The sequence below is a fragment of the Alligator mississippiensis genome, chromosome 1, assembly GCF_030867095.1.
Source record: "Alligator mississippiensis isolate rAllMis1 chromosome 1, rAllMis1, whole genome shotgun sequence".
In the NCBI taxonomy this organism is placed as follows: domain Eukaryota; kingdom Metazoa; phylum Chordata; order Crocodylia; family Alligatoridae; genus Alligator; species Alligator mississippiensis.
The window spans coordinates 213,932,477-214,220,834 of record NC_081824.1 but is presented as its reverse complement, the minus strand read 5'-3'; the positions used below and the strand labels follow the sequence as shown (position 1 = coordinate 214,220,834).

Here is a 288,358-nt window from a genome sequence, read left to right as displayed (position 1 = left end):
TTCCCTGAGCCTGAGCTGGGGCAGCGCCCACCTGCTAGCAGCCCACCTGGACAGCCCCAGGGGACGCCGTCATCACGGAAGGAAGGACTAGGGCCCTCTGCAGCTCAGGGGCCACTCAGCCCATTGGCAGCTCACCCCCCAGCCATGGAAGACATGGGCAGGCTCCATGGAAAAAAGAAAGGATTGGGCCCCTTGCCGCTTTTGCCTTCAGCCTGCCTCTCCCACAGCAGGGGGAACAAGCTGTCAAAGACAGCAACATTACAAATAGCTACATTGCAAACTAAACTACATGCAGATGTGGTTTAGTTTGCAACGTAGCAAACTCATTTAAGTCCTAAAACCCCCTGCACATGTACAGTGTGACACAATTATACAGCAAAAATGGCCAATTTTCATCACATGTACAAGCGCCTTCTGGGTTTATCTTCATATTTGCACATCGAAGAACGCTAATATTGCATAGCATCCTGTGGCACAACTGAAAGGATCTTAAGGCACCCTAAAATGCTGCAGCACCCTGTAGAATCGGTGGTCTACACCAGTAGTGCCCAATCTTGTCACTCTGTGGGCTGCATGGGCAGTGCCATAGGCTGAATCTGGCTGGTGGGCTCAGTCTGCCACAAGGGACCAGCACAGTGGGGTCCCAATCTGGCTAAGTTGGGTACAAAGTCTGACTCCAACCTGGCCACCCAGGGGCAGAAGACTGGGGATGGAATAGCTTGTCCCCAGTCTTGATATGCTGGGAAGGTGGGACAGGGACAGGAACAAGGACTAGAAGCAGCCTGGCCTGATCTGGACATGTCAGGGTTAGGCCCAGCCCTGATTCCACTGCACAGCAATGGCCCGTGTGGGGTTGCATCTGGCTGCATGGAGTTTCCACCAGTTCCCTGCTGCCAGATTTTCCAACCCGTGGGGATCCCTGTAGGCTGGATGTCATGGCTCCATGGCCTAGATCTGGCCTGTTGCCTAAGGATTAAGCACCCCTGGTCTACACAGTGCACTGCAGTGCTGCACAGAGACACCCAAGTTAATTCTTATTGAACTAGCTTGGGCACCAGAAGTAGACTCGCTATAATATCATGAACCTCCAGGCAAGCTAATTTACCATGCCTCTTAGTGGCTACATTGCTTCCAGCACCTGAGGTAATAACATTAACTTTTGCTTGGGTATCTATGTGCAGCACCACAGTGTACTGTGTAGATGAACCTGAAGTGGCAAGCAAAGATGGTAAAAAAAAAAAAAAAAATCACCTGATGATCAGCTAACACTTGCTACTTAATCCTGAAATTTGGGAGTGGCCCTGGCACTGGCATTTCTATGGCACTGAGCCAGTTGTGCTGTCCCCACCTACATTATTGAGGTTAGTATATCTAAGGTTCCTTCCATTGAAACAAAAACCTGTAGCTCTGGCTGGATATATTTAAACACAAAACAGTGATTTTTTAATACGTGAATTTGCCATAAACACAAGCACATCTCTACGTGTTGACCTCTATTATCTATATGTGAAACCTCTGCTTGCAAAAGGTGTCTTTCTAACAGGATTTGAAACAGAAAACCATCCTGTGCCTGCATACCAAGCAAGTGATAGCCCTTAGCAGGGAAAGTTTCTACCTCATTGCTCAAGAGCGGCCTGTGGAAAAGCTTAATCACCATGGTCTGAGTTTGGTGCACATGAGCACTCACAGATGGGCAAGGCATGTTGGAGAGAGCCTATCTCTAAACACACAAGGTCTCTGGTGTAGATATACCCTTAAAGGGGGAAGGTTTTGCATTTATTCTACTTTCCAATGCTCTGCTGTTCTAAGCCATCAAAGCAAATAATTTAAGTGACTTAATAAGGATAAATCATGTGAGAAGAGGAAGACCACTGAGCATTTAAAAAGCACTTGACATCAGTAGATCTTAAAGTACTTTACAAAGGGGATCTGTGTCCATATTCCCATTGTGCAAATAAGGAAGCTGTAGTACAAGGAGGTAAAATGATTTGTCCATTCAGTAAGATTTGATCAGTCAGATTTGATCAAAGGAAGCTACTAGGTCCCATTTCACCAAAATACTTTCATAGCAGCAGACCTACACCCCCCCCCCCCCCTTCTGATCCTGTGTGGGAAAAATCAGTTCCCTCTCTTTATCAAAACCCCACAAGGGCTCTGCTTCTGGCTATATATAGAGATACAAAGGCAGTAGCACTACCTACCAGATTTCAAACATTAATTTGTGGCAGGTCATGGCTCTTTAATCTACAACTGTTTTGCAAGAATTTGATCCTGCAAAGTGTAGAGTCCTTGGTGCCCTTTAAATTGGAATCAGAGGCAGCTGAGGACCCTTAGCAACTCTGAGGATTTCATCCTAAGTTTCCCTCAAAGAGCCTTGTATTAAATAAATTCTCCATCTCACCCTGATAAACTGGTAAGGGGAGTTAGGAAGCAAAATTTCATTAAAAATATATAGTAAGTCACACTGACTCTTTTGGATCAAAGAAATACTGAAAACCACATTCTGCAAGTGTGGCATTTCATATTGCTTCTATGTAAAGTTCTTCAAAAAGTTCCTAAGCCTAGCCTTGACATTTAGGAAATGTTCTCTCATTATGTCTTCTCACAGAACTGTTGCCTCAGGGGATATCAGCAATATCTTGCTTGATACAGCTTTGACCTGTGAAGCAGCTATAATGATAGTAACTCTGCTTGCAAAGTTAACTTCCAGGTTTCACAGGAAAGGTCAGCTGCCATGACCATAGTATAGGGAAGGTCTTGTTTGTCAGTATTTGATGACTTGACTTTGCTCCATAAATTCCTTCTAAAATTCCCCTGGTAGAAAACATCAACTCTGCTGTCTTACTATAACACAAAGCAAATACCCCATGCACTTTTTCCAAATGATTTCAATGATCATTGTTTCCTGCAAAACTATAATTGTCCTCATGTAGAGCTAAGTGAAATTTCCTCATAAATAGTAAAATTGCTGAAAAATTGAGTTTAGAAAGGACCAAAACTGCTTGTAAAATTGGGCCAAGTATGGTGACTAGCTGTGGCAGGGGGGGAAAAAGGTAGAAAATATCAATTTTTTAAAATGAAATGTCTCATTTTGGAATACCAAAATGTTTTATATTGGTATTGGTATTTTGAGGATGGTATTTTTGTTAAAAAATTAACCTAAATTTTAAAACATTTTTCAAAGAGTGAAATAAAGTGTAATAAAACATTTTATGTCAAGTTAATACAAAACCATTTTTTTCTGTTTTTGTTTGTTTGTTTCATTGAAAAATCTGAGAAAAAAGAATGTGATTTAGTTTGATCTGAACCATTTTTCCCTGATTTTTTGATTCAACCACTACTCCAAAAAATATATATATCCTTTGCCCAGGTGTTTTCTCATGTTCCAAGATGCATTGCAAGAAAAGAGTGACAGAAGATAGAAGCTCTTCCTCTTAGAGACCATGCAGAATGGTCTTTCTCCCTTTTTGTTTCCATATAGACATACAGAAGCAATGCAGAATAACACCAGCTCAGGTGATTTCATGACACAGCCACTGTTGGCACCTCTGATTTTAATCTTGGTACCTATACATGTGCATCATGTAGTTACAACGCATTGGTAGTTACCACGCTCCAGCAGACTCCAGAGTCACATGTATCTGCGTCCCCATGCTGAAAAATGGCAGCAGGGGTGCTTTAACTAAAGCTCGTTCAGTGAGGACATGGGGATGCTGATGCACTTTTTTATGAAGAGTGGTGGTGTCCACTCACAGCAGAAGGGTCTAGGCCAGGATGTGACAGAAGTTAATTAATTCAGTAGCATTACTTACATGCTTAAGTTCCTTGTTCAGTCAGGGTCTTGGACTGTAAGCTCCTTGGGGACAAGACAACACCGAACACACTGTTCTTAGCGAACAATAAAACATAATAAGTAATTATCTTAATCCTGCCAGTGTTGAACATAAATTAAATCCTGTTTAGGGATGATGGCATTCAGCCAGCATTCTAGCTGGAACCTGTGTGTCATGTGGAATGGCACTCCAGTCTATAAACACAGTAGACCTCAGTACCCCACATCATATCTAAAAAGTACATGGATATGGATACGAAACATGGAATTATTTCTAAACCTGATTTACAGACAACATGGGGATATGAAATTAACACAAGGAGATGCAGGCTCCTTAGAATTAATTATTCTGAGTCGGACTTACTTAAACTTTATTAATGACAAAGGCATTGCGCTGGAACAATTCAGTCCTTTGGGACAACTTCTGCTTCTATCAGTGGCTTAGATCCAGAATGACACAGTATTATTCTGGTGTAAACACTCTTCAAGATGCTGAGTATCTTCATCTCTCAGTTAGGACCTTGGGAGGCAAGATTTATGAGGAAAGGCTGAAAGTACTATGGTTATTTTGTCTGGAGAAGAGAAGACTGAGGGGAGATTTACCTGAAGGGCATTTACAGAGAGGATGGAGATGGGCTTTTCTCTGTGACCATAGGAGACAGGATTAGGTGCAGTGGCCTCAAGTTTCATCTGAGGAAATTTAGGTTGGAAATTAGGAGGTACTTTCTGACTATAAGGATGGTAAAGGATGGGAGCAGGCTACCTAGAGAAGACAAGATGGAAGTTTTCAAGAGCAGGTTAAACAGATACTTGGCTGAATGGCTCAGATGGTTTAGTCCAGGATGATCTCATGAAGTCTCTTCCAGTCCTTCTTTCTTATAATGATCTCATGAGGTCCCTTCCAGCTCTTCTTTCTTATAATCCTTAACATCTAAGGACCCTGAAGTTTAGAGCATTCATGTCACTGGGGCTGATCCTCAGCCTCCATAACTTCCAAAGAACTATGATAGTTTAAGCCAGCTGTAAAGCCGACCCATTAACTGCAATAGGAGATGAGGACCCTCAGTAAATCGTAAGACTGGTCAGTTACTTCAGTGCAAATCTTCAGTCACTCCATTCATTTCAGTGGAGTCATTCTAGATATATATCAGTGTAACAGCAGAATTTGCCCACTCAGTTTTCATTTTATGGGTCACGTTCTTCTGTCACGTATGCCAGTTTTATATGTGACACTACTTTGACTTCAATAGAGTTATGCCAGGGTAAGAAGAGAATCAGGACTTCTGGGTTAAATATGCCTTCTCAGTGCAAATGTACAATCAGTGTCTGTTTGAGGGGTATGAAAGGTGAACTTTAGAACAATCTCTGCTACAGTAGATTACAATGGGTACTATTATATGGTTAAGATAACTGTTTCCATTGTAACTCTCTTTTCTTGCCCATAAATTTCTGTCATTGCTACCTTTCATACTGAATAGTTCCATACTTCTCTCTGCCCAGAGGTTAATATTTTTGGAAAATCTGAGCATTAGCAATGGGAGAATGGAAAGTAAAACACTTTCCTCATTGTGTTAAAAAAATAATCTAACGACAAAAGAACAGAGCTACAGTAAAACATGGCTGAATTTTAAAACTTGGCAAGGGCATAATCCTCCCTGAGAACTTATACTGTGCTTGAAAACAGAATTGGTTTGGATTTCATGACGACGTGACTATTCATTGTATTGCTGAATGTAATCAATAGGGCAATTCATATGCTTAAAGTTAAATTTATGCAGAGGTGCTGTGCTGAAGTGAGATCTAGAAAAGGCTCCTGAAATGATTTTCCCAGATCTCTCCATCTACGGTTTGATAATGCATATTTTCTGATTTCTACATAAAGCATAACCAAAAAAAAAAGAAAGAAAGAAAGAAAAAGAGAGAAACTCCAGCACCTTCTGTATTGTACAAGAATTGGATAATGTCTGTTTAAATAGTTTAGAAGCCCTAGTTCAGGCTTCTTGTCTTCTATTGCAGAAGCCATTATCACCTGTCAGAGCAGTTGCATGTGTATATACTTGGGCTTTCTATACTTTTTTGGAACTCAGCTATGTCCATATAGTTTTCCCATTAAAATATTGAGGAAGAGCAAACACAACATTTTTTAAAAAGTTAGAAGAATATGAGTCTGATCCTTGGCCTTCCAACACACTTATGGAAGATCTTGTGAGGTGATCCCTCTAACTCTAGCTGCAGACAACCAAGAAACTTTACTAACAATTCTAATTCTTAGAAAATTATTAATTTTACAAGCAACATTGGCTGGTTAGGAATCATGAGCCTAATCACACCCTCCATGACTTGAGTGAGGACAAAGCAAATCCCCATTTCTTAGAATACTCCCGCATGTATAGGTTACAAATACTATCGCACTTCTAGCTGGTTCTGTGACTACTTTGTTTTTCACTGTCATTTTGTTTTCACTGTGTTGAGCTTTGACATTGTTCCAGATTTGTGCCTCGATAACTGAGGGCAAAAGGTGGCCATTAAGAAGTGGGTAACTGAATGATGTTGGGGTCTTTTTTTATCTTGATCCATTTTCAGAGAATTAAGAGTTTATCCCTTCTTGAGATTTAGAGACAGGGATTTTTGGAACTGTGTCAAGCTGTGCAGTCTGAGATATCCATACAGGCTATGCTATTTCCAAAGTAAAATACCTTGGTTTAGAATTCTGTGGGCTTTGAATTCATACGTGTGTACTGTCATTGGGTTCAATAGCGTAACTCCTGATTACACCAATGAAAGTGAGAATGGAATCTGGCCCTGCAACTTGGATTATTTGTTGCTTTTCTAGTGATTTCAAGTTTAAGCCTTTTGGGTAGTGTTTCTGGTAAACATTTGTTTTTATTAAGAAAGAATCTATGACCCAGAAATTTTAGACCCAGGGAATGTAGATTACCCAAGGATGGTGGACAGCTATTTTACCTATTTTAATAATGCGCCAAACAAAAAAAACGCACAAAAATTATTCAGTTCTTAAAACTGGGTTTGATGGCCCGGTTACATGCCTCTCTAGAATCAAATCAATTCTCCTGTCCTCCTTGTTTATATAAAAAAAGGTAGATGGAGTAAGGAGGGCTTAAATGGTCCTAATCAGGCTCAGTCAAAAATGAAAAGTTTGAGTCTTAAAACAATCCAAGAGACCCCCAACAATATGCTCACATCTTGAGCTCAGGCTGTTTGAAGTCAATGATAAGAGTCCAGTTGACTTCACTATGCTTTAGATTAATTGTCAAGGAGGAATGACACAGACAAGGTCCTAACCCTGAGAACTTCTTGCCTCCTATCTGAGTGATAATGAACCTTAGACTGGCATCAAAAACACTCAGCCTGACCTTAGTTGCAACAGTAGGAAAAGCCTCAGACCTAGATTAGCATTAACAAGAGCTTTGATTGCATCTGTCACAAGCTGCAAACAGAATTCATGAAAGCTGGATGTCACTGATTCTTTTTCTTTTATACTCCGGAGCAGGTGGACAAATGCATTTGACAATTGCTGCTGCTGTAAAATCAACATGAAGGAGAGAGCAGATAGAAATCAAGACTGGAGTTCAACTACCCACCAATATCCCTTTAAACAGTGTTAATGTAGCACTGTTCAGCTAAAATACAGGAAGATCAAACCGACGTTTTATGATTCAAGCCTGTAAAGCTGTACCCACCTGAGAACTCCTTAAACAAATCTTTGAAGTCAAAGTACCTTAAATTCCCTTGCAGGTAAAAAGAGTGGTGGAACTGTCAACACTGGCTTCATTGATAGAATAAATTTCATTCTAGGTACTTGAACTCAGGGGCAAATCTAGTGGGGGTGCAGTGGTGTAGTTACACCCCGCTTTAATTCCTGCTCCACTCAAATTTTGAAACCAACTGCCTGGAATGGGCAGCAACATTTCTAATCAGGTAGGGCTGAGAGTCAATTACCTTCATGGCTCATTATCACCTCCATGATTCCTGCTTATCTCTCTCTGATCTGAAAGTGTTAACAAGTTTATCATTTTAATGGTCAAGCTATCCTTTCTTCTGCAATTTTGTTGTCTGTTAGCCATTCCTGGTAATGTCTCTCTTCTATTTCATGGCCCTGTAGACTGTTTTTAGCTCTCGCTAAAAACCTTAACTCAGGTGTAGTAATACTGGGTGCCTGCAGACATAAAAAACCCCCAAACAAAATGGCACTTTATTTTAAACTCGGTGTGTTCCCCTGCCGAGCCCCATACATGCCCAGAAGAGGCAGCACATTACTTCAAACTGACTCACCTGACATCTGTAAAGATTGGGCACTTTAGTGGGGCTTTTTTGGGGCTTTGATCTAATAGCTGATTAAATCAGCTTTAGCTAAAAGTGCCAAAAAGCCCTGCTGAAGTGTCTGATCTTTACAGACACTGCAGAGCCAAGTTGAAGTAATGTGCTACTTCTTCCAGTAAAGTGAGGTTTTGGGATTTTTTTAATGTTTTCAAGTAGCCATAAACTCAGGTGTAGAAATGACTGACTGACAGTGAAGATTTGGAGGCACTGTCAAGATGCTCAAGAACACTAGATTGCATTTTACAAATTTGAATAAGAGATGTATGTTTAACTATAATGACTACAGGACTAAAGAAACAATATCTTTTGACTATTTTGACCATTTTCTTTGCCTATTTTATTTCTTATGTGTTTTAAACTTAATATGGAATCTAGAAAATTAGTAAACATTTCCAATAATGTTATATTTGTTTTTGTTTTGATTTTAACCTGAATAATATAGTGCTAGGTCCCTAGAATATTAGTAAAACTTCTAATTTATCTTTAACTGTAGATAGATATGTGTCATGTTATATGTGATGAAGTACCACAGCTTCTGCACCCCCCTTCTCAAAATCCTAGATCTGCCTGTGCTTGAATTCAATCAAAAAGGGATAATAGCCTGTTGGACTGAATTGAGGTACATAATTTGTTTATAATGCCTTAGTTATCGCAATGGGCAAGTAAGACCTTGTCCCTAGGGCTCTTCTAGGAAAGCCTACACATTCAAAGACTATTACCTTTTTATGTGTTCCAGCTAAGAGTCCTAAAAGCCACTGAAATCAATTTGAACAGTAATTTGCAGCTGACAAACTGAAATTCCAAATTGATTTTGGAAGCAGGAAAATTTGCATTCCCCTTGCCAAGGGAGCATTCTTCTTTGACTGTACAACTGGGGACTGATTCGCCATTTCAGCATTTGAAACATTTGAATAAGAGATCTGACCATAAAACCACATGTCAGAGAAGCTGATAAAACAATTTAAAGATTGTTGGAACTGTGTTTTCATAATACAGCTCTTTGAATCTACTGGGCCAAAAAGCAGCCAGATCCATCCAGCTGAGAATTCCCTGGGTGCTGGGGCATTGTCGGGTGTGGCCTGAAGGCTGCCTACAGTACCTGTTCTTCCTCCACCTAACACTGGAGTAGGAGGGGTGTGATGGAGGCAATGTCAGAATGGCATACTAGCCCCCTCTAGCTGGTGAGCAGTTCTTGGGGAATGCTGCCAGCTGGAGTAGTCTTGCTGGGATACAGAATTAATTACTCTAGAAGCACAGAGATGCCAAATGGTAGGGCTGTGCGAGGCTTCGGACTGCGCTTCGGATCTGGAGAAGATTCAGACGCTTTGGATGCAAATGCTGCATGTCCAGATTGAAGCACTGGCTTCTTTAGGCTTTCTAAAGCAGTTCGGAGCTTCCAAACCACATCAGAAAGCTTTGGAGCCACTTCAGAGATCCAGCCATAGGGTATAATGGGGAATCAATGAAATATCTATAACTTTGTTGTTTTTTGTCTGATTTGGATGAAACTTGAAGAGGTGGTAGCCTCTGCTGAGAGCATGAAACCTACCAAGTTTCAAGAAGATAGGTAGAGGGGTTTGGGGGGAATTGAACCCCACATTCTTGAAAGCAAAACTCATGTCATGTGTATGTTACACCACAGGGGGGTGAAAACTGCAGGGGTGGTGGACCCGCTGAGGCCATGAAGCCTGCCAAGCACAGCCCTGGTGAGCACAGCCTGTCGATGGGAGGCTCCGCAGCCCCGCAGAGCTGAGCCTGGTGGTGGGAAGTGTGGGAGAGCCACTGACCAGGGCTGCACTTGAAGCCAGGGCTGTGCTCAGAGTGGCTCCTCCACTGGCTCTCCTGCCACCTCCCACTGCTGGGCTGAACTCCATGGGGCTGGTGGAGCCACTTGGAGTGCAGCCCTGGCTCTTAGCACAGCCCTGGCCAGTGGCTCTCCCCCATCACTGGCCAGGGCTGCACCTGGGGCCAGTGGCAGCAGCAGTCTTCCCAGCACTGAGCGCAGGCTGCACCCAGTGTTGGTCCCAGGTGCCAGCAGCAGCCTCCTGTCATCCTGCATGCAGATCTGGGGGCCCATAGCCACAGAAGAAATCTGGCACAGCCCTACAGTCCTCCCAGGGGTGCAGGCCCCCAGATCTGTGCATGGGATGGCTGGACGCTGCTGCTGCCAGCAAGTGACATGAGGTTTGCTTTTAGCAGCTTGCAATTTCCCAGAACCCCCTGTGTCTATCTCCTTGAAACTTGGCAGGCTTCATGCCCTCAGAAGGGGCTACCATCCCTGCAATTTTCATCCAAAGCAGGCAGGAAATGACAAAATTATAGGAATTTTCATGATTCCCCATTATAGCCTGTGGGCAAAACTTCAAAAAGCATCAAAACAGCAAAACCGTTCTGACAAAATGAAATGGAACAGAGCATCAAAATGAAACGATGAAACAAAACACTGTCCCTTCAAAATGGTGAAACAGAAGTCAAAATGAAATGGTGTTGTTTTGCACAGCCCTAGTGGGAACGCAGTTGAACATAGAGAATACGGCCCTTGTTTCCTTGTACAAGGCAGATCCCTAATAGTACAAGACAGATCCCTAATAATGCAAAACGGGCCATATTAGATTTGGATTTGGCTTCACCCTGATTCAGCAACAGTGATTCGAGTCATTGATTCAGATCACTGTCCCTGACTCAATTCAGCCAAATCCAAATCTGAAGATTCAATGCTGATTCGGACATAGACACAACTTTAAATGTTTTTTCTACATACCTCAAGGTACCAGGCACGGCTCGTGAATGCTGTGATGGTAGGATGGATGGAGCGCGGAGGGGCCCCTGCATGCTCAGCGGCGAACCTGGAAGTGGATTGGAAGTACTGCTGGTCCACTTCTGGGTCTCCTGGGGAGCATGCTGGGCCCCCCCCACCTCGCTAGCTCAGCAATCGGCCGTGGGGGGACCCCAGGTGTCCTCCCCTCAGGCCCAGGAGTTACCAGTCACTGAGCCGGAGGGGTACGGGGGGGGGCCCCTGTGCACTCCCCAAAGGACCTGGAAGTGGACCGGAAGTGCTTCTGGTCCACTTCTGGGTCTGCTGCCAAGTGCACTGGGGACCACTCCCCCACCGCATACTCCTGTGGGATGATATATCCACCCCAGCATCACAGCGTTCACAAGACAAGCTGCCTGGTACCTAGAGGTATGTAGAAAAAACATTTAAAGCTGTGTCTATGTTCGAATCGCTGAATCTTTTCGAATCAATTTGGAGGGTTCTGATTTGATTCGGAGAGATTAAAAGGTCTCCTGATTCAATTCAGATTTGGAGATTTGGCCACTGAATTGGGCTGAATCTCTGCTGAATCAAATCAGGGACCGAAGCTTTGTGCAGCCCTACTCCCTAACCCTGAATACCAAGAGATCTGTTTGTGCACTGTGCAGCTCCAGTTTCAGTAGGCCCACCTCTATGATCTGTTACCAGATACCACCCAAACAAACAACTTCTTCCCCTCAGCATAAATGTTGGGAAACCTGGACTAAGCCACAATGTCAGGACTCCCAGAAGGGAACAAGCAAGATGACAAGTGAATAGAGAGTCACTTTTAAACACATGATAAAATCAAGCCAGTAGCACTCCTAAGACTAGAAGCCAAATCCGGGTCACTTGGGTTAAGATTTAAGACACCTGGTTCTGTTACTGTCTGTATTCAATGTGTCTGTCCATGCCTCACTTTTCTAATCCTTACAATGAAGATAACAACATTTTCCTAAAGTACTTTTGGGCTCTATAAAAGAAAAACTCTAAGCAAGAGTTCAATGTTATTATAGGGCTATGTTCATGTTCCTCTAGTAGTCTTCTACATTCAGAATTAGTTTTTATCAGCATTTATTCCCCTGTAATCAATACTTCATATCTTCACTCTTGTGGAAATAATTTGCTTTGGACAGAAGAACCTGATTGCTCATTGCTCAAATTGCAGTATTTTAGGTGGCCAGCTGCATAGCCTTCTGTTTTCAGTACTCTGGACTGTTGCGGGAACTTTTGGATGTCCTCAAGATAGAGTTTACAAGATGGAGGTCAAGTCTCTTCTGGCCTTATTATCTATGAATACAGAATGGAGTTCACACTGAAATCCAGACATATTCCACTCTGTCACAGATGTCTCTTGTCAAAGTTTCCTAATACTTTAACAAAGATACTAATTTGTTCATCCAATTAAGGGCCAGATTCCAAGAGCTTTACTGATGTAGGGTGTTTGAGGTCTGTGTTCAAAAGGTATTTGTGGTTATGGTGGATATGACAGGCTGAACGCTCCTTTAACTGTTGCCTGTGAATCCAGGGGACTGGACTTTTGGGTTCAAGAGGTTCCTTCCTTCCAGTCCTAAGTTTTTATTTTGAATAGTATCTGTCTCCAAGAATAATTGCATTGATATCAGTGAGGTACTGACTAGTTTTTTACTTTTCAAGTGATATTACATACAAATACCTTCCAAATCTATGGAAAAATTATTCAAGGCCTGACATCCTGGTCTAACTCTTGTGTCTCTCACCTAACCAAAGGACACAAAAGGAGTAGCTCTGTCCCATCTGGAACTTTAAGCCTGCACAGTCCATACTGCATGTAAAGTTAAGTAACATTCAGTGGGGAGGAGTGAATCCACTGCGTAACTTCAAACCCGCCCAGAGCATCTGAAGAAAGGGTCTGGGAGAAGCAACACACTATGCAGACACCACCTGCATAATGAATGCTAGTTCATAGTCAATGACATGACAGGTGAGTCCAAAATACAATCAGGTCATCCAAAGCGGGCCAAAGTGCAAACATTTTACTGCCACAAGCAAGCAGAAAGAGTCCCATGCATTTCAATTTTCACATGATCAACCAGTGGGAATAAGGGGTGCGGCATTCAGCTCAAGATGACTGAAGAGACTGATGCTATTTTTACCCAATGCCTTGAGAACTGAAGATCTGTTGTTCAGGCTCACACCAGCCCACCGGGCATAGGGGGGGAGGTGTCCCCTACTGTGAAGATGTCACAGCCAGTCACTGTGCTTTTTAAGTAAGTGTGATGCATGCAGCCAGCTTGATTGTCTCAGAACTTAAGAGCCCCAGGAGACTTCGCTGCTCCATGTCACATAGAGAGAGGCTGCCTGACCTTGTGCTTGAAGACCCATCTTCGACTTGACAGCAAACTTATTTACCAGTCCCTGAAGAGTCAGAGAAGGAACTAATTAGCAGCATTCTACTGGGAGGCCAGGATGGTTATGAGAGGTAGCTTAGACAGGACATCTCTACACTTGCAGCCCAAATGTGCCCTCAGTTCCTCTAAGCTTATATGGAATAAACTGGGGGATAAGGGTAACATCTTCAAAAATCTGCAAGTCCCATTTACAGAGATGGTACTTGGGAATCTTCATTTCACTAACTGTCTGACCCCTGGACAGAGTAGCCAGGCACCACCTCAACATCCCCAGACTTCTGAAGTTCACACAGCTCAAAAAATTGGGTATATAGTCCCTTAGACCAGGCTCTGGCTTTTTCTCTCCCTCTCTTAAGTGCTTCTTGATGAAACTTCAGGCAGCTTGGCTTCTCATGTTTGCTTCTCTGTCAACATGGATATTATCAATTATTATCTGTTGATGCAGCTCTGTGAATGCTGCCGATAAATCTGCTGCTGCTGCTAAAGAAACAGCAGGAGCACAAAATCCTGCAGTATTGCTTTTGCATGAGCCTCACATCACTAGTGAGTATTCATCTTAAATGTCTCAGCAAAAGCAATAATGTATTTTTAAAAAAATAACCCCCTTCCTCTGGTATTTCTAAAGCAGCAGACATTCCACTGTGGATAACAATTTGAAGGTTGCTTTTTTTGCCTTCAAAATAATTTGTAGTTTGCTCCTCTTCAGAGAGTCCTATTGTTTTAACTGTGCCACGTGGGAATAAACTCAATAAACATATGCCCAATGGAAGTCACTGGGACTTGTGCTCAATTAGCCAATTTTGAATGTGTTACATTACTATCATGGAAGCTGTGGTAGCCCCTACCATGTGCTTTCCAAACACAGAGGAAGACAAAGTCTATGTTGCAAAGATCCTAGATAAGTTGTGCATGGATAGACCCCTATATGTAGTCCTACTGATTTCAAGGCATCTCTTCAGGGGTGCTGGCATCTCTCTCATGAAGCTTGTTGCTGCTCGAAAAATGTGGCCAGCAGACCATCCTCAGGATGGAGAGAGAGGAACATGAGAGGAGGGAGTTTCAGAAGGTGTTCTTTGCTTTAAAGTAGAAGCAAATGTGCATTAGCTTTGAAGAAGTACACAATAAAATAGAAGATGTTCTTTCTCTAGCTCCGGTCTCATGGAATGTTCAGGACTTGGGCCATCACAGCCGGGAACATACAGACTCATTCTTTTCCCAGTAAAACTAGAGAAAATGCCTCTGACAGCCCTCCCAAAAAGGGAAGTGAGAAGTACACTCAGTATTTCTCACATGCATCATAACAGGGAACCTTGGCAGTCAGTAGGTTTTTTCACAGGCTGTTGACTTGCTGTCAAACGTCACAAATCATTTCTGCAGAATTCAGATCAATGACACAATTCACAGGGAATTTACAGTACTGTACTGTACTGCTTCTCTGGGATTGGAAATTTGGGGGTAGGTGGGAAGAGGGGTGCAGGACTCTCCCTCCACATGCACAGAGTAAAAAGACATACTAGTATTTTCCATGAAAAATCTGCCCAGGTATATAGTATGTGTATCTTGCTGGTGACCTGCTAAAACCAACAGAAGGAAAATGTGATGTGAAATACCACAGTCAAAGAAAGCTCTTGTCCATACTATAATGGGCCTTAATCTGCATGGATGTTTGAGAAAGAGAAGCCATCAGCAGTCTGTTTAACACAGACATCCCAGTAGCGCCCCTTACTATGCCTTCTCTGAGTGCAAGTGGGAGTGCTGAAGCAACCAATGGTGGTAGAACTCAGCTAGGAGGATGACCTTGTGTGTACAGCAGTTGACCTTTAGAGTTGTGTTCAGTTCCTAACTCTGCCACAGATTACTGGTGTGACTTTGGCTGACTCCAGTTCACCGTGTGTCAGCTCTACCACTAAAAAAAAGGATAATCATTCTGTCTTGAATGCTTAGATAGGAAGCTCCTGGAGGCAGGGACTACCTACTACTATGTGCTTGTACAAAACCTAGCACAGTGCAATCATAGTGGCTCAGTTGGAGCCACTGGGAAGCAGTAGAACAAACACTAATGATAATAGTGGGCCAGCATCTCATTCCTTTCTCTGTCAGCTTGGACATCAGAGCACACGTATAGCACCTGGTCAAAATGTAGCAGTAGCCATTCCTGGGAATGCCCCCACTGTAACTGCAAGCACAGTGTCTGAAGTCATTTTAGCTTCTGTTCTACCTCCACACAGACTTAACTAGGCTATAGCTTTAAAAGCCACAGACTGAGCCAAGAATTCTACATTTTAAGGAACAAAGTCTGGATGATGATAAGTATTGTGCTTAGGCAACAGGTTACATGTTACGGTTGCCTTTTATTTGCACCGTGCCTAATGCGTATTGAATAGATGACACAATAAATGCAAAGATCAGTTTCCATTTGCTATGCCAACAGATCCGAACCATGATAGCTACTGTACCTTGAGCTCCAACAATAGTACTGATATCTGATATCAGTTTAGAACTAAGGGTGAAGAGTATCCATAAAACTAAATAGCAGATATAGTGACACATTACTGTGACTAATAATTCCCTCATTGTATATTCTATATGATATGAAAAGGTCTTGGGAATAGGAAATAATTTGTAATGAAGAAAGAGTCAGAGAATCATAGAATCATAGAAAATTAGGGTTGGAAGGGACCTCAGGAGGTTATCTAGTCCAACCCCCTCCACCCCTCCCTGCTCAAAGCAGGATCATCCCCAACTAGATCATCCCACCCAAGGCTTTGTCTAGCTGGGTCTTGAAAACCTCCAAGGATGGAGACTCTACCACCTCTGGACAACCTGTTCCAATACTTTACTACCCTTCTAGTGAGCAAATTCTTCCTAATATCTAACCTAAACTTCCCTTGCTGCAACTTGAGATGATTTCTCCATGTTCAGTCATCTGCCACCACTGAGAACAGTCTAGCTCCATCCTCTTTGGAACCACCCCTCAGGTGGTTAAAGACTGCTATCAAACCCCCTCTCAGTCTTCTCTTCTTCAGACTAAATACACCCAGTTCCCTCAGCCTCCCCTCATAAGTCATGTAACCCACCCCCTAACCATTTTAATTTCCCTCCACTGAACTCTCTCCAACTTGTCCACATCCTTTCTGTAGTGGGGCTCCGAAAACTGGACACAGGACTCCAAATGTGGCCTCACCAGTACAGAATAATCACTTCCCTCAATCTGCTGGCAACACTACTGCAGCCCAGGATGATGTTAGCTTTCTTGGCAACAACGGCACACTGCTGACTCATATCCATCTTATTTGCCCACTGTAATCCCTAGATCATTTGCTGCAGACCTGCTGCTTAGCCAGTCAGTCCCCAGCCTGTACTGGTGCATGGGATTCTTCTGTCCTAAGTGCAGGACTTCGCACTTGTCCTTGTTGAACCTCACGAGATTTCTTTTGGCCCAATCCTCCAATATGTCTAGCTTACTCCTAGCCCTACCCTCCTAGCCCTACTACACCCCCCAGCTTGGTGTCATCCGTGAACTTGCTGAGGGTACAATCCATCCCATCTTACAGATTGTTAATGAAGATATTGAACAAAACTGGCCGCAGGACTGATCCCTGGGGCACTTCACTTGATACTGGCTGCCAGCTAGACATTGTGCCATTGATTGCTACCCATTGAGATTCCCAATCCAGCCAGCTTTCTATCCACCATACAGTCCATTCATTCAACCCATAGTTCCTGAGCTTGCTTACAAGACTGCTGTGGGAGACAGTATCAAAAACCTTGCTAAAATCAAGAACTATTACATTCCCTGATTTTGCCTGCATTCACAGGGCCAGTTATCTCATTATAGAAGGCATTCAAGTTGGTCAGGCATGACTTGCCCTTGGTGAATCCATGCTGACTGTTTCTAATCACCTTCTTCTCCAAGTGCTTAGAAATGGATTCTTTAAGGACCTGCTCCATGACTTTTCCAGGGACTGAGGTGAGGTTGACTCATCTGTGGTCAGCCTCTGATCTGGAAAGAGGCCAGTTTTACCCCAAGTTTTAACAACAGGACACTTCCAATGGACTCTGAGGGGTACTACAGAACATAATGATATAGTTAAACTGTTAGGAAGGGTCACCTCCCTCACTGTCATGGATTTTGAAAAAGAGGGCACAGATAGTCTGGCACACCACATATAACACAGCACATATCCACACTCTAGTTAAAGAGAGGTGTCATGCCCAGCCCTTCTCAACCCCAACACACCCTGACTCAGGTGGGAGCACTGCATCATGGCATGCTGAAACACTTCAACTTGGGTGGAATAGCTATGGAGAATGGTCACACATTAACGGAACAAGAGCAAAATGAGGTGGATTAGAGATAATCCAGAGTGGTGTAACTTTAAACCAAATAACAAATGCTTTAAGATACTTAAAGGTGTTAAAATACAGCTAATCCAGGGGTTAAGAGCTCCAGAAGCCACCTAAAATGATCATGTAACAAGGTCCACAGATATTTGCCCTATGCCTATAGAGTCATAGTTCCAAATTCAACCCTCATTTTGTAGATAAGTGGCACTTCCACAGTTTACATGAGTACAGGCAGTCCTCGGACTTATGACACAATTGATTCTTGAAAACCCTTTTTGAAGGGTTCTTGGCTGGAGTCTCCTCAGGAGTCTTGACTGCAGGTTTTTCTGGAGTCTTGTCTGCTTTCTTAAAGAAAGTGTCCAAGGAAGTTTGGACAGATGTTCTCCAGGGAGATGAGTGACACAGCAAACTTATTCACTGGCATGGCGTCGCATTGGATCAACCGTTGTAAAGTTGAAACTGATGTCATAAAGTTGAAACAGGGTGTCAATTTATAAATGTTGGAAGTGCAAAACACTGTAACTCGAAGCGTTGTAAGTCGAGGACTGCCTGTACAGCCAGAAGAACATGCTCCAGCCACTCATGCTCTGTTGTGATCCTATGCCATTTGTGAAGCCGCATGAACTTGGTACATGTCCCTGGAAGGTTAGTCATAAATATACTATGATGGAGGAGGGTCCTCCCATTCTTTGGGTTATGGCACTTACTGAGGGGGTGGGAGGCCTATGTTTTAGGCCCCACTCACCCAGGAGAGGTTGAACATATTTCCTCACTTTCAACAGTGCCTTAAGCAACCACTAAGTCTCTGGCAAGGCAGGGCCAAAAACATCCTCCTGTTGAGGCTGGTCCACTGGACAGTTAAAAGGGAAAGATATGAGGGGCCAAGAGAAAGCAAGCAAGAGAGCATGCATCTCAGTGAGGTGGGTACTGCCTTGGAAGGGTTCTGTCCACAGTGAAGCAGAAACCATCCAAGTGCTGTCTGTCCATTTTATCTAAAGACTGTTAAATTCAAATGCAGAAAAAACATTGGGGGTAGGAGCAGGGGCTGGAATCCAAGGCATCGTCCCTTCTAGGGCAGTGCCCATCTCACTGAGACACACTAAAAGATGGGAGCATTCTTCTCCTCTTCCATTTTTCTGTGACTGGCAAGAAGTTACATGCCTTCCCAGGGGGAGTGGCCTGACATATCTATCACTTACACAGCTAACTTAGCTGCACAAGTGTTTCTTGCCCATCTAAAGATGGAGTTGGATTTGGGTTATCCGATTCCTCAAAATGTTTAGCGTGGGTGGACTTTGAAATGGGAGGTCATTTTCCAGCCCTCCACAGAAGCACCGTCCTTTCTCAGCCCTCACAACATGAAGTTGGCACTGCCAGCCAAAGCCCCACCTCCTTGTACAGAACAGCGTCTTCTTTCCAAAGATCTGTTGGCAACTCCCATCCACTTCAGTCGGCCCACACAGTACCAGCATGAAGCACTCCTGCATTCCTTACACATACGCAGCTCCTGACTTCTGCAGGCCAGGGGTGCTGGGAAACTAACTTCCAAGCAAATCAGACAAGTCCCTCCAGGCAGTAGCCCATGGGATTGCCAAGTCACTTTTGGCACAGTCATATACAGTTCCTCTCAACACTGATATTTGTTTCGATCTTTTACTTTTACTTCAGCGATTACTTATTTAGTTGTTCATTTGTATTTAGTTTTACATGAACTAATGGAAAAAAACCAATAAAGCATGATAAGGAGGAATTATGTATAATAACTAGCTAAATGCAAACATATTTACAAAAAAGTACAAACATGCTGCATTCTCTGCCTCTCCCTCTCTGACAAACTAGACCTAAGACTTTGTCCATATTCAAAATTATAGTAGTTCTACTTTAAATCATGTTAAAACCCAATCTTATAAAACAGTGAAAAACCCTGGGAAGACACTCTTCATCTCATTTAAACCTGGCTTTGGTCTTAATTCAATTTAAACTTGCTTACATTGATTTAAGTGAAAACAGAGTACACCAGGCTGAATATGAATTAAGCATCTCTGCAGAGGTTTGGAAAAGAGAGGAACAAAGTTAAAAGTATGCTGTCTCCAGCAGCCACTATAGGAAAGGGAAAATTACAGTTAGTAAACGCCACCAAGAATCTTGGTCCTTGCTCCCTTCCCACCAAGTGAATCTAGCAAAGTCCATATGGGTCCATATGCCACTGTATTGTGTGGGTGCCCCTTTGAACAACTTACTTACCTAAGTACTGGGCTACACTATGGTCTTAAATTGTGCTAGGGCAGTATGGGGAATCTGTGGTTCAACCGCAATCATCAAGAGAAATTTTGCTTGAGTCAGTCAGGTAGTCTCTGCAGGCACACATGCTTAGTGGGAACACTCAGATGCTCCAGGTACTTTCTTTTCTATGTCTCCTACCCTTTCCTGTACCCTATGCTGAGGTTGTCCTCAAAATGAGCTTCCTTCATATCTTACCATGCCCATTTTGTGGGAGTGAAGGGGAAGATCTAGTGATATATTTGGAATCAGAAACTGCCACCCCTTACATGCCAGAGGCCAGATCCCCTCCCATCAGTAACAACTGTGGGGCCCATATGGACTTCAGTGGATTTACTTGGTCTGAAGGGAACAAGGACCAAGATTTGGTGGCTGTCCCTTGAGAAAAGTAGCAGGGATGGCTGCTTCCACCCAGTGCCTTGCTACTCGCTTCCATGCCCTTTCAAGCTAACTGCAGACTGGCATGTTATATGCAAGGGGACTCACAGTTTTCCATCCCCTTGCTAGGATTTTTTTGCCAGGCTGAGATGGCAAACTAGCTATTTATAATGCTGCAGCTCCAAAGTCATGAGTGTGATCCCTGCTCTGGACTGGTACACAAGGCTTCCCCTTGTTGATATACCTGTAAATGGAGATCTTGTTAGGCAGGCTGGAGAGCCAGCTGGTTGTGATGCTAGCCATCCCATGCATGCCTTAATCATGCCAGGCCAATGGGTTGTTAAGCTCAGGAGGACCTTTGCCTTTTTTTGGTAGGATTTTGTTCACTCCTATTATTAGTGTGTGACAGGGGCAGCACCAAAGCTGCCACTGAAGCTAGTTCCTCCATGGTCCCTCACACCCGCCACTTCCTTCCAAGGATATTAATCCTTCTGTGGTCATGCACACCACAGCTCATAACAGGACAGGGATGGAATTTTTCTGCCAAGGTTTGGATGCATTGGTTTCAGGGGCAGGGGAAGTGTTTTTAAGTTATGGTGCAATTGAAATGAAGCAAATCAATCACCTCCTGACCCTGACATTTGGGGGGTGGAAATCTTTTTCCTTTTGCGTAAGAAAGGTTGAAATGTCAAAGAAACAGTTCTGATGAGGGCTGCAGATCTCCAAGAATGAGTTAGTGAGGGAACTGAGGAACTGAGGAGGCACAGGATGTTCTTTCTGTCCTGACCAGCTCTGCCCGGGCCAGTGAGGAAAGAGAGTCAGCTACAGCTTTGACTGGCAGCTAGAAAGAACTAGGACACTGACCCATCCTGCATACTCTGTTGGGTGCCTAAATATGGATTAAGATGCCTAACTTTAGGCACACTCCAGTTTGAATATCCGGCTCATTACTGTTAGGTAATGCAAACTGATTTGCTATCCCTACGAGACACAAGCTGGATGCAGATGGCCAGTGCTGAGGGAATCCTTCTAAACAAAGCTTTCCAATAATTACACAGTTTATGGCATGAGTGCAGGATGTGAGACAAACTGGCTTTCAGCTGTCTCCATCTCCAGCACTTCCTATGATTTGCTAACCTCACCTTGAATAAGCATTACAGTGTCCAATAAAAATCCCTTTAATATTTTGTTTGGGAAGAGATGGGGAAGTTAAAAATTATTTCTATTTTCAAAGCTAGATTCTCAACTATTCTTATCTCACTCCACTCTTTTCACATGGCAACACATAAAACCTACATAGATGTCACATACATGTCTTTTTTAATCTTTATAGAGCCAGTGTTAGCTGAGAAGGGTCTTAAATTAAGAAATATTATTAAAAAAAAGCACCATGCAGTGACTTTAATGGAAATAAACTGCTTGACTTTGCCCTTGAAAGTTTATGGTATTTAAAACAATTGTAAACATGTCCGTATACATGGATACTGTTTCCATAGCAGCATAGCAACAGTTAAGGGCTTGCTCACAAACATATCCAAAAGGACACTAAAAATAGTTTGTCTGTTGTATCAAAATATGTATACATATTCAGACAGCTGTACATAAAACAGGAGTTTGCGGGCCTCCATCAGCTTTCCTGAAAGGGAACCTGCAAATGGTTATTTTTATTAAATGCCACCTCCTGAAAAGCCCTAGGCCAGATACTTCACTGCCCAACACCTTCTTTAGTCATTTAAACCAAGGCAAACTGGCTGTAGCATGCTAACAGAGTAGAAGATCAGCTGTCCAAAACCCATTTGACTCTGGGGTAATGACTTATGCAAGCTGCAAGGCCATGGAGCATCTAGCACAATATGCTTCAAGTGTCTCTTCTCCCATTCTCCCTCCTTGTTTTGCATCTAACAATTTCTGGGCCCACCACAGAATGCTAGTCCCAACCTCAAGGAACATTTCCGGGGGCCTTCTGTTTGTGTCACCACAGCTGTGACTGTATGGGGAACTTCCCCTCCCAATGATGCCACCCCCAGGCACATTTGACATTTTTACACATGTTCCGGAGGTACGGGGGGGGGGTACTTTAATTAGCAAGTGCTTTTAATTAGAAGTGCCCAAGTGTCATGTGTATCAGCGCCCAAGTGTCATGTGTATCGAATGCTTTTAATTAAAAGCACCTGAGCATCATGTGTAATGCATGAGTGTGATGTGTAATGCATGTGATGCCAGAGTCTGCTGGAGCGCGTTTATTTCCATGCTGCAGCAGACGCGAATAATCAAGTCTGCTCCGATGCACTGGATTTCTAGCGTGTTGGAGCTGGGTCCCTGCACATGTATAGGAGCCCATTGTGCTGCTCCATGAAGGCTGCCTTTTGAACCACAATCAGTGCAGCTACACCCACACAGGTAGACTAATTAGCTGGAGGCCAGGGGGCAATTTAATTGCTGGAATGCCCATCCAGAGGCAGCAACACTGCTATCAGTTTGGACACAGATATCCTGGGCAGTACTAAGTATATGAGGGCACCACTGCAAGGGCTGGTAAGATTACCACGTAGATGTAATCCATATCAGCTACAACACTCAACTGCAGACTGTAGCAAAATTCACCATAGGTTCTGATGCTTACTGATAGAAGAACTCTTATATTACAGAAGGTCTGGTGATCCCTTTCTCCACCCAAAGCAGTGGGGAGCAAAACAGAGCAGAAAAGCCTCCAAATACACAGAGGAGAGAGCAGCACCTTTGCTAAGTACCATATCTGGCCCCAGGGTCTGTGGAAGCTCCTCTCTGTGAGAAGTGTACAACCTGGGATCAGTAATACATGGGAAGGATAGGTTGGGACAACAGGAGATAAGACAAAGGAGACAGTTTTGTTGTACACCATGATGACTTCATTAAATGTGTAGGCATTTCCCATGTAAAAGCTGGGTGGCAACTTCCGCATTAGTTTCTCATCTTGCTTCTGCTATCTGATGGTGGCATTGCTAGGCATACCTATCATGATTAGGGACCTACCAAAATAACGATCTTGCAGATATCGCGGAAAACACAAAATCCAGCACTGCCTGCAAAAAGTGGGTAACATCCACAAAATCCATGAAAAAAGAGAAATCTTACTGAATATAAAATGCTGGCTCCCCAGAGGGAGTTGGGTTGGGTAGACCCCTAGTTATGATGCTAGGCTGACAACAAATCAAGAGGCAGTGTAACAAGAGTTTGGCGCAAGAGGTATAGGGGGGATTATTTGGAAGGTGACACCAGGAAGTTCCACGTGTTTGAGGAATTTCACAGCAGGTCTGAGCACCCAGTGCACCTTGTGGCTATAAGCAACAGCAGTGAATACAGTGCACTTGAAATAAAGATGCAAGTTGTTGCAGACCAAATGGAGTCTCTTTATTACTGCACAGAGCTCTGTGCATGAAACACAAGGTCTCTAAAAGGATCATATGAACTGCTTTCTGACCTGAAATATTTGGCGGGTGACATTTGCAGGAGGTAGGGGCAGGAGGAAAGGGGCAATGTGAGACTTGGGAAAGTTCTCACCTACCTTGAAACAACATCTAAAAACAAGTTTTTTGGATTAGCAATTTTCCAGCATGGATATGGCTCTCCCTCTCACTCTGTTCTGTTGTAGCAAATCGCACTGCCATTTCTAAAACAGATTCCCAAGCCCTTCCAACATGAGGTCACCAATAGTTAGTTGTCTGGGAGTCCTGAGCCAGCTTCCACTCCCAAAACCAAGGCATCCTTTGAAGCAAAGGGAACTGGATTAATGTGGTTTCATGGCAGGAAATAAGGCCAGGAGTGTCTGTTCTAGAAGAAATGGCATGTGCTTACCAACTGATTGTTTTTAAGCAAAAAATTCTGCAATTAAATGTAAGGATTTTGCGGTGACAACATCTTTCTGGCAAATGTGTTGGGGCCAGTGCATTCCTAAGAGAACATGTTGACTGCTGCAGCCGAAGAAAACATTAATTGCAAAGAGGCAACATGAGATGAACAATAGGAAAAGCATGTGGGAGCAAACGCTTGGAATTAAAAGACAAAGAACAGGAGAATTTTCTAATCTGCAATGGTTGAACAAGAACAGTGATATTAGAGCCCTATTGCAAAGGAAAGATTTGAATTATAGAACCATGCCATGCATTTTTATGTGCATTTAAAGAACAACTTGGTATTTGGGAAAAAGTTTGTGAATGGTCAGTGTTACATGAATTCTAGGAAAAGTTACATCTGAAATTCATATCTGATGGGTCTTATTTGTTTGTTAATTCCTTTTTAAACAGTGTCAGTCATCAAAACACAAAGTAGAAAAAGGTAATATAAAACCTGAGTGGCCAAGTAGCCAGAATCAAAAATGGCCATCCAATTGTCAAAACACTGTTCACAAATAAAGCTTTGTCTGCTAACAATTCCTCTGAACTCATTGGTGTATATTTAAGGATGACAAATAAAGAAAATGATAGTCTACTTACAAATTAATTGCTCACTCAAAAGAGGAGCTACATGCACAAAGAATTTTATTCATGAAGAGTATCTCAACAAGCCCTAATTATGCTACTTGTTAGCTATTCCTACAATGAAAAATACTTAGTCTTTTTACTTATTTTTAACTACAAATCCCTCTCTGCCTATGTTAAAGGAATAAGTGACATCCTGTACCAGTTAAATAATGAACGGTCTCTCCTAGCAAGGCCTGCACTGTAGATTTATTGTGGAAGCTCATTTATAAGCAGTGTATTCATTAAAGCAACATTTTTAATCATAATCAGGACTTGTGAAAATTTTGCACAAGGCAAACTGAAATCACAGCACAATGTTTTTTTAAATCTGCAGAGGATTATGACTGGGATTATCCAGGTAGGATTAACAATTGTTACTGAGTGTTGTTGTGGCATCTTTAACTACAGATCAGCATCCTCCTCCTTGTCCTCCCTTCCATTTTTTTTTTGGTACAGCGTGGATGCAGCATTCTTCTGCTTTGACAAATAGCACCCTTAAATGTTTTGCATCCATGATCTCTGCCTAACAATATAAGTAGCACTAAGAGAAGAACAGGTTATAAACAGTAATTTAAACCATAATAACTGCAAAATAAGAACTGATTCACAATATCTTGCTGTCTCCATGTCTGTGATCTTACCAGGCATTTTTTTTCTGAGTCTCCTTTTGTTAATAGTCAAGCCAATGATAATGAACCAGTTAGCAGTTCCTCTCTGAACTGATCTGTAGCCTGAGTAGGAGCATCAGTCTCCGACACAAAATACTATCTGCTAAAGGATGATGGGCCCGATTCTTGTGAACAGCAGTTTCACTCCAGGCTAACATCATCAGCGTTGCTCCTGTTTACAGCAGGGTAAAAATATGTGTTGCAGTGTCCTCTTAGCAACAGCGAAATGTCCAGCTTGATGTTTCCAGATTAATCTTAGCTCACTGCTTTAAAAAACACGCTTCTAAATAGATGGTAAACAGGGGTGTGTGAAGCGGACTGTATTTGATTGGCCCAATTCAGCGGACAGTGATTTGATTCGCTGATTTGGATCACTGTCCCAATTCAATTCGGCTGAATCTGAAGATTCGATTCTGATTCAGAGAATCAGCGATTCAGACATAGACACAGCTTTACATGTTTTTTATACATATCTCGAGGTACCAGGGGTGACGCGTGAATGCTGAGATGGTAGGGAGGATGGAACGTCCCATGGGAGCACGGGGGGGTCCACTTCTGGGTCTGCTGCCAAGCACATGGAGGACCGCCCCCCCAGAGCCCCTGGCTCAGTGATTGGCTGCGGGGCAACCCCAGGTGCCCTCCAAACCCAGGATAGCACCAGTCGCCAAGCCGGAGGGGGGGGGGAAGGTCCTCTGCGTGCTCCACAGCAGACTCAAAAGTGGACCAGAAGTATTGGCCACTTAGTATTCACAAGACACACCTGGTACCTCAAAGTATGTAGAAAAAACATATAAAGCTATGCCTATGGCCAAATTATCAAATCTCTCCAAATCTCTCTGATTTGATTTGGAGAGATTAGAGGGTATCCTGATTCAATTCAGATTTGGAGATTCAGTCTCCGAATCGGGCTGAATTGGGCCGAATCTCCTCCGAATCAAATCAGAGACCGAAGCTTCGCACAGCCCTAATTGTAAAGAGGCAAGCAACCCATAAGTGGGTCCTGCTCTGTTCTGTGGTTCATTAAATAGAGCCAGGATCACCTCACAGGAGATAGATTTTCCACTGGCCTACCACTAGAATAGCACCTTCTGTGACACCTCAACTGATGCAGGGGAAAGTGAGACTGATGAAATATAGGTGGAACCCAGATTTCCTGGCAATCCTTTATTCCTTGGGGCTGTTGGCAGCTGGCCAAGGCTGAAGGGCAACCCCCCCCCCCTCAAAAACAAACTTTCACACCCATTCTTTACCCTGAGTCAAGAATCAAGTGTGTGGTACAGGAATGTTCAACCATAGGTTGAGCTCTTTGTGGAAAACTGAACTTTGGCGTACTGTTTACAGCATCGTCCAAGGAATTATTCTGTTGCCTCTTTTTTTCTGCTGGGAATACAATGCTCTTTTCCAATGTGAGCATGTCCCAATATAATTGTACACTTATTGTACCCTGCTTTCAAGTCAATTTCCAGAATGACCATCACAGGCAGACTTCTGTTTGCAAAGGTGAATAAGCATTTTTGAGGTGGGCCTAACTCTTAGCACTTGTATCTGGATCTCAGTTGGAATTTCCACCGTGTTAAATGGCCCATGCATGTATGCAGCTGCAGCACAGCATGTAGACAGCGAGGAGCACAGCCCGGCAGCATGAAGAGCTGCTTACAGCTGGTAAGTCTGTTGTGGTGGAAGGGGAAGAAGGTGGGAAGGGGTGTGGTGGGGCAGATCAAGGCTTCTGTGGTGATGGAGGGAGTAGGGCAGGGGCAGTCACTGATGCCAAGCAGAATGAGAGAATAACTTCCTTAGTTTTGCTTGAGATGCATCGGTTGATGCATGCAAGTGTATTGTTTGCTCTGCTAACTGTAGCATCACACTGGTGGCTCATATTCATTTTATGGTCAATTATAACCTCCATGTCCCTTTCAGATGTGCTAGCTAGAGTGGCATAGCCGAGCCTATAAGTTTGTTGCAGATTTTTTCTCCCCAGGTGGAGTACTTTACACTTTTCACTGTTGAACAGCATCTGGTTCTGGTCCGCCCATCTAACTTATCTGTCTAGGTCCTCCTGAATCATCAGCCTACCCTGATGCATGGCCACACTTCCCCACAGCTTAGTGTCATTGGCGAACTTTGCCAGTGTGCTTTTCACCCCCAGATCCAGATCATTGATGAAGATGTTGAAAAGCACTGGTCCAAGTACCGAACCTGGGGGACCCCACTCGCTATCTCTCGCCAGGTCAACATGGATCCACCTACTAGTACTCTCTGGGTCTGACCCCGCAGCCTGTTTCCCACCCATCTAATTGTTTAATTGTTGAGCCCATAGTCCCTTAGTTTTACTTTGAGAGCTTCGTGGTACACCAAGTCAAAGGCCTTCCTAAAGCCCAAGGAAATGATGTCTACCTCATCTCTCACATCCAGGTGGCGAGTGACCTGGTCATAGAAGGAGATGAGGTTAGTCAGACATGACCTACCCATGAAAAAACTGTGCTGGCTGTCATTCAGAATTTTGCTTTCTACTACCTTATCACATATGGACTCCTTGAGAAACTTATTGAGGATTTTTCCTGGGGTTGAGATCAGGCTGACTGGCATGTAGTTCCCTTGTTCTTGTCTCCTCCCCTTCTTGAAGATGGGCACGAAGATTGGCCCTCTTCCAGTCTTCTGGGACCTCTCCTGAGTGCCAGGAATTCTCAAAGAGGTTCACCAATGGTCCTGTGATGACTTTGGCCTGTTTGTTCAGCACTCTCAGATGGAGTTCATCTGGTCCTGCTGACTATTGGTAGGTGATCATCCCTATTGTGACTGTTCTGTGTCATATTTGCATTCAGCAGGCTATCGCTCTTAGGATGGTGGAATACAGATGTGAAGTACTCATTCAGGAGTTCATTTTTCTCCTTGGTTTTGGTGATCAGATATCCAAATGCATTGAGCAGCAGTCCCATGTTTCCACTGGTGTTCCTCCTGCTACCTATGTACCTATAGAAGGACTTATTGTCCTTGATTTTGGTTGCTAACCTGAATTCAGTCACTGCCTTTGCTTTTCTAATCTGCCACCTACAGGTGTGGGCCAAACGTATGTAGTTCTCCTTGGGAGAACTATTCCTACCTTCCATTGTTGGTAGGAGGAGGAGAACTATTCCTACCTTCCATTGTTGGTAAGCCTCCCTTTTCTTTTTAAGAAGATCTGCAACATCCCTATTGAGCTAAGATGTCCTCCTGGCACCTGTGCCACCTTTTTTTGCATACAAGTATGGACAACTTCTGTGCACCAAGGATTGTGTTCTTGAGGGATCTATACAACTGGTCAGATCTGGCCAAGTGTTCTTCCCAGGAGATGTCAAAATGTCATGTGTTCCAGGTGAGGCTTGAACTCACAACCTTGGCATGGCTCTACTGTGTACTGCTATATAAGTACCATGTGCTAACCCATAGCACCACTGGAGCCCTTATATAAGAGGTATGTTATTTACCCAATTTGGCTAAATGTATCTCATGTCAGGTGCAGAATTAAGATGCTCCTAAGGTTGTATAGCTATATATATATAATATATATATTTGCTCAAAGGCTGATCTGACATGAGCCACATTTTAACCAAATTGGGGAAAATGGAGTTTGGAATACAGGATAGAACTAAATAAAAGTTAGCAGTATAGGATGCAGCAACATGTAGATTTGTAGCAAAAGAGGTCTTTATTAAGGCTGTGGAGAAGCTAAATTGACATATTGTGTCAGGCTTTGTATGGTAGCAGCCTATCACCATCTGGCATTTCTGCCCCTCTGCTGTAGATGGAAGAAGGTGTGTTTCACAGCTGTTTGTATGGGGGGGGGTTACAGAAACAGTGAGAATCCAGAAGGATGCCAAGGCTGTAGGTCAATCTGATAATCTAGGTGCAGCATTTGCCTCCATATTAGGTCCTCCTAGAATCTAATCCTCTTTCTACAGCCCTACTAATTCACTCATTCTACAGTGTCCAGTATTTCAGATGCTCCACTTTTCAAACTATTTTTACATTTTACGCCACTGGCAGAAGCTCTTACTGGGAGTATGGAAGCATCCTGAAATGGATCACTTCCGCCCTGAAGCAGTGTCAAAATGAAGTTTCTACCGTGTAGTTGGATTTGCTGCTTAAATCATTTTGGAGAATTCTGCCTGATAAGATGTGGGGCCTCCCAACTAATTTAACCCATGGGTCATTTAAAGAAGACAATGATATCTCTGAAGTCTAAGCAACTAAGCCAAGTCAGAAATCTTTTATGAAGGCTAAAATTAGATGTGATCATCACAGTGATTAATATGATTAGAAAAGTTAGGAAATGCCAGCACAGTCAACTGAAAAAATCCCTTTGATTGGGCAACAGCTGTAATTTTGTCATTGGACTGGGTTGGGAATGGGCTACTTCCTTGGAGTGCTTACATGTCCTGATATGTTGTCTATCTGTTGATCCTTGCATAGATACTCTTTTTTGCTGGCACAGTCTTTGTGCATTTCTTGTTAGTGTTGGGTGACTGCTCTCCTAAGGCTGGGTGATTTTGTTTTGCTGAGGTCTGGTGCTGTGTTTTCCATGAGGTGCAATAAACATCACCTTGTTTGACAAGAAAAGTGAGCAACAAGGACTTTCTGAGGAGAAAGTTTACAGATGCTATGTGAGGTTTATCTTCTACTCCCCCCCCACCCTTCCATTGGAAATGCAACATTTCTCAACTCTGCTAATTATACCATCATTCTGAGATTTTCTTTGAAATTCAGGCAACAGGGCTATACATGTTCCAGTGGGAATTAGAAATGTGAACTGACTACCTTTCTTAACATAAGGTAAAAATCAGCTGATAGACTGCATAGCAGTGCTCTCATGGGGCATGATCCAACATCCCCTGAAGTCTATGGGAATATTTCCATAGAATTCAGCGAGCTCTGGCTCAGTCTCCCAAAGGCTTTTATTATGTCTCAGCAGCCGATCAGTATGAGAAGCTTACCTTCCATGCTGTTTGAGGACAAGAGAATGAAGAAACAACCTGAATACATGCCTAGGAGCCAGGACTGTTGCATTTTCAATCCTAATTCTGGGGCAAAGACCTTGGACAAGTCACTTAAACGTTGTCTCACTAGTTAAAACCATAAAACAAGGACGCAAATATTTAGCTGTCTACTTCCCTGGGCTAATGTGAAGGTAAATTAATATTTCTCAAGTGCTTTGAAAATCACCAACTATTATTATTATTACATAACAACTGTTGCTACGTAGGGAAGACTCATACCAACTGGCTTCAAACCCAGGCACTGCGCCTATGTTTTATGTCCTTTGGCAGGCCTAAATTTTACATTTGTTATACACTGGGTTCTAGCATTTATTTAGAAAGATATGGCTTGCATTTTCTCCCTCTTTCTTTGTGTTATCTATTCCAACTTTTTTTCCCCCTCTGCATAAAAAATGGTCATAGCAGGACACAGCTTGCGAGCCACTTGAACACACAAGGTACACCATGTACCAACTAGGATGGGTCCATCTGTGTGCTTGAGTGCAGGCTCCAGACAGGAGAATCATCATCATGCTGAGCAGTACTTGCCGCATTTAATCCTCCTCCTCAAAGCACTCTACAGACATTAACTAATTAGTTTCTCACACTGTCCCTTTGAAGCTAGTAAATATTATCTCCCTATTCTTCGCACAGGAAACAGAGACTGAGCTGGGATTAGAACTCAAGAACAGCTCTCTAGCCCTGTGTTCAGATTTCACCTCCCTTTTTAAAAGCTTGTCATAATTCAGACTCTTTCAAGCTGCTAAGCAACCAAAATGACAGCTTCCATCCACGCTAGTGCCCAAGCAGTAGTTGCTTTCAGAGTGTAGGAGGGCTGCTTCAGCACAGTTTGTTCATGTTGATATTTCCTATGCTGCCAGTTCATGGGCCCTGTAAAAGGCCCCATCTATGCCAGGAAATTGGATCTGTTCAGAAACATTTTCAACACCTGGTCTTAAAGACTGTTTCATGTCATGTAGAAGAGTCAGAGAGGGTGGATCAACTTAATCTAGTTAGTGTTTTTTTTTATACCACACCTTAGTATCTGAATGACTCACAAAATGCTCATGAGCAAAAAACCCAGCAGTTTTATTGTTTAATCTCTCTACTTCTTTCCTCACAGCTGAGCTATACATGTATGTTGAATATTACCTTTTCCTTCTTTCCCAATTCTTCCTATACTTTTCCTTCCTTTCCTATCACTCCTTCTGTGTCTTTCCCACCATCACTCCATTTCTCTATCAATTCTCCACTGCTCAGGGGTAGTGTGGTCTCTAAGGGCATTTTAACGTATGCAGGCACTACAGCACAGGATGCTTTAAAAAGCACCCAGCACTGCGACCCTTGCAGTTGTATAAGCAATGAAATGCATGTTGGCTCTGAGAAAATGGTGGTGGCATGCTTTTGAACTAAAACATGTTGGAGGCGCTTTAGTTCAAAAGCACACTGCTGCAATTTTCTGTAAGCTGACATGCATTTTGCCGCTTATACAACTGCATGTGATGCAGCGCAGTGTATGTCAGCTCTGCTCCAAAGCGGCGGATCTCCAGTGCATCATGGGACCAAAAAGTATGCGTATAAATGCCCTAAATCATGGGTTTCATTCCTGCTTCAGAAGGGATGAACCCCATAACACTGGTCCTTCTTCTGTATTCTGGCAATGGGACTAGAAAGCCTTGGCCCTGGGGCCAACCCATCCCTGTCTTTTGTGTTTGTGAGTTTTGCCCTTGAGGTTAACAGTTTCATGGTTCCTGTTGAATGAAGCTGTTGGTGGACATTGTGGTCATGTGGAAAGAGATGAACTAGACAAGTTCCATGGAGTTGGACAAGTTCCTCTTAAATTAGACAAGTTCCATGGAGGGCTTAGAAATTTGGGACTGAGACTGAATCCAACTCAATGTTCTATGAGGGCCTAGTAGAGTCAGCAGAGTACAGGATGGTACACTTTCAGGATCAGGTGTTTGTTAAGGAGATAGCGTGCTGCGTCCTATATTAATTGAACCTTTTTTCTTTTTGTCTGTGCCTCATCCCTTGAGCTTCCATAATCCAGACTTAAGCTGGCAAAGCCGCGTAAGCCAGGTCTTGCATGGATAATGTGGGCTGCATTCTCCTAGCCTGATGCAGATGGAAGAAGGTGTGTTTCATAGCTGTTTGTATTGGAGGGTACAGAAACAGTGAGAATCCAGAAGGATGCCAAGGCTGTAGGTCAATCTGATAATCTAGGTGCAGCACTTGCCTTGTTCCTCTGTGTGACTCCCTTTTCCCATCAATGTCACAGTGTTACATAGTATACTCAAATACAGGAAAGAACTTCAGAGGGGCTTACCCAAACTGGGGGTGACTGGACAGATAAAGTTCAGTGGTGATAAATGCAAAGCATGGCATAGCGTAGGGAAAAAACTAAATGACTCCTGCAATTTACATGGTCCTATATTAACCGTGTCAGGCCAGGAAAGGTCTAAAGTCATCAGTGAATGCATCCAAACTCCTGCTCAATGTGTAGCCATGATTAAAAAGATCAGCAGAAGTGGATGTGATAAAAGTATATAAAATGATGAACTGCCTACAGCAGTGGTGCTCAAGCTTTTGGCCTTGTGGACCAGAGTGATGCAAAGTTGGTCCATAGGCTAGATTCCTTGTGCAGGGTTGGATCCCATGTGCCTGGATTGGGCCTTGTGCCTCTCTGGCCTGGAGCACTTTGATTGGGCCCACACCACCTGAGCCTGGGTCCACATACCCATTACAACTTGCAAGGCCATGCTATCCAGCCCTTTGGGCTTCCCTATCAGTCCAGAAATTTGGCAACAGGAGAGTAGCAATTCAACACTGCCACTGCCCCTCCCTGACCAAATTTTCTAACCTGTGGGAAGCTCAGAAGGCCAAATGACATGGTTCTGCAGGATGGAAATGGAGCACACCTGGTGTAGAGAAAGGAGATCTGGATCTCCATTCCCCTGTCTCACAACAGAAGAATATTAACTGAAACAGAAAGGTAGCAGATTAGAAATAGATCAAAGGAAATACATTTTAATTCCAAGCATAATTTAGACCAGGGGGATCAAACTCATCTGGCCCCATGTGCCAGAGGCAGCAAACAGGGCTGGGCTGGCATGAGCACCATATGCAGCATGCATCCCAGACTAGCCCTGCAGAGAACTGATCTGGGGTGTATGCTGCATACTGGAACTGGTGCACAGGGTTGGTCTGTGGACCTGATCCAAGCCAGGCTTGGATCCACCATTTAGGGCTAGTGTGGCATGGGCACCAGATGCAGTGCATGGGCCCGGTCTGAGACACACTAGTAGCACCATGGGCCTGATGATAGGGCTCTACGGGTTGTATCTTTGACACCCCTGATTTAGACCATGCAATGCATTGCCACAAGACACTACTGAGGCCATAAAGTATGCAGAGGCAATGAATGTAGATAACAAAAATACCCAGCATTAAAGCTGTTGAGGCAAATAAAGTTTTGGAAAGGATTTTTATCCATGCTTTCAGGGCCGTAAACTGATTTCTAATAATTATAGATTAGGATGAGACACCTCCCCTCCAACATGAAGAAAGTTTAGACCGTGTCTGCCCTGTTGCACCTCCCTCTGAAGTGTGGTGCTGATAGCTTTGGAAACAAGATGTTAGACTAGATCTCCACAGGTCTGATCCAGTATGGTAACTGATCCAGTATGGTAACTGTGTTGCTATATCACCTTGTTTTGCTTGGTCACAACATCACCTGCTTTTCTTGGTAGGTGGGAGATGGAGCAGCTGGTATCAGAAATAAAAGAGATGTAGTGCTGGGTGTCATCTCTGTATGACTAGCATTCAGGGCCATGGTGTCTCAGAGGTTTCCCCAGTAGGCTCATGTAGGCATTAATGACACCTATACATGTGATGCAGCTCTGCTCCGATGCATGCTAATTAGCATGCATCAGATCGAACTTGATTAATCGAGTCTGCTGTGAGTCTGCTGGAGTGTGCTAATTAGCATGCTCCAGCAGCCTCTGTGTCATGTGTATTCAGCATCCCCACATTTCAAAATGGTGATGAGGGCACTTTAACTAAAGCTTGATGAACAAGCTCTGGTTAGGGCGCCCCCACCACTATGTTGAAGCATGGGACACTGAATATACATGATGCTGCAGGCACTTTTATAAGAGTGGCTCTTGGGCGGGTGGGAGTACTCTAATTAAAGCGCCCTCCCTCCACCTTGGAGCACGTCTATAGCTGCCCTAAGATGGTGAGAGAATAAAGCCCTGTGGCTCTCCACAAACAAAGGAGTAATTACCCACTACTTCTTGCAGAAAGTGTCCTAAGAGGTAGCAACAGATCTGTGTTTTAGCACTGCAATGGTGAGACCCAGGGAATCGGGTGAACTTCACTGGAAAGTCCCACTGAGAACATAGTTGGCAAATGCGGACCAGACAGCTGGGAACCATTAAAGGCTGGTCTCATGATAGACTTACCTGCAGGGGCAGAGTGGCAGGAACTGGAGTGGCACATGGTGCCACTGCTCTGATTTATCAGCTCCTACTCCTTGCAGCTCTGGGGGTGCTCTACATATGACCTAGATAAGCCACAATGCTTCAGCTGCATAAAGGGAGAGGAGGAACCATTCAGAGGAGGAGAGACACTGGACAGCAGAGCCTGGGATTCAGAGGACCCAACAGTATTCAAGTCAGTCTTCAGGGAGTGGAGACACAAGAGAGATTAGAGCTACTCAACCCCATGAACACAGCAGACCTGAGTAAGGGGTAATCAAGGTATTTTTTCTCTGGGAGGAAAAACCTTAAGAGTTGAGCGCCAGAGCCTGAGGGCTTCAGTCTGGCTGAAGGACTGCACTGAGTAGCTTACATTTAGTTTTCCTGGTTCCCTAGGGATTTTCATTTCCTTGAGCTGAGGTGGAGTTTGACAGCCTCATCAAACCTATTTTGTTTTCTGGACATTGTGTTGGGGGCACGCTGGAGGCCTAGGTGAATTGCGGCCAGGGGTGTTAGGGTTGCTTAGTGACTTACCTGTCAACAATCTCAGAAGTAAGGGATCACATGCTTCTACCTTGGAGGTATAGCATTGTCTATTTTGTTGTTTTGATACCTCAGACTGGGGTGTTTTGATAACAACAATATAGCATTCTACAGCCTCACGGAATACAGATGACAAGATTTCATCAGCATGCTACTGGCACCAGCATCCTTGAATGAACCCATTGGTCTTGACTGAGTAATGATTTCAGTTGTGGCAACGCCGTGGTTGGTGTGTCAATGGGGTATAAAGAAGGTTGAGCCCCAAGCCATTAACCCGTCACTATATGAATAACCTTGCAGGAACCCTTAATGTCATCACTGAACCTTCCTATTTCTACATAAGACCAGAGATGTGGCGGGTGAGTTGAAGTTGGGTCCCTCTCAGGGTGCTTGCAGAACTCAGGCCTTGTGACGAGCACTTTCTCATTAATCCCTGCTGCAGCAGCTACTATTCCTTTATCTTCCAGTAGAACCCAGAGCCCCTATCTGCAACTGGGGCCCAGTAATGTTAAGCACTGTACAAGTTCTCATAAGAAACAATGCGTACATTCTCTTGAGACAAAGGGTAGAAATGGGAACAGAAGTTCAGAGAGAGGAATTGACATGTCCATGATCACACAGTAGGGTATTTCATGACTAGAAGGGGGATAGGGGTGGGTTTGTTTGTTTGTTTTTGGTTTTATTCTTGTAATCCTACCTGCATTTGAAAAACTACTCACTTAAGGCCACGGAAGTCAGTTGGAAAATTTCCATTCTGCCCTAAATTACACTTGTGTGAGTCTCTCTATACACCCCAACCTCACTTCAGTCCCAGCAAAAATCTGTTGAACACAATCCCGAATAGGATTGCATGGGTTTAACCAAAGGCAGAAATACCCATTTTGGCCTAATCCCACAGTCCTTGAAATCAGTGGAAATTCTGAACATAAGACTGCCAGGAGCTTTACCTGAAGTCATTCCTATTTCTTTGTCTCCTCTTGGCTATGGATGCTCCCCACCTGATAAGTATTAAAAGCCTGATTCAATTACTTCCATGAACTTGAGGTCAGATCCTAAATGAAAAACTTTTGCACAATGAGTAAAGTCTTGGTATTACATTTTTTCAGTGTCCTTTCTGGAACAGCTTCTACAGAAGAGTTCTAAAGGTTGTACTCCAGCCACCATAAAGGTTTGACTGTCTAACCAAAGCACGTTTCTTCAAACTACTCAGCCACAAATACTTTAATTTCTTTCCCCCCACACCCTCAGTGCCTTTGCTCTTCGCAGGAAGAGAGCACTGAAGGATAACAGTCCCTTTACTTGAATTAACCTTACCTGTTCTTGCAGTTTTATTGCAAGCCCTGTGGTAGCTGGTGTTCTCTTGAAAACTTCATCTTGCTGAGTCATTTAATTAGTTAAGAATCTCAGCTTTCATTTCTTTAAGTAGGGATCAGCAATATATGGCTCATAGGCTGGATCTGGTTTGCAGAGCTAGTGGATCCAGCCCCCAGATCTGGGGGGCTCTGGAAGCATGTCATCTAGAGTGGGGAGTTTTGCCTGCAACACATCGGAGCTGAACAACAAGAAGCTGTGCCAGGGCTGGGAGCTGGGAGCTATGTCTGCTTCACAGCCAGGGGCATGCCTTAAAGGATGCCTTTATGGTTTCAGAGAAAAGCATAAAAACATGAATCAAAACAGCTCAAAGCTTGATCAAATACATAGAAATAAAACACATAGCAATAAAAACAGCAAATAAAAAGACCCAGAATGTATTATGTGTGAAATCTCCTGATCTTTAAAGCCAGTTTTGTGATCTAGTGGGGGATGCTGACTCAAGATTTTTGAACACATGGAACGCTCTGGAATGAGCACTTTAAAGCCCCTGGATATGTTGTGATCTTCTGCTAACCTTGTCAGTTCACTACTGGCCATAATTTTATCCAAGCAGCCAGCACTTAATAACATTCAATTTCTTTCTTGCCAACCAAGGAAATACAGTGATTCTGTTTTCAAGGGCAGTCAGAACTGAAATTAACTACTTCTGTTCTGACATACTTAGTGGTGCCTCCTAGTCTTTAACTAACTTCTTTGCTCAATTGAAATGGTACCTCCTTCTCCTTTACAAATTTGACCAGCCTGAAGACGCCATCTTAATCATATTTTGGTGTGGAAAAGAAAAAAAAGTATTACACTGTTACTGTTCAGCCAACTCATGTGGCTTGAATCATAGTTAAAACAGGCTTTCTGGCATATGAGTTCTCAGGCGGAGAGTAGAGAATTTTTTTTCCAAAACACAAGAAAAAATAGCTTTGGCTGCTTATATTGAATGCAAACAAAAATATAGATGTCTATGGTTTCATGAGCTTTTTGGGGGATACTGGAACTCAAAAGCAGCTTTGTTACTTATATTAACTTTGCACATAATGGGTCCATTATAAAGACTGTGAATCAGATTCACATCTATAAATGGATGCAGTTCCCTCAACTTCAGATGAGGTTTTGCCCAGGTATTTTTTCCCCCAAAATACTAAAGAGTAAGCAGAAAGTGGAGCATAATTAAATTGCCCATGATGCCTACACCGCTGAAATGTCTCCATTACTTTTTATATTATTTTAAAATGCAGATAGCACACAATGTATTGATTCATGTGAGGAACACTTATTAGTCTGAACATGTAATAAGAGCTAGGTCTTCTACATTCTTATCCTAACTCTAAGGTTCACTTGCAGAGGCATGTTAGGCAAAAGCATTTCATTTCTTTGTGCCTCGGTTTCCCCAAATGTAAAAGGAAGGGAATTATACTCACTGTGAGCATCCCTCATATGGGTTCTGTAAAGGTTAATTAGCTGATGTTTATAATATGATTTGGATAAAAATGCTAAGTATTATGATATCATTCTCTGGACAGTCATGATAGTTCAAATGACTAATACATGATTATTTTTCATTTCACCTATTATACATTTACATGTGACTTACTGAAATAGCACCTGCCCCTTCCATTCTGTTGTTAGTGCTGTGTGTTGTGTGAGGGCAATATTAGTATATTCTGGTCTCCTGCAGCTTGTTCTCTGAGGGAGTGTGTAGGACTTCAATACTGCCAGCCCATGCATTCAGCAATCATGAGTCAGGCACTAAAAATTCCTGAGACTGACTTAAAAATATGAGACGAAATATAATAAATAATAATAATAATAGTAAATTGTGAGTGTTTATTTGCTTGTTTTTCTCAGCCTTCAGAACCATATTTTCAAGCTTTTTTTCTGAAACCTGGAAAGCTAAAACCTTAATCAAAAGAAAACAAAAAACTCTAAAAGCGGTGAGTCTCAAATAGCCACATGATTCCAGGAGCTGGGACTTAAGAAAAACAATACACTTGGTATTGTGAATTGGCAACACCAAACTCATTTGGCCCACCACTAAAGGCATATTCTGCTCTCAGACCTTGGGCACTTAAAACAGAAGCATTCGCTTTCTTGATTTCTGCAATACACTTCTGATTACTGTGAGACAGGCTGAAATGCAGGTTCTTCTGTCACTGTACAGGATGCTCACGTGTAGATTATCCCTGACAGTAGGCAGGTGTTGAGGAACATATACAGAGCTTTGCATCACCGGGTGACTTGTACAGGGAAGCTTGAGCAGGGGAGGATAATTGAAACCTGTCCTGGTCTGTAGTACATATACAGCTCACTCGGCTGCATGCCAGTGAGATGACTGATGGCCAAGCCCCTCCCTCATTCTGAATTACTATTGATATTGTAATGAGACTGAGATACTGGGGGCACAAGGCATGAAGCACGCTGATGCTGTGTTATGAGGCAGATGATCAAGTAAGGGGCAGCTCTAGAAAAAAAGCACGGCCCTTGTCTGAACTTTGGATCAATGTGCAAATGCTACAAAGACAATGAAATGCACAAGGCCTTTAAGCACAAGTGAAGGCTTTGCTTGTACATACACACAAGGTTTCTTGTCATCAGGCCAGAACCCTAACCATAGGTAAAGGTTTACAGCATGCAGTTACTCCCAGGAAGAATCCACTTGTACCTGAAGGGAACAGGCAATGGGAAGGGCTATCACCAGAGCCTGTACTTTCTGAGTTTCTTCACAGAGACTGGAGTTTTATTTGTATTTAGGCACCTGTCTCTCAGAAATCTGGTCATAGGGCTCAGATCCACAAGCTGTTAGGCCCCTAACTCCTATTCTACCCATACAATGGGAAGTTAAGAGCCTAAAAAGGAGCAAAGTACCTACATACCATTATGAAACTAATTCGGGTGCCTAAATCACTTTTGACAATGGGATGTCGACTCCCAAAACACTTTGGAGCATCCAAGAAGTTGACCTCATATTTTTTATGGGCCTTGCCTCATTTTTTTCTCCTTGAAAACAGGTTGGAGGTATTGTGATGATAATCAGTGCAGTCAGCAGAAATGACATACCCTATCTCTGCATCACATTCTTTGACAATTCTTCTTCTTCTCATGTCTGTACACCACATTTGACCATTTTGTTACACATGCTTGTGTTCTTTTATTGTACTTTGCAAGGTCTTTCATTGTACAGATGCGTTCAAGCAGCAGGCACTGCAGCAGGCGTTGCATAATCTAAGGCTCTGCGCCACAGTCACAGGTGGTTGAACTAATGGTATAGCCTCACCTCTTCATTAGTTCCTTGGAGTGTCTGACTCCAGTACATAGGCAACTGAGACATTGCCATCTTTGCCATGGTTTGTCAGCCCCAGGTGCTAAGGACTCAGCTGCCACAAAGTCCATTTTTCTGCTGTCAGGTATTCTCTTCAGCTTCTGCTTCTACACCTGTACTCATGTCTCCTTGGGTGTGGCATTGAGAGGTTGGGTGCTGGTGAGAAAGCTTCTGTGTGGCTTTCAGGTGTTTGTGCACTGTGGGATGGTTGGTTCTACAGCAGGTCTCTCACACCTTCAGTTTGTCTTGATTGTTCTATCCTGCTGGCCACTGCTCTTGGGGACTATGCAAAATGTTAAGAGGGACAGCAAACATTGTTTTGTCTTCCTCTGATGATTCATCTTGGAGAAGCAATGGAGGCTCAGATTTGTTGTTAAGGGCACCCAACATAGGGACAAGTCTAAATTAATATTGCCATGGGAGGTAAGTATTTTTGCAGCAAAATTTGGTCACTGGGCAGAGCACAAGAACTTGAGTGAACATTGTACTTTTCCACGCCCCAACTTTTTGCCTAACATACTTGGAAATGGCTGAAGTATGATTAATTCAGCAGGCTAGGAGTTTATAACACACGTATCAGCAGAATACTAGCTAAATGCTACTCAAGCTGCAATGGCCCATCTTCCTCCGCTGCTCTCTCAGTCATTACCATTTTCCATTGGAATGTGCCCCTTGAATCTACATCTCTGCAAATACACTTCAAGATGTTAGATATTTGCTTATTGCCTTTCAGCAAATTACATTTCTAACTGGTAGAAAAGAACATAATTTAATCTGCATACATGATCAGACTGATTGACTACAATGATTACTCATCCACCTACTTACTCTGTATGCACACACTGCCACAGGTGCGGTACACATTCACATTTACTAAATAATAATGGAAAAGGACAGATTGACTCATTCATTTGGTGTGCTTTGTCATGAGTTTGATGACCTGATGTTCAATAATGTTAATAGATCAATATTCCTTGGGTTTATAATATGCTGCATGATGTACATGTTATCATTCTTTAAAAAAGACCCCAAATAGCTGTTAATTATTATAATTACTTTGTCCTTTAGCCTCTGTTACAAAGCTATGGCCTTACATCAGTCGCTTGGAGAGTAAATGTTGATTTGCATGACAATGCTTTTATTAAGAGCTCATCTTTAATGTGGGAACTAAAATATTTTCATGCAACTAAACTATGACTAATGATTTAATTACACATCACCATGTTGAACTGTGGTGATTATCCAGTCAAGGATATACTGCAGAACAATACTGTAATGGTAACAGTTGCTATTCCAAATGGTATGCTATTCCAAAACATTTAGGATCAAAGTTTTGGCTGCTCTTAAAATGTTATTGGTTCAGCCAGGTTTAAATTTGTGCTATTTTAATGATATGATCAGTTAAGATAAGCTAGGCAACTCTGGGCTCTACTCTTCAGTCATAGGGGTTCCTTTATGCAGAGGAAATATCATGGCTCCACAGCACATAAATTTGACTGGCTTGAACGAATTGCCTGGAAATGCTCCCTGTGTGATGCAGAGTTCATTTCCATGGGAACAACTTGAATAGTGTTGCACAGGTGTAGGGGATAGCAGGTAGGGGCTGTGCTAGGCTGATTGAGAGGATATGTGGGTGCATCTACATGTTCATTAGTGTGCCATAATTATAATATATAATATATATATAAATATAACATAATATAAATATAATTAATGGTGCATTAAATGTAGTACCTGTAATGACAGTTACTAACTCAATGTGCTGTTGCACATTAGTGCAGAGAAACACCTTTTAAGTGACATAAATGAACATTAAACTAAATCTACTGCGCATTAGCATGGGCTTTGCCCACCCTTCTGCACATTAAGCATCTTGTGTAGATGTGTCCAGTGAGTCCAAATGACTTGGGTGCAATAGAGAAGATATATTGAAATCACAGGGTCACTTCAGTCCTTAAAATGAATTTCTATTTTTTTTTCTGTGAAAGTTCTGCGATCTGGCATGTGGCAATTCAAGGGCCATGTCCACATGAGCAGAGGCATGCATTTGCAGCAGCACAAACAGTAGTAGCACGAATTTTTGCCGCTACTTTGTGCTGCAGTGCACGCTCCTGCTTGTGCAGTTTGCAGTGAGACACATTGTCCTGCTGCTCCATGTGCTGTGGGAGGTGGGGGGCTGGTTGGGGTACAGGGTGCCTTAGCACAGAGCTAGCTGGCAGGCAGTCCCCACGCTGAGGCACCCTGTGCCCCAGCCAGCCAGGGAGTGACACATGGAGACAGGGGATCAGGCAGCCCAGGGCTGAAGCACCCTGCCCCACTCCCCAGCTAGCTGGAGCACATTGTGCCTCAAGATGGGGAAGCAGGCAGCCCTAGTCTCTAAGTGTTTCAGCATGGGTGCTCTGTTGCAGAGTCCCCACACTGAGGCACATGGAGCCCCATCTCAAGGCACACTGAGCCCCAGCCAGCCATGGAGTAGGGTGCTTCAGTGCGTGGTTTCCACATTTGTCCCATCACACAACACTTTGGCATGCTTTGCAGCACTTTTTTTTTTTTTTTTTTGGGGGGGGGCGGGGAGGAGTGGTACCAGAAAATCCCAGTAGCAAATTTTGCCCCAGTCAGCACTGTGCACTGTTTAAAGTGCAATATGTGTGGTTTGTGGTGCCGCAGAAAGCTTTGTGGCACCACAGATCGCACATGCCCGCACATCTGGATCCAGCCAAAGTATCCAATCTGTTCAGGGAGTGAACTATTTTCCTGAGTTTGGGCCATAATGCAGTTCAGAAAGGGATAATATCTAGATTATCTAGTCCTTACTACTTCTTACCTCTTTAGCTGCAGGAAGATCATAGAAACATCCGTTGTCTGCTGGGAACAATAGAGGCTTCCATGTGTCATTTTTGTTTTGCATATGAGTCAGAAAGCCTGTTAGACACAAATGCCAGAACAGTATGTAGCTGTCAGAAAACAGAAACTGTTCTTTTAAATATCAAAGATGATTTCACTGCAGTGTTTCCCCATGTGACAACTTGAAGCTCCAACGCTAAGAGGAAAACAGATCTCAAATGAAATGGCTCAACAGACATACTATTCCATATAAGAGAGCTCTCAAGATGGGCAGGCCTAAAATTAGACACCCAGAACCAGCTTTATTTTGGTTCTGGATGTGCTCACCCTGTCTCGTTTGTTTTTGAACCGGAAAATTTCTTGTATATTTCAGTACCCTGCTGAATGGAACAAGCGGATGGGAAGATATGCATCACTGTAACAGAGAAAACCAACCCCCAGGCTTGGTGCTGCCAAGTTGCTCAGTTAAGACGACTGGATTCTAGCAATGGCTTCCACTGAATTCAGTGAGAATTTGCCCTGAATTAAAGGTTTTTTCTTTTGTTCCAGGGGAACTTGAAAGGACTTCTTTCATGTTAGAGAGACCCATATAATTTAAGGAAACCCAATTATGGGAATGCCAACATTGAGGTTGTCCTTGTTTTTAAAAAAAAAGGAGATAAAAAACCCTTCAAGAAATAAAACGAACCATTCCCACTAGAACAAGAATAGTTTTGCAAATTTGATTGGTTCTTAAACTAAACTGGAACTGTCTCCAAGCAAAAACTGGATAAGCAAATTGTCAGGACAAACAGAATCAAAATGTTGCCAGGAACAAAGCAGCATAATATTTTTGGCTGCTAGGGGGTAGACAAAAGAGGACAGTAATGAGATGCTCCTAAAACTTGGTCATAAACTACTTGTTATCTGAAAAGGAAGTGGACTGGGAAGAAAACTGAGCTACATGTTCCTGTGGCTTGGGGACTAAAAATAACAAAAGTTACTACAGAACCGGCACCCAGATTCTTTATGGTGTAGTTGGCAAAAAATATCTAAACCTGACCCACACAAATCTGTAAACTCCCTGCTCCACTCCCCCCGAGGGAATGTATGATCTGAGGTAAAGTGGATAGATCACTCTGGTAAAACCACATCACGTACTTCAAAAGGGACTGCTGTCTGCTCCACGCTGAACGGGTCTACACGTGCACATTTATTGAGCAGTAACCAAACTTACTGCACAGTATGGATGCATGTCTACATGCGTATACGTGTACTCTACAGTAAATATGGCAACTTATGCTGATTTGAGCATAAATTTACACCCAATTAGTTACTGTGCAGTAATGCACATACAGATGCCTTACTACACAGTAATACTGTGTGGGGACTGATTTAGGACTAACTTTAGTCCCAAGTCAGTCCACACGGTGTTAATACCCTTTAATGCACATATAGATGCCGGCCTATTCCTGCTTACTGCGTAATAATTTACTGAGCAGTAAATTTAAGCCAGAGTAAATGCATGTGTAGACACGCCGACTGGGCTCCTCAAGTGGCACATTGCTTTGGCAATTTTCTCATGGAGTCTACTGTTTGCCATATAAGTGCTGCCAAAAGACTCCCCAGTGTGGACAAGGCCTGAGCAGCAATTTGTAACCAGTTAAAACTCCCACTCGTTATAACAAAATATAAATAATTCCAACAGAAGTCATTTGGAGTGATATAATGCCAGGGTACCTGCTATTGTGGCTCAGTGGTAGAAACTTTGTCTACCATATGGGAGACCTGGGTACACACACAACTATAGCCATTGAGGCTTTGCACTTGTTCTAGCCTTCAGGTAATGTCTAAAGGGGGCATGGAAGATCTGGATAGCCTTCACTCCTTCATTCTTTTGCCTACACATATGTGTTTATGGTCCTGGTGACCTCTGAAGTATATGCCACATGATCTAGAAGGTTGCCTACTACAAAAGTCATAGGGCCCCAATTCTTAAAGACAGCAAGCTCTGCTCTTTAAAGGACGTGCTTTATCTTCCCCAATGCAATATCAACAGGGTTTTTTAAATCTAGAGATACATCTATCAGCCACTGATAGTCTAGCAGCAGTCTATTTGTGTGTTAGGGCCGGAACACAAGATCTCCTGATTTCTAGCTAAGTTTCTGCCTTGCTCTGGGCACCTTTTTCACACTGCTGTATCTGAGTTTCTTTAAATAAATTGGATTATAATACTATCTATTAACACTATCTACCTGTTTCAAAGGTATGTTGAGCAATTAATTTGTTAAGGTATGTGAGAAGTGTTGAACATGTTAAGCATTATATAAGTGCTAAGTATTAGTAATGGCTATTATAATAGCACTGGTATTAGTTTCCCATGGTGCACACTTACTTACTCAGCAAATTTTTGCCTCTTCTAGCCCTTTTTACCACACAAAAGAAAGTGGATAGCCCAATATAAAGCAAGGGGGAAATTGTGAATTTGAAATGTTGTCACTGATCATTTTTTCCTGCTTTGGTAGTAGCTCTTAATGCAACACAACCTCACTGAAATCATCAGCTCTGCCACATCTCACATTCACAAGCTCATTCAATTACTCATACACATCTGTTCCCTAGAGAGGCACATGTGCCTCTTCCTGATAAGAAGCAGAGACACGGGAAGGTAATGGGAGCTTTGTCATTAATTTCAGTGAAAACAAGATCAAGTCCTGAAAGAACAGGAAGTGAACCTACAGAAGAGTATGGAAATTATACTCTTAAGATGATCATGAGTTCCCAGCACAACTCTGTGGCTAACAGAGCTCATGTGATCCTATAAACAAGAGAATCTTGGGAGGTTATACCTGTGTATTTGACACTGGTGCAGTAACTATGTTTTGAATACTACACCCATTTCTGTAGTTCACTATTCAAGAGGGATGTTGATAAATTGGAGACAATTCCAAGAAGAACAAAGAGTTTACTATTATTGGAAAGCAGACTTCATGATGAGAGATTCCAGAGCACAATCTATTTTGCTTCAAGAAAAATGTAAGGCACGACTTGGTTACAGCCTATAAATCCCCACATGGGAACAGAACTTTGATTATTGACTCTTCAGGTACAAGGTACAATGGCTAGAATTTGAATGGCTAGACAAATCCAGACTCAACGTAAAATGCGTATTTTTTAACTATGAAAGTAATCAACCACTGGAATAACTATCAAGGGTTGTGGTATATTCTCCATCACAGACATTTTTAAAAATCAAGATAGAGTGCTTTTCTGAAGCATATATTCTTGTTCAAACAAGAACGGATTCAGGGAAGCCTTAGGCCTGTGTTACATGGGAGGTCAGACTGGGGCTTGTCTGGATAATAGAGCTGCTGCTGTAGCTGTGCTGGCATATCTATGTTGGCACAGTCCCCTACTAAAGATGTAGTGTGTGCTGACAGAAAGGGTTTTTCTGCCAGCATATTTACAGCATCTCCTTGAACCACATTAACTAAGCTGGCAGAAGCCCCCTTCTGTCAGCATAGTTAACTCCACACTAGAAATTTCACTAGCACAGCTACATTGACTGGGGGGAGGGATTTTTTTCACTCCCTCAAGTACCTCAGCAAAACTCTGTAATGTAGATCAGGCCTGAATGATATGAATGGTCTCTTCTATATGTTATAATGAAGGTAATTAACATGAAGATGGAAGATAAATAGGTACTGTATGCTATTTAGTTTCCCTCCTTCAATTATTTTTAGGAGGAGTTTTCTTTCAACAAAACTAAAACAAGTTATTCAAAATGACTTATAAAATAATTTTTCAAGATCATTCTAATTTTGGTAGCCATTTTCTACATATGTTAGTATTTTCCCCTGTTAATATAATTATTTATTATTTTTAATGATATATAAGTAAGAGAAAATAAAATCAGAGGCCACATTCAGGCTTCAAACTCTGGGGGAAAATAGCACAGAGGTAACTAATACCTTGTATCTTCCTATTGCCATAAGGAGGGTTCATTAGCTGAAATATTATTTCTAGTAATTTAATTCAAATATGTATTTTATTTGAACAAATGATCTAGGAAAACTGATAAAACAAACATCAGCCATAATGCCAAAGCAGTGCGCCATACTTATTTTTAATTGTACAGTTATAAAGGTTTGTGATATACAAACATCTGTCTCTCTATATACACACATACAAGCACACGCTTATATAGCTGGCTAGGATCTTGGCAGCTTGCCATGGCTGTGAAATGCAGAATTTTTCATGCACGAGAAGCAGTCAGGTTAGAAAAATATAAAACTGCAAGTGCCGATTCATTATGTATTAACGTGACCTGAGTTAGGCTTTCATTTCTTATGATTGTTGCTTTGTTCAGCATGTGGATTTTATTCACAAGAAGGTCTCTCAGCTCAACTATATAATGCTAGTTAGGTAGAGTTGTGGGAGGCACATGTGCCATATTCATCTGGTCATAAGGAAAAATTTCCTGATTTCTGTACAATGCACAGAAGCTAGAGTTGTTGTGGTTCTGTACCGTAACCTCAGAGAAAGAGGAGAAAAAGAAGTTTGCCCAAGGAAGTAACACATAGGTATCAGGATCTCCCCCACTGTAGGGCCGGATTAACCCTTTAGTAGGCCCTAGGCAAACAAAGTCATGGGCCCTGGGCCGGTCGAGACACCCCTCCCCACCTGGGTGCTAGTGTCCGCGGGGAGTGGGGCTTGGAGCCATCACTAGAAAGCTGCCACAGCGGCAATGAGTCCAGTGGAGGGGAGGGGAAATCCAGCGGATTAAGGATTTTTGGGGCCTGAGGCAAGGAGAAAATTGGAGGCCTCCTCCCCCCATGGGAGCTCTTCAGGCTGGCCTGGCCCCTCCCTGCAGCGCCAGACACACAGACAGACATGGACACACACACTTTCACCTCAAAAGACGCCCCCCCAGATCACTTTGCGGCTGCCACCCCACCCCACCATGAACCCATGGCTCTGTCTAGCTCCCTGCCCTGGCCCCAGACCCTCAGCCCCTACCCCAGTCCCCCTCTCACTGTGGAAGCCTCGATCTGCCCCACCCATGCCCCTTCCCTACCCCACACCCCTGACCCCTATTAGACTTACCTGCAGGGAGCTACTGCCCAGCTGTGTCACCTGCGGCCATGCAGATGCACAGGGGCGGCACTGGGGGGAAGGGGCTTGGAGGGCTATAGCCCTACTCAAATTCACCTTAGCCCCCCCACAATAGCCATCCCTCCCAGTGTCACCGCCTGCTGGCCTGCCCTCAGAGGTGCAGCACAGTGCTCCCAGCCCAGCCTGGCCCGGCCTGGCCCTGGCCCTGGCCCTGGCCTTGGCCCTCCCCTGCCCCTTTAGTGGAGGGGCCCCACTCCCGGCCTGCCCGTTAATCCACCTATGGGGATGGGAAAGGAAGGGAGGCGGAAGGGGCCATCTGCATCACTAGAAAGCCATGGAAGGAAGGACTGGGGCCCCCTGCAGCTCAGGGCCCTAGGCATGTGTCTAGTTTGCCTGTGCATTAATCCAGCCCTGCCCCACTGATCTAGTCGAATGCATGTAGCAAACTGGTCTAGCATCTGAACTTCAGATTTTCATCTCTTCATTCCAGTATGTCCACCAACATCTTCCTTGGCTTATTCCCACTTCTCTCTCTCTCTCTCTCTCTCTCTCTATATATATATACATATATATATACCATGTATAATCCAAGCAACCGCTTTGTACAGATTGCAGCTCCTGAAGAGATTTCTTCTTTTTATCATCAAAATGTGAAGTATACAAGATGTCTTAAACATTTATGGTTGTCAAAGATCCCAAAGCACTGGTTACCCTAACAGAGGTGTTAATCCCAGCCAAACTATGGTTTATGGTTTGGGTTTAGATAGGCTGCCACTAACTGGCTACTCTGAACTAGTCTACATGCATGCTCAAAGCCCCTTTGTGGCAACAGACTCCTGTGTTCTGCAGGCAGATTGGCTCTACCTCTGCCTGCTGCAGTAAACTTTCTCCGACTTCCTGAAGGCAAAGGCAGACACTTCTGTTCCTGCTCTCCATTCAGCAGTGGGTACCTTCCTAGGGTGTGCTTTGGTAGGTGTGCCATGTGCTCTGGCAGTTTGGCAGTGTTGGCTGTTGTCTTTGCTACCAGAACTACTTGGGACAATAGCAACTTAGTACAGATAGACTTTGTGGCTAAGGACAGACATTCGGGGGAATTGGGGCAAGGTGAAATCAATTCAAAATGGCTGCCCCATAGCAGGTAAATCGAGATGGGGGAGCTAGAAGGGGAGGGGGGGGCAGGTGTGATCCACAGGTGGGGTAGATGGGACATCCCTCCTGCCCCTTCCCCCCAGACTTACTTGCTTGGGTCCGGCAGCATTGAACACTGATAAATGCGGCTGCATCCAGAGTGGCTTGTAGGATGGGGATTGAGAGGGAAGGCTGGTTGGGGGCAAAAGCTAGCTCAGTGCAGGGGTGGGGGGAAGAGCAGCCCCAAGGCTGTGGCCAGTGGCTGGGTTTTCCCAGCCCTGGGGCTGCACAGAGGAAGTTTGGGCTGGTTTGACCTAAATCGAACGAGTCTGATACTACATAGATCCAGGTTTATGTTAAATCAGGTTCTGCAGTTTTTATACCAGTTTGTGTGCATGGAACTTCTGTAAAGTTACAGGTTTAGACTGATTGCCGGTCACTGAAACCAGGTCTTTAAGTGTAAGGTCGGCACCGGGACAAGCTAAGTTTAAATCAGACAGTCATTTTGAACCCAATTTAACCTCCCCAAATGTCTGTACTTCGCCTGTCTGTCTGTACTGGGCTCTTTCTCTGTCTGACTGTAAGCTGGCCTCTTTCTCACTGGGGGCAACTCATTTGAGTTAGGGCCCTTATGTGCTATTCTAATACTACCATTACTAATAAAGATTAACCTATAAGGACCAGATTCTCAACAGTATGTAGGTGCCAAGTTTCCATTAGAATCTTATTGATTTCAATGATAGTTGCCTAAATACCTCTGAGCAGCATGGGACAATCTTTTTGGTAGAAGTGCCACAAATTGGCCCCACAGACTCCCCAAATGTAACTCCAATCCCATTCCCCAGCCTGCTCTGCTGCTCTGCTTTCTGTTCCTAGCCCTGTGATGCCTGCCTGTTCTGCCGCTCTGCCTTCTGTTTCCTTCCCTGTACTCCCTACCCAATCTGTTACTTTGCTTTCTGCTTCTTGCCCTATTTGCCACTGTGCTGCCTACTAATGCCCTGATCTGCTACATGTTATACACAGGTTGCCCATGTCACTTGTGGTACCCATGCTCCAAGTTGGCAAGCCCTGCCTTTGAGCATCTGTGCTTGAGTGACTTAAACAGCATCTGAGGACATCCAGGGGGCATAATTTTGCCCATAAGCAAACTAGCATTAAACCTCATGGTTTAAAGTTGCCATTGTTAAAGTATTGAATGATTTATGAGAATTCTAATAAGACATACTTGAAATGGCAGATTTTTATGTTATGACAAGTAATAGAACATTACAGTGGGCAGTTTTATATCCCATCAAATAAAACTGCCATAAATCCCATGGTTTAAAGCTAATTTGTTTATGGTTGGCTGCTTTCATTGTTTGTTTGTTGCTTCTGCTGTCCTGATGCTCTGGCCCCAGTCCACTCTTGTCACCCTTTGTTGCACTATTTGTCCAGTAGGACAGACCCTGTATTACCACTGTTTTCCTTTGAAGTAAAAGATCTGTCCCTTTTCCCGGTGAAGGGAACAAGTTTGGACATTTACTTCATTGGGAAATATTTCAGGCTCAGAGTGCCTCATGGTAGGGATTGCAAGGGTCTAGAATTTATATGATGTTTCAAAATGTAATCTATTTTATGAAACAAACGCTTCATATTTTGCCACAATAACAGTTGGCATAAAACAAACATAAATGCTGCAGTTTGTTGTTTGTTGGAGGGTTGCAAGGTGTTTCCTTCAGAACATAGAAGTATTCAGGGTGAATGATTGTTTTTTCAAGTCCAAGCAAAATGTCAGCTCAGTGTAAATATTCTTGTCAGGTTAAAAACAGCAGGATGGAGAGATTTAGGGAGTGTTCCTGCAACCTTCTGAGTGCCTCTTGCTAGGGGAAACCAGCAAGACTTGAGGGTTTTCGTTATCTACCCGCTTATGCTCTTGTAATGGAAACAATAACAGGATGTAGATGATGTTAACAATATGTGCAGTATGCTTTTGCAGTTATGTCAGTTAGGTTCTCCTTTTACCAGGAATTATTTGGTCTCAAACATTTTAAAATCTGCTAAACATGGATTTCTCTGTAGAGGGGCCTGGTTCCAGCATGCCTGGTGCTTGGGGTAGAGCTGTTTGTCCTGAACAAAATGGGTATAAAACTGCCATATCAGAAAAAAAAATCTTTTACATTCACTTGCATTCACCTCTGTCACTCTGTTTTCCCTGTAGTCCCTTTGTCTGTCCAGTCTGGGATTTAGATCCCAGGAAAAGAACTGTCCCTTTTATGTGTTTATACATTGCCTAGCAAAATGAAGTTCTGATCTCAGCTGGGGGGGGGGAGGCTTATTGAAATACAAAAGATTATTAATAATAATTGATATACATGCAAGAATACTTGTATATGTGTGTACACGCCATATAGTATACACTCATACATACATATGTATGTATATGTGTATTAACAGTCCACAGCAACTCATAACTTAAAAATCTGCCATTTCAAGTGTGTCTCATCGGAATTCTCATACATCATTTAATACTTTAACAATCTTCCAAAATTTAAATATGTGTGCATCTGAAGTGCTGGTGATGAATCACAGCTGGTGGCCTTTGGATCTAAGCCGATTTCTTTCCTGACTTCTTCCAGTATATCATTCTCTGCCTCACCACTGAGTGCTCAGCCTATGCAACACTGAAGTGCATGGCAGGAACCTAAGGGCCAAGCCTAATATTCTTCTGTGTATACATCCACTTAAGAATCGACAATACGTGCACACAGTCCTTACATTTACTTGCTTTTCCTTTGATTCAAAGAGAATATCTTAATGGGTTGCCTCAACCAGGATGAAAATCCTAGCATGGATCAGCTTTCTGCTCACTGTGCAGCTACAAGATGAGGAGAGTTGTAGGACTTCTTAGGCTGCAGCTCTGTGGGATGCACATCGTGCCTCTGAATAGCTCTGATTCACTGGATGAGGAGGAAACTAGAAAATCTAATGCTAATAGTTTGTATTTCTACCGGGCCTTTCATCCAGGGATCTCAATGCTGCAAAATTTATCAGTCAAGCATCGTGATAACCCTGTGAGGCAGGTGAGTGTTATTTCCAGGTACCATGAACTGTGGACTGGAAAGGTAAAATTGGCTGACTGCCATGCTGGGCTGTTTTCTCTGGGCTTGTCCATAATTTAGCAAAACAACTCTTCCATGGATTCCCACAGCATCATCACATGACAACGGTTGCCTCACAGCACTTCCTCCTCTCTGTGACTATTACATCCCAGCTGTGTCAGAAGCTAGAAAGTCTGACTGATGTTTCTAGCTCTGCCTCACACGCCTGGCGTGACTTAGGGCCAGTCAGCAACACACACCCTCCAGCCCTTCCTCAGTTTCCCAATGTGCAGTATGCTGCCGAAGACAGACAGATACACAGGCTGCCCAAAAACAAGGCCTTTATTTGGAGGAATACATGTGAGCAGTATGAAAACACATAAAAAGAAATGCAAAACTCTCAAACTCTTGGTTCAGAGATGATACCTTTTATTCAACCAACTAAGAAATCGCAAAAAAAATTATCTTAGTTGGTCGAATAAAAGATATCATCTTTGAACCAAGGCCTTTTGCGGTCTCTTTTATGGGCCCAACTGAGCTAGGAGGCAGGCTCACTGGACAGCGCGGCCTGAACGCTTTGTCCGGCAGCTCTCCTGAGGAGAAGCACTTTCAACATCTGGCCAGCTCCAAACCGAGTGCTTCACGGGAGGGGGGCAGGGGTGTGGGACCACTCCCAGCCCCTTTGGCGCCAGCTGTGTCTCAGCAGGGGGGTCTCTGGCAGCCAGAAGTGAGGCGGGAACTACGCGCAAACCAAAGGCAAGACAGAGCGGGAAGGGGCGCGGCGCTGGGAGCGAGGTGACAGGGAAGGGGGCGTGGCTGGAAGCCCCTTGGTCGACTACAGATCCCAGGCTCCCGGGGGGGCGGGGCGCTTTGCCGTGACGTCAGCCTGCCCGCCCCCTTCCCTATGCCAGCTCCTCCCCCTTCCCCCCCACGCCCCACACTGCTCCTGCCTCCCGGCGGCGCGAGGCTGAGGCAGCCGTTACGGCAGTTGCCCAGCGGCATCGCCGGCCCCTCGGCTGGGACACGCGCACACGTACAGCCCGGCACGGCTGCTGCGGGGATCCGACACAACACGGATCTCATCGCTCCGGTGAGCAGCGCAGCGCGCGCGTGTCCGTGTGTGTGTGTGTGTGTGTCTGTGTCTGTGTCTGTGTACGGGGTGGCGGGTAGGGGCCGACGCTGAACTCTGACTTCATTTCCTTTAGCAGCTGAAAGCCGTGCCCGCAGCCTGCGCCGAGGCCGCACAACAAAACAAAGGCCGGCCCGGCCCGGCCCTCACCTGCGCCCCTCGGGCTGGCCGTATGGCCGCGCCGGCAGGCGGTCCCCGTCCCCTCCCGGCCGAGAAGTGCCGGCCTCTATTGTCTGCTCAGCATTGATTCCGCCTTCGAGCTGCGTTCAGTGCCCCGCCAGATGTCTCCTGCCTCCCCCCGGCTCACAATCCCTCCTTCAGCCCAACTTTCCCCTAAACAACCTGGCTTCCCTCCTCCCCCATCGCATGCAACTGCAGGGAGGCATGAGGGAGGTGGGGGAAGGCATTTAAAAGGCAGGGGAGAGAGAAACAAGAACGCCATTTGCCCCTAGCATTTTTTTATTATTATTTATTTTTGGAGATGGGGTTGGGGGTTTTTTTCTTAGATTTAGAGCTCTTTTTGTGAGGGAGTGGTTGGCCATTTTTGACAAATTGTTTAATTTGGAGAACTCACAGCTCCCTCTTCGTTGCACGCAACTCCAGATCTGTCCTGGCTGGATCTCTGAAAGGTACTCTCTCAGGTGTGCTTATGGAGGTTGTAGTTTAGCTGGAGTTGGGGAGGGGGGTGCCTTTTTATTTTTTTTTCATGTTGCTTTTCCCCACCAGATGCCTGTTTGGGCTTGTGACTGACCTTTTAAAATCACAGAGGATGAGGGTTGGAAGGGACCTCAGGAGGTCATCTAGTCCAGCCCCCTACTCAAAGCAGTAGCAGTCCCAGTGATATGATCCTTTGTAGCATTTGTAAATGTCATTGATAATAGGCTGAACTCCAGGGTTTCCTTTTGAACAGATTCCTCCCCCTTCCTCCTAATTTTCATTTTTCAGGGAAATGAGAGATGGAAAGGGAGAAAAGCTATTTCCTGTTTCTATTTTGTAACACTTCATATTTACAAAGAAAATCTAATGACCTGTTGGTGATGTGCTCTTCAGCATTTGTTGTGTCAGAGAACGAAAGCTTGCAGTGTGACTGAATGTTTAGACCGAAATGTTTGTGGAAAGTGCTTAGTGAGCATTGTAATGCTTAGTAAGCTCAGAAATAACATGAGGATATCTTTCTCTTTGGGTTAAACGTTAGCGTCTGTGTGACTGAGCTAGCTGAGATCAAAATAAGTACCGAGTTTCCAAATTAAAGCAAGTAGTTTAGTCTTCTCATAATCCTGGTATTTTGGAAAACCATAATACAGTTCAGTATATGTATGATGTTCTCTGCTGTCAGGAAGCCCAGAACCAGAAACAAACAGTCAATAGTTGTAGGGACAGGGGAGCACAGCATCTGCCTGAAGGCAAAAGCATTTGTACCTTCCTTTCATGAGCAGCAAATTCAGTATTACTGTTGCTTTTTTTTAAAATTGAAGAATAAAAGTCTCCTTAAGTTATGTGCTGCGTTCTCACTTTCTTTTTATCTTGAAAAGTAAAACTCTCTGGTCCCTCTGTTAGCCATCCACTCCCTGTTCTTTGGATCAATAGTGATGCTTTGGCTAAGGCAAGGGTGGGCAAAATGCGGCTTGGGAACTGGATGTGGCCTGGCAGGCCATTCTATCTGGCTCGTGGGGCCCCTAAAAAATTTAGAAAATTAATATTAATCTGCCCTGGGTTGCCTGTCATGCGGCCCTCGATGGCTTGCCGAAACTCAGTAAGCGGCCCTCTACTCAAAATAAGTAATTGCCCGCCCCTGGGCTAAGGGGATGGTCAGAAATCAAATCCACCTTCAGATACTCATTTGTTAGAAAGGAGTAAAGCATTGTTTTAAAGTTTAAAACTTTTGCATCATATTAACAGTTAGGAAGCAGTTGTTCTTGCTTTGTTCTGTAAAGAGACTTGCTGGGCATTGTGAAATCTATCGTTCAGATCACGGTAGTTCTCTGTAAAGAGAGTTAACAGGCCAGCTTGTTTTCTTCAATCTTTCCTTCATTAGTCTCTAGACTAAGAACTGCACTAACAGTCTAAGGAAATGACAGCAAAGAGACACTGCAGGAACTAGGTCAAGCCTTGCTAAATACCATTGAGGCAGTTACAGTGGGGAAAAAGTGAGCACATTTCCATCTGATCTAGTTTCTGTTTCCTTTCAGTTCTGTGTGTCGTAAGATATGTTGGTTGGTATATTATATGCTGTTACAGGAGACCCTTTGCTTCACCAAAATGTATTTTGTGTTTTCAGTTCAGTAAATTCATGTTGTCTGAATGGTGATGAAGTTGAGACTTTGGTGGGGGGGCGGGTTTGACCCTGATCCAGTGAGGTGCCAAACACCCATGGTTTCCATCAAATTTATGTGGAGTTGAGGGTGATCCCCACTTCTCAGAAAATATGTCTGTAGGATTGGACCCTACACTCCTGTATTTTACCTCTTATCACTAGGTTCTGATATAGTAAATGGGCAACAGGGAATACTGGACAGATTGGCATGCCACACTTGTATTTTTCATTCTCCCTTAAAATTAAGTTTGTTGTTATCCATATTTGTTTCAGTAAACCTTCCTCAACACAAACTGCTTTCAAACAATATTCCTAGTTTGTAATGTGCTTAGTATGGATACATTCACAGAATTTGAAACATCTTGAAAACTTGAGGAGTGAAATGTTTTATGTGACAGGACAGAAATGAGTCCTAATGCTTCAAATGCCCTTATAAAAGTTGAACCTTAGCCTGTTGCCACTTTCCCATTTAAAAGCAGTAAAGGTTATGTGTTTCCATCAGCTTGCTAGTAGAAAGATGATGGTCTTGAACTGAAATCATGGTTTGCTCAGAAAAAGCATATTGTAGATGGTTTGAAAGTGTGTGTGTGTGTGTGTGTGTTTGTTTTATATATATATATATATATATATATATATACACACACACACACACACACACACACACTTTCAAAAATGCTTTATGCTCTAATCAGTCTCCTTGAAAGTATCTCATACCATTGTCATTCTGGCCATTTTCCTTTTCGTCTGGAAGTCAAGTCACTAGAGTACAACTCTTGCCCTGTGAAGAAGTGAGCCTTTAGAAGTTGTTCTCTTGGGATTACATAATATGTTTATTTATGGAAAGTCCTGCCAAGCCTCAGTTTCCATCATCTTTTAAAGTCCCATCAAAACTTTAATTAAGAAATCAAAGTGGAGAGGGCAGTAACCTCCCACAAAATCCAATGTGTTCAATTGATTTTCAGTAGTGCAATCATAGGAACAGAAGTGGTGTAAATGGAGAAGGTGATGGCATTCTTATGCCAATGCCAAAGTTTACCTGCATTTATACCCGTGACTTCTAAACGCATCCTATAACCAATATGTAGGATATGACTGGCTTTCTGAGGATGAGCTTCATGGGACAATTCCTCGTTAGCTTGAGTGAACAGAGGACCCTTCCTGCAAACAGGCATTGAAGGTGCCCATGACAATGTGACTAGACCATCTCAAGGCCACTGCAGAAAGTTCTTTTTTTTTTATTATCTTGGATAGGAACTCTGTGCTGCAGGTACATGACCACTGTACTGATACCAGTTGCTTTAATCCTATCGTTGTGTTGCTTATTAGGCGAACATGTTATCTGATATACTTTGGGGACAGGAGAGCACTTAAATGTAGGGCTGAAGATGAACACTGCTTTTCTAGTTGCTTGTTTCTGCCTGTGTGGAGGCATTTTCAGATCAACAGGATCTGGGTCTCTGTTTTTCTGGAGTATAGTAAGCTAACTTATTGCCTGCTGACCTTGGCAGAATGAACTGAAATACAGAGTCACTGTTTGCTAGCTCCCTATCACTCTCAGAAGAGACATCAATGTGTTGTCAGTATGTCTGATAAAAACGTAACGTTCTTGGACCAAACCCAAGCCTAGTTTTACACCTGGCAATTTTTTTCCTGAACAAAGGGATTAAGTGATTAAATCTCTGCAGTACCCCACCACTCCTGGCTACTGTTTTGCCACCTTGTGGTAGCTTATTCAACCTCCTAAGCTACCTTAAAGTGATAGTGTAAAGCACGGCTGTCCACTGTCTGAGTGGCCAGGGCTTCCCCTTCCTGCCAGTGTGCAGACTCCTTGGGAGCCCACAGGCCACGATGCCTGTCTCCCAAGAGCAGGAGTAGGAAACAGAAGATGGAACCAAACTCACTATCATAGTCTGTAAGTACATATGAGGAGAAGAAATCTGGTAATAAAAGGCTCTTTAGGTCAGCCTATTCTACAGATGTTTGCCAGCATAACTATGTCAGCCAGAGGCATGGAGTAAAGTCAAGCCTGCTGGCTCACATAGCTATGTTGGCAAACTGCTGGTCTTGGCTTAGTTATGTTGCAAGAAGAGTTCCTTTTTTTTTTGTCAGTTTACTTTACTTTATGTTGTTCAAAGAACTGGTGTAGCTATGCTGGCAGAAAAACTCCTTATGGCCACATAGTTTTGTAGTGTAGACAAGCCCTTAGCAGAAAAAAGTCCAAATTGATCCAGTTACTGGAAGTTGGAGCCAAATAAATGTATTCTAGAAGTAAGGTTCAAAATAGTAATGGTAGAAGGTGGCCTTTAGAGCATCCTACCAATGGATGTTGTGCTTTCTTCATCCAGCAAGCTTTTAATCAGGATTGGCTATTTCTCTAAAATACATTCCCTAGATCAGCCAATAAATAGACTTTATGAAAAAGTAGCTTGGGGAGACATTATGCTCTGTATTATGCAGGAGGTCAGATTAGATGGTCACAATGTCTCCTTTTGACCTTAAAATCTATGGCTCCATAATTAATTCAAATTTTCCCTATAAGTAACTGAGCCTAAATGGATTATGGCCTTCCCTGTGAACTGATTCATCCCCTTGAATGAATAGTTACTTTTAAGTATGCAGTACATTTGCAATTATAACCTTCATCTTTGGAAAAAATCTTTACCAGCATTTAAAAATCTACTCTCCTTCTCTTTACCCCTTGGTAATGTCCCTAAGTTACAGAGGAAAGAAAGAGATGGGTGGAAAGAATAAGGGTCTGTTTCTTTTCCATTTGTCATTCATAAGAGCAAAATGAGGCCTGAGTCAATTGCCCAGGGCCATCCATTAAATTAATTCCAGGACCAGCATTAGACCTGTAGAGTATTCTGCTTCCTTACTTTTCATACAGAAAATACCAGTCTGTTGTAGGCTGTACCTTTTGCACCATTTTCATGATTTTTCTCTGCTCTAATTAATTGATGTTCAGTAAATGCAATAATCAGCAGTGTTAAATATGTAGTGAAGTAGTAGCTTTATAGCCTTTCCATTCAAGATAGTAGCAAACTTGTCCAAGAGCTGCTTCATTCCAAAACAAGTCATAAATGACAGAGAAACAGCCTTTCAAGAACTCTTAGGGAAGGGTCTTGGGATTTTTTTTCTTCTTCTTCAAAGCGTTAATGCACATTTGGATTCTCTTTCCATGTTGATCACTGCTCCTACATATCTATGATGCCATCTTAATATTCTTTCTACTTGCCTGATGCTTTTATATTTTACTATGATATTTATATGATGAAGAGTATTGGCTTAATGAGGCCTTAAAACTAAGTTCAACTGGAAAAATAAGTAGCTGTTCGTTTTCATTGTGTAGGTAAATTATACATTTGGTACGAGGTTAGGAGAAAAATAAAGTGCATCACACATGGAGGCTTAATATAAAGTCATTCACTTCCTTTCAGAAAACTTGTAGCTCATTTTCCTTCTGTAATGGACCTCCTGGGATAAGTTGCTAATTCTAAAAATATGTCAGTTCTGCTCTTTCCCACCATCCACTTTTTTCCCCTTCTTCATTTGGCTTTAGTTTGCTTTTCCCTGAGCTGCTTTAAATACTCTGAGGAAGGCTTAACCATGGTAGGAAATAAATGCATGTTGTGGTTGCTTCACTACACTATTTCAGTGTATAATCAAAGAAGATGTTACATTTAAACAGTGATGTGTGTGAGTGTACAGTCTGTTTAGGGCAGTAGACATTAGTATCTCAAAGTGAGGTATACTTTTTGTTCACTTAGCATACTGACTGTGAATGATATTCTTGGTATTCTTCAGCTTTACGTCTGTTTGAGGTGTGGGAGAATATTGTCAAAACAAAAAGTCAGGCTTGACATGAACAAGATTTTCTGTCCATGACTTATGGAAATGCAAAGCTTTCTTTTATGTATGCAAAACAAGCATCCAATGAAACATTTCTGTTACTTCATTATTCATGATTCAAACTCCTATAGGAATGCCTCTTTCATTCCACAGGAATCCATGAGATTCCCCCCTCTCTCCCCACCCATGTGATTGTTACATAGGTTATCCATCATAATTGCATTTACCTTCCTGTCCCTGGTGGCATGTCTTATGTGGTTGATTGAGTAGCAGATTGCTGGGCTTGAGCCCAGCATGCCTACCCGTACCTCTTCTCACGTGCAGTCCATAACTGAGGGAATTTTGCATAACTGAGGGAATCAGTTGCATAAAAATCAACTGTCCTCTTCTAAATAAAGGAGGCATTGCTTTTTTCAGGAACAGATATTTTCAGTTTATTTCTTATGTTAGAAATACAATATTTTGTCTTCCAGCAAAAGTTGAATATATGGAAATTCTTGAGGGCTACTCAGCTTTTAGTCATGCATGAAAAAGAGAAAGAATAATAGTCAAACAATGTAAAATGGCATCTTGGCACTTGGAACTCAAACACCTGGTGTACATTTGGGAGGCAAATATTTGCTAGTCACCCAGGTCCCTTCAGTTAAAGGCTAAGCATTTCAGCTCCAGTTCTCTGATCCACCAGGGAGATCTATGGGTGAGAACAGTGGAGATAATATTCATGATGCTTGAAAGTAAAATCTTTTGGGTCTTATCTTATGCAAGTGTGAGCCATTGTATTTTTGATAATTAGGGGTGCACCGGTAGAGATTTTCTTGGCTGATACCGATAGCTGTTTCTTCACCAGGTATATCGGCTGATACTCATCCGATAACCGATTTACAGGAGCACGGCCTGGCAGCGTGCAGAGGAGCAGGTAAGTCTGGGGAGGTAAAGAGTATGGGGGAGAGAAGTGGTGTGTATGTGTAGGGGGGTGCAGATCGAGAGCCGCACGGTGAGGGAGGGAGTGGGGTAGTGGCTAGAGCTGGGGCTGGGGGTGCAGCCCAGCAAGGGCAGTGAATAGGATACCAGGGCAGAGAGCGGGATGGAGCTGCGGGCAGCTCTTCCAGGGATCAGTGTCCTGGCACTTAAAAATGGCAGCAGTGGCACTTGAACTAAAGCTCATCAAGTAAAGTGCTGCTGCCACCATTTTTAAGTGCAGGGACACTTTTAGAAGTGGAGCCAAGTGGGGCAAGGGCAGATGCAGGTTGCCCACTGCAGGCAGAGGGATGTGCACCCTGCTGCCCTTTGCCCCGGGAGCCGTGCGCTGGCTGTGCCATGTCCCAAGCCTGCCCAGCAGTGGGATGCACAACTTGCTGTCCCTGCTGCCGCTAGGCAGTCAGGGGGGTGCAAGGCCAGTGCACAGCTCCCAGGGCAAAAGACAGCAAGGCAGACAGCCCTGAGCCCACAGCAGGCAGCCCACATCCACCCAGTGCACAAATCTGGGGGAGCACATGCCTCCCGTGGGGTTGCGCATAGCAGTGGGAAGCCGCACCGACCCCCACCTACGCGTCCTGGACGAGCTGCCTGTGGCTCCATCCCACTCCCTGCCCCAGCATCTCATTCACTGCCCTGGTTGTGCAGTGCCCCCTGCCCCTTTCTCTCCCTTACTGTGGGGGACCCCTTCCCTTCCCCAGAATTACCTGCAGGGTGCTGCTCTGCATGCTGCTGGGCTGCGTTCCTGGTCATGTGCAGCTATGCCAGGAGGCATATTGTATTTATCAGTAGATTATTGGCTACACCAGCCAAAAAAAACCGATAGGCAATAATGCTAATTTTCCTTTTATCGGTCCTAATCCGATATGGCACCGATTATATTGGTGCACCTCTATTGATGATTGTCATTTTTCCATCCTAGACCATACAGGGGTTCAAAAATAATATTCAGTAAGAGAATGGGCCCTTAGCAACTTCATCCTTTCCCTTTCCAAGTAGTAATATTTTGGCAGGTTTCATAAAAAAATGCTTCAATTTTTAAGATAAAGACTGTACCTTGTATATAGTCTGTCTGTGCATATCCTCATATTTAGTTAATACATAATCTTATGCTGTTCACTTCATACTCTGGAGCCAGTACAACAAGTTTATATATGGTACAGAATAATAAAATCATAGAAAATTAGGGTTGGAAGGGACCTTGGGAGGTTTAGTTCAACCCCCCCCCCCCCCCCCCCCTGCTCAAAGCAGGGCCTTCCCTAACTATATCATTCCAGCTAGGGCATTGTGAAGCCAGGCCTTAAAAACCTCCAAGGATGGAGGATTCTACCACTTCTCCAGGTAACCCGTTCCAGTGTTTCACCATCCTCCTAGTGAGAGTTTTTCCTGATATCTAACCTAAACTTCCCTTGCTGCATTTTGAGACCATTTCTCTTTCTTCTGTCATCTGCCACCAAGGAACAGTCCAGCTCCATCCTCTCTTCAGGTAGTTGAAGGCTGCTATCAAATCCTCCCTCAGTCTTCTCTTCTGCAGATTAAATAAGCCCAGTTCCCTCAGCCTCTCCTTGAAAGTCATGTGCCCCAGCCCCTGAACCATTTTCGTTGCCCTTCACTGGACTCTCTCCAACTTGTTAGAATGTTAGAATCTGCATTAAAATCTTAATTTAATTCTTGATCACTCTCCCTGTGTTTTGCTGGTGGTTCTAGGTCCAGTACAACCAAGTCATCAGTTAGTGAGCCAGATTCTGCGAGGCTACAACTCAGCTTGTGCTTTCATTGCAATAATTTTTATAGTTTTGTTTTATTCTCCTGATGGCCCATGTCAATTTTTGTAAACATCCCTTTAATACTTAAATGATTGATTAGAAGCTCTCTCCTCTTTTGGGCAGATCTAGTTGGGGATGATTGTGCTTTGAGCAGGGGGTTGGACTTGGATGACTTCCTGAGGACACTTTCAACCATAATTTTCTGTGATTGTAAAATACTGTTACAGGAGAACTGATCCATTTTGGGTATGGCACAAACTCTTAACCAAAGGTATGGGTTGACAAAGTGTTTGCCTTATTTTTGGTTTGAGCATTTGGATGTCACATAGCATAAAATTAGGTGCAAGTGAGGAAGTTGTATTGTAGTGGTTGACTGCCCCAACAGACTGAAGTGGACGAGAGTTGGGTCAGTTCTTGCAAATAGATGGATGAGTGGGTGGCTTTATACATACACCTAAGTAAAATCACTTTCATGTCTCCTTTTGGTTAGTTTCACTAATTCTGCTCATAGGTTTCTGAGCAGCAGATGTGGCACAGAATAGTACTTTGTAAATTTCCTGTGGTTGCTGAGGAAAGCTATAGGAAGCCTATAGATAACTTCAGCAAATGTGTTCTAGGTGCTGCACCGCTGTTTCAGGCTCTTTGCCAATATTTGTGGTTTCATAATAATTTTTCTTATTTGAAAAACATTTTCTCTCCACCTACTGCTTTTTGAAGGACCCACACAATCAGCAGGGGAAAGCCCTGATTATACAAGAGGAAAAATAAAACAGAAATATTTTCCTCTGAACTTTGAGTTACTGCAACTTTGCTTTACAGATCAACTCTTTTTTTTCTTTTCTTTGTTTTAAACCTTTTAAGTAGTGGGTCCTTCCATCTCTGAACAGCAGGAGAGAGAGGAGCCTGTTCCAAGAAGATAAGGAGTGAATTTTTGCCTTTTCTTTCAGGTGGTAAAGGTTGGGTGAAGGGAATCTAGGAAACATGTATAAGTGATATGGGCGCTTTGCCTTTTCTATCTTCCAGCAACAACTGTGAGCTTTAGTAGATGCCTTGTATACTTTTCAGTCCCCTACAACTCACAGGGATGGACACTGATATCCATTGAAGCCTGCAACGATCAACTTGTCTGCTCCCTCTTAATATCTCCCAGAAGCAAGATAATCCAGAAAACAGTGGTGTTATGACTTCCTTTAATTGTGGGTTATGACCCTTATATTGGCCGCTTCTTAGTGTATGGATGCTCAAACTGTGAATCCGTGGGAATTATGGGAGGCATTATATTCCCTGACTTGACACAAACCATGTAGCATCCTAATGAAATAAAATGAAATAAGGAGAAAACACCACCCATATGACAAGCAAGTATTTTAGCTCCATTTTACAGATAGGGAAACAGAGGTGCAGAGAAGCTAACTGATTTGTGCTCATTATTTATCAAAAAAACAAAGTGGGGGCATGAGAATAATGTCCTCATGAGATATTCAATTTCATAATGTTTTGAAACTGTTATAGAAATGCAAATCATAGTCCTTTACAGCTCTAAGATGTGTAATCTAATGAGATACCAACTAAATATGAGGTTGGATATGTGGACTGATAAGGCACTAGAACTGGGAATCTTAAGTCCAAGCTTGCTCTCCCTGTTTCTTCTCAACACAATACTAGACAGTTGTTGTGGTCTTTGTAAGTGATGGCATGAGCAAGGGGCAGGTTAAATGTTGTCACTGAGCTTCTGTGGAGTATCTGCCTGACATTCAGGAAAAAAGAACTGTGTTTGTAATGTGGTGAAGTTTAACATCTGTTCATAACCTTTGTAATGATGGTAATGGATTATAAAATGACAGGCGTTGATTCTCTGCCAATCAGCATGTATTCAGTTCAGCATTTCATAAAGCCTGCCAATTATCCTTAATACAATCATGCCCTCAGAAAGATCACCTTGATTTAATTTGTTTAAATGCATCGAGTGGAAACAGAATGAGGTACTCTGTTCCTTAAAGCCAAAGTGCTGTATTTCTAGCTCTTGGCAGATACTGTCCACAAGTACTTCATGTTCCACTGGGTTTACGCCAGTTTTAATGTACTGTGTGTACTGAAAGCAGCAAAACCAGACTTTCTTTAATTTGGGGCTTTACAACTAGCATTGATTTTTCATAGAGCTGCTCCGTCCTAATTGCTATCATTTTAACTTCGTTTTCTTGAAGGACTTTGGGAACAAGCCTTAATTAATGCTAGTTATTGCAGTTGATATGCTTGGGCATGTACAGTAGGTTTTCCTTGCAAGTTGTGTTTGGCCTCTTATCTAGTTTTAGCTCAAGATCCCAACCAAATACGTTTATGCCTGGGCTCTCTCACACTTTGAATCTGAGTTTACTTGGCCAGATTGGCCGTGTCCAGATGAAAGTGGCTGTGTGGTATATGGTGCTGCAGACACGTTTGCAGTGCCACATACCACATGTTCAGCTGTTCCCCATGCTGCAAAGAGAACAACAACAAAAAGCGGAGTGGTGTACATGGGGACAGCACATGCCAGTCAAAACCAGAACCTGGCTGGCTGGAGCCACACTCCACCTGCCAGCCAGGCTCTACACAGCAGGATAGCTGCTGCTGTAGCCCCAGCTTAGGCTGCTGGGGCCAGCCCAGTGCTAGCCACAGTTTCTCCCACCCCACCGCGGGGTAACCTGCTGCATGCCAGACAGTACATGGCACAGGCATTCCCCAGGGACAGCTAGTGGTGGCACAAGGTGTGCCACTGCTCGTTATCCCTGGGGAAACAAATGTCCACACTCATGTGGATGCAGCCCTTGGGGTATAGTTTTGAGCTCAGGTTTTACTTTTAAGGCAGGCTCTGTTTTGCAGTGAGGGTGTGACTGAAGCCCTGACAACTATGCTCAGGTTTCCATTGTCCTTCACTGCCATCCCGTAACTCCCTGTCTGTTTCCCTTCTGGTGCATAGGAAGGGAGAGGCTAGGTAGAAGTTACCTACTGGTCTGTGTGTGCCCAGCTGGCAGAGGATTAAGCCCATGGTGTTGGCTTAAGGAGTAAGGGTTGTAGGCCTAGGTCCCAAGAGTTGCCCTTGGAGTGCACCAGGATTCTATGCTGGGAGGCAGTTTTAATGAGCTGACTAACAAAGCTGGAAGAGTAGGATCTGGCACTAATGTCAATGGACAGTTTTAGCCTTTAGACCAGTTTTCATGGTTATTAGCTTGCAAAATAATTTTGAGAAGTTAGTTGTGTGGACTGCCCCCAAAAAGGAGTTGTTGCTGCTGCAAAGCTTAGGAACCGAGTAGGTTGTCAACGATTCAGTTTGCTGCTTCTCCTCTCATCTCCTAATTTGAAACCTCCTTCAGAGCATGTAGTTGTCCTGAGTCATAGGTTTCCAAACATTCCAGAACTTTAACACTGTAATTGTCATGTGGAAAAGCTTATCAGAGATGAGTGAAAACTGCAGAATGAGAGTTGAGGAATCTTTGTGGCTCTGCTGCAGTATGCTGGAGACTTCATGCAAGAATTAGTTTGCTGTAACACTTTCACATCTGTTTACTTTCACTTTAACTGCTCACTTTTTGGATAAAATAAGTATTAACCCTTTGTAAAAGGATGCTGTGCTGTGTTTGTCCTTCCTCTGTGTCACCTCATGTATTTGGAAAATAGGTGTTTACAATATAAAATCAAGCCCTTGAAGTCAGGAAATGCCACATCCATGATTGCCAAAGCCAGCTTGATTCTGTTCCCAGGTAGTAAATCCATCCTGTGCACCGAATGAGGGAGGGGGTCTTCTAGAATAGTAGTATGTGAGCTCATATAACTGAATGTTATCTCGTTAATAAATATAAAATGCTTGTGCATTTTTATGTATCCCTCCTGAGATCTGGGGTAGCACTGCCCCATACAGGGGCTTTGAGGAGAGCAGTGGCTACTAGGCCTAGGCTAACTCTCCTTTACTGTTCCTTACTTCTCTGGGAATACCCAGTGCAGCGTGTTGCTGCTTTGGCAGCTGGTGGCCCTGGCTTTGGTGAATGTCTGGTGGCTTTGGTGTGCTATCAAAGTTTTCCTGGTGGATTTAAAGGAAAGATAGGGGAACTGGTGACTAATTTATTTATTTATTTACCCTTCTCTGCAATCAAACCTGAACAGAAGGTGGTTTTACTTCAGCTCAGTTTGTTTGCTTGTTTTTAACTGTGTTTAGAAAAGGATATATGGCTAAATCAGGACAAAAATCATGTAGAAGGGTATTGTAGTAACTGCTGGGGAGAAGGAGGGCATATTTGATGCCTAATCATCACAAGTATGTGTGGTCCCATTGTACTTTCATGGCTGCAGTCTACATGAAATATTCCTGCTATTACACTTTCGCAGGAACAGCTGTTTTCCAGGTGACTTCTAGTCATTCCCTAATTGTTCAACAGGCTGCTGCTCCTTTCTATATGGAATGTATACTTAAGATCGCCTTGATGCTAAAGGTCAGGCCCGTGAATAGAACCTGGCTCTTGTATTGCCCTGCTAAAGCACTAAGCTGTTTGTTCAGCTGTAATAATAGTTCCTCTCTTTCATTTATCCTTTCCCATCGTTGTTAGTACTCAGTAATTTTAGTCTGTCTCTAAATCAGTAGTTTTCAACCTTTTTTTAATTTGTGGACCCCCTAAAAAATTTTGAATTAATTTATGGACCCCTTTGAATGGTAGGTGTGGGTATTCACATAATTTTGATTGATCATAGTCTTTTGTGGACCCCTTGACATAGTCTGCAGACCACCAAGGGTCTGTGGACCACAGGTTGAAAACCACTGCTCTAAATCATTGACATGTTAAAACTGCAGCAGGTCAGGAGTTATTCATCTGAACCATTTTAAAGAACTAAGATTTGAGTCTGTGGGACTCCCACTGCGCTAGAACATTGATTGAGCACAACATATGTTGTATTGATGGAGAGGAATTAACTTTGTTTTTTGTCTGGTGTGTGTGAGAGTTAACAATGGACCCAACCCTGGACTCCATCCTTGTTCTTTGCAGCCCCCAAATAGGTGTGTTGTATTCATCCAGAATAAACCCTACCTACATTAGCTGCAATTCAAGTTCATATAGAAATAATGTTCTCTGATTTGAAATGCACTCCTACAACTCTTTTGGGATTAGGTTTTCCAGTTGCTTCCTTGGATATTAGAAGATTGTACCGTATATAGACTGGAAATTAAGGGTTTGTCTTTTTTAGTGCGCTCTCACTCTTGCTTGGTACACATCTTAACTGCTTTTTACAGTGTCCTCCTAATGGTCCATTATAGCTGCATGTACAAATGGAAGATGGAAGGAAGCTGTTTTATTAGATTTAGAAAAAGACATTTCTCAGCTAACTAGCATAATGTGTCAGCAGCTGCAACATACCTAATAGAAGTTAATAGAAGATCTTGATGCAGAATTCTGTGATACCTGGCGGCATGCTCTACTGTACAGGATAGACTTCCCTCATTTTACTACTTTGTCCTTCTAGAGGGACTGCCAGCTAAAAACTATGCAGTGAATTCCCTCTGTTCATCCTGCTAGGCTTAAACTAGCTTGCCCTTACCTTGAAGGCTCTACATCAAGGGTGCTCAACGTCTGGTACTGTAATCCAACCTTTGGGGCTCCCCACGGGTCTGGAAATTTGGCAGTGGGAGAACAGTGGCACTGTTCCTTTGTTGCCAAATCTCTGGACCCATGGGGATTCCTGCCAGCCAGATGACACAGTGCTGTGGGCCAGATATGGCCCACAGGCTGGAGGTTGAGCACAGTAGCAAAATGCATAATATGAATAATATAGTAAAAACACACTTTGGGGTACAAGCTGTGATCATCTACATAAATGTTTCACTGATTCCTCCCCACTGTCTATTAGCTTTTCCTTAGAAGGACAGGTTCATGTCTCGTGTTATCCATGTTTGAGTAGTTCTGTCTCCACATTGCAGGTAACTGGGGCTTTTTCTTTTGTGGTCCTCTTGTATTACATAATTGAAGCATGGCAACCAAGTGGCATAAAAATCATCGTACTTGTCTTCTAAGCAAAGCTGATAGAGCATAGAAATGGGCAGCCCCACCAAACATGGGATAATGGATAAACACCATGGAAAAGCTGTTGTGTTGACAGCTGCTGAGATGAGGTGGATATATGGAGATCTGTTGTAAACAGAAGCCAGGGTAGATTTGTACCACAGACCCATGGTTCTCAACCTTTTTAGACTTGAGGTACCTCTTGATAGATTCAAAGCACCCATTGGAAAATGCTAGCTCTTCGTTTATACACTTATTTAACTATAGAATAATAAACCAATTCTTCTGTTCCAAAGAACTTAGAAAGATCACACCAGGTCAGAATGCTTTTAATGCTTTGGATTCCATTTTGAAATACCTCAGTTCACCTTGTGAAATCATGTTTGAGCACCTAACAGTGATTGCATGGCACCCAGGAGCACACTTCAGAGGATATCAAACCATCCCAGGTTAAAGGTAACAATCACTGTTGTAGGCTAACTAAATAACATACAGCACAAGCTTTTGTCAGCTGGAGCTTATGCTATACATTTCTGATTTAGCTAGTCTATAAGGTGCAAATCTACCCTGCCTTCTACTTGACTTTAACACAGTTAACTATATTGATCTTCAGTAATCCATGTTAACCAGCTGTTGTGAGTGTTTCTTTGTATAGATATCCAGTAACCCTGTTTAGAGGGCCAGTTCTACTACATAAGTTACGTTGTCTTTTAGTGCCTCGATAGTATGGGTTTGCTCTGGGCCAGATAGTTTTTATGCCAGACTTCAATCCCAAGCAAATTCTTATGCCAAATCAGTAGGGGCTAACCTCTTTAGCAAATGTGCCACAAGGTAATCCCTGCACCCTCCCTGAGAATCACTTCAGTCTCCTTCCCCAGCCCTGTCATAGAACCATAGTAAATAAGGGTTGGAAGGGACTTCAGGAGGTCATCTACTCCAACCCCCTGCTCAAAGCAGGACCAACCCCAACTAGATCATCCCAGCCAAGGCTTTGTCGAGCAGGGCCTTAAAAACATCTAAGGATGGAGATTCCACCACCTCTCTAGGTAACCCATTCCAGTGCTTCACTACCCTTCTCGTGAGAATGTTTTTGCTAATATTCACCTAAACTTGCCTCACTGCAACTTGAGATCATTGCTTCTTGTTCTGTCATCTGCCATCACTGAAAACAGTCTAGCTCCATCCTCTTTAACCATCTTTCAGCTAGTTGAAGGCTGCTATCAAATACCCCCCCCCCCAACTGTCTTCTCTTCTGCAGACTAAATATCTGCTGCTTTGTTCTCTACTCCCTGCTGTATCTTCTTCTGTGCTCCCTCCCTGATCTGCTACAGACCTCACACAAAGGCTGCCCATGCCACTTGTGGCATATGTGCCACAGGTTGGCTACCTTTGTTCCAAATTTTGCCAGTACTTAAGCAGGCCCCAATGATTTCCAGAAACTGATGACATGGTATAACCAATGATGCGCAGTAGCTGCTAGATCATTGCTATATCAGCTCCAACAATCTTTCTTTACCAGTTTTGTACCTTCTTGTTGAAGGAGCATTAGTAGAATAAGAGGAAAAACAGTACAGTGCAGGTACCCACTGTAGTATGTGTACAGGTGACCCTTGCCATTCGTGGGGAATACATTCTTGTATCCCCCGCGAATGGTGAAATCCGCGAATAAGGCATTGTGTTCATGAACGCTGTCTGCATTCATGAACTTGGTGCCCCCAGTGGCTGGGGGTCAGGGACACGGCTGCTCAGGTGGTGGCAGGAGTGCAGTGGCGGCAAGTGCAGAGCTCCCAAGGACCTCCTTTAAGTGTATTTAAGCAGCGGGTTCAGCATTCGTGAATATTTGAAACCACAGATGCTGAACCCGCGAATAGTGAGGGTTATTTCCTGTACTGTAGTTTGGATTTTTTAAATGTATTCACTCTAACAAAGAGACCTGAATTGCTCTGAGACTCATGCTGTGCAGTTGCCTAAGAAATATATGCCTTGAAAAGTTGTAAGCTACATGCTATTGCAGTGCCTCAAGTCTTTAGACATGCACAAAATTTAAGTCGTAGCTGATACTGCATCAAACTCTATGTTTGCACTACAATTATTTCTAATTTATTGTAAACCATAGTGGTTAGTTAAATTATGTACAGCCCAAATCTGCCTCAGTGCACCTTCACTAATGTCAGTTGACCTGATAGTCATCTATCTCAGTTACACTGGTTCAGTTTCACTTACTTCAATTAAATTAATTCCTGAGTTACTCCTGTATATTTGAATTCAGTCTCTGACTTAGTGATAGTGCATCAGTACTGAGGGAGGACAGAACTTGGCTTGTAACTCTTTCTCCTTCTCTGTACACTGATTTGAGAGCTTACTGGATAGTATCTCTAGAAATAAAGCCTTAGTGCTGATGAAAATTGGTCATCTGCTAAACACATGGACTAAAATTTGAGCTTTTTTTGTTCCGCCCTTAAGTAAAAACAAACAAGAATTTTCAACCCTTTACAAAACATACTTGTAACCAGGTTCATATGACTATTCCAGCCATAATGAGATGTAACTTATCTTTTTTTTTTTAACAATGGCTTTATTTATTTTATGCATTTAACTAATGGATTTGGCATCCTTTAAAGAATCACCAAAAGGAATAGTATTCCAGTCTGAGCTAACTTTTATAAGGTGTGAATGAACTTTTGTTTTATTAAATGTCTTCAGTTTGTGGCACAGTTAGGCTCACATTTGGAGCACGTTGCGCTTAGAAATACTTATTGCAAAGACTGGAATTCTGTAAAGGGATGCTATCTTGGCAACATATTTGCTGTTTTAAATTATGCTGTGCTTGGGAGGGAAAAGAGTCCATATCCCAAAAAGGCTTTACGTGTGATTCTTGATTTCTTTCAGCTGCTGCTTGAATGGGGCCTTTGATTTTAGTCTTTAGATGCCTTTTTTTTTATTAGTCCCATTATATGGCTGCCTTTGCTTAATTTTGGTAAGTCTCAATTATGTCAAATTAAAAAAAAAAAAACAAAAACCAGCATGTATTTTTCCTATGTATTCAGCTACAGTCTACAGTTCTCTAACTTTTCTTTCCTTGATGATTTTACCTAATTTGCTTTTTATTTTTATTAAGTATCCCATTAAGGGGAGGAGGTGAAAGATTAGGTAATATGTGCATGGGGAAGATGTAGCATTTGGTAGACGCTACCAAAGATCTGCTTGGAAAAATCTGTTGTAATTTTTTATTTAAGGAAAAAAAAAAAATATATATATATATATATTTTTTTTTTTTAAGTAAACATATTGTATTTCATAGCAAGCTCTGTCACCAAGTGAATTGCCACATAGGGAATTGCTAAGGGATGTCTTAGAATCCAAACCAAGTTGCTTTTTCCATATTGTAGGGGGAGATAAGGAATTGCTTGGCTGTGGCTCTGGCTATTGAAAGGATCAAAGGCCATTGGGTTGGTGTGTTAGTATTTGGGTTTGCAACTCTTACTTGCATGGGTTATTTCCTTGGATAGCTTCTAATTTGTCTCACAAACATAAACCTGCAGTTGCTCCACTGATGATTGAGAATTTGACCTATTAAAGCCCAAATTCTGCAACCACGCTTGTTCTTAGCATATCTATTGGGAGAAGTGAAAATGACTTTCATGCAGAAAGTTAAGCATATTGTATTTACTTGATGAATCAGAGCCTAATTTCTAAGGACTGTTTTGCAATATGGGTCCAGGCCCTCTTCATTAGAGTTACTTGCTGAATTATGACTGGCTGTTCTGGTTTAACTAGTTCTATGACTAAGTCTGTAAACACCTGCATTTGAGCAGTTTGGCTATATCATGTATTCTTTAGCTTTCAAATATTAAAAAAGATCTTGGAAATTAAATATATCTTTAATTACATCTCATTTAGGTTCTAATATATGAGTTAGTATGTAATATATTTGGAGTTGGTCAAGTTTGTAGACTCAGTTATATCAGTCTAGTTACCTCCATTTTTACTAATACTGTACCATTGGAATTTCTTGGGGTAAATGTGAAGTGAACAAGATAACTGGCCCTTCTTTGCAGCATATTGCTTAACTCATGTATTCCAAACCCATAAATCAGGTCTCAGAGAATCATGAGATTTGGCTTAAAGTACACAATTGTTAAAAAAAAAAAATTAAAAAAATACTGTATTGATGGCTTTTATTTGCCTTCTGACTTTTAGGCTTTCAAGAGTTGAGCCTTCCCCTGCAATCATGACAGCTGAAAACATGTCTCTATCCTCCCCCCCTTAAAAAAACTCAAGTAACTGCATGACTTCACGAGCTTTTAGGGGCTTTAGGGAAAACACTAAGTATGAGATGCGCAATAAAAGTTGGAGCTGAGAAGTCTTACTTTAATGGTTCTGATCTCTCTTTCATACTGTGATTATACACAGTGCTGCCTTCTCCCCAAGGAGTCCTGTTTGCTGTCACACCCTAATGCCCCCCTACAACACCCTGCACCATTCTGCCAGCCCCTAGCCTTATCCCTGCTGGTCCTGCCTCCATGTTCTAGCACAGACCCCCAAAGAATGACCATTGTCTGCCTAACTGCAACTCAGTGTTACAGGCAGGCGATGCAGCAGCAGCACAAGGCTGGAAGGAGAAGGCTGTGGGCTACAAAGCCATTAGAGCAGAGGTTCCCAACCCCTGGGCTGCAGCCCGGTACCAGGCTGTGAAGGGTTGGCTGCAGGATCTGAAGTCCAAAAGCGACCAGCATACTACAGACTGGCAGCTAACCCTTTTTTATACTCGGTATAAAAAAGAGTTGGCTGCTGGTCTGTGGTTTGCCAGTCCATGGTCTAAAAAGGTTTGGAACCACTGCATTAGAGCAGCAGTTTTCAACTTTTTGAGCTGAGCCCCTCCCTCCACCCCCTGCCTCTCATCTCAGAGGAGCAGCACAGCCAGGCACAGGGTGCCCCTCATCCTAGCATCTGTTTTGATTTGGCGGGGTGGGCTCCATCTGCCATGACTCCACCTCCTGCCTTGACCCCACTGCAGCTCTAGGCTGTGCGCCCACCACCGGAGGCGCAGCAGCCCACTGGCAGAGCCTGTCCAGGGATCCCTGCCACCACATTCCCCCACAAGCCTACAGTGGCTCTGGCTCCTTCAAACTTTGTGTCTGTACCCCCCTGCACTGCACTCCACTCCCCCAGGTTCCTTCATGCCCCACGAAGGAGCACACCCCACAATTTGAAAACCTCTGCATTAGAGAGTGTTCCCTGCAGGGTACTGCACTTGCGCTCATCCACCTGCTGCCACTGATCTTCTGTCTGTCCTTCAACATCCAGCCTCATTCAGAGACCATTTCAGTCAAGCTCCTGTTTGCTTAGGTATTTTTTTTTTTTTAGGGGCAGGAGTTTTTACTAAGTGTAAATTTATGGACAGTTGGCCCTGTCTGCACACAAGGTACTATTTACAGCATACTGTGTTGGAATATGTTCTTATAGCCAGAAGGCTTATTTTTCTGTTCAGCAAGAGGAATAAGCCAAATAAGGTTAGAGACCTTAGTACTGGTATAACTGTTTCTGCGCTAGAGGTATGTGCCATTTGAATTGCATACTTTATACACTGCTCTGTGCATGTCCTTTCACAGTATCTAATGAAGTGAGCTCAAACTTACACATTTCTTATTTTAGCTCGTCAATAAGGTGCATCTCTAACCTACCTTCTGCCTGCCTTCAAACTAACACAGCTAACTACCTCTCTGCTCAACCAAAATAGTTTACACTGGTGCAAATACTACTTTGACCAGGGCTCAGTAGGCACGGTTCTTATCTGCTGCTTTCTACCCGATCATAGTTAGGCCTGTCTCTGTACTGCACTTTGGTTTTGTTCAGGTTATTTTATTCTAGTACTCTTGTATGATCAATAGGCTTTTGATCCTTTTTAACATCCATTTAGTGTAATAAAACTGAAGAACAAACTGCTAGTTAATGCCTGGCATAGCAAGGCCAAACTCTAAGATGCAGGCAAGACACTACAAATGTCCCCAGGCAATTGTGACAATGCCTCTTAATTATCATCTGTTATCTAAATCCCAAGTTGTTTTTTTTAGCTGCAAGTGCTTTTAGCACCAAAGTGCAGCCACTGCAATCTCAGTTTAGTCTAGAATGAGATGAGGTTTTTTTTGTTTGTTTGGTTTTTTTTGTCCTAAAAATTGTTACTCGAAACTTGGGTGCAAATCCTCTTTTGGAGGCCTAACCCCAATATGCGAACCTGCTGCATATACTGTTCCCCCTACATGCAGCATGTGTATTGTATTGTAATCTGTATTGTTGTGTGTGTTCCCAGTGCCAGTTGGTATTTAATCTGTGTGTTACTGTTTCTCTCGTAGGTGTAGACTGTATTATCAAATACAGAAAGTAACAGGAATTCAAAAATAAAACACCATTGTGGCTATTTTGCCTCATCAGGGATTTTTTTCCTTTCCCCTCTCTTACTCAGGAGCGTGTCAGTGGTATTGCTTGTTGAAGAGGACTCCCAAGGAGTTCCTTATTAAAATCCTGTTGCCATATTTCAGGGCAACTGTGGTGACTCTCTTGAGTTTTGAAACAACTGCATCCTGCTAAGGGAGCTGGTCATATCAGTTGTGGAAGTAATTTACCTGACACACTCCAGGCTCCTATTTCTGGGTGACTTATAAACAAATTCGAATTTCTAGCAAATGGTTCACCGAACAGTTCAAACATACACATGTCAGGTGTTGCGATGTGGGCCGCTCTTCAGTGCACTCACTATTCATGAAGCATGATTAATCACTAAACTTGCCTGCTATTTTTCCTGTGCCCTAAATAGGTGAGCTGAAACATTTTAACAGGATGATAATAAATAGCAGATGACAAATTGTGAATATCGGTATTCATAAGAGCAGATATTTTGCAAGCAACCTTTCGCACAAATGTTTGTGAATAGTGAATAATAAGAGGCATGCACGTGGTCAAGCTGAACAGCTGTTTGTAATTCAAATAAATGTTCATAAATACTGTTTATGCAGCATTCAGCCATCTCTGCTGTTAAATCAATCCTGGCAGATGTGGTTGATCCCATAAATCTCAAAAAATGTACAGGTGAAGAGCCAATTTCTTGCCTTTGGAACGGATCAAATTGCCTCATGTAGCTGATTTATATTAAAAAAAAAAAACAAAAAACAAAAAACCCACAAATTCTACAGCCATGGAAAGAAGTATGCCCCCTACTCGCCTCAGTCCCCCCTACAAAAATACACCACCCCTCTTTCCAGATGTGCAATTGTAAAGCTATGCTCTTCTCAGTTATACTCAGCAGAGTTGAGAGAGTTTTCCATCCCACTTTAATACCAGTGTAATTGCCCAGCAATGTTGTTTGCTCCCTGATCAAAAGAATAGTTATTCCTTAAAATGAGAGGTAATAAATAACACCACCAGTGTTTGATCCCTGCCTCTCCACAAGCATAAGCACACATGGGACACCAAGTTTTATCTCTAACAAAGTGTGACTATGTTGTTGAAAATCCCTTGTGTTCCTGTGTCTCCAAGTTGCATGTAGACGTGTAGCAGGTGCTGCACAAACTTCATTATAAACGCCTGATGCTTCAGTCTTAACCTGTACTATGTCTTGCCTCATTTGAGCAGAGACTTTGTGAAGTATTTTTTGTGCTGATGCATCTTCCAGGAGCAGCAAACTCTAGCTACTTTGACTGAAATCATCTCATGGTGAGTCTAGTGGACCATCTTGTAGACCCCACCTCCAGAATTCTTTCTAGATAATATAGGTAGCAACTCTTTTGGATGGCGAGACATGCATTTTAGAAAGTAGATTGGTTAATGTTAGAGTTGCATGAGAGCCTGGGTGAAAGGAAACATTTGGACAAACCTGTTCTTCACTGTTTCTTGATTTGTAATATAGTCAGTTATTTTGTGAAGACAGTCTGAATAAACAAGCTCTTTGAACCTGGTGGCTTCAAGGCCAAATTTGAAGTCCAGTTCACTTTTAGGCAAAATTCCAGGGACTTCAGTGAACTAAAATGACTTCAGGGCTTGGCCTTTTGGGACTAATGTTTTATAAATGTCAATTAATAATGTCAGGGGCTGATTGATTGATTGATTGATTTTCATTATTACTATTATTCTATTTTCGTCCTTGCTTTGGTTTTATGTTGGTATAATTCCATCAACTTCACTGGAATTATTTGATATTTGTTTTCTGCTTCGACTACTGCTGATGGGGGTAGGCATTTGGCTCTAATACACTGGCCTTGAACATCACAGAATATGGTTTCCTTAAGTCTTAACATTTTGTACTGAGCATTTTGCCTAACTGTTCTTCCCACCCACACATCTGTAAAGACAAATGAAGAAACGACAGTGAACAACACTGGATTTGAGAATGTGGTTACTTTAAAATAACCAAGGTGACATTATGTTGGAACAAAAATTATAATTTGAGTACTGCAAAAAAAAAAAAAAAAAAGTGCCTTATGTGAACTGCTGAGCAGAAATGTTCTCATTGTCTTCAAAAACGTGGATTCCTAACTAAAGGTATCTGAAGGTTTTCGTCCCATTGTAAAATCAAAAGTGAAAACAGGACAATTGTCCAGTTCAAGTAATAAGGACCGGTCTCCTGAATACTATGTCTTTTGTGTGTGTGTCTATATAAGGTCCAGTCATAGATATTAGGGTTGGAAGGGACTTCAGCAGATTATCAAGTCCAACCCTCTGCCCTGGGCAGGAAACAGCGCTGGGGTTAGATGACCCCAGCCAGGTTCTTGTCCAGTCTCCTCTTAAAGACCCCCAAGGTAGGGGAGAGCACCACCTCCCTTGGAACCCAATCCAGATTCTGGCAACCCTTACCGTAAAAAAGTTCTTCCTGAAGTCTAACCTAAACCTGCTCTCCATCAGTTTGTGGCCATTATTTCTAGTTACTTTGGTGGGTGCCCTGGTAAACAGAGCATCTCTAATTCCTTGCTGCTCCTCCATGAATTTGTAAATGGCCACAAGATCACCTCACAGCCTTCTCTTGAGGATGCTGAAGAGATGCAGGTCCCTCAATATCTCCTTGTAGGGCCTTACCTGCAGGCCACTAACCATATGAGTGGCCCTCCTCTGAACTGTCTCAGTTATCCTCATCCCTCTTGAGTACAGCACCCAAAACTGGATGCAGTTCTCCAGATCAGCCTCACCAGTGCCACATGGAGGGGAAGTATCACCTCCCTGGACCTGTTTTGTGATGCACCTGCTAATTCATGAAAAAGTACAGTTAGCTTTACAGATCACTTCATCACAGTGACGACTCATATCTTGGAGTCACTTATGACTCAGCAACCCTGCAGTAGAAAGGGATCTCAGAGAGGGTCGTCCCCCAGCCTGTAGGTTTGTTGGTGATTTCTTCTCCCTAGGTGCAGCACTTTGCAATTCAGCAGGAACAAATGTATCCTATTCTGTTCTGCCCACTTCTCCAACCTGTCCTGATCCACCTGGATTCGTTCTCTGCCCGCTAGTGTGTTTACTTGACCCCCGTAATTTGGTGTCATCTGTGAATTTGGACAGATGCTGTCCACGCCCTCATCCAAATCACTGACATTGACACAAGACATTGAACAGCACTTTTACAAGAACTGAACGTTGGGGAACTCCACTGTCCACATCTTTCCAGGGTGGTGATGACCTGTCTACCACCACATTCTGGGTGCGTGGCATTAACCAATTTGCTACCCACCTGACCATGTAATCATCTACGTCACAGCCTCTCAGTTTTATTTATGAGAATAGGGTGAGATACCGTATTGAAGGCTTTCTTAAAATCCAGGTAGATGACATCTACCTCATCCCCTGCATCTAAGCATTTTGTGACCTGATCATAAAAAGAAACAAGGTTGGGCAGGATCTACCTGCTGTGAACCCATGCTGATTGCCCTTCAGCATTATTTTTCCTGCTGAACTCCCACAAATGTGATCCTTAATAATTTTTTCAAAGGTTTTGCTGTGGATAGCGGTGAGACTAACTGGTCTCTAGTTACCCAGATCATCCTTCCTCCCCTTGTTGAAAATAGGGACCACGTTGGCCCTTTTCCAATTCTCTGGGACCTGACCTGAGCACCATAAGTGCTCAAACAACCGTGCCAGTGGTTCTGCTATGATGCTGGCCAATTCCTTCAGCACCCTTGCATGACGATCATTCGGGTCTGCTGACTTCAACACATCCAGCCCCTCCAAGTGTCCCTTCACTAAGTCGGTGCTAACAGTTGGTGGGCTGTTTTCCCTCATGTGCTCAACTGTAATCTAGTTGGGAGATTTGTTCTGATCTGTGTTCAGGAATATGGAAGCAAAAAACTCATTGAAGAGCTCAGCTTTGTCCCTCCTATCTGTCACCAATTGCCCTAGTCTGTCCTGTAAGGGTCCTGTGTTACCCTGCACCTTCTTTTTCCTCCCTGTTATACCTGTAGAAGGACTTTTCGTTGTCTTTAATTTTCCTTGCCAGCTTAAGTTCCATTGCAGCTTTGGCTTTTCTGACTGCCTCCCTGTAAGTGCGAGCTAAGTAGGTATACTCCTTCTTGGTAGCTACCCCCTGCTTCCACAGCCTGTATGCCTCTTTTATTGCCCCTAGGCTTTCCTGAATTTCCCTGTTCAGCCAAGGGGGTTTCTTGGCCCCTTTGCCCCCTTTCATGCACAATGGGGTTGTCTCCTGCGCCCAAAGGATCGCTCCCTTTAGGAACGACCTCTCTTCCTGGACTCGCATCTTGCTAATGCCCCTGATCATCAGTGCCTCGCTAACTAATCTCCTGAGCATATTGAAGTTGCCCTTTCTGAAGTCTAGCACTTCTGCCCTACTGGTTATCTTTCCCAGTCCTGCAAGCACGCAGTTTTCAACTCAAACTCCATAGGCATGGAGCGGGGGTGGGCAAAATGTGAGCCGGATGTGGCCCGCCAGGCCATTCTATCTGGTTGGCGCGGCCCCTAAATAAATTTAGAAAATTAATATGTATCTGGCTGCCTGCCATGTGGCCCTTGATGGCTTGCCAAAACGCAGTAAGTGGCCCTCCTCCCAAAATAATTGCCCACCCTGGACACAGAGCATCTCAAAAGGTTTGTTTATTGTCTTTCATGGTTGGACCTCCCATGTTCAATGGAGGTGTCAGATAGACAGCATTGCAATTTAAATTCTTCTGTATATCTAAATATATGTAGACCTCCTTATACTATAATCCTTTATCACACTCTGGGTGGAGTTTCCAGCTCTCTGGGTAAAGTGCTGGTTGATGACTCAGTTCTTCTATGGTCCTTGAAAGCTGCCATAGTTTATACACACTGAAAAGGTATGGTTCCAACAAGGTAGTGTTCCTATGCAAGGTAGTGTTTGTTTGACTGTCCTCTGTGAATAGCACACTTCAAAATATTTTTGGACCAACAAGGTCTAGAAGTTTATTAGACTCCTAATTCTCTCCTCCAGAGAAGTTTGGTCAAAAGGACTTTAGCATTGTGTATTTACAATATAGTAACACAAAACACTAAATGAATGATATAACCTCTCTATAATCCATCAATATGCTTCAAATTAAAACTACAGGAGGCTTTCAATTCTGTCTTTATTTTGCATCATCAGAGTCTGTTTCTGTGAATAGTGCACAGCCTTTCATTTGCCTCCTGAGGTGGTATGTTTCTCATTGTCTTCAAGGCATGTGGATTCCTAACTAGGATTTGTAAGAATCGTACAAAGTAGGGCTGGAAGGCAACTCCAAAGGTCAGCCAATTTAACCCCTTCCCAGAGGCAGTATCATCCCTATCCAAACCATCCTATACACATCCATTGTGTAACCTATTAGTAAAACTACATGGTCAACCCTGGTGCTACCAGAAACCATAGCATCCTAACCTGCCACAGGAAAAGCAGGAGGACAATGATGACCAACGTCCTGATGCTATGACGGATGTTAAAATATGCTCAAGAGATCCAAGGGAAAGAGCCACACACCGCACTGCTGAGGAAGGTAAAAACTCCCACAGTCTTTATCAGTCTGACAATGGGGTAAAAATCCTTCCTGACCACAAATATGGTGCTTGTTTTGTCCCTTAGCCAGAGGGGCAAGATTTAAGTTCCAGCAGGAGCACTGGTACACCCCATTCAAAATTCCTAATCTTGGCTGCTGCCAATACTCAGTGCTTCTGAGGGGAGTGAGGGTGGAAGGGAAATGAAAAGAAAAGAGAAACAAAAAAAACCTTTGACACGTAGCAACAGCGGGGGCTGGGGGATCCTTCCTGGCCCCATGGAGCAACCAGCAAAGCTTAGACACGTGGGAAATACCCATAGTAGAGCATAGACATGTAGCTATCACTTATGAAGTCACATCCCCATTAGGGATTAGAATTGGTTGTTCACTGTAGTCCATGCAGGTGATTAAACCACTGTTAGATGGTCATTTCCTTAAGTTATTGATTTGTGGTATAGTTAGACCAGTAATTAATGAAGAGAGGAAAAGTTGGTCTCTTGATTTCTACAGTAAAATTCTCTATGATACGTTGGAGGTGTTTCTGTCCTAGTTTCCAGAAACGTTGGCTGTTTAACGTGAACCTAGTCATACCTAAGATAAAAGCAACAGTTACTTAATGTGCATTACATACTGTGCACACATTTGCCAAGATTTGAGTAGCCTCAAATACAACCCTTGAGAGTGCACTCTCTCTCTTCCACTACCCCAAGCAGGGTGAACAGTTGTAGGTACTCGGAGGCATTTTTGTCGAAGATCTAGATCTCCCTCACTCCTAAATGCTTGGAGCAAGTAGAAGTAGGAGTGGAAGGTGAAATACGCACCTTCCAGAAGCAAGTGGTCAGAACTCTGCTTGTGCACGCTATCCAGTGTCCAGGAAGAGTTGGGGGAACCTGGAGTAGCTGAGTATGGGACTTTGGCAGGATGATATTCCACATGCTTTCAGATCAATCCTGTGTGTCAGAGTTCAGAACAGTGACTTGGATTGTGTAGAAAATGTTTTCTGACTTTTTTGTTTTGACAGTATAGTTGGGAAGTAGGCTGGAGAAAAACTGGTCTGTTCTGTATAGAAGTGTAGAGTGGGGTGCCTATATATGCTACTTTCAATTTAAGTGGTCCCATTTTTCATGGCTAGGGATCAGTACACTGATTTTTTTTTTTTCCCCCCCTACCCTAAGTAGAAAAAAACCAATTACTGATAGTAACCTAACATAAAGAATTGCTTTTCCCCAAGCACAAGGAGCAAGTGATGTTAGGTGAGGCTAGTGCGCACGCACACGCGCACACACACACCCCCCTCCACTAACCTGTTTCTTTTAATATTTTGTTTATTTCTTTATTTATTTCAACAGTTTAATTTTTTTTTTTTTTATTCAGTGTTGTAATTCATGTGGAAATGGAGTGGTTATTGTATCATCCTCCAAAATTCAGTTGTTTGCATATTTCTGTGTTATTTGGATAAGAGGTTTGCTACATAGAGTTAGGCATTTGAAAGCTTACCTAATTCTATCCTAGCTATGTGGTCCAATAAAAGATACCACCCTAAGAAATCCTTGCCTCTCACATAATGGTATCTAGAAAGGATGTGCTATATATTGTTGTTTGTTGACTAAGGTAGGAAGGAGAACAGTTCTGTCTTGCAAGAGAACTAAATAGGAGAAAGCTTGAGGGTCATGCAGTGAAGTTCAGCTTGCACATTTGTTTAGTGTGGAACAGCACAGTGGGTGTCTGCCTCAAAACTTGAAATCCTTTTTTTAAAACAACCTACTGTTTAAGAGAACATTTTGGAAACTGTTATAAGATGGCCAAGGATTTAGGGATGAGAAAGAAAGCTGTTCTATAGAATTTTGACTTGGAATTTCCCAATTCATTTTTTCCTCTCAAAATATCTCTCAGCTTCTTAAAGTACTCTCTTTATTTAATGTCCTTTTTGTGTTAGGTCTTGGGAAGCTAAAATGCCACTCAGTGAAATATTCCCCTCCCCCCCCCCCCAAAGCCAGATAAAAATATTCAAGATTTTGCTACTGTTTATCAAACTGTTTAGTATGTTATAGTTGTAGAAATCTTTAATTTACTTCTGGTATTATGGGAAAAAATGAACTTTTAGTCAATGTGTGGCTCTTTTTGAGGATTTTAGAAGAGAATGGGGTGGGCCTATTGGAAATTTCAGCAATACATTTTAACCAGGCGTGCTTGGCCAGCACTTGCTAATATTTCTTTGCTAAACTATGTGAAATGTTTTAGGTTATAATTAGTGCTGCAGCAGTAATTTATGATTTTTCTGCAGACTTGTCTTGTGCCTGGTCTTCTTTTTTTTTTTTAGCCTGATCAGGGATTTTTAGGTCTTTAAAACAGAAATGTTCAAAATTTCAAATAATGCAGATATAGCTACTAGAGTAGAAAGAAGGGGCAGAAAGCCATCTTTCAAGTTATTCTGAGAAAAAGACCAAAGCTTGGAAGTGATTTGAATGGAACTTCTTTCTGTCTCTATGTTCAGAGTAGTTGGAGTAGCTTAAGTAATTTATTAGTTGCTTCTTTGGGATCCATTATGTTCCAAGTTTTGTGTAGCTATTTAGCTTACTAGACTAACAAGTAGGACGTCTTGGATTATTTGTATTCATTGAACTGCAGATACCATATTTGTCTTTGAACTTTTTACAAATTTCTAAGGTTCATCAGCAAAACTACAAAGTCCTTGACAATATTTTTTCCAGGTATTGAGGAAACCTCAAATTCTGAGTCTCTCAAAAGCAGCCAGTGTGTCTGAGTAGGTGCTCCCTTGCAGCTCTCATTGACTTGATCTTGTCGTTTTTCTCTGTGTGGTCTCTTTGGCCATTGCCTTCCCCAAGGCAATGGTCTTCTTGCAGTCTGGGATGTTAAGCAGCTGGTATGTCCCTTCAAACCATAGTTCAGGGGTTTGATGATGATTTTTATATGTAAATGAGTTTCCTTTGGACTGCCATGTTTGAACAGTGATCAACTTGGGTATAACACTCCAGCATGAGTACCCATTAAATAGTTCAGGTACTTTAATTTGACAGAGAAACCTTTTCTTAAGTTCTTAGGGACCATAGCAGAGTGGCATAGTATTGGTATGACATGGCAAGGATATTTTGTTTTTTAATCCTTGGTTAGCAATGTATTCAGAACCCAAATAGGCAATGACACTACGGTAGCTTGACTGAATGATTTTGGGGGCTGGGTGTGAGTGTAGAGGAGAGGGAGACAAAGAGCTTATGCCCAGGTGGACAGGAAACTTGTGGCACTCTCTGTGACCTTGAAAACCTCAAGCTGCCCAGGTGAGCCCTAATGGGTTGGGGAGAACACCAATTTACTCTCCAGCAAGTGTTTCATGTATTGCAGACTGCCAGAATAGGGGTTTCCTGGTAGTTCCTGTTGTACAGTGAAGAGGAAAGTAGATTTCTTCTGTTGAGTAGATCTTTGGGTGGGAACTCTCTTGTACTCCTAGGGATTTTCAGTTGGTTTTATACTCCCTTCCTCCTCCCCCCCCCCCCAATTTTTTTTTCTCTAGATATTTGTTCACAAAAGAAATTGCCAAAAGGGACTAACAGTAACACCATGTTCCCAGTCAGTTCAAAAGATTATATGGTACCCGGAATTCTCTGACACAAGCCCTACCCTTCCTGTTTCCTATGAGAATCAATGTCTTTTTTTTGTGGTCCACTTACACGTACAAACTCTTAACTTCACACAGTAAGAGCCTGACATTTGCAAGGTCCCATCTGAGAAGGAGAGCCTATTCTGACAGCCATTGAGAAACATGTGGGAAGCATTCTGATTCTGGTGCATGGCCAATGAAGGAAAGTCTCTGCCCTGTAATAGGGATTGTATTACTTCGGGGTGACCTGGATTAAAGTCTCTTAAGGTACAGAGCTTTTTTTCTGATATAGAGGCCTTGAACAATACTGTGGACCAGTGGTCATTAGTGATCCCTTGAGACAATAACATGGTTTCACTTTAGATTTACTTTTCCTTTTTTATAGAGCTGTTTGGACCTAGAATTATTTTTTTTTCCAGCACTAGTAGTCTTAAGTATGTATATGGATTCTAGAGAGAAGTGTTTTTCCTACAAAGCTATATTTGGTGGTTAATAGTGCTGTTAGGAGGAAGCTAAAGGATGGTTATGAGTTCCTCAGTTCACGCTTAAGGGGTTACTTTATGGGTGAAGCTAAGCTCTCTCCTGGGTCTCTTGCCTAAGAATTGGAAAGATAATGGGAATCAGAAGGTCACTTAAGACTTGCCTATTCTCTACTCTGCTTTTGCTTGCTCTCTAGTACACAGAATATCAAGCCATCTATATACTTCCAGGGTACTAAAAAAGCCTGAATATATCTAATACAAAGGTATTGAAATCATTCAGTAGAGTAGATCAAATTCTGTTTTTGTTTTTTGTTTGTTTTTAATTATAATATATGACCATAGTAGTTTACCCTATATCAATACCATAGAAGTTAGAACATCTATCGATATTTGATTAGGTCCTGCTGTACCTAAAAGAGGTGCATAGGAAACAAAAGACAAAGGACTTTTTTCACAGTAACTTAACAGTGAGACTTTTACAGGTTCTGAGTGGCACCCTAGGTCTGTAGTCAGTGTCTTCAGTCAAAGTTTCATTGTTTACTTAGTGGGAACAGGGTTGGACATGTACAGAGAGCTTTAGAACGGAGGTGGGCAAAATGTGGCCCGCAGGCTGGATGTGGCCGGCCAGGCCATTCTGTCTGGCCCCTGGGGCCCCTAAAAAATTTAGAAAATTAATATTTAGCTGCCCCTGGCTGCCTGTTATGCGGCCCTAGATGGCTTGCCAAAACTCAGTAAGTGGCCCTCTGCCCAAAATAATTGCCTGTCCCTGCTTTAGAATATCCTCTTCTCTATCTGCCACCTTTTTCATCATTACCATTCTTTATTATTTCTCTTGGTACTTTTATTGTTTCCCTGTTCCCCTTTAAGACTACATTCTAAAATGGTTCCTTAGGACAACTTCAGGTTCTGCCCTTTTGTTTCAGCTCCTTCCTCCTTTCTGTCTCTTCATGTTCCCTCTCTTCTTAGAATCATTCATAGAATCTCAGGAGGTCATCTTAGTCCAACCTGTTGCTCAAAGCAGGATCGTCCTTAACTAAACCATCCCAGTCAAGTGTCTAACTGCTTGAAATTGTCCAAGAAGTAGCTTGATCTGATACTTAACCACCCTCATAGTGAGAGAGCTCTTCATAATATCCGACTTAAATTTTTTCAACTGTTAGTTAACTGTTAGTTAAGATCATTGCTTCTTCTCCTGTTCCTTGCATCTACAGAGAATAGTCTTATCTTCATCTTCCACATAATAACTTTAAGGGGATTTAAGACTTATAGATTTCATAGACGTTAGGGCTGGAAGGGACCTCGCAAGATCATTGGGTCGGGTCAGCTGACCCCAGCAAGGTGAGCAACCAAGCGTTTCTTGAACATATCCAGAATAGGTCCTTGCACCACTTCTGGGGGTGGGATTTATTCCAGACTTTGGAGACTTGGACGGTAAATAAGTTTTTCCTTATGTCCAGTCTAAAACAGTCTTCCAGCAGTTTGTGACCATTAGACCATGTCTTCCCTTGAGATGCCCTGGTGAACAGATGTTCTCCCAGTTCCTGATGCACACTCCTTATATACTTATAGGCTGCCACCAAGTCCCCCCTGAGCCTTCTCTTCTCCAGGCTGAAGAGTCCCATGCCTCTCAGGCTGTCCTCATAAGGCCTATTCTCTTGACCTTTAATCATGCGCATGGCTTTCCTCTGGACTCTGTCAAGTTTCTCCACATCCTTTCTAAAGTGTGGAGCCCAGAATTGGATGCAGTACTCCAGCTGTGGCCTTGCCAAGGCCAAGTAAAGTGGGAGAATGACTTCTTGGGTCTGGCTTGAGAGGCATCAGTAGATGCAAGCCAGGGTTTCATTTGCTTTGCTGGCTGCAGCATTGCATTGGTGGCTTATGTTCATCTTGTGATCAGTCATGACCCCCAAGTCTCTTTTGGTCATGGCGCTAATGAGTGTAGCACTGCCAAGCCTATAAGTATGATGTAGGTTCTTTTTCCTGAGGTGGAGCACCTTGCATTTCTCTGTATTGAATGTCATCAGTTTTGATCCGTCCACCTTGCGAGCCTGTCCAAGTTGGCCTGAATCCCCAGCCTATCCTCTAGCTTGGTCGCACTTCCCCATAATTTGGTCTCATCTGCGAACATAGCCAGTCTGCTTCTGACACCTGAATCTAGATAATTTATTAATATATTAAAGAGTACTGGTTCGAATACTGAACCCTGGGGGACACCGCTGGTCACCATGCAACGTGTTTACTTAGTTCCATCAACTATCACTCTCTGGGTCCCACCACAGAGCCAGTTCCCCAGCCGTCGGACTTGTCAAATGAATCTTCAGTCTTATTTTTTTCAGACTAAATAATCCTAGTTCTTTTAGTCTTTTCTCGTAAGTATTGTTTCTCGGGCCTCTTAATAAAATGTTGCTTGTTTTCCATTGGACTCTATTAATTTGCCCACAACTTTCTTGAAGCAAGTGATCCAAAACTGGGCACAGTATCCCAGGTGAGGCCTTACCAGTGCCAAATACAAGTAGGGGAATCACTTCGCTTGATTTGGAAGTGATGCTTCCTGTTAATACAGCCCTGTATATTATTGACTCTATTTGCAACGAGTACAGTGTTGGCTCGTATTCAGCTTATGGTCTCTTGTATAACCTACAGATCCTTTTCTGCAGTCCTGCAGCCTAGCCAGTCATTGCTCAGTCTGTTTGTATATTTGTACATACAACTGTTTCATCCAGAGTGCAGGATTTTGCACTTGTCCTTATTGAATTTCATTTAATTGATTATATTCAGATCACTTTTCCAGTTTATCCAGATTATTCTGGATTTAGCCCTATACTCCAGAGTGTCTAAAGCTCTACACAAGTTGGTGTTATCTGCAAATTTTGCTAAGTATATGTTCAGTCCCATGATCTAAATAATTAAGATATTAAATAACATAGGACCCAAGACATCTGGATCCTGGGGACCCCTGCTTGATGCCTTCTCCCAGCTAAACATCAAATCATTGATTACTGGTTGTTGAGCACAATGATGCAACCAATCATTTCATAAATTTCATAGACATTAGGGCTGGAAGGGACCTCGGAAGATCATCGAGTCCAGCCCCCTGCCCAAAGGGCAGGAAGTCAGCTGGGGTCATAGGATCCCAGCAAGATAAGCATCCAGTTTCATCTTGAAGGTGTTCAATGAAGGTGCTTGAACGACCTCCGGTGGCAGGCTGTTCCAGACCTTGGGGGCTCGGACAGTAAAGAAATTCTTCCTTATGTCCATCCTGAAACGATCTTGTAGTAGTTTGTGACCATTCGACCTCATCATCCCTTGGGGCTCTCTGGTGAACAAACGTTCCCCCAGATACTGGTGGTCACCCCTGATAAACTTGTAGGTGGCCATCAGATCACCCCTGAGCCTGCGCTTTTCCAGGCTAAAGAGCCCCAAGGCTCTCAGCCTGTCATCGTAGGGTCTGCTTCCCTGACCCCTGATCATGCGCGTGGCTCTTCTCTGGACTCTCTCAAGCTTCTCCACATCCTTTTTGAATTGTGGGGCCCAAAACTGGATGCAGTACTCCAGCTGCGGCCTCACTAAGGCCGAGTACAGGGGGAGAATGATGTCCCGGGATTTGCTTGAGAAGCATCTATGGATGCAAGCCAGCGTTTTGGTCGCTTTACTAGCCGCAGCATCGCATTGCAGGCTCATGTTCATCTTGTGGTCAATGACGACCCCCAAGTCTCTTTCTTCCATAGTGCTAACCAACAAAGCACTGCCGAGCCTATAAGGATGCTGCAGGTTTTTTTTCCCCAAGGTGGAAAACCTTTCATTTATCAGCGTTGAACACCATCAGATTCTCGTCTGCCCACTTGCTGAGCCTGTCCAGGTCAGCCTGGATCACCCACCTGTCTTCTGGTGTGGATGCTTTGCCCCAAAGTTTGGTGTCATCGGCGAACTTGGCCAGTCCACTTCTGACTCCAGTGTCCACATCATTAATGAAGATGTTGAACAGTATGGGTCCAAGGACAGAGCCCTGGGGGACCCCACTGGTCACCGGACACCACAATGAGTGACTTCCATCAATTACTACCCTCTGGGTCCGACCCCGGAGCCAATTTTCCAGCCAGTGGATCGTGGAGGACCCAAGGCGACAATTGGCCAGTTTCTCCAAGAGACGATCATGGGACACCAGATCGAAGGCTTTTTTGAAGTCAAGATATGACATCAATCTCATCTCCCTTGTCCAGGTGATAGGTCACCTGGTCGTAGAAGGAAATGAGATTGGTCAAGCAAGACCTACCCGCAACAAACCTGTGCTGGCTATCCCTTAAGATGTTGGCATCGGCCAGTCCATTAAGGATGGCCTCTTTAATAAACTTTTCTAAGATCTTCCCCGGGATAGAAGTCAAGCTGATGGGCCTATAGTTAGCCAGATCCACTTTCCTCCCTTTCTTGAAGATAGGCACCACATCGGCCTTCTTCCAGTCTTCGGGCACTACACCAGAGCGCCAAGAGTTTTCAAAGATCCACGCTAGAGGCTGGGCTATGATGCTCGCCAGCTCCTTGAGTACCCTGGGGTGAAGATTGTCAGGGCCGGCTGACTTGAAGGTATCCAGCTTCTCAAGATGTTCCTTCACGAAGTCAGCATTAATGGAGGGCAGGGGATCACCCTCACCCGGACTTCCCGGCCCTGTAGCGGGCATGGGCGTCCCATGGGGCTGATGAAAGACCAACGCAAAGTACCTATTTAATAGGTTGGCTTTTTCCTGGGCGTCAGTTGTCAGTTGCCCCATCTGGTTCAGCAGGGGTCCAACGTTGCCCCTGCTTTTCCTCCGGCTCCCCACGTATCTGAAAAAGGACTTTTTATTGTCCTTGATGCTCAAAGCTAGCTGGAGTTCAGTTGCAGCCTTGGCTTTCCTGGTCAGCTCCCTACAGGACCGGACCAGAGCAGAATAATCCTCCTTGGAGGTGACTCCCATCCTCCATCCTTTGTAGGCCTTTCTTTTTAGCCTCAGGAGGTCTGCTAGGTCCCTGGAGAGCCAGGGGGGCTGCTGTGCCCTCTTGCTGCCTTTCCTTCGAGATGGAATAGACTTAGTTTGTGCATTGAGGATCGCTCCCTTGAGGAGCAACCACTCTTCTTGAACTCCCCTCTCCCTGTGGTCACAGTCCCTTAGGGCCTCACTGACAAGCCTCCTGAGCTTGTCAAAGTCGGTTTTCCTGAAGTCAAGGACTTCCGTGTTGCTGACTGACTTGACAGCTTTTCGGCGGATGGTGAAGGTGATCAGCTCGTGGTCGCTGTCACCCAGCTTCCCATCGATCACTAGGTCGCCAACTAGGTCATCCCCAGTAGCCAGTACCAGGTCGAGCAGCGCTTTGCCTGTCGTTGGCCCATAGACTTCTTGAGTCAGGTAGAGGTCGTCCACACACGAGAGGAAGCTCTACGACCGCTCAGATTTTGCTGAGCGATCCTCCCACGAGATGTCCGGGTAATTGAAGTCACTCATGACAACCATGGTCCTGGAGCATGCGGCCTCAGCCAGTTCCTGGGCAAACTCCTGGTCAAGCTCAGGACTTTGGGTGGGAGGTCTGTAATAGACTCCCACCATTGTGTCCCCTGTGCCGTGTTCCCCACGGATTTTAACGCAGAGGGTCTCCAGCCGTCCACCCTGGTCGCCAATATCGGCTTGCAGGGACGCATAGCTTTCCTTAACATAGAGAGCTACACCCCCGCCCCTTTTCTCTACATGATCCCTCCTGTACAGGGTATAGCCATCTATCCCCATGGTCCAGTCATGGGTGGAGTCCCACCAGGTCTCCGTTATCCCTATGACATCGTACTTGTTTGCACTGAGCAGGAGAATGAGTTCCTCCTGCTTATTCCCCAGGCTCCTGGCATTAGTGTAAGCCAGGATCATGTATCCTGGCTTACAGTAATCATGTATCCACCTTGCAGTACTTTCATCTAGTCTGTATTTTCTTAGCTTGTTAATGAGAGTGTTGTGGGAGACCATGCTTAAGTCATGCCACATCTGTTGGTCCTGACCCCCTTTGCTCCCAATAGTCCATAAAGCCTGTCATCTTAGAAGGAAATCAGGTTGGTCAGGCATAATTTGCTCAAGCCATGCTTGCTGTTCCTGGTCGCTTTGTTTTCCAGGTGCTTAGAAACACACTTCTTGATTACCTGCTCCATAATCTTTCCAGGTATTGAGGTCAGACTGAATGGTCTGTTCCTAGATCTCCCTCTAGCTGAGCAGCCACCATGTCTCAAAAAAACTGTCTGTTGCTAGAAATGACCACCTGCCAACTTGCACCTTCCTGGGAGTCCAGGTCATCTTTGTCTTTGAGTGTCTTCTGGCTATCCCTCTTCCATGATCCTGGGGATCTCCTCATGCTCACAGATGCTTCTGAGCCTAGTCACCATGTCCCGCCACTCCCTTGCCTAGTTCCTGAGGGAATCCACCAGGAGCCACCTTTCATGCCATAAACACTCCCAGACCTGGCTGTCATTGGCAGGAACATGGAGGTCGTAATCCCCTCAACCTGTTTGGGAGCCTTAGAGGTCTCTACCTCCTTCATCTCCCTAGACAGAGCTTGCACAGATGCATGTGGAAGAGGCTCTGGCAGTGGCTTTGGCATTACAGTGTCTTCAAGCCATATGGTTGAATTTTCTTCTACCTTTTCCCAGTTCTGCTCCTGTTTCCCTTTTAGAAATTCCTTCTTCCTCTTTTGCCTGCTTCTATTCAGTAATCTTACAGTGAAAGAAGATTAAGAAGCAGCTGGGGCAAACTCCAATTCAAACTCCTGTCTTGTTGATGTTTTTTGTTGTTGTTCTGGTGTCACTGGCTCTCTGGCTAGCATACAGTCAAGCAAGCATTGCCTCCTTATTTGTCTCCTTGTTCCTACTGTTATCACACTGGCCATAAACAACCTTGCAAAATGGCAGCCAAACTGAACCTAGACCGCCAATCCCAAAACAGACGCACCCTTCACTCACTAACACTAATGAACCCTCTCACAAGGCAACCAAAGCTTTCTGCTCCTCTCCTAAACAAGAATTCACACTCCAACTTCCCTGGTCATTGGCTTCTGGTGCTTCTCACTCTGGCACCACTTTCCTGTGGGTTTTGTGCCATGCAGCAACTCCAGATTCCCACACGCTTTGGACTTGTCTTTCACTTTTCGCCCATTTGTTTTACTGAAAGCAGTGAGTTAACACTCCAGTGAGATTAATTAAAAGAGAACCCATCCCTCCCAGAGATTTGTTTCTGGCTGCCGGTGCACCAGCAAGGATATTGCTGCATTTATTTGTACTTGGTTCACATCTACCAAGGTGTTTTCCATTTAAATGCAGTGTCTATAAATTAGGTAACCTTGAAATGAAAGCCCACAACTGAATGACATGCACATCTCCATAAGTAAACCAAGCAGATTTTCCCCAGGAGCTAGGTGCTAGTGTGACCATGTCAAAGAACACCAAAGGGGATGGTTGTACAACTTCAAGGAAAGGACCATTTATTTTGGTTATGCTTCACTTTGTGAAATTTGGTGCAGTACTTTGCAGGGAAAGGTACTCCATTGTCCTTGCAGCAAACAACCTGCAGAATCTGGCATGATTGGCAGCAATTCTTTTTGCTTAGGGAAGAGTCCAGAGCTGCTGGTCTAGTGGTAGGAGTGCATCCAGTTTCTCCACAGGCCTAGTAGGTGGAGTAAAAATTTTTGTGCTGCTTTACTTTAGAATAATGATAATGTTGGCACAAGACCAAATAGGAATAAACTGGCACTGAATAAATATATTTGGCTGGAAAAAGGGAAAAGTTGTCTAGGAAAGGAGTAACATCCTAGAACAGCCTCTCAGAAATAGCTGGGCTGAGAAATTAAGCTACTCTTAAAATGGGGCTTGAACAGTTAATGAATGGGATTGTATCAGCTGACACCTGTGAAAATAGGAGACTGGACTCTGACCCCTCCAGGCCTGTGTTTGAACTGAAAGGGGTGGGGGGAAGTAAAGGCCACTGTTGTTACAGTCGGTGGGAAGTAAGGTTATAGTATGTGTGCACTGCTGTTGCAGGCCTGTAGCGGTACCAGGCATATAGCTTTAAACCAGCTAATTAGGGTTCTGGGTAGGCATTTAACTTCAGCAACATGAAGCTCCATGCTGGCTATCTTACCTTGCTTCTCAACAAAGCAGATGGCTATGCTGAGCTCTTGATTCCCACAGCAAGACTGCTACCAGTACCAGAGTTTACTTGGGTATGTCTCCATTATGTAGGTATACCCACAACTGTGTTAAGCCAGACTAATCAGTGCTACTGACAGCTTCATTTTAGTGTGTGCCAAATCAAATCTACCCTTGGATTTAAAACAGTTCTCATACTGCTTTAATTACCATATTTACCTGAATCCCAGATGACTCTGAGTTTAAGATGACCCCCAAAATAAATTTGTTACAATTTTCCATGTATATCAATTAATTATTGGGGATCATCTTGAATTCATCCTCACCATGGCTGCAGCAGGGCAAGTAGTGACAGTTAGGCAGTGGGGGAGTTGAGTGGCCTAGCCCCAGTTGCCTTCCCCTGTCCCCCCCCACCATTGCCCTTCCCTCAGCCTCTTCTCCCTGAAGCCCCTGCCCCCCTGCTGCCACTTGACCCTCTGATTCCAGCCCTGTTCAAACATGGGGCATAGAGCACATGGTTGCTCTGGCTCCAGCCAGGCCATGAAACAGCAGTTGCAATGGCAGCAACTCTACTGCGTGGCTGGACTAGGGCCAGAGAAACCATGTATTCCATGCCCTGGGCTAGAGCAGGGCCAGAGCTTCAGGGTAAGTAGCCACATGGGGTGTAGGGATTGAGGAGGCAGAGTCACAACAGTCACTTGCCCCATACTGCACTTGTACTTGAATCCAAGATGAGCCCCCCATGTTAAATTGGGGGGGGGGGAATCTTGTCTTGGATTTGAGTAAATAAAATATATCAGTTTAAAAACAGTGCAGCTGAAAATGAATAAATCCCTGTATGGACAGAATTATGCCAGTATAGAGAGGTGTCTATATTACTGCCATAGATAAGCAATACCTATATAAAGTTCCTTTATGTTGTTACTGCTGAATATTACAGGCTGAGGTGGTACAGTTGTTTTTTATTTTTTTTAAACAAACTTCAGCCCAGACCAAAGCAGTACAATAACTGTGTAAAGCTGTTCTATGTATAAATCAGGCCAAGTGTAAAATCATGCATCACAAACTGGTCCAGGGAAGTGATACTTTCCCTCTATGCGGCATTGGTCAGGCCGCAGTTGCAGTACTGTGTCCAGTTTTGGGCACCACAATTCAAGAGGGATGTGAACAACCTTGAGAGGATTCAGAGGCCACTCATATATGGTTAGGGGCCTGCAGGCAAAGGCCTGTGAGAAGAGATTGAGGGACCTGGAGCTCTTTAGCCTCTGCAAGGGAAGGCTGAGAGGTGATCTTGTTGCCACCTACAAATTCATCAGGGGGGGAAGGGGCAGCAAGGAATAAGAGATGCTCTGTTTACGAGGGCACCCCTTAGAATAGCTAGGAACAATGACCACAAACTGACGGAGAGCAGATTTAGGTTGGACATCAGGAAGAACTTCTTCACGGTAAGGGTTGCCGGAATCTGGTATGGGCTTCCAAGGGAGGTGGTGCTCTCTCCTACCTTGGGGGTCTTTACGAGGAGGCTAGACATGGATCTGGCTGGGGTCATCTAACCCCAGCGCTCTTTCCTGCCCATGGCAGGGGTTCAAACTCAATCTACTGAGGTCCCTTCCGACCCAACATCTATGAATCGGTGAGGCTGACGGGTGAAACTGAGATTGGTTGGGGAAAAAAATAGGGTTACACTATTTCCCTATGCCTCCTTACACTATAGTTCCAGAAGGGTTCATAACAGTCCTTGAAAGATTTATGTTCATGTAATCAGGAAAGAAAGTTAATTTTTTTCCCCTCCCCATTCCAAAGTAAATAGATTTATTGATCCAAATGCTAAGGGCATGGACACATGTAACACTTTAGAACAGTTTAAATGAGTTTTAAACCTGAAGCTGACAAACATATAAGCCTGTCAAATTGGTTTAAACCCAGTTCAAAAGCCTACCTGGGAAATCATATAACACTTTGAGCTGGTACACTGAATGGGTACTGACGTACTTGTGGACACTAATGGCGCATCTACGCATGATGCTACACTGCTGTAGTATGCACTATGGTGCAAGAACAGTGATGCAGAAGCTACTTTACTATAGCAACGCACTCCCCTGATACACGTGAAGTAGCTGCTAAAAATAACCGTGTGCTACACACATGGTGCAGTAACAATGTCGCCATGGCAACACATGTAGACGTGCCCTAAGTTCAGTGACATCGGCCTGGTCAGCTCTGCAGGCATTGCTCTGCCCTTCCCTTCCCCCCCCCCCTTTTTTTATATTTCTTACCCTTGCACTGCTTGTTCAGTAAATGGTATCTTTCTAACAACCAGCAGTGCCCTCATTCTTATGCACCCTAAGCTCATCATCATGCCCCCTTCACAGCCCCCAGGAACCAAAAAGTAGGCATCCAGGCACTTCTTTCCTCCCCCAAAATCGGGCTTCAGTCCTTTGTAGCCTGTCTCAGTTTACTGAACTTATAAAACAAGGGAAAGCAGAAACGTGACAAAATGCCCCCAGCCCCAGGTCACCCACCCCCTGGGACTTGAAGCACGAAACATGAGTGCAAACTTTTTCCCTCCACCCCCAACTCACCCACTGTGATGCAAGCTGGGTTGGTTGCACACCCCTGCTGCCTGGCGTTGGAGCCACAGTGTTTTCAGAGAGTTGTGAACCAGTTCCAAATCAATGATGTTTTGGAACAGTCCAGTTAAGTCTGTCTGCACCCCAGCTCTCACTCTGCAAATCCAACTCCCATAGGGTTTAAATCTTCACCACTATCTGGCGTCTTGCATAGTCATTTACACTTGAGTAAAGTGACTGCGAAGTAAGTGCTAGATGCTACCATTTTCATTTGGTTGGCAGTCTCTTACACTTAAAATCATAGAAAATTAGGGTTGGAAAAGACCTCAGGAGGTCATGTAGTCCAACCTCTTGCTCAAAGTAGAACCATCCCCAACTATATTAGCCCAGCCAAGACTTTGTCTAGCTGTTTTAAAAACCTCCAAGGATGGAGATTCCACCATCTCTCTAGGTAACCTCTTCCAGTGCTTCACCACCCTCCCAGTGAAAGTTTTTCCTAATATGTAATCTAGATTTCCTTCCTACAACTTGAGACAGTTGCTCCTTGTTCTGTCATCTGCCACCACTGAAAACAGTCTAGATCCATCCTCTTTGGCACCCCCATTTAGATAATTAAAGTCTGCTATTATATCCCCCCTCAGTCTTCTCTTTTGCAGACTAAATAAGCCCAGTTCCCTCAACCTCTCTTCATAAGTCATGTGCCCCAGCCCCCGAACCATTTTCATTGACCTCCACTGGACTCTTTTTCCAACTTGTCCACATCCTTTCTGTAGTGGGAGGCCCAAAACTGGACACAGTACTCCAGATGTGGCCTCACCAGTGCAGAATAGAGGAGAATAATCACTTATCTACATCTGCTGGCAATGCTCCTACTAATGCAGCCCAGTATGCCATTAGCCTTCTTTGCAACAAGGGCACATTGCTGGCTCACTTCCATCTTATTGTCCACTGTAACCCCAGGTCCTTTTCTGCAGAGCTGCTGCTTAGCCAGTTAGTCCCCAGGCTGTAGCACTGCATGGGGTTCTTCTCTCCTAAGTGCAGGACTTTGCATTTGTCCTTGTTGAACCTCATGAGATTTCTGTTGGCCCAATCCTCGTATAGCAGACCCCCACCATGACATCACCTTGTTGCTCTCCCCTCTGACCTTTTGTTCCCTAGTTCCTTTGTCAGGTGTAGATGACCTCAGAGGTAGTTTCATAGTTGGTAGGGTTGGAAGGGACCTGAGCAGATCATCAAGTTTGACCCCTTGCCATGGCAGGAAAGGATGCTGGGGTCAAATGACCCCGGCTAGGTGATTATCGAGCCTCCTTTTGAAGACCCCCAGGGTAGGAGCGAGCACCACTTCCTAGCCGCCCTGACTGTGACGTAGTGCCTCCTGATATCTAGCCTGAATCTACTCTCCATCAACTTATGACAGTTATTCCTCGTTACTCCCAGTAGTGCTTGGGGGAACAAGGACTCTCCCATAGCCTGTTGGTTCCCTTTGGCCAGTTTGTAGATGGCCACCAGATCCTCTCTCAGCCTTCTCTTGTGGAGGCTGAACAGGTTCAGGTCCCATAGCCTCCACTTGTAGGGCCTGCCTTGCTTGCTCCCTGATCATGTGAGTGGCTCTCCTCTAGACCCTCTCGATGCTGTCCACATCCCTCCTGAATTTGGCACTCAGAACTGGACGCAGTACTCCAACTGCAGCCTGACCAGTGTCACATAGAGGGAGAGGATCACTTTGTTGGACCTGCTTGTGATGCATCTGTGGATGCATGACAAGGTGTGGTTAGCCTTCCTGACTGTGTCCCCACATTGGCGGCCCATGTTCTTTTTGGAATCAATAATGACACCAAGATCCTTTTCTGCCTCTGTGCTGACTAGAAGGGAGCCTGTAGGTATGCTACTGGTTCTTCCTCCCTAGATGCAGTACCTTGCACTTGTCAGTATTGAAGCCCATCCTGTTCTCATCCGCCCACCCCTGTAACCTGTCTAGATCTAGTTGCAGCCTGTCTCCCTCCTCCAGCGTGCCCACTTCTCCCCATAACTTAGTGTAATCCGCAAATTTGAACAAGGTGCTTTTCACCCCCTTGTCCAAGTCACAGATGAAGATGTTGAACAGTGCGGGCCCGAGGACCAAGCCCTGGAGGGCCCCACTGCCCACATCTCTCCAGGTCGGAAAAAAACCCATTCACCACCACTCTTTGGGTGCAGCCTTTCAGCCAATTTGCGACCCATCTGACTGTGTAGGCATTGGGAGGTGCAAGATAATAACAAATTAAGCTAATTGGTTAAACTGAAGTGGCCTTACGTTTAGTGAAATAAAAAGGAATGAGATCAGAAGCTGACCTGGTATGTACAGATTCCTTCTTTTCAAAAGTACACTGTAGGAACAAACTGCTAAAGAGTTGCTGACCAGAGGAGTTGCATGTTTGAAAGAGAATAAGCACAACTAGTACTTGCAGATGTGTTTAAAGTAGGTATGGTCATAATATGCCTCATTCAGATCTCAGGGGTGGCTGTGCCTCAGGAGTTTTCACCTTTGCTGTCTTAATGCCTACTGTATTGGGGAATTATTTTCGCTGTGTGGGGTAAGGAAAGCTAGTTGGGCTAATAAGTTCTAATTTTTTTTTTAAAGGCCACAGTTTGTAGCATGTATTGGTACAGTTATGTAAGGCAGGCTGACAAGGAAATAGAACAGCGTGTCTCTGAGACTAATCCAAGAGAACTGCTGGGGATCAGGCTGGTAAAATAGTGTTCAACACACCCTCTACTTCCTTTTTTTCCTTTTGGGGCCACAGATTGATTGATTTGTGGAGAGCAAGCAAGATGCAAGCTTTGACACCAGCCAATGGTGTCTGCTGTCATCATGTTTACCTTGCTTGCGTAACACAGAGCCAGCCCCCATCTCAGCTAGCATGCATTACCAAATGCTTAAGTAAAAGCACACAGAGCAGAGGCTCTGTCTGACAGTTGCTAGGGTTTATAAAGGATATGCCTGGAATTCAGTGGCTCTAATTTTAATTAAAAGGCTAATTTAGTCTCCTGCTTTTTATACTGTGGAGAAATACAGGAAGAAGAAAAAAGTGCTGGTAAGTATCTGGAGGTGGTGTCTCAGCAGTCTCTCTTCTTGTTTTAATGTCACATTTCTGTCTTGTACTTCAGGTTGATTTGAGAGCCTTGTGTAAAAAAAAAAAAAAAAAAAAAAAAAAAAAAAAAGGGGGGGGGGGGTTGCCTTCTGTGAGAAATTCAAAGCAGTGTTTTTGTTCAAAGTGATGCAGCAAAATATGAGATGGTAGCCAGTGTGGTGTGCATTTGTAGGTTTATTTTCCATCCAAAGTAAGTAGCGAGAGGCTTTCAAATTACATATTAAATGGTGAACAGCCTGTGTCTTTAAAAGTATGTGAAGGTATTTACTGGGCATTCTAGCTTGTGAATGAGAAGTGATTGAAACAGTATTCTTCTAATGAAAGGATTACCAAGCACAGTCTCTTAAAGAAAGCTGTTAAATATTTAACTTTTTTAATAACATTTAAAAATAAGGCAGATTGCTGGTTTCTCCATCTATTAGTATAAAGGTGTTATGTGAACATGTATTACTGTAATAAGAACATGTGTAATCTAAACAATAACCTTGTACACTGCCTATTTATTAAATGCAAGTTGGGGGGGAGGAAGGTTTTCCAGACCATAAAGCGGGGGGAGTGTCTTTTCTTTTCTCCACATATTCTTGTACATTGGACATTAGACCTCTGTGAATTGTACAGTAGATCTCCATGTCACACAACCCAATGAATTCATGAATTCTCCATCCATTTAAAAAAAAGTTTTAAAATGAAATGTGAGGGTTTTTATTATTATTTTTTATCTTTTTTTTTCTGTATTTTGGCAGTCTTTCCAGAACCCTGTCCAAAATTCCTTAGTGTTGGAAGTGAAACTGATACTAGCATCAAATTTGAGAACTTTTTAAAGATGATAATACACTAAAATTCCTGGGTGCATTTCTCTTATTTCAATACTGAAAACTCAGAGCAGCATATAACGGACCTTTGTTCTGCACAGAATTAGATTCTTCGTGATCTTTGCCCATTGAGAAACTGGTCTTTAACCATAGGTAACTGTGTAAGCAGAGAAGCTGTACTTTTTGCTGGTAGCTTTGTAATACAAATGTAGAACCCAAGATGCAGACATGAAGTACTGTATTAATGAAGAGAGTTGTGTCATCAGTATGCGCTTCCTGCTTCTCAAACCATTTCTTTAGACCACGGGTTTACATACCACTTTCACAGTTTATGTTAAGTCTGAGTGACTGCTCCAAAAGAGAGATTATCCTAATTTTTTAAAAAATCGTGAGCACAACGAAAAGCTGATGTAGAGACCTGAAAATTTAAGAACCTTTGCAAATAGCTTATGAGTAATTTTTAGTCCAGTTCACCACAGTTAGTTATTTTAACTAAGTTAAGTTTGCAAGATTTGGCACTAGTGCTGCAGGAAAAGCTCTATAGTTCAGTTGTAGGCTTAGTGCAAAATTCTCTGGTTTGTATTATTAATCTTAAAACTGACCTAGATGCAAGGATGGCTAAACTACTGGTTAACATCCCACTTTGGGACTGACTAGGACTTTTCCCAGCTAACAAGGTTACATAGTAATAACACAGTGGAAGCTTTAAAATAGCCACTCTTTGCTAGAAGATAGATGTTTCAGCTACCCACACGCGGTGTCTGAATTATATCATTTATAATCTGTGGGTGTATATCGTGGCTTCCTCAGAGGAGGATCAGCTGTTAATTTTCATAACAGAAAAATATGCTGGAATTTTTTTTCCAGGAAATATTTTCAAATGCAAATGCATTTATCAGTTTCTTAGGCTGGTGCATTGGCTATTACATAACATTTTTTCTCCTGTGTGTGGGTTTAGCACAGTTGGCCAGATTATGATCTCATTGTTGTCACTTCAGCGCAGCACTTCAAGTTAGTAGAACCCCGATCAAATTCTATTTTAGTATACATAGGTGCGTTTTTTCCCCCCTTTTTCCAAAGAGAACTGATTTTTGTTGTATTGTAGCAGAAATTTTTACCATAATTTGTAAATTAGCAGCACATCTGCTGCTAAAATGTTTGATGTTTCATTGAACAAAACTATTACTTTATGCTCTCTCTCTAGCTTATGAAGTTTCAAAGAGTGACTGACAATACTTACACTGTACTTAATGTTAATTGAACAAAATGTGGAGGTGAGGCTGCACTGATTGTCAACTCTATGAAAATGACCAGTTATGTTGACACTTCACCGTCTATATTTCAGTTTAAGACCGTAGACTGACTTATATGCATAAAGTTATTCCCCTTCATAAATAGTACCAGGTTAGGGGCTTCCATTCATGATTTGACTTCCATGCTTTTTTTTTTAAGAGTAACGGCCTGCTAATAGGATTTTTACCAAGAATATGTTAGTTCTGCTCTTCATTTATTAGGGATAATACTGGCAGAGTCTAAAGGCACAGAAGTTGGTAGATCTTGATCAAGCCATCTGTCATTTTTGGTGTGCATTATGGTGGTAGATGAGCAGTCCTTTCTAGATCAGTATCCAAACTTTTTTTTCTGTTTTCTATCAAAAATGTTGAAAATAAAACAAAAATCTCTTGTGCATACAGTGAGTTCCAAAGCTTTTTTGTTGGCTATGTACGTAGAAGGAATGGAACATGTAGTATATTCCCTTTCTCAGTGTCTAAACTGTATGAGGGCAATAGACCACCATTGATCTTAAATACAAAATGAACTTTGGCTCTATTTTCAGTAATGAAAAATTATGGAGACAAAAAATAAAACATTCTTCCTTTTTAGAATGCTAAATTCCTACTCCTAATATTACAGTACCCTAACAGTCTTATTGTTGTACTGTGCCTACTGCCCCCCAAGTAAGGGGATGAGTTCAAAACAAGATCAGCTATAGAGCCAGCTATAATTTAATAGCCAGGTGCTATATAAAGCCCACAGAATTTAAAGTTCTGAAAATGTTTGCAGATATAAGTATTTGTTTAAAGAAAAAAACAGAGAAGTACTGAAACAATAGATTAAATAGATGTATGCTCCGTACAATAGTATTTGTTTGTTACCTACTGTTTAAGCCAGGTAATGATTTTAGTAAAAACAGTACTGTAGTGATTTTTTTTTTTTTTAAGAAAGATATTACAATAAAAATGGGGGGAAATAATCAGTTGTTAGAATTTAACTCTCCAATTAGTGTGGCTTGTTATCATTTGTACAGAACTCAAAGCAAGAGCATAAGCTAATGCACTGAAAAACTTAAGTACTAGATAGGGCCTAGTTCTTCTATCTATTATTCAAGAATTCAGAAGTAACTGCAACTTCCCTGAAGTCACAGTAATGCAAATCAGGTCTGTGATCTCTTCCAGAAGGTAAAGTATCACCTGAAAAAATATGGGAATGTCAGAAACTGGGGAGATTAAGTGTGCTTGGTGGATAGTAATCTGCCCTCTAAAATAAATGTTAGTCCTTTCACAGGTGTACGTGATACTGTGACTTCCTATATATATACTCCTGTGGTTCATCAAATTCAGTAGTTTGGAGCTGGTGGGCTTTCCATGATCAATCAAGAGGGCAGGCAATCTATAAGGAATTGTTCATTTTCCTTGCCACCTCTGCTCCTCTTCCTCTTCATCCATGTTGTAGCATTCGGAAGTATTTGTTTCCTACAACTCAAAAAAGGCAAGCACAGGCAAAACCATATTGGAATCTCAAAACTGGAAATTTGGCAAGAAGAAACGTGTTTAAAACTGGAAACAAGACACCTGCTTCAGAGTGGGAATGTGAGAGAGAATGTACTGTTGTTACTCATGCATGAAATATTGGAAAAGCATAGATTCTTGATCCTACAAACTTCAAGCACACAAATAGTCTTGTGAAAGTTGATGGGACTATTTCTCAACTTAAGCATATGCTTGTTTTGCAAAATGAGGGTCTAATTCTATTTTAATGGTATAACTACATCACTAACTATGCAGTTTTCCTTATAATACAAGCACCTTTATTGTTGTGACCAAATAAATTTTAGTTTATCAGAACTGAATGTATAAATTGAAGGGCAAGATTGTACCTATTTGTTTTTTTACTAGTAAAAGTCTTTGAATGTAAATTAATGAAGACTGAGAGCCTGGACACATGGCACTTCCAGCAGCATAACATACATTGTTTACGGAGTAGAGACATGATGTGTAGCTTACTGGAACCCAGTCTAGAGTTGTCCCTGATAACTCCCTAGAGTTACTGAGCGGAAAGCAAAGCAACACTAAGGAAGTTATATTACTTTAGGTATCCTGTATCCACTTTTATCCTAGAGTACCTGTTTGCTTAATTACTGGCTCAATTACTGGTGCCCCACCACTTCATGGTGAAAGAATATATAATAAGCACTGCAGCAGCTACCTGGAGAGACCTGATCATCTGTCCACTCTGGACACCAATGTCAATTGCATCAGCTTGTAAAACAGAGTTATACTGGTGTTGACATATCACATGTCCAGGGTCTCAGACACGTAAATGTAAAAGCAATTGCGTTTTTATCTGGATTTGCTTCTTGTGCACCTATCTAGATTCCTGTTCCAAGTGAATGAGGAATGGGATTTGTGAGGACTTCATGATTTCTGCATGCAGAATTGACATTTTATAGAATTTTGCAGTTGGCAAGCATCAGATCTGCTGTCCTTGTATTATTAATGAATAGAAATAAAGATTTTTTAGACCTTATAGACGTAGAACATAAAGCAAATACTGCAATACCCAGTGACACCAGTTAGTTTTGCTTTTGCTACTGAATCAGCATTTTTTTTCTTTAAAGCACTCTGTCAATGAATACACTGTGAAAGGTTGGGGTTTTTTTTTTCAATTTGCAGGATTTTAGAAAAGGCTAGTTTGGCACTAAATACAGTTGCTAACAGTCCATAATGCTGGCTCTGTGTTTAGAAAATGATGGTAATTTTATTACAAAGAGACTTTTATTCTAGTATTTTTAGCTCACAGCAGAGTATTTAATGAACCTCTGCTTAGGCCTGTTGAACTTGCCCCCCTCCCTCCCCCTTCCCCCCTTTCAGCATGTTAACTGTTAAGATACTATCATTTTTGTTTGTATTTATGAAAGCTGCATTTGAATTAGCTGTTGTGTAGACTTATGAATGAATTCACAAAAGGCTATGCACCAGCCAGATGCTACTCAGAATCTATAGATTCATAGTAGTAGCCACAAGGAAGTGTAATATGTGTATACAAGGGACCATGTAATCAGAAAAGACAGTTAAATAAGTAACTGAGAATCTGATGCTGAAGTATAGCTGGCAAAAAAGAAAAAAAGTGACTACTAAATTTTGTCATGGTTCCAGCCTTGCAAATACTTGGGTGTGTGACTTTACTTTTACTTGCATAAGTAATCCCATCAAATTAAGTAAAGCTTGTTCATATGACAACGTGTCTGCAGGGTTTGGTCTCTCTGAAGCGCAGTTCTCTTAAATGAAAAAATTATGTACTGTTACCTGCTCTCTGAACAGTCTAATCCTCCCTTCTAACTTTGTAAAAAGGTATGCAGACAAGATGCTGATTTTTGTATTTAAAAGATCTATGTTCTGCAGGTCGTATGGTTGACTAGGAATACATGAAGAGACTTGTATGTGGCTTAATGGAGAGTTCCTGTCACAGTGGACCCTGACCTGGTTATGGCCAGTAGGTGCTACTGTAACACGAACATTGGTGGGAAAGAACCAGTTTTCACCTTCAGCCCACGTCTATCCTCAGTGCTATTTGTGTAGTATATTCTGCCTGTACTTTCCAAAGAGAAATGTGTAGGAGGGGACCTTGAAAGATGTTAGGGAAGCTTCAAGGATGGGTGTGCTCAGTTGCTGCAAGTCTGAAACACTGTTACCTCCAAGTACTCTAAGCTTTGATAATAGGTATTTTCTTGTTTTTACTGACTGAACTGAGGCAAATGGTAAATCTGACAGAAGCTTCCTTTTAGTGGAAAAATTAGGGGAAGGAGGTCCCTAATAACAAAGTATTTATATATTTACTTTTTTTATTTGAGCTATATGCCACCCTTCCCAACAGAGCCTCAGGGTGGCTTATAATAAAATGACAGAGTAATGTACAAAACAGGAGAAACAAAACAACTTAAGAAGGAAACTGTTGTCCTCTGAAATTGAAGATGACGATGACATTGCTGGTTGGTTTGGTTTCTTTGAGCCACGTGAGTGGCTGATCCAGCCAAGTTGTGCTTTGAATTGTCTGTAGCATTCTGAGCAAGAGCTGCTGCTTTGAGTTGCTTGATTAACAGCAGACATACTGCTGTTGTGAAATGTATGCTGTTTGAGCTTCTGTTCTGCCTCAGCAGTTGTCCTCTGCTCATAGGCTGTAGCTCTAGTATGGATGAGGCTTCGCCAGGTGGAACAATCATGAGCGAGATGTTCTCAAGACTTTGGGCCAATGTTGAAACATTTCAAGGAGGATTTGAGGGAGTCCTTAAATATTTCTGGCCTCCCAAGAGTCATTTCCCTCCTTTAGCTCGCCATAGATCTTCTTTGGCAGTTGCTCATCTGACTTCCTAGTGACATGGCCTTCCCATCTCATCTATGATTTCATCAACAGTGTGTGGATACTTGGCATGCCTGCCCATGTGAGAACCTCAGTGTCTGGGATCTTTTCTTGCCATCTTATCCTCATCAGTTTCCTCAGACAGCCCATGTGAAAGTAGTTCAGCATGGTGTCCATACACCATCCAGGTTTTGCATGCATACATCTGGATTGGCAACACAGTGGCTTTGTAGACGTTCAGTTTTGTTTGTTGACTGACACCTCTGCACTCCCACACATTTACACATAGTCTGCCGAAGGCCATGCTTGCCTTGGCAATTCTGGCATTGGTTTCATCATCAATATGAACTGCACATGACAGTGCACTGCTGAGATAAATGAACTTGTCCACTGCCTGGAGGGTTTGGCCTTTCACTGTGATGGTAGACTCTACGTAAGGCTTTCCTGGTGCAGGCTCTTGTATCACTTCTGTCATCTTAGTGTTGATTGTGAGACCAAACGTGTCACATTTTGTAGAGAAATTGTCTATGCTCACCGCATGTCAGCCTCCGATTTGGTATTCAGGGAACAGTCATCAGCAAACAGAAGATCATGAACAGTCACTTCCTGTAACTTTGTCTTCACCTGTAGTCTCCTCAGATAGAAGAGTTTGCCATCAGTTGAGTATCTGATGTCAATCCCAGTGTCACAGTCACAAAAGACATCCGTAAGCATGGCAGAGGACGTCATACTGAAGAGGATTGGGGCCAGCATACAGCCCTGCTTGACTCCATATGTGAGTGAGAATGTTTCAGATGACTTGTTGTCATCCACAGTGAAAACAAGCATGTCATCATGAAATTGCCAAACCATTGCAATGAATTTCTCTGAGTAACCAAATTTTGCCATGATCTATCAGAGACCTTCCTGACTATCAAATGCTTTTGTCAAGTCAATGAAAGTCATGTACAGGTTGGAATTCAGTTCCTGGCATTTCTGTTGAAGTTGATGAGCTGCAAAAATCATGTCTATGGTACTGTCTTTTCCTGAAGCCACATTGACTCTCAGGCAAACCCGGATTTTGCCAGCTATTGACAGCAAGGAGATGCCCTGATGGTCGTCACAGGATTATTTATTGCCTTCCTGCTTGTAAAAGTAGACGATGGATGCATTCTTGTACTCCTGGGTATTGTTCCTTGAGTCCACATTAACTGGAAGAGTTCAGTAAGTTTCAGGGCCATGTGTGAGCCTTCAGCCTTGTAGACCTCTGCTGGTATGGCATCTGCTCCAGGTGCTTTGCCATTTGACAGCCGGTGAATTGCTTTCACACTCACTAATCCTCTGATGGTGATTGAAAGAGATATGTTAATGTCTGTCTGGGACAGTCCATCAATTGCCTCCTCACTAATAGATGATTGTAGATTGAGGATGTTGTTGAAGTGTTCTACCCATTTTTGTAGTATCTTTCCTTCGTTATTGCACAGTGTGGTGCCATCAGCACTCGGTATTGGAGAAGTTCACAGTGATGACTGTGGTTGTCTTCAGAGCATCATAGAGATTCTTCATATCATTCCTGTCTGTGTAGGACTGAATCTCATTTGTCTTGTTACTCAGCCATGAGTTTTGCATCTCTGAGTTTACGTTGGACAAATCTCCTTGATGTTGTTGATGGATGACTTCTTGGATGTTGAGGTGCTGTCTTCTAAATAGGCCTTATGGCCAGTGTGTCTCATTCAGTAGTCTCCCTGTGTTAGTATTGTTTTCAAAATCAAACCAGTCTTGATTTTTTTACATGTGGTGGGACCAAGGATATAGGATGCAACTGATTACAGAGAGTCTTTGAAAGATGCCCAGTTTCCCTCAGTATTATTAGAGTAGTCATCAGTTGTTACTAGCTGATTGCTCAGTTCTTCAGCAGATGCCTCTTTCACATTCTCCTGTTTCAGTTTGGAGAAATTGAGCTTTTTTTACTTTTTTTATTTTTTGCTTTGTGGTAGTCTACTAGGATGTATCTGGATATTCAGCTTGGAGACCTGAGTCTATGGTCAGTCCAGCATTCTGCACTTCTGGCCTTTGTCACTCTGACATCCTGTCTGTCTCTTCTCCTGGAGTACAGGTGCATCCAAGACGTCTTGTTGCAGTTTGGCAGGTGGAAGACTGTGTTGGTGATGAAGAAATTGTTTGGTGCATTTCCTCGGCAGGAGGAGCCTGTTGCTGTTGCACTTCCCAAGGCCACTTTTTTCAGCAATACCTGGTGATCTGCTGCAACTCTTAACATTAAAGTCACTAAAGATGATTAGCTTGTCTGCCTTCAGCATTTCTGTGATTCCTCATGAAATTCATTTGATAAAAATCAAATTTTTCATAATATTTGTCCTTAATCACATCTGGGTTGGTCATGGTTGGTGCATAGGTGCTGATGATAGTTGCACATCTTTGCCCAGGCAGTGGGAGTCTCATTAGCATGAGTCTGTCATTCACTCTCTTTGGGAGGTTTGTAAGTTTGCTGACTAGCTGTGTTTTGATGGCAAACCCAACACCAGCTTCATGTTGCTCTACTACAGCCACTCCAGAAGAAGGTGTTGCCAGCTCCTTTTTCAGTGAATTGTCCTTCAGCTAGACGCGTTTCATTCAGGGCTGCTATCTGAACGTTGAACCTGGATAGTTCTCTGCCAACTAGAGCTGTTCTCTCTGGTCTATCTGCTCTTGTACAGTCCATTAGTGTGTGCACATTCCAAGCACCAATGGCGTGTGGTGTCACTTTGGTCTTTTTTGTCTGTGTGTGTGATTTTTTTGACCACTATAGTGGGATCCCAGTCAGCTGTGGTATTCTGACCAGGGTTATGGTGAAGCAGACAATGTTTAAGGCACCTTTTCTAGCCCCTTCCTCAGGCTACAGAGGTGAGCAATGTGATCCTAAATAGGGTTGCTCATTCACCCAGGGGGTTGCCAAATTCCACTGCTGCTCCAGTCTAGTAAAAAGCAACCCTGTGCCGTGAGCCGCCCGTGTACAGATCTGCAGCTACAACTCCCAGTGTATCCACACCTGCTGCATTGCTCACATCACCATAGGACTTGAGTGTGTCTATGGGGGGGATAGAGATGATGTCATGACTTGCACGTCAGTTGAATTTAAGTGAGAGAAAGTTGTACAGAGTCACCCTCACTCTCTCATCCAGTCCTGTCTGAATCCAATGGCACAACGGTATTGAGATGTCTGGAAACAAATGTGTGGATAGATGGCCATCAGGTCCTGCAGCACCCAAATGGATGCCCTGCACCATCCACATAGCTCTTGCCATTTGCCTTTACAGCCGGGGAGGTGAGCATATCTGCTCAGGCACCTGATCCACTAGAGAGGACTTTCCAGAGAGCTGTCCGCTCTGGTCAACAGTCTGACCCTGCCCTTACTTTTATTTTGGGGTTAGCTCCCCTAGCCTTTCCCCACCAAGGGGTAACCCTCAAGGCATCAGAGGCTGGAGTTTAAGGCACCCCAGACTCGCCCTTCCCTGGGCTTTGACCCTGGCGGCACTTTCTGAGGGCTATTCTACCACAAGCAGTTCTGCCACAGTGACCCCAAACCCCACTAGGGTGCAGTTTTCGGTCATACCCAGGACCAAAAGGAAACTAGAGCATCAACATAAACCAACCCCCGTACCACAGCTTTGTTTACTAAATGCCTGCCCAAATAAGATGTTACAGTGCTTCCAAAACATGTCCAGGCTTGGATTCTGGTGGGCCTCGTAAGAAAGAGTTTCAGAGTGACTCCTGAAAATGACATCCCCTGTATTTTGCCACCTGGGCTTGGCTACTGGCAAAACATTGCTGGTAACTGAGCTTGGGGATTGTTACGCAGCAAATAGAAGAACAGTAAGACAGCTACCAAACTTCCTTCTGCCTGTGCTGAGATCTTGACTGTCCATGTTCCAAGATGATTGATCTTTTTGATGTGACATTTCTAGGGCTTCTGTTTCTATCATTTCTGCCTTTTAATCTTGCTTGACCTTTTTTCTTTTTTATGGTGTGATTTCTTTTTGTCTGGTTATGAATGATTTTTAAAAGTATGATACAGATGATCATAGAAATTCAGGATCTTGAAGCAAAAGGGGCTTATTAGATAATTCAGTGCATCTTTCTCTGCCAGTTCAAGAGGGTTCCCTGAAGGTAAATTCTTACATATTTTGTCTAGTTTTAAATAATTCATGAAAACAGGCTTCATGCACTTCCTAGAGAATGTTATTCCAGAGCCTGTTAGCTGATGACAGTACCCTGAGAGAGCAGTGTTTTCAAGTGATGTGAAATTTCAGCACGATTATTCTTTGTATTAGAAGATTTCATTGAGATGTAATTACTGCAAATTCTGTTGAAGAGTCTACAAGCATTCCTTTTTTAAAACATGCAAATGATTATTTGCAAGTTGTGGCAGCTCCATCATTGAAAGTTTTTGTTTGTTTGTTTTGTTTTGGTTTTTTTGGTCTTGAGCATGGGGTTAGACCAGATGACCTCCTGAGATCCCTTCCAGTCCTATTTTTTATTATTCTGTGTTTTTTAAGAAAAATATCATTGTCTTAAAATCAGTAAATATAAAGACAAACACAACACTAGGGCTTTGTCTATAGTTGAATTTCAGCTGCTGGTACAGACCTCTTATGTAGAAACAGTGCGCACAGGTATGAATTGTATTACCTCAGCATAGTCTGGGCTTATACTAGGAGCTTAGGAATCATAGGAGAGTAGGGCTGGAAGGGACCTTGCAAGGTCATCTACTCCAGCTCCCTGCTCATGGCAGGATCATCCCTGACTAAACCATCCCAGCCAAGTGTCTGTCTAACCTTCTCTTGAAAAATTCCAAGGATGGTAATTACACAACTTGTCTGCGTAGCCCAGCAGTTCCCAACCTTGGGTCATGACCCAAATGAGGGTTGCGGGGGCAATGCTGGCAGCACTGCACACAAAGGACAACCCACACTGTGTACTGGGAGCTCCCCCACCCCCAGGCCACTGCACTCCGCTCCCAGCAGCGGGTCACAGCACAAAAAGGTTGGGAACTACTGATATAGCTTGTTCCAATGCTTGACCACCTTGTAGTCAGGAAGTTCTTTCTATTCCCCAACCTAAATTTCCTCTGATGCAATTTAAAGCCATTACTCTTAGTCTTGTCCCATACAGATACAGAGAACAATCTCTCTCCATCACCCTTCAGGTGTTTGAAGACTGCTATCAAATCTCACTCAGTCTTTTCTCCAGACTAAATAACCATAGTTCTTTCAACCTGTCCTTTGTAATTCATGCTTCCCAAGCCTCTAATAGAGGGGCGGGCAATTATTTTGGGTGGAGGGCCACTTACTGAGTTTTGGTAAGCCATCGAGGGCCGCATGATGGGCAGCTAGGGGCAAATAAATATTAATTTCTAAATTTTTTAGGGACCCATGGGCCAGATAGAATGGCCTGGCAGGCTGCATTTTGCCTGCCCCTGCTCTAATAGTTCTTGTTGCTCTGTTGGACTATTTCTTACCTGTCCACATCCTTCTTGCAGTTGGACACAGTATTCCAGGTGGGTCTCACTAGTCCTAAAGAGTGGCAGAATCACTTCCGTTGATTTGCGTGAGACACTCCTGTTAAAGCCGACACTAGACTGTTATATTTTTACAAGAGCATGCTGTTGACTCTTATTCAGCTGGAGGTTAAAGAGGTATACTCTCTGTGGCAGAGGCTTGCCCTGTTGTATCTGTCGGGAGTCGAGGGCGGTCTAAGGCTATGGCCAGTAGCCCGGATCGTCAGGTGGGGTTTTTCCACGATGGAATAGAGTTAGGCACGGAAGCGTATTGGTTGTATAAAGAAAGCTTTACTTACACTGCCGATGGTCGCAGTGCAGGAAGAAAACTTGCTTGAATTACAGTTGCACGCAAACACACAGGGGTGAGATCTCTCTTTGAACCGAACCGAGATGAGTTGTCAGTGTACGACTCCACGAGCGCTTCACACAGGGGTACGTCAATATTTCCACGATGACGGGGAGTGGTTAGAGTCTGATCAGGTCCCTGAGTTCTCCTCCAAGACACACACGGAGTTTGCTAGGCTCCATGGCGCGCTTAGAGTTCCCCACGAGATGGTCGAGGGGTCCTTCAACTTGGGCGGAAACTGCTCTAACCTTTTATACGGCTAGCAAACCAATCGCTAGCTGCCAGGTAGGAATAATTTAGAATTGACCAATAGTGGGACACAAATTTGCATACGTGTGGCAGGAACTCTTTTGCACCAGGGTTTTCTCTCTGCAGCTGAGAAATCCACTGTGCAAAGATAGCTCCATGTGGCGGGAAAATTCCAGTGTGCCGAGGCACTGAAAATCATTGGGTTATGACAGTATCTAAAATCCTCATGCAGAGCAGGCTCAAGTTTAATTGTATGTGCAGGGTGAAATTTGGAGTGATTACAGTGGTGTGAGTTGCATGTCAGTTTTTAGGTCAGTGTAACTTGCATAGCAAAGGCATGAAATGGCAGAGTCCTGCAGGAAACATAACTAAGATGGTGGAAGAAAAAGCTTGAGGACCTTCCCTTTGACCTTCCTTGTAAGTGACTATAGTACATGTAGCAGTAAGTTGCAGTGTGTAACTTAATGCCAACCTGCAAGCCAACTTTGGATTTGTCATATTTGTCTATGTTTTGTAGAAGTAGCATTCCTGGCTTCCATTGGAGTTTTGGCTGTGTATTACTTCTGAAAATAAGGGTGTGGTGTTTAGATTTAGATACTTAGGCTTAAATTTAACAAAGAAAGAAAGAAAAAGCTATAAAACTTCTTTTTTTTTTTTTTAAAGTCATGCGAAGTTCTTCAGACATTGGAGGAGCAAGCTGTTCCCATGATGTGGCACTTGGATTTGAAAATTCATGAGTTTTGGCCTGTGGTTTCAGAGTTAATGATGTTTTTAAAGTCTGAAGTGTTGCATCAAGTAGCTATTGTCTTAGGTGGGCTACTGTTAAGAATGAAACATTATCTACAGTTTCTGGTCCATGGTTATAGTTCTTTGGTCGTTTATTCTGTGGTCGTCTTCCCCGCAAGAGATTACTTGGCCATCTGTTCAGGTAGTTCAGGGTCTAGTTTCTCAGCATGCATATATAATTCCCATTCAAGGTTAGTGGGAGTTGGGGTGAGAACCTGATTTTGGGGGCCAGCAGCTGCATTTTCCTGAACTCTCCACATAGAGAATTTGCTACCTGAATAATAACAAAGAGAGGCCATGGCAGCCTTCTTTATGCCACACAAGAAAGCCAAAAATGCCAATCTCTCACCCGTCTTTCTGCCAGCAGTAAGTCTGTTTAAAGAGATCTTCAGCCCTTTTCCAGGAAGAAAGGTACAATGAGTGCTATTCAGGTGTTCTGATTTACTGCCTAATAATATTTACCAGTCCCCGGGTGTTTCTTAGTGAGCAGTACTGTAGATTCCATGACAGTTAAATAACTGCAAGAAGAAAGTGTCAATTTTAGTAACATCCCCTCTTGACATCAGAAAATTATTTTGATGGCTTAGGCAAAAGTGGTGGCATGCAGAGAAGATTGAACTGAAGGGGCAGAGACTGGTGAGAGACCAGTATGCATTTTGAAGATTGGTTTGTGAAGAGGAGACTAGATGTGTAGGGAGGGGTTTTTTATTCAAAACTGTAAATAGTTTTTTGTAATAAGCTGCTATGCAGACTATTTGGGAAGTGCATCCTTTTTCTGTTGAGCAGTGCTACCGCTGTGCTACCATTCTTTCCCTTTAGGAGAAACAGAGAAAGTGAAGGAAGAAATATTGCAGTTATAATCCATGTAAGAGATTAAGGCAAGCTGGTCTTAGAAATTCCTTAGTTCAGACCCCTCCTTTATGCGGTGTTGCCTTGAACACGTCACTCTTCCTCTTTCCTTCCCCACTTCTATTATAGAGGTTAATATTAGGGGAGACTTTGTCTACACCAACGGATTGTACTACTTATGCACTACTCATACTGATGTTACTTTTTCCTTATGGAATGGAGAGCATCTATATCAGGCTAACATGTTTGCTGTACCAGCGTAACTGTGCCCACAATAATAGGGCATTCAGGGTCCATCCCAAACCAAGGCAGCTCATCAGTCTAGCATTGGCAAGACATCCTAGTATCTGTATCCAACAGTGCAAGGAGTGATATGGCCTGCATCACATCCAGCTGCCTTTGGTTCTCCAGCCTTGTGACTATTCAAAGTTGAGTTGATGGGGGTTGATCTTCAATACAGGTCCAGAGCAAGGCTCCAGTTAGCTCTGGATCCATAACAAAACCCTTTAAATGTTCTGCTTCCACACCCTCTACATTAAGGCTTGCATCCGTATAAGCATCTTATTTGGGGGGGCGAGAGAAAATGGCCTGCATCACTGACATAATTATATTGGTGCAGTTTTCAAGTATAGATCAGCCCTTGCCCAATTCAGAGTTAAGAAGCATCTAGGACTTGTCATATTAGGCTTTTTACTAGAAGTTCACCAGTGCATCTGTCTGATACTGGATCGGCACCGATATAATTGACTGTATTGGAAATCGGCTTGATTTGGCTGATTAAGTGGCCCATGTACATAGGGCAGCCACAGCACAGCACATAGGTGGCAAGGAGCACAGTCCAGCAGCTTGGAGAGCTGTGTCCAGCTGGTACATCTGTTGTGGTAGAAGGGGAGGGGGAAAGGAAGGTGTGTTGTGGGGGCAGATCAAGGCCCCCATGGTGAGGGAGGGAGTGGGGTTGGGGCCAGGGGCTGGGGCTAGGACTGCTTGGGCAAGGTGCGAGGGGCCCGGAACGGAGCTCCGGCTCGTGCGGGGAGGGGGTGCAGCTCCCACTGCTGCACGCACCGCAGGAGACCACAGGGGACGTGTGCCCCCAGATCTGGGTGGGGAGGGCTGGGCTGGGGCTGCGCTCAGGGCAGGTGGTGGCAGGGCTGGGGGGGGGCTACACTTAATTTTGGGGTGGCTGCAGCCCCCCTCAACCCGTAGCCCCCTCTCAGTGCCGCTTCCTGGCCTGAGCACAGCCACATGGTCGGGCCCCTCTTCCCCTCCCCCCCCCACCTGTGCTGGAAAGATCCTGACCCCAGCCCACAGTGGCATCCTGCCCCGCGCAGGTCTGGGGGCATGCACCCCCCTGTGCCCTCCCACAGTGTGCGCAGCAGTAGGATCCGCACCCTCCCTCTCCCCCCTCCCTTCCCTGGCGTCCCCTGAACAATGTGCATCTCCGTCTCACTCTCCGCCCCAGCTGGGCAGTGCTGCCTCAGCCCCACTCCCTCCCTCACTGTGGGGGCCTTGATCTGCCCCTCCCCCCCTTTCCTCCCTCCTCCCCTTCCACTACAACAGACTTACCAGCTGGACGCAGCTCCTCAAGTTGCTGGGCTGCATATCAGAAACTGGATCAGCATCAGCCAATATACCTCCTTAAAAATTGGCTATTGGTATCGGCCTCAAAAATCTCAATCAGTGCACCCCTGCTTTTTACAAACACAGTTAAGAAGGACAGTTCTTCCTTCCCCAAGAGATGATAGTTCAAGACAAGACAGCCTCTGAAAATTTTGGAAGGGTATAAAGAAACAGGGAGATAGTATTGGCAAGCTTGATAGGCAGTGGTCTCAACACATTGGCAGTCTGAGTAAGTTCTTTATAGTCTTCATGGCAAAGGATAGTTTGAAAGAGGAGAGTGAAGTGGCTCTGCAGGTGTTTGGGAGGAGTACCTCAAGTGGGAGGGTCAGAATGGGAGAAAGTATGAATTGCTGATTTGAAAGTTTAGCAAGCAGGCAATTGTGGCTAGCATTACAAGCTGATCATGAGAGAAAGTATTTGACCTATACTGAATTAGATGAGACATTGAGTAGGTGGGCCATAAAAGGACTTGAAAGCTAAGATGCATAACAGGCATTCAACATAGTACAGCCACAGGAGAGATGCAGAGAGAAGGATAACATGGTTAAGAGGAGAGGGTAGGAAAATAACCTGTGCAGCAGTGTTCTGAATGGGGCAAGATGGTATTAATCAAGGTTAGAGAATAGGATGTTACAGTAATAAGGCACAAGATGGTGAAAGATATGTGCTCTCTGGCTGGATAGAAAAAGCTATAACTTTAATGTTGTACAGAAAAAATGTGCTGGACTTAGACCTAGACATAGTTGAGATGCAATGCTTTAGAGACTGTTTTAGCCATGTTAAATTTGAAATGATGACAAGAACATGAGGTGATGTCAGAGAGCCAGGCAGAGGTTTTCATTTAGTTAACTAACAAGCAGCACTTTTTAAAGTGCAGAGTACAATATCAGTGTTAGCAGTAAGATGAAAAAACAGCAGTTAGTATTATCTCAATGTGATGGGAGGAGTGTTTTAGTCCCAGTTAATGGAACGCTTAAAAAAACAGAACAAGTGGCTGGCACAGGTTTTTCACCCTTAATATCAACAACCCAGAGCAGTGAAAAACATTTTGGTTTTCTTGCAGGGTCGAACCCCAGGATAGTTAGCCTTTGATTCCTAGGCTCCCTGGTGAATGCTACAGATTGTATGCGCCTTATTATTTGAGGCACAGGTCGCAAACTCTGTTAGTTTTTTCTCTGTAGAGGCAAGGTAGAGGTGGCTGAATGTTTCTGTTAAACAGCTGACAAGGGAATTGTGAATAACTCCAGTGTAAACTGTTCCCCAGAAACCAGATACATAATGAAACCTCTACCATGGAGGCAGTTCTTATTAAGAAATCTGAAAAACCTCAGGACACTTTCTGCAGAAATGTTGTTGTCAGCTAACTAGAGAATCCATGGGAAAAGGCCTTGAAACTATAATTGCAAGTATTCACAATTTGCACTGGAAGTTTTGCTCTGAGTCATGTTTTCTTAGTGCTGGGACAGGAGCAGTATCATAACTTCTGTGAACAATCGCAACTCATAGTTTAGTTCCCATATTGAATGTTAGCACCTTGCAGTTCAGTCAGCAGCCCCAAACTAGTATTTGGCAAGTCATTTTGAATTGCAAATATATATGATTAAAACCTTTATGTTCAGAAACTGTTAATGAGCAGAAAGGACTAATTTTAAATACGCTCCATTCTGGTTTACTTATTGGAAAGCTGTACCTGATATAGTGGGTTGAGTTCAACACCATTTTAGATGGGACAGCATCAGTGAAAATTGTATTAATGATCTATTTCTTTAGGGCAGTGGTTTTTAACCTGTGGTCTCTGGACCCCTGGGGGTCTGCAGACTGTCTACAGAATCCGCAAAAGATGCCTACAATCAATCAAAAGTATGTAAATACCCACACTTTCAATTCAAAGAGGTCCATGCCTCTGTTCAAAATTTCCAAAAGGGTTCATACCTCCATTTGAAATTTTTTAGGGGTCCACAAATGAAAAAAGGTTGAAAACCACTGCTCTAGGGCAGCATCAGATGCTTGTTACTGCACTTAAATCTATCTATCCTATATTCTAGGATATAGAAAGTTCAAACATGACTTGCAGGAATTCCAACCTGGCTTGGTACATACCTTGTTTTCTCACATATAACATAACCCCAAAATATAACATGCAACTTGTTTTTGAAAGGCATTTCCAAACAAAAAATCCCCCAGAGGTAGGGCTCCAGGGGGCAGGAACAGAGTCTAATCTTTACCAAAGTCATGCTTTCCTGCTTAATTAAAACCCTAGCAGCTGCTGAAGACTGGTCTCCATGGGTGGATCTGTGATCTTAAAAAGGGCTAAAGAGCTGTGAAATAAGAGAAGAAACCAGGAGCTGTACCAGACAGCAAAATTGCCCTAACAAAAGGAGAAGTACTTGTTAACACCTGTAAAGTGAAGAAAAATGGCCTATTATTTTCCTCAACTTCCTGAATAGTAATACAAGTAGTAATAGTAATAAAAGATGGGGAAACTCCCTTCTTGAGAGCACAGAGGCAGAAAGGGATCTTGGAGTCATCACTGACTCCAAGATGAACATGGGCCGACAATGCGAGGGCACGGTCGGCAGGGCTAACTGGACCTTATCGTGCATCAACAGGTGCATCTCAAGTAGGGCCAAGGAGGTGATCCTCTGCCTCTACATGGCACTGGTCAGGCTGCAGCTGGAGTACTGTGTCCAGTTCTGGACACCCCACTTCAAGAAGGATGTGGACAACATTGAGAGGATCCAGAGGAGGGCCACTTGCATGATCTGGGGACAGCAGGGCAGACTCTACAACGAGAGGTTACGGGACCTGAACCTGTTCAGCCTTCTCAAGAGAAGGCTGAGGGGGACCTGGTGACCATCTATAAACTCACTGGGGGGACCAGAAGGGTTTGGGGGAGACCTTGTTTTCCCCTAGTGCTCCCCGGGATAACAAGGAACAATGGGCACAAGTTGTTGGAGAGTAGGTTGAGATTAGACATCCGTAAGAACTACTTCACAGTTAGGGTGGCTAGTATCTGGAACCAACTTCCAAGGGAAGTGGTACTGGCTCCTACCCTGGGGGTCTTTAAAAAGCGGCTCGATGCCTACCTGGCTGGGGTCACTTGAGCCCAGTTTTCGTCCTGCCCAGGCAGGGGGTTGGACCTGAAGATCTGCAAGGTCCCTTCCGACCCTACTTCTGATTCTATGAATACCAGAGCTGCTGCACTGTGGAACAAGATTATCACAATGTGATGGGAGTAGTGTTCTAGTCCTGGCTAACGGAAAGCTCAAAAAAACAGAACAAGTGGCTGGCACAAGTTTTTAATGCTTTCATGGTGGTTTTATCTCAGGCAAAAAATCAGTTCCCCTGTTTAATGCATACACCCCAGTTTGGAGGGGGGTGTTGGGCAGGGAGAAATAGCATGTGCTGTACGTACACAGGAATGTATGCATATTTATTTTACATATATGGCTGAAATTCACAAGAAAAGTTAAAAGCCTGAGGGGGAAAAAAACAGCATACATGAAGTGATTAGAACTAGAGCATCCAGACAGGGAGACCACAGGACAGACATGCATACCAATACGGTGGGTCTACAGGTTCTTTTAAACCATTTTGTAGAGCTGACTTAATGGGCATAAATAATTTTATTGACGTTCTGCTAATTTGTTTTACCTTTGTTTTTATAGGAAATAATGAAAAAAGTGTGCCAGCAGTCTTGATCAGAAACTGGAATTTGAGAAGTCACTAACCAAGCTCATGTTTTCTCCTGATCAAGAAAATCATCCTTCTAAAGCACCAGTAAAATATGGTGAACTGATTGTGTTAGGGTAAGTGTCTCATACCTAGAAGGGAGGCTAAGTGTAAAAGTGGTGGGGTGCTACATTTGGTATGGTCAGGATGAGCCCAGGTTACCCTCGCATCATCTACCCCAAATGTGATTTATGTCATCACACATTTAAGTTCTGCACATGTGTGCCCAAGTGGTGCCCAACTACCACTTGCATCAATTCTCAGACTTAAGTAATGGTAAGTTACTGCTCCTTTTTACCTAGTATATTAATTACTAGACAGCCTATTTTCAATACAGTGTGGAACACCGTGTGTGTGAGAGGTTTTGCTTTCCTTGATGTAATTACTTGAAAGCTGTAGAACCAAAAACCATATCATATTGCAAATAAGTTGTCTAGTTATATATAGTATCAACTATTTTAAATAAATAATGTATACACAGATTAAAATAAATATAGGAATATAATATGTTTCCTTATGGCTTTTTTCACAGGTACAATGGCTCTCTGCCAAATGGAGATAGAGGAAGAAGGAAAAGTAGATTTGCTTTATTTAAAAGAACCAAGGCAAATGGGGTGAAACCCAGCACTGTGCATATTGCCTGCACCCCACAGGCAGCAAAGGTACGCTTGATTAATCAGCTGTTGTTAGAGCAGAAACTGGCCTAGGCCTTTCTGGTACTATGAGCAGCCGGAGTTAATTTCAGTATATCACTTGCAGTCCTACTGCTGTCAGAAAGCATCAGGCCCTGAGAGGGGAGGAAAAGTGGTTGATGTCCCAGGTCTTGGTGCCTTTCATGCATAGCAAGAAACAAGCCACCCAGCAAAAAATTAAATCCTGTGCTTAGTACTCACCACATGAGAAACATAAGTGGGTCTGGAACGTGAACTTCTAGGTCCTAGGAGTTAGCTGACGACACAATACACTTTGTTTTTTCTCCACAACTTGTTACAAACATGTACTTCAGCTCTCCAGTTTTACAGTCCATACGTGCTCTAGGGCAGTGATCTCATGGTTTTGGCTCTGCCTAGCCAGGATCGGGCTGTAAGGTCCCTGTGCCACCTCCGCTCAGCCCCTGCAAACCAGGATCAGGCCCCATGCTACCATGCGTGCCTGATCTAGCACACAGGACCACAGCCTATGGGGCTCCCCATAGGTCTATAGGAAGCCCTCTGGGTTGGATGATACTGCCCCAGGGGCACTCTTAGTCTGGGGCAGTGTTTCCCAACCAGTGTGCCATAGCACAAAAGTGTGCCATCAGAAATGAACAAGTGTGCTGCAGAATTTTGCCCTGGCAATGAGCTACAATAGGTATAAGAATGAGGAATGCTTTAACAGGTGTGCCTTGGGACATTTTTATTAATGTAAGTGTGCCTTGGGCTGGAAAAGGTTGGGAAACACTGGTCTAGGGCTAGGTCTAGTCTTCATGTCAAATGGTTGATATATGATTGCTCAGTGAAGTTCTCAAAGATGCTTGCACTGCTTAGTTGAACAGGGAGGGAAGCCACTTGCCCACCCAGAGGTTGGGGAAGGGATTCAAGGATCTGGGCTTTGTAAAACTGCTTCAAAATCAACTGCTTCAAATCTAGTGCTTCAAAATCAAGTTTCTTGTTAGGAAGGGGCAGTGGGAACATTTAAGTCCTGGGGAAGACTTGTGTGAAACATGACTGATGAGAATGGAGAATATTATTGAGATAAGAATCCCTGCTGCATTTGGATTGAATTTAGTACATGACTCAATTCAGTAAAATGTGCTGTACTTGCTTGCATTGAGCTGTCAAGGTCCTCTGCTCCCACTAAAGTCAATGGGAACTGATGAGAGTTAACATATCAGCATACTTCAGGCTAGGCCCATAAATCCAGTATAACTATTGGCAGTTTACAGACATGAAAACCCTAAAAAATGGCGTTTTAATTTAAACTCAGTAAATTCTTGCGCCGAACCCAGCGCACGCCCAGAAGAGGCATCGTTAGTCAGACCCAGCTTTCCCAACGTCCGTCTAGATCTGGTGCTTTAGTGAAGCTTTTTTGGTGCTTTTATCTAAAAGCTGATTGAGTCAGCTTTTAGGTAAGTGCCAAAAAGCCCTGCTGAAGGACTCGATCTGTACAGATGCTGCAGAGCTGGGTTGAAGTAACTCACTGCTGCTTCTGTTTGTTTGTTTTTTTGAGGTGGGGAGTTCCCATGTCTGTCAGCACCCAATGTGATCACTCTTGCAGGCATAGGTTCTGGCTTTCTGTTGTCTGCCCCAAATGCCCTGATAATGGAGAGTATTGATTCTTAAGATTTGTAGATCAGGGAATTACATTAAGTAGCAGAGGCAAAGTTTTTAAAATGAGGTTGACTCAGGTGCTTTAATTCAGTTCCTTTGCTCTCAGTTCCTACTGTGTGTTCCCTGCTTCTCCAGGCTCATGAGTACTCTATTCAGAAGTGAACAAGGGAGATGCATTTGTTCAGTTACAGGCAACTAGGCATTGTTTTGCCAGACAAAGATGGCACAAACCTTCAAAAACTACACAACCCCCAGGCTGACAAGCTGAAAGCTTAATCTATTTTGCAAGATCTTCTGCATCCTGTATTAAGTAAATTTCCATTTCCTTTGTTTTGCTAACAGCACTTGTTGCAATTTGTATGTGTAGTTTATTAATCACTCCTGATATCAGCATGAATTAAAGGGGGTTTAAAATAAAATACATTTTTTTCCCTTTAGTGTTGCATAAGTTCAGGACAGAAGTTATAGAGGCATGGCATTCTTGTAACTTTGTTGTGCTTAAACATTCTGCAAATCTTTTGTGTCTAGGCCAACATATGTCTAACACTAGATGTGACTAATTTGTCTGTCACGTAGCAACACATGTTTTGTAGCAGTGTTGAAGGGGCCAGTTGGATCTATTTCTGATTCAGTCAGGAAGGAGCTGAATTAGTTTCTGTATAATTTAGTGTTGAAGTCACACACCTGTAGCTTATCATTGGTGAGTTCATAGATTAATTGAGCACAACAGAAGGTTGACTTATATCTCAAGGGGTAGAGCATGTTTGTACCCAGCCCAAGAATGGAATTTGGTGGGGGAGGAGGGGGGTACAGTCTTTAGAGCTCTGTGGGTGCACATGAGGCATGTCCAAAGAGCACTATGTTCTGGGTTGTGTAGTTCCTAGAGACATACTAGGAGGAAGCAGACTTGACAAATCCCCCACCACAAGAACATGTGGTAGTAGACCTATTGTGAACCTCCTTTGAGGTATCTATCTCTTCATTCATACCAGAACCTAGTATAACATGGCACTTCACATTCATTATACATCTTTCAGTTCATTTCCCATTTCTACAAATAGAGACTGCTGCAATTAAGGCCAATGCCAGGTAGCTACAGTGTGTTGCAGAGTTTACCAGCCTGTAGAATAATCATCCCCTTGCAGGGGGAGGTATACTTCCTCTCAGAGTTTGTCATCTCCAGTGGACAATTCATAGAAGCACCTGGGAATGGTCCTTGTCCTCCGGAGAATGCAGGAGCTGCAACTATCAGCTGGCCTGCAGAAAGAATTAAAACAGGAGACTCTGTGCACATTCCCCTCTTTACTTGGGGAGCTGGCTTCCATTGACTTAAACTCTAGGGCTAAGTACATACATTTGGCGGTATTAGGGAGAGGTTAAATCAATTCAAAATGGCTGACCAATATCAGGTAAATCAGGATGAAGGGGGCTATCCAGGGGATTGCGGGGCCAGCAGGCTGAAGGGTATCGGGGGTCTGTCAGGGGGTAGGGGGCAAATGCAACCCACAGGTGGGGTAGGGGGCAGATGCAAGCCATGGGTGGGGTGAGGGGTCCCATCCCATTCCCCTACCCACCCCCAGTGAACCTATACCCCCATCCCTCCTGCCCCTCCCCCCACTAGGACTTACTTGCTTGGCTGCGGCACAGATAACACAGTGAACGCAGGTAAGTGTTTGCACCCAGAGTGGCATGAGGGTTGGGGGGTAGGGAGGGTGAAAAGAGCAGCCCCAAGGCTAGGGCCAGTGGCTGGGCTTTCATAGATTTCAAAGACATTAGGAGCTGAAAGGGACCTCATGAGATGAAGTCCAGGCCCCCTGCCATAAGCAGGAAGTCTGCTGGAATCAAATGAACCCAGCAAGATATGCATCCAAACGCCTTTTGAATGGGTCCAGAGTAGTTGCTTGCACCACGTCTATGGGGAATCTGTTCCAGACCCTGGACGCTCGTAAAGAAGTTTTTCCTTATGTCCCAGTCTAAATTGGCCTTCCAGAAGTTTACAGCCATTAGACCTTGTTATCCCTTGGGAAGCTCTGGTGGACAACTGTTCTCCCATACCCCTTATGTACTTATAGGCTGCCACCAAGTCTCCCCTGAGCCTTCTCTTCTCCAGGGCTGGCAGAGGATGTGCACAGTAGTGAATAAAGAGTCCCATATCCCTCAGCCTCTCCTTGTAAGACTTGCTACCTTGGCCTTTGATCATGCGGGTGGCTCTCCTTTGGACCCTCTCAAGCTTATCCACCTCCCTCCTGAAGTGTGGGGGGGAGGGGGGCGCAAAACTAAATGCAGTACTCTAGCTGGCAAAGGATGTGCACAGTAGTTTCATGCACCAGTTTGACCTAAATTAAATGAGCCTGATACGTCATAGATCCAAGTTTATCTTAAACTGGGTTCTGCAATTTTTAGACCAGTTTTTGTGCAAGAAACATCTGTAAAGTTATGTGTTTAGACTGATTGCTGGTCACTGACCCTGGGTCTATAAGGCTAGGGACAAATATTCAAAAAGCCTGAACCTGAATTGATTCAGTCTTTGCAGGTTAGTCTAACCTGGGTAGGCTGAACTGGTTTGTAACTGCACGGACATCCTGCAGTGGCTCAGGCTAGAAGCTGGCAGGGGGGGATGCTAGAGTAGCCCTTCCATCTCTTCCACAGCACTGAGCTGATGGGGGACATAGCCAGACCCTGGTAGGACACTTTGATTAGTCCAGTAGGGAATTGATAACAGTGTTTTATCACCCCATTAAGAAAACAACAGAGGGACATTACCAGCTACCGGCTGATTCTGTGTGTTGATTCAGCAGGGACCGTAGCCAGCATGTGGTCTGGGAGCTAATATACAGACACCTTCTCAGCAATATAGAGGGGAGGGAGGAATTCCTGCTTAGCAGGGAGTGGGGGTGGGGAGCAGCCCACAGTCTGTGCTGGAGCTGCAACCAGGGAGCAAAGGGGAGGGGCCAGCCCTGCTGTGGAGCAGAGCACCCCACCCAGCCCACAGAATAAACCAAACACCCCTAGCATCCTAGTATATCTTAAACCAGCAAGGGGTCTGGGACAGACATTGCATAAATTGGTTTGACCCAAATCAGTTAAGTCTGATACTACAGTCAACCAATCTCAAATTGGTTTCAGCCATTTTCAAACTGGTTTATGTGCACTGAACATCTGTTCTGTTACAGGTTTAAACCAGTTTCTGATCACTTAAACCGGTTTATGTGTAATGTCTTTCCCTAGCCTAAGTGTAAGGTCAGCACTGGTACAAGCTAAGTTTTAAATGGTGGCAATTTTGAACCCATTTTAACTTCCCAAATGTTTGCACTTAGCCTAGATGTTTGCATCCTGCACAGATTTGTAACAAAGGTGACGCCTTATTGCACATTTCTTGTTCCTTTTACTTCCATTCCTGGGTATAAGTTGGATACATCTTTTTTTTTTTTTCTTTTTGGTCCAAAAACACATGGTATTGAAAAGAATAAGCAGATTACTGGGGATGGTGAAACTGACTTCTCGTGTGTGTGTGTGTGTGTGTGTTGGGAGGGGGGGATTCATATTCAGTGCCACCCTCCCCCCTCCTCCTTTATACTGAATGTGCCACATTCTGTGAACACCACTTGCAGGATACTATATCCAGTTGACTTTCCTTTGAGTGCTGGGGAGAAGTGGACCACAGCACAGAAGTGTCATTCCCAGGATGTCTTTAGACTGCTAAACTCAGACAGTTAAGCCTGAGCTCAGATGGTGTTTTAAATGAATGTGTCACATCTTATGCTAAGAAACAGAAACCTGAAAATGGACTTATAAAGAGTGCTTGCCTGTCATGCTAACTGCTATGATGCCAATATGTTTAACTTGCTCATTAGCTAGTTTATGACTATTAATCTTTGATATGTTTTATTTGTGATGCTTAAATATTATTCTTTTCTATAGGCAATAAGCAACAAGGACCAACATAGCATATCATATACCTTATCTCGGGCCCAGACTGTGGTGGTTGAATATACACATGACAGCAACACTGACATGTTTCAGGTACATCATGTTTTAGACATTTCCTGTATCAGAAAACAGTACAAGATACCTTTTGGTGGCATTCTTGCAGTTTGGGAGTTTAATACTGGATGCATTAAATCCTCAGCCTGCAATCTTTGTAATTGCTGTTTATTTAAATTGCTTAAGAGCCCCAAGGAAGAATTGATTAGAAGAGATTGGTCATTTCAGGAGCAGGATTTTATTCATGATTCTTCTGTACACTACTTGTGCAGATCATTCAGCCTGCCTATTGCCTTTCTTCTTTTGAAAGATATAGTGTATAACTAATTTCCTGAACTCTTACAGAATTCTAATTGGTGAAGTAGAAATACAAAGTGCAAGTAGTTTGGACTAATTGCTATTTTATGATATAGAAAAAAACCCTAAATGCAGCAGGGAAATGTTGGAACAGTGGACTTGGTTGTGACGTGTTGCTGTAGCTTCAGTGAGTTTAACATGTACTTTGGGTTCACATCATGTGGACCATGAGTAAAACTGGACCATAGTGGGGTTTTTTATCATATCTTATTTCCTGTTTTCTTCTTAAAGATTTTTCTTTCAGAAGAAATTGATTTTTATTTTCCTTATCATGTTTCTTCTTGCACCAAAGTTGCATTAATTTTGTTGCATCACAGTTATGGCAAGAAGTTTTTCTGTCTCAGCTAATGGCTGTGGTGATACTGCCAGGTCCAAGGTGGTGGCAACCCCTGAAGGCAGTAGCAGAAGCTTCTCTGCAATCCCTGATAACTACAAAAGGGCTACAATAACTTAAATGTATAAGTTGCTGCTTGTAAAAGTGCTCCCTTCAGGCTCATTATAGTATGACTGCAACTTTGGAATTGCTTAGTAGGGTTCAAAGCACCTGAATTTAGGGGAGAATTCCCTATGGCTTGCAACTGAAAGAGAACACTGTGGGCAGCCTCTCTGCAGCCAGACAGAAGACTGTTTTCTCAAGGGTGTGAGTTTATAGCATTTTACTGTTTTCCTGGTTGCACTGAGCTGTGGTAGGGATATTTTTACTAAAATACAAGCTTCATGTGCCTAGTCTCTTATAACAAGTATCACCCTGATTCCAGTATTCTTTCAGAACAGGAATGCCAGGTATAATATTCCAAGTGTTCTTTCCCTATGTTTGTACATCCAGCGGGTTCCAAAATTTGGTATCAGGACGTACGTTAGGCTTGTACAACCACAAGAGCTCAACTAATTGTCGTCTTCTGTAAACAGATTTTTTTTTTGGCTGTTGTGGCACTGTAACAGTCTATCTGCCTAACTTAATTATATCTTTCTGGATGAGATGACTTCCAGTGGGAAGCCATGTCAGATCTGACTTCTTCATAATTATTTTTCCCTTCTTTTACCTGTATTGTGATTCCTAAATGACCAATTAGGAGTGCTGTAATTCCTCAGGTCAGAATAGTACACGATCTCAAAAACCTAAATTTCAGATCAAAAAATGCCTTCAATGTCCAGGAAGTCATGGTTTATTCCTGTTGGTTTCTAATTCTGTTGGGTTTAAAAATTGTCACAACTATCTTCTAAAATCTTATATTTTCTCTTGCTCAGATTGGCCGGTCAACAGAAAGCCCAATTGACTTTGTTGTGACAGATACAGTTCCTGGAAGTCAGAGTAATTCAGATACACAGTCAGTACAGAGCACTATATCAAGGTTTGCTTGCAGAATCATATGTGAACGGAACCCTCCTTTCACAGCAAGAATATATGCTGCAGGATTCGACTCATCCAAAAACATCTTTCTTGGGGTAAAAGCCGTTTTTTCTTCCTGGCTCAGTGCAGCCTTATATTTCAACTAGCTCTTAACTCAGAATTAAAGGTGAATGGAAGTTCTTTCATTGATGTCATTCCTCACAGGAGAAGGCTGCCAAGTGGAAGACGTCAGATGGGCAGATGGACGGGTTAACCACAAATGGAGTTCTTGTTATGCATCCACGTAATGGGTTTACTGAGGACTCCAAACCAGGGGTGTGGAGGGAGATATCTGTGTGTGGGAATGTATTCAGTCTCCGTGAAACCAGATCTGCTCAACAGAGGGGAAAAATGGTAAGCGTTTTATGCCTCATGTTTCAGACATACAGCCATAAAAGGTTTGGCTTGAACTGAGTGAGGCAGATTCTAGCTGTTTTGCTCAAGTGCCTTAGTCCATATTCATGTTGGCATTTTTTGTGAATGGTGAAGCCAGTGGGTAGAGGCTGACTCAACATGAGTGAGACTGGCAGAATCTGTTTCTAAATTAGTTGTTTTACTGCGTATCTAACTGATCAGCTGAACTGAGTGGTGTTCTACGAGCAGAGAAAGCTTTACTACCCTGTGATGCAAAAATTACTCCTAGCATTTCCTCTCTTGCTTATACTTTTCCCAAGACTTCCATGTTTTTCCAGAATAATTTTCTCATGGTTCTTCAGAAGTTGCCAAGATTTCTTTAAAATGTAAACCCCATTCAAAAGAATTCCTGAGGGAATGAGACAAGATATTTGTCTTCACGTTACTTTTGTTTTTATTTTTTACCAAAATGCTTCATTTGTTTTTAGAGGGCACCGATATATCGCCCACAGCTCTGCCCCTGCCTTAGCTGGGCAGCGCCTGCCCAGCCCCACTTCCTCCCTCACCACGGGGGCCTCAATCTGCCTCCCCCACACTCCTTCCCTCCCCCACACCCTTCCCCACCCCACAGACTTACCAGCTAGATGCTGTTCTCCAAGCTGCTAGGATGCATGTCAGCTGTTGGATTGGTATCAACTGACAAGGCTGGTTAATAATTAGCCATCAGTATTGGCCAAAAAAATCTTTATCAGTGCACCCCTAACTTGTTTATGTTCTTATGGTGTATTTGTTTAGGAATGTTGGCTACTTATTGTTTTTTGTTGTTTGTGATGTGAGATTAGTGTGCATTTTATTTCACACAATTTATAAGCATAATGGAGTATGAAGTAAGTTTTTTATTTTCATGGTTCCATGCCAGTCTAGCTCTTTCTTCTCTGACGGCTCAACTGGCTTAGTTAGAAATGTAATCAGGAAGGACTTTAAAGATGATTATAAGCATGTTTGTTTGTGAAGATCTCAGCTTTGGGTGTCCTACCTGAGACCACTTTTAAATAGGGTAATTATATGGGACAATGCAAAATGTGGGACACTGACCTTCCCCCTTACCTCTCAAGTCAGTGGGGCTGTTGCAGGCAGGGCAGCAGTGGTGCAGCTCTGGTTTTACTATTCAGGCAACTAAGGGAGTCAGTGGTCCATTAATGACCCATTGTTCTTCACTTCAAAGATGTTAACAGTCATCTCTTTCTAATGGTCATTCCATTAGTCAGGCTAATTTCTTTTAGGGCAATTTTGCTGTCTGATAGAGCTTCCTATTTCATAGCTTATGCTGCTCTGCCTCCCCACCCTCTGCTTGAGATGCTCATTTTACTTTTCACCAGCTGACTGGGACTGGCCTCCATAGTCTGGGACTGTCCTGGCCAAACCAGGATGTATGGTCATCTTGTCTTTAAACGGCCTGAATTTTTCTGAAAGCATTCGCACAGGGCCCTCTCCAGGCATCCTCAGTTAGGCACCCACTATTGGTAGTCACTCAGCTTTTGGCTGGAGGTGCTTAACAAGATTTGACTCTTAAATTGTTTGGTGATATGTTCATTTTCTTTCAATCCCATGTTTTGTAACATCTGCATATTTCTATCCCCTTCCAAAGGTTGAGAATGAAACCAACCAACTCCAAGATGGCTCATTGATTGATCTGTGTGGAGCTACATTGCTATGGCGCACTGCAGAAGGCCTTTCACGCACTCCTACAGTGAAGCATTTGGAGGCCCTAAGACAGGAAATAAATGCAGCCAGGCCTCAGTGTCCAGTGGGGTTTAACACATTGGCGTTTCCTAGTATGAAGAGGAAGGATGTTGTCGATGAAAAGCAGCCTTGGGTGTATCTGAACTGTGGCCATGTACACGGCTATCACAACTGGGGAAACAAAGAGGAGAGAGACGGGAAGGATCGGGAGTGCCCCATGTGCCGCTCTGTTGGCCCCTATGTGCCTCTGTGGCTTGGATGTGAAGCTGGATTTTATGTGGATGCAGGACCTCCAACTCATGCATTCAGCCCATGTGGACACGTGTGCTCAGAAAAGACAACAGCATATTGGTCCCAAATTCCTCTTCCTCATGGTACTCATACTTTTCATGCAGCCTGCCCCTTCTGCGCACATCAGCTGGCTGGTGAACAAGGTTACATCAGACTTATTTTCCAAGGACCTCTTGACTAACACACATGCCACCAAGAACTGCATTAAACTTATAAGCTAAGCTCTGATTTTAAACCAACTGTCTCATTCTCTGGGCTTTGACAGTTTGCATTAAAATGAAGATTTTTTTGTTTTGTTTTTTGTTAGAGCAGCTAAATCCCTCTCTACATTAGGAAAAGTCTGGAGAAAAAAGAGAATTTATGGGGCAAGGGTTCTTGCCTCTTTGGTTAATGACTACTTTTAAAGTGGGGAAAGGAGTTATGCAGAGAGAAATATGATGCCTTCAATTTAATGTTTTTGGATGACATGCTCTTGGTAACTTAAAAGTTGTTTTTGTATAACAGAGGGTAAAATGGTCAGCTCAATTGACATTAGTTTACAGCTTTGATGCAAACATTGTAAAATATAGCAACCTGTATATTAACTTTTTCTATTTATCTTTATTATTGAAAATATCCTAGAGCGTTTTAGAGTAGCATGGTAGTAGTGTGTTACATCCATCGATTGGATGTGTAGATTAGTTCTGGGTGGGGAAAGTTAAGGAAAGAAAAGAAGTAGAGATTTTTTTAAAATTTAAAATAATACTGAGTTCCTAGAATAGCTGAAAACTTTTTAAAAATTAATTCAAATTAAATTGTTGTTAAAGTGTGCTTAACCACATGAAAGCTAAGATGGACCTTTTGAAATGTCCCTCCATTGGATAGGAGTGTAATAAAAGTACTGATCACAAGAAAACATTTACCTAATTCTTTGAATATGCAATTTAATCTAGATTTAAGGATTTCTCTCCCTTAGTATTAGTCTCTTTATTTAGCATTAGTGACATTTGTGGGGTTTTAATTTAAACAGTAACAGAGCAGATAGAAACCCCCTAAAAACAAGGCTCAGCCATTTTTTCAGTATTGGAAAAACTTGCAAATTAGCCAAAAAGGTGCAATTTTTTTTTTCTTTTTCTTTTCTTTTTTCCCCTTTAAATTGGGTCTGACCAATTGCAGAATCTCTGTTAAAAACTACAGGGGCAGGTAGGAGGCCAACTTGCTTTTACTATATTTGCCTTTCAGCTCCAGGGAGGTGAGTGCACATACGCAGTTAGACCACAAGTGATAGGAAATAACAGCCTGGTACCTAATGGATGTTTTGACTACATCCCAGGGCCATTGACTTATTTGGCTCAATTGGAAGTCTTTGCTCAGGAAAAGCTCAGGTTGAGACTGAGTTGGATTTGCAGAGCTGCGTGTGTGGGAAGCTTGCATGAAGGCTATTCACACTACGGCTGATTCAAGTCAGTGCTTAGTCTCGCTTTCAATAACCACCCAAAATGCTCTCCTGTCTTTGCTCCCTCCTCCATCTCTTACCAGCAGAGGCTGTGCACTACATGCAGCTTGATGCTAACCCACCATACTTTGTGACAAATGTACAACCTGATATTTAAGGATTGAGTTGAGCTCTGTGTTTTTCTTTCATTTTTTTAATCGGCTATTAAACTTTTTTTTTTTTTTGGTTTGGAAATATGTACTGTATAAATTGACAGTAGCAAATTCCTGTACTCTGTAGCATAGCTTCCCCCACCCCCCCATCACAATCCCTTTCTAAACTTTCCCTGGTAAAAACAAAATGACCTGTGTTGCTTAAGTCACGGATTTTATTTTGACTCTCAAGAATTTTTTCTCCATTTTAAAAAGAAATGATATATATTGTTTGGTTCACTCAGGAAATGCATGTCAGGAAGTCTGTATTATAAGTTCAGTTAGCTGTCATGTACAAGTAACTGCTGTTACACCCTTTTCATAGAAATATAACTGATTTTGACATTTTTCAGATTGTTATATGCATTAAGTAATGAGACTTATGCAGCAAGGATCCCCTGTATTGTACTTGTTCTAATCATTTATATTAAGACTATATTATACTGTAGTTTAATTTTTATTTGCAAATTAATTTATTCAAACGATGTGAGTAAACACTTTTCAAAAATAGGAGTTACAGTATTGTCTGTTGCTATGTTAGATTTATCTCTGCTAAGATGGGAAAGGTTTAGCAGAGTTCAAAGGATTATTAGTATTATTTGAGCTGTCTCTGTAAGATGTCTGAAATTAAGAAGATACTTTTTTCTCCCTGGTTGGAACACACAAATCCAATGATACAACCTTTGGGTAATGGAGTTATGATGCTGGCACAGACTATCCCCATGTGAAAGGAATCCCTCCAAATTCGAGACAATGGTACTCCCATTCCTTTCTTTTAGCCTTTGTGTCCACTTCTGTGTAGAGTTTCAGTCCAAACAGGCTTAGCAGGGGGTGATACTGCTCTTCACTGCAGGATTCCCTGTACTGCACCCAGACTGCTCAAAAGGGAACATTCCTCTCCTCCACAACCCCCTCAAAGCTGCCAATTCTGGCACCTCTTTCAACTTCAAGAGCTTTTTAGGTTAGGGGCCAAGTGTGTCATTGGCTGAAAGCCCATCAGTTGAAGATGGAGCAGGATATACTATCATGATGGGATAACTATGTGCCACCCTGCTGCTGCAGCCCTGATAAAGGCAAATGTGATCTTAGTGTGCAACAGGAGAGCCATTTCCAGCAGAGATAGGGAAATATTAGTAGCACAGTACAAGGCCCTAAACTCAGTTGGGGAACAGGTGCAGAGAAGGGCTAATATGCTGATGATGGGAGCAGAGTGCCTTTCGTATGAAAAGAGACTAAATGAGTTTGGCACATGTAGTCCAGCAAAATGAATGCTGAGAAGGGACATGACTTGTTCTCTATAAATACATTGGAGACTAAATGCCAGAGAGAAAAAAAAAAAAAGAATTATTGAAGGTAAAGAACAATGTTTGCACTAGAACAAATGGGTATGAAGTGGCCATGAATAAATTTAGGCTGGAAACTGGAAGAAGGTTCCTAACTGTTAGAGCATTTTGGTGTTGAAACAGTCTCTCAGCATAAATAGAGTTTTAAAAAAAACCCCAACCACTGTTCACTTAACTTTTCATGAAAGCAATATACAGAAGGTACTATCTGCAAGATTAGAGGTCTAGTTTTGATGATGCAGCTGGTCCCTTCCAGTCTTCTGGTCCTGATTTTAATCTCAAAGCAACGAAGCACAGATGAATAAGGCAAGATTCTCACCCAACAGAAATGGTGCCCTCCTCCCAGATGGACAAAATCCTGGCTATTATTGCTCCTTGAACAGGTCCCACTGCTCTTGTTTCTCACCTTTGGGTAAGTAAAAAGCAATAATGATGTGAGTAGAAACTATAGTATTCTCTAATTAAAGCATAAGGAACATCTAAAACTTAAAAGCAAACAAAAAAACAAACATCTCTGACTTAATCTTCCACACAATCCAGTAAGGCTGATTAGTTTCTTCTCCAGGCCTGAGTAGAGAGAGGTAGTTAGCTGTGTTCAAGAGCAGATCCAGAGGCGGGGGTGCAATGGCATGGATGCACCCCTTCCCCCCCACCAGTCTACAATGTCATGGGAACAACAGGCAGGGACTTTAAGTCCCTGAAGCAAGTAGGAATTCCTACTCCCTGCCACCCCCTTCTCTGTCCTCAGCAGCACATCCTCTCCCAATGCTGCCACTTCCCTGGCTGTCCCAGGGATGGAAAAGACTCCAAAGCTGCTTCTGTATGCTCCAGGTGGGCTCTGTGGTGAGCCAGGCTCAGCTTGGGACAGCAGCAGTGACAAGCAGGATTCCCTTCCCTGCCGGGCCCCTAGTGTTCCCTGCTAGCCCAGGGAACAGGCCCTTGGGAAGGGAACCTGCCTGCCACTGGTGCCATGGTTGTCTCTGGCAGAACCTGGCTCCATGTTCAACCTGGAGTGGAGCAGGAGTGGCTCTGGAGCTTTCCCCCTTCCTGTCCCTCAGTCAGCTGGGCACAGCAGCAGTGGTGGACAAGGGAGGGTAATGTGCTGCTGCGCATGGAGGAGAAGGGAGGTGGGGAGGAAAGATACCAGATTGAGGGACTTGAGACCTCAGCTTCTGCTGCCACAGTGCAGTCTACCCATCCTGGTGTGGAAGAGGATGGCTGGGAGTGAGGGGCATACAACTACTGCAACACGCAGCTCCCCTCCCTCCCCCCCCCCCCCCCTTAAAATTCTCAATATGCCCATGGCCATGTTAGTTTGAAGTCAGGCAGAAGGCAAGAGAGGGTGGCACTTTGGAGATTAACTGGTTCAGAAATGTACAAGCTTTCATTGGTGACAGACTACTTTGGCAGAACGCACTTGAAGGTAGACTGTCATTTGTGAAAGCTTATGCATCTCTGAACCAGTTAGTCACTAAGGTGCCACCCTGCCCTGCCTTCTCCAATCCTGGTCTTGTTGCTGGCAGTAAAGTTAAAGAGAAATCTGCTTTTTACAGCTGACTTTTAAAGCCATTCAAAACTATGGTAAAGGGGGTATGTGCTCACTTAAGTACTCTTAAGAATTAAGAACAGAATTTGTGGAAAAGCTGCCATGAAGCAGCATTATAATCACTGTGATGCATATGCATGTAGCACACTTAACAATGCATTTGTATGATGGCCTCAGGTGATAGCAGAAATGCTTATCTTTATGAAGTTCATGTTTTAGCACCACTGTTACTCTGGGCTCCAGGAGGGGAGGAACACTTCAGAAAGAAAACAAGAACTGCAGCCTGCATAGAACGAACTGAGTCACTGAGTCTCATTATGTTAATAATGTACGCAGGCCTGAGATTAGATTTTACAAGATGCTATGGGTTCCTATGGCACATGTTTCCAGGCTCTATTGCTGCTTGCCAGTTCTGTTCTTGTAAGCAGGCAAGATGTTGGAACATAGAAGCATCCTGCTCCTTTCCAGCTGGGTTTTTTCTTTGTTCAGAACTCTGAAGCAACCTGATATAGCTGATGGATGCCGCCTGACTGCATGCTCATGAACCAAAGCCCTGTTTGGTTACTTGCAATTTAGACATGATGGGTTTGAATGAGGTGTCTCTGAGTGCTGTCTTAAGGCCTGACCTTACTTTGTAAATTACATGGCTACTAATCTAAGGGAGGGATGTCAAATTCATTCAGCCCAGTAGGCTAGATGAGGGTCACTGGGCCAGTCTGCAGGCTGGATTGCACTGTGCTGGAGCCAGCGTGCAGGGCTGGTCCAGCAGGGGGCCTCATACAGCATATGTGCCCAGTCCAGGCCTGCATGCCACATGCAGCTTGCGCTGTCCCATTCTGGGGCTTGCTTTGCAAGTGGTGCTCAGGGATGGCATGGGACACCCTGCCAGGCCAGCCCTATGCACTGGCTCCAACACAGCTTGCTTCAGATCAGCCCTGGATGCAGCCCACATAGCCAATCTGGCACATGCCCCCTAATGACATGCCCTTCCCCTTTGCTGTGTGTAGCACTCACAGCACTGGATCCAGCCCACACAGCAGCCTGAGACCTATAGGTGGGATCATAGGGCTCCATGGGCCTTATGTTTGACACGTTTGATTTAAAGTTTCACATACTGCATGATCAAGTTGTAAACTGAATGTAGGTTTAGAATGTGATAGTTGGGGGTAAAGTATTTAAAAGTGCTTGAGTCCGGTTTTCAAAAGCAACTTGAGTATGGAAGGCAGTTAATGATGTTAGTCTGATGTAAAGCAAGGCAGGGTGATTCTTTTTGAGAGGCATAAGTTTTTGTAGTCCATTTATAGTAGCGGATGAAGTTGGTTGTTGCCTACAGAAGTTCATCCCTCTGAATCAGTTACTTTAATGTGCCACCCTGCCCTGTCTTCACCCCAAGTACTGAAAAGATCTGGTGACTTAAATGATTAAGTCACTTAAGCAGGTTTTCAAGCTTCCCCCTGGGTTCTTGGTTCCTAATGTGATCTACTTGGATATGCATTTGTTAGCTGCAGCCAAGGAAGGGACCCTTGTTGGTCAAAGGTGGTTAGCGCCATTTGCAGTGTTGTGGCCCTAAATCAATCCCTGGTTCCTATGTTAGGCAGGCACAAATAGTAGTGTGACCAGAGCAAATTGCCAAAAGCTGCCACAAGTGGAAGCAATGAAGCATTGAAAGTGAGCATGGATTTGTGCCACAAGACCATGCCTCTGCAGTAAAATTGCCAAAGGTTGTTCCTGGGAATGAGCAGCCTTTAGGGTCCACACATTTTAGGCTAGAAAGTGATCTGTGATGGTTTGCATCGTAAGAGCAGTGTCTTCCAGCTGCCTAATCAGGACAGCCAGGGTTACAGGCTACAGAAAGTCAGTTGGTAGCAGGTGGTAGTTTCTGTGTTCTGTGACATTCCATGTGGGCTGGGGATTTTTACGCCTGATGCTTGCTTTTCAGATTCAGAAAGCTGATGGAGTCAATACTGGTGGAAAACAGCAGCTTGACATCCTTGTTAGCAAATGCTTGCAGAGTAGGAAAGGGGCTGCTAATGAATCACACTGATGCTTGCTGCTAGTATGTTTCTTACCTGCTAGTTGCCACCCTCCGACAGCCAATTCATTAGCTTCTTTGTTGGTGCTGGGTGTTCTGTGTTGCAGTTATGTTCCCTTCCTAGTTTCCTCTTCAGAAAGGTAGCAGCCTAGGGAAACAAGGAATGGTCCATTCACCCCAAATGCAGGTGACATTGACACAAAAGCCGGTCATCTTGTAAGCCTGGTCACTGTCCCATGACATCCAGCTTTGCAAACTGTGGGGCTGGGTAGCTGCGTGATGGCTACATGCTGGGTTAGTGACCCGAGCTAACAAGGGTTTAGGGACTTCAGTGCTGTTTTCAGCCATACAGTGGGCTGTCCCTTAGCAGAAATGTTTCTTTGCTGCCAGGATCAATGTGTTCCCCCTTAAAGAAACACCACGCCAGGACTCCCATTTCATGCAGCAGCAGGATTTGTACTGTGCCACTTGTGTTTGTACCCATAAGCAATGCTAGATCTTCCCCACACCAAATGCTCCAAACTCATTTAGTGCATCATCACTAAAGACAATAGCAGCGTGTGCTACAGATGATGACACATGGGAAAATAATTTCACTAATCAAGAAACTTGGGTCTATGCAAATAGAGCTTTGAAAGGAGTTAGAAATACCCAATATTAGCTCTATCCCAGTGCCAGCATATTGTTGTCTTTGGGGAATTGCAAAGGCTCTGATATGAACAATAACTGTGGGAATGTGGCCTTGGACCACATACAAGCATATCATTGTGAAATGTAATGTTCGTAAGTTCCTGATCCTTTCTACTCCTGACTCAGTTCCTATGTTCTTCTCAGCTGGTCTGTCATACATTGTCTGCTCTTTTTCTCTATGGGGCCAGGACCTGTACTTGACCCAAGCAGATGCTGATCTGTTCAGAAACCGCACTCTTGGGAACTCATGCAAAAGCACCTCTGCCTGCCTCCCCATCTGGTGTTTGTCTCACCCAGCTGTGGCTGTGTGGAAGCAGACAAGGCAGCTGATCAGTCGCTACCATCTGAGGATGTGCTCATGGGCTGAGGAGTAACTGGAAATCACAGGGACAGCATTAAAATGTTGATGGCAATGGAATTACTCTTATTCCAAGAAAGGTCAGAGCTGGACAGAAGTCCAGGGAGAGCAAGAAAACATTTGTAAATTATGACATCCCTCTGCTGAAAAAACCCCAAGCAAAAACAGATGAAGCCTGAGCCTTGCTACACACACACACCCCCACTCCTCTCATCTGCTCAGCCCTGTGCCCCTGCATATCAGTATTTGTGATGTCCATCCTACTTTTTTTATGCCTACCTTGTGGCTTTGAGCAGGGAGTGTCAATCCGGGAGCATGATTCCAAGCAAATATCAGGGTGTTAAATAGGAGGGAAAAATTGTGTTTTGGGGGATGGGTGGCCCTGAAGTGAAAAAGGGATTCCCAGTCGAGAAAGGGTTGAAAACCACTGGCTTCAGTCATTTTAGCAGAGTGGGTAACAAACCAAATGCTGCCTGTAGAATTAACAATGTACTTCTGAATATTTCCCTTTTGTAGCTTGATGATTACTGTCATCCTGTTACATTCCTGGCTTTACCACCTCTGAAGGTTACTGTTTTAGTGGCACCTCTGCTGAAACTGAGCAATACTTGGGCACTAGTCAGTTAATAATCTGTTGCCTCTGTTAGTTTTGTTTTCCTTCCTCTTGCTGCAGCTGCTCTGTGTACCTGTGTGTGTAAGCAGGCAACCTTAAACTGATTTGTATGGCTAGCTTCCCTTTTGGAATCTGCTGTCTTTTAGAAATGTAACAGTAACAGGGCCTCTTTAATAAGTTATAGCCTTGTATTTTCAACAAACCCATCTATTTTCCTGTTTCTAATGGAAAGGAGAATCTAGCCCTCAATGAAAGCCAAGCCCCTTCCTAAAGTATATGTTCAGGGAGAGAAATCCTTAGGAGGAAGACCTGTTTTTTATATTAAATTAAGCAGCAGAAGTCTCATAGGACATTAGTTGAAGGGACACTGATCAGAAATCCTGATTCTTTTCCCTCATTATTAATGAAATCCTAGACTATCCACTTTGTTTTCTACTATTTTCAGTGCATTGTTTATTGTCTCTTGAATTTTTCTCATTTGGGAAAAAGAAAACCAATTAAATCAGTCGTGCTTTACCTCATATGCAGTTAACTGGTTTTCAGTCATGTGCACTGCAGGGATTTCTTTTTTAATCTTCCCTTTGGAATATTTTATTTTTAAGTGGGGAAATATTGGATTTAAGTTGTGCAAAACTTCGTTTCTACATCAGCGTGGCAGGGACGTTGCCACGAACCAGACTTACCTTGAGGCCAGGAGTGGAGAGAGAGACAGAGCTGATGGGACACTGCCGAGGATCAAAGCCACAGCAGGAGAGAGGCTGCTGCGGGAGGACAGGCCATGCTAAGACCAGAGGGGGAAAAAGCGGCTGCAGTGGGCTGCGGGGGAGCCGGCGCATGCAGCCACACCAGTGTGGGCACACTTTATGGAGGTGTGTTGACACTGGTTTGCTGGCCAGCCCTTGGAGACAGGAATAAAAACCCCAAGGGCCAGCATTCAGGGAAGACTGAAAGTGAGTCCTCCAGAAGGCCCAGAGCTGCCAGAATCATACAGCAGCCCCAAAAGTGGGGTGTGGTGGCAACCCCAGGTGAGGAAATGCCCGGACAAATCTGGCTTGGCAGAGCCTGCACTCTTACCTGGGATGAGACTGTGGATCCCAGATGCAGCTGGTGTAGATTGGAACAGGGGTGAGCCTGGGAGGAGAGAGAGGAGAAAACAGTCAGATGCTGTGAGTCAATATTGGGAGCAAAAGGAGCGTGCAAGGAAGTAAGGCATCCACGGGCAAATAGGAAGCCAAACCAAGCTGCCGTGAGACCTGAAACAGAATGGTACGCCATCCGAACTGGACTGCGACTATATAAGGGCTAAAGCCCTTACTGTGGCGAGCAGACTTTGTCTCAGCCGCAGCCAAGGAACAACATCTCTGGTTGGCGCAAGGCAGGGTGTAGGGGATGCAGAGCCCCGAAACAGGAGTCCAGGGAAGAGTGCTGAAGAAGGGAACCAGGGGAGGCAGGATTTAAAAACATCCTCCCAACAATAACCAGTACCAACAAGGCATGGCAGGAGAGAATCCCTGGGGATCTTTTGAAGTATCTGATGGGAAGACAAGCTGTTGACCCAAAAGGAGACGGCTGCACTCGAACAACCGGAAAAGGTGAAGCACACTAGTGAGCATCACAGGAGGTTACAATCAGCTAAATTTGGCCTTATATGTAGATGTTCTTCACTCTCTAGTGAATAATATTGGATATTATGGAAATATGATCAAGTAAAGAGTTAAGCAAGCGGCATAGCTTTTCTATACTTCTGTGGAATGAATGGCCTCATAAAGAATTGGTTCTGTGACAAGCTGATTATCTACACTTCCCATTAACTTCAAGTGATGAGACAGTGCAATTCTTTCAGTGGGAATTGAAGGGGTGATGAGGAGTGACTCCACACTTCATGACCTGGGCTTTACTGACAGCATTTTTAATGACACCTTCAAATTAAATTTTATTTTTCTTAATTTTCTTAATATTTTTCTTATTTTTCTTAATATGATCATATTACCACTTACTTCTACTTCATTAATGCTGTTGATAGTGTGGTTTCAAACTTATATTTGCATTTCCCCTGCCTAATTAGAGATGCTCTTATTTAAAGTTACTGACATAACTTCAATGAGGAAACCAAAAGATTAAAAAAAAAAAAAAAAAAAGACTGGATCTGCAAGCTGAACTTAAAGGATAGGTTTCCTTCCAACAACCATTCAAAAAGCCCGAGACAGACTTAATCTAAGTTACATGTTTTTTTTTGTAACTGGCATAGTTTAGATTGGTAACAGACAGAACACACATTTGCCCTTTGGTGGGGGTTCTGCCATTTTTAAACCAGTCTGCTTTGCCAAACTTCTGTTATGGTTATAGACTGGTTTCTGATCACTTATACTAGTGAAATTGTAATGCCTGTACCTGGCCTAACACATAGATGGAAAATCTTTCTTAAAAAAATGCATAACTAAAGAAAGAATGAGCTTTTAAATTCATCCTTTCCAAAAGCCACATTTTAATAGTGGGGTGGGATGAGGATTACCATAATTTCTCACATACAAAAAAATCCCTTTTTTCCCAAAATCAACCCCCACAAAATCAAGCAGCTTGTATTAAGCTGGGATCCGGGTTTTCTGACCAGGATAGAAGCAGCCTGTTTGATTAATGCTTCACAGTACAGCAGCTGTTGCATTACTATTTAGGCAGCTCAGGGAATTGGTTGACTTTTTGACTCATTGTTCTTCAGTCCAGTTATTAATGATCATCTATCCTTTTTAAAGATCTTGATGTTCCAGTAATCAAGCTAACCTTTTTTAAGGCAATTTTGCTGTCTGTTAGCTGCTCCTGTTCTTCCTTTCACTTTCTTCCTGTTTCACAGTCTTGGAGAATCTTTAGTTCTTTTCACAATCATAGATCCACCACAAGACGAGTCTTCAGCAGCAGCTTGGGTTTCTGCTTTAGTTAAGCAAGAAAAGAAGGGTGAGAGGGTTGAAGGTTAGGCTCGGTCTCTGCTCTATGCAGGCGTAATTCTGAAAAAAAACCCTTCTTTCCTTCTGCTTTCCAAAAATAAGGTGTATATTATATTCTGGGCACGATATATGCAAGAAAATATGGTACTCTGTGGAATGAGAATGAAGAAAGTAAATCTGATCTTTAGCATTCCCATCATCTGTTCTACTAGTCCCAAGGAAGGAATATGCTACCTTACTTTTAACTTATCTATGTCAGTAACCTTTCATTCCAATTAGTTGTGCATAATATTTTCAAAAGAGGTTGCATGATTTAGGACTCCAAATCACATTTTCAAATTAGGCTCATCTACACAAGGACAAGGAAGGCTAATTTGAATGAACTCATGCTGTGAATTTCATTGGTTGAGTTAAAGTGCATTAAACCCCTATGTAGACACTCCTATTCAGAATTAGGTGACCTTAATTCAACTCGGTTGACTTCTTTGGAAGTAGACATTAAGTCAAATTAAGGCCATGTAACTCCAAATAAGTGTCTAGGCAAGTCTTTAATGCAGTTCAACTCCCCTACTTTAAAAAATAATTCAGATTAAAGTTCCTGAGTGTCCCACTGTAGGCAAATCCCAAAATGCTTAAGGGTTGCTTCCAGCAGAAATTCTATAAGATTTATGTCGCTCCTAGGGTATTATAAATGTCACCCTACATCTATGAAATGTTCTCTCTTTAAAATGTTAAACCTCATATTATTCAAGGTAAGAAACACAAGGTAACAAGGGGGGGGGGGGATGAGTGAAGGGGAGATGGAGAGGTAGAGAGAGAAAATAAGTGCTTGTATAGACCACAAAAATTGTACTTCATGTTTTCTTCTAAAATTATGTTGCCAAATAGATCACATTTAAAGTGGAGTGTTTTTCATATTGAGAAAGCTGTGGAATTAGTATGTCCATGAGAGCAATAATATATTTATAGACTGTGTGTCTGCATTTTGTTATATTTTTATCTTTATAGGCTAATGGCTAATAAGTCAAGCTGCATTTATGTTTCTGCAATAAAACCATATCTAAAACTAATCACATATGAGGTTTACATCACCACTGGCCCCAAGTAGAACTCCAAGTTGTTCTTAGACTGCAGTTCAACTTTTCCTCAGTTTCCTTTTCCTACTCACTTCCAGTAGTGTTAAGATGTGGGTCAGCATCTAGCTTTGCCAGGACAAGGTTGAACAGCTGAAAGAAGTAGAACTTTTTAGCCTAGAGAAGAAATGGCTGAGAGGGGACTTGATAACAGTCTTCAAATACCTGAAGGGTGATTATAGGGAGGATGGAGAGAGGCTGTTCTTTGTGGGTGGAGAGGACAGGACTAGGAGAAACAGTCTCAAGCTGCAACAGGGGAAATTTAGGTTGGAAATTAGGAGGAACCTTATGACTATGAGGGTGGTCAGGCATTGGAATATGCTACCTAGAGAAATTGTGGAATCTCCATCCTTGGGAACTTTCAAGAGCAGGTTGGACAGACACTTGGCTGGGATGGTTTAGTCAGAGGTGATCCTGCCTTGAGCAGGGAGCTGGACTAGATGACCTTGTGAGGTCTTTTCCAGCCTGTGATCCTAAGGTAGAAGAAAGGGTACCAGGTTTGTGTGTGTGCGTGCGTGTGTGAGTGCGCACATGTGCATGCAAGCAGGCACACTAACATGCTACCAAGTACAAGGCATCAGGAAATCTGAGGCCTTGTGGTCTAACATTGAGCCCTGTCACACCATCCAACCTGCCCTGGCCTGTAGCCCAACCTACAGGTTTGCACTGGCTCTCCATAAAAGGAGTAGTTTCTAAAGCTCTGCAGGTAGAATGTTTCTGACCACAGCTGCTTCCACCTGATCCAAAGTCCACTGATGTCAACAGAAGACTTTCCTTTGGCTCCATGGGCTTTGGACCAAGCTTTTTTGACACAGTGTTTCTTAGCATCCCATACACACATAGTGATAACTTTAAAACAGAGGATATGTCTGGGATTATCCCAATATGTGATACCAATGGAAGGTGGTGGCAAATGTAGGTAATTTCACGCCATGTTCTTGGGTATAGCTGCTGTCCTCCTCCCTATATACCACATCACCAATCTTTGAAGATGGCACAAATAAATCTTCAGTGGGCGCATCTACACGAGACATTAACTTCAGAGTTGCCTAATTAGATCTGTAAACATCTCAGTGTCTACACATGCAGCCCTATTAGGTCACAGTAAATTAATTAACTCCACTGTAGACTAGTACTTGTAAACACAAGTACTATCCTATGACATCATTATTTAGTGCACAGCAATGCACATGTAGATGCTGAGAGGGCTGACTGGGACACAAGGGTGCTTCAGTGGGAGGGGCTGCCTGCCCTAGTGCTCCAGCCAGCCTGCCCTTCCATAGCACGTTGAGCAGGGTCAGAGCAGCCCCAGGCTGGCAGGCTGACCCCTGGGGTCCCCTGCCAGGTGGGGTCGCTCCAACCTGGCTCAATGTGCTGCGCTCTCAGGTGCCAGATCCAGAATTTATTGTTGCATTAATTTCACATGCAGACACACCCAGTGATTGTGATTGAGTGACTTTCAGGTCATTGCTAAAAATGTCGACTTGTGCAAGGCTTTAAATCAGCCCCTGCAGAATTCTACCTCGCTCAGTGTGAAGTCTCCCTTGACAACTCTCAGTTAGCCAGTTCTTAATCGATTTAACAAGTGGTTTATTGAAATGGTATAGCGCTAATCTTAATCAAAATGTCAAGTGATACTAAAGTCAAACATCTTAGAACAGGCTAAGTATATTAATGGTACAGGGTTTCCTTTATCAACCTGGTTTGTTATCTCAAAGAATGAAATCAGGTTTGTTTGACAAGATCTATTTTCAATGCAACCATGTTGATTAACATTAATTATGTTATCATTCTTTGTTAATTGAATCACATATCAGCTTTTCCATCATGTCCCCAGAACTGATGTTAGGCTACGATTTAAATATTGACGCAGTGTTCGCATACTTCCCCAGTATTCCAAGACATGAAAAATTAATATTGAAGGCCTGGAGATTTCTTCAGCCAACCCTTGGATGCAAGTTATGTGGGACTGTTGATTTAAAAATTCGTATCCTTAGTAGGTACTATTCAATATAATCTATAGTTACTAATGGACAGGAAAATTAGTTCATCATCCCCATGTGATTAGGAATGCATCATCCTGCTTTTCTTCTCCCCCCCCAATACCAAACAGAACTATTTATTGAATATGATGCCTTTTCTACATCACTATTAGTAATTTTACTGTCTCTGGCTTGTAGGGGCCAAGTACCCATTATTAGAGTGGCTTTTGTTTCTTGTATACTTAAACTCCTTTATTGTTCGTAGCTTTACCAGCCATGGATTTTTCTCTGGTGCATTTAGCATCCCTTACACACATTCTGCATTTCATAACTTATACTGGTTGCCATTCACTTTATTATTTTCCATTTGATATACATATACATAGGAATATTCATGCTTAATGAACTGCTTAGCCCTGTTTTCTATTTGCCCACACTGAATATAATTAGGTCATGACCAAGGGTCCCTAGTGTAGATTGTAGTAGGCTCTAAACTGTTTTATAGCACTATGGTATAGCACAGTGGGCACGTCTACATGAGACGCCTTAATGCACAGTGGACTGTTCTACTGCACATTAGTGCATCACAGCAAAAACCATGCTAATGTGCAATAGAATTACTCTGCTGCTCATTAAGCATCACAAAAATGTTCATTAACGCAGCTACTGAGCCTTTATCTAGTTACTAGATTCTAGTACCTCATATTAGAAGTACGAAACTTAATGCACAATAGGAAAGGTGCATTAATGAATGTGTAGACGTGCCCAGTGATTCTCAACCAGGATGCTGAGGCACCATGGGCTGCCACCAGATTCTTTGAAGGGTGTTGTGTGATGTGAGGAGATAAGTAGATAAGCTCAGTAGACAGATGCAGTGTCAGGCTTGTTCCTGCATGAATGATTCCCCTACCCCAATTGCCCAGCCCTTCTGCAAGGAGGTAAACACTGTAATATATAAATTAGTTTTTAAAATTGGGTGCCGCTCCACAAAAGTTATGAAGGGGTGCCATGAGTCCCAAGAGGTTGAGAACCACTAGTATTGTATATGCATTTGTTTAACCAAAGTTTGAATAAGAGCTGAGTTGGCTAAGGAAATGAGCAGGCAGAAAAATATCAAAGGCGAAAGCAGTTTTATCAAGCTCAAGAAAGACTGATCAAAACAAATAGATTAACAGTTGCTTAGTATGTATTTGGTGGTTTTATGCCAGTTAGGACCAGTTGTTGCTTAAATAGGGGTGAAGAATAGAGATTCTACTCTAATTGATTTTGCCTATTAAAAACATGTTAAAAGAATTCTGGCCTTTAGTAAGCTGTTTAATATCAAACCAGGCAAGAGAGTAAAAGAACAAAAATTAGGCTCACCTCAGAATCTTTGCTCTTAAACTATAGATCCTGAACTATGCCTTGAACTATAGTTCTTGCTGAATGGCCCATCTGCAGATGATGCAAGATGAGGCCTCTTAAAATAGAATTTGAAACCTAAGTAAGACGACCTTTTCCCCAATATTAATAACATTTTTATTTCTTTAAATGAATGGACATGTAACAAATGTTAGTCATTTGCTTGATACGTCTTACCTGTACTGTTGTCATTTATATCTTATGTGTATTTTGTTATTAAATTTGCTGCTAAAATTGATTTGCATTTGTTTAGGAGTATGTGATTCTGGTGGGACTGGTTCTTCAAACCTTTCTTGATTCCCAGAATGATTCTGGGGCTCAGCATTAGGAAGGGTGACCATATGTCCCATTTTTCACTGGGACAGTCCCATTTTAGACACCTGTCCTGGGCATTTCACCAGTTTGGTTAAATGCACACTTTTGTCCTATTTTCAGCAGGATGCTCAGGACACATGTTTAAAATGGGATTGTCCAGCACCACATACCCTCACACCTACTCTCCAATATATTCAGCTGAGCATGCTGGAAAGGGAACAGAGTGGCTAATTACAGGTAGGTACGAAGGTGAAATTCATACTACTCCCCAGTTTGATTCAGTGGTATGGAGAAAACTTCCACCAGTCTGCCTCTTGGTGCTGGGATGGGTGTTTTGAATGAATGCTCATTCATGTCCATTCATCATCCTGCAGGTCTCAGTTATCAGTTTCTTTAAGAAACAAGTACCAGTGCCTTTAATTTGAGAGTGCAGACTCCATCCCTAACTCCTGATTCCTACCCACTTTGTCCATCATAACCAGTTGATAATTTTTCAATATTCCAGTCATACAAATATATGATTATATCCACTTTCTTCTTGACAATGAACATCTCCTGTTCTTTCTGCTTGTTACTCTGATTCTTAGCACTGGGGTACAGGCAGGTAAAAATAGGATTCTTCAAAGATCTCTTCCTGGTTTACCATGGACATTATAATGCCAACCAATAATGGCTATGCAGCATTTCAGCCGTACTAGTCAATACCATATTTTTGCTGCAGGCACGTGGTGTTCCTTTGTACTAGCAGTTCACACCATTTCTTCTCACTGCTGCTGCTGCAAAACTTCTTCCATTTTGACAGAGGTTACCATTTCTGTTGGCAACTCCTCTGTCAGTAATGAGGCATTCTGCTCGTGGCAGCAGAAATCTGTATGGGCATCCACTGTACTGCAGTTTAATTAGTCTAAATAAACATTGATCAATGAACCGTCACAAGACACCTAAAAGAGGAAAACCCATTCTACTGCCCCCACTTTAAAGATAGGGGCAAAATAGGAAAGGAAAGGAATACCTGATCTCCAGAGCTACATTCACTTCTCTAGCCCGGGTTGCCTCTATATAAGAAGCCATTCTTTCCTTCCCCACTTACCTTAGAGGTGAGCCATGCTGCAACCTTCACACCAACCCTAATTTGGGGTGCTGGGATGGGTGTTTCAGTTAAAGCAGCGGTGATCAAACTGTTCAGCCCTATAGGCCAGATAAATGGTACAGGACCAGTCCACAGGCCTAATCTTGTGCACAGGGTCAATCCACAGACTTGGTCTATGGATGCAATCTGGGACACTAGCACACCCCCCACACAAAGGATCCAGCTGCAGGCAAAAACTGATTCCAGCCATGGAGTGACTGCACTGGTGTGATCTGGCACATGGGGGCAATGTCACCTGGACTGATGGGTCCCCCCAGAGTCAGAGACTTGGTAGCAGCATTAATTCCCATGGCTCTGGCAGCAGTTCAAGGTGCTACCAGATTTCCAGAACAACCCTGCCACCAGATTTCCAGACCCATGGGGAGCCTCACAAGCCAGATGACAAAGCAAGAAGTTGAGCACCAGTGGGTTAAGGGACGGTTCTGCATTTGTGAATTGTTACTCTCTGGTAATTTTTGTTTGCATTGTTCTGAACTTTTAGTAGGAGAAATGGCAGTAAGGTAGAGACATATGCTTCCCCATCTCATTTCTGACCCAGAGTTACATATGTCCCTGAAACTATTTGTACATCTTAGGTGCACTGAGATCCTTGGATGAGAGGCACAATAGAAAGTCAAAGAACTGTAGTGAGACAATAGTCTAGTCATAATTAAAACTTTACTAGATTTCACTTAGAGCCTCAGTCTTAGAATAGAAACTAACCACTAATTGTCCATAATGCATGTTATTGTATTACTGTCCATTGTGCGTGTTTTACACTGTTCTCTAAATCATCCGATATGAGCCAGGACACTGGAGTAGGTGGACTATCGATCTATTCCAGTATGGCCAATTTTACAGTCCCTGTGACATTAACTGACTAATGACTGAAGTGATGTATGAGAGACTGTCTCTCAAAGGCAGATTGGATAAATATAGAGGAAGAACGGGATGACCTAAAAATGGAGCAAATGGAAAAGTGGTGTTACAACATCCCATTCTACTCTGAGCATTCCCCAAAGGGTTGATGATAAAGGTGCTATAGCTTTTCTGTAAGTAATGCTTCTGTATTGCCTTCCACTGGATCACAGCTTTCCCTACCTGCACTGAGCACATCCAACAACTGGACCTAGTGGAAAAAGGCTTCTAACAAGCCTGAATCTCTGATATTTAGCATATTAACATTTAATGAGGAGCTGTTAATAATGAATGCAACATAATGGCCTACTTAGCCAGATTTTTCAGCAGAGCTCGAAAATAAGAGGACAGCTTTCAAAAGGATGAAGCATAGCCTCCAAGGAGAAAGCAGCTACAGAAAGCAGTCTTAGGCAGCCTCACTAGTATTGGGCCAGTTTGGAGTTTTTCATCCCTTTTCCTTTAAAAATCTGCTGCATATTAGAAGGGAGGATGGGCCAGTGATCAAGGCCCTAGCCAGAGCTCTTGAGTCCAATTTCCAATGCTACTAGAGATTCTTGTGTGACCTTACTTAATTTTTCTCTTTCTGTCTCCAAATGAAGTGTGATATATCCCAGCACAGTGGTTCCTAATCTTTTTTATACTGGGGATGGGCATGGGAGCAGGATGGGCTGCATGGAGCTGGCTGCTTCCCTCCCAGGGCTGCCCGGCTGCCCAGCTTTAACTCTGCACGTGACTGCAGCAATGGAAGCCACTCACCTGGGCTGGGTAGTGGGGGTCCAAGTGGGAGGGTCTGAGATAGACAGGGGTCTGAGTGGGGGGCTTGTGCCACAACCTGACAGCCAACCCTTCATGTGGCCCAGTGGTTGGGAACCTCTGCCCTAGGGCACTATACTGTGGCTCTCTTGGTCCTATCAGTGCCTCAGGCCACTAGTCACCTTATGAGCTGTATTGATGGCCTCCATCCTCCCCTACAGTCACACATGCCTCACAGAAGTTACTCTCAGTCCACATACTAGTCTGTACAGGCTTCATCCCTCTTAACTTTGGCCGAGCGGTTGCTCTCGCTGTGGACTCCTAAGCCTAGGCCCACTTGTTCCAGTCTGACCCCTAGTCCTAGCCTCACTCTTCCAGGACAGAGACTCTGGCCCTCTTGGCTCCAGCCTGACCCCTGTCTCTCACTCACGTTTTCCTTTGCCCCTTCCCAGGGTTTAAAACCCCCAAGTGCCAAGGCACCCAGGTACATGGACACCAATCTTACCCTACAGCCTCAATCCAGGCCTCTAGTATCAAGCTTAAATACAACACAAATACTAGCAACCACTTCCAACTAAGAGTCTCCCCCCACTCTGGATCAGTGTCACCCAGCCCTCGTGAGTAGCTTAGGTGCTTATCAGTCTCTCTCCTGCAGCCCCAACTCCTCTCTAGACTGCCTGTCTTGCTTCAGGCACTGGGCTTATATATCCTGAAGCACTTCCCCTTCTGGTCAGGTGACTCCCTAGACATACACAGGAGTTTCCCCTTTTTGCTTAGTGGCCAGCATGCCCTTCCCTGCTGTAGCTTAACCCAGCTGCTTGAAGCCTTTATTCTCAGACTGTTACAGCCCTCCATTCCCATCACTAAACAGAGATTAAACTTCCTCACATCACAGGTGTAAAATTAATGGCAGCCAGGTTTGCGAGGTGCTCAGAGTGGTGGTGATCACATAGGAGAACCCATTCTAGGCAATCACTCCCAAATATAAATGACTCTCTTGTGCACACCCTTCATAGTCATTTCATTTGGACCAAATTTCCCTTATCTGCTTATGAGAAAACCATATGGGACAGTGTCAAAAGCCTTACTAATCTCAAAATGCATATACTGCTTTCTCTTATCCTGTTACCCTGTCACAGAAGGCAATTGCATTGGTTTGACATGACTGTTCCTGACAAATCCACATTGGCTATTTCTTATCCCCTTATCATCTTCCAGCTGCTTACAAACTGATTGTTTAATAATTTTTTCCTTCCCAGAGATTAGCATTAGGCTGATTTGCCTTTTGCCCTTTGGGTACTGCCTTTGCCTTTCTCCAATCTTCTGGGACCTCTGCTGTCCTCCATGAGTTGTCAGCAATTATTACTGACAGTTCAAAGATTGCTTAAGCTAGTTTCTTGAGTCCTCTAGGGTAAATCTCATCAAGCCTGTTGAACTGAGTACATCCAATCTAACTATTCTTTAAGATGTTCTTTCTCTATTCTGTATGATATACCTACCCCTTGTTGTTAATGTAGACAACATTAAGCATCTGGTCACAATTCACCTTTGCAGAAGTTGAATAAATCCATGTCCTACTGGTAGTTTGTTTCCATAATAACCAAGTTGCCCCTCCAAAAAGGAAATCTTAATATAATTCTCAGGTGCTCTTGAAAAGGAAAACAATGATTGAATAACATTTTTAAAAAGAATTAGTCCTCAGGAAGGTAGAGAGAAGTTGTGGGAACTATGGAACTGCCACTGTGTGTGTCAGCAATATATAATGCTCCATGGAGTATCTAATAGAGCTCAGTATGTTTTAGGCAGGAAGGCAAATGCTTTCAAAAAGAGTCCTGATTTTGTGTGCCTCCATTTTTGAATAGCCAATATACAACACCAATGGCCTGAATTGAAAAAGATGATATGCCCATTGCTCCAGATACAATCCCTGGGAACAGCAAGCCCCCTTCCAGCATCTCCAGCTGAATTTACCAAAAATCTGCATCTGCTTTTGAAAGTGTGGCTGTACATAGGTGGAGCTACAACCTGTCTTTAGATCTATGTGCCAATCTTCTCCTTTCAATACTGGAGGGTAGATGAATAGATAATGACTTTCTTGGGCATGGCATCAGGAATGGACATACAGGGAGAAGAGCAGGTAACTGGAAAGACATCATGTCCCCAAGCCAATCCAGAAGGGAATCTGCCTAGAATTTCTTACAGTCTCAGCCTTTGGTGAGGTACCATGGTGTCAAGTATAGGCAGAGGAGTCCTTCTTCCAATGATGAATGCCAGGAAGATACAGGAGGAGGAGAGCTTCAGAGCTGGTGAAGTGCAAGGGCTCTGCACAGAGGGGTCCGTCACCTGGCAGAAGTTCTAAGGGCCAGACCCCTGCTCAGGCCGTGAAAGACAAGCTCACCTGCCTGCAATGGGACAGTCAGATGACAGCAAATGCTGAGGGGAGCTTTCTTTCCCTCTGGCTTCTTTCCACAGGGTTTGCCAAGGGAGCAGTCGGGCCCATAGATTGCCTTTCCTTCACTTCTCTTTCAATCATCATAATAGCATTTGGAAGACACCTCAGAGGCCTGAGGCAAAGTGCAGTGCTGATCTGGCACCTGTTGCCACACTGTCAGAGCCATGCAAAAGCAGGAAAGGAAACTAGCAACTCCAGTGACTCTGAATCTTGACCCACCCACAGGGTAATATTGTACCTCGCAAGGCTTGGGCTGTCTAGATCAGACTCAGACTAGATAACTACATAGCAGCTTTATACTGGCTTGAAACCTTTAATTATATCTTATGCATCAAATCATTCCTTTGGCAATGAGGGTTTCATCCTCCTGAGCAGCACCATCATTTACTCTGACTGAACTCAGAAACACCTTGGGTCTCCCTGTTCTCTCTGCTCTTGTTGGTGCCTGACACAAAAGCATGAGCAGCAGCAGCTCACTGACAGGTTCTGGGCCTGAGCAGCAGGTCACTGATGGGCACATTTACACTTTCCTCACCTGCCCCCCTGTGTAAACTGTACGTTTAAAAGACCATCAGCATTAGTTTGTGTTTGACTTGAAACACAGCGACTAAGCCAGGAGCTGTGGGCATTGTGAGCGAAGGATGTTTTCTGCTGTATGATGCTTGGCCATGGCAACAAAGAGAAATGGACTGGATTGCTCACAGGCAGGTGACTGATATCAAGGTTCCCTAGAAATGTGGCAGGTATTCATTTCCAACTGAATTATCAGTGCAGAGTTTACCTTGCTTCTTCAGTGGATCAAAGAAAAAGAATTTGCCACTTCCCCACTGGATCAGAAGAGGCAGCAGCTTTCTCATGTTCACTAGTGTCCTAAATAGGGGAGTTGGTATCCATGCAGTTCAAGGGAATGATAATTGGATGAGAGCCTATCATCTTTACCTGATTGATTCCTATCTAATTCAGGTCAATGGGACAGGCGAGTCATTGCCAGCCAATGGCTGAGCAGTAGCTTAGGTGAAGTGATATACTGATCTCTAAGGTTGCTGTGGGACAGGTGCCCAGGCTACCTAATTTGTCATCAAAATTGTTAGCTCTGCTGGCAGTCTGAGAAAGTGGTCATGAGACAGAACTGTCCCTGCATCCATAGTGAAATCTCCTCAGGTCACAGCTATGACATGTGACGGGGATAAGGTGAAGCGTGGTCCCTTTCTGCCTGTTCTGTATCTACTGTTTAACTCCCAGTGCTGCTGAGCCATTCAGGAGGGTTCTTGTCACTTAATGAGACTAAAGGCCAAGATCTGCGTATACAACAGAACATCATTTACTGATACAAAAGTAAGGTGGCTAGTGAATCCTGAGACTTATGAAACAATATAAAATGGCCATGTGACTCCAGTTCCTTCCTGAACAATCACATGCCTTGTTTTATTGTGCTCGTCACTGACAGTCTTGTACCAGGGTCACATGGGGAAAAAAAATTCTCTCCAGACTCCATCCACTTGTGACTCCACAATGAGACACCACTCAAACAGACTGCGATTATAACAGCTCTTTATAGTGCGATTGTCCCTCCTTTCTTGTGTGTGATTTAACAAAGTGAATAGTTAAGGATTCGATCATTTTAATAATTGCCACTACGTTTTAGATAAAGAAGGGCAGGTTACAACTCTGTGACCAATTGTTCCAGGCTGCCTTACCTAGGGAGAAATAGCAGTGGAGCATATTTGTGCTGCTGCTAGTTGTCCCCAGGGATCGCCCCTGCAAGTGTGCTCTGGCACGCAGCAAGTTACCCCAGGTGGGGTAGGGAAGGCTGAGGCCAGTACTTGGGCTGACACCAGCAGCTTTCCCTGGAGTCCTGGGGGCCTCCCAGGGCTCCAGCAGTAGAGATTCAGGTATGCAGAGCCTGGCTGGCAGCCAGAGGATGGCTCTGGCCTGCCTGGCTCTGGTTTTGGGCAGCGCACTGCTTTTTTCTGCCATGGTTTTTTTTGACACTGGGATCTCCTGGTGTCAAACCCCGCCCATTGTGCTGCAAGTTAGCAGCTTGACAACACCTGCATGTGTGGCACATGTGGTTTGCAGCACTGCAGATGAGTCTGTGGCACCACAAACTGCACCTATCCACTTGTCTGGACACATCGAGTGCTTTTCAAAATCTGAGGACAACCTGAGGAAGATCTGTTCAGCCTGTTAAATTACACAAGGGAGGGGAAGAACATACCTGCTGCTGCTATAAATAAAAATAATGGCCATTTTGCACATAGAGGTAATTAAAGAGGAGAGTAGGGGAACTTTCCAAGAAGTCTTTGTATAGTAGTTATAAATGACTGAAAAGATTACATTGGTGCATGCCCAGTAGGCAGCTCTTAAAAATCTGCCTGTTACAGTTGCATCAGGCTTACCTGTACTAAGAGAACGGTGGACCTTTCGCTCTCCACCAGCAGCTGATTCATTTAGCAGTTGACAAGTCTAATACTGCTTCCAGCAACATGACTTGGGGCAGAATTTTGAAAGTATTTAGGTGATTAAAGTCACAGTGGCATAACTAATTGGGGGGAGGGGGTGCCTGAGGAAGCAGCCCCAAACACCTTCATAGGGAGGGCTGGGGAGGGAGGCATGAAAATAACAGCAACTGGTAGCCAAGAACTTCTGCTGCCTGGGGGTGCACAAGTACACTTGTGACCAAACATGCAGAAGCCAATTTTCCCAAGAGTTTATGTGCCTAAATTCCATTGATTTCTACCTTTAAGGACCTGTAGGTGGTATGATGCAAGACTACAGTGTCAACCAATGATTCCCTCTGTGTTGCACTTCTGGGTGAAAGGTAGATGGAGTATGTCCAAGGCTTTATTTCTAAATGCATAGTAGCAGATTAGGCCATGTATGCCTCAAACCCACATATAAATGAGCTAATGTGACTGCAGAGCTCACAGTGGGGGCAACGTGGTTGGCTGCAGGGCTCGCAGCAGGGAGAATGCTGCTGCAGTTGTGAGCTTCGTGAGGTGCAGGGCTCACAATGGCAGAACATACTTCACCAGGCTCACAGTGCTGGCAGCATTTTCCCCACTGCTCCCACTGCAAGCCCCACATCTTGCAAGGCTCACAGCAGCAACGGCATTCTCCCCACTGCTCCTACTATGAGCCCTGTACCTTACAAAGCTGGCAGTGGGAGTAGCATTCCCAAAGCTGCCCCTGCTGTGAGCCCTGCAGCCCATCTCAGCTGTGGGGCTTGCAGCATAGGCAGTGTGGGGAACACTGCCCTTTCTCTGTGCCCCATCAACTGAAGGGTTTTCAGCTGTGGAAGCCAGTGCAGGAGGAGCCCAGGATCATGATCCTGTACTCCCTCTGCACTGGCAATAAGGTGCAATAGGATCTAATGCACAATCCCACAATTGTGTCTCCTGCCATGCATGTGAGACATGGCAGGAGGCATGATTGTGTGGATCACGAAGTAGATCCCATTGCATCTTTACCTGGATGTGTAGTGGGGTCCTAAGGGTATGAAATAGGAAGAGAGATAAGAAGCATCTAACAGAGCAAAATTGCCCTAAGAAAGGTTAGCTTGATTAGTGGAACATCAAGACCGTTAAAAAAGAGACAGTCATTGATGCTTCAGGAGTAAAGAACAATGAACCATTAAGTCAACTGACATCCTCAGCAGCCTGAATAGTAATGCAATACCTGCTGCACTGTGGAGCAGGAATCAAAGCCAGGTACTTCTATCCCAGGCAGAAAATCAGCTTTCCAATTAATACATGCACCTCATTTTTGGGTTGCTGATTTTGGAGAAAAGGTATATGTTGTATGTAAGAAAATACGGTACTGTGTGAAAGCTGAAATGAATTTTCCTGTCAAGTTTGGACTACTTTTAAATAACGTGGAATTATAGCTTCATTGTCTGTTGGCAACAACATCACCCTCATCAAATAGAGACCTGGGTTAATAGCTGATAGATCCTGTCTAGGAGAACAATATCTTGCAGTTACAAAAAGAAGAATTCAGCCTGGTTATATTTTCTCAGCTCTGACTCCTGCGATCCAGTATTTCCTTCTCTGAAGCATCCTTCTGAAACTCAATTGACGGAAAGTGGAAGCGACGAAACAGGAAGAGCGGTGTCTGGCCTGAATTCCAGGTATTGCTTGTTTTTTTTCTGACAAGCTGGGGAAAGGCCGCCATCTGCTGTTGTACATGGTGATTGCTGGACATTAAACGGTCAAAGTCAAGTCCTCAGCATAAAAGAAACGTATGCTGATCCCCATCTGCTTGATTCCCTTGTACTTCCGGTTTAAAAGACAGGTGCTTTGTTTTCAGAATAAATTAGAGAGAGAGAAAACTAGCATTGTGTACATGTTGAGTGTCAATAGACTCAGCTTCCTGCAGAGGGCAAATGGAGAGCCCCTCTCATAAGGAGTTTAGAGTTTGTTAGCCATGTTGGTCTGAAATCAGGCAGAAGACAGGGTAGGGGACACCTTAGAGACAAATTGGTTCCAGAGAAGCATGAGCTTTTGTAGGCAACAGACTTGCTCAGGTGCTGGTCTGATGCTGAGATTAGAAGACAGAAGAACCACTTCTTCTCTTTGTCTTCCAGTACATGTTCTTTAAATTCATCTAAATATCTCAGATACTTTGCTATCACCCAAGAAGTCTGGTAGAGTTAAGAAATGAACTCAAGTCTCTGACATCACCAGCTAACAACATAGCTACTAGACCCCCGTTCTCTCCCTTAAGCCATAACAGTTTTTTTAATGTGCTCTCTCTCCCATCTTTCCCCCAGGTATATTCCATTGGAATAGACATTTCAGAGGTGAGGGGATTTTAATGGGCATCTGGCAGGTGAGAAAGGCAATCTTAGTAGATGAGAGTGAGGAAGGGATAATATGTGAGTAGCGGGAAGGCAAAACAAGAGGAAGTTCCAGTGACCAAGGCAAGCTGTGGCCATGGTTTGGACAAAGGCCTAAAATACTAAGTAGGGCAAAACACCCCTTCTTCTTTCCCTGGTCTGGTGAGACTGAGCTCCTCACTTTTCTTCCCTGCCCCTCAAGAGTCTGGTGTAGCAAGAGTTCCATCTCCTGTTAGGCTCCATTTCTCCTCTCATGGTTTCATATGGAGCAGCAGCTCTTAACCCCAGATCAACTCCTAGGATGTGTTAGCAACTCTGGTAAGCAGGAACTTTCCCGGGCAGCTGTAAGAGCCTCTGTGGTACAGGGAGCATGCCTTCAGCTGCTACACATCATCTCTGTTGACATCAGTGGAAGAGGTGCAAGGGCAGGGAGAAGAGGAAACTCATAAATCTTGTTCATTATGAAGCAAGAATCTCTTGCTGCAGGGTAGGCAGGATGAAAGAAGGTAGGCCTGCGTGAGTAGGCAGCTATTCGATCCGGCTTCGGATCCAGCCCCTTCGGATGCCAGGGATCCGATCCAGAGCTCCAGATCGGTTTCCCGCTTCAGTCCGGCCAAAGTGGCTCCGAAGCTTCAGAGCCTCCTCGGAGATCCGGCAATAGGGTATAATTGGGGAATCAATGAAATATCTGTAACTTTGTTGTTCTTTGTCTCATTTGGATGAAACTTGCAGGGATGGTAGCCTCTGCTGAAAGCATGTCACGAGTTTTGCCTGTCAGCAGCTAGAGGTGCAGGCCCCAGAACCCAGAAGCCCTGCACCTATCTCGTTGACAGCTGGCAGGCTTCATGGCCGCAGCAGGGGCTACCATCCCTGCAGCTTTCATCCTGCTGCGCCTTACCACACAGAGTGTCACCCATGTCACAAGTTTTGCTTGTCCGCAGCTTGAGGTGCAGTTCCCCCAAACCCCTGCACTTATCTTCTTGAAACTTGGCAGACTTTGTGGCCTCAGCAGGGGCCACCATCCCTGCAGTTTTCACCCCCCTGTGGTATAACACACACACGACATGAGTTTTGCTTTCAAGAATTTGTGGTGCAGTTCCCCACAAACCCCTCCACCTATCTTCTTGAAACTTGGCAGGCTTCATGCTCTCAGCAGAGGCTACCACCCCTGCAAGGTTCTTCCAAATCAGACAAAAAACAACAAAGTTATAGATATTTCATTGATTCCCCATTATACCCTATGGCCAGATCTCTGAAGCGGCTCTGAAGCTTTTCCAAACCGCTTCGGAAAGCCTAAAAAAGCCAGCACTTCGTTCCAGACATGCTGCTTTGGCGTCCAAAGTGTCCAAATCTTCTCCAGATCCGAAGCACGGTCCAAACCCTCACACAACCCTAAAAGAAGGACACTTGAGATCAGTAATGGCAAAGCCAGCTGGCTGGGGTTTTTGGATTTCTTACAGACATCAATAAGCAAACACCCTTGTAAAACAGGAAGAAATGGAGGCACTTAAGCAGTTTCACACTTGTATACATCTGTGACTGTTTCTTCTGTTTATATTAATATTCTCTGGGATTAAGGCTACACCTATCTCTGCAGTGTGCCACAATGGGGCACCTCATTATAACCAGGCGATTTAGACACTATTATGAAACAGATAAACAAACTATGGACACATGGAAGGAAAACAGAGCCAGGGATGTTCCCAAGAGCGTATGGAATTGAGTGATGGGCAAGATGGTGCCTACAACAACGGAAAGAGATAAAAGTGGAGGGAACTTGGAAGGTAAAATAAGGGGCTTGATTTTGGCCATATTTTACTTGAGTTAGTGAAGGTCTACCAAGAAAGGGCTCCTGCAGAGATGGTCAGATGTATGGAACAGAACTAATGTTACTGGCCAAGAATTGGTAGGTAGATTTTTGAGTCACCTCCAAAGAGGTGGAGGTTGAATCTGGTAACCTTTACATGCCCCAAGGATAAGGTACGGAGAGCCCTAAGGACAACGAGAAAAGAACTTCCACGTGAGATCCTGAAGAGGCAATCAGAGGGGTAGGAGAAGGAGATCTATGGTCAAAAAGGGGATAGTCCTATTTAGCACCTGAATCCATACTGAGAGGCTGCATATCATGTTCACTATGTATCACCATACTTTCACAGCTAGAATCTCTTTCCCTACTTCAGGGCTGAAAAATTTCCAGAAAAAGACCCGTTACATTGATTTTTTAATTTAAAAAATACACCATGGCACTGCTTGTGTTCATACTTGCTGATATTGGAGCTGTTACTCTGAACTGACCATTCTTTGTTTTTCAGCCCTGAAACTTAATAGAAACCCTCTTTTTATTCTGATTAGGCTTGTTGATGACTGAATTCAAAGAGCTCTGTGCTCAACAAAACCAAACAGAAAGAGATCACAACATGACAACCAGACAACCTGGTAACTGAGGTATTCAGTTACACTATTAGACAATATTGCTATCCAATAAAATGTATACATTTTAAATACAGAACTTAATCTTTTTACTATTATTATTCTGTAAAACCAATAAGTTGTACAGTGCAAAGGAACATTTTAATAGGAGCATTTTAAACCAAAAATATAGTTGTACCTTGTCTAATATGCCAAGGAGTAAATTGTCTGCCAAAACAAGTAAGAAATAAGCCAGCTGTTCTATTTTATTATTATTATTATTTTGGTTCAAGAGACCACTGTAAACCCTCAATAGTTCTTGTTAGTCTCCAAGCACCCTTTTCATCAAACTTTTAATTGTGAATGCTAAACAGATGAAGAGAGCATGGTGCAATCCATAGACCATTTACCAGGGGGTTGCAGACCACCAGAGGTCCATACACCATAGTTAGGGAACTGCTGCCTTACTGCTACTTTATATACAGAGGACTAAGTACAGCTTAATTTTTGAGCAACTGGGGCAACTGGATGCTCTTATTTTAAGGACAAGATATGGTTTAGCAGGGTTATTGCTCCATTAATATTAAAACTGACTTTTGTCCAAGATTTGTAAGAATGATTCTGTTGTAACCTACTCAATGAGCCCCACTCCAAGTCCTGCCACTTCTTATAGAAGTTCTTCCAAGCCAATGGTTGTTCTCAGAGCTGACCTAGATATGCAGTCTCCTTTCTGAGATGGAGTTATGAGCACTGCACACAACAGTCCAGGTCAGGCTGCCCAGTTATTTATTGCTTATTGTTATTTTCCAGACATGCCTTCTACGTGGTTGTGACCACTATACTTTATTCTTGAGGCTTCTAGCACTGCAGCGGGGAGCCACACATGGAGACACAGAGCCAGCCCAGCCTGGCACTATACTTTAGATACTGACATCTAACAGTATCTAAGATTGTCCAAAGCTCAGTAAAAGTATATTGGCATTCCCATACTGGGCACATCTACACATGCTCCTACAGCGCCATTGTTACTACATGGCATTTTGTTTTGGAAGTAGTAAATGACAGTGCAGTAATAGCCTGTACACTAGCAGAGAGTCACAAAGGATGGGGTTGCTCTCTGCCCCCCAGTCCCAGTGCTTTGCAGCTCCCTGCTCCCACGGGAGCCAGGAGTTGAGCAGTACCGAGATTGGAGAGCTTGCTACTTCCCTGCTGAGCCAGGAGCTTGCCAGCAAATGTCCCACTTATGGGGTAGCTGCCAGCAAGTCCCCTTCTAGGCAGGGCATCCCTGCCCAGAAGGGGGCTGGCCAAGACCTGTCCTGGTCCTGGGACTGCTGCCAGCAAGCCCCTGGCTAGGCAAGAAATCCCTGCCTAGCTAAAGGCTCGCTGGCAGCTGCCTCAAGAGGAGGACAGCTCCTGGCGAGCCCTGCTGAATATGAGGCTCACTGGCAGCTGTGTATCCCTGTGTGCTGGGAGAGCTCTGTTGGCTGCAGTGGCAGCTGTCTGTCAGCCCCCATGCATATCAGGACCTCTCCTGATGTGCACAGGGCCAGGAGACAGCTGCTGCTGCAGCTGGTAGAGCTCTTTTGGCCCTGTGTGCATCAGAACCAGCCCCTGTGCTGCCTGCCATTCAACCCCGGCTACCACCCTGGGGGAGCCTGGCGCTCCCCCTGATTGCTGCAGAGGGGCAGGGTAGGGCAGGGCAGGGCAGGGGTTGCTCCTATTGGCCGCATCCACAAAAGCATGCACCACAGTAGGCATCTCACATGTGAGAAAATTTTCCCCACACTGCATATTTGCAGCGCAGACTCTAAATTTGATACTGGGGAATTCTGGTATAACAAAAAATGCTGCCTCAGCGTGCTGGAGAAAATAAAAGTGAAGCATGACTCTCAACAGTGGCTCCAGAGCTGGCTGGTATCCATACTCTGTCCTGGCTTGCTCCAGAGCCTGCCTGGCACCCAGGGTCTGCCCTGGGCCTAGGCACAGCACCAGGACTAGATAGGCTGCCTTGCAGCCATGCATGGGAGCCCCCCACTCCCTCCAGTGCTGGTGGCAGTCCCTCTGGGTGCTCAGTCTGCAGCTAGCAGAGCTCCTCGGCAGTGCACAGCTCCAACTGAATCCTGGGAGCTGCACACGGCAACAGAAAGCCAGCCTAGCCCAGCCTGCTAGACCAGGCTGGCTCTGTGCTGCTACATGGAGCTCCTGGCACTGCAGGCAGGAGCTGTACACCATTGGGCCCCCATGGGACTTCCAGCACTCCAGCGGGGAGCTGCACATGGAGACACAGAGCCAGCCCAGCCTGGCTCGGCCCAGCCTGGCAGTACACACTCCCAGCTGCTGTGCCAGGAGCCCCGTGTGGTGGCACTGAGCCTGCTCGGCCCGATGACATGTGCACACAGGGAGTTGTACATCATCGGGCTGGGCGGGCTCCATGCCGCCACATGCAGCTCCACTGGAGTGCTGGAAGCCCCACGTGGAAGCATGGAGCTGGCCTAGCCTGGCCCAATGGTGCACAGCTCCCACCTGCAGTGTTGTTAGTCCTATGTGTTGTCATGGAGCCAAAGGTGCATGAGCAGGTTGCACGCTGCCACGTGCAGCCCCAGGACTCAGTTGGAGCCATGCACCACCAGGGAGCTCTGCCTGCCATGGACCATGAACACCCTGAGAGTACCCTGCCTGCTGCTGCTACCACCGGAGGCAGGGGCTGTGCACCATGGGGGGTGGGGCATGTGCCAGGGCCTCTCCCTCCCCCCCACCCCCGCCAACACCCACACCACCCCATACATACTCCCACACCCAATCTGCCCACAAACCCCACCTACCCACACATACCCCCACACTCAAAAATCCATACCAACACCCCACTACAAAGTCCACACACTCCCATACCTCCATAAGTTTATATCACATTAATAGCATGTGTAGACATGCCCTGTAAGATGTACGCGTAGTTTAATTTTTCCCTCCAATGTGCAGTACTTTTCATAGTAAACTGATCCCCTCCCAGTAACCAAACCTTTCTAAACTCACCACACCCACTTCCCCAATGTTAATCTACTAATTCTGCCATCAAGCACTTAGCAGAAATGTTGCGATTACTCTTTCATTCTCTGTACTCATTTATCAGATATGAAATTACGCAAAATATATATGAATAAAAGAAATGGACATAACATGCAGATTCTCATGGGTTACATTTACATAATTTTTGTTCACAGCATTTTAATTGTCATGGATTTTTTTTAATGTAGAATTATTTCAAATTGGAATTCCAGGTTCTGATTGCCCCTGCTGTTGAAATACATTGGCCCTCTCCCCAAAGCTACCCACTTTTGGAACAACACTACAGCAGTTCTATTGCACATAGGGACTTTTGCCACTACAGTAGACAGAATGCAGCTTTCACCCAGGAGAAATTATGACAACAGCATTTTTACATCAGCAAATCAATGTATAGGCCAGACAACACTGAGTCACAGTCTCAGAGGAGCTCTATGTGACCTTGGGCTACCTGCATATGGGGTGTCAGGATAACTAGAAATTCCAATTGAAAGAATTACCATAAAAAAAGATGTTAAATGAATTTAAGCTGTGGTCCAAAAGACAGAAAAAAAAAACTTCATCAAATTAATTCTGGTTTGTTGATTCCCAATTTCCATGCCAACCTTTTGTTGTTAAAGAAACTTGACCATGCTGCTTATGTTACTTTTATCTGCAAAGGAGAACTATTCTTAGGACTGGTAATACATTGCACAAATACCTGCTGACAGAAATAGCCAATCAATGTCCCTAGAACTTTGATGCTGTCTGGAAGTGTATCCTCCTCCAAGACACTAGAAGTCACTAATTTAATAGTTATGCCATCTATGGAGAGGGAAATGTTCTTGTTTTGATGGGATTGGTTGCTGCTGCTGAAGTCTTTACTCAAATAATGAATGGATAGAAAAGCAAGAAAATTACAAACAGTGCATAATTGCTCTAATAACATAACATGATTGCCAGGTGGTCTATGCACTTACTTGTACATTCTTCACTCCAAGTTATTGCTGAACAATGTGCTAAAAGTGCTCCATGCAATACATCATGGGTGAAGTTAGTCCATGACAGCCCATCCGCAGGTACTCAACATCCCCCATTCAGGAGAAGGCTGAACACAAGCCACATAAGGAACCAGCTATCACATTTGACAAGCAGTGTCAAACTGCACGTCAGGCAGTATATTATTACGTTCTACAAATATGACTTAAACTTTTGTTTATTTTAACACAGGTATGTGGTTTTTGCAGTTATTATGAAAATGTAACAGAGCATTAAAGGCAGCTAATTAAAAGAAAATGTCAATAAAGTATAATATAGAGATTAATGATAAACTATTAAGAATTTCTATCCGAGTAGGCAAGAGGAATATTTTCCTTGGAACTGGAAAGAAATGAAGCAATGACTAAAAGGTGACACAAGGACAAGGCTTCCCTATACATATTTGACTGGATTAGTCACCATGAAGTATTTCTTTTTAATTAAAGGAAACCTAATAGAAACAGGAAGCTCTGTACTCACCCTATTTAGTACCCATCTTCTTTAAATTTAGGATCAAGGCCTGATTCAGTCATGTGCTACTGAAATGGTACAAAATTACCTTTCAAAACAGCCCTAAATGGGCAGCTGGGAATTCCCCTGGAATGGGAGAATCCTCCACTTTCATCAGGCTGCCATAATTTCCTACTGTCATGTTGACATAGTTGGTGGGCTAGGGCAAGAAATTTCTCAGGGAGGGCACAAAAGCACCAGCAATGGAAGCTTGGGAAATGGTCTTCCCAAGCATTATAAGTCAGCACACATTAGATGAAAGAGCTTTACCAGTCCATCACCAGCGCTTGGTGCAAGAGGCAAAAAAGGGGGTTTACAACTTAAAGACTAGCAACAACAAGAAAACAGGATAACAACAGAATGCAACAAGCTGGCCCAGCAAGTGGCTCCCCTCCCACCCATTCCATTTCTGATTTCCATCACCAAGCAAATCTCAGCTAAAAACACTGCCAGCTGGTAAACCTTTTGAACTCTGCCACACAGAATGTTTCAGATATGACAAAAAGTAGCAATCACATCCCAGCTCCTGGAGGCTTCATTGTACCCACAGACATCCAGATCCAACTTCTCATTCTCATATTGATGGAGCTGTGTCTCAAGGTGATGTCAGGACTTGGTTTTTTTAATGAAAAGGAAGTGGTAATCAGAAAGCACACAGAATATTCTTAGTAACTAGAAAAAAAATAACTTGAACAATAATATTGCTTATTCCTAGATTAATGACTCATTTCAGATCTATCATGGACTTCAAAGGAACTAGTCCCATGAATAAAATATGCACAAGCTTGAGTGTGTGGGTGATCAGGGGCTAATTGTGACAGCCAGTCATGCAACCGCACTGTATTAAAGATCTCTCATCTAACGTAACTGTGTCACTCTGAGAATTATGAGACAGGTAGCCTGACAGGTAGACTCTATCTACTTTCATTTCTAGACTAAACCCACAATCCCCTCAATGAGCGTGTCAGACTTCTATATGTGCCCTTTGAATACAGAAATGGTTGCTGGGGACTAATGGCCAGATTCAAAGAAGGACTCAAGGACCTAAAAACAGGGCTTAGGCAGACTTTAACCACCTCAGTCCAAAATGGTAATGCACAAACTACTCAGCAGCCACCTGGAGATGCCTATGCTTAGGGTGAAAATTGTTTGGTGAAAAATGAAGCAGAAGTCCCAGATTGGTGCCACCTCACCCACATGTGCCTGGCCTGGCTCCCCTGAGCAGTGACTTTGGGGTGGGCTGGGTTGAACACTGCTTTTCCTGCCTGGGGTAGGAATCGGCTGGGGCTGGGGTTGGCCAGGGCCAGGGCTGGTGCACCAGCATGGAGCAAGCTGGGAAGGCCACTTGCCACCAGCAGCCTTGTGTTCTGTTGCTGTGGCTGCTACTGAGGCCTGGGCTGTGCATGGTGGCCCGGGGCACCTGCCAGCAGCAGGGGGTGAGGTGCCATGTGGCCACACAATGAGGGCTGGCAGAGGGGCCGCTCCCAGCTGGGTCCAGCCTCTGTGCATGGGGGATGGAGCCCAGCCATGGACCCTCCACCTTGTCTGGCCCTACCTCATTCCACCATCAGGGCTCCTGAGAGCCGTGGAGTTGGAGCTGGGTGAGTTCAACGCCCTTGTGTGCAAATGTGCTGGACGGGACCCATGCTGCCGCCCTCCACAAGTGGATGCTTATATATGTGTCCACGTGGGGAGAGGATTGAAGAGGCATGGGGGAGGGTGCATGGGAGCACATGCCCCCACCTCTGTCCCAGATTTCCTTACCCCCATCCCAGATTTCCATAAAAATATGTTCTCCCTTCCTATGCTTACTAAGCCCCTCTGGTTTTGGCCTTAAAGTTTCCATGATGCCTGCAGGTCTGCTTTCTGGGCATGCCCAAAACTGCCCTAGTCTGAGCAGGAAGACACTTAGATCCGACCTAAGCCACATTGGGATGTGGAACATAGGTGGAGTGGTACCTATGTCCCTTACAGGCCTGATCTGGTAAGCCTTCTCAGGGCTAACCCAACGCACACTGGCCACATGACTGTTCAGCATCAAGCACAGCTACTGCTGCTGACATTGGAACGCACACCTGGTTCCAGGGACAGTGCTGGTGCCCACCTTTCAGGCAACTGCCTCACAACTAAAGCACTCACCCCAGGAGGTGCTCACCTAATCTCAGATAATTCAAAACCATCCCACCCCCACCATGAGCTTGACCTAGCCATCAGTTTAACATAATGCTAGGCTGTGTAAAAACATCCTCCACCCTTCCTGTTGAAACCAACCTACTGAGCTACAAAGAATGCAAAATCTTGGGCACTTTTACACGTGCTCCAGGGCTGGGAAGGTGGCGCTTTAAATAGAGTGGCTCCGCGAGTTTACTCCAATGCACTGGAATTCCAGTGCATTGCAGCAGCCTTGGTGCTAGGACATAAGCACCCAGGATCTCTTTTGTTCACTACAAGTAAGAGGCAGCATGATTTTTAGGCCTGGCAGTAAAGGCTCTCACCTGGAAGGGGGATTTCCAGGTACCAGTCTTTGGTCTCAGGATTATTTCTGTTTCTTATCCAATGACCATTTAATGTAAAATGCATAAAACAGTCCAGGGAGCAGGAACAAGAATGTCCCATCCCCAGCTGAATGTACTAACCATAGATGCTGACTTTGGTTTTTGCCAGAGGGTTATTTTTCTGCGGGGGGGGGGAAGAAGGGGGGCAAGGTTTGCATTCCCCTGCTGAGCCCTGCATGTGCCCAAAAGAGGCAGCGTGTTACTTTAACCCAGTTCACCTGATGTGGCTTCTGGGTGCTGAGCACCTGCTAATTTTTTTCAGTGGGTGCTTGAGCCCCAGAGCACCCATGGAGTCACCGCCTATGGTACTAGCCAGTAAGCTACAAAATCATGATCCTTTCTGCTTGTTCTTCTCCTGGCTCTATGACTGTGTCATGAAGCTGAATAATCTTTCAGCTCTTATATAAAAGGTGGACAGCAGCGTGATCTTCTTATCCAGTTTCCTTTTAATAAGAGTGAGCCCCACTCAGTCCTTTCAAAGAGCACTTCTAGTTGCCTCTGCTCAGGAGAGGACTCCAGAACTTAAGTGAAGAGGGTATCTCATATTCAACCCTGACTCAGGTGCCTGAGATCCAGAAAGGGGTGGTGCTTCAGACACACCACTTTGCTGAGCATTTGCTGTTGGCTAGCCTGAGACTGCTCCCAGTTTAATGTGCATATTGTTTTGTACTGTCCTTCTCCTTCTTCCCTCTCTGTATGCACTGTACAGAGAAACCAGGTCCCTACCTCTGGGCTTTTGATTCCATTCTAAGAGTCAGCCCCTAAAACTTATATGTTGTAGTGCCTAACTTGAAGGGCCCTGAGTACTTTCTCAGATGAGACTTTAAAAGATTTCTGCCAGGTAATACAAAAGATTCTATGAAAATATTGTGGGTGATGTTTACAGATAGCTTGAGGGAAATTCCTGTAGGTCTGTAACAAGTATTTAATATTGATCTTTGTTTACCATTTTCTTTACTCAGACATGCAGCAGAGCCTGTTTTATCTAGGTTGACGTGGAGCTCATTCAAATATTGGGGACAATATGGATGGTATTTTCAAGGGGAATTTATTTTTTATCTTCTACAGAGTGAACTGGGGAGGTACACTTGGTGCCTGAGTAATTGCTAATGGACCAACATAGGGCACATCTACACATGCAAACCATCTGGGAACAGTTTACTCTTGAGTAAACTACTCAAAAGTACACTCTCCCGGGCACATGTCTACACATGCAGGGTCATGGGAGCAGATTTGCTGCTCCTAGCAACAGACTGCTCCCACTCCCAGCGGCCCTGCAACTGGCCCTTTCAACAGCTGGGGGGGCTCTAGGCTCCCCCCGGGTGCTAGCTCAGGAGCCAGGAGACAGCTGTCTCCTGGCAGGAGTTGGGATATTTCTTCCTGCTCCCAGGAGCTGCCTCCTGCCGGTGGGGGGCAGGGTGGGGGAGCAGCAGGGCTCTAGCACTGGAGCCCAGGCGGGGACAAAATCCCCCTACCCAGGCAGCAGGAAACTCTCCGACCCCAGATCATGGGGCTCAGACTGGGAGATCCTTATCTCCCAGTGCCAGCTTCATCGTCACAGGGCCGGTGCTGGGAGAGAAGAATCTCCCAGTCTAGGACCCAAGACTGCGAGGCTCAAGTTGGGAGATAAGGATCTCCTAGCTCCTGCCCCACAATCATAGAGTGGGGACTGGGGGCTCCCTGTTGCCAGGGCAGGGGGACATTGACCCTGCCCAGACTCTGGTGGCAAAGCCTACCCTGGCAGCAGGCAGCTCCCAGGAGCAGGGAGAAATCTCCTGCCCCTGCTGTCTGGGAGCACATTTGCTCCCTGTCTGGCAGCTACACATGTGCTACTGCACAGTAAGTCATCTCAAGTAAATCTGCTACTTACATTCGCAGGTAGCAAATTTACTCATGGTTAGAGCCAATTACTGTGCAATAAGTGTCTGTGTGTGTAGACGTGGATGCTTACTGTGCAGTAATTAGCTCTACTAAGCAGTGAAGTGTCTCTTATAGACATGCCCACAGTGTGCAGACTTTCCTTCAAAACAGTGTCAGAAGAGGAAGCGGTGGTAGTGCTGGGACAAAAGAAGGCCTGTCTCAGCGTACTGGATACACACTGTCTCAAATGATATTTCCTTTTCTAGTTGCAAAATTGCAGTTCTTTGAATTCATCAAACATTCTAGTCTTGTCTCACTATGCAGCAACATGAAAAGGAAGGACTGATTAGCTTTCCTTTTTTAATTCCAATGGTGGATCTTTTAATCAAATACCTTTTTAGCACAGATAAACATTTTAAACAAGTTATCCTGGTAAACATCCTAACTAGATCCCCAGGAAAGCCTACCACAGTCAAGCACAGATTTTGTTTCCAGCTGTGAATTTAAAATGCTGACCTAAAATGGAACAGAAGCAATACCAACAAAATAAACCCTCACAAAATGCCAAAACTTCAACTTCAACATTTGTTGTAAAAGTTATTCTCTTCAATGTGTTCAGGATGTTTTCATCAAAAGACAGTACTTTACCTAATATCTGCAACAATTACATATGGGTATTCACCTGCAGAATTCTCCCTCTGTGACTGCTATGTGAAACAAAAATTGTTTCAGACTTATCTCATTGTGAGTTCAACCTATTATCTCAAAATCACTATTATTTCTGAACCATCCAATCACAAATCACCGCAAATGAAGATACTTAGCTGACAATTTTGTTCATGAGGTAGGCACAATAGAATTGAATGTGCTCTTATGCAACTATACAGTTGAAAGCACTGACAGCAGCAGAACATTTTTCTCCTAATAAATCAAGTCCAAATAATTCTTAACACAGCAGGGTGAAAGATGTGTGTTTTTGTAGGCTAACAACCTGTCTATCACCACACTTGAAATTAGTTCTTGCTTATGGATTAACCAGTGGTAAGTTTATTCACCTCTGCCTGATAAACAAGAAGTTTGTTTGTGGTATTACTCATCCCAGATGGGGAAGTGAGACTGCAGCGTGGGCAGTCTGAGTACATTCATTAGTAATCCACAGCAACAACCAATATTTTGGAACCTAGTATAAGGTGGATGGGCAGCACTAGTTCAGATGCATTGTGGCCGGGAAGCATGGAGGTGAGCAGTGGCACTAAAATAGGCACAACTGCACCTATGCTCCTAAAGATGCATGTAAAAGTCATCCCTTTCTTCCTTTGGTCCTGTAGTAGCTCCTAATGGACTCTGCTTTACAGTTGTTTTCCTTTTCTTCTACATTCCAAGCCCCACAAAGCCACTACATGACATGCTCCTTACTAAGGGGAATATGACTTTGTGATAAGCAGGAAAATGGAAAAGAAGACTAAGTACAAAACATATAGGGCATAAAAAAGTTAGAAAGCAAGAGGGGATAAGGGGAATACCAGAAAAAGGATAAATGATACAAGAAAAGTAAAGGGGTAAGGATATATGTTAGAGAGAGGGAGAGAGAATGGAGAGCGAGACAACAAAAAGCAAGATGTCACCAGTAATGTGGTCTAGAGCAGACTGCATAGTTAGATGTTACAGGGGAGGTCAGGATTCTATCTGCCAAGTCATGGAAAAGGGAGGGCTCAGAAAGCATTCAAACCCTACCAAAAAACAAAAAGTATGTTTTTTTAAATGTCTATTAATTTGCATGTGCGATTAAAGACCTGTGGGGAACAAAAAATGAATACTTCCCACACAAACAGCTGTGAACTACTAGAGGAACCTGACCCGATAAATGCCATTGTTCTGTACACAAGCCCTGATTCAGGAGAGTGCTAAAGTAAATGCTTAATTTTACACATGTAAGTCCTATTTGAAGTCAGCACCATAATATGCAATATATCTTAATGTAAAATTGCTGCTACAATGTATCATTCACTAAGGCTCTGGAGCTGCCCTAAAATGTATGAATACTGCATAGTATATGGCCTAGTTAATAGGATGCTTTTTTTGTCTGTCTCTTTTAATTTAACTCAGCAAAAATCTGTCTGGAAAAAAGCAGGCAGGAAGGAAAGAATGGCTCAGGATGAACTACACATAACAAATGCTTGAGAATTGTTTAGAGACAGTATCAGAGCTACTGGCTATGTGGACCCTTTCTTAATCTACTGATTATCCTATGGACCTGTTTTTTGACTAGAAGGGTGAAAGCCCAGGAACAAAAAACATAACTGCAGTGCAAGGGTTAAGAGTGACTCTTTCTTTCAAGAGAGAAAATACAGTTGTTTACATGAATCAGACTGAAAAAAAAAGCTGCTTTGGAGAGTAGGGTCTGAAAAAAATAAGATCTGCCAAGGTTACTATCAGGAAATGGCAAGAGCTTAGTTAAAACAGACATGAGCGCAGACTGTTTGTTTTACATTCCTTTTACTCTTTGTTCCTGTGGTTTTAAGATACTTAAAATACTTTGGTTTTAAGAGAACTGTCTGGTCATTGTATACTACTAGTCACAGATTCCTGGAGAGAAGAATCACAGGCATCTGAACTCAGCTGAACCTCTAGAGTAGACCCATGTAACTTTGGTTGCTGTATTACAAGGTCTAAAGTTAAGGAACTATGAAATTCTGCACCAGAGACAGGTAAGGGGGCAAAGTTTGAGACTTCAGGGAACACATTTAGAAACCACAGAGGGATGTCTAGCTCTATGCCTCTGACAGATCCAAAATAGCATTGGGATCTACACCTGATGTAGATGGATGTGTCCAAATGAGGCACCTCATTTGTGGCACCTCAGAGCTGTTTGCAATGCCACAAACTGCACGCAGCACATGTGCACCTGGTTGCTGTACTGCTAATTTGCAGCCTGGCACCAAAATTTGACACCGGATGTGGTACATGCCAGTGTGGTACATGCAGCAGCAGCGTGAGCTGCTAAAAAGAGCCTGGCTGTCCTGCGCCATGCTCTGGTTGATGGCCAGGTGCCATGCAGCTGGACCAGCACCACTGCTGCCCTGGGAGGCAAAACAAAAATATAAAATGCATTCTCCTTGGGACAGTAACATAAATAAAATAATAATGTCTCAGCCCAGGGATATGTAGGAGAACATGCATTTGCCTTCCCATATTTTTTTGTGTTCTTTTATGCCTAGATCTCTTTTCCTCTGTTTTTCTGTTTCTATACCTTTTCTTTATTGTGCAGAGCACAAAATCCTACTCAGTTTTCCTCCACAATTGTTATGAAGTCATTCTGTATGTGTCACTCATCTTCTGTTGCTGGTAGTTATAGTATATAGGACAAGTGAAGGGCTAGGGGCTGTAGCGTGCCTCCCCATCGAAGTGCATCCTGAGTGAAAGGAATACCAATCAGAAGAAATGTGGAATACCATTCAGGATTCATAGCAGAGTGAATGCATGGCAGGTGCACAATTCACATGCATTTTCAAAGAAGCAACCTAAGACTTGTTGTGGTTCTTGAATACTTGATCTTGGTGACCTTGACATTTTTGCTTCTTGAATTTACTAACCCTGAGCCTGCCAAATAATTTGGGGTAAGCAATTATTTTGGGTGCAGGGCCGCTTATTGAGTTTTGGCAAACCATTGAGGGCTGCATGACAGGCAGCTAGGGGAAGATAAATATTAACTTTCTAAATTTTTAGGGGCTCCGCGAACTGGATAGAATGGCCTGGTGGGTCACATCTGGCCTGCAAGCCGTATTTTGCCCACCCCTGATTTATACCCAAGGGAGCTCTTGGACTAAAGAATTTGTTTACAATTGCTACTGGGAATGTTACAAATGTTTTAAACTTATTTGTGACCACACATGATGGATGGGGTAAACTATCTTTGAGCTTCTCTGTGTAAAGAAATGTACTGACATAATCATATCGGAAGAAGTGTTCAAATGGGGAGCTCTACCTGTAGAACTATAGCAGTATAGTTATATTGGCAAAAGCCCACATGTAGACAAGCTCTTGGTATATCTGTGCTTCAGTTTAGACCTTTACAGTCATTCTACTGACTGATCTAAAATGGTTGTAAACCTGTTCATAACAGACAGCCAAACTATGTTACAATCCAATCTGGTGACAACACAGTATAAATCAAAGTTAATAAGCAAGGCTGAATATGAACTGACATTTGGTAGCCTTCACTAATTGCCACATTATTGTCCACAAGTTATGGTTTCAGATGTTTAAAAAGTTATTGTTATGCTGAAAGATGTTAATGGCTGTAATAATTGGGAGTCTTTAATAAAAAGTCACAGGCCTTGCTAAAACCAATGAGTATGCCAAGTGCTCTCTTTCAAACCCAACAGAAGGAGCAATTTACTTAGTGAAACAGCAGACCAGAACCGTCCCAGCTAGTGGCCCAATAGGCCAAGTCTAGACAGGCATAGCAGTGCAGCATGTGGCTCCACAGACATGTCTGTGGCACCACATACTGCATGTTCAGTTGTTCTCCGTGCTGCAAGGGAACAGCGCAGAGGGTTTTTTTGACCTATGAATATCCAGGGGTCAAAAAACCCTGCAGAACTGCCAGCTAGGCTCTGCACGGCCGAATTGCCACTGCTGCAGCCCCAGGAGGTCCCCAGGACCCCAGGCATGACTGCTAGGGCCAGCCCAGTGCTGGCCTCAGCCTCCCTTACTCCAACCGAGGTAGCCTGCCATGCACCAGCGTGCATGACAGGCATTCTCTGGGGACAACTAACAGCAGTACAAGGTGTCCTGCTGCGAGTTGTCCCCAGGGAACCAAGCATCTGTTCACATCTGGATGAGGCCATAAAAGCTACTGCCTGAAGCACAAAGGTTCATGGGCAAGTCCAAGCAGAACTGGCCCAGGCAGATTAAGGGCATGAACATGGATGCATTTAGAGCCATTTCAAAAGGTGAAGTTCAAGAAGGCAGCAGCTGTTATGTGTAAACAAGGAGAATGATTTAAGTGGAGCAAAACCGCTCTGCTCCAACTTCAAATGAAGCAATGCCACCTTCCCCTGTCTTCTGCCAAACTTCAGAGTAAGAGGGCTAACTGTCTCTTCACATTCATGGTTTGCAAACTGGGGAGGGTGAGAAAGTCTGGAGGAAGAAATGAGAACATAATTCAGAGAAGAGAGCTTTTTAGGTTGCAGAACTCACTGGACTGACATGGAGTTTTCTGAGCAAAGAAACTGCCTGCTGTTTGTTTTTACTGTTTTAAGAGAAACAGGATTACATGTATAACATCATTACAATGGGAATAAAGCTGACTAATTATCAACAGGTTTTCTTTTATTGAAAAATGTCCTGTATTATTCTGCATGCTGGCTTAGTACTCAGACCAAGAAGGTAGTATTATGAGGTTTTTTTTACCATTGTAGGTTTTCATAAAGCTGTAAATCACCATAGTTTCTTAGTGCTCTCCAGGAAAATAAAACACAAAACCTGTCTTCCAACCAATAGGAACCAGCTTAAGGTTATCAGTAGTTTAAAATATATGGCATATATAAAGTGTGAAGATGCTAATATGCTTGAAGAGGTTACTGCAGGACAGATAAATTGATTTACATGAACCTGTATTTAATTTTCAGTATTTCCCCTGCCATTATGTTGTCAATTTGCTTATGTTGTCAGTGAGTTTTCTTCAGTCTTGATGAACACCTAAGTCATTTTATATTATCTGCAAATTTTCCCAACTCATTGTTTGCCCCCTTTTAAATGACTGATAGCGCTAGTAATGCTGGCACTAGAAGGGACAACTGCAACATCTCATTAATAATTGTTTGCCAGATTAAAACTGAGTATTGATTTTTACTTTTCCCCCTTTCCCCTCCCGCCTTAGTCAATTTTTCACCCAAAATAACACTTGACTTCTCACACCATGGCAGTTCGAGTTCACTATCTACTTCTGGAAAGGATTTTGTCAAAGGTGTTTTTATTAAAACTGCAAGTCAGTTAAATCAACCAGTTCTCTTTAATCCACTAGTTTGCTGTCCTTGGGCGCATCTCCACAAGTGTGCATGTGCAGGGGCGTGTGTTTATCTCAGGACAAATAGCAGCAACACATATTTGTGTTGCTGCTATTTGTCCCCAGGAATGCCCCTGCATACGTGCTCTGGCACGTGGCAAAGGGACCCAGGTGGGGTAGGGGAAGTTGGGGCCAGCACCTGTGCTGGCCCCAGCAGCCTTACCTGGGGTCCTGGGGGCCCCTGGAGGCAGGAGTGCCACCAAGCCAGCTGCTTGGAGCCTGGCTGGTCAGGCTCTGGTTTCTGGCAGCTCACAATACTGCACCATGCACTGCACTGCTTTTCTTAGCATTGTTTTTTTTTTTTTTTACACCAGGATCACCATGCCCCTCGAGTCTTTTTAGTCTCAAGGCACCCCTTGGAAAATGTCAGATCTATGTCTTTTCCCTCGATGTTTAACTACAGAAAATGTCTTTTCCCTTGACGTTTGACTACAGAAAAATAATAGAATAATTCTTCTGTTGCAAAGAATTAAGAAAGACCTAATAGGTCAGAATGTTTTTAACACTCTGGATTATTGCTAGTTGAAATCTCAGGGCTTGGTTTGTGAATCATGCTTGCACACATAACAGTGCTACCATTGAATGACACCCTGTGGCACCCTTGAAAGTAGGTCAAGGCACCCCAGGGTGCCACATCACCCTGACTGAGGATCACTGGTCTGCCAGATTTCGTGAAGCATGATTTTATTTTGCATATATCTATTTTGAAGAAAACCGTGTAAGTCAATGCATGAATGCTCCTGATTTTTCCTACAGGCAGAATCCCTTTCAACCTGTAAAAAAAAAAAAAAAAAGGATCTTCTTGACTAAAGCTAGACCCTGGCTACAGTCCACACTATATGCAACAGCAGCCATTTCAGTAATGACAAAAATTCTTATCAATTTCCAATCTGATTATGACATTACAAAGAGATGTTCCTAGGTGAGATTCAAGGTAGAAAAGTAGGGCCGGTAGGGACTTTTGGAGGTCATCTAGTTCAGTGGGGCCAATCTGTCTGGCATGCATGCCACACCAGCCTAGCACCGTACCTACACTCCTGGTGATCCCGGGAGAACTTTTAGTATCGGCCCCCCTTCGCCAGAGATAACGATAGTAATAATTTTTAAATTACTATTTTTGGACCCCCTCTCTGTCTAGGCCCTGTGTGGCCACCTGGTTCAGCTGTGCCTGTGTCCAGCCCTGCTCCACCCCCCTTCCTCTGCTCTCTGCCCTGTGCTCCCTTCTGTTCTACTGCGTGCCATACCGAGGCTGCTTCTGGCACATGGGCTGCAGGTTGGCTACCCCTGCTGTAAATCCAACAGAGTGAGGCATCCCGTACAAGTCCATGCCTTACCTATAAAACAAAGCCACACAGTTGACCCTACCACCCACCCTCACCTGCCGTGGGTACAGCATGGTGACAACAGTGGCCAGCGTCCTTGCCCCTGCAGGGGTGTCAAGGCACACTGGAGAAGTCCCAGGAAGAGAGCAGGGCTATTCAAGTTGCCAGCTCCGACTCAATCCTGGGCACGCGGGCAACACATGCCGTGAATGTGCCCACACGTGTGTATCAGTTACGAGTCGCAGTGCGCAGACTTTACATCAGGAAGGCAAATGCACCTATGACATTTTAAAGCCCCCCCCGGGGCTAAACGCTTAATATTTCTCTTAACGCAGACCCCCTTGTTGACCTCCCCGGTGCCGCTCAGCAGGCTCCAGGCCAAGTCCTGGAGACTGCGGGGCTACCCTGCGCTCCGGCTTCCCGGGCCTTTCCCCTCCGCGTCTCTTTACGGGCTGCCCGGCCCCAGCCCCCGGCCTCGCTGCGGGCCCAGGCCTGCCGGGCATGGCGCCAGCCGCCCCGCACAGCCCGGCAAGGGGCGGGGAGGCGGCCCGGGCCCGGCCCGGCGGCTCCTCCCCCCGCCCCGGCGGGGCTGCGGGAGAGGCGGCGCCTGAGCCCGAGCCCGGCCTGCCCGTTGCCGCCGCCGGCCGGGACCTGCCTGCGCCGAGCGCCAGCAACGTGTCGCTGCGGAGGCGCCGCCGATGCGCTAGGCCGCGCCGCAGCCACCGCCACCGCCGCAGGTAGGAGCGGGCCCCCGCCTCGAGGGCTGCCCCGCGCCCCGGCCCCGGCCTGGGCCTGGGGGGCTGCGTGCGTGCACACCTGTGTGTGTAGTTGCAATGTGTGCGTGTAGTTTTGCTGTGTGTGTGTGTAGTTTTGCTGTGTGTGTGTGTAATTTTGCTCCGTGTGTGTGCAGTTTCGCTCTGTGCATGCGTGCAGTTTTGCTGTGTGTGCATGCGTGTGTGCACCTGTGTTTTTAGCGCGCAGGTTTGCTGTGTTTTTGCCTGTGTGTGCAGTTTTGCTGTGTGTGTGTGTGTGTAGTTTCGCTCTGTGTGTGCACCTGTGTGTAGTTTTACTCTGCGCACGCACACATAATTTTGCTGTGTGCGTAGTTTCACTTTGTGCGTGTGTGTGCAGTTTCAGTCTGCGTGTGTAGTTTTGCTTTCCCTTCCCCCCCAGCTGAGAGCCTCGGCCCTGTCCCTTTGTGCCTGCTCTGGGGGTGAAACGGAAGAGGGGTGCTTAGCCTGGGGTCCCTGAGGGCTGGTGGTTATCACAGGCCAGGCCCCAAGCGAGAGCAGCCCTGGGGGTCCAGATGCCTGGGGTCACAGACGCTTCTGGTGCCTAAACAAAGCCAGGTGAAGAGAGCAGAGGTGAAGGACTAGGGGGTTATAAGGTGCATAGACCTGATGTGGGGGGTGAGGTGCTGAGTTTCCTCTGCTAGCTCTCTAGCAGCCCAGCCAGGAGTGGGGTCAGGGATTTAGTGCCTGGGTTTTCACCCTGACCTAAAATTGTCCCTTCAAAGTGCAAATTGAATGACCTCTTAAAAGGAGACAGCGCTGAGCCTCCCCCTTGTGGGTCCCGTCCCCCCCTCCCCCAGCTCCCCTGCTCTGAAGCAAAGCATAGAAAGGTTAGCCTGAACCTCACGTTTCTTGGGTTTTAACTGCTTCTAGCAGAACTTTTGCTATTGTTTAACACTCAGCATTTTTGTTTTTTTAAATTTATATTTTAGGTCATCAGCATATCACTTTGAGTCGTGCACCCCAGCTTTTGTAGCCTGTGTGATGGAACTGGAACAGATATGAAGACTGCCTCCCTGAGACATTCTTGGAGTGTTGTCACTAAGGTATGGCAGTAGCCTAATGATAAGACTTCACTCTAGTGGCTACGTAGTCTGTCAGTGATTGCCCCTTGAGTAGGGACATGGGAACGTGTATGTTTGTGATGCCTTGAGTTTTCTGGGGCGTAGGCCTAGTATTAATGGCAGTTTGATGAGTGGAGAAATGGAGCAAGATAAGTTGCTTTCTTTCATGTAGTTTGGATTTAATGGATACTCATATGTGGAAGTGCTGTACGCTTGCAGTGAACTGTTAATTTTTTGTTGACAGTACATGGAGTTTTTTCTTTCTTTTGCTATGTTACATGTTTCCTCCTCTGAACAACACTTAATTGCATAGTCCCTCCATATTTTATATTTCACTGAATTTAATCCTGTGTGTTATAAACTTTTCAGCATGCAGAAATATGTCCTTGAAAAAGAGGTGGTCCACTAATTTTTGTTATCTTTTGAGGACTTTTAGTATGAGATATCTATTTCTTTATTTGGGTTGTGGCTGAGGAAAACCTTCTCAGTAAAACTAAGTTCTGTAGGCCAGGGTGTTGAGTTTGTTTTGCTCCCACAGCTGGATCCAGATGGCAGGGCTTCTTGTAGGCCAGATCTGGATGGCAGGCTGTATCTTTGATACTCCTGCTATAGAGCATGAAATAGTAATGTAACTTGTGAGAATAGGTTGGTGTTCATAGTGGTTATATGAGTAATGCTCAAAGCTAGTTTTCCAGGGTTGTCTTATTGTCTAGTCAAAAGCTAAAATACAACATGAGGGTAGTCTCGTCAGTGAGGTTAAAGGGCAGTGCACTGATAAGAAGCTTGCTTTCCAGCATCGAAGAAGATATGACATTTCTTACTGGAATGTTCCTCCAGGCTCTGTCTTTAGTATTCTCCTCTGTTAGGTAGGTGTCCGATAAATATGAAATATATCTTCTCCCCTGCCACTTACTCTTTAAAATTGGAGTCATCTGGAGCAAAGGTGACAAACCCACTTGACACCCCCTGGGCTGGATCTGGACAGCAGAATGCAGTGAAGATTAACACAGTCATTGCTCACCCTGTGCCCCTGAGACACATCACCAACAAAGCTCTGTACCCCTGAGTATGGTGAGGAGCCTCACCCTCACTTACCCTGCCCCTTAATCTTACCCGTCTAAGAGCCCAGCAGGTCTTATCTTTGATACTCTTGCTCTGAGGGATGGCTGTGGCTCATGTGAAAAGAATCAGCCCTTTCACGAGCTTCTAGTGGATAAGTGTCTATGCCATGAAAGCTGCAGCAGAATTAATGGTTATTGATCCTCTTGTTGAAGATTGAGAGAGAAGAGGAGGTTTGGATGGTCTTTTCTGCTCCAGTTACTCGCGCTTAAAGTTGATTTCTTGGCTTTCCTTCTTCAGAAGAAGGTTTGAGGTTTATTGGTGCAGTGTGATGAAGGCTGAACTATTTCAGAGTATGCTGTTCTTGTTCTTGGCATGAGCTTCCATCTAATCAGTCTTTCAAAAGCTCTGAGATTGTAAAAAGTTTTCACCCGATTTTTCAGAGACTGCAGTTGGAATAAACTACAGTAGGTTTTGTTGAATAAATAACTCTTTTGAAAATCTTACTCTTAGAAAATCAGGGCCAGATTCTCCAGTTTGCGAGGGGTGTTTTATACTGCGCACAGCAGCACAAGCTGGCCCTAAACAAGCTGAAGGTAACTGGTAGAGAATTCAACCTGGATAAGAAAGTACTGTTGGCAAAAATTGGTGACTCAACTAGGGTGCTGCAAGATCCTTTCAAGGGTGGCACGAGTACCACTCAGTGGTTAGCGTTGTTAGGCACACAAATATAGTTCATGAGATAAGCCCAGAGATTTCAAATGGTAGTTCATAGTGTTAAAAGCATTCTGATCTGTTGTGGCCTCTGAGTTCTTTGCAACAGAAGACTTGTTCTATTATCTTTCTGTAGTAAAAAATCAAGCAAAAACTAAGATCTGATACTTCTAGAGGGGTGTCTTGAGTCTATCGAGGGGTGCCCTAAGTCTCAAAATGTTTAGAACCACTCCCATAAGTTATGTTTCCCTCTGTGCAGCCCTGTTTTGTACTGTGGTGTCTCAGGAACAGGAAGTCACAACGGCTGTATTTAGTATTTTTGAACTGTGAGTACTGCTGCCATCTCCAAAACACCCAATATCACAGCACATTTTTTAGCAGTCTTTTCCATGTAACTTCTGTGGAGGCTCATCAACCTGTATTCAGCTGCAGGTGTCCTAGGAGCAGTGTGAGGTGCTTCTCTTACCTTTTACTAAAGGGATAATGAACCACTTCTGTAGAACTCATTTCACCCAGAAATTATGCTATGGTCTCTTGTATGGCACTGTGGATTACTAATGCACCAGGGTTTGTTTTTAAAAATGAACATCCGTTTTTATGATTTGTTACTTGTTTGTGAATAATTCCATCACTTCCGATATTTGAAGAACTTGGTACATAATGAACTTAAATAGCTGTCTATATTCAGAACATGTCTGCTGTACATTTGATTACAGAAATGTAAAAGAGACTATTGTTAGTGGACTAAAACTCTGTTATGTCTTAGGGTTAACAAAACAATCTGTACGTCAGAGAAATGGATAAGATAAAGTTGTCTTTTAACACAATAGCTACATTCTGACTTCACATTATTAACGTTTATTATTGAGTGCTAACATTGCAACAGAGAAGAGGAAATGTGTTCAGTATGGTTTTTATATCATGGATGTCCTTCTGAATTGCTCCTCCAGTACCTGAAAAACTGAAATATAAGCTTAAAATAGTTTGGGTATAGGGGTGCCAAAATCTCTCTTTCATTTATCTGGTAATAGAATTCTTCTGCCATGTATATGCATATACATATGTACATGCACCTGCAAAATACACAGTGAGGTTTTTATTTCCTATGACAGTCCTACCCTTGTGGTTTTAAAAAGATTCCGTATTCCTAAAGTCCATGTTTGTTTGTGGGGGTTTTTAACCTGCTATTACCAGGGTGGATTTGATTTAAATCAAATCAATTTAAATCACTGGTTAGGAAGCCTCAATTTAATCATTATTTTCTACAAAAATGCATTCTTGTTTGATAGGCAGACAAGGTTCTTTGGGTGAATCTGATATCTTTTATTAGACCAACTTAAATAGTTGGAAAACAATTATTAAGCAAACTTTCAGGTTCAAAAACCCTTTGTCAGGCTAAGGAAGTTTCAGCAGTTGGTGTGTGCTCTTCCGGGATGGAATGAAAAGTAAAGAAGCCAGAGGCTGGTTTGGTCTGCATACAAGACAGGTAGTCAGTGAAAATGTAGATTGAGGAGTCAGTGGGTGAGAGACAGGCAGCAGGGTGGGGGAAGAGAGAAGGGGGTGAATAGTGGAGAGATACCTGGCGAGTCAGATGTCAGGCAGGTTATAATGTGTCATAAATCCAATGTCTATATTTAGTCCATGATTTTTAGTATTCTTGTTTTAGTATTCTTGTTTGATATCCTTTATTCATTTAACTTCTTGAAACTTTGCACTTTTAGAGAAAGGTGTATGCAAGGTTGCAGAGAGCCAATAGGGTTGATGGGTGGATAAAAAAAGTCTCTCATCTCCATATATTGCTGTTAACAAGGATCTTATTTCTGAAGACCACAAACTCTCCCTACACCTGAAGAAGGGTTTTTGTACCCGAAAGTTTGCAAAGAACAATTTTTCCAACTATTTAGTTGTTCTACTAAAAGATATCACATCTACCCAAAGAACACAATTCCACAGTTTGAGAACTGAAACTAAGCATCACAGAGATGCTTAATGGGATCTTCTAGGTTGAGCACTGAGTCCCATTGGGTAGAGTGGTTTTCTTTAATCTTTAATCCTGGTCAGGGCTAGGATTATGGGGTGGTGACAGCAAGGGGTTGGGGCCTGGGGCAGAGCCACAATCTGTTCCCTGCATGTCCCTGTGACAGGTACCAGCTCTGCAGGCAGCAGCTGACCTTTGCCCATGGAACCAGTGACTATCGCATGGATGTGCGGGGAGTGGATCTCAGCTGTGCCCTGGGCCCTAGCTCCGTGCTGGCATTGCTCCAAGATCCCGGCCCTGGCCCTGCCCTCCCCCCCGCCTGTCCCACTCCCAGGTGCTGCTCCCCACCCTGCCCACTAGTGTCCCAGGCTGGTCTCCATGGAGCCCCCACCTGCCTGTCTTCTCCGTCCAGCGTTCCCTGTGGTGGGTGCAGGGTGGATTGGCAGCAGCAGCCAGGCAGAAAGTTCAGCTGCCATACCACCCCTGCCCTGCTGTGTGCCCGGGGGTGGTGGGGCTGGCCACATGCACCATGGCCTGTGCTGCTCCCTGTGCCTGGGCCAGGCAGGGTAGAGGGACCCTCCATGGGCTGGATAAATTCCCTTGGTAGGCTGGATCTCGCCTGCTGGCTGTATTTTGCCTACCCTTGAGTTAAGCTGAAAAAATAAGAGGGTGCCAACAGACATGGGTTAAAAAATAAACATGCTTTATTGCTTTAGTGGAGGAGGAATCGAGTCAGTTTGACCCAGCTCACCCAACATTTGTGTAGCTCATATGGTTCAACAGGACTTTTTGGCTCTTTTATCTAATAGCCCTTCAGCCCAAACAATTGCCCACTCCAGCACCTTCTTATTTTTTTAGCTTAACTCAGTAGCTGATTCAATCATCTATTAGATAAAATCATCAAAAAGCCCCAGTGAAGCGCGCAAGCTATACAGACCCTCAGCAAGCTGGGTCAAACTGATGTGATTTCTCTTCTGGCCATGCACTGAGCTCTGCACTGGGGCATGCTGAGCTGAAAGTAAAGTGCTGTTTTGTTTTGTTTTTTCCATGTCTGTAGGCACCCAGCGTGTTTTATAATCAGCTGAAGTTTGGGTGATACAGGTGAATGACAAGCCAGAAGCTTTGCAATGAGAGCAGAGTTTGGTCTACTGTCAGGCCTTTGGCAAGTCGTTTTACTTTTCTGTGACTCGGTTTCCCCATCTGTAAAGTTGGGATGATGATAGTGACCTTCATAAAGCATTTAAAGACCTATTAGTGAAAGATGCTGTATAAGATGTAGGTATTATTTTTTTAATTAAGTCATTTGACTGTTGGTAGTCCTCCATTGCCTCCATTCAGCTCTCAGCTTGTCTGCCTAGTACAGTGATTTTCACCCAGCATTCCACAGCACCCTTTCAAAGATGCTGTGCAGTGCCACAAAATGTTAGCACTGTTAGGTGTGCAAATATGATTCACAAGATAAACCCAGAGATTTAAATGTGAATCCATACTGTTCTAACCCATTGTGGTCTATTTGAGTTTTTTGCAACAAAGAAGTTGCTCTTTTATTTTTCCATTGATTAACAAATGAATGACAACTAATAGCTGGCATATTCTAAGGGGTGCCTTGAGGCTAAAAAACAGGTTGAGGATCCTTGGCCTGAAATACTGGATGTGTTCTCATGTAATCACTGTGAAAGAATCCTAGAATGGCTCAGCTTACTGCAGCACAAAGAATTATGGGATATACCCCAAGACCCCTCACAAGACACATGAGTGAGGGCAACACTTGTGGGGACTCAATAACTTGAGTTTGGCTTTACATTGTGGCTTTTAACATTCAAGTTTAACATTGCGTAGGAGCTTGAAACTTAGGTCAATATTAAGAAAAGGGATGAACAGAAATGTTAAAAACCTGTTAGCAGAAGAAGTAAGATTGCAATTTAGAGGGTTGGTGATGGGCAGGCTGACACACACCTCAACTCACAAAGCTTGGGAGCCATAACTTGTAGATGGGTGTTCATGGGGACCTCTCTGGTCATCCCCTTGCCAGATCTTCAGCATCTTACCCTGGGCCCAGGACATAAAAGCTGTTCACAGAAATCTTCATGACCATTTTAACATTGACTGAATAATCTATTTCCCCCCAATCTCATTTTCTGAAACCGCTATTTGCTGATGTTTAAAAAAAAAGGGGGGCAGGGAGGGTGAGGGAAGGGAGAGAAATTTGTTCCGGGGTGCAAGACAGACATGGACAGTTTCAGCCAGAGAATTACTTTGTTGGTTAAATAGTAGGAAGTGTGATGCAGCCTTAACTGGAGGTGCTGCTACATACTCTGCCTATGATAGTTTTCTTATTGTGATTTTAGAAATGCATGTTAAATTTAAAAGTAAATGTATAATAATGGAGTGACAAATTTAGGCAGAAGACAGTGACAGATTTAGACTTTGAATGGCCTGAAGACTAAACTGTGGCAGGGCACTGGATATGCCTGCCAGTTTCAGAGGTCAGGCAGCCTGCTGAGCCACCAGCAGGTGGGGGTCAGGACTAATTGAGGAGCCAGCTGACCCAGGGGGCCGGCAGGTGAGGCTAGGCCTGATCAGGGGAGTCACTTGATTAGAAGAGGGCTGGTTTTAGATAGGGTTGTAAGCCCAGACCCTGAGAGCAGGGCTGGCAGTAACACCTTGGGAGCTGATGTAGGAACATCACCCAAAAGAAAGGCTGCTGCTCCTGAATGCCAGCAAGCAGAATAACATCTGGAGGTTTGGGTAAGAACTAAGGGGAAGGAGGAGGTCCCTGGGGGGCCCAGTGTGGGGTCCAGAGCTCTGAGAAGGAGGCTGAGTGCCTGGGGCCTGTTGAGAGACCAGATGAGTCCAGAGGGAGGGGCTGAGTGCTCAGGGGCCTAGTGAGAGGCCAGGTGAGCCATGAGAGAGGGGCTGAGAGTCTGTGGGTCTATTGAGGGGCCAGGTGAGCCCCGAGAGAGGAGCCAAATGTTTGGGAGACCTAGTGGAGGGTCTGGGTGAATCCAGTGAGTGGGGCAGAGTACAGGGGCCTTTGAGAGGTCTGGGTGAGCAGAGAAGCAAGGGGCTGCATTAGGGAAGACCTATGGAGGCTCTGGGTGAGCCCAGAGAGAAGCAGCGATCTACAGAGAGGCCCAAGAGTGTGGACCCACAGAGACAAGAGGGCTGACAGCTAGAGGACTGACCCTGGGAATCTCAACCACCATGTGCAGGGCCAGGGCCCAGGAGGGGCCAAAGGGTGAAATAGACCATGGCAGAGACTGCCAGAGCTGGGAGAGCTTGGAGTTCTCAACCAGCCTGAGGCAGGGTCAGGGCCTATGAGAGGCCAAAGGTCCTTGTGTGGTCACAGCTGAAAGGAAGGGGTCAAGGGGATTGCAGCCTGAGATGAAGTTGGCTTGTACTAGGCCATTTGATATGGCTTCAGAGGCCCAGCAAGGGGCCAGGGAATAGCGTGTAGGACCAGATGTGTCCAGGGACCTGGATAGTGAGGCCCAGCGAGCATAGTGGGGCCAGAAGAGTCCAGTGGCCCAGCGAGGGTCCAGGAATGGAGTGCAGGACCAGATGGGTTTAAGGACCTATATAGTGAAGGCCTAGTGAGGGGCCTGAGGCATATAGCGTGGCCCAGGGAGTATAGGGGGACCAGAATTGTCCAGCAGCTCAGCAAGGGGCCAGGAATAGAGCACAGGACCGGATGCATCCAAAGGCCTGGAGAGAGGCCAGGAGAGTGGAGAACTAAAAGGGTCCAAGATGAGGGACCAAAAGGAGCTGGCAGCCCGGAGAGGGGCCAGGAGATAGACCAAGGGACCTGATAGCCCAGGGAGTGGTTGTGTGAGACTGAGAGGTCTGAGGGCCCAGAGATCGATTGGAGGAGAGACTGAGGTGTCTGGCAACTGAGCGGGGCTTAGAGGGAGACCGAGGGGTCTGGCAGCCCAGGAAAGGGCTGTGTGAAGAAACTGGGAGATCTGAAGGCCTGACGTGGGGTTGAGAGAGGCCAGGAGGCCCAGTGAGAGGTTATATCAGTAATTGGTGAACATCTGTAAGGATGCCATCTGTGGGGCATGGGGCATGTTATAGGGAAGGTACAGAGCCATGCAATTGGCCCATAAGGCCAGGACCACAATCTGGGTGGTCACTGTAATAAGACCAGGGCAGCCTCCCACACTGTATATCAACTAACATCAAGGTGTGGCAGGAGAGAACTGGGCAGACTTCCCACAGAGCCGGGTATTTAAAAACAAAAAAAAATGGGTACCCCGTGACATAAACATGCTAGTCTAGTGATAAATAGGGGTCCGTCAATGAGGTCCAAGGACAGCATCCTTGTGAGAAATCTGTGATGTTAGCTGGAAGAAGAAAGAAGAGGATGGGATTTCTTCCTGGATGTCATCTTTGTTTTTGTCTCTGGCTGTCATGCACCCAAACTGACTTTTATTTGCTACTCCCAGTCCCCCACCCCAACCTCATACTTTCCTAGGTTGCAAGAGAGAATGTAAGAGGGTGCTCGTTTTCTCTTCTCCCCATCTAATTCTTCCCATCTGCTTCAAAGAGAAGGGAGGGCCCGTTTTTCTTTCCTCCTGCTTTTATTCCCTTATGAAGATCTCCAGTACCAGCTGTTTCACTTGTGACCTTTAGTAAGCTGTACTTCTGGCAAGAACTTGACATAATTTTTTACAGTTCTACTGTGGTCCACTAGACTTTGGATAACATTTTGATACTGATCAGAGGATACTGTTGATGTCACCATATTGCTGCTTGACAAAGCTGTAAGTACCAACAGGGAACCTGTTTCTCTTCACTCAGGAAGACAACACTAAATCAGTTTACACTGTTTCATGTTTGGAAACTTCTCTGTGTGATGAAAAGGTTGCAGAATGTTTTTGTTTTTGTTTTTTAAAAACAAAACATTCAATCCTTGTTGAGTAGATTCTCCATGCCCATTGTATACTATCTTAGACATGCTGAAGATCTAACTTCTACCCTCTAATTTTGACTTCAGTGAAGTACAGGTTCTTAGAGTTAACTGGAAAGTAGAGCTTTCTTATAAACTTCAAGTGCTTGTCTCTGTCCCTCCACATGCATCTCTGTCTGAATTCTACAGCTTGTTTGCACTATAAGACCCAGTTCAGTGAATTCTGGTTATCTTTCACGGTTGGAAAGACAGGCCAGAATTCTGCTTTTCTTTTATGAGATTATTGCAGTTGCATGGGATAATAGCCCATTTTTATGAAGGTCTGTATAAGAACATAATCCTGTTATTTAAAAAATAATTTGAAAGTAAATGAAAGTGAAAACCTTTGTTTAAGGACACCAATTTTAAAGGTATGCTAAATTACATCTACATAAACTTGTCATTTCCCTCATTATTATGGCTACCTTTTAAAAAAATTTAAAAAACCAACATATTTTTTCTACTATATCACTCTAAGAACATTCAAATTCCTTAGCAACCTCTCTTCCCTAAGCTAATAGAGTTTGAGAAAAATGGATTCAATGTATTGAAGTGGTAGATAAGAGTGCTGATAATCCTCAGGGTAAATTTTTATTCCCTGACTACCTCTTTTTACTAGTATGCATAGTTCTTCTAAAATTTTGTCCGGCTTAAATGTAGTTGTACACATTGCCAGCTGCAAATGGTGGCTGCCCTTTTTATTTTTAGGAATAATAGAGTTAATGTAACCCAGTTCTTAACTGCAGAACATCTAAAATATTAATGTCATTAACTTGTATGCTTGCATCTAGTTATTGCAGCTTGTATGCTCATGAAAGCAGGAGGCTCAGGAGCTTGGGCATTTTCCAGTTTTGATCGCACAACTTGATGGACTGGAATGAGCTGAAATATTTTGGCAGCCATCCACTCTATTAGTTTGCTTGCTTTTGTTTCATGTTAAGTTTACATTTAATTTTTCATTAGATTTGAATTGAAGGATATATGCAGCACATTGTATATTTCAAGAAATTGCTGATTCTGAAGAATGCAGTAGTCATTTGTTTATAAAGTGTTTAGTATTGTAGTACGAGACAGGCTTTTGTGGCAAATTACTAAAACAGCTCAGCTTTTAGGGGTCAGTTATATTAAGTGCTAGTAAGGATTCTCATGTGTAAGCTGACTGGTCACATTTTCTTTTGTAACTTGGAAGAAATTCATTGAAACGCATTTAATTTTTCTTAATTTCTTATGTTTGGCTAATTTTCACATAGGACTGCAGTCTGTCTGTTTTTACTGCTTAGGTAGGTTTGTGCCTTTATACGTGGCAGCTCATTGAAGTTAATTATCCACAAGGTCCCAACTTATGACTCTACCAGAATAGCTGTTAACTATGAATAATTTAGTACAGCATCATATTACAGGCCATTTAGAAGGCTGCTGCTGCCTGTGATTCTTTACTTCCTGCTGAAATCAACTCAGTGGTATGAAAGTTCTTTGCCACACTTGTATTTTTCCTGTGTCCATTTTACTGTAAAATTGTATACATGTACAAAGCTGCTTTGTACATGTAATGGTGATTTAAGAGTAAAAAATAGCCTTTATAAGAAGTCAAAATAGTTTATTTTTAAAAACAAGCTAAAATATGTCAAACAAAAAAATCTTGAACTTTAAATGTAGTTAGCATTTAGTCCACGGAGGTTCAGGTAACTGAACTTTAAATTTTAGGAAATATTTTCGGAGACAATAGTTTGTTAACAGAAATGAGGGAAACAATGGCTCAACCAAAGGTATAATTTCAAGAGAAAAATTTTCAGGGCATATATACACTTTGAAGAAGTATCTCGGCAAACGCACAACGTTACCATGAATACATGAAGTATACATTTATGTAATGTGATTTTTTTTAAAGCAGAAACAGCTAATATGGACCTTTGGAACATCTCTGATTGCTGGAGCCCTAAATACTCAATGCTTTGCCTGTGTCTTCAGGAGACCTGAAAATTCTCTTTTACCATGATTTTTATGTTTATGATTTCTAAGTTTTATAGGAAAGGATTCAAAAAGTCCCATTCTTTGAACTAATCTTGTTTAGTGATAAGATCCTAACAGTAATAAATGCAAGTGAGGAATGTGACAAAGGAAAAACAAGCATAACAGAGCACTAAAATGCTGTGGTAATTACTCAAGGAGACAATAGGAAGAGAGAAAAGAAATCAACAGATAAAAACCTTAATTTTAAGTCATTCTGAGGTGTTATACTTGGAAGAAGTTCTTTAAATTCTGGAGACAAGGTTCTTTGGGTAGATGTGATGTCTTTTATTAGACCAACTAAATAGTTGGAAAAAATGTTCTTTGCAAGTTTGTAGGTACAAACACACTTCTGGTATATAGAGCATTTGTACACATATTTGCGCCGCAGCACCAGGCACTTCTAAAAGCACCCAGTGCTGCAGCAAATGCATTTGTATAAACAGCAAAATGCATGTCAGCGCTGAGAAAATGGCAGCATGTTTTTGAACTAAAACTCATTGAAGGTGTTTTAGTTCAAAAGTGCACCGCCATCATTTTCTCTGCAGACTTGCATTTCGCCACTTATACAACTGCACACAATGAGGCGCCATGCACATTAGCTCCCGTGTGGAGCAGACTCAGTTAATCAAGCTGCACCTCTGTCATGTCATAGTGTGAACAAGTACGTGTATAAATGTCCATAGAGACTAAATTATGGAGGAGTTTAATCTCATACAATAATCTTATCGGTTTGCTGTATTTGCTATATTTGACTACTTCCACGTATTAAAAATAAGAAATGGAGTAGTGATTCTCAACCAAGGTGCTGTAAAATCCTGGGGTGTTGCTAGATCCTTTGAGGGGTGATGCAGGGTGTGATAATAAGATGAGTAGATAAGTGTAGGCTCAGAATTGTTTGCATGACCAATTCCTCAGTCACACTGCCCAGCCCCTCTACAAGGAGGTAGTTACTGTATTATATAAATTAGTTTTTGAAATGGGGTGCCACTTAATTCACAGACATTGCGAAGGGGTGTCTTGAGGACTGGGAGGTTGAGAGCCACTACAATAGATTAATACCCACTTTCCATTTTTATAATATTTATGGACTAAAATTTAAGGAAGTGTCTATATTTAAACTTTTTTTTTTTTTTTTGGTATCTAAAGCTAACTAGATTTTCTTAAAAGAAACTTGTAAATGAGACAAAAACATGGGGCTTTGTTTCTTTTTTATGTAAAGGAGGCCTGACAGTTTTTATTTTAATGTTATATTTGCTCCTTGATATTTAGCTCTTGTGCTTTGTTTATTTCCTGTCTGGTAGTCTGTTCACATAACTGAACAAATAACGTTCAGTAGGGATGCATAGGGATCCACTGAACTTGAGGAGGCAGGCAGCTTATTTTGCGGGGAGATCACGGGGCTGGATGCCATTATCATGAGCTTGTCATGGCAGGGCCCCCATGCTTCTGGCCGAGGGGCGTTGCCAGTCCCTCCCATCCTCTCCCCAAGGATTGGCAGATGGCCTGAAACTGCATCTTAAGTACCCTGATTAAGCCCGGGGGAGCCATTAATCCATGCGTTATTAAGCGTGGATTAATGACTTCTCCAGACTTAATCAGGATAATTAAACCATGCTGTGAGCAGCCTGGGCTCTGTGGCTGTGGACAGGGGCCTCCCCAGAGCCTGGGTCTGGTCCAGCTGTGGCAGACAGCTGGGAAGCTTCAAGTGGCTGCCCCAGGGTCTGTGGAGCCCCAGATTGGCTTGTTGCTGGTGGCAGCGCAGCCCTAGCCCCTTCCCTGCCCTCCTCCCCAAGGCACATGTGCATGTGCTGCTGGCAGTGAGCTGGGGCTCCATGAACCTGGGTGTGGCCTTCCTGCCATGTGCTGCAAGCAGCGCCCCCTGCTGCCTCCGCAGCCACCCCCACTCTAAGACTGCAGGGCTTCCCGCTCTTTTCTCTGCTTACCAGTAAGTTGTTTCTTCCTAGCAAGCCTGCCAAAATCGTGGAGCCTGCAGTTTTTTGAGGAAAATACCTGATTTTGTGTTTTCTGCAAAAAGCATGAAATCACCATTTTGGTAGGTCCCTAATTATGAGACTCCAGCTATCAAAGCAGGTGAAACCTGATGAGTTAACAGGGGATTTTTCCCCCACCGTTTACTTAACTGTTTTGTTTGGAATTAAACAGATGTTACAATAAACTAGGGAAATACTTAGGAAAATATTTGTTAAAGGTTAACTAGTTAACTGAGGGCTGTGAAAGACAAAATACACACTGAGACTTTGAACCAAAAAGAAAGAGGATTTGACAATCCTCATATGTCTAACATTTTGGGGGAAGGTATTTATAGGGGTACAGAGAGAGGCATCAGATAATCAGGCCTTTTCCATCCTTTGATAAGAACCCAAACCTGTTTTCAGCTCTTTTGTAGGTCACCTTTAAAACTAATGGCACAAGCACATTTCTCTCTCTGTCTTACAGCATCTTGTATGGCTCACACAACAAAATATCCTTCAGTGACATAATGATGAGTCTGTTAAATACTTTATAGATTGATTTATTTTAAAAACTCTATGCATTTCATATTCAGGAACAACATATTTTATTACCATATTTAACCAAATTCAAGATGCCTCCCCCCAGTAATTAGATTCTCTGCATGGAAAATGTATGTATCTGTTATAATTTTCCATGTATAGAATCTAATTATTGGAGGGTCATCTTAAATTCAGCCAGGGTTCCTCCTGTCTTCCTCCCATCTCTAACCCACCCCCCATCTTAAAAGCAGAGGGACTTGGGAGAGGGAGAAGGAGGAGAAAGGGAACCATTCTACACACAGAGGCTCTAGGACTGCAGAAGAAGATGGGGAAAAATGGGAGAGGAGAAGGCAAGATTTGGAGACAGATGACAAAACATGAATTGTGTACATGTGCAGACAAATAGTTTTAAAACTATCCTATGAAGGTATTTTTCAAATGAGATGTGAGAGATGGCACAGCTTTGCTTTCCTGTGTCTTTGATTTTTGTTCTTCCAGTAAGAAAATAGTTAAAATTATTCTATTAGACATACAGTATTCCAAGGGCTGAGGGAATTCCACAGTCCCACAGCTTTTATTGCAGAATTTTCCTTAGTCAGATTTTTAAAATGTTAGCAACTATGGTGAATGGATCATAAGGAAAGGGACTTTGATAATAGAGGGCGTCTATACACGTGCTCCAGGGAAGAGGGGCGGGGGGGGGGGGGGGGCATTTTAATTAGAGCAGCTCTCAGAGACACTCTAATTAAAGCCCCCACAGTTTTGCATGTATTCAGCGTCCCATGCTTCAAAATGGCAGCAAGGGCACTTTAATTAAAGCTAGTTCAAGTTAGCTAAAGTGCCTCTGCCGCCATTTTGAAATGCAGGAATGCTGAATACGCGTGACATGGAGGCTGCTGGAGCGTACTAATTAGCACAGTCCAACAGACTTGCAGCAGACTCGATTAATTGCATTTCCTCCAATAAGTGCTCCAATCTCCCTCCTCCCCCTAGCCCCAAGCAGCCCCTTGCGGGCTGGAACTATGCCAGCCTGCAAGGGGAACCTGCCATTTAGTGCTTTTTTTTTCTGTGATTTTCATCATAATCGGTCAACACTGTCAAGTGTCTGCAACCCCATGTTTTATTGTTGTGACCCCAAATGGGATCACAACTCCAAGTTAGGAAACCACTGGCCTAGAGTCTTTTGGGGCCAGTGACCTAGCATCCTAGTAAAGGGGCTGGCTGGAAGGAGAGCACTCCTTTATTAATCCTCTCCCCCCCTGAATCTCTTCCTTGTACACATGCATGCGCACACACATGCATGCATACACTTTATATGTAGTTCACTTGCCATTCCATAAGGTCAATACTGAATTTTATATATTTGGTGGAGGTTACTATAAACAAAATTTGTACTTTGTATGTTTAAAAGTACCAGAAATGTTTGGGACATTCACACCAAGATAGTCTGTCTGTAAAAAAACAGATTTCCAATGTGTTCACTGCAAAAGGATTCTGCTATCCTGGGAGATGACAGAATTATCTATCCAGTGCATGCATCTCAGGAGACATGATTCGAACCATTGTTCGTGTTTTGTACATGATACACTTAAATACATTTTTCAACCCTCATTGCCAGCCAGGGATATAAAATACAAGAAGCATCAGATTGTACTTATAGATCATGGTGAACAGAATACTTTGCTGGTGTAACTCCATTGAAATCACTGACATTAAATCAACAAGGAATTTAGCCTTGGATCAGTGCATATGAAGTTTCTTATGTGTGACCCACTGTCATGGTTTTATGTACTTGTATGATATTGCTTCTCTTGATGGGTAAAATAAAGTTCTCCTTTACTGGTGTCTTCATGTTGCACACCCCACTTTCTACAACCGGGCAAGTTCTGAGAGGAAATATTTACGTGTCCTACTGCTTGCATAGTGATAGTAACAAATTTTAAAGTGCTTTGGAATTTTTGTCTGCAACTTTTATACTCTATATATGTGGCTGCATGGTTAGACATAGGACATAATATTTCATTCTGCCTTTTATTTTTGTGCTTAAAATGGATCTGTCACTGGGAGAGACCTTTAAGTATTATTTAAAATTGTATTGATTTCTATAGCTGGATATTACAAAAATGGCATTGTTATGGCTTAGTTTGTAGTCAGAGCTGCATTAAAGGCTTGGTATTTACTGTTTCTTCTTTAGCTACTGTCAAATGGTGATTTTATGCAATGGCATCAAGCCACAGTTCTTCACCAGTGCCTCAGTCAAACAGCAGTGATGCATTCTTTAAAAAGGAAATGGATTCTGCTAAACGCTTTCAACCTGTGCAGTCACTGCCAGATGTGTGTCCCAAGGAACCTACAGGTGAGTTGGCTTATAGGTAACCCAAAACTGTTAAAATGACCAGATTAAAAAATGAGTCTCTAGTGATCAACCAGATTCTTTTGTTTTCTTACTAAGAAATCAGATTTTATTTTTCAGTAGGTAAAGTGAAATTCTGTTCACACACACCCCAGTCTCCCTTTGGAGCAAAGGAGAACCTTTGTTCTCTCCCTCACTCCCTCATTTTTATATTTCTACCCTACTTGTAAGGTCCTGAGTTATTGTAATCATTGTTACAATGTAGGAGTAGAGGATGGGATTTCTGTCGCAGCCTGTGAATGATCAGCATCAGTACTTCAGGCTGAGGCCTTCAAAGCCTTCCCTCCCCCTGGAGGTTAGTTTCACTGTTTCTACGACACTCTACAGTTCTCTTGGTCTGGGGAGCCAAGAGTCCAAGATCGACAACTATTGTCAAGATCCACAACTATGGTGCCTCTCTCTCATAAGGCCACCTCTTGGTCAGAATCCTGAAGTTAAGGTGTGGGGTGGTGGGATAGAGTGGAAAAACAATTCCTTAAAATAATACGGAAGAATCCTGACTTCACTTGTAAGTTCTAAATTGGTGAGTGCAGTAGATCCGCAATTCAGTATATTAAAGATTTGTTGAATTTTTCAGAGCTTTGCCTCTTCAGTGGGAGCTGGTAAAATTGAATGTTGTATGAAGAAATAGAAAGAAAAATATACTTGTAACTACATATTCAAAATGCCTTGTGTAATCTGAACAAAGAAATGCAAGTTTGATAGATTGTCATGGAAATGGGTTGTATGCGTCTTTCCGTAGATAATTGTGATTATTTGCATTATGAACATTTTTTTTTTAAATTAGTGATCTGTATCAAGATTGATATTGTATTTATTAGGATACATGTACATTCTAGTTTTCATTTTAATAGTCTTTTATATTTTGTACTCGCAGGTGATCCTAATAGTTTATGTGACAGCCCATCTCTAGTTGCAGATCAGCATCGATGGACTATTTTTCATTCCAAAGTAAACCTCCCAGCAGCGCTAAATGATCCTAGGTTAGCAAAAAGGGAATCTGATTTCTTTACAAAAACATGGGGACAGGACTTTGTGGACACAGAAGTCACGCCTTCGTTCTACCTCCCACAGATTAACAAGGAACTTTTTGCACCATACCAACAGGACATCACTCAGGTAATGTACCAGAGTTAGGTACAAATAAGTATCAAGGGCTAAAAAGGGATTTGAGAGCCCCCTGTGCGTGACACCATAAATTAGTGATTCTGTTTGTTAACAGTTGCTTGTATTGTTCTGTAAAAACTGCCTGTCTGGTTCTCTGTTAGTTGACTCTCCTTTTAACATTGGCTTGGAGTTCCAGAAGTTCAGTGTTCTCAACATGAGAAGTATTGTCTAAATTTTCTCTTCTTACCATTTTGCTGTTTTCCATTTGCATTTCAGTTCTGTACTCTTGTTTTAAATGTACAAACCTTACACTTCCTATTCTTTCAGTTGATTGAAAATGTAACTTAACAGCTTATTCAGTTTTTGGCCTTTTCAGTGCAATATAAAATCTTCCAATACCCTGGTGGTATCTAAAACGAAACAAAAATCTTGTTAACCACTTCTTTAAAACATTCTACATACAAAACATTTATATTTGGAATAATGAAACAGGGCAGTTTCTGTCATGTCAGGAAACTCAGATCCGCAACAAGAGCTTCTACATCTCTTTCAAATATATGAGTTTACGTACACTTGCTTTTTTCTTTTGACCTAAAAGAAGAATGGGAGATCTCCTCATATTTTCTGCATCCCTAGTTGCAGCTTCCTTTCTTTGGGTTGCTATTGAATGAATTCTCTTTAAGGACACAATCTTAAATGTTTCCTGCTAACTCTATAGTGCTTAGTCTTGTGAATAGATGCATTGAAATCAATAGTACTGCTCCCCAGAGTGAGCAGTTGTGCTTTTCTGCATTTGTGGTATTAGGTCTGAAAGTGGAAACTTTTAGGTATTATACAGTTGCTTCTGTTTAATTTACATAAGATGTCTATGTGAATTATGATGCATACTTATTGTTGTATTATTTTTTTAGCTTCTTTTCTAGAAATGTGTGTCTGGTCAGAAGTGGAAAATCTGAAAAGTTATGAGAGAGACACTGAAGTAGACTATCTATGTTATTATTTGTGTAACAGTAGCATTTAGGAGCACTTGTCATAGGCTTGGATCTGATTGTCCTAAGTATTGTATGACTATAGAGCAAACTAGATAAGTTTGGTTAAAGAGCCACTAACAGATGTTTGTGTTCTGTGTTGGGTCACTTTAAGTACATGTGTTGGAAGTTCAAGAAAGGGTAAGATGTTCTGGATCCAAATGGTAAAAATATGCAGGATGGAACTTTTTTTAGGATTACATGTTTGCATATCTGATATTAACATATTAAAAGAATCCTTGCAATAAAATCATTGTAGAACAATGTATTGCTTATGGAAGGAAACAAGAAGTTGTTTCCTTCCATAACCAATGTATTGCTTACTTTGGAGGGAGTGACATGATTTGCTCATGAAAGAATCTCTAATGGATTGTGTAGCTACAGTTTTCCGTGGAAAAATAGTTTCCGGTTTAAAGAACTGGAACTGCTGGTTAAACCATTTAGGCAAAAAATAAAACTTAGCTGAACCAAACGGGGTGTAAGTTTACACCATTATGTTTATAAGTAAGGTGGGGAAATAACTTTTACACATTTTTTATACTTTTTGAGGGAGATGTCAGTAAAAGGGTGTTTTATACTCTTAGTGCAGGTTAATTTACTGATTGAACAATAAATAAATAAAGGTTTTATCATTACAATCCAAGCAGATTGTACAATACAAGCAGATTTAGACTAGACATTAGGAAGAACTTCTTCACAGTTCGAGTGGCCAAGGTCTGGAACGGGCTCCCAAGGGAGGTGGTGCTCTTCCCTACCCTGGGGGTCTTCAAGAGGAGGTTAGATGAGCATCTAGCTGGGGTCATCTGAACCCAGCACTCTTTCCTGCCTATGCAGGGGGTCGGACTCGATGATCTATTGAGGTCCCTTCCGACCCTAACATCTATGAATCTATGAATCCAGTATGTAAGTAGTTTCAAGTTATAGGAAGGAATACTTAACTCATACAGGTTAAATAGTTTTATTGCCTTTCTCCATAATGTAACTTCAGTGAAGAAATACATGCAAGCCACAAACAAAAATAAAAGATACCAGCCTCCAGAATGGTCTTTGTCACTTTTAACTGCTCGGAAGTCACTTAAGAGTTGAAAAATAGCTGTGAAGTTCTCAAAATTTATTTGGTGTCATGCATTATCTTGCTTTGACAAAGTTCTGAATATTGTCTTCCAAAGGGGGGGAAAAAAAAATTTCACTGTGTTGTTACAGCAGCAGAATATTTCTTTAATTTCTTGTCTCTTTTACAGAAAGAGAAGATTCATGAAAGATGCAAGAATATTTGTCCTCCTAAAGATACTTTTGACAGGACTCTCTTACATATTCATGGTATAATTTCAGCCTTCTTTTATTTGTTAAAGTGTCATTTTTATTTCTCAAATGAATAATAAAATGTGCCAGTGATCTCTTGCAGTTTTTCATGGACTTGCAATGCAAAAATGCCTGATACCGGTTTTATGATGATGTTGATGATTGCAAATCCAGGCCTGGTTGGCTAGAGCTGTTCTTAATTATTAGCGTGACATTCATAACAATGTAGGTTGAAATTCTAGTCTGCCATTGAATTCTTCTTTGGTGTATATCCATATTCACAGTTTATAGTTACATCAGTGACAATTTTTTTTAACTTCCTTAAAAATACAAAGCTAAATCATGCAATTGCACTGAGCTTCTAGGGCCTTCTTACTAAGGCTGTGAGAAATGGAACCATTTCATTTCGACTTCTGTTTCACCATTTTGAAGGGACAGTGTTTTGTTTTGTAGTTTCGTTTAGTTTCGAAGCACCGTTCTGTTTCATTTCATCGAAACTGTTTCGATATTTCACCCATAGGCTATAATGGGGAATCATGAAAATGCCTATAACTTTGTCGTTTCTTTCCTGATTTGGATGAAGATTGCAGTGATGGTAGCCTCTTCTGAGGGCATGAAGACTGCCAAGTTTCAAGGAAATAGGTGCAAGGGTTTCAGGGACCTCACCTCAAACTGCTAAAAGCAACATGTGTCATTTGCTGGCGGCCTTCTGTCATCCTGTGTGCAGATCTGGAGGCCTGTACCCGCAGGAGGAGTCCAGCAACACTGGGAGGGCAGGTTGAGCTCCGTGGGGCTGGCGGAGCACTCCGAGTACAGCCCTTCCTCTCCCCGCCTCCCGCCGCCGGGCTGCACTCCAAGTGGCTCCAGCAGCCCCATGGAGCTCATCCCGGCAGTGGGAGGCGGCAGGAGAGCCAGTGCTGGAGCTGCTGAGTGCAGCCCTGGTGAGCACAGCCTGGTGGCGGGAGGCTCCGCAGCCCCACGGAGCTGAGCCTGGTGGCAGGAGATGGGAAAGAGCCACTGGCCAAGGCTGCACTTAGAGGTGGGGCTGTGCTCCAAGCAGCTCCACCACTGGCTCTCCCGCCGCTGGGCTGAGCTCTGTGGGGATGGTGGAGCCACTCAGAGTGTAGCCCTGGCTCTCCCTTGCCTCCTGCCACTGGGCTGCTTTGAAACTCAAAATGTTTCAAAACTTTCAAAATGTTTTGAGTGCCCTCATTTAGTTTCAAAGCTGTTTCGAAGTCTTTTGTTTTGTTTAGATTGCGCTGTTTTGAACTTGAAACATGTCAAAACAGCTTCAAAATGAAACACCCTTTGAAATTTTGCACTGCCCTCCTTCTTACATTCTTATCAGAGAAGAAAGTCTCTCTCTCTGGGGGATACAGAAGTGGAATGGTGGTCATGGCATCTCTAAATATGCTACATTCAAAGATCATTGTTAGTAAAGTCTGATCTGCTTGTGTGGTGGTTTTAATGGTGTCTACATCTGCGTCCCTTAACACATCTAGGCTTTATACTGAATCACCCCAGCTATCTGAAATTCGAAATTGTAAGTGAAATTGCCAAAAGAGACAAACAGAGAAAATGCAGTGGATAGTCTGAAGTTAATGTAGTGTTTTTAGACTTCACTTTTGATGAAGTGACTGTCAGAGTGGAGTGCTGTTTAGGAAAGGGGTTATACATATCTCTTATCCTTGGGGACTGTAAAACGATCCCTTGTTCTTTTGTACACCAGAAAATTTGTTTTGTCAGACTTGTTGATATCTCCCATGCAAAATGAACACCAGCTTTCTTATGGTTTGTTATCTCGTTCTGTTATTTCTGAATCGCAACTTGAGAGAACATGCTTGTTCTGGAGTTTAGCTTAATTCACTTCAATAGTATTTAGGCTTTTCTGTAAAAAAACAAACAAACAAAAAACCGAAAAACCAAAACAACAACAAAAAACAAACCAAAACTAAAAGGTAGGGAAAGCATTGTCGCTTATGTGTTACAAAAGGATATAAAGCAAGTTGGTGTTAAGAGAAGTGATATTAAATAAACTAGCACTACACATGTTGCCCCTCCCTGTGGTACAGTTAGCCATCTTTTTTTAACCCAAGCACTTTTAGCTTGAGATCTCACGGCCTTAGGTGTTGCTGTGGTTTGAGGCTGAGGACAGAGCAATGAGGCTCAGTAACTGGGCCTTTTTCCTTTACAATAGGTGCTTTATATAAATAACCCTACGGCTGGAGGGGTCGAAGCTTCCTTTCACCCATTGTTGCTGGGGAAGGTGGGGTCTCCAGTTGAGGTCTCCTCATGTCTTGACACCACATTTGACCATTCTGTTACGCATGCTTGTGCTCATTTATTATACTTTGCAAGATCTTTCATCATATGTGTACCTTCAAGCAGCAGGCATTGCAGCAGGTGTTGCATAGTCTGAGGCTCTGTGCTGAAGCCACAGGTGGTTGAACCAATGATATAGCCCCGCTTCTTTATTAGTTCCTTGGAGTGTCCAACTCTGATATGTAAGTGGTTGAGACACTGCCACCTTTGCCATGATTCGTCAGCTCCTGGTGTTAAAGACTTGGCCACTGTTTTTTCACTGTCAGGTATTTTCTTCAGCCTCTCATTTCACATCTACAGTCATGTCTCTTTGGGTGTGGCATTGAGAGGTTGGGTGCTGGTGAAGAAGCTCCTGTGTAACATCAGGCATCTGTGTGCTGCGGGATGGTTGTACAGTAGGTAACTTGCATTTTCAGCTTGTCTCAATTGTATCCAGCTGGCCACTGTTCTTCTGATGTCAGGCAGAGTGATGCCAACCAGCAGGTACACCCAGTTTAGGCTGGTAGGCTTCAGACCTCCTGTAATGCATCTGCAGCTATCATTCAGGATGGGTTCATGGCGCTTAGTGTGTATAGATCTCTCCCATACAGGACATGCATACTCAACAAAGGAGAAGCTGAGAGCCAGACCAGTGGTTCAGATGGTTGAGGGGTTAGCTCCCCATTTCAAGTTGGTGAGCTTATATAAAATGGTGTTACAAGTACTCACCTTTGCTTCTGTCTTCATGATGTGTTTGTACCAGGAGGGCATCCTAGGGTCACCGTGCTCTCCCCTAGTTGCCCTCTGTACCATGCTAAGCTGCCTACAAGCACCCTCAAATTCTCGCCCGCCATGACTTTGTAGTATATTTTATAGGGAGACTGCCTTTCGTCCTCTTGGCCGCCGTTCTCCTGCTGTCACTAGTCCAGTTTCTATAATGGGTGTTCCAGGCACCCTGGCCTGGAGGGCTATGCGTGGCTCCAACCACCCCTGTACCACGCCCCAAGCCTCGCAGATAGAATGGACGATCTTCGGTCTCTGGTCTCATACTATCTCTTGGACTCTCTGCAGCCCTGTCTCTCAACGGCGCCCCACTGGGCACCCGGCCTCTCCACAGCCCTGTCTCTCAATGGTGCCCCACTGGGCATTCAGGTTCCACACGACTTTTTCTCGTTTTGCCTTACTGGGCACTCGGGGTCGGCACACTCCCGCTGCTGCACTCTTTTTGGCGCTCAGGGTCGGCACACTCCAATACTGCCCTTTCGGACTTATGTCGGTCATTGCCCCCCGCTCTGGGGCCTCTCGCGGTGCTGCCCCTGCTCTGGAGCTGGGGTCCCCACACTACCGTGAGTCCCCTTATGAGGCCTCCTCCAACCCCTAATAGCCTCACCCAAACCTCCGGTTACAAACAGCAAACACAAAGCATAAGCCCCTAGGCTATAACATAAATCTCAGCCCTCTGGCTCCAACATTCTTCCCGCCACACCAGTGGTGCTCCATCTCTCATCATCTCAAGCTGCTTGTGTATTCAGGCCTCTTCTCTAAACTCGCTCCGGCAGCACTCCTTCCCCCCTTGACAGCCAGCAGGGAACTGCCTCCTGGCTTCCAGCCTGTGATTTATATAGGAGCCAGGCCCTGCCCCTTCTGGTCAGCTGACTTGGCAGGTGTGGGTCACTAGTTCGCTCTGGTTACCCCAGCAACCAGCACCTGTGTGGTTATTCCAGCTCTCCAAGTAGCAAGCACCTTAGCGCCCTGCTACCGTGTTCTTTGTATGAGAGGGTTCGATTGAGGGTGACTCCAAGGTAAACTGGGTTTGGACAAGGGGATAGTGGGGTCCTGGAGCATGTAATGTTAAGCTGGTGGTTAGTCTCGTGGTTTTTGAGATGGAAGTCACATACTTGCATTTTTGCTGGGTTGGCGCACAATTGGTTTTCAGTGAGGTTAGGCCAATTGTTGCCTTGCTTAGGGATTTTTCAACATGATCAAAGCCAGTGTTTTAGGCTGTTATGCACAGGTTGTTTGCATAGATGAAACATTTTGTTTCCAAGTCGATTGGTTGGTCATTAATATAGATATTATGGTATTATGTAACAGCTGTGCTAGTACGTTTCCTTGGGGGAAGCCATTAATCTGTTGCCTCCATCTGCTTCGCTTTCCATCCAGTTTGACAAAAAAAGTCTGTTTTTGAGCAAGGTTTGTATCAGCTCTGTAATGTGTAGAACTTTTGTCATTTCCAGGGTCTTGTGGAGGAGTCTTTGGTGGTTAACTTTTATCGTAGGTGGCTGTTCAGTCTATGAACACAGCTCTGGCAATTTGGCCCCTTTCAAAACTGTCCTCAATATGTTGATTTGGATTGAGCAGCTAGCCCGTTGATTTTGCAAGGCGAAAGTCATCCTATTTGGGGATTAGGTGTTTATCCACATATGGGGCAAGCCGTTTCAATATCAGTCGTTCGTACAATTTGTATGTATGGCATAGCAGGGAGATAGGACTGAAGCTCTCATTCCAATGAATCCTTCCCTGGCTTTAGAAGTGCGACTACCTAAGCATGTTGCCATAACTTTGGGATTTTTTTGACTGGCTGTGCATGAGTTGTATAGGCATAGGAGCCACTCAAGTCTGGGGTCCACATTGCTTGATTTGTTCAGTAAGTAAGTCATTAAGGCCAGCTGCTTTCCTAGTCTTCAGTGCATTAATACCAGTATTTGACTCCATCATTAAAAAGGGGCTTTTAAAACCCAGGTCTTTAGAGTACTTGTACCTTTCCAGTTTGAGGTTTTTTTGAGATCCAGTTGAGGTAAGGGATCCCTACTTTAAAATTCTTCCCTTCTGCAATCAGAAGGGAAGAATTTTAAATTCTGAGCTCCTTTCTGTGGGTGGATTAAAGGTTGAGAGACTAGCAAAGAGTGTAAAAATCATCTCCCTCTTCAAATTGTACCAAGTCAGGAGGCTGCTGTACAGCTATTTCCACATCCCCCACCAATCTTTCCCTCTCTCTGTGACACACCTCTATGTCTGTTACTTCAGTTCATTTGCTGGAGGAGTGCTTTGTCTGTGCTCCTGTCTCTGTGGGTATTGTTATATTTGCATGGTCTGTGTTTCCATCCCAGTGACGCTCTGCCTCCCTCATTTCTCGGGCATGGTCTCCTTTTGGAGCACCAAAGCTGAAGCCATGGTGGGAGGGACGCGGGCGGGGGCTTGTTCTGGTCATCACCAGCTGGCTGGAATGTTGCTCTAGTGAGCATGAAACACTGGGTTTAATAATCATTTTATTTTTAAAGCAATGCTAAAATCCTTAAAATCCTTTGAGCACTATGTGGAAGCAATAGCTGAAAACAGAAGAATGATAAAGGACAGCAAAGCCTTAAATGATACCTTTATTATTGAAATTAACTGTTTTGTTTTGTTTTGTTTGTTGAATGACTGACTGTGGAAGAATGATTTCAATCTTATATTTATCCCATTAGTTACTTATATTTTTGTTTGTAGATAAATCCAGGACAGATCTGGAACAAGTACCTAAGGTAGGACTGCTGTATAACAATAGGTATATTAAAGGAAACACAAGCTTGTCAATTTTGCATGTTCACGTGCACATCAGTCAGAGGAAGAGCCGTTTTGCTAGGTAGCCTCTTTGTCTAGCCCTCCTAAGGAACAATAATGCTCATAAAGTGTAGACAAATGAATTGTTAAAGAGTTATACTTTTTTTTGTCCCCTGAGCTGTATTTCTTCTTTTGATGGATTTTGACGGTAAAATCCAGCTGCCTTTATGTTCTATCCTTATTGAATTTTACAGCTGTGCAAGACAAGGCAGCCATTCTGTTTTCTGCAGCAACGTGGTCCAGCTTTCTAGTTTTTTCCTGGAAGAGAAACTTCTTAGAAGGGACAGAAATGGGGGGAATTTGCCTGTTTTGAGTTACTGTGTAGACTGGTAGCTGTGTTTTTAATGTCTTGACATTTCAGTCACGCATCAGTATTATACTGTGGTTGGCACAATACAGGCAAATAGTAAAGAGAGACTTCTTGCCTGCTGATTCTTAGAACCTTAGTGACGCACAGGAAATGACAGGTGGGGAAAACAAATGAACTGAAATTCCATTTTATTCAGACTGAAAAAATGACAAGTTAACAAGCCAGTAGTAGATAAATAGTTTAGTACTGGTCATTAGCTGCATGGCTACAAACCCTCAGGATATAAGCAAAGTACCTTTCACAGTAACATTTAAAGTAAAAGACCAAGAACTAGGCAATGCTTGATATGACTCGGGTTAAGCCCTTAATGTTATGTCTGATGCTTGGGATAGAAAGTTCAGTCCTCCTGGGTGTTCCAGGTATCTAGCAATTTTGAGGAGTAAAAGTAAGCTGAACATATTTAATTGAGTTTAACAAAAAGGCCAAATAATCTTTATCTTACTCTGTCAAAGAGCCAGATTTTTTGTGCTATGCGGAAGAAGGAGGTTTTGCTGCTTTCAAGGGTTTGTGAACTCACACCCTCCATCCTGCAGAGCACAGTTTTGTAGGGACTGCTGAAGAGTGGGAGCAAGGGAGCAGTATCAGTGAATTAAGTGAGAGAGAAACCCTTTACCAGAGAAAGTATAAGTCAACTCAGGCTCTCAGGGGGGTGGTGCGTACCAGCAGTAGGTCACCTTTACTGCTGAAGAGCATTTCATAGGAGAGATTCATTTTGAACCTGCAGATAAACTCATCTGAGCATAGCCTGTGGTTCAGACTGTGGGCTGGCATCTAAATTTGGATTTGCCTGCAGATTCAGGAGGACAGCACTACAGTGGGTTACATTTACTTCATACCTGGAAAGTTTATCACAGGACAATATTCTTTATTTAATTAATTTGGTACATTTAGCTTTTAAAGGAACTAAGAGGACGAGTGTATCAGTCAAACTCAAATTTGTGGGCACTATGTTCATTAATGGGAACAGATTGTTTGTGGGGAATGGTGGCAAGGAAAGAAAAATATATATTTATTTCTTTTTTGTTTCAGATTTTTATGAAACCAGATTTTGCCTTGGAAGATTCCTTAACATTTAATGCCGTTTTACCATGGTCTCATTTTAGTACTGCTGGAGGAAAAGGAAATCGTGATGCAGCTTCCTCTAAGTTGCTTCAAGAAAAGGTAAATACTCCATACAATATGCCAAACTGCTAGTGCGTCTGTTTATTGATTACAAAGGAATCTTCTAACACATGGTCTATTACATGATGCATTAATTTTTAAGCACTGATATTTTCCTTTTCCATCAACCAAAACTTACATAACAGAGGGGCTTGCTAAGAACCAAACTTTTATTTGAAAAAAATCCTATCTGCCAAGTGTAGGGCCAACAGATGGTCAGTGCTATATATATACCATGTGATAATTTTCTAAAAATCCTTTTAAAACCGCCAAAGGTGATGATCCATATCAATAACTTGTTTGGTGGGTGTTCTAAAAATTATGTGAATTGTGATTGCAGACGAAGTCGGGGACAAAGGGTGTACATTGACAGTTTTGGAATAGTTTTAACAAAACTTTTAGGGAAACCCCACAGAAGCAGTGTGTGCTGTGCATTGGGAGGAAGTATTAAACCTTAGCTCATATATGCTGACAGCTTCTTTTTATCTTTGAGATTCCATGCCACATATGCTGCTGCCTCTTTGAGTTTGTTTTAGCTAAATGACATATGACTTGGGTTCAATTTAGAGCTTGGAGGCAGAGTTCTTTCACCCATTTGAGAAGTAGAAGTTATCTTTGGGATAACCACACTCAGTTGTCTTTCTAAATTATTCATTTGTAATAACAATAATAAAAATAGACAACTATTTCGATGGCATAAATGCACTTAATTGTATTTTCAAAAGCAGTACATGATTTTAAGCTTTTTTAAAGGTAAAAATCACCTCTTCTAGCTTTTTAGGAGCTTTTCTAAAATTCTGCAAGTATTGATTAAAAAGCATTAGTCTGTCACTAAATTCTTGCAACTTTTTTCTTTCCTTGTCTGTCCCAGTGGACATTAGATTACTACAATGGACTGTAAGATGTTTTGTAGTGATCTGTGGATAGCAAAAACTGAAGAATGCTTGTAAGTTGCAAAATGTCAACAGGCCTAGGGGCTCTGTGTGAAGAAGAGAGAACCTTTCATGTTTCAGAATTTTAATTTCAGTGCAGTGAAAACAAAGGCCAGCCCAGTCTAAAGCCATGGTCTCCAATACATCTCAGCTGCTGTGACTTGAATCAGGCTCTTTTTTTGGATATTAATGCCTATATGAGCATCTTAGTGTTCTGCTAGTTGAGTTTATACATTCCATATAAGATGGGACTCTGATAACAGTGCAACACAGAACTGAGAGTTGAGGCACTAAACATGTACCACTGTTCCACTGAAGGGCCGCAGTACCTGCTAATGTAGAAATAGCAGTGCTTCTCTATGCAGTGACTCAAAGGGCAGCCCTGTTCATGCTCACCCTCAGAAAGGACTTGTCTGCAAAGAAGATGGGAGATGTGGAGATCCACAGGAACTCTGTCTCTTTGATTTGCACTTCCCTGTTTACCTGCTGCAATCACTCCCAAAAGTAATGCTTTCATAAGCCATACAACCAAGTGGAAATGTATTTCATTCTGTGTGATACCCCCAGCATGGCACAGCAGCTTTAGTGCATGATATGCTTATGTACATTTGTTGTTATTTGTAGGCAGGTACCCAGCCCACAGTCACAACTAATGGATGCTCTGTGATAGTATTAATATCTGACCTCTGATTCAAAGATTTGGGCATCCTTTTTAATTGTTTGTTCTTCCACAGTGTACTTGCAAGCAAGAACACTAGATCAGCTTTTCTAATAGGTTTTAAACTTGCTAAAAACTGGTTATTTATTAATTTGCCAACATGAAAATGGCTTTTGAGTGTTGCAGTGTCCACAGCCAGCTGATCATTTTCAGACAAAGGCATTTACTAAGAAACATTTTAATTAGACCCACAAACTGCATTTTGATGCTACTGTGGTGTGATACACTTCTTGGCAAGTTTAACACAGTAAGTTTTTTGTGTGCTTGTTTTATTTTTTTTTCTTCTTTCTCTTTAGCTGAGCCATTATCTGGATATTGTAGAGGTAAATATTGCTCATCAGATTTCTCTACGCTCAGAAGCATTTTTTCATGCAATGACCTCTCAGCATGAACTGCAGGACTACCTCAGGAAAACCTCCCACGCTGTAAAAATGCTTCGAGATAAAATCTCCCAAATTGATAAAGTTATGTGCGAGGGATCACTTCGAGTTTTGAGACTCTCACTTACCCGAAATAACTGTATAAAAGCATACAACAAACTGAAACTAATGGCGACTGTACACCAAACACAACCTACTGTACAGCTGCTGCTCTCCACATCCGAATTTGTTGGAGCACTGGATTTAATAGCAACAACACAGGAAGTTCTACAGCAGGAGCTTCAAGGCATTCACAGTTTCCGGTAGGTGATGTCAAGGGAACTGCTAGAAGTAACAGTATTAAATATAAACCATGCTGTATAGTGTCAATCTTTTTTTTTTTAAGCTTAAGTTGTTTACTGATTTAAACTGAGTCTGCTCTTTTGGCCTTTTGTTCTTGCGTGTCACCTTTGAACAAATTAATGTGTGGCATTAACACCATGACAGTTGGTGTGTGTGTATTTAGGAAAAGATTTTTCAAACGAACTTGTATGTTCTATATCTTTAGCGTCTAAGGGCTCCAATCAGCCTGAACACACATTGTACTAAATGATGTACAACATACAAAAAATACAGTCCCTATCCCAAGAGCTCTGTAAGAATAGTCAGTATGGCAGGCTGTCCTTTAGAATATCCCCTGTGCTATTTATGATATATTGAATCTTTGGATAAAACTGTGTGATTTATGATGCACAAAGTTACCTATTTGGCATAGTATTACCAGAAATAATGTTACTTAAATATGTACTGAAATTAGGGAATCAGTGTGCTGAGGAGCTGTATGTTTTGCTCTAAAATTGTATGTAGCTTTCTCCAATTATGCAGTTTCTATGTTCTGATTGTTTCTGGGTATCTCACTTGCATATTAACTACGTAGTAACATTTCTGAAAAACGTACAAAAGTAAAAAAGATAAAATTGCCAAACTATATACAGGGCAATATAACTTAAATTTCAGTGTTAGTTAAACCAGGGGTGTCAAACTCATCTGACCCCACAGGCTGGATGAGTGTCGCGGAGCCACTCCACAGGTCAGGTTGGGCTCACAGATGCCCACCCACACACACTGTGGATCCAGTGTGCATAGCACCTCCAGGGCAGTCCAGGATCCATGTTGCACATGGTACCTACCCTGGCCAGACTATGGGGCCTATTTTGGATGTTCTGGGATCTTTGCCTGCTCCAGCTCCTCTGGGACCTGTTCTTCACGCGACACCTACAGGAGCCACATGCTGCATAGGTCCTGGATTGGTTGAAACAGGTGCTCCATGCAGTGCAGTCTCAGACCAGATGGGGGGCATGCCACGTGCAATAAGGATCTCAAACCTGCCAGGGTGGGAGCCATGTGTAGCATTTGAGTCAACTTAATGATGAGGCTCCACAAGCCATATCTTGGACGCTCCGGGTTTAAACAACCCACCTATGGCTCCTGACTCATTTTCCCTTTTTTTTTTCTCTTTTAAAGAAATTCTTTCCTTGCTCCCCCGCTGTTAATTGCATTGCTTGTCTCTCCAGAGTTTTAGTTGTTTGTTTGTTTTTTTTTAATGTACAATTCGTTCTGCTAACCCATGATGATACCCATGCCTTGGCCTTTAGCTTCACAACTTACTAACCCAGAGCTGTGTTTTTTGTCTTAGAAATGGATAACACTTTTCAGTTATCAGTGTAATATAAATTTATAAAGTGAGTGTTAATTACATAGATGTACAAAAGGTTCACACAGTATTTTCCAGTTCATGAAGTGTTTCTGATCACTAATCTTTCTTTGTTTTGCTTTCCAAAGCTGAAAATGGCCCTGAGATACTTGTGCCTGCTTTACTCTAAGTTACAGTGCACTTTTCACCACTCTGTCCTTTATTTGATTGGGAAAGATTTCCCCCCATACTGCAGAAGTCAGGACTCCCTTGCAAGCCCTTGAGTAGAGAGAATGGTGGAGGAAAGCGTGGTGGAGCAATAGTGCACAAAGTTGTAGAGCCTATGGCAGCCCCCTAGAGCTGTAAAAATTCCTGGGGGAGGGTCTACCCATCCCTGGAGCCAGCCCTGTGTTCAGACAAGCACAAAAATGTCTTAAAGCCAGCATAGTGCTCCTGCCCTCCCTCGAGTTGTAAATTCTGTGTTGCATGACTTAAAGGCCCAGCCCTGAATCTCTTAATAGGAAAAAAAATGCCAAAAGACAGAAATTGTCAAGAAAACTTCACTGATCTTTTTGTTTTGTTTTTTAATTTCAGTTTTGTAGTGTTTTGTGTACATTATACAGCTTTTTCACAGGGATAATGAGTGGATGTTCCGATTTTGTCTTTAGCAACAAAGATGGCAACAGTCAGGTGAAATAAAATCCTCAAAGCAGGTTTACAGCTATTTAGTCTTCATTTAAAACCAAACTGTAAGCAAAGACTAATGCTAAAATAAACTTAAAGTGCATTATGTATTCCAGTTTGTGGAATTCACACTTGTATTAGACCGCTTTGATTTAAATTTAGTCGTGCTTAAAACTAATTTGTTCTAAGACAATCAACTTTACAAAAGCTGCCATACATAACAAAATGACTCTGCTTTTATAATGCTACATCCAAATAGAAATTGTGTAAATTTACTTCTGGTAGAAAAAAGAATAAAAAGCTCCTTAGCACTGTCCATTTGAGACACCAAGGAGGAAATTACATTAAATCTTTAAACTAGTTGAATCTATTAGGTGACCACAGACACTTTTGCATTGATTATAATTGTCTGATTATTGCATTGCATTATTATTGTGCAAAGTTAAGGTTAAGAACTGTAGTAAGTTCAAATATCCTTTAAGCATAACCTTAATAGCCTGGCTTTATAAAGCTTGTTTTTAAGATGTAGTGTGTTTTACCTAAATTACTGATGTATATTCTCAGGCTTATTATATTTTTGTGTGTGGAATATTTTCACTAAATTACCATATTTTTGTATAGATCATTTGTTATTTATTCAGGGGGTACTTATAAAGGTCTAGAAAATACTTGTAAAGTTCAAATAGTTGGAAAGGTATGCAATTCTTACTTCATACTCCAGCCTAGAAAATTTCAAATTTAATTGTTGCCCAATATTTATGTGATGTGGTTGTCTGTTAATATCAATGAGGTCATAGTTAGGGAGTTGTACTTACTCTAGTTCATGCAGTAATATTATTTTTGAGTATTTCCTGAGAGAGATTGTGATTAAGGTATATAATATGTCAGAAGTAGCAGTGAAGGTGATACAATGATGGCAGTGAGTGCTAGAAATGTATCCCTTCTCCTGGCATTTTCATAGTTGGTGCTTAAATGACTCAACTTTAAATGCTAGAGCAGATTTTTGGGAAAGGTGGCTTACATGGGTAAGGGCACACATTTTTCATTCATCTTTCCTCTGCACTTACGTGTTTTTACATGGCTTTTAGAAGTGAAAGTTAGCTTGAAGAAAAAGCTGCAGCTACACTCAAAACTATTTTAAATTTATTCTTTGGATATGTGTCCATATGGATTTCAGTCCAGGTGCAGATGCACTGTGTGTGCAAAACTAATCCTGGAATATGAATATCCATTGGGCTTCAACCACTCTGTGTGTGTTTTCATGCCCTCTTGCCCGGGGACATAAAAGGCAGAGTGGTTATAACTGTCCCTTGTTTCTCCCTTGCTGCCCAGAACAGCAGGAGCAAAAAACTGCATCTGCCTGCTATCTTTGCCAAAATGGTGCATTCAGAATCTAGCTTCAGACTGTGCCCATACTGCTGATTTTCATCCTATTCATGAAAGCCAGTCTGCTGCTGGCTTTCACCTAGTTAGAATTTCAGTGTGGTGTTCATTCTCAACAAGGAAGAGGCTGGCCCAAGGCACTTGTCAGGTATTACACTTCCTCAGACAATCAATGAGAGGAGCTATAGAACTTAACAAGCAGGTATTAGTTTCCTTGATTGATCTGATCTCATCTAAGTTTCAGCCGGTATCTCTGCCAGTTGGCAGGTGACGTTCAAGTTCAATATCTGTAAAAAAAAAAAAAAAAAAAAAAAAAACCAAAAAAAAAACCAACCCAAAAAAACCCTCCCTCAATTCCATTAGGAAAGGGCCTTTTATTGACTACCTCAATAATTACACGAGCACCAAACATTAGTGTGACCTTGTCATAGAGGCAAGGGGAACCAAGTAACCAAAGTAGGTACGACTCCTGGCATTGGTCTCTTTCATCCTATGAAGATAGGCCTGAACTTTTGCTCGCTAGGGCAGTGGTTCCCAAACTGTGGGTTGCAACCCTGAATGGGGTTTTAGTATCAGTCGATGGGGTCACAGGGATGGAGGACTGTGGGTTGGGAGTGAGGGGTCATGCTGAGGAAATGGGGCCATAAATGGGGTCACGCTGGGGAAAAGTTTGGGAAGCATGGCTCTAGGTACCATTGCATTAAGTATGCTTATCCAACCAGGGCAAGTGAGTGACACCAGCTGTGTCTGCAGCTGAATATTGAAGACACACGAAGTATTGTTGGCCCTCATGCCTGAATGGCCCAGTGACCAACAAAATTTCACATTGAGCATCATTAACATAGTGGTGTCTGTGGCAGTGCCATTGGCACAACTAGGGAAAGCCTTAATGGTACTGACTGATTATGGTTTAGAGAAGGTAACTCTCAGACATCACCTTTGACACTGATCTTTGCAGTCAGCATCAATGTGCATCTCTAACCTTGTGGTGCTGTAGTCATCTCAAAGATTGAATGGACCTGTTTCCAGGTCTGCAGCTTATTCTTCATTTCCAACATAGGGGTGCACATTTCATCTGCTCCCCAGCTAGTAATCTCTTGGATCACACAAACCAAGAAGAGGCATGATCAGTGTCTGTTTGTCTCATGTGGAGTACAGGTTAGGGAAACATACTTAGACTACCCTCAGAAACAAGGGGTTTTTAGCAGTGCGACTTTTCACACACTGTTCTAGAGCTCTGAGTGATCTGATGAGCTTGCATAGTATTCCAGCCTCTTCTACTGGGCAGATTCTCAGAGATAACGTATTTGCAACAAACTGTTTGAACAAGAAAAAGAAGTCTGCTCATCGCTACATCAGGAGGCATTCAAGATATAAACAAAATGTCAGCAACATATTGTCATGACCCAAAGGGTATGATTTTGTGTGCGCTTCGGCACTGCAGAATTATTTCCCGCCACAAGGAGCTTTCTTTGCACAGTGCAGTTCTCAGTTGCAGAGAGAAAACCCCGGTGCAAAGGAGTTCCCGCCACCCGTATGTAAATTGTGTCCCACTATTGGCTGTTTCTAAATTATTCCCACGTGGCGGCTAGCGATTGGCTTGCTAGCTGTATAAGAGGCTTGAGCGGTTTCCGCCCAAGTTGGAGGAGGAGAAGGAGGACTTCACATCTTGTGAAGAACTCTAAGCACGCTGTGGAGCTTAACGAACCCAGCACGTGCCTTAAGAAGGATATAGGGGCCTGATCAACCTCTAGCCTCTCCCTGTCACCGCCTGATCCCTCGACGTACCCTTCACTGCGCGCTTTCGTGGAGAGTCACCTTTTGGACTCTCATCGTGGTATCCAGAGCTCTATCCGGGTTGTTTCAAGAGGCTTGAGTTTTCTACGGGTCTTGTTCGTGCGAGTTTTCTTTTCGTTTGTAACTGCAACTCAAGTAAGTTCCCCTACCTGCACTGCGACCATCTATGGTGTAAGTAAAATAATCTTTAATCAACCGCTACGAGTCGGTGCCTAATTCTAGTCTGCCGTGCCGAATTCCCCGACCCACGTGCCAGGGCTGCTGGCCACAGCCCGCCGCGCGCCCCCGAAAGCCTTGGACCGCTCCCGGCCCGCACACAGATGATAACCCCAATGGTTTAACTTTTAGGAGTCCACAGCAACCTACCAGACTTACTAAGAGACAGTCCAGCACCAACAATGAATGGTTTCTGAAAATATCTGTTATTATTTGTACACCAGTACGTCACTGTTAGAGAGTCAATTATAGACTTTGCCACCAAAGTCAATATGAAATATTTAGTTTTTATTGCTCAGGGGACAAGACTTTGGAAGTATTACAGGATGTCTTCTTCATACCATGAGATTGAAATCTCATACTTGCCTTTTGACCAATTCTCTTGATTCTCAGTATGATCAGAAAGGATGCAGCAGTGCTACCCCTGCTAAACAAAAATGTCTCAGGTGGTACAGCACTAAGGAATCTCCTCAAGCTGCCCGTTCAAACTTCTATATCACTTCTGTATAACTGTCCAGGCATAGTTTTAAAGAACCATAACCAGATACTTCAGACCTGAAGTAACTGTATCTGACAGCCTGGATGTTGTTTGGCTGACTGCTTCTGAGAGAGGCTGCTCCTTACAAAGCAGAAAACTCTCCCTGCAGATGATGTATTACTTATCCTTGAAAATCTGACCATTGATCTGCCTTTTGATTTTTTTTTTTTTTAATAGTGAAATAACCTACTGCCTTCCATGCTACAGTGTAAGTAGTTTGCAAAATTTGTTTTAAAATCAATTGTATAATTTAGAACATCTTTGGTCTAAAGATTCACTGTGCCAAGGGCAACATGAAAATCATTGTACATTCTCTGAAGCTACTCTGTTATTGAAAACTATTGCTGTATTTCATTCATTTTAATTAACTGTTACATGATTGTATAAACTGCCTGAATGTTCAGAGTTGTCTGAACAGTTGAAAAACCAGAAGGGTAATGAAAGTCTTTTATGAAGTCCAAGGTTTTCATCTTGAAGAGGTCTGAGTGTAACTTCTTAATGAGCACTTCTGTTAATGTTCAAGTCAAGGTTTTTTCTTCAAGGAGGAAATGCTTCCTCACCTAAACCATGTCATCTGGTCTAAGAAATGAGAGAATCAAGTTGCCCTTTAAACCTAAATCGATTGCATAGAAATTACTTGTTTGGTAGTTATTTTCCTTGATTGTAAACTATTGGTTAATTTTCAGGTTGTCCTGATTATCTAGCTTATGCCATGCTCTGTGTTTTTCTTAGGCATCTTGGATCACAGCTTTGTGAATTAGAAAAACTGATTGACAAAATGATGATTGCAGAGTTTTCTACTTATGCTCGCAGTGATTTAAATAGACCACTAGAAGATGATTGTCAAATTTTAGAAGAGGTATGTGCCTTGCAGAAAATAGAAATCATCAAACTGGTATAATAGTTTTCATCTTCGAAGTGCTTGGTAAGCTCTAATTCATGCACCAGTACTTCATTGGTAGGGGAAGTCAATTATAGACTGCCACCAACATCAGTGTAAAATGTTCAGTCTTTATTGCTCAAGGCCTCCAGGGACATCCCCAGTGCCCCTATTTCAACATTGCCATTTGTACCATATTTGTACTATTTTTTCTTTTAGTCCAAATCCCCCCTTTCCCTTTTTATTTAATAACATATATTTATTGTATTTAAATCCACATAGTTGTACTTCAACTGTATTTTTTTAAATGTTACCAATTATTAGTTTTGACACTTGGCATCACTGCCTATATGCCTGGAAGCTGTGTAAAAGAGAATATACACCCTACTATATATATTGTAGTAAGTGAAGCCCTCATTTTAGAGTGAGGGCTGTCAAACTCGCTTTATATTCAGCCTGGGAGACGGACCATGAGGCTCCTTGCGGGTCAGATCCAGGCCAGAATACATGGTAGCAGAAGCTTCAGCTCTGATCCAGGGCATGCAGCAGTGGCTGCAGCTCTGGCACCAGTATGGGCCACACAGCATAGCTCTGGCTCTGCCATCAATTTGTTAAGTAACTAGAGAGCCCACTTTTAATTGCTTAGAGTAATACCCCTTCCCACTCCCCCACCCTCCATATCTACAAAACTTCCATGCTGCACCCTTGCTTTGAAGCACATGTCAACCACTCCTGATCGTCATATGCCAAATGCCAGAAATGAGACCATGTAGGTGATGTAGAGTGGTCTGAAGCACACGTCTGTAATTACTCCTGAGAGAGAGGGCAGAAGAGCCATGTTGAAGCGTACTCTTGGAGTCTCTCTGAGACTAGTAAATTTCCAGTACGTGGCACGCATGGAAGAGGATGTGATTTAAACATCCCCTTAGATTAATGGGTGAGGAAACAGAAGGCATTATCTAGTGCAGGGCTGTCAAACTCCTCCAGCCCTGCGGGCCAGATAAGTAGTACAAGACCAATCCACAGGCCAGATGAACGGTGCCTGGCTGGTCCCACAGGCTGGATTGGGCCCACACCCGCCTTCCCCCCCAGACCCTTCTGTAAAATCGAGCACATGTAGCACCTGCTCTAGTCAGACTCAGTGGGAAGAGGCCCAGCATCCTGGGTGATTGTCTGCCATCACAGGAACAGGCCACAGTGCCAGGTTTCTTCTTGTGGTCCCCCTGGGCTCCATCATCACTGTTCTTGCCCAGGTGCTTGACAGCCAAGCCAACAAGAGCTATGGTGCTGGAGCCCCAGCAGCACAGTGACTTATTCCTGTGGCAGCAGCTAAGTACTTGGGTGACCACTACTGTGCTGGAGCCTCAGCAGCACCATGGTTCTTTCCTGCAGCTGTAGCCAAGCACCTGGGTAAAAGCTGCAGCACTGGAGCCTGAGCAACACCACAGGTGCTTGGCTGCTGCTGTGGGAACAAGCCATGAGCTACTTGGGCTCCAGCACCATGGGTCTTACCCAGGTGCTTGTCTGTCTCCAAGGAAAGGTTCTTTATCACAGCCAGAGTTGGAACAGCAGTCTGAAGTCCAGACTTAGCTCTGTAGGCAAGATCAAGGACTGTATGTGAGACACCCGTGATCTAGAGTAAATGTGGGATGTTTTAATAGCCAGTATCTGCAGGCCATCCTGCCCACTCTACGTTTTAATAAGTGTGTGTCTCTTTTACTGTTAAGTGGTCAATTTATCTTTCCTTTCCCTGTGCCTTTAATTTATATTTTATAGGAAAGGCTCATATCACTAGTATTTGGACTTTTAAAACAAAGAAAACTAAATTTTTATGAAATATATGGTGATGAAATGATCATTACAGCAAAGAATATAATTAAACAGGTAAGTGAAACATTTCTAGCTCATCTCCAGGGGGGCTGTCTTTTAGAAATATTGTAGCTTCACTGGTTTTTAAGAATGTTTGAGCTTAGTTGGCTGATATCAGTTGCTCTTGGTACGAATATTTGAATTTGAAAAAAGACAAAATTATTGTAAGAGCAATGCCTTACAGAAAGGTTTGTTCCTAGAATGGCCTTTCATAGCTATCACAGCATCTGGCAAGAAGAACACAGCTTATTTACTTTTGACTTGGCAGTGTTGTTTGTGATGATTGTTGTTTGTGATTACAATCCAGGATTTTGTCTCCAAAATAATTTTGATTACGAGTTCTTATATGTCTTTAGAATCCAATATTCATGAGGAAAGTTTTCCCATAGATAGGGTAATAAATGTCAGATTGACATTTTAAGTTTTTTTTCCCCTAATTTTCCTTTGAACTTTCTTTTTTTTAACTCACTATATACAAATTCTTTCAAATGTAATAGGTCCTCATAAGCAAGTGTCCATCACTGTTTTTATCACATGTACCATGCTACCAATGGAAATTCCACATTTTTAGGTTAAAGGTTAGGTAATTTGTATGCCTTTTAAAATGACCACCCTAGGAGTTTTTCCAAGCTTCATCTCGCTCATTTCTCAAGTATTCTGGTATCAGATGCTTGGTTTAGGTAGCCAGCTTTCTTCAACTGCACCTTTGCTATCATTGCCCCTATGCCTGTCATATTTTCTCTTTTTAAGATTTTTGCTGTCCTGTACTGTCATGGTATGAGTGAATTTTCCTGATCTTTCTCAAGCAATTTAGGTAGAACTGACTTGAGTTTCCTAATGTGGTAATTGTAAGTTGTTCAGCGCTCACATGTAATTGTTGCTTTGTAGCCCTTAAGTTTTGTTGCCAGTTTAATGCCTCTTTTTTCCTACTATCTCATCTGGAGACTTCCAGGAGCACTGCTGGCTTTGGACTATCTCTAGTTCATTTTATCATCTAAGAATCTATCATGGGAGACTGGTGCTTCCTAGATAGATGAACTTATTCACAGCAGACAGTGGGTATCTATTAGTAGTGTTGGTAGGGGGAACACAAAGTTTGCTAGGAGCAGGCTCTTGTATCATTGTATGACTTGATACACAAGTATGTTTACTATAATTTTCTCTGCTCTTCTGGGTTTAGAATTGGATTTTTCTCGGTATTTTAGCACGTATCTTCCACATGCAACTGTATAGCCATCTTACATCTTGTTTCATTAAAATCAGTCTTTGTCATTTAAGCAGAAAATATATAGGGAACACAAAGACAAAGCAAGTCCTTGCACAACATGGACTACAGTCCTGAAGGCTTTTCGCATGACTCTTTCAGACACCAGAGGGAAAGCTGTTCTGTACTGAAGTCTTGCATGTGCGTCCATCCTGTAACTCTTTGCAGGATAAGCATCTGCATGTTAGTAGTACCTTATGACCATGCCAATAGAGAACTAGCAGTGCAGGCACTAAGCATCAGCCCTCCTGAAAATAAATTTGTTTTTTAACAAGTATCAGTACAGAGTGCCATTATTTAAACAGCAATTACAATCCATAATGTCCAAGATGGACATCATCAGTCACCTCTGTGGTTTATAGAAAGTAAAAGCCAAATGAATTCGTATTGGCTCATGTCGCTCTTCTGAGAAGATTATCAATCACAGTTTTGGAGAAAAACTTTAATTTAGTCTAATTGGAGTTGATTTGTGTTGGGGTTTTACAATGCAGCGATATCAAAGAATCATTAATGTCTATAAAATAGAGGAGATGTTTGGAATGAAGATTGATTTTGGATAGGTGAAAATGTGTCTGACTGGCCAATTGCTTATTCACCAACAGAGGAGCCGAAGTTTCAGAGTAGTGATAGGTGTAGAGATAAGTGTGGGGAAATCTTCTGGACTGAGATGGAGATACAAGACAGCCCCTTGAGCAAGGAGGGTTGAGCATTGTATCCATTTGCAAAGCACGTTTTCTTTGTATAGTCCCAAGTAACAGAATATGTGTGTTTTGCTCCAACTCCCCTGCTCATACTGTAACACCATCCAAGTGTTGTTCTTCACATTTTTAGTCAGTCTCTGTGGCCTCAATCCAACTCCTTTTTGGCAGGTAAGTAGCAGTTGTGCAGCAAAAGTGGTATTTTGGGCCCCGTGCAATACACCTTGTCCTCATGTTGCTCTTCTGTTGCTCAGATAGGCGCTTGGAAAGGAGGGGGCCCTGGGTTCTGGCCCCTCATGCCCCCCACTGCTGTGCATACACTTTATCCAATGATTCTTATATGCAAAAAGCGTGGAAGCTGGGCAGGGCTTAGAAGCCAGAGCCACTTTATTTCTAGGACTGTGCCCATCCCACTGACCAAGCCACAGAACAAGCCTCCCTCTGGCTTATTCTCCTGCCCCACATATCTTATCTCTTCCCCTCTTGGCTGTCCAATGTGCTTCCTTCAAAATTAGGGTTGGAATGGGCTTTTTCATCCTGTCTTGCCCATGATAGATAGGAAGTGGGAGATGTAAGTTTAAACCCCTTCTAAATGATGGGTGCCTAGAGCCTGTTTCCTCCAAGCTCTGTACAAATTCTGTAATGACTAGGCTGTTGGTTCAAAAGGTGGGACGGTTCTCTACCACCTCCTCCTCCTTTTTTCTGCAGATTACACAGAGTTAATTGCTTTCCCAGGGGAATAGGATCCAAAATCTGTTTAAGTGGCCAGAAATGCTACTTATATGGCCAACATTAGCCACATAAGCAGAGGCATAACTGGGTGATTTTGACCCCTGGGCAGTTGCTACTTACATGTCTGAAGGTGGTGTTGAGTTTCTATCTATGTATCCTACGCTTAGAAATGGAATCACCCCAGTCAGATTTTCAAATGTGATTGATTTGGGATGTCCAAGATGATGCTTTGTCAGAGAATGCTCAATATTCACCTCTAGAAAATCAGGCCCCTTTCAGGTATCTCAGGTTCCAAAATTACTGTTCAGTTTTAAAGCTGTCTGTCCTCCATATGTTGCATTTAAAAATAAAAGAGGTAAAACTGTGAAGTGACCCAAATGCGTGTCTCTTCTTTTTTCCTTATTGCACTGGAGAACCTTAAAATGATGAAATCTGGAAGGTGTGCAAAGAATCTAAAACATTTTTTTCCCTTAAACTTCACAGTGTGTTGTTAGCACAGTATCGCAAATAGAAGAAATAGATATAGAAGTTGTCATTAAGTAAGTACGTGCCAAGAATTTTTTGGGGGGTGGGAGAGTGGGGATGGGTGCTTTAGCAAAGATAAGCTGATTGTTATTTATGTTTTTTAAGCTGTGAATAACTATGAATGATCCTGCTCTTCTATTTTTCCCCAAGTCCCATGGCTCCCTCCATCTCTGTGGGAGCCCTGAACACATTTCCATTCTTTTTCAAATTGTAACATTTATAGTCCTGCTTTATTAACCCTGCCTTTGAAATTGTCTTTAAAACTCTGTGAATGCCACTGCATATTGTATATGGAGTTAACAAAAGCACTAATTAAAATATGCTGACACATGTTTCCTGACTATTTTAAAAGGGTACACAGGTGCTCCCTATGCAGGTAGTCTGGTGCTGGTAGTTCAGTACCTCCTGCATGAATTAGAGTTGAAACAGGTGTTGCTATTTTACAGTAGGAATATTGGAGGATAGAAGCCCTCTGGGCTACCAGCAGGACTTACGTGTCTAAGAAACTTATCCCAGAGATCAAAATTATAGCTCCTGACAAGGACAACCAAAAATCTATGCCCTTATTGCTCTTAAGAATAGAAGTTGATTTAATTATTTTTACTTCAGACCTTAACAGTAAATAATGTTCCTATTAATGCTAGTTCTCAAACACAGATAACTTAGCAAAAGGAGGAAGTGCTTTATTTCATAGAAGAGTGACTAATTTTATTACAAGACTAATTGCATGGTATAAGATTTTACTTTTGTTCTAGGAGTGCATTTTTGGCCTTTCAACACAAGTAGCTGACTCTAGCTATACTAGCTGAAGTGGTTTCCTTGCAGTGCAGCAAAAAAGAGCATAATCACAGTGTTTCTGCATTACCAGCAAAAAAACTCCAAATATTCCTTCGTAGCTAATCTCAGTTATTCTTGTTCTCGGCTTGGTGTCCATGATCATTATTAACATCTGACCTAATTGAAACGGAGGCTGAACAGTGCTTTCTGTTCATAAGGAAATAGCATACAGCTGTTTAAAAAGTTATGAGGAAGTTGAGGCTTTTGCTGTTCTTGGAAGAAACATTTTTAGCCTTGGTTGATGCATTAATCAGAACTGTTCTATTTATATTATTGTTGTCTTTGTTGATGGAGCAACTGTTATGATGCTTATGCTTTTCTTCATATTTACAGATTTTACTTGACAATCTGTTTTTCTTTAAATATCAGCAGTCACTATTGTCTGTACATCACTTGAAAGATAAATAATCATTGTCTTCTTTGGACAGACTTGCAGACCAAATGAGAATGATGAATTTTCCTCAGTGGTTTGATCTACTGAAGAGTGTTTTTTCTAAATTTACTATCTTCCTCAAAAGAATTAAGGTAAGATATGCATGTTTCTCAGCTGTTTCATGCAGACTTTTCAAATGTTTATGTAGAAGGGCATGGGGGCTGGTCCACAGACTGGATTGGGCCCTTTGCTGCCCCCAAGCACCAGGATTGGGCCCAAGGTCTACCTGTGATCTCCAAGAATTGGGCTTTGGGGGCCCCACACTATCTCCACTCATCTGGGATTGGGCTCTTGGGCACCGTGCCACCTCCCCCAAGACCTGTGTGCCAGCATTGGGCTCCGTGACACCACCTTGTGTGCCTGAACTAGCATGCAAGGCCACAGTCCATGAGGGTCCCCACAGATCCATGGGGAGCCCCATCTGGATAACATTCCTGACATTTGACGGAAATAGGTATTGTATCTTTGTGTGGGTATCAGTATTGAGAGCTATAATAGTTAATGTTAGCAAAGAGAATAATGGAAGGAACATACAAATCTTGTATCACTTTAAGTCAGTCACAAGTGATGAAGGATTAGTATGTGACCTTTTTAAAGGGAAAATTAACTCAGTGTGGCATTTTTTGCACCTTCCTCAGAAACATCTGATACTGGCCAAAGTACCAGACTGAGTACTAAGTAAGCAAATGGCACAATATAAATATTTCAGTTTTTCATGCAAAAAACTTTTTTTAAAGTAAGTATGGTTAGGGTATGATTTTATTTTTGGTAATAAACATTATATTTGATCCTAGGCAACGTTAAATGTTATTCGTAGCGTGGTTCTTTTGGTTCTAGACAAGAACCAAAAGACCAGGGAGCAGGAGGAAACTTCATTGCAGAAGAACTCTACAAAAGACAATATTGTGGACACAGAAGTGGCTTATTTGACTCATGATGGCATGTTTATCAGTGATGCATTCGGTGAGAGAGATATCCCATCTGTAGCAGTTGACACTACCTCTCAAAGAAATGTTTCCCCGAATAGTGAGCCTTCCAGCAGTGATTCAGTCTCTGAACCAGAATGCACTACTGACTCTTCATCCAGCAAAGAGCAGACATCATCTTCTGTTACACCAGGGGGAGTGGAAATTATGTAAGTAAACATGCCTCCTGGACTCTGCTTAATCTGGCCCCTGTCCTAGCAACACTAACATTAACATGTGTTAGTTGAACAAAGGTGGTTTTATTACCCCCCAGAGTGAAATTTATGCTAGTGGATCTTACTTTACTAAGTAAATTGAATTAAAGAAATGCAGTTGTTGTTCCCTGAGGAAAGATAGTAGGGGCTACAAAACAGTACTTTCCTCCTTTGCCTCCTCCCTGGGCCTCATGTTTCTACCTGCAGTTGCACAGGGAGCCAACACCACTTCTTGTACAACAGAAGCATCTTGTTTCTTGGGGAGCCTCTGCACCTGCAGAGGAGGGAGGTAATAAGGGCTGCTTGTACACACTATGGGGGTTTAATTTGGCTTAGTTCTCCCTAAATTGAAATGGTGGGTTTTTAAAAACACCACTTCAATTTAAAAGAATTAAATTGAACTAACCCCCCGTGGCACGTAACAAGGGTGGGGGCCTGATCCTTACCTGCCTCTTGGCGGGGTGGGGGTGCTGAGCTGCTGGTGGGCCGAGCAGTCCCTGAGCTGCATGGGGGCTCCTCAGGTGACACCTGACTCGGGCAGTCCCAGGGGGTGTTGCAGCTACAGAGGGAAACACTCCCCCCAACCCCCTCCCCGCCTCCCTGCAGCCACAGAGGGAAGCACTAGGCCCCCTCACAGCTCAGGCAGGCAGGCTCCAGGCATCGGGCACTGGAAGCTGATGTGCTTGGGGCTTGGCGGGCCCCATGCAGGTCAGGGGCTGTGGGACCCAGCGGCAGCCTGTGCAGGCAGGCTCCACTGAAGGAAAAAAAAAAAAAGTGTGAGCCTGATCTTTTGTTTTTTCCCTGTTGCACTTTGTTAGGTAGCAAACTAAAACACCTCAGAAGTGTTTTATTTTGCTACATACCAAAATCATTTAAAGCGGAATATGCTGCCGAGTGTGCCAACAGCAGCAGCATTAAAGTGGTGCAAAAGGGCATTTAAGCCACTTTAAAGGCCAATTTTGTGGTGTGTACAAAGGCCCAAGAGTTCCTTTTTAGGTGAACTTTGATTAGGTGTAATGTGCCTTAGTTAACAAGGAGCATCTGTGCCTCCAGATGCACATTTGCTGCAGTTCCTGGTTGACTAGATCTCAGTGTGACATTAATCAATGGAATGGCTGAGTAAACCGTTCTGACTGCTGTAGTAACATGGTCACCATTGTCCCACCGCACACTGGCCACTGCTGACGTAACTTCTGGGCAGCTTTTGTGAATTCCATTCTTTTTGTGAAGTCACCCACCTATGTAAATAGCTCTGCATAATGTGTCAAGCTTGGGTACAAGTCTTTTCATTGGAAGCAACTCTTGATACAGATGCATCAAGCAGACTTGATCGAAATGCTGCAGTGTGTTGCTGCTTTCATGTTTCATGGGAGTGAGAAGCGTGTCTATGTCGGCTACAAATTGGTGACATGTAAATAGCTACAGGGACTGCCTTATTTTTAACTGGCTTCAGAAAAGAAAAAAATGTTAGTATGAAATCAGGCAGAAAGCAGGGTAGATTTGCACTGTATAAACTAACTAGATCAGATATTCATAGCATAAGCTTTCCTAATGAGTAGGCTTACTCCATCAGATGCTGTGAAGGGACTGCAGGAAGCAGAGCTTCTAAATAAAAAGTAGTGATTAGAATACAGAGGGTAGGGAAGTGGTGGGGAGAAAAGGGAGGGGCCACTTCTCTCTCCTACCCACCTTCCCTCTCTCAGAAAACAAAGCAGTTAACCCCACTCAGGGACATAAAGATTATAAAAACTAATCCAAGCAGTGGGATAAGAACCCATAGTCTTGGTTCAGACCATACTTATCATCCACAGATTGGATTGTGTTTTCTTATTCCACAATTTCTCATAGTTTCCATAGACATTAGGGCTGGAAGGGACCTCACAAGATCATTGGGTCAGGCCCCCTGCCCAAGGGGCAGGAAGTCAGCTGGGGTAAGATCACCCCAGCAAGATAAGCATCCAAGTGTTTCTTAAAGGTATTCAGAGCAGGTGATTGCACCACTTCTGGTGGGAGTCTAGTCCAGACTCTGGAGACTTGGACAGTAAAGAATTTTTTCTTTATGTCTAGTCTAAAACGGTCTTCCGGCAGTTTGTGACTGTTAGACCTTGTCTTCCCTTGGGGTGCCCTGGTGAACAGATGTTCCCCCAGTTCCTGATGCACACTCCTTATGTACTTATAGGCTGCCACCAAGTCCCCCCTGAGCCTTCTCTTCTCCAGGCTGAAAAGTCCCATGCCTCTCAGGCTCTCCTCATAAGACCTGTTTTCTTGACCTCTAATCCTGCGCATGGCTTTCCTCTGGAAACTCTCTCAAGCTTCTCCATGTCCTTTCTAAACTGTGGAGCCCAGAATTGGATGCAGTACTCCAGCTGCAGCCTTACCAAGGCTGAGTAAAGCGGGAGGATGACTTCTTGGGTCTCGCTTCTTGTTCAGGTTTGTTATTAAAGTTCTGTTGTCTAAGAACAGCCACTCTTGAGGTCAGCGATGGAGTGTCCAGGGAGGTCAAAGTGTAAGGAGTGTATTAGTAATTGTGAAGTGATCTCCCAAAAATGCCTAACTCCAATTATTGACTGTATCATTAATAAAAAAAAAAAAAAAAAAGAGGAGAGAGAGAGAGCAAATACAAACATGTATTTGCTTGTTGTAGAGCCTGATGAGATGCTGACAGCTGGTAAGAAAATTCATAACTATGAAAAGTTAGAAAGCAGCCTTGGAATTGACATGATTTACCTAACAGCTACTGCTTTTGTCTTCCCTCCCTCAGAATGTGATTGTACCCTTTGTAAAATCATTTGCAAACAAATGTTTCTGTCATTTTTAGCATCAGCGATGACATGAAGCTGACTGACCTGGAACTGGGCAAGCTGGCAAATAACATTCAAGAGTTGCTTTATAGTGCCTCTGATATCTGCCATGATCGATCTGTCAAGTTCCTCATGGCAAGGGCAAAGGTAATGTACTTCGATCAGACCAGCAACCTTAATGAAAAAATTGCACATACTACTTGTTGGGGTTTGAATGATTAAGGAGGATATTTTCCTTGTAGATTTTTGAAATCATATCTTGTACTGAAAGCAAGTAAATGCCCATGTGATCCAAGAGCTTATGTCCCAGAGCTCACTGGCTTTTACATAATGCATCATTGTCAGACACTGTTTAAATTGAGTACTATTTTCCACTAAAACAAGAGACAGTGGGACTGGATTTGCATACAATAGATTTTTCCTCTTGTACCTGCCCATCTTTGCAGCTACACTAGTGGTAGCAACTGCGGAGGCCCCAGCCTGGACCAGATGCCAGCAGCCTTTTAATCTGCCTTGTTTTTGGGGATAACTGTTGCTTAAAATGCCAGTGGCTCTTGCACCAGGACCCCTGAAAGTCCTTGTCTTCATTGTTGCTTAGCCAGTGTTAGTCAGAGTCAGACATTTTGGTGGGAAAAGTCTAAGTCGAAGCAAAGCCAGAGATAAATGTTAGCTTTTAAAATTATTTTCTTTGGTTATTTCAAATTAATGAGGGACAGGTCATAGCCCTTATGAAACTTATGTTTGCATCTGTCTTTGTAGACTTGCTAAAACAGCTGAGTGTTGCATTGCCTGTGAAAGGTACCTTCACAACCAATGCAACAAGGCACTAAAAGCTTGAGTTCTAGGAACTGTGGTTCTATCTGCAGATGTGCTGAGACAGCATTCTGGTTTGCTTTAGCTCACTTTGTGATCTACCTTAGGGTTGGTGTTGGCCCATAAATGATGTTTTAGTGGAGCAGCTGGGTCAGATGTCCAGTAAGTGTAGATGAAGATAACTCATGTTCAATATGATCGTTATGTCAGTTAACATTACATCTGGGTTACAAATAATGAGGCTCCCTAAAAACTAATGTAAAACATAAGCTAAATGGGACCTTAGTAAGCTTATGCTCTGGGGCTTAAACCTACACCTAAAGTTTGTTTCACCCTTCCCACCCTTTCCAGAAGATGATAGGGCAGGCCTGGGCAGAGGCCAAGATTTGTCATTGTCAGGGCACAGGGACAACATTTCTAGAAAGACTCACCACTAAGTAATTGTAGCTTTTCCCATGGTATTACTGCGTACTGGTACCGGTCAGGCTCAATAGCTATGTCTTCCCTGCAGTTACTTTTGGTTCACTTCAGATCATTATTAGGAGCTGGCTTCCTGTCCTGTCAGTCTCTAGATAAGGCCTGGCTCTCAGACAAACTGACAAGTCTTTCTTTTAAGTTTGTGGGTATGGACACATGTAACAATCAAATCATTCCCAAATGTCACTCATTGGGAACTAGTTCATAATTGTTGTAAGGCAGAGGTGTCTGCACATAGACGACCTTAATGTTCCAGGTGGAGTGGTCATCTTTTAGACACTGGGAGTAGGGGTGATCACCCAGCCCTGCATGCCTTACAGTGGGTAAGTTTGAGTGGGGGGGTGCTTAGGAGGGCTCCCAGGGGGTGAGTGACCTGTGGCTAGAGGAGTTTTCACTTTTCTGCTTTGCTTGTTCTCCTAAATACAGGTTCAGTAAAGTTCAGTAACCTGCACTTGACTGACTTGGGGTGCCTTGGAGAGGAGGAGTGCAAAGTACCTGTGTTTTGGGGTTCCCAGGGACTATGGGGACATGATGAGGAGCTATGTTTGAGTAGGGAGTGAGAACACAACTGGGCATTAGATAGCTTTTATTGGACAAGCAGTGCAAGGGAGCTCATGGACAACAAAAGGCAAAAAAGGGGGCTGCAGAGTTCTGGCCATTTATGAGGACAGCCTGGTAGAGCAAGGGATTGGAAGAGAGAGAGAAGCATAGTGTGGGTGCCTGAAGGACTGACCAGATCATGCATCACAGAACACTTGGTGTCTACAGGTAATATTGACCTAGTTCACAGTGAACTTGATTTTGCAGGTACACTTTTGAACTATTCCAGGCCATTTGTTCATTTGTCCGCTTTAAGTTAAAACTGTATTTAAATCCATTTGTGGGCTATGTGTGTCTATACCCTGTGCCTTTCTGGTATTTTTGTCCTTATGGTGGTTTTCTTTGCATTTAGGATGGCTTCCTGGAGAAGCTGAATTCTAATGAATTTGTTGCCCTTTCTCGACTAATGGAAGGATTTATCTTAGACACCGAACAAATCTGTGGCCGAAAAAGCATGTCATTGCGCGGAGCGCTTCAGAGTCAAGCTAATAGATTTGTGAATAGATTCCATGAGGAGAGAAAAACAAAGCTCAGGTATCCCTGGATAGCACTCTCCATGTCTGATGAAAGATGGCTTGTTCCTGGAACATCTGTAACCAAATTTATAAGTGAAGCTGTCTGTTGTAATTTGTTTCAGGCTGCGGCATTCCCTGTATATTAGCTATATTTGTTCTTCATGCAATTTGAATCATATTCAGCTGGGCTGCCCTGACTGTCTAAAGAAAGATTGTCATTAGCTGCAAAAAGGATTAAAGACAGGCTGCTCCCTCTTGTAACAACTTGGACTCACAAGGTCCATGTATAGCCAGGGTCTGGTAACACTAGGAATGAGACCAGAGACATCCCTCCTTCTCCTAGGGAGGCTTACTTTGTACTTATGCCCAGGACAGCTACTTCCAATTGTTACCAGTCTCTGAAGGTGGTTTAATGCAACAATAAAAGGCAGTCCTCTCTGCTTGTGTGGAGACGCATAAGAAAGGGCTCAGTCTGCATTTGTCAGTCCTGTCCTGTGCCCCTCCCCTGATAACAGCCTGCTACTCCCTTGCTTATGAGACTGAGGGCTACACACGATTTGCATTTGGTGAAAGAGATTTCACTTACTTTTATCTTTGGAGGATAGTGGCCTTTAAGCTCGTGCTGTTTCCCTTGCTGCTCCATTTTTTCATGACTTCTTTGGTGTTGCATGTGTGTTAAATTTTCTCTGATATGGATGCATAGAAAAGCTTTCACTATTATTCATTAAAAAGGTCCATAAATGTCACTGTTTTCGCAAGGTATTCCAGCAGCAATGTCCACATAGTATGAAGTACGTGCCAGTTTCTTTTGTGATGTATGTTTAATTTATTCAGTCTACAGTTTTCCAAGCTAATGCATGGGTATTTGCTGGGTAGATTTGATTTACTGTTCAAAATTACTTGTGCACCTTTGTAAGTAAGGATTAATGATAAAATTTTGGACCATTGAATCTTTTATTACTGTGAATCCCTTTTAACTACATCAGTTTTGATTCTGTTGTAGTACAAGCAAGAGAAGCTTTGAGGCAACAACTCTCATTTTACTTTTTCCTTTTAACCTCCTTTTTATGTATATAAATAGCCTGCTACTAGATAATGAGCGCTGGAAGCAAGCTGAAGTTCCTGCAGAGTTTCAGGATCTTGTTGATTCTGTAGCTGAAGGCAAGATTACTCTACCTGAAAAAAAGGCAGGTGTGTACCTTGGGTTTCCTTATTATTATTATTATTATTATTATTATTATTATTCTCTTCATTTACCACAGTGCAGATTTTGCAGTCAAATGTTGCAGAACAGATTCTTTTGTAACTCTTGATTCATACACATGTATGGTGTTCTTGGGGAGAAAATCCAAATGCCTATTTAAGGATGAAACATTCAATGCTTGATCTCAATTTAAGAGACTTCTTAGGAAAGTTTTTTAGCAACAAAAGCACTTATTAATTGAGACTGTGGGAGATTCCACGCAGGAATTCCTTGCCTCGGAATGGCGGTCCCTGCAAGACATCAGAATTCTCCCACGACATCTCTGAAGTGTTGCTACCCCTGCCCTTTAAAATAGCACTCACTCCAGTATGGCCTGCCCGTGGGTCATACACAGGCCAAGGCATTATATAGCCTCTAGAAGAGGCAGAGACCTGGGTTCAGTTTGTTACTGGGCTGCAGACTCCTTGTGTGATCTTGGACAAATCACTCAGTCTTTCAGTGCCTCAGTTCCCCATGTCTGAGATGGGAATGGGAAGAATATCTCTTCTTCAGAGAGACATTGTAAAAATAAATATGTTAGTAATGTAATGATTTTGCTATGGTTCTAAGAACTGTCTACTCTGTTAATAAAAAAGAAACGCAGGAAACGAAGAGAAATGGCCAAAAATGAGTTTAGAATAACCTCACCAGCCAAAAGTAGGACAGGGGATGCAGCAGGAGCAAAAGGCCCACATGGGCAATACAAAAAAGGCAGGAAGCTACAACTTTAGAAAGAATGGCTTTTTAACTGGCCTGAATAAGATAGGAAGTTGGAAGTGCCAAATTTAGAATGGAAGCAGTTTCAGTGAATACTTAGGGGGCTAGGCTTGAAGAAAATGTCTGTGATAACCCTAGATCCAAACCACATTGTACATCTATTGAGAATGTACCCTACAAATCTTGGTGACTTTTTTTTTGCACTGGTTTTTGTGTTTGTCACCCGTCATACTCACATAATCCTGGAGTGCTATCTCAAGTAAGAGATTCTCTCTTAGCTAAAGCAGTCTTGGGATAGTCAGGGGCAGTGCTACTAGTGAGGGCATGTACAGAGAGCAACCCAGGTGTAGTATAGATCTGTCATAGCTATTTTTCCAAAACAACAGGTGGTAACCCCAGTGAGCAATTACCTCTCAATAAAATGGGTTCCAACATCAGAAACATTGTCAGACCTTGTTAGCTTTTTTTTTTTGTGTAAGTATTACAGCACTACATAAATATATTATAGAAAGTGTGGTGGGTAAGTAAATGAATTCACATGTATGCAATATAAAATACAGGATAGTGCTCTGAGGAGTGACTGGTTTTCAGCCATTAGAGGAATAGTTTACAGTTTTTTGCGCTTGTTTTCAGTTCAGCTCACCTCTCTTGTGCTCTCTCTCTCTCTCTCCTTGTTATAATGTGTAGTTGCTGAAGAAAGAAAGCCAGCTGACTTCCTCATTGTCGAAGGACAAAAATATGCTGTGGTTGGGTAAGATACACTCTTTTCTCTGAATGATGAGTTAGTTGGCTTGTGCTTTTGAGTAAAACTGTGTTGAATACTAAAAGCTTTAGCAATCTTGTTTTGAATAAAGACAAATCCTCTCCTCCCCAGATTAGTTTTCCTCTGATTCTGGAGCAGTAGTAAAATATGGTATGATGTTATGCACCTTTTTAAGATGTTATTTCAGCTGCAAAGCACCAACATTAACATTTACATTTTCTTTTGGTTTGTAATTTTTCCAGCAATGCATATACTTAGGATTTTTTCCATCTCTGCATACATTCCCATTGTCAGTATATGATTGGTATTATTTACTTAAAATATTAGAATGTACTTGTCCATATATGTCAATGGAAAGATAGGGGAACACCGATGAATTAATGATATTGGGAATTCACTCGGTGAAATTCCCTTTAAAAATAAGAAATGATATCTCATTCTCAGGTTCACCTCATTTCCTGGTATTTTTGGATGATTTAGCTAGTTTTAACGAATTAAATCCAAAACAAAAGCAAAGTTTAAAAAAAGTGTATTTGGATGTTTATATTTCTGCATTTTTCAACCTTGGAACATAGTTGTCAGAGTATTAAATATATCTAGGGGCCATTTTTAGGATGCAGCCTGGAAAAAAGATATTTAATGCACTTGAATTCAAATATCACATTACTCACAACTCAAAACCAAATGACCTGATTTTCAAAAACTTACACAGTAACCGGGTATTATCTTATGTAGGTTCCTTTGTATATTGTGCTATAGTTTTAACCAAAACCAGAAGCCAGTGACTCACAATTTCAGTGCCAGCTTAAAATAAACGGTCTTTAAGCTAGTCTCTGAGGGTGTTTATATATGTTCTCCGGAGGGGTTGCTTTAATTAAGCGGCTCTGAGAGCCACTCTAAAACGCCTGGAGCAACACATGTATAAGCATCCCCATGCTGAAAAGTGGCAGTGGGGGTGGTTTAAAGTTCCCTGCCACCGTTTTCCAGTGCAGTGATACTGATGCATGTGATGCTGGAGTCTGCTGGAGCACGGTAATTACCATGCTCCAGCACTCAGTTAATCAAGTCTGCTCTGATGCGCTGTAATTACAGTGTGTTGGAACAGCTTCGCTGCACGTGTATAGGTGCCCTGAGTAGCTAACACCAGCACCATCCAACAGTGTTTTGAGATATGATGGCATTATATAAATATCCTTTCAAAGATAACGTAGGCTCTGAATGAAACCACTTGATAGACCAGGCATAGAAGGCATCTTTGCTAATCCATGTTGTCTCATCTGAGGTAGAATTAGTTTTAGCTCCTTGAAGAAATTGTCAACTTCCATATTGAACATTTATAGTCTACAGATTTCTACAGACGTTTTTCTTGTAATGTTTCACCTATTTTTTAAAAAATAAATATGAATGACCAAAAAAAATAATTTCCTAAAATGAAATTAGCCTACAAAAATCCCTGTTTGTTTTTGTAGCTTGCTTGTGGGGAGGAAGATTTGTGTTTTGAAATGCCTGGGGACTTATTTTGAATGCTGGCCTGGTCTGACAACGATGACCCAGCTTGAATTTTCTTGGCTTCTCTATATTTGGGTTGAAAGGAGTGTGTGTGTTTTTTATGGGCCAAGCCTGATTCTTATAGATGCTGTGTAGCTGCAACTCCCATTGAATTTGGTGGGAATTACAGGTGCTCAATGTCCCCGAGTGTTTCCTACTAAGTGTATGCAGCTGCTCAGTCTCTTTCCTTGACTAACTGTGCATTTATTAGGGACTCTTCAATGCTCATGACTGTCTTTTTGAATTTTTTTCCTGTTGCATTTGCTCAGAATTGGCAAAGATGGCTACATAGTGTCTTAAAAATGGAGCTTTAGAGTTTCCTACTGGTATGTGAATAGAACCCTGTATTCTTTCAATGGTTGTTTCTGTAAGATATAAAGTAACTATATTGAACTGGGGACCTCTTGTTCTTGTAGCAGTTAACTATTTTTATAAGTTTTCTTTCTCTCTTCCCATCTTTACAAATCACCAGAGTCACCTTTCACCATTTTTTAAATTTCAGGCTTCTTGTATTCCATTTATTTTATATCACACCAATAAATAGCAACAACGGAAATCAAAAACACCTAAATCCCATTTTTTCATCAGTGATTTCGTAGCCAATATCCCATTGACTTCTAGTCACATAGAAGCCATTTATGGCAGATCTGTATAAATCCTGTAGTGAGGGAATTCATTCATGACCATTTAAAAACCCTAGTATGTTGGAGCAGGGGCTACACTTAGCATCTTAGTCTCATGATGCTATCATTTTACGTGGTGACTGTCAAGTGTTCCAGGCTAAACTACCTGAATTACTACTGTAAAAAAGTGAATGGGAACAACAAATCTGTTTAGGACAGAAGCTTTCCAACCTTTCTTTATACATAATCAAGCAGCAGTATCAGTAGTATCAAATATGATATTATTTCTCCTACCTTCATACCCTGAGAAAAGCCTGAAATGTAAAGATGGTAATGATGAAAATATGTGAAACATATATTTTCATCATTACCATCTTTAAATTTCAGGCCTTTCCCATGGTATGAAGATAGGGAAAATAATATTATATTTTATACTATTGATACCCTGCATTAAGTTTGTGTGATAAACCTATAATCTTTTAAAATTTTAGACTGTTAGCTATATGCAAACCTTACAAGGGCCAAGAGCAATTATATATACATTGTATAAAAGCATCCCATTTTGTGTTTTTAAATATGCTTATTTGCCTTTTTCCTACATTTTGTTTTCCCAAAGCAAGGTGTGGGCCTTAATATGAGGGAATATTTATATGAATAAATGCATTAGTTGAAAAACCAAAAGAAAAGAGGAAAAAAAGATGAATGAGAATTCTAGCACTACTAGATGCTGGACCCTTTTTTAAAATAAAGTTAAATGGTGTTGAAATATCTAGCCAAGTTATAGAAATCTGAAGAAGCTAAAATTGGTGAAGTTAGAAAATGGGAGAGGAAACATTTAAAAGGCAGCTTAAAAATATCCTTGCTATCAACAAAGTGTGGTAGTATGTATTTGATTCACCATCTTGTCTGTGCACTGAAGTGACATATTTGGCTCTCTTTTCTTTTGTAGAACAGTGTTGCTGTTAATAAGAATAATCCTTGAGTACTGCCAGTGTGTGGATAACATCCCATCTATCACTACTGACATGCTTACTCGTCTGTCTGATTTACTAAAGGTATGACCACCAAAAATGATGTCTACACTAGCTAAAGATCTATAAGGGAGGGGGTGTGTCTTGCCCTCAGTAACGCTCTATGTAAAGTTACGATTTGTTAGTGACGTATAGCTTAACTGTGACCTTTGCTATAACTATAGATGTCATAATGCATATCTTTTAATGATGAACTTGGGTGATGCTGTAGGGCATCCATATAAATACAGGTCAGAGGCAATCTGCTAGGTGAAATAACTATACAAAGCCACTTGTCCATTGGCATGTGAGAGGCCCCAGTAACCAGCACAAGAGCAACTTTGTTTCTGGAGTTTTACTGTTATTTGTTCTTTAGGCTGGGGAAAAAGGTGGTATGGAGTAGATGATGTGAAGTAAGAGAGAGCAGCTTAAGCCAAAATGTCTTTCAAAGATGCATGTCCGCAGGGAGGAAACCAGTTTCTTGATTTGTACAAGTCATGTCATGGTTGGAACAATGAAAAATATCTGTCTGGTAAAGCTATTATGGTAAAATGAAAAGTAAATTAAAGATCAGGACCTTTCAGTATCTTTCATGCTATGGAAGATGATAGGCTAGGGCTTCTAGGCTCTGGCTAGAACAGATGACCACAACGAAAAGAAGTAGGGGAGTATGTTTACGAGTGTCATTGCTGTGATATAGCAAAGCAACTGCCAATGAGGTTTTTGGCCAAGTTTCCCTACAACCATAAAATCATAGAATCATAGAAGTAGGGTGGGAAGGGACCTTGTAGATCTTCAAGTCCAACCCCCTGCCTGGGCAGGAGGGAAACTGGGCTCAAGTGACCCCAGCCAGGTAGGCATCGAGCCGCTTCTTAAAGACCCCCAGGGTAGGAGCCAGCACCACTTCCCCTGGAAGTTGGTTCCAGATCCTAGCCGCCCTAACTGTGAAGTAGTTCTTACGGATGTCTAATCTGAACCTACTCTCCAATAACTTGTGGCTGTTATTCTTTGTTATCCCGGGGGGCACTAGGGGAAACAAGGTCTCCCCCAAACCCTTCTGGTCCCCCCTAGTGAGTTTATAGACGGTCACAAGGTCCCCCCCTCAGCCTTCTCTTGTGAAGGCTGAACAGGTTCAGGTCCTGTAGCCTCTCATTGTATGGTCTGCCCTGCTGTCCCCGGATCATGCGGGTGGCCCTCCTCTGGACCCTCTCAATGTTGTCCACATCCCTCTTGAAGTGGGGTGCCCAGAACTGGACACAGTACTCCAGCTGCGGCCTGACCAGTGTCGCATAGAGGGGGAGGATCACCTCCTTGGCCCTACTTGAGATGCACCTGTGGATGCACGATAGGGTCCGGTTAGCCCTGCCGACCATGACCTCGCATTGTCGGTCCATGTTTGTCTTGGAGTCAATGATGACTCCAAGATCCCTTTCTGCCTCCGTGCTCTCAAGAAGGGAGTTTCCCATCTTATAAGTGTGTTGTCGGTTACTACTGCCCAAGTGCAGCACCCTGCACTTGTCTGTATTGAAACGCATCCTGTTTTTGTTAGCCCACCCTTGCAACCTATCCAGGTCTTTCTGCAGTCTTTCCCTCCCTACTAGCGTGCCCACTTCACCCCAAATTTTGGTATCATCAGCAAATTTGAACAGGTTGCTTTTCACCCCGTTGTCCAAATGATTGACTTGCATATTTAAGTGCTAATTAACAGGAATTATAATCAAAATAGTAGCAGATTCTGAACTGCAATGGAAACTTTAACATAATTTTGGAAAGATTGGGGGTACAGAACTCTTAAGTAAATTCCTGCTGGTAACCCCTCATATGTCATGGACATAGGACATGTTTATGCTGATTTTGTACACATAGGTACATTACACAAGGGTCTGGAGCAGTCGGATGTACTTCAGACAGCTGTCCTGAAGTAGTGGCACACAGTAGCCAGCTGTCATTGTGCCTTGCCACTAGGTGGCAGAGGAACATGGAGTAGCCTCTTGTCATGTGTGAACGGCTGCCCTGGGATAAGCTGTGGACAGAGGAACCCTACACCACCACGTAACAGATCAGTGGAACGTTACCTCTTATTTCTCACAGGGTGACTCTTCTATGCATGTTGTCTGCTCCTTGTTTACACTGATAAAAATGGATTGCGTGTCCAAGCCCTAACTTGAAGTAATAACATACCCATGTACACAGGGGTGTAGGTTATAGCCGTGTTGGTCTAAGGACATAGGCAGACAAGGTTCTTTGGATGAATCTGATCTCTTTTATTAGACCAACTTAAATAGTTGGAAAACAATTATTAAGCAAGCTTTTGGATTCAAAAACCCTTCGTCAGGCTAAAGAAGTTTCAGCAGTTGGTGTGTGCTCTTCCTGGATGGAATGAAAAGTCCAGGAAGAGCACACACCAACTGCTGAAACTTCCTTAGCCTGACGAAGGGTTTTTGAACCCGAAAGCTTGCTTAATAATTGTTTTCCAACTATTTAAGTTGGTCTAATAAAAGAGATCAGATTCACCCAAAGAACCTTGTCTGCCCATGTACACAGGGGCTTTTCTTTCCCTGTATTCACCACTGAGGTTCATCCACAAAACTTACTAGGAATAAATTGTTATCTTTCCTGTTGGTACGTTTCTTTTCCATTGCCAAAATGTCATGTGCAGTTTATTAATTCCTATCTCTGTGGCAGCTAGGCAGGCTACAATTATAGAGATTACCTTAAAAATTAGCACAAACAAGAGCTAAAAGCAAAAGCTAATCATCATTCGCATGTTAAACCAAATAAAGACCTTACATGGTGTCAGTGAAGGTTGTTGAATTGTGGCTTTGACAGGCTGCCAAGGAAAGCAAATTCCAGAGGTGGAAAACTGATGGCAAAAGCCTCATCTCAGCTGCAGTCAGTCTGAACTGGGATATAGGGTGCAAAACAGTTGGTTCCCAAACCATCAAATCCTAAGCCATTTTGGGCTCGTAAAATAACTGCTCACACCTTGAATTGTACAAGCAAGCAAACAGAAAGCCAGCTTGTGGGCACATGAGCAGATTTTGAGGCCGGAGTAGTTTTGCTGGTCTAGATTTTGTTAGATATTCTAGCCAAAAGAGGAAAGAGCTTTTTTCCCACCACATAGCAATATGTATGCTCTTTGTTACACACAGTCCATCTGAAGGAGTCTTACTCTGCTAGTGATGCAAACTTCTTCCCTGCCACTTTGTCATAGATCATCTGATGCCCTAGTAACAGCAAGGACAATGCAGAAAAAGAGTGTTCAGGAGTCTCTTAGTAATTCTGTAGCAGATGATTAAAAAATTCTGCTTGGCAATCAGTGGACTGACTTGAAGACATGAATGAACTGACTTGAATGCTTGGATGCTGACTTCTGTCTGATTCAGAGATGTCTAGTTTGTGCCTCTCTCACAATCAAAGGCCAGAGGCAGTTCAGATTTGTTTGCCATCTGCCCCTGTCTGCAGTCCAGTGTTTATATTTTTCCATCATAATCCTGGTTCATGCAACTGTTTTTTAGGGGTAGCAAGAAAACTCTGTTTTCCATTGATTCCTCTCTTAAGAGGATTGATGTTCCTGAAGCTTTTTCTCTGAATTGTTCCAGCCCCAATCATGCCAAAGTAGGGCAAATGGTAACTTAAGGGCAAAGGGGTGCTATATGATTCCTCTCAGGAGCCATAGAAAGGAATCTTTGTCTTGCTCAGGGAGGGGAAAGTCTTCAAATCTAAACTCTTGGTTTTACATCCTTATTTCACCATGCAACCCAACAACTGGAACTCCTCCAGAAGCATCTTCACAGAGATGGGACAGTTCTCTTCAGATATAGGTACCTGGCAAACTGGGCCATCCTCACTGATCATGGCCCCTTCAGGGACACCTTTAAAAATTCCCCTGATGCTTGGCATTACAATCCACATTTAACAAGAGAAGTTCCAGGGGCTCATCCCAGGATTTCAAGTGGATGAATGAGTTGTTTGGCAAGTAGATCGTTCTTTCTGTGTCTGCTTTTTTAGAGGAAAATCTCACACCCATGAGATCTGGCTCAGCAAAATTAGTTGCTTCCTCTTTTGTTTCCAGGTGGTATGGATGGTGATTCTTTTTTTTTTCCCAAAGCCCAAAATGTTCTGGGATATTCTGTGACATTGTCTTTACAATCTTGTGTCAGGTGGTGAAGAAGGATGGGACTCAAGTCACTTAGTCTTCCAGCCTGGGACTTAAAAGGGAAAATTAGTCAAGAAGAGGCCATTTATCATCTGGGGACTAGGCCATTTCCACCCCCTTTTCAGATGACAGCTTATGATATAAGATGGGCACTGGGACATTGGTGAATGGTTGGGGTCTTGTACAGTCCTGTGGACTGTTGGAGAGAGTTTCTAGTATTTTTCTTATGATTTTAAGATCATCTCATGCCTTTTTGGCAGCACCTTGGAGGTGAAAGATGTCAACAACTGTGTAAAGCTGCCACCCACACCATTATAAAGAGAGCTACAGACCTTTGTATGCTGACAGAAGCATCTTTTGGTAGGAAAGATACTTTGAGTGGCCCCCTTTATCTAGATTAGTGCCACTAAGATAAATGTAGTTCCTGTAAAATGAGCCTTGCACAGCTCACTTGCCATAAATAATATTCCCATACTGTTCTCTGTGTCTCCTGTGTCCTGGGCTTTGTTGAGGAAGGTCAGGATCCAAATTGCTTTGGTGATTTTTCTGATAAGAACTCCAGTTTCTGTCCCCTCTAACCACCCAGTGGAGCTAAGAGCTGGGTGTACACTAGGGGTGGGCAAAATGTGGCCCGCCAGGCCATTCTGTCTGGCCCACGGAGCCCCTAAAAAACTTAGAAAATTAATATTTATCTACCCCTTGCTGCCTGTCATACGGCCCTCAATGGCTTACCAAAACTCAGTAAACGGCTCTCCACCCAAAATAATTGCCCGCCTCTGGTCTACACAATGCATATTTACTCATCTAATGGGAACACAGCATGCCCATTTTGTATCATAAGCTGTCATCTGAAAGGGTGGTGGAAATGGCCTGGCCATTCTCCAAGCTCTTGTGACTCATCTGAACTACGACCAGTATGTTGCACAAGAGCAGCCCAGTCCAGATGTGTCAGCCTAAGGGAGAGGTTAGTCCCAGACATGAAATCATCATGTAGTAATTTACCATTCTTAATGCTCACTTCTTTTCTGATTCTTAAACCCCAATCTACAATGTAATCATCAGTGTAAACCAGGTAAATAAAAAATTAAGGACTCAAAGTCCTCTGAAGTCAATGGAAATTTCCCTTTTGATTTCCAGGGTATTTTAAAAGAACAAGTCCCAAAATCTTTAGAAAACACAAAAGGGGAATCGTAAGTGAGAGCACTGAAGTGTTTCCAGAGAAAGAAGCATGTAACTCCATGATGGACCCTTCTGAGTGTAACAGATTATAACAATTTCACTCTTTCTCTTATGATGGTTCTGAAGTGCTTTTAACCTGTGTTACGTACCAGTCTTAAATGCCTAGTACCGTGCTTTCCAAACTTTTCCTCGGCATAACCCCTCACTCCCAGCCCACAGCCCCCCATCCCAACAAATCTATCCACTGATGTTGCGACCCCATTTGGGGTCATGATCCACAGTTTAGGAACTGCTGTCCTTGTGTAAGATATCTTTCATTTTTCTCTCTCTCATCAGTATTTCAACTCCAGAAGCTGCCAACTAGTGCTTGGAGCAGGTGCATTGCAAGTTGTTGGTCTGAAAACAATAACTACAAAGAATTTAGGTATGGCCTTTTCTATTTAAAATGTTAAATCTCATGCACCAGTTCAATAAAACACTAAATATTCAGAGATAACTTATAGCATCAGAGGATAATTATAATATTATGCAAGATATATATTAGGATCATAAATTTTGTCCAAGTGCCTTGGAAAATAACAGGGTTTCTTTCTTCATATTCAGGGAAAGTATGTGATGAAAACTTGCGAAAGATCTGAGGAATGGTTTTTAAATCTGTGTCCAGCTCATTGTTAGTCTGTCAAGTCACTTTAAATACAAATCTGTTATATTACTTGAAGATAGAAGAAATAAATATGTTGGCTATGGTAGTCTATCAGAATAATTGACTTTGGAGAAAATTACCTTGGCACAGATGGGGGAGCTGTTTGCTATTTGGAGTATGTAGTATCTCCTTTTTTAAAAGCAGCAGAAGCCTGTCAGACTTAAATTTGTCCTTGCCTTACACTTGGGCATATGGGGCTCCACGCTTTCTGTCCTATCTGTTGGGAAAGGTTGCTGTTTTTTGTTAAACTGTGGTCATATTCAACTCCAGTAGTGGCTGCATTTCAGTAGCAGGTGGAGGAATGTCTTTATTTCTCCACCATCTGCCCCCAGCTTTACTCATCTAAAACTCCTGTGACTGTCAGCGTACCAAGTGCAGAATGCCTTAAGGGCTAAAACCACAAAGGGACTTTTGCATCATAGTTCTGGACTCCAAGGTGTGCGCCACCTATTGGAATCCACTGCTCTGAGCTAGGTACCCAGGCTTTCCTGTGCAATATGCAGAGACCATTAGAAGCCTAAGATTTTTTCATGTCATGTGGGTTATACCAGTTTACTGTCACTGGTGAAGGAATTGCAGATCACAAGAATTGTGGTAGAAGCCATGAGGAGCATGTTTTTCTCCCTGGGTCATGCAGAAGGAAGGTAACTGACATATTCAGGGTCACAGGATTTTAATGGCAGGGTGAAGGACTGAACCTGGGTCTCCCAGATGCCAGGCCTGCAACTTTATCCCAGGTCATCCTACCTCCCTTTGTGCTTAAGAATAGAAATCACTTATTAAATTCCCTGATCTGAACCTTCAGGCTGGCTAGGGAGCTGCCTGTGCTGATTAGTATGAAATCTGAATGTGGGCTAAGTGCCTAACTCCATGCTGGAGAGAAGCACATCCCTACACTTGAATATTCACAGCTGTGCATCATCTCCTTAAAGTAAGGAGGGTTGGGGAAAGCAGCAGGTGATGGTAGAAGAGCGTCAATTTGAATCTGGGTCTCCTGTCTCCAGCCACTAGACCTGGAGATGTTCTTAGGTGAGTCTCTGTCACTCGCCTGCTGAAGCTGTTCTACTCTGTAAATAAGTATGTTGGAAGGGAACCAGAGCCCTCATCAGCAGGCAGTGGAGTCATTAGCCCTCCCTGTGGCCAAATGAAAGTATCAGCATTTTATTAAAAAGGAAACGGGACAGATTGAGGCGTGCTCTAACCCTTGGGTATGGGGAGGCATCATCATCCCTGCTTTAGGGCAGCAGGCTCTGAAAGCACCTACTGCTTTGGGCCTTACAAATGAAAGAGGTGTGGGAGTGTCTAGTTTGAGAATCTTGTCAGGAGTCAGATGGGAGCTAGGTCTCTGACAACCTCAGCCGTGTCAGCATCTGGGTGGTTCTGCAAATGTGATCCACAAGCAAAGATGTAGGCATCACAGAGGTTAGGTGGCAGCTGAGCTGGGATCTTGAGTATCTCAGCAGAACTTGCATGTTGAACTTGGGCACCTAGGCCCCCATGTGGATTTAGTCCCAAGTCCTTACCTTGCACAGTGTTCTGCATCTTTGCCATGAATGTCTATATGGTAGGAACATGGGCTTTCATTTTTAGTAGACGATTCCTTAAACTATAATTCAAAGACCATCTTCTGCCTTGGTAAAAATTAACATGTGCGTGCTGCATCTCTGATGCAGGCTACCAGAAACCATACTGGTTATATAATCTGTGTTTTTCTCCTCTTCTTGCATCCGGATTTCCAGCTCTCTCCTCACGTTGCCTACAGTTAATAGTACACTACATTCCCACTATCCGGGTTCATTTTGAAGCTCGGCTGCAGCATAAGCAGTTCAGCATGCTCAGGCATTTTGACCACATCACTAAGGTAATTCTTTATATGCTGTCTAATTACAGTCTGTAAATTCTACTTCACATTTGTGCTTGGAGGGATGTGGATGCCATTAGATAGTAAATGAAACCCTATTTTTTTTCATTACAGGATTATCATGACCACATAGCTGAAATTTCAGCAAAGCTTGTAGCCATAATGGATAGCTTATTTGACAAACTCTTATCCAAGGTAATGACATATGGAAATAACTATATTCTCTCTAAATTGCTTTTAGATGTCCCATTGTGTACCGATGAGATGTATCCTATCACACAGACTGTAAACTCTTCCTATATAGGCATTATTTAAACTTTAAAGTCCACACAGACACAGGGCCTTCCATTGTATTTGAGAAATAGATCATTGAAGGCTGGATGCATGCATGTGTCATTAACCTGTATAAAATAAGCACTGATCATATCTTGAAACTCTTTTCTTGATGCAGTACCTGTTTAAGCTTTCCTGGTTAAAGACAGTACCATACCTGGACACTTACATGCTTCATCAAGCTGCCTGGCTTATCTGGGAAGCCCTATCTGGGGGATGACTCTGGAGGGTTACCATTTCCAGTCGTTTCTAGTCCTTTAGGACAAATCCTGTGCTTAGCTCCTCAATGCACTAAATAGCCTCAGTGGCTGCAAAACCAAATGCTAATGAGGAAGAGCCAGTACCACATGACCCAGTGCTGTGATTCTGCAGTTTGAAAATTCCTGACTTGTGGAGAGTTTGTATGAAAGAGGGGATAGCCTGATGGATGAGCCACTTGGCTGAGGCCTGGGAGATCTGTGCTCCATTCCCACCTCTGTGGCAGACTTTGAGAGAGTCTTCAGTTTCCTTTTATAAACCCTTTGGTAAAATGGGAATGGGTAGCACTTCCCTTTTAGGGCTTCTGTAACGGCAAATGGTATAAAAAACTTGAGGCACTTAGATACTAAGTTAAAGGGGGTGGGGGTGTAAGTGCCTGCATTTGCTGAAAACTATATTGGGCAATTAACTTGCTCTATGCTTCGTCTGTCTAGGCTAAATTCTTCCCCCTTACTTACCTAGACTAGTGTACTCTGCAAATAGTCCTGTCGATTGCATTGGGACTGCTTGCAAGTAGGTGGCAGCAGTGGGCCCTCCATTTGGATGATTAAAAAACTCTATGGATCCTCAGGTATTTTGTTTTTTCTTCAAGCTGCTTCATAAGGAGACGTTGCTTTGGAAAAAATTAATCTTCTAAGTGACAGATCTGACTGACTTATGAAAACACATTTATTATAGCAGGCAATTAGAATTCACATATTAATTGCCCCAAATGGAGTGGATTAGGGAAATCTAGTAAGTGGTTGAGAGTTTGAGCTATATCGTTTTAGGCACAATTACTCAACCCACGCCTACGCTATGTTTCCGCTTAACTGTGGTATTTTTTTTTTTTTACTGAAGCTTTGGGAAAATGCTATGCTTTTTTGCTTCTCAAATGCTTCATTGGGTTGGCAAGTGTTGCTGTTGATGAGACAGGTCAGCTTACCAGAGAGGGGGAAGCTGAAAAGGGGCTTTTTGTGCTCATTTGTTTTGTTACATTCAGTTAGATTGTAGAAATGCATTAAAAAAAGCCAACGCTGTCAAGGTAATGAAGTCCCAAATAGTACATTGCCCACCTAGAAAAGTACTCCTCCAGTTTGTACAGTGTCTTTCAGATTTGTTTTTTATTCCCATGCCATGAAAATAAGGACAGGTGGATCCTAGACTGGGTTACGTAGAAAAACATCACAGCGTTAATGGTGGGCTTTTCCAGATTGTAGCTGACGTGCCTCCAGGTCAAGCCATCTTTCCATTTTCCCCACTCCTTTCCTGCTTGCAACTGTAGTACAAAATACTGGAAACCCTTTCTAGCAAATACTCCCATTTGCAGCACTTATTGCCCTCTGTTGCCTCAGTAGCTTCAAATGACAGCACTTAGTAATAGGTGCTGTCTCTGATGGGTAGGATTTTTGGGATTGGTCCCTTTGTCCCATGAGTTATTTCTTTGCGTTTCCTTTCTCAGCAATCCCAGTTTTGTCTCTTTTAAGCATTGCAAGCTGAATTGTCTGGAAGTGTATCAGACCCGGCATAAGCACATGTAGCTCTAAGTTCAAAAGTTTATAAACTAATACTAATTTCCGATGCTTTATTTATAGACCTTTCAGTGCTTTACAGTTCAGGATGAGAATTGTCTCCTTTTTTCAAAGACAAGAGCACTGAGAGAGAATACCTAAACCCATTTAAACCATACCTGAGCTTGGAATGTACTCATATCCAGGAGATGGCAGACTAGGCTTCACTGCTGCAGCTGGGATGTTTCCTTTAAGAAGAGCTTTTAGAATCACAGTATGATCTCCTTCTGGGTGTGGGAACATAATGATGTTGTCCCCAAGGTAGCAGATCTCCTATTGTTTGGCAGCTTTCAGTAACGTGTTTCTCAGGTATCAGTCAGAGTCAGTGAAAAGGTTCCTCTCATCTCATTCCCCCTGCAGTGTTCATCTTGGTTCTTTAGCTCCTCTCCATTCTGTCAGTGGTTTTTACCACTTCCTTGGCGTATGCTTAGCTTTCAGCAGCTCCAATCTTTATTTTTTTTGTCTTTGCCAGAAGCTGACTTGCATGTTCTTGGAAGATTACTTTGTTCTCTCTTTCAGACGCATGCACTGGAATGATAAGGGGGCAGACATCCTAGGTAGCATTGTTTCCCAGTAACTGTGGAGAGAACACTCCTGCCAAAGAAAGCCTGGCCTAGCTCATATGACACATGGTGAAAGCACACATTTAGCTGTCATGTTAATCCTTCTCTCCCTGAAGTAGGAATAGCAGATGTAATGTGAAACAACTCTGAATAACAAGCAGAGAAGCAACCATACCTCATGCAATCACATGAATAGGGTGTGCAGGGGGCTGGGAGGAGAGACGCCACTTTCATTCCTGTTTATGAGGAAGTTAGCTTGATTATGAAAGTGCCAGCAATTCTATAATGTAAGTCATTGGGGCAACAGTAGCTGATCATGGACAAAGCCATTTTCTTGTAAATGATACTCAAGAACTTGTTCATGTGAGAAGCAGCCAAGAACACTCTCCTTTTGACCAATGTCTAATTGTTGCATAAGAAGATCCCTACAAAAACCAGTGCAGATGCTCGATTTGATCTTTATTTTGTCACCAGTATGAAGTGAAAGCTCCTGTTCCTTCAGCCTGCTTCAGGAATATTTGTAAGCAAATGGCAAAGATGCATGAAGCTATATATGACCTCCTTCCGGAGGAACAAACCCAGGTGAGCATAAGTAATTATTTTGAGTACAGTAACGGTATTGTACTGCTATTATCATAAATGCTCATTGACACCCGACCTTGGGAGACTTTCCACAAGCAAAAGAATCACTTCTGTGACTGCTTAAAGAACAGTGTATGGATGCTATTGCAGTATGTTTGGTGTAGAGCAAAACAAATATTCTGAGTCTTTCAGGGGCTGAGTACAGGGCAGTTGAGCGTGGAAAACTGAACCTACTTGCTATGTAGCCCACTTTTACATCAAGCTTACACTTGATATCTAGATAGCTATATCCTGAACACTGGCAGGAATTGTGAAATGGCAATAATTTGATCCCATGTGTAGTTGCTTCAGAGGATCTTAGAATTATTATTGAAATCTAAAGTAAAACAGCTCTAATAATGTTTACACTGAATTTAACAATGGATTGATTTCTCGTGTCACAATCTCCTGTAAGACCAGACTTTGCTCTTCTTTTAATGTTTGGCTACAGTTAGTGCTTTTGTAGATGCCAAGGCTGGGAAAGGTTGTTATGGTCACTTGGTTGCAATCTGCCTGCCATGATAGTAAGAATCTTGTGCTTTAGTGAAGGGTTTCACTTTGTTACAGAAGAAAGATTTATTGTTTTGCCCTTTTTTGGATGTGCTACCATCTTTAGTCCTAAGGAGCTTACAACTGAACTGCCAGACCTGACAGGCAAGTGATAGTCTTCCTATAACCCAGAAATGGGAAGAGGAGTTGGAGAAAAGACAGATTACAATGGTGGGTGGGCAGCTAAGTAATGTGCCCATCCTAGTTGTTCACATATCTGGCTGTTGTTAGTTGTAACAATCACTTTTCTTTTCTGCAAGCTATATGAAGAAGGGAGTTTTTAGGCCTGGTAGGAATGAAGGGATGTTCTTTTACCTGTTTCTGTTAAATACAGTTTGCTTATTTTTATGGTGTCTTTTAGATGTTATTTTTAAGAATTAATGCAAGCTACAAACTTCATTTGAAGAGGCAGCTAGCTCACCTAAATGTAGTCAATGATGGAGGACCTCAGAATGGGTATGTATGGGCACTTGTTTCAGTGCTTCACTGAGGCACTGATAAATTCCCCTGCTCTAATCCAAGTGCAAGTCTGCATTATAGTTAGAATGCAACAGATGTGCTGAGCTCTGCTGGAGGGAGCAGCTTGCCCTTGACCTTGGCACTACTTTTCAAGCGTACAAGAAATATATAAAAGACAGAGCATCAGGAGTCTGGGCTCTTTCTTGCATGGCCACAGATCAGTTGTTGGGCTTTTGGATGCATTGCGTTAATCTGTATCTGTCCTGTTGCCTTTCCCCTCTCTCCTTCCCTCCCCAGTGTACTTATAATATTCAGTATCTAAATTGCAAGAATGACATGATGTTTGAAGTTGGAAAATACAACTGATTCAGGGATATGGATTATGCAAGAAAAGCTTACATTGTATAGGGAGATTCCCTGCAGGAAAGTGCTTAGGTGGGGATGACTGCAGGAACCTGTTGGAATTAGAAGTCCAACCTCCTTTAAGTTTGCTGGTCTATCTGAACCTCTCAGTTACAGAGAAGACAGCTGGAGCCAAAAAATCTGAGAGTTATTAGAGCACACAAGTAATGTCATCATACTGACTGCTAATAACTCTTCTTATCCCAACTCAAAATTAAGTGATGGAAAATTGGTGTGGACCTCAAGGCCACAAGTTACCTCTGAATCAGCATGATCACAAACCCTAGTTATGTATAAGCCCACATCTCTTGCCTGTTTTTCTAAATATTTTGACATATTTTCTGAACACATTTGATTAAAAGTATGATGCTAATCTTGTTCCTTGTATTTCACTGTAGACTGGTTACATCAGATGTAGCGTTTTACACTGGAAACCTTCAAGCTTTAAAAGGCCTTAAGAATCTAGATCTAAACATGGCTGAAATCTGGGAGCAGAAGAGGTGATGATAATCCACTGGAAGCAGTCAGTTGGCTCTGACAAGAGAATGTCTTGCTTTCAAGGAGCTTGAAGCCTGTGAGGTGAATACTTAAGGCTGGAGGCCATGAGAGGACCTTATTGCTATTTGGGGAAACTAAATTCCAAGTGAGCTGCAGGGGGTGACCTTTCAGTGACCTTCAGCAAGAAAAAAAGTGATCAGCTGTCTGTGCAATGTTTTTCATTCTTTCTGGAAACAGACTCAGGTTTCTTTGGACCAAATCCAAAAGAACACATAGCTGTAACACAGCTGTAGTCGTCTAGAATGCTCTGTATATCTTTATATTAAAAAGATGCTTTGCATTTCCTCTAGTGCAATGGAATTCACATGGTGTCCCACTTTATTTAATGATGGTACAATATAAAATCTTGCAGTTGAACTCTGTAGAAAAATGTTTTTCTCTATGAAACTATGCTGTTCTAAAATTTATTTTTTTACAGATCTTTATACAAATAAACAGCTTTTGATTGCTTACATATAGGATTCAGATTTGTTAGGAAGCAGTCCATGTTTCAGGGTATTTCTCACTGCTGGGTTCTTATACTGCCACCAGGAAGATTTTTTTAGTAGAGTCTGGTTCACTTAAGTCATTTTCTACTGGCTAGATTTGGAAGTGATAACCATTAACACTGATCAGAAAAACATACTGGATGTAGTAATGTTCAGAAGTAGTATAAGGGCTGGTGTTCACATACTTCACATAGACACCAAACCCATCCTATTCATGGTGGAAGCAGAGTACGTTTGCAAGATCCACCAACAGTGGACTTTCAGTACTTTGCCAATTCCTATACACACAGGCCTGTCCCACCCACTTTTTTTTTGTTAATTTTAAACACAGCATTAATAGTGTATATTTTAAGAGGAGGAAGGGACAGGGCAAGTGGTGTAGAAATAATTTTAAAATGAGAGGCTGCTGTACACTTGTAAAGCTACACTACTGCAGTACAGGGAGGTGTGAGGTGATGACAAACTAGTTTAATTTATTGAAAACTTGTTTTTAATACTACCTTTTAACACTGGAAGATACCAGTACTCAGTAAAAGTGCCTGTGTATTTCACCTCACAACTTTTTACCTAAACGTAGTCCGAGTGCCTAACCTTGTGATGATTATGTACAATGGAATGGTCTACAGTGTTTGTGTGCCTATGGTTTCTTCAGACAGGCATGCTTATCTTAACACAACAGATGTCATTAAATGTCAATCAAAATAAAGCTATAAAAATCACACTTGTTTTTAAAGACCAACTTCTTTAATGATACAGGCCAGTATTTTACTAAGCTTACAAAATAAGTTGCCTACGTGTAAATACAATAGAAGCATAAAGACGTTTGAAAGAATGGTCACCAGGATGAGTCTTATTTTAAAACGTACATAAATTTAGAAATAAGTTATTTTCATTTGGGTCAACACATGATTAGTATGAACATGAGCACAGTCAATATGATATTCTTTATGTTGCTTCAGAGAAGGGAGATCAAATTGAAGACATTAAAAAGGAGATCCACTCTTAACCGGAACATTCATACACAGAGGTATTCTCCTGTATTCAATTCTTTGGGCAAGTTTGAATCAGCAACAAATCCAGCTGTCTTGCAAGACATAAAGGAGGTATTGACAAACTTACCCCAATCTGATTGGGGGTATATTTCTGATGTGATAGCATGGCATCTGTAAATGTGAACTATTAAAGTTATGTGGCGGTGAAGAAAGTGACTAGGACTATATAATACTTGTGAGCACTTGAAATACAGGTTCTTAATAGCTTACTTCCTGTAGTAGCAGTAGTGAAACATTTGGTTTTTAATCAATGTCTGCCACTTACAGTTCATAAAAGTGTTACCTGAAGTAGCTAACTCTGTTCCAAGGATATTGCTTCACAGCTTTGTTTTTGCAATTACAAGCAATTCAAAAACTATTCAGAGGCAAGCCTCAAACGTCTCAGATCTGTTCATCTTGTCTTGAGACAAACAGTATATTGCACTTTAAAGGTTTTATTAATTGAATCTTTAAAGACTGAAGCATTACTTCTGCACATCCTTTGCACTATGGTGTTTGCTTAAAAAAGGATAAGCATGGAAAACTACTTGAAATTAATACTGCAGGGTACAGTGAGATGACAAAGCATAGGCCCTCTGTGCATTTATTTCTAATGCTTGCAGGTTCTTCCATTGTGGGGCAGTTTCAGCACAATCTAGAGAGCTGAAGATGCCACGTCACTGACTCAGTGGTCCAAGATGCGGAGGTTGCCGGAGACAATTTTGTTCTCTAGTACTGCGCCAGGCGGGATGTCGATCCGGTCTCCATGATTTGCAATGATGATAACTGTTCCCTAAATTTAAGAAGAGAGCAAGCATTTAAGAACGTAACCCATTCTGTGTGAATTCCACTATAAAAGTGTCTGACAGGAGGAAACAAGGTTTCTGCTGTTCACAGAACCTCTGTGCAATGGTAAAAAAATCCTAGAGCACTCTCTAGCAGTGTTATAGTGGGCCATACTCTTTAAATTTTGATTTAAAAACTATGAAAAGGTCTTTAACTATACAACTTGTTCAGCAACTAGAGTTTCAAGCCCACTAGCAACTTTATTTGAAACGTCTTTCCTCTGTGTACTCTTGATTCCTATCTGCATGCTTTGGGGACAGAAATTCACTGTTTATGATGTTGCAGCTGTGGACAACGTGCTGTCACACTTCAAACTAGAGGCTTGGGGCCCAAAAGATGGGAACACCTGTGACTGCCAACAGCTCAGCATCTCCTGCTGAAGATACAGGTTCTATTCTGTAGAACCTTTTACTGTTTGTAAATGAGGCATAAGCAACTTGGTGAACTTCTATGTTTTTAAATATAAAAATGAGACAACCACTGAGTTTGCTTGGTTGTGGAAACGGCTGGCAATTCTAGACAAATGACCAAGGGGGAGAGGGCAAGCAGTGTAGGTGCTGACTTGGGTTCAATCCCTTTCTCTCAAGCTTCCCAATGCAAACTTATGCCTCAGCTTCTCACCTGTAAAATAAGGCAAGTGCTTCTACTCCATGGGGTGGGAAGGGGCATATTATTTTTGGTTTTTGAGACACTTCACAGTTGCAGTTTTCTGGGTTTTATCTGTAGTTTGGCTTAGTATTTTGTAAGTGCTACATACAGTAGAAGTGAATATCTCACAGTATTCTTTTCTTTCTGCAAGTCCACGCAATAGACAGCTTTGTCAGATGCAAACAAAAGCCCATGTCTCTGAAACAGTCTAAGGTGGTACCCTGCTATTCTTCAGATTAACCAGCTCTCTGCCTTACAGCATGGGTACATAAGTAAGTTATTCAAGGTAAACTGAAGAGCATAGCCTGCTCTTCCCACAAAGTACAAGTAAAGCTACCTTATACCTGGTATTTTTCATCAGTGTGACTTGTAAGGACAGTTACCAACAGTAACTGTCTATCTGTGATAACTCATACCTTTAGAAGGGTTCATACATTTGCTATACTCTTTACACATGGTCACTCCAACATTATTTTGGTCAAGGGACTGAAAAGTTTTCAATTCATATTAGTATGCCTAGTTTATGGTCTCAGACGAGAGGCTTCCCTGTTACAATTCTTTATGCATCATCATAGGTTTGTCACAGATCAACAGACAAAAATCTCCATGTGTATACAGGTTGGTCCCATTCACCATACACACCTTTAATGAAACATTCTTCCCAAATGTAACATCCCCTGAAACTGTGAGATGATCCAGTTCAAGCATGTCTGGTATACTTTCAAACCTCCTCAGGTAATCTTGAACCTTTTCAAAGCAAAAACCAAGCAGAATTAGAGGGTGTGTTTTCCTATACGTTTTTTAAAAAGAAGCTTAATATCAGGAGAAAATGCTGCAACAAGATGTTTAGGAAGGATGGGAGTAAATATATAAACCAGTCAGGCTTAATAAGCCCTTAATAAGCATTGCTACCTGCTGTCATAAGGAATGTATCCCAAAAAACATGGTGTAAACTACATCAGGTAGAGCAGATTTTTTTGCAGGTGTGCCCCACCGTCCCTAGCCACTAGCATCCCTTCCTCTGCCTAATCTGCTGTTTTCTGCTGCCTTCCCTTTCCCCTACCAAACCAATCTACCATGTACCATACAAAGACTGCCTATGCTACAGGCTGACCACGTCTGGAAGGGCTAGATCCAAAAGTCAGCTTACAGCAGTATGACTTGTGCTACAACCTGCTTTTAGATTAGAGTAATAGCAGTGAATGCTGTGTAGGGGAGACTTTAAACCAGGGGCAGGCAATTATTTTGGGTGGAGGGCCACTTACTGAGTTTTGGCAAGCCACCAAGGGCCACATGACAGGCAGCCAGGGGCAGAAAAATATTTTCTAAATTTTTAGGGGCCCGGGGGCCTGGACAGAATGGCTTGGAGGGCCCTTATCTTGCCCACCCCTGCTTTAAACTGAACTCTAGAATGAGCAAAATCCCATTTAGCCTTTCTTCAGGTGAAGCAAAGGATGATGTAGCATGAAATAACTAGCAAATAGGAATATACAAATGTTTAAAGCTACTTACCTGTAAAAATGCAGTGACCTGAAGAAGAGTGTTTTACACCTAAAAAGTCTGTCCAATATTTCACCCAACTAGACAATTGATCCAATAAAAGATATCACTGAAAAACTCACCTCTCAGATATTTCTGGAACCATACAGCTACAACAACCCTACCACAACACAGAAGACGTTGAAATTTGCCATTTACAGTGGAAAATCTGTAACAGCCAGACTGCAGTTCAACCCCTACTTCCTCAGCTTGTGCAAAAAACATATCCACAGGGGACTCCCACCTACAGCCCCTGGCTTAATGCACTCAACTTCAAATGTGTGACAACTACACCAGAGACCTTGAGACAAACTGAGAACCATGCTTCACTTAACCTGTTCCAAAAGAGATCAACTTAAAACATGCTTACTCCACATACTTAAGAGTGAGACCTGACAAGAACCACTTCATGCCCGACTGCCTGGCCAGCATCTCTCCCAACTATATAGACAAAAAGATACCACTAAAAACCCTTGCGCCTCATACAGCTGCCACTCAGCTTAAGGTACCCCTCCATACCTTTTGTGAATTAAGTCTAGCAAAGGATGCTTTGAGTTCAAAAAGGTTGAGAACCACTCAAACTAACTCAACCTATTTAACTACTGATAGGTTGCTATTTGGGTTACTGTCTGAGACTTTTATTGCTAAATATTTTAATTTCATCTGGTTTTATAAATTCATTTGCATTAACTGTAAGTCACCCTGAGCTGTTTTTTGTTTTTTTTTAGTGATGGTGGCATACAGATGAAATCAAAATCAATCAAATTAATGTGCACAGCATTTCATTTTCTACATCTCATAAATAAACGGTGTAACTTTAGGAGTTTACCTTGGTGAAAGAGCTTCCCAGTTTGACCAGAGGCACAGTTGGAAATTCACGTTTCTCACTCATTGTTAGGGATCCAGCATTAAGACTATACAGGTTGGACATCACAAGCAAGAGATCCGATGTTGTCTTGACTGGCAGAAAACGGCTGCGAGGTACATTTATGCCCAGAGAATTTTCAAAACTTTTAACAGCAGCACCAACTGCAGTTTCCAATTGAATAATATTTAAGCCTCCATCCAAAGTCTGAAAGAGAAAGTTGTACCATGAACATGGCCAGGAGACTAGAGGTGATCATGATCAGATTTGCATAGTCCAAAAACTGATGCTCCATTTTAAAAGGAGGCAACTCTGTAGAATACGACATTCAGGAAACAGTAGAAGTTCAAGACAGTTAGATGCACATGAACAGTTCTGTACAAATCTCAGATGCTCTCTGAAAAATTCTTCCAACCTGCTTACCTTTGGGTTCACAATGATCTCCATATCAATAGCATTCTGCTCTTGCAATCGTTTAACTGCAGACAGAGAAATCCACAAGTTGTTTGTATTGAATATTTTGAATTTTGACACAGATTTGAATTCATCAACATGTGGTTTTGGGACCTGAGCTATTTCTACCAGTCTCAGTTTATTTTCATACTGTGTGAGCGTGCCACCCTGCAAGAGGCAAAACAAGTTTAAGTACATACAACTGCAAGGAGTTTTTGTCTATAAACCTACTGCTCAGACACCATTTGAACTCTGACCCATGTTTGCCCCAGCACTGTAATATCAAAGTAACTAAATCTTGTATACAAACTTATAGTACAAACTGGCCAGAACACTCACATGTGTTTGAACACTCATAATGCCCATGATACTGGCATAGAGGAAGAACTTTCTAATAGCATGTATCCACTGCTTATTCTACTAATAGTTGATAGGCGGCTTCTAGATGGTAGTAATTTTCAGGTGTGTTTAGGAGTATGGACAGCTTCCAACTCTTACAAAGTGCTTTTAGTTTGTAACACCTCAGTAACATAGACACACAACTGCTTCACAGCCAAAAGCATCACAGTGATGTGCTTCAGTTATCCCCAATTCATGTAGGGTCATTTCTACAGTGCTACAAGCTAGCCTGAAGTATATCAACTTTGTGCATCATCTGTCCACTCAATTTATAGTGCTTAAAGCTCTATAAACATTTTATCTGTCTGCGCTAGATCTCTTAGGAGTCTTTGGAAATTTTACTCTGCTTAAAAAAAAAAAAAATCACCCTCAGCATGAGATGCATAATGAAACAATGGACGAGTCTGCTAGGTTACATTGTAGGATCTCGTTTAAACACTCCCCACAGAAGGAACTAATGGTTGAAACAAAGCTATTCCAGTCAACTGGGTATTTCTAGCAACCTAGCAATTGCTACAATAGCAATATCAACCTCTTGTCCTTATAGAGCCATGGGTATCAGAAAGTCCTATCCTTAAACCCTCAAACACAAAGAAATGCAGTGCAAGGCAGATCTTTGATAATAGTGTTAAATAAATATGGTACAAGCAGTGTTCTTCCCCCATGGTTAAAGAACACAGGACAAGGTTATTGCATGACCAGGTGTGTTGGTGCAGAACCAGTTTGGGACATGTAGTAAACATTCCTAGCACAAAGATATCTCAAATTGTTTCACAATTGACCCCTGACAATGCAAAAACCCAGACTTGACCCATACTCTACAAGCTATTGGTTAGGGCAGGAGCCTAATTCAAGGTTAGAATTTTAACATATGCTGTATTTTTAAATAAGACTGTGCAAGTCATTCAGGCAGATCTAAAACAGCAATGAAAACATTGTTCTAACTGTGTGGTTCTCCACTTTTACCAAACCAAGGCTCCCATCTAACATAGGAAAGGCAGGGTAGTTGTGCCCCTAAGACTGAAAACTTGTGGGGCCCATACAGTAGGACACACAAGGCAGGGGATGTATGGGATATGTGCACAGAGGTCATCAGACCTTGGACTGAACCACTTTCTGCTGTATCACTTTTAAAGTTAGCCATAGAACTGCCGACTGATTTGCAACCGACTGCAAAGCTTGCAACTCTTAAAAGCTGTTTCCGGTGGTATGCAAATTATAGCTGATTCAGGGGTGTCAAATTCACTAGAATCCATGGGCTGAATGAGCAGCATAGGGCAAGTCTGCAGACTGGATCAGACCTAAAACCCAAGCCCAGGCACCATCTGCAGTACATGGGGCTGGGGCCAGTGTACACTGCATGCAGCACATAAGCCATCCAGGGCATGCCACATGTGGTGTGCAGGTCTAGTTCAAGATCCACAGGTAACACACAGGCCAAATAATAGGACTCCATGGGCCAGACCTTTGACATCCCTGGCTTAATTTATTAATGTAGGAGAAAAATGAAACAATTTAAAATGGATGATCCAAGTTGGACAAATTCCTACTTACCTTTACATCTGCTCTTGTTTTATTGGTGACCTCCATGACAAATTCACACTGTTTTCCATTGGGTGGGTTCATCAGATGGTTAAGAATATAAAGATCCACAGTTGCACCCAAGTTATCGATATTAGACACAAATATGTACTCCTTCCCCTCTCCAATCAGAGTATCCAGCAGGCCAGAATTATAGAAACTGGCATAGATGTCACCATGCCCTGGGGGATACCATGCCTCTGTACTCTCTCCTGAATAAGATACATCCTTGGCTATTGGCAGCAGAGTCTCCTTATTAATTCTTGGATACCTACAAAACAACAAATTTCATTAGATCTTATCCAAGGTCAGGCTAGTACAGAGCATAAAGTACAAGACACAGTGTAATGATAAAGCCACCTGGGATACTCTAGATTTGGTATGCTTTAAAGTTATAAGACTTCCAAGGCTAGTTAATTAGATGCTCAAAACCTGGAAGAGTCTGTGCTCCCAGTTGGTACCTGGACAAGAAATTAAGATGCTGTCTACTTTGGCATTCATATTTAATTCAGTAGGAACTTTAGAAAGCCACACTCTACAGAGTCTGGAGCAACACAGCCTTCTTCTTCCACACAGGTTCAGAACATACACTATGCCATTACAAGAAACTGGTAATCAACTTCAGAACAAACTCTAAAATCCCACAACCCCCTTAGGACAAACTTTATTCTTGGCAAGAAGGTCAGGTTACAAGTCACTTCATGACTGTTCCACCCTATTACAACCAACCTCAACCCTTTGACCCTAAGGACAAGTTGTGAGAACAAGCCGCAAAATGTTTGTATTCCACTGAAAATTCCTTCCCCAAAGTCAGATTTTTCACATTTTGCTTTTATGAAATATTCTGACTGTTCTTAGGCCTCCTCAGTTGTTAAAGCTCCAAAAAGGTTGAGCATGAAAGTAAGCTATTACAATGAATAACAAATAATAAATAAAGATATTGTTTCCTAGAAGTCTTGCTTTCTTTTGACTCCAAGACAGGAGAAAGATTCTCCAATACCTGCTTTGATTGAAAGTATAGATTTTCACACGGCTATGGCTGTATTTCTGCAAGATTTTCTTTGTGTCTTCATCAGTGTTGAAGGAGTTCATTAGAACAAGAGGAACATCTGTGTTGTAGGTTTTGTTTAGATGCTGGGGGAGGGGAAAAAAAAAAGGACATTCAGCAAGAATTACTGGCTTTTATTTTTGCAATCTAGAATCTCAAGTTTTCATTTTTTTCATTCGTTATTTCCAATCTGTTTTTAAAAGCTGGAGGGAAAGATTGCTTTTGTTTATTTATTGCCAATTGTTATGATTTCTGGATCAATATCATTTTTAACTGGAAAGCTCTCTATGTAACTACAAAAAAAAAGTTATGATCAACACAATTATTGGAGGTCTAAAACTTGTGGGGGGGGGGTCAAGACTACAATTCTGTTAATTACCCAGTTTTTAGTAGATATTACACACAAGTCATAGAAGTGCGCCCTGCTTTATCTTAGATAATCATATCCAGAATATTGTGCTCCCCCTCTCTAAAACGTTATTTTCCGAAGTCCTCATGCTCTCATCTCTATCTTGATCAGCAATTTAGAGCTTTCACAATTGGACCTCTAAGTAGGTCCTTTAAAAATATATTATAATCTTCCACCCACAGATATTGCTTTCAAGCTTCTCTGCAGATCAATGGCATGAACAACATCAAGAGTATGGAGCAGTTACAATGTTACAGTATTTGCTATTCAAAAAGCATCTACGAACAGCTACAATACCAGGGATGTTCTCTCATGTAGAAAGAACTAGAAAACCCATCGAAAGAGTTCTGGAAAAGACTTTCACTCCAAGTACTGTTCACTCGCTCGATTTCCTATTAGCATTGCATTGAAAAAAGTATGGGCACATGATCACTTTCTTTAGAGCTAGGCTCTATTAAAATAACTTTTAATGAAACAAGCAATTAAAAATAACAAGCCTTGTTTTGTAATACCTGCCTCTTGCTACAGATATTATAACAGCTTATATTAAGTGCAGGCTCTCTATTTACAGAGAGCAGCTATTAGGAAGTCAACTTTCAAGACCTGTGTGTATCTAAGAAACAAATAGGGAACACCATACAGGATCTTAGTTGTTGCATGCCCTAAGTTTTAGTGAAGAAATTAAAGCGTTTACTTTCACACAAGACTACTGGAATGACCTGCCTATGGGAAGACCCACAACAATGGTGTTTTGGAAGTACCAGCCGAACAGTATAGTTTACACGCCCACTTGCTACTGTGGAAAGAGCTAACAGAGCTATTGACAGAGGTGTTCAAGTATTTCCTGTGCTTGAACAGGAAGTACTTGAACTATTTCATCCACCTAAAATGAGCCACATTTTAACTGTTACCCTCTCTTTCTGGTGCAGTTCTCCACATACCCAGTACAGCTAGAGAAAACCCATCTCCTTTTCTCTCCTCCACTGGCACCTCTACTCTAGGACGTCACAGGATTCCCTTCCATCTGTTAATGAAGGTGGCAGTCCGTTTGGACCCAGCATCCCCAGGCTCCACTGACACCAAAAGCAGATCAGTGATCCAGTTCTAGTTCCCCGCTTAGACAGACAGAACAATCCCACATAGCTGGCCAGTTTTTTTCTTTTAAAGGAGTCCCAGATTTGTCAGAAGACATGTTCTGATACTAGCAAGAATCTCAGATTTATATAAATGGTACAGTAATCTTTAACCCATTAGTCTCACATTGTAGCCTTTGTTGGAAGAGCACAAGAGTGTTACGTACCTCAATCTGCTGAACTGTCAGGTCCAAGAAGGTGTTCTCATTCCGCACCCCAATAAGACTCTTGGGGCCTTTACAGCCCATGCTGGTGCCCAAGCCTCCATTGAGTTTCACAACAACCAGTTTGTTCAAGACAGATGCAACGTTGTCAGGCAGCCCTCGGGCCTTTATCTTCTCATACGGCTGAATCTATAAGAGAGCGGCAATTACAGAAAAAGCAAATAAAACATTGTCAGAAGTGGATGAAATGGCTTAAGCCTGCCCCCAACTAGTATCTTTAGGCTGCTCTCAATGACCCTGCCCTGCCAAAGAGACATCACTATAAATTCCTGCGACTCAAAAGGTCAACAGTTGAGTTCTGAACTGCTCTTTGCTGAGACTCTCAAGCTTTTAATTGAAAGGAAGTGGCCTTCACCCATAAGCCATATCCACTCAAAACTGCTAATGAGCTTTGTTGGCAACAAATACCCACACATTTATTTGCAAAGTATGACTCTGAAGTGCTTAGTATATCATAAGCATGTTTAAAAAATTAGAAAAAAGAAAAAGTCCTTGCCTGAAAAGCTTATAGTGTACAGCTTGTGATAAACCAGCTCTCTTCTTGGAAAAATGTATTTTTAATTGAACTTTCTGCCTACAACACTATCAATTTTATTTAAATGATGATACTCCTTCACTTCCCAATCCTAGACCACAGAGGGCATGGAATAGGTGTGAACAGATGTAGGGAACAGACCAAGCAAACATTCCCTACTCACCATGATCCTTCCTCAGGTCTGCAGGAGGCAAGACCCTTCTTGCAAGTCTTTTAAACAAATCCAAGCCACCCGCCCACCGACAAGTCTCCCACTTGAAGTGTCTCTCTACAAGAAAGCAGATTGGCTTTCCTTTTGTAGAAGTCCTCTGACCTTTTTGCACTTCAGTCACGAGAGCTAACACCTCTGGCAAAATTTCAATAAATTCTGAGTCGGTCTTTAAATAAGCTAATTAAAGTAATCCTCCTCCTCACTGGTAAATGGCAAAGTGGAAATAATGAAGTTCAATCTCAACCCCTCTATTTTCAGGGTGCCCCATCCAATTGGCATCAAACTTTACAGAGAAGGTCTACCTTGATAGTAGATATAACCTATATATTTTAAAGTCAACAAGACTTCTTCTGGACTTCGGAGTAGAATACAAAACAGGTTTTATAATGGTTTTATAAACTGCTGCTACTTTGATTAGCAAGAGCCTCCTCTCAAACCCATAACACCAAAATCAAGGTAATGTTAAAGTAATAACGATCAATCAAGAACTACTAGACCAAACTAAATAAGGCTGCATAATGTCTTTTTTACTCTTTCTTCAAAATGTCTTTTAGAAGTTTAACAAACTATAACAAAATTTCTGATGTTTGAAAAGAATGCAAAACATGTAGCACGCTTTTAGTACAACAGTACTGAATTTATGTCAGTTTTAGTTAAAAGAACGTGCTTGGTCTGCAGCAAAGTTACGACCAGTATGGTCTGAAAAAGTTTAGAACTTCATGCTTGCTTTGGCTGATCCAGAGATAAGAAGGAAAAAGAAGCCTATGCTACAGGGGAACAAAGAAGTCCTACTCCCAGCTGGATATGGAAAAAACCCCCCACTGTATTGCCCAACAATGAATGCCACAGGTGGCAGATTAGGAGGACTCCCTTACATTACTGGAACTACACCTCCTGTGTAAATCAGGAACGACATATGGTAAACTTTCTATAACAATGATATTATCTTTTTCTTAGTTAGTTCTTGTGCAGCACAGTTTGAGGGCCATGACGCAATAAACTGAAGTAACTCCACTATTTTAATATCTCCCCTACAAGCAAAATGTTTGCTCAGATTCAGGTAACTAAGTCTGATTTAACATTCTTTTGAGGACAAATCTCTGCTCCCAAAATGTTTCAGTGTGAAGGCTGGATATTTGTGTTTAATATCCATAGCACTTCAGTGGAGGAATCTGGCATTTCTGATCAATTTTCCCTTAAACAAGGGACATTTTAGAATCATGTTACCAAAGCTGGAAGATACAGTGTACAGCCCAAGACTAAGTGCTATATAACAGCAACAGGAAACAGAAGAGTGTTATCTACTTAACGGGTATGTTTTGAAACATAGCTCTGATATAAAACTGAATTAAAAGGTTAAGCACAAATAAACTGTGAGGCTACCTATTACCTCTTGGAAAAAGCTTTATTCTGCCACTAGTGGGACTTTTGCAAAAACAAACAAACCCCCAACTTGCTATAGGCCCTGCATGTGGGTTTTTTCCATAAACTGCTGGAGAAGAAACACTGTGAAAGGCATGTGCCCCTGAACCACACACTTCTATGCAGAAAAAGGGAGAAAAAAAAACCAAAAACCGGACTCAGTGGTACCCTACTGAAAAAATAAGCCAGCCCACATAGAACCTATTTTTAAAAAACATGATTGGATAAGTTTTTCCTGTGTCTTGCCTATCAAAGTGCAAGCTAGAGAAAACAGCATGGGAGTAACCCGCAGCATACACATGTAGACCTGCTGTCATCACCCCACAAATATAACTTTTACCTCTGATACTACTACCTCTGATACTACTAATATAACGACAAATGAATCTTCAACAAGATTCCTCTAGACTCTAAATTTAATATCAGTATTTCAGGAACTCTGCTCCATGATTCTGTTTCAGTAGAGATTTAAAATATTAATATCCCAGGATCTTATAGCAAGTTGTGAACTACTTACACACAGATTTTACATATACACCTTAAACCAACAAATTGATTTAGTCTTCCCAGCAAGAACGTTATAAAGCTGAACACTCAAACCAGTCAATTTAAAAATAAAATAATAATAAAAATAACAAAACCAAAAACAGACTTTACAACTATACCAGGGCAGCTTTTCAACCTAGTTACAGCATCCTGATTTATACTACTATAAACTAGGATTTATTATATACCACTATAATAAATAACATACTCTAAACTGTACAGAAATTGTAAGACTATATTAAGCCAGAGAAATAAACCCACCTTTGTACTATTTTGATCCAACAGCAGGTTTAATATAGAAATCTATTGCCATCAGTGTCTTTGTGCCAAAGTTAAATATTTAAGATTATAAAAGCCCCCAAAATGTATCAAAAGGCAGACACAAATGCATTAAACCTACAAAGCAAACAAAGTATTTTGTATGCAATTAGATCATTCAAATCAATATATGTTACTGGCTATTAGACAGCGACATCACCACCTACATCATGCCAGTAATAGTAGCTGAAGAAAAAGGCAGTGAACTTTCAGAGAAAGAGCAATGGCCAAGTTTTCCCAACATACATATGCAATGCCATACCAAATTGGATTTTAATAAAGACTTTGTTATCCAAAATTGTTTCTACAGCACCAAATAAAAGCCAGTAAAAGGCTCTAATGCTGCCCTCTCCTTAAATGTGAAGATGTAGAAAGCAGGCTCAAAGCAGCACAAGTTTTTCTAACCAAGCTTTTCCCTCTTTAGAAATAGCCAAGGAAGGATAGCAAGATACAGACTGACATTCATCTATGAACAGCTTGGCTCCCTTCATCCCACAACTCTTACCATTCAGGCCTTTTCCATGAACAGTAGTTGGCAGGGTGCATGCCTTCCCACTCAGCGAGACTTGTGGAGAACTTCACAAGAAATTAGAGGTCTTGAATTTAAGCTCTCCTCCCACAAATGGAGAGCACTATAATCCTACACCAGCATCCTATGATCTAGTTTACAGGGGGGAGTCATATGCCAGAAGTATGGATTGTCAATCTAATTGTAGGAAGTATTATTTCTAACATTTATGCTTATTTGTCTGTATCCTAATCAACAAGAGGAACTCATGTATTGGCATTCAACTTTCGTATATCCATAAAAAAAACAAGGATATGTTGGACTTACACTATGCTATATGGTAAATCAATCTCTCTGCATGCATTTTTCCTCATCCTAAGCTAGCACCAAACTCTTAACACGCCTTAGTGCTCAGAGTAAAAGCATACCAGAAAGGCAGGACTTAATGAAAATTCAATTGGTGCCAGCAAACATGTACTCTGTACCAGGGCCTCCCTAGTACAAAATGTGTGCATCTTTCAGCTTGCCAAGTCTCTGGAATGCATTGTTCAAAACAAGATGAGAAACTGGTTTACAAGATATGGATGAATACATGCAACTTTACTGATGAACATGCAATAAACAAGTCTGTTATAAATACTGTGGCTTTGTATAGGTGTTCTGGATTTGCTCTACCGAAACACTGTCATTGCATAGTCCGTAAGATTGGGAACTTATACATGCCATAACCAAATAATGTGGGCTTGCTCAGACTGGCTTCCTGGACTTTCTCTTTACAGTCGCCAGAATTTACAATTCAATTTGCAACTGATTGTTACTAGAATTTATCCTGGGTTCCAATACTGCTCAGCTACATACACTGACACCAAGACAACCAAAGCAAGGAAAAGGTTACTAGAACTCAGCAGCTAAGTGTAAAATTCTGAGTCAAATTTCTTTGAAGACCTAGATCCAAGAACATTAAAAATAAAAGACCATTTCAAACTGCCTGTATAAGTAGTTTATGTTCTACAGTTAACAGTGCAGTACTTCATCACCAGAGGCATAACTGGCAACCCTTACTTTATTCAACTAAAGCTAAGACAGAACAAGCCTTCAAGTCTGAAATGTTGCTTTATTTAAAACCTATACAAAAAAATCCAATTTCTTCTGGGAAGAGACATGCAGAGTTTTTAAATAAGTCCAAAGTTTAATTTAAAAAATGCTAATTTTAGAGAAGTTTGAGTATATGGATTATGTTACACTGCTTACACAGACTGCCAACTACTTACAGTTGATGCAAAGAAAGTGTAGAACCAATGGAATGCAATATCAAATCAACTGTGATATTTTAAAAACAAAATTATGCATGTCTCATGTAAAACAATGGAAGTGACCTGCCAATACTCCATGTGGAAAGCTGTGACACTGCATGGTTTAACAGTTTTATCTAACTGGGTAATTGAGTGTCAGCAAACCAAAGTCACATGTTGGACTATCTTCAAATGCCTTGCTTTAGGCAGAGGTGGGACGTCAGCATAAGACAGACGGACAGACAAGTGTTCAATTCAATTAAGATAACAATACCATCATATGGAGCGGAAACGTGTCTGTTAAGATCATCCGAGAGAAAAAAATAAGACAGCTGTAAAAGCCAGGAATTATGATGAATCTCAACATTCAACAATACGATTAGGTCACAAAGGAGGAGGTACTCCAGTGATTCTCAAAAGATTGAAAGCGAAGTCAATTACAATAATAGGCCCAGTTCATTAGGCAGAAGAAAGTACACTCCTACAAAAGGCCTTCAGAGAGTAAGTGGAAGAAAACAGAGTGCATAAAGGAGGATAAAAAGACATGATTCTTAGAGATTTAAGGAGCTCAAGACAGGATGATATTCAGATCTGGGGAGTAACCCAGTCAGTTCCACTCCTGCACAAATACCCTTGCGTTTGCTTGCAAGTGACATAAGAAGGCTTTCTTTCTCCTGCCAGGAGATGTTTATATTACTACACCTATGTGAGACAGGGCTTCCCATTCTCTGCCATCCTGAGGAGGAGGATTACATGAGAACTGTGGTTTAAAACTGCCAGATGTTTCAGTCACTTCTACAGAAAGGATGGTTCATTCCACTTATCAAAATCCAGAAGAGGGTCCAGAATGGAGGGAGCCACAGGAGATTATCTTTGTATGGCATTAGGAAATTCTCTCAAACTGAGCAGGGAATTGCCAAAGGAAAGGACCAAGGCTGACAAAGATACATAGATATATTCAGATTTCAGTCAAGTAGGCAGCATAAGATCATTGCAAGGATCTTTGTTACAAGCAGATTTTCAGAACGTTAATGTGCCACACCAGACAGGATGAAAATCTGATACCTGATGGCAGTCCCTCTGTACTATTTAAAAACATATCTATTCAGGAATACCATCTGCTCACAGCAAGTTTATTCTATCCACAGTCCACTGACTATGCTTTATTTTCAAAAGGAAGCACAAAGAATAAATGGAAGAGGCAGGACACAGGATATGGCACTTCAGTGTGTGCAGGATATGTCTGAATAAACTACAGAAAACACTGCAGGTTACAAGTATGGATTTGTCAGAAAGGCATAAATAACTGATGCAGCATAAGAGGCCATTATGTAGGGAAGTGGAATGACCAACAAGAACAGTGATCATCAGCCTTCTTAGGCTGCAGGCCCATCTGACTCAGTACAGGTCAGCGGCAGGCAGTAGGACCCAGCAGCCACTTTAGCCTCAGTGGCACAGGAAAAATGACTGCTGCTGAAGCCCCCTGCTGCCAAAGCCCCACATCCATGGGGTGAATCAAACAGCCCTGGGGGCTGAATGTGGCCCACAGGGCATAGGTTGCTAACCCCCAGACAAGAGCAGAGCTTTCCTGTTCTGAACATGTGTTTAGAAAAGATAATAATACCCTTTGCAAGCCCTGATCAAACTGGTTGCCATCTAAGATACCATGTTTGTGCCCGAAAACTTTACCATTAAAGACATTTTTTTTGCAAAAAATCTTGTAGTAGAGATTATATTTTTCATTAGACCAACGAGTCCTGATGGCCTTTGCCTCTAGACCAATATGACTACAACCTGGATACCTGACTTATCCATTAAGTCATCCTACCAACCTCGTCGCTAAAAACTTGACCTCAAAAAGGTCAACTCAGAGATCAGTTACCCAAGCACCACAGGCAGTTTCATGTGCCTTTTCAGGTTCCTAAAGTGCTATAAGTATAGCTTTAATCTAAAAAGTGTTGAAATGGCTATTTTTCAGTTTTAGTGTAGCTTATAAGCAAGTAAACAAAAAGATCCATCTTAACCTGTTGTTAAATGGTAGGAACTCTGCTCATATACAGTATTAACCCTTAAAAAAATCTGTTCGCAATCACGTAAGATATCATTACTTTTCATATACATAATGAATAGAGCTATCAACAAGTTTAAAGGATAACTGCACTAGACATGTCTGCTCAGCAGTGGCATCACTAGAATGGAAAGCTGGGTGGAATTAGTAAAGACCAAACATCTGATGTAACAGCAAGTCATTTGCAAATGACCCACCTAGGTCTATGCCCCTGCTTCCATCACTGCCTATTAGCCAAACAGCACAATTTTATTTTTTTAAAATCATACTATATTTCTTTGAAATCTTGACAGTCTAGCGCTACAAAAAAGTACTGCCATAATACTGACCACTAGAACATAAAAACGGGAATTTGCTTTCTGTACAATTAGCTTTTAAATGTGAACTTGAGAACATGTGGAAGTTAGCTCTTTCCTTAATAAAGTGTTAAATCCTGGCCTCAATGGAGCAAACAATTACTCCCAGGCACTCCACCTAGGATGTAAAGCATAGGCCAACAGAAGCTATGAGAAGGACAACTTAAAACTTTAAATCACCTGGCCTTGCCAGACATTTCAGCATAACAGAAAATGTGCACGTGCTTGGGAGAGCGGGGCAGGCAAGGGGGGGGGGGGGAGGGCTGCTTTGAGAACAGGCACCAACCCTAAAGAGAGACTTATTCACATGTTTAACTCAAATCCTTGGCTCTATGTAGGATCAGGGTCCAAGACACTGGCACATCTGGCCTGTCCTTCAACAGTTCTACTTGGGCTTGGGAAATCATTGAATCCAACATCCCATCACCTTATGAAGGAAACAGATCTGCTAAGGAGCTTATATTTTAAACACTGGACGTGAAAAACAAAGTGATAATAGAGACCTACTTCAACAGAAAGGATGGGAAGGACATGGCTAACAAATACAATGACCAAGTTATTCATTAAGATACATGTTGTGCAAGGTGAGAGTTTGGGATTTGAACTGGTTTTAAAAAAAGTACTTTTTTTTTGGGGGGGGGGGGGGGGGGGGGGGGGGGGGGGGGATAGACACCACTGCAGAAGCAAGTTTGTACGAAGTATTTGAAAGAGCCAAGGCTAACATTTGACTACATGATTTTAGAAGTAAGTTCCAAGTTCAAGGGGAGATAAGAAGGCAGCATGGGAGGTATTTGAGAGACCAACAAAAGCAGTTTGCTTATAATGGGCTCATATACAGAAACAGTACCCAGGCTCATCAACAGGCATGAAAGACTCTGGAAGAATTTTACACACAATGTCATGTTAAAAAACTCAATTTTGCAGAACTACTCAATCAATCTACTACATCAGATGGACATTTAAGAACTGCCTTGTTCTCAACCATGCAAAAAAAAGTTGCACATGGGCACCAGTGCCTGATACTGGTTCTTTTCCTTCATAACATGATTTACTGAGATTAAACCAAGTAGCGTGCAGGGTGGACAGCCTTCTTATTCAGCCATGCCATACACCTATGGAAATCCTCATATTCAGACAGCCTTCCTCCACATCCAGATCATGCCAACTGTTTGTTACCTTTGCTTCCCATGGGCATTTTTATACAAGCAAGCGCTGGGCGCTTTGAAAAGTGCCTGGTGCTGCAACACTTACAGTTGTTTAAGCAGCAAAATGTGCATCAGTGCTGAAACAATGGCGGCAGCGCACTGCTGAACTAAAACACATAGGTGTTTTAGTTCAAAAGCACACCGCTCCCATTTTCTGCACACTGACACACATTTTGCTGCTTATACGACTGTATGGGGTATGCACAGCACAGTTCACATCAGCTTGCACGTGGAGCAGACTTAATTAATCGAGTCCACTCCGAAGCAGCGGATCTCCGGTGCATCACGGGATTAAAAGTGTATAAATGCCCCATGTGGATTCACAACAGCAAGACCAGACCTCAACACTATTAATGCAAAGCCCTTGTGGTAGGTCATCTAACAAGATCTCACTTAAAAATTGAGCAAACATACTGCTGTGTTCTGAATATGCAGGGTTATATCACACCAATATTTACTGGTCTTTATTTTGGCTTCTTACAAAAATGGAAAGCTGACTTTAAATACCCACCTTTTTTTAGGGCCTATCACAGAAGAAGTGAACAGAGCTACAAGTTTTATGTCAATCTGAGCTGAGAACTTCCACTGTCATTTGCCCACCCATCAGTATCAATTACTTAATCCCTGCTCTCCATGCTTTTAATATCTCCTCACTTTTGTTGGGGTTTATGATAAAAGCTATCATTCATACACCTCCATTATTGATTAGTTTTGATTGAAGCAGGAGGAGTTTTTTCAATATATGAATGTACCATGATGCACCATCCCAAACACTTCAGTGGGAAGAAAAGCTGTGTCTGCTGCCCAAATCTTGGACACTAAATGAAAGTTTAGGGTTCTGGTCCTATACATTACATCTCCATCAGAAAGCAGCTCTCCTTGAGATGATCCTTGCACAAAGTTCAAAATGTACACATTCCCATATATGGGGTTGAAATCCTATTGACATAGCTGGAGGATTTAAACCAATAATACAGCATTTGCTGTTAAAATTGTTTGGAGGTTTTCAAATGATTTACAATCTAGGTGCCTAGTTGAAAAGCCTGTGTACATCTTGAGCTCCCATAAATATGGATCCTGGATTACACTCACCAGAGGCCTCTAGTTTAAAGATACAATGTAAAGCCAATTTTCAGAAACAGGCAAAAGCACTCATCAAGATGTTTCAAATGTAGTATTAATAAAAAGAAGTTATTCTATCAGAATCTAAACAGCTTCTCCTTGGGGAAAATTTGTAGTTATGTGCCTCCTCCTCTCCAGCCTCTGGCATATCACTTTTTGGAGGTATTCGGGGATTACACAACACAGTTATAAAGTTCTTAAAAAAAAAAAATAAATAAAATAAAATAAAAAAATCAAGGACTATAGAACAGTAATTTACTATGGTAAGAACAATCTCAAAGAACTAGAGGCAACCAGAAAGAAGGAAATGAACAGCACTAAATACACTTACATAGGATTTTTCCCCGCTCTCTCCCTAGGTAGATATCCATCATGAAGAACTGACTGTTCAAAGTCCATTTCTGAGACCCTTCTAAAGTTACTATTCTTCATCCCTTTGAGTCAGGCACTCCTTTTATCCATGACTTAAAAACCTGATCAAAGCTAGAACTGTCAGTGTTTAGCTAATAGTCATGCTGCCCAGCAAAAAAAAAAATTACAGATCATCAGTAATATGAAATGCATTGTATGCAGAGCCTCCTTCATTCTCTCTCTCTCTGTGTATCCTATGGTAATTTACTAAAAGAAGTGATGGGCTTAAACATGGATAGGACATTAGTGGGCGGGCAAAAAACTGTTCTTGCAAAAAGTCAGCAACAGTCAGAGGTTTTTTTTTTTGGAAAGTGACAGAAGATTAGGATTCCATTCAGCCCACCGGACACCAACACAAGAGACTCCTGTATAGCAGTACTTTTGACATAGAAACAGCACACTAGCATGCAAGAATCTTTTTAAAAGGACTGCATCATGAAACATCTAGTAACAAAATTTACAGATGATTAACTGTGAATTTCTGTTGCAAGCAAGCAGAACTCCATTTCTTTTTTCTTTGCATACTGTGCCAAACTTAAGGCAAGATACTTTCATGCATACTCAATACTGGTAAAAGATTTTGCTTACCCCAACAAGAGACTAACAGATGAATTAAAGGATAACATGAACCATCTCACTGCTTACTCATGTAAAAGAGTCATTACTTAACCTAAGATTGGCATACAAGTTTAACTTGAACTTTTGGAGAAAGTTATTAATCGAAACAGCAAGGTACAAGTCAGTCTTCACAACAGACATTTATCTAGTTAATTATTATGTCATTAGGAACTAGGAAGGTGTTTGTTTTTCTTAGTTGCTCACTTGCCATTATGGTCAGTGATATTTATCACTAAAAGGGAATGGTATGATTCAGAGTTCATGCCACATAGTAAAATTACATCTAAGAATTATTCACGTACCTCACTAAAAACCCAAAATGGCATGATGGCGCAGGAGCTGTTGAATGAAATCATAAAATGTGTGCTTGGATATGGTTATGTGCAAAGCTAAAAGAAATCAAGGTTTAGGATGAAAGAGCCAGCACCTTACTGCTGTTTGTGAATAGATACTTTTTTTCTGTGCTAATCCTGCCCTCCCAACTTAAACAACCTCACATATTTCTGATCTGGAGGACACTGATATTTACATTATATCCATCCAACTACCAAATATTAATCAACTATGATTAACATTTTGCTGAATTTTGATATTTTATAATACAACAATGTACAGAAGTCAGACCAGATACAAAGTGAATATTAATCATTTTAATGCTTAGCCTTTAACGCAGAAAACTAACTGTTGAGTGTTACGTTATCCAGTACGTAGGGCAGTGGTTTCCCCCCCTTTTTAAGTAGGAGATCACCTTTGGCATTTAAAAGCGACCCAAAAGCACGGTGGCAAGATCTACCGTGTGCCACTGCCACCTGCCCAGTAGGTAAGTCTGTGGGGAGGAAAGGTGGGGGCAGATCAAGGCAGAGGGAGAAAAAATTATTTGGGGGTGCGTGTCCCCAGTAGGCAAGTTCCACCTGGCCAGGGCCCTCACTCAACCTACCCTTGTTCCTACCTTTGCAGCACTGTCCTCACCGCAGAGGCCTCGATCTAGCTCCCACCCCTCCCCTCCCCCACAGACTGACCTGTCGGGCTGGGGCACACACATGCATGCACGCAGGCAACTCAGCCCCCCCATCTCAACCTCAGATGGACTCCAAGAGGCTCCGAGATCTACCGGCAGACCAAGATTCACTGGTTGGTGAACAGTGACATATTGCAATGTTAGAAGCGTGTAAAACAGCTCTAAAGAAGGACAAGAATCAAATTGACATCAAATGCTTTTAAAGCTAAAAATAATTAGAACTGAAGAAACTCAGATTAGCTAGAAGATTACACCCTTTTTCTGTTCTTTCAAAAGCAAGAGTGGATCTAGCCAGCCAGTCGTTTTTTCAGATGCCAAGCAGGATCCTTAACTGAATCACTGCTGACACAGCAAAGGGCAAACAGCTTTCATTCAGGAGTTTTGTGACTTCTGTTCACTTTTAAGATACCAGGCTACTGCTCTGGGAAAACAAAAATCCTCATGTTACACACCTACACTCTTCGTTAAGTAACCACCAAGAAAAAGTCTACAGCCACAGATGAGTCAATAAAATGGGGTCGGGTTCAGTGGAGAATACCTGTCCTTTGAAGCAAGCACGTGAAAAAGTGCTTTTTGTAGCACTCATTTTAAAGGCCAAGAAAGCACTAGCACCATTAAAAAAAAAGTACACTAAAAAAAAAAAAAAGCCATTAACAATGTTTCTAATTCCCTGGTTTTACATAACTTTTTGATATGCAATAATGTAAAGGAGTTGTAGAACTCAGCACACTTACTGTGACTTTCAAAATATTTAGCGAGAACAAGTTACAAGACACTGCCTTGCCTCAGTTAACAGTTCAGTGGAAAAGGGGTCAAAGAATGTAGTATGTCTCTCCCCCCGCCCTCCCCCAACACAATATAAGTTGCCTTTTCCTGAAGTCAAAGAGTAAAGCTATATTAATTTCTATTTTCCTTAAGCAAAGGAAAGGTTTACAGAAGAACACTCTTGGAGAACTAGGCATATGTTAAATGCAAACAGAATATTTGGGGGGAAAAATGTCTGTTTTAGTTCTTGCCACAATAAATAATTATTTCAAAAGCTGTCCCACTTGTTTTAAGTAAACAGTAATTAAACAATTTCATGCTTACTACAGATGTGGAAGCAAACAGCAATCAGTAATTTTAAGATTCCTTGGCTAGCCTCCTATTATTTTATTGGAACTTACTGAATCTTCTGGAGGTCTCTGAATCTTCCCCCAGTCTACTGACGGTCCTTTTTCTTGCAAGAATCTGTGGAATAGCTTCTTAAATCCATCCAAGTCTTTTTTAGTGTGCTGTAAAGAAAAATAGCAAAAGCACATTTTGTTTTAAAAATGGTTATTTTTGTTATTTTATTTCATTGCAAAAGCATTCTTCAAAACCTGACATACAATGATTCACACACATGCTTTTCACCCAACATTTAAACACAGGCAACTCTAGGGTGAAACATGAGAATGCTGCATAACACCTTCAGGCAGAAAGCACAACATACTTTCTCTAGTTGAAACAGCTGACAGTTTTTGCACTGAAATTCTGCCAAATATTTTAGCCTAGGTGTCTCAAATTCAATTTTGAAATAAAAGTGGTTTAATTTTCAAGAGGTACCACCCACCTATAAATCCCAATAAAACTGATGATGCTGAGTATACTCTGATTCCACTAAAAAGCAAGACACTCTGACACACAAAACATGAGGCACTTGGTTTTGAAAATTTTAGCCCATACCATTACCCTAAGTTAGAGTTTGGCCTGGCCCTAAGGGAAGACATTCCAGCTTACTGCAGAACTTGTTAAAATTGCTTGGGACTACTAAAAATAAGTTCAGTAATAATTCTGTATCACCTAGATTTTCCACTAAAGCCTCCCATTTACACTGCATCCCTGTATAACTCTTGTTTGTTGGAGACCACATAGAATTACAACATATTTAATTTTTTATTTTATTTCTTTAAATAAGGGCTATAACTGTTTGACTATGCAACTGCTTCCCTATATCAGGCATACTTTCATTTACAAGAAAAATGCATGAAAAACTTGAAAAAAATACTTTGTTAGGTCTTTCCAATAAAGTCTAGAAACTACAGTTTCACGCTGATTGCTAAAAATGTCAATATAAGTCAACTTATTATAAAACTATAACATCAAGGAGCCATTAATAAGTCTATCAATTTAATGGCAATCTTAATTACTTTATGATTTTTTTAAACTGAGAAGTGTTTCAGGTCTCATTGTGTGATTACTGAAGTTTACTCTCCTCAAACAAAGGAGCAGGTGAAGAAGAGAAAGCTTTGTTTTTTCACATGCATCCAGTCGCCAGTTTAATAGTTCATTCCGTTGCTAGTGAAGAGTATACCATTCCTTCACAACTAGCCCTTAAGATAAACTGTATGTCTCTTCCTATATTTACCATCTTACCCTTTTCTTCCGTTTTGCCAGTCTTTCCGCACAAACAAGTCGCTTAAATTAAGAAAAATGATATACTCTTACATTATTGAGGTTACATCCTCACTACAGCTCTCACCTCTAGCTCATTTGAAGGTGCAGTTGCAAGTATTTTGTCAAGTTCTTCTTTCATTGAATACTCCAACTCTTGTCGAATGACTTCTTGAAACTGAGAAGTGCCAGCTCGAGACATTGCTTTACTGAAATCTTTAAACGCACAAAAAAAACCAACAACACACAAATGCACACAGATTAAAGCATGGAAAATGCATAACCTGATTAAACTACAAAACATCATTATGGATATTTTTCCTGTTAAAAGTGATTTAAAAACCAAACAAACAAACAAAACACGTCAACCAGCCTTATATGGCTCATGCATGAAAAAAATGGCCATTAAAATTCCTCTAGTTTTCCTTTTAGCACTTTATGTGTAAAATATTTTAAAAAGGGGAGAGAGAGAGAGAGAAACTAATGTTATGAAACCTGTTGTCAATATATAATTATTTGTGAGAAGAAGCTATTGAATTACTCTGAAAGTACAACTGTACCCCTAAGCTATTAGACTACCAAAGAAAATACAGTTTTTCAACTGTACATATTCATTTTTCATGGCACCTTATTAAAATAGCTTCTTTAAATAAAAAGTAATAAAAACATAAGCTCCAATTATCTAAAAATTTTCATAGTGTTCTGTTAGTTCTAGTAATCTGTCTACATCACATATCTTTATCTCAAGAGCATTTTTATATTCTAATATGCATTTCAGTTACCAAGCAACCTGAAGAATTAGTTTGTCACTTCAGCATTTACTTTGCTTTTGAAAGCAATGGCTTTACACTTACAAAGATATAGAACCTAAATGATCCAAGTCTGAAAACTGAAGCACAACATGCCATTGGAGAGAACAGAAATTAGTTGGTCACTTGTTTAAAAAAAACAAACCATCACTGTTACCAAAGCAAGTGTTTAATAGGAGTGCATTCTCAGAAGACCTTGGTTAATTTAATTTCTGCTGAATCCCTTATGCAATCACTTGTCTGCATCAGAGAAAAATGATCTATTGCCAAATAAAGCTAGGATTTAGAAACACCGTAAACAGTTCTATGAAGAGAAACAGAAGGAAACTGTTGCAAATAAGCAATGGGATAATTGATTGCAAAGATGATTAAGGAGGAAGCTATGTTTAAAAACCAAGATGTACACATTAAGAGCATTGATTAAAAGGATATTCCATCAAAATGTGCTGGTGTCATGTCAGAGGCAATCCATGTAATATAGTTTTCATTTGTGTAGAGCAGCATCACTGCTTCAGACTATAACAACACTGTCTAATTCCAGCTTTGAGGCTCACAGTAGCCATTTTCCTGACTGCACCATCTTGCAGGTAGGAAAAAGTGCTGCAATGCATATAGACTGTGGTGTTACAGCAGGGGAATTTTAAGTTGAAAATGCTTCCTACAATACATAATTGTTTTGAAAACAAAGTGTTTAATTTATAGATAAGACCAGAACATATTTCAAACCTATCATGCTCCCTGGTTAAGAATGTGGAACTGTGCAATAAGCTTTTCAAAAAAAAAATCTGGAATTTATTCCTACAGTAAAATAGTTTAGTATACAGAAGTTTAATGCTTTACTGTTATAATTCTAAGTCCTTCCCAAGGGTTAAGAAAAATGTAGCTGCTTCCTTTCAGGAGTTTAAGCAGTATACCAAGATGCAACATACCTGGTAGGCATTTGTAGCCCTGCTTTCAAATATGTCAGGTCTCCATTTTAGTACAAACTACAACTTTAGGGCCCACTTCTTGTGGCTCAGAACCCTGTACTTACATGTAACTGAATGCAACATAATAAATACCAGAAGAAACACTGCAAATACCTCAGATAAGATGTAGGGAAATAAATTAGGAAAGTAATAGTAACAACACTAATATTGCTGTGTTATATTTCACAATAATAATAGCAGCTACATTTAGAACTGAGCTTGTTAATAGTTTTCCCTGTCACTTATGTAGGAAAACCTTGTATATTCACACTGACCGAGAAATCCAAATTACAAATCCCTTTGACAGATTAAATTTATTGTAATTTAGTCTAGTAATATCAGCAAGGAATTATGAAGACTTTCTAGTTAGAAGATCAGGACTTGTGGTAGAGGCAATATCTTTTATTAGACCAACTAGATTTTTGCAAAAAAACATTATTTAATTTTAAGCTTTCAGGCAGAAACACCCTTCTTCAGGCAGAAGAGAAAAGACTGTAAAAGTTCTCCTGGGTAGAAATGAAAGGTCATACTTCATAGGATAGTTAAAGGTGTGGTAAAATCTCCTGTTTAGAACAGTTCATTTTATGCAGATTAGGCTCAGAGAAAAGTTAGAATAGTCTGTTTACCTCGAAGTTGTTTGGTGGTAAGCAGAATGTTAGAAGATGAATTTTTGTTAATTCTTACTGTTAAATCTATAAAGGAAAGCGGCAACTCTGATAAATTGCTGGTCTCATTAAAAACTGTGTACACACTTACCACTGTATCTAGAACAAGATCTTGCTCTACATTTTTTTTTTAGTTTGACAAAGTATTTGTCTACGTGCTAATGCCTAAAGGAAACATGCAGGTAAATACTCGTCATTCACTTGAATGATCTGTTTCTCATGCAGGATTACGTTCGTGTCTGGTGTTAAAAGTATGCTTCGCTGCTTTAATGAATTGGGTCCAGAGCCCCATGTTTTCTACCAAATGACGTGTAAAATCTTGGGAAAGAGAGGAAGCAATCTTCCTTGAATGCAGCTCTGTATTAGAGTCCTGTTAGCTAGTACGTTCTGCTGCTTTTAACATCCAATTACAAGCCAGAAGATTCTTCTGTTTTGTTGTTACTAAGAAAGTCTAAAAACATAACCAGGGTTAAGTTTAAGCAGGAGCTCACCATGATTTACCAGGCCTCTGCAAGACAGTCCCATAGATGCATCAGCTGCTGTCACTGATCAAAATGAAACAAGTCCCTGCCCGTTTCATTCTGCAGCTCCTGCTCCAGACCTTTTGGGAGGATGCACTTAAGGAAGTGCTAGCTGCCACTATATTTCAGGATCTGTATCAGTAGCCTTTCACTTCCACTTCTAACTTTGACAACACTAGAACCCTCATTCCACAAAGCACGCAAGTAACACCATACACAAGGTGCACCACCGGCTTTACTGAAGTGATTCAAGCTGCAGTATTCTGCTTATATGCATACCAGGTAAGTGCTCAGTTTGCACTAACTGCATTACTTGCAGATGACACCAAGCTGTGGGGAGTAGTAGATAAGCTGGAGGATAGGGCTAGGATTCAGTGACCTAGATAAATTGGAGGATCTGACCAAAAGGAATCTCATGAGGTTGAACAAGGACAAGTGCAAAGTCCTGCACTTAGGACAGAACAATCCCATGCACCAGTACAAGCTGGGGGCTGATTATCCAAGCAGCAACTCTGCAGAAAAGGACCTAGGGGTTACAGTGGACAAGAAGCTGAATATGAGCCAGCAGTGTGCCCTTGTTGCCAAGAAGGCTGACGGCATACTGGGCTGCCTTGGTAGGTGTGCTGCCAACATGTCAAAGAAAGTGATTATTCTCCTCTATTCAGCACTGGTGAGGCCACATCTGGAGTACTATGCCCAGTTTCGGGACCCCCCACTACACAAAGGATGGGGACAAATTGGAGAGAATCCAGCAGATGATGATGAAAATGGTGAGGAGGCTGGGGAGCATGACTTATGAGGAAAACCTGAGGGAACTGGGCTTATTTAGTCTAGAGAAGACTGAGGGGGACTTAATAGCAGCCTTCAACTACCTGAAGGGGGGTCAAAAAAGGATGGAGCTAGGCCACCAGTTTTCAACCTTTTTCAGTCAGGGTATCCCCAGCAGCTGGTCGAGAAGCATGAAGTCCCCCAGCAGCCAGTGCCAGTCGACAAGCGGGAGGGGGGGGGGGGCGGGGCGGGGCAGCGCATGGGTGGGAAGGTCCTCACATAGTGCATGGCAGCAAACCCAGAAATGCCAGCAGCTTCTCCGCACCACTCTCACGTACCCCCTGGGGCCTTCCAAAGTACCCCCAGATAGACTGTTCTCAGTGGTGGCAATGACAGAACAAGGAGCAAGGGAGCAAGGAAAGTTTAGGTTAGGTATTAGGAAGACTTTTCTCACTAGGAGGGTAGTAAAACACTGCAACAGGGTCCCCAGAGTGGTGGTGGAAGCTCCATCCTAGGAGGTTTTCAAGATCCCAGCTTTGGCTGGGATGATCTAGTTAGGGATGGTCCTGCTTTGAAGGGGGGGGGGCGGGGGAGGAGGTGTTGGACAAGATGACCTCCTGAGGTTCCTTCCAACCGTAACTTTCTATGATAATGATAACTTTCTAACCTGTGTACAGGACCTCCACCTGACACAGAAGGTACACAGTCCCACTAGGGGGAATGCCATACTGGATCTGGTATTGGCAACGGGGGATGTCATGGTAGTGGACCTCCAGATCGGTAGTCATCTGGGGGACAGTGATCACCTAATAATAGAATTCAACATAAGACGTCGAGTGGGTAAGGTAACTAGTAGGGTGAAAGTCCTAGACTTTAGGAAAGCTGATTTCAATGAACTCAGGCGATTAGTCAAGGATGCAATGCAGAGTAGGAGTTTTGAAGGGATGGGAGCCCAAGAAGGGTGGCTGTGCCTTAAGGAAACGATCCTTCGGGCACAAAGTGAGACAATCCCCATGCAAGGTAAAAGAGGGAAAGGGGCCAGGAGGCTTCCCTGGCTGACCACTGAAATCCAAGGCTGCTTAAGGGCCAAAAGGGGAGCACATAAAAAGTGGAAACAGGGTGAGATCACCAAAGACGAATATACCTCCTCTGCTCGTGCTTGTAGGGAGGAAGTTAGACGGGCCAAAGCTACCATGGAGCTGAGGATGGCATCCCACGTAAAAGAAAAAAGAAATTGTTTTTTAGATATATAGGGAGTAAAAGAAAGGCCCAGGGAGGAATAGGACCCCTGCTAAATGGGCAGAAGCAACTGGTGACGGACAGGGGGGACAAGGCTGAACTCCTCAACGAGTTCTTTGCCTCAGTGTTCCTAAGCGAGGGGCATGACAAGTCTCTCACTGGGGTTGTAGAGAGGCAGCAGCAAGGCGCCAGACTTCCATGCGTAGACCCTGAGATGGTGCAGAGTCACTTGGAAGAACTGGATGCCTTTAAGTCAGCAGGCCCAGATGAGCTCTATCTGAGGGTGCTGAAGGCACTGGCCGACATCATTGCAGAGCCACTGGTGGGAATATTTGAACGCTCGTGGCGCACGGGCCAAGTGCCGGAGGACTGGAAAAGGGCCAACGTGGTCCCCATATTCAAGAAAGGGAGGAAGGAGGACCCAGGCAACTATAGGCCAGTCAGTCTCACCTCCATCCTTGGCAAAGTCTTTGAAAAAATTATCAAGGCTCACATTTGCGAGAGCCCGGCAGGACAAATTATGCTGAGGGGAAACCAGCACAGGTTCGTGGCAGGCAGATCATGCCTGACCAATCTAGTCTCTTTTTATGACCAGGTTACAAAACGCCTGGACACAGGAGGAGGGGTGGATGTCGTATACTTAGACTTCAGGAAGGCCTTCGATACGGTATCCCACCCCATACTGGTGAACAAGTTAAGAGGCTGTGACTTGGATGACTACACAGTCCAGTGGGTGGCGAATTGGCTAGAGGGTCGCACCCAGAGAGTCGTGGTGGATGGGTCGGTTTTGACCTGGAAGGGTGTGGGCAGTGGGGTCCCGCAGGGCTCGGTCCTTGGACCGATACTCTTTAAAGTCTTCATCAGTGACTTGGATGAGGGAGTGAAATGTACTCTGTCCAAGTTTGCAGATGACACAAAGCTATGGGGAGAAGTGGACACGTCGGAGGGCAGGGAACAGCTGCAAGCTGACCTGGACAGGTTGGACAAGTGGGCAGAAAACAACAGAATGCAATTCAACAAGGAGAAATGCAAAGTGTTGCACCTAGAGAGGAAAAATGTCCAGCACACCTACTGCCTAGGGGATGACCTGCTGGGTGGCACGGAAGTGGAAAGGGATCTTGGAGTCCTAGTGGACTCCAAGATGAACATGAGTCATCAGTGTGATGAAGCCATCAGAAAAGCCAATGGCACTTTATAGTGCATCAGCAGATGCATGACGAATAGGTCCAAGGAAGTGATACTTCCCCTCTATCAGGCACTGGTCAGACCGCAGTTGGAGTACTGCGTGTGATTCTGGGCGCCGCACTTCAAGAGGGATGCGGATAACCTGGAGAGGGTCCAGAGAAGGGCCACTTGTATGGTTAAGAGCCTGGAGACCAAGCCCTACGAGGAGAGACTAGAGAAACTGGACCTTTTCAGCCTCCGCAAGAGAAGGTTGAGAGGCGACCTTGTGGCTGCCTATAAGTTCATCACGGGGGCACAGAAGGGAATTGGTGAGGTTTTATTCACCAAGGCGCCCCCGGGGGTTACAAGAAATAATGGCCACAAGCTAGCAGAGAGCAGATTTAGATTGGACATTAGGAAGAACTTCTTCACAGTTAGAGTGGCCGAGGTCTGGAATAGGCTCCCAAGGGAGGTGGTGCTCTCCCCTACCCTGGAGGTTTTAAGAGGAGGTTGGATATGCATCTAGCTGGGGTCATCTAGACCCAGCACTCCTTCCTGCTTATGCAGGGGGTCGGACTCGATGATCTATTGAGGTCCCTTCCGACCCCAACATCTATGAATCTATAACACAATGCCAAGTCCAATTTGCTATCTGTTGTAACAACTGGTATTCTGCCTATCCCCGAAGAGCACAGACTGCTTAAATGAATGACATTTTTCAGCCCAACTGTCTACTCTGTAACTTAATTGTATTTTGGTAACCTGCACAGTGGAGGGAACTGTCAACTTTGTAACTGACTGTACACAGTTTAACAGGGAGGGCAAAGCAGCTATCAAATGGCTGTTATTTGAAGCCTTGAAAATAAAAGGAGCCAGTCAGTTTCATGGCTGCTCTCTACCCTTTGTCAAGGTTTTTAATAGCACTTTCTTGGCCACTATTGGAAGCCTTGAAAATGAAAGGAGCTAGTCAGTTTGCAGCTGCTAATCCCACACCACAGACAGTGCTGTATATATCACCACTGGTGTTGAAGGATTAGCAGCCCCCAAGTCATTTCCAAAGGTCTCCAGTCATTGTTCTTGCCATTAGAAACTTTGCAAATGAGGGGAGATAGTTCAGTTTCAGGGCTGCTGATACCACAGATCTGCATACTTAAGAAGCATTGATTGTTTACAGTAAGTTTGGGTAAGTATAATGCTCTGGGTAAGCACAGCATTTTCTCAGTCCTCAGGGTATGAACTTAAAAGAAATATATTGTACTCGTATAACTGGGTGCCAGGCCTGAGAGCACAGAGGCAACTGTAAACCATTATTCAGAAGCATCTATTGAAGTCAGCAGTGGAGGTTCACATCTACTCCCCCAGCCATGCCAAAATGATAACGGTGATTGGGGGGGGGGAGCAGTTGTACTTGCTTATCTAAAAAAGGGATTATTTGCTTCAGGTAAGTAAATTTTTTCAATGCTGTAATTAAAAGTAATAATTCTGCCACTGAAAAGCGAGATTGCGTGCAGAGACATTCAATAATTGCAACAGCAGTTTACCAAGAGCACATGCTGCCATAAGCATCCAAATTACATAAAAGATTCTTATAGTCTAAGGTATTCACAGTACTTTGGACTTTAGATTGGCCTTACTGTGCGTATGGTGTATTTAGACAGGCAGGCATCTGAGGTCAGCCTAGGATGACGTAAAAAGTGACTCTAAAAGTGAATGACTATTGCTCATTTTTATAGTTGAGCCACTCCCCAGAACAGTGACAGTATTACAATAAGGACTTAAGATAGCAGATGCTGTTACATTTTGGAAGCCCACTACCTTTGACACCTTAAAGAGATTTATGAAGTCTTCAGGTATGCTACAGAACAAAGCTAATCCCCAAAACCCATCACTATGATAAGGCCTTTAATTCACTCACTCAGCTAAGAGTGTTTAATTAATGGAGAGTTCCCATTCAAGGCTTGATTTTTCCTTGATTTCTAGTATGTCCTTGATCATCGTTATCTCCACAGGTGGGCCTTATCAGCAACCCCCCAAATATAGACTGCTGTAGATGGCCAACGGCTAATGCATCCAGAAATCGTATTAATGCTAGAAATGAAAGCACAGACTGTATACCAAATGCTTACAAAACTTAACCAAAAGCAGAAAACAAGAGGCCTTATTATAATATGGCAGAGATGGAAAATAAAAGCAGATCCCACAATTCATTTGGAAACTAAGGCTCAAACTCAAATTAATTTATTCTGGTCCACTCTCAATACTACTCACTAACTAGACAGCCAGTCACAAGTGCCAGTGGTTTTTTCCCCCTTTGATTTGGTTTTCCTTTAGTCCAAAACTGGGCCAGAAGAGAATGTGCAGTGGCTTTGAGCTTGATATACAAGGTCTCAGCACAGGAGGGAGTCATGATACAAGTTAGGAGGTAGTTCCTCCTGCTAAAAGCTGACATTCTTGTGGATTTTAGGTGTTTCCTTTTCTTCAGGTTTTGGAGACATGTAGCCTGTAAACTAAGATTTATAGACTAACAGCTACTTCTAAGAAGTGTTGGAATTTACTTGGCATCATGGATTCAAATGATTATTTGCATATATACAAAAGTATCCACAAGGAAGGCCAGCTGCAAGGGGTAACAAAACACACAGGTAAATACACTAATCTTGGACCTGATCCTTCAAGGGTCAAAATGCCTTAACTTCCACTAACCCTAACGGAAGTTCAGGGCACTCCAAACCTCAAAGGATTGTACATTCTTAAACAGCAGACATTCTTACCTATAAAAAACAAACTTGTCTCTTTACATTAGGTTTCTGAAAGCTGAATGGAATCAACGCTTCACTCACAACTCTTTTCATTTCAAACTACAAAGCCATAATGCGTTTTGTATGCAAGGATACAGGGAGTAAAAGCTACCGTTCCATCCATGAGAGATCAGAAACCATAATACTCAAGCAAACATTCTCAAAGGTCACACTGCTTCAAAGCAGTTCTTGCCATTAATATACAGCAAAAGTTTTGATTTTAAGATCACACATTTAATTTTTAAACCCAGAGCCGATAGCCATGCTAAAAAATATTTGATACTGGTAGAGTGTTCTAGCAGTGTATTGATTTGAGTGGCAGAATAATTAAGTACCTAATATTTAAAAATTAGTTTAGACTGTCATAAGCTAAGCATTAGCATAGTTTGTGAAACTTGGGCTGAGAAGTGCTAATTGTAATTTAAAAAAAAAGCCCCACACACCAAATCGATAGTTTATTCATGGTAAAGTGTAGCTTATCCCACCCATTGCTGTTAGGCTGTTGACCTGAGGAAAGCAGCTGAAGCTTCCCCCCATAATTCCACCCAGTATTTGCAAATATTTAATCTATAGCAAACATTGTGCAATGCTCAGGAACACACTGAAAGTTAATGACTAATTTTCAAAGTCAACCTTTTACTGTCTTACACAGAATGCACATAGAAATCTGGTCCTGACTCCTAGCCTTACTTCAGGGGAGGTTATTTTGATGGGGCCCATTTCAGTTTAAAACAAATCACCTTAAGACTCATTTTGGGGGGGGGGGGGGTTCACGACAGGGACACAGCAATGCACCAAAGTCATTTTGCCTCCTAAAGTGACCTCTTGTGGGCTAGTCCCTGGTTTCGCAATAGATGAATCTGAAACTCAGACCACGTACACATGCACATACAGAGCGAGGAGACTGCCAGAGCCTACAGGGAGGAATGCATGCCAACATCCACCTGAATTTCCCAAAAAGAAGAGCAGATGCTCATGCTCAATTCCCCCCCCCCCCCCTTTAATAAACTGCTTGATGAGAGGGGAGATTTAAGCTGTGATATCTTTCTTCTCTGTACAACCTAGATCTTGCTAGTTATTCACTACAGCAAGAAATCCTGCAAGCACAACCGCCTCAACCTGTTTTTAATGCCTCTGCTCAAGTAATGTGGAAAAAAATAACCAGAGAAAAAGAAAGAGGGAGTGAGAGGAAGAGAGAAGTGAAACCAGGCAGCATAGGCTGGTGGGGCCCTGCTGTCAAATCCTACAATGAAAACAAGAACAAGATCTTGCAGGGGACAACTCAGATGGATGGTTACTTTCAAGTCCCCCCAACCACCGTGGGTATGGGCAGTGTTGTACAGAGCTACTGGGGGGGGGCAGTGCGCGCGCGCGCACACACACACACACACACACACACACACACACACACACACACACACGTTTCCCCCCCAAACCCCTGACATGCAGAGCCCAAGCACTTCAGGAAGACAGAAGGAAGCCTGCCAACTTACCTTGTGCAAACGACGACATGCTTGCTCTTTAATAAAATAAATACTTTGGGTTTTTATATATATATATATATATATATATATATATAGAGAGAGAGAGAGAGAGAGAAAGAAAGAAAAAGAAAAAATCCCACCCCCCTCCCAAGTCAGCCAGCAAACAGTAGGCGATCCAGAGATGCCCCCAGCCCCTTCTCAGCCAGCTACAAAGTCCGGATCATCCCCAAGGCCCGGGCAGGAGGAAGCCCCGCGGGGAGCAGCCGCTGCGGACCCGGGAGAGCGCGAGGCAGTAGCCGAGGTTCGGACGCGCGAGTCCCGCACGGGCCGGCAGAGGCGGGCGCGGCGGAGGGGCCGGGGCAGGTAACCCGCGGTCAGTTACATTTCGTCAATGAAAGAGGCGGATCTGCACTGCACGGCCTCCGGCCACCCCCATCCCCTCCCAGTCCCGCCCCGCCCCGCGCGGCGGGTGGCAGCGGGGCCGGCCAGGAATCGCCCACCCCTTTCCTGGAAACCCGCTCCCGCCGCCGGCTCCTCCCCGCGCCCGCGGCTCCCCGGGGTATCCCCCCCACCGCCGGCCACTCCAGGCCCCGGAGCCGGGCAAGGGGCGCAATACGGGTGCCCCCGCCCCAGGGAGCGCACAGGCCGGGGGGGGCACACACACATATATAGATAGCTTGTACACACACACGCCCGCATGCGTGTACGTGCGTACACACACACCCCCCCCCCCACACCCCCCGCCTGGAAGCGAGGGTCCCGCACCTGGAAGGATAGCGGGAAGCCACAGCCGCCCTCCTCCCCCTCCCCATGACCACTGTGGGGGGAGGGGCTGCAGCATGGGCGGGGCGGGCTGCCCCCAGCCCCCCAGGCAGGCAGGCAGGCAGCGCCTCCTCCTTCTCCTCCTCCCCCTACGGGGAGGAGCGGGGCGGGCGAAGGCCGGTCAGCCCGGCAGGGCACGGCCCCGCAGGCGGTGCACACAGCGCGGCGGAGGTACCCACCTTGGGGCCGGGCTGGGCCGGGCGGGGCTACGCGCGGCTGCGAGCAGCGCCCCCAGCAGGGCCCGGCCGGGCTGTGACAGCAGAGGCGACCGGTCCCTCCCCGCCCTGCCCCCGGGTCACGGCTCGGCTGCTGCGGCGGCGGCTGCAGGGGCGGAGCCGCACACGCGCCCTTCCCGCGCAGCCCGGCGCCGGCCTGCCCGCCAATCAGCGCCCGGCTCCGGCCGCCCCGCCCCCCTTCATAAAAAAAGCAGCGGGGGGGAAGCTTGTTGAGGTAGCTTATTTTTTGGCCCAGCTCGAGGGCCGGGCAGAGCTAGGTCCAGAAGTAAGCCCAACCCTAATCTCTTTTGATTTCTGTCCAAAGCTGAAGCAGAGTGCCCAAAAGCTTGCCCAGCAGGTTTGCCGGCCAAAAGAGATCACCAGCCACTTCTGGTTTCTCCCTTATTGCCTGGGCCACAAGACCGTTGCAACCCAGGAACCCTCAACCATGGGCACGGGGCTCCCTGAGATCCTCTTCAGGGCGCTGCACAGCGTTGGGTCTGCAAAATGTGACCTGGAAGTTTCAAATAAGACTCCAGAGCATTAAAAACATTCTGACCTCTTGAGGCCTTTCTGAGAAAAAGAACTGCTCTCTTATTTTTGCTGTCAGGAAGCAAAAGCTAAGAGCTGGCATTTACTGAGGGTGCCTAGAGCCTAAAAAAAGTTGCAAACCACTGGTCCAACGATATTGCAGAACTTGTGTGAAAGAAAAACAACAGACCCTTCATGTTGACCATCGCTGTGTGGGTAGAGGGCCTGTGGAGTAGAGGGCTTGGCCACAGAACTGAGCAAAGCCTTTTGGCCTAAACTTTTCCCAAGCAAAATGCAAATTACGATCAGGTTCCCAGAGCTGTTTCCATCAAAAAGGAAAAATCCTGAAAAATAAACACATTTTCTTTTTACATTCTGGAAAATAAATATGAAACATTTTTGCATTGTGAGGTGTTTCAACAAGAATTAAAATTAATATCTGAGTTTAGGCAGACAAGGTTCTTCGGGTGAATCTGATATCTTTTATTAGACCAACTTAAATAGTTGGAAATTTTTTTCTTGGCAAGCTTTCGGGTTTAAAAACCCTTTGTCAGGCTGAGTATAGTAATTTTTAGTAATCACCTGAGTATAGTAAATTTTAGTCACCAGCTTGTAGCACTGCAACCCTATACTACATAAAATGCACGTTAGATTTTCTGATGCAACACAATTCACCCTCTTTCAGTGGGATCCTTGCCTGATTATGGATTAAACCAAGTATCTGGGACAGAGTTTATCAGACTCCAGATTGCCATGTGTAAGATTGAGTTTGATGACTTTTAATGTCATGGGAGTTTCAGAAGTTCCTGAATGTCCACACCTTATGAACACAGGCTTATCCCCTCAGTGACTTAATGGCTTGAGTAAACAAAAAATGGCATGGGTAAGTCATTCATAGGAATGACTTAGTCATTTCCATCAGTATTTTGTATTATCGCTGAAATAATATATTTATAAGAAGTCAGGGTAGATATGCAGCTTTATAGCCTAAATAAGGTATATATAGAGAAAGAGAGCTCAAGCTTTTGTGAACCCAGGTTCATTTCATCAGATGCTGTGAAAGGACGGCATAGGGCAGAGCATAAAGTGGAGTGAGCAATTAGAATATTTTAGATGGGATTGCAGGGAAGAGGAGGAGAAATGCTGTGGGAGGCATACAAACAAAGAACCCATGTGACCCCTTTGTTCCTAAAAGTTAATCCTATGAATTCTTATCCCAACGCTTAGTTTTTGGAACCCCTTTCTTCCTCTGGGTTCTTTGCTTGTATGCCTCTGTCCACCAATCCCCCTCCCTTCCTCCGCCCCCTTGCTTTCCTACGTATTAGTTGCATCTACATGAGACTCTTTACTTGAGATTAGAGCAAATTACTGCACAGTAAGTCACTGTCTACACATGCAGATGCTTACTGCATAGTAATATGCTCTAATCACAAGTAAATTCACCACCTGTAAATACAAGTAGAAAATATACTCAGGAATAATTACTAGACAGTACAGCACATGCAGATGGCAGACTGGGAGCAAATTTGATCCTGATCAGTTGGGCAGCAAGGGGCAGGAGATAAGAGCAGCCTGCTGCCAGGGCAGACTCTGCCACTGGAGCCCAGGTGGGGACAGTGTCCCCCTGACCCAGCAGCAGAGAGCTCCCAGCCCCTGCTCTGTGGTTGCAGAGCAGAGGCTGGGAGATGATTGTTCCCAGCCCCAGCTCCACAATCACAATGCAACCTCTCGCCCTTGGGAGATTTGCGGTAAGAATGGGAGAAGAATCTCGCAGGCTCTGCCTCATGAGGTAAGAATCTCCTTGCTGCTGGAGCAGGGGGACATTGTCACTGCCCAGGGTCCAGTGGCAGAACCTGCCCCAGCAGCAAGCAACTCCGGGTAGCATGGAGCAATCTCCCATTCCCTGCCAAGAGACAGCTGTATTCTAGCCCCATGCTCCCAGCTAGCTCCTGGGCTACCACCTTGGGGGAGCTTAGAGGTCCCCCTGGCTGCTGCAGGGGGCTGGTGCAAAACCAGGATCAGACTGTTGCCAAGAGCAGCAAATCTGCTCCCACTTCCCTGCACATGTAGACACCTGCCTGGAGCATTTGCATGTGTAGACGCACCCATTATATTGTAATTACTCACTCCACTTTGTTCTATGCTGTTCTTTCACAGCATCTGATGAAGGGAACTTGGGTTGATGAAATCTTGTGTTCTCTATATATAGCTGATTTAGTTAGTCTATAATGGTGCATATCATCCCCTTCTGATTGACTTCAAACTGAAGTGACTACCTACCTCTCAGAATTTAATTGATCCCATCCTATAAAGGAATGACACATATCTAAGCAAAAAAAAGTAATAATGAGATAAGCTCCCCAAAAAACTTGACAATATCAAAAACTTTTACTGGAGTTCATAGCCTTCCTACCCTGGATCACTTACTGAGAGCCTTATTCATTTGTCATACCCTTTCGTGATTTAAGACAATGGCATTTTTCCCTATATTCATCTGTATAGTCCAGAGGGGCTTAAACCCTAGCCTGAAAGTGAGATCCAGCCCATGAAGCCATGTCATTCAGCCCACAGGGCTCCTCACAAGCTGTGAAATTTAGCAGTGGGGGAGCCGCGACAATTAACACTGCCACCATTCCCCCAGTGCCAAATTTCCAACCCTCACACAGCGGGATAAGCCCTGACTGGGCATCTTGCACAGAGGAATAAGACACAGCCCTGCATGGCTGGATGAACCTAGCACCACTCATTTGGCCAGTAAAACAAAAAGTTTGGCCACAGCTGGTATAGTCAGTACCTTCTGCTTTTGCCTTCTCCGATGTTATACAAGACATACATACATACATACACACATACATACATACATATATATATATATATTTAATACAGTAAGTAATACAAAAGTATGGGTGTAGCCCAGAATAACTGGATACACTGAGTAATCAGGGCTCCCATTTTGAGTGAAGTCAGGTCAGAAGGAACCATCCCTGAAATTTGAGCCTGAAGTTGAACTTAGCCATTTTACAAAGTTTTTAAAGATGTTGTGACTAAGGCATAATTTTGATAGGGGCCATTTTTCTTGTCACAACTTTGGTAAAGTTGGTGCTGTAGTAAACAAGGATGGACTCTTGTGTATGTATGTGCTGTTACTGTTTAAGAGAATAAGGGACCTACTAAAAATAGCAAGGAACATCTTTAGGTGATATGGTGAGGTCTGTGTTGTGGAACTAAGCTAAAATAAGTATGATTTGTCTAGTAATTTTATCATGAGTGCAATAAATGAACTGCATCACAGCACATTTCATGACACGTTATGTAGTCAGATACCTAAAGCCAGTCAGTAGTTGCCTGGTTGCAAATATATAAGGTTCTTTCAACCAAGGTATCCTCCTAGTGGAAGACAGAGGACTTTTATCAAAGATCCATTATTCTACTGGATATGTAGTAAAGATGTTAAGTTTACAATAAATTTAACATATGATAGAGCATATGCTCTCTACTGCAAACAAAGTTTATAGTTTCACCAATTTTCCATTACTATATACTACTCTTACAAGAGAATTCAAATATTAGATATATATATAAATAATTGAAACTACCAGCTATTATATTACCAACATCTGCAGTTTTAGGAAAGAAATGTTATTGGGCCATTATTGGAGCATTACTAAAAAAAAAAAAAAAAATGTACCAAGTGACCCACAAACTACTGCTATCTCACTCCTGATGATAGTAAACTTTTAATATAAAAATTATTAATCTTGAATCCAACGTTACAAAAACATTAATATAAAGAAAAGGCAACTACATCATTTTGGTTTTCTATTCTCTGCTATCTGCAATGATCAGATTTCTTTGCACACATTTTAAGCACCATTAATATACATTTGCACCTTAACTGAGATAGATGTGTAGGGAAGACACTGGCCAGACTTCGCTGAAGAGAATCTGGATAGCTCCACAGGCTACGGCAGAGCTGTTCAACCGGTGGCCCACAGACTGCTTGCAGCTTGCAAGGGGTTAAGTTGCAGTCCCCAGGCTTCTGCTCAGCCACTGCTACCCCCATTGCTCCAACCGCAACAGTGGGGGAGAGGGGGGCACCAGGCACCCTCTCCCTCCTCCAGCTGCTGTGTCATGCCCCTGCTTAAGCAGTAGAGCAGTGCCACATGGCAAGGAAAATGTAGGGGGAGTATGGGGCTATGTAGATGCGTAGTGCAGTGGTGGAGGCATCCACATGGTCCGTGGCCCAGTGGCCTGTGGTTTGCTTGCCAGGTGTGCACCCCCAGCTCCTTAGAAGCTGGACAGCCCTGGCCTATGGTATTCTCCAATAAAACCTTAATTTTGGAAACACACCTCTAAACAGCACCTGAAGAATTTTGAAAAAACCTCTGCCCATCTAGTCAGCAAATAACAGACCAGTTACTCATGTTTTCAACAGTTTTAGATGCAGCAGTATAAGTAAAGGGGATGGTGACTAGGGCACCAGCCTCAGACACTGACTTGGGGTGGTACAAAATTTGGGGTGATCATACATCCTAGTTTGGTGGAGACAGTCCCAGATTTTGAAGGCTCGTCCCAGCCAGCTGGTGAAAAATTAAAACAAGTGTCCCCGGCATGGGGGCACAGAGACAGAGCAGCAGGATCAGTGAAATTGGAAGCCTAGCAGACAGCAAATATGACTGTAAACACCAGTGAAGAGAAGAACAATGGTTCATTAATGGGCCATTGACTGCCTGTACCCATGGGGTGGGGGGGAAGGCAGCAGTGCCTTGGATTTCACATTGTCCCATATGGTCACCCTAAGAAAAATAGATGTCACAGCCCCTGCCCTCCTGGCTACCACTACCACCACTGGCAGTCCAGCTGTGGCTGCTGTCCCATGTGCCACCACTACCCAGGGTACAAAGTGGCTAACTACACCTTCATTTAAGTGTGAAACATTTAAATGAGAAATTACATACAGACCTCTAATACTATAATTGTAAAAATATCTTGTGTGCCTAGGTGCTGTTCCATAATTTTTCTGGGGGGGGGGGGGGTTTCTTCTTAAAAATTAACTGCAAAACTAAAGTTAAACTCAATTAATAACACATTTATATATTGTTAGTGTCTGGCTAAGACCTGGAAGCTATTATGTACAAATAATATTTTGAAAATAAATTATTAATGCTTCTGTACCTCTGAAATTCTTCTGGCATTCCCTAGTTTGTTAGAGATCTCAGTAAGTATAGTACTTCATTACATCACAGGTTGCCTAATAGGATCTTAAAAAGATACACCCATTGCAGTTTATTACCTGAGTCATTATTCACACACTATCCAGAATATACAACATGGAGAGACGTTCCATGATGATGGAAGTAAATATTACCATATTTACTGGCATACCACATACAGCTTTCCTCCCAAAAATCAGATCTCCAAAACTGGGGTGCACGTCTTAAGTGGGTAAGCTAGTTTTTCTTTGCTGGAAATAGAAGTAAGGTGGAATACAGTGAACAGATACTGTGATCCAAGATGGTTGCCACTTCTCCCTGGGACTACAAATAACAGAGGCAAAGTCCAGTGTTAACCCTCTCACAGCCACTGCAAAAGCAGTAGCTTTTGGGTCCTACCCTTGTTGGTAATCTGCTACACCAGGAAGTTCCTGCTTCCTCACCTAGACTCTCTCCTGGGGTGCCACAGTGTGTTTTCAGGAGGATTCATTCTGTCACAGTTGGCCATGACTCTGGGAAAATCTTTTTTCCCTACATTCAGCCTTCCAAAAATAGTGTGTGTTTTATCTGGGGAGCATGTGATATGCAAGAAAATACTGTACAGTGACAGTGCTAACTCAGTTGCCTCTCTCTCTCTCTCTCTCTGATTTGTGTTACCACTGTAATATTATCTAACAGTATTAAATCAGAGAATATATTTCAAAAGGTACTGATCCCTGTGTGGCGGCAACAACAGGCCTGTAGCAGCTGTGACAGCTGTGCTGGCAGCCACATTCACTGCCATTCCTGCATGGCCTTTAAGTGGGCACCTGGAGCTGGTACCAAGACTACCTACCTCTCATTACACTACCATCTACAATCAAATCTGTTTTGTAAAACAGCTCTGATCACAATAAAAGGATGTGAAGAATGAATGCAGAGAAAGAGAAAGGTTATTTTCCATTTTGAAAGGCAAGGCTAATACCAGGTTCTAATACAGGAGTGGACAATTATTTTGTATGGAGGGCCGCTTAATGAGTTTTGGTGAGCTGCTGAGGGCTGCAAGGGTAGCCCTGCCCCTTGATGGATATCCCACTCCCAGGTCACTATCCTGGGACCAGAAGTTCCACTTCTATGCACTGACCTTTGCCACTGGAAGATCCTCACCTTGCCCTGGAAGTACTTTTTTGGGAGGGAGGGTGCTGCCATCTTGGAATCAGAAAAAAACCCCAAATCATAGTAAATAAAAATCAAACATCTACTATAACTTACTTTAATTTTATTTTTAAAATTATTTTGTCCTGATTTGTGTGTGTTTGCATAGTGTATCTAGAGGCAATTGCATAACAGCTCAAAATAGTCTTATTCTTGTATCTTGTGTTCGGGCAGTAAGGGGGTGTAAGTGTTGGGCTCTCCCCAGAGGTGTGCGGCTCGGGCAGACTGCATGCACGCTTCATGTGGTGGAGCCAGGCAGATCCCATGCCCAGGCTCCGTGCTCCTGCCAGCCCACTCTGGGTCCCTCCTTGCTCTGGGTCACTGGTACGGACCCCTCACTTTTGCCTGCCACCACCATTCCCCCACTGCCACTGCTCCCCTTCCCCTGCTGCTTCCCTGTTTTCCCTCCAGCCAGTGCCCACCTGCCACTGCTGCCGCCACTTCCCAGCCACCATTCCTCCCTGCTGCTTTCTGCCCCTCCTCCCTCCTGGCCAGGCCAGGTTGGCTCCATGTCATGCCCTGCAGTCCCAGCCATGCAGCCAGAAACCATGCAGTGCTGGCTGGGGCAAGCTGATTCTGGCAGGGTGAAGTTCCTGACTAAATGGCTGGGACTACACAGTGCGGCATGGAGTCAGACCGGTTTGGTCCAACTCCCGCGCAGTGGGGCAATCACTGGCAAAAGATTCTGGTTGGGGCTGGGGGTGGGGCAGGGCTGGGCAGGTCTTGCTGCTGCTGCTGCTGGGTCCTACCATGGGCTCCTCCTGTCGCTGGCAATTTTTCAGCTTTGACAGGCAGCCACTGGCCAGTAATTATTTTTCTAAATTTTAGAGGGACCATGCGGGCCAGATAGAATGGCCTGGTGGACCAGATCCAGCCTCCAGGCTGTATTTTGCACAACTGTGTTCTAATAGCTGTTGTATTAATCAGTAGTTATAGTTTACATAAGAAATACTTTTGTTGCTAAATACAAGCTTGTCTTGCTTTACATGGTTCTAGGGTTGGGCAGGTTTCAGGCAACTGGGAAGATCTCGCAGGAATTCCAGTAGACATAAAGCCAACTAAGATGGGCATCTGGAAATTACCACCAGAATTAAGGTTTGCAGTCTATGTTGCAGAATCATGGAAACAATACAAATAGATGTTCTTGTGTGCAACTGCAAAGGGGGCAGACAGGAGTGGTGCTGTCCAAATGACCTTACTGTTTTCTGTACTGATGTATTAGCAATTTATGACAATTTTCAGCTTTCACCAGCACTAAATTTGAGATTACTGTGTACTTGGAAGAACTAAAATCTGTGCAAAAAGAGGGATAAGAAAACATTAAGGGACATATTAAAGGCAAGGAGGCTCCAAAGATAGTTTTGTAATATTTCACCTTTCAGATTGCCCATATAAAGAAAGTAAAGCTGCAGGGATGATAGGAAGGTACATGGCTATTTGTTGTGAGAAAAGGAAGAGTCCTACAAATCCATAAAATGGCAAAACAGGCAAAATTGCAGGTGCAAGATTTAAGTAAGGACCATCAAAAAATGACATGAGACTATCACACAGCAGAACATGAAGGATGAGCATGAGAAGAAAATACATGAGAAAGTTGGGCAGTGCAAAAAGGGCTACTAAGACCTTGCAACAAACGAATCAGTCCAGACAACTGAGTGGGAGGTGTGGACATGAACATGAATTTAGACTTTTCAGTGTTGTCAACTTTTGCTATTTTTATCAAAAGTCTCACAATATTTGGTGTTTTATTCTAACAGCCCAGCTGTCAGAGTTATATAATTTCATAAGAATTGCAGGTTTTGGGGGTTTAAAAAAAAATTAAAGCAAGTTTCTATCCCTCATTGTTATGGAAAGTAAGATTAAAATATGAACCCTAAGAAGAACCAAAATTGTTATTTTTAAGAATCATACAATTTAGTAACCAACACGAAAGTTATTTTGGTGTTTGATTGATTTTTTGACACTTAAAATTGGCAGTTCTGAGTTTATCCAGTGGTTTTCTTCTGTACCTTTTTATAATTAAGGAATTAATTGATTTAGCAATTTCTTCTCCCCTCCACCTACTTCATTATAAAACCAGATTCCATTGAAGGTTCACAATTTTAGGAATGGACTTTTAACTCTGTATCAGCTATGGGTTTGCTGTAAGCATACGAAGACAATGAACAGAACATCGAGCATGGGAACAGATGTTTGGCATGCAGAATGTGACACCTTTGAACTTGTGTTTGTTAAGTGGCACTGTAGTACGTCTGGCCCAGAGGGTGGCCATGACATCCCCAGATGGCCATGCAACTCCTGCCCCACTGCAGTTCCTTGGGGTACCTCATTTATTAATATTTCTTTTTTCCTGCCACACCTCAATGGAATTTTCTATGTAGTTTAGGGAAGCTGCCCCAGGGTCCCAGAGTGAGTCCCCAGTTCAACTTAGCCTTGCCTTTGGGTACTAAATAATGGCCCTCCTGACTCTATTAGGGCCTCAGGACACCAGTTGCCTTATGGGTGGTATTCATGGCCTCCATCCTTCCCTGCAGCTCCCCCACCTCCCGCCCCAGCCTTTCAGGTGGTACTTGGTATCACTTGCAAGGAGGGCTCCTGACCCCAATGCAGCATTTGG

The 288,358-nt window shown here is 42.9% G+C and overlaps 3 protein-coding genes across 6 annotated transcripts; 2 read left to right on the top strand and 1 right to left on the bottom strand.

Moving 5' to 3' along the window:
- Nucleotides 1-53,320: 53,320 nt before the first annotated feature.
- On the top strand, nucleotides 53,321-130,505 carry PELI1 (pellino E3 ubiquitin protein ligase 1). Of its 2 annotated transcripts, XM_019500835.2 has the most exons (8): nucleotides 53,321-53,479; nucleotides 60,529-60,597; nucleotides 117,875-118,015; nucleotides 118,471-118,600; nucleotides 124,169-124,270; nucleotides 125,837-126,034; nucleotides 126,144-126,332; nucleotides 127,981-130,505. In XM_019500835.2, the coding sequence occupies exons 3-8, from the start codon at nucleotides 117,945-117,947 to the stop codon at nucleotides 128,545-128,547; spliced, it is 1,257 nt and encodes a 418-aa protein (XP_019356380.1). In that variant the 5' UTR covers nucleotides 53,321-53,479; nucleotides 60,529-60,597; nucleotides 117,875-117,944; the 3' UTR covers nucleotides 128,548-130,505. The 2 variants fall into 2 exon arrangements, with proteins under 2 accessions (XP_019356380.1, XP_006264974.1); XM_006264912.4 differs by lacking the exon at nucleotides 60,529-60,597.
- A 43,328-nt stretch (nucleotides 130,506-173,833) lies between these two features.
- Nucleotides 173,834-243,848, top strand: VPS54 (VPS54 subunit of GARP complex). Its single transcript, XM_006264914.4, has 24 exons — nucleotides 173,834-173,973; nucleotides 174,960-175,073; nucleotides 190,508-190,669; nucleotides 191,604-191,845; nucleotides 194,103-194,181; nucleotides 199,954-199,988; nucleotides 201,467-201,598; nucleotides 203,545-203,930; nucleotides 210,651-210,777; nucleotides 212,575-212,682; nucleotides 215,845-215,900; nucleotides 217,152-217,248; nucleotides 217,951-218,291; nucleotides 221,155-221,284; nucleotides 223,380-223,561; nucleotides 224,624-224,733; nucleotides 226,190-226,253; nucleotides 229,386-229,491; nucleotides 235,121-235,208; nucleotides 237,227-237,348; nucleotides 237,463-237,543; nucleotides 240,527-240,634; nucleotides 241,584-241,678; nucleotides 242,482-243,848. The coding sequence occupies exons 3-24, from the start codon at nucleotides 190,534-190,536 to the stop codon at nucleotides 242,585-242,587; spliced, it is 2,931 nt and encodes a 976-aa protein (XP_006264976.1). The 5' UTR covers nucleotides 173,834-173,973; nucleotides 174,960-175,073; nucleotides 190,508-190,533; the 3' UTR covers nucleotides 242,588-243,848.
- A 3-nt stretch (nucleotides 243,849-243,851) lies between these two features.
- Nucleotides 243,852-278,903, bottom strand: UGP2 (UDP-glucose pyrophosphorylase 2). Of its 3 annotated transcripts, none has more exons than XM_019500724.1 (10): nucleotides 278,768-278,903; nucleotides 267,439-267,566; nucleotides 266,102-266,209; nucleotides 253,249-253,434; nucleotides 251,492-251,625; nucleotides 250,465-250,762; nucleotides 248,482-248,679; nucleotides 248,023-248,265; nucleotides 246,297-246,401; nucleotides 243,852-244,953 (listed from the first exon to the last, which is right to left on the bottom strand). In XM_019500724.1, exons 2-10 carry the CDS (start codon nucleotides 267,550-267,552, stop codon nucleotides 244,846-244,848), a joined length of 1,494 nt encoding a protein of 497 aa, XP_019356269.1. In that variant the 5' UTR covers nucleotides 267,553-267,566; nucleotides 278,768-278,903; the 3' UTR covers nucleotides 243,852-244,845. The 3 variants fall into 3 exon arrangements, with proteins under 3 accessions (XP_019356269.1, XP_014450534.1, XP_014450536.1); XM_014595048.2 differs by lacking the exon at nucleotides 278,768-278,903 and adding an exon at nucleotides 278,532-278,622; XM_014595050.2 differs by lacking the exon at nucleotides 278,768-278,903 and adding an exon at nucleotides 277,776-278,157.
- Between the last annotated feature and the right edge of the window lie 9,455 nt (nucleotides 278,904-288,358).

Bases quoted from the DNA above. Each gene is read 5' to 3' on its own strand.
- PELI1 (XM_006264912.4), top strand. From the start codon at position 117,945: ATGTTTTCTCCTGATCAAGAAAATCATCCTTCTAAAGCACCAGTAAAA. The intron at 118,601-124,168 runs GTACGCTTGATT...TCTTTTCTATAG, and splicing joins GCACCCCACAGGCAGCAAAG to GCAATAAGCAACAAGGACCA. The intron at 126,035-126,143 runs GTAAAAGCCGTT...CATTCCTCACAG, and splicing joins CCAAAAACATCTTTCTTGGG to GAGAAGGCTGCCAAGTGGAA.
- VPS54 (XM_006264914.4), top strand. From the start codon at position 190,534: ATGGCATCAAGCCACAGTTCTTCACCAGTGCCTCAGTCAAACAGCAGT. The intron at 203,931-210,650 runs GTAGGTGATGTC...TGTTTTTCTTAG, and splicing joins CAAGGCATTCACAGTTTCCG to GCATCTTGGATCACAGCTTT. The intron at 237,349-237,462 runs GTAATTCTTTAT...TTTTCATTACAG, and splicing joins ATTTTGACCACATCACTAAG to GATTATCATGACCACATAGC.
- UGP2 (XM_014595048.2), bottom strand. From the start codon at position 278,607: ATGCTGCAGCCCCTCCCCCCACAGTGGTCATGGGGAGGGGGAGGAGGG. The intron at 248,266-248,481 runs GTAAGCAGGTTG...TTTCTCTTTCAG, and splicing joins AGATCATTGTGAACCCAAAG to ACTTTGGATGGAGGCTTAAA. The intron at 246,402-248,022 runs GTAAACTCCTAA...TGCTTTGAAAAG, and splicing joins TGGGAAGCTCTTTCACCAAG to GTTCAAGATTACCTGAGGAG.